This window comes from Equus przewalskii, chromosome 19, assembly GCF_037783145.1.
Source record: "Equus przewalskii isolate Varuska chromosome 19, EquPr2, whole genome shotgun sequence".
In the NCBI taxonomy this organism is placed as follows: domain Eukaryota; kingdom Metazoa; phylum Chordata; class Mammalia; order Perissodactyla; family Equidae; genus Equus; species Equus przewalskii.
This window is the reverse complement of record NC_091849.1, coordinates 7,066,048-7,316,664: the sequence shown is the minus strand read 5'-3', so window position 1 is coordinate 7,316,664 and position 250,617 is coordinate 7,066,048. Positions and strand designations below refer to the sequence as shown.

The 250,617-nt window shown below is 45.7% G+C and overlaps 1 protein-coding gene and 6 long non-coding RNA genes across 8 annotated transcripts; 3 read left to right on the top strand and 4 right to left on the bottom strand.

The window, feature by feature from the left end:
- Nucleotides 1-4,464: 4,464 nt before the first annotated feature.
- LOC139077231 (uncharacterized) lies at nucleotides 4,465-6,767 on the bottom strand. The gene is made up of 2 exons (XR_011529559.1): nucleotides 6,135-6,767; nucleotides 4,465-6,014 (listed from the first exon to the last, which is right to left on the bottom strand). It is a non-coding gene; the product is annotated as an uncharacterized lncRNA (long non-coding RNA).
- A 6,720-nt stretch (nucleotides 6,768-13,487) lies between these two features.
- On the top strand, nucleotides 13,488-18,112 carry LOC103549288 (uncharacterized). Its single transcript, XR_011529558.1, has 3 exons — nucleotides 13,488-15,467; nucleotides 15,582-15,719; nucleotides 16,875-18,112. It is a non-coding gene; the product is annotated as an uncharacterized lncRNA (long non-coding RNA).
- Nucleotides 18,113-76,863: 58,751 nt separating this feature from the next.
- LOC103549287 (uncharacterized) lies at nucleotides 76,864-140,508 on the top strand. 2 transcript variants are annotated; one of them, XR_011529553.1, is made up of 5 exons: nucleotides 76,864-77,015; nucleotides 122,690-122,798; nucleotides 123,645-123,750; nucleotides 137,322-137,421; nucleotides 138,360-140,508. It is a non-coding gene; the product is annotated as an uncharacterized lncRNA (long non-coding RNA). The 2 variants fall into 2 exon arrangements; XR_544489.2 differs by lacking the exons at nucleotides 137,322-137,421; nucleotides 138,360-140,508 and adding an exon at nucleotides 125,419-126,802.
- LOC139077229 (uncharacterized) lies at nucleotides 112,495-114,623 on the bottom strand. Its single transcript, XR_011529556.1, has 3 exons — nucleotides 114,275-114,623; nucleotides 114,004-114,055; nucleotides 112,495-113,605 (listed from the first exon to the last, which is right to left on the bottom strand). It is a non-coding gene; the product is annotated as an uncharacterized lncRNA (long non-coding RNA).
- On the bottom strand, nucleotides 124,472-129,851 carry LOC139077228 (uncharacterized). Its single transcript, XR_011529555.1, has 2 exons — nucleotides 129,724-129,851; nucleotides 124,472-124,894 (listed from the first exon to the last, which is right to left on the bottom strand). It is a non-coding gene; the product is annotated as an uncharacterized lncRNA (long non-coding RNA).
- A 4,939-nt stretch (nucleotides 140,509-145,447) lies between the features above and the next one.
- Nucleotides 145,448-148,488, top strand: LOC139077227 (uncharacterized). The gene is made up of 2 exons (XR_011529554.1): nucleotides 145,448-147,682; nucleotides 147,966-148,488. It is a non-coding gene; the product is annotated as an uncharacterized lncRNA (long non-coding RNA).
- A 2,959-nt stretch (nucleotides 148,489-151,447) lies between these two features.
- LY86 (lymphocyte antigen 86) lies at nucleotides 151,448-216,273 on the bottom strand. The gene is made up of 5 exons (XM_008517543.2): nucleotides 215,926-216,273; nucleotides 178,661-178,747; nucleotides 177,257-177,385; nucleotides 155,772-155,824; nucleotides 151,448-151,874 (listed from the first exon to the last, which is right to left on the bottom strand). The coding sequence occupies exons 1-5, from the start codon at nucleotides 216,050-216,052 to the stop codon at nucleotides 151,791-151,793; spliced, it is 480 nt and encodes a 159-aa protein (XP_008515765.2). The 5' UTR covers nucleotides 216,053-216,273; the 3' UTR covers nucleotides 151,448-151,790.
- Nucleotides 216,274-250,617: the final 34,344 nt, after the last annotated feature.

The window sequence follows — 250,617 nt, the reverse complement described above, 5'->3', positions numbered from 1 at the left end:
CCAGCCACTGGGACCAAATGCTGTCTGGGAGCTGAATGCAGGGAGCCTTCACCTCTGGCATCGCCTTCTATAGCCGCTATGGCTGCCTCAGGTTCTCACCTCTGAAGACCTGGAGAGAAACACACACAACCATTATTGGCACCCTCAGCATTCTCAGGAATTAAAGATTAATGGAGAGGAACTCATTGTTCTAAATCCCCTGCTGGGTATGAGATTTAGGAAATTCCCTTCTTGAGGTTATTAAGTCTCAGTGGCCTGGTGGGGCTAGGTCTCCGGTGACACAACATAATTGGCCTATTATCTGGGAACTTTGGGCTGAATTGGCACAAACAGACATTGAGGGACTTTAGACCCAGGAATGGATTATAGGGCCTGGTGAGTTCTTATGTTGGGAGATCTTTGAAAACAGAAGTGAACCTGATGGGTCTGAGCAGTTAGGCGCGTCTTGCCTGAAGTCAAGGCAGAAGCTAAATATCGCCTTAGAGCTCTCGTTGCACTTTGATTTTGAGAAATCGCCACCTCTGTTTGTCAATGGACCTATGGCCTCATGCAGAGAAGACACAATCTTGGTGTTTCAGCTTTGCCGAAACACCAGTGAATACACTATAGCTAATCTATAGGCAGAATCCTCCAGTATGATATTCCAACGGTATACTAGATCGGATGCTTACAACCGTTTTGAAATTGGGATACCTGTCATTGTTTGATCAGCATCGTGGCCAAGTACCTCAGGTTGCATAACATGTCTACTTCACTTATTGATTGTGTTGGGAAGATTTTGTTAGACCACTTAAGAAAGTGGGAGGCCTCTTGAAAATCACAACAGGAGACTGTCTACATTTAACCATTCTTTCTAGGATTATCTTTTAGAAAGATAATGTGGCCCTTGGATTCTTTCTAGGTTAGAACCTGAGATCATAAAACCAGAAGTCAGAAAGACTGATGTTTGAGTTCATGGGAGCTCATATAAGGAGAGAAACAAGTCATTGGGTCATTGTCACTGGGCACATAAAAACTGTGTCATTTCATTCACCCCAAATATGGGCAGTTTGGTGACTTTAGAAATTTACTGGTGACTCATTCAACCTTTGCTCTTCAACCCTTTGCCTTGGAAACCCCCTCTTTCTTGGGCCCCTCCTTGTTAATATAGCCTAAAGTTCTTACGAGTCCTTCAAGGGAAGAAATGGATAGATTCCCTTTATGTGGATTCCAGATCAAAGCAAACAACTCGAAAACGAGATCTGAAACCCGCTGACCCTAAATGAAGCACTGGGAATATTCTGTTTACAAATGAGAGCCCGTGATGCCCTGGAGATGTGATTTTTCCATAAAGGGAAGTCCTCAGATTTATTGCACAGACTTACTGTCCACCCTTTTCTCTTTGTAGCAAGTATCCTTCTGTGAGAGGCACATTAAAGACCCCCGCTCTCCTATCTACAATCCTAAAATCCAGAAAGCTACGAAAACCAAAAGTGTTTTGTATACCTGGTGCCATTTACCAGCAAAATCTGATCTGAACTGACTTGAAATTATTTATATGTTTAATTTATCTCACCTACTATGAATCTTCATGTTTCACTGCAGAAAACATTATGTTTGAACATGGGGCAGTGTCCCAGGTCCCTGTGAGTGATGTTAACTCTATGTGGTATATGAGCCACATTATCTTTCTAAAAGTCTGAAAAATTCTGAATTCCGTAACACAGCTGCCCCAAGGGTTTTGAATACGGGATTGTGGACCTGGAGCACAGCGCTTTTTTTTTTTTCCCGTACTACACAAATGTCAGATGCCTTTCTTGATAGACGATGGGACCCAACCAGATGGCCCAGCTTGTTAGGCCTTTAGTCCCCTGTCACTGACAAAGTCTAAGGCCACATGATCCCATGTTAAACCCCAGACTCCAACGCTTCCTCTGCCCTGCCTGGCATCCAAGCGCTGGTAGCTCAGCCTTTTCGGCTGGCTGGGCCCAGAGGTGACCACAGCACCGTGGGCCTGCACTTCCTGGATTCCTTTTCCTACCCCTCATGTGGTTTCTCCATGTGGGAGAGGGAGAGTGGGTGGCCAGTGCTTGGCTCATTGCTCCCAAGGCTTCCAGAGAGGTGTGTAAGACCTTATGATAAATCCACTGAGTCATTCACCCATTCATTAGTCAATGTATTCCTTCACTCAGTTAACGCTTCTTGTGCGCCTTTCGTGATTTAGGTATGCTTTATTGAGATCCTCATGCAAAGAGAGCTGGGGAAGCTTGGACTCAGGATTTTCTCAGACAATGTTTCACAGAATCCAAGAGATGTTAGTGGATTTTCCATCTTCCAATCTTTCCAAAAAAGATTTCCATGATCAAATAAGTCTAGAAAATAATGAGTTAAACAGGTTTCTTCGCTACAGCACTTTTCTGAGTCCTTGATAAAGTAACGTGCGTGGCAAACTTCCAAAAGGGGGGGTTAACATTGACCAGGGAGCGCTTGCCCCTGGACCTCCAGGTCCCAGATGGTTTCTGTATCCCATGGAGGCTGTAGGAGGAATGATGTGGAAGGTGACAGCTGAATGGCTCCACAAAGCAATAGGAAAATGTCTACCACGCTGTCTGTGTTTGCAGGGGCTGTAGGCTACTGTCACCTCTTCCAAGTACTCTGAAACAATACAAACGTGCAGGTGGCCACCTGGGGCTAGTGGAGCAAAGAGAATGCTCTTCTGGGGTCATCCAACCTTGAAAAGTGATAGCCCTTTCAGACCAATTTCCAACTGAATCTCTTTGAATTTCTTTTACTCCTTGTATAGCTTGCCATCCACGGTGTTGTGCTGGGCCCAGCAGAGGACATTATTGCCCTTTGACCTGTTAGCATGTTAAGAACCAAGATTTCTCATGAGCCAAGAAGACAGGGAAGACTGGAGGAGTCCCATTTTCATGACTGGTCTCACAGTTGAGGTATGGTCTCTCCTAGGAAAACCCATAAATACACTCGAGTGTAGGGTTTTAAAACACTTTCCCGCAGTTGGAATGGCAGTTTTACCTATGGAGACTCAACACGACTTTATGACTAACTCATGGAACAACGTTTTGCTGGAGATAAGACACAGCCTTGAGGTAGGTTGGGGCAGAGGGGACTCTTCAGTGTTTGCTTTCTTAAAAAGGATCTGAGTTCAATTCAGAAACTGAATAATTATTATTCCTGCCACTGACTTACTCTCTGACAGGAATTATATTACTTTATTTCTATTTGACTCTGTTGTGCCTCAGTTTCCCCAGAGGAGAATGGGAATTTGTGAGTATGAAGAAATGCCTGTGAACTTGGGAATACTCCTGGAGTGGAAAATTGTAGGTACTATGAAATGACTTTATTTTTTTCAGTGATCACTGTGTAGTGAGCACTCAACAAAGATATGACTAGGATGTAAGAACGATGATCCGTGAATCCTCAGTGGTCAGTGGAGGTGCTCAGTACTTGTTGAATGCGTAAGTGACTGATTAATGACCATCAGAGGAAAGAAGGAGGAAGGAAGGAGGGAAGAAGGGAGGAAGGAAGCAAGGTAGGAAGAGAAGGAAGGGAGGGAGGGAGATAGGGAGGGAGGAAGAAGGGAAGGAGGGAAGAGAGGTGGGACGGAGGAAGGAAACTTCTTCTGAGCTAACAGGTGACAAAGTGTCACCTTTGTTCTTTTCTTGTCATGGAACCCAGGAGATGTGTAGAACTTTTTTCTTCACAATTCTTTCCAAATACATAAAATATTTTTCAATATTCCAAATTTCCTCAGATGTTTCTTTTCCCCCTCTTATGCGAGTGAGTGAATCATTCATTGCTCAGGACTTTTGCTGAACAAGCATGGTTCTCTACTTTTTAAAACCTGTGTCCTTTAGCAGTGAGGTAAGCCCTGGATGGCCACTTGCACTTTTATATTGTTTCAGAGAAGTTGGAAGAGGTGACAATAGCCTACAGCCCCTGCAAACACAGACAGAGTGTGGTAGAAATTTTCCCATTGCTTTATGGAGTCATTCAGCTCTGTCACCTTTCACATAATTCCTCCTACAGCCTCCATGGAATACAGCTACCTAGATCTGCATGCTGCTAATATTTAAATTGCTTGATCCTTTCAAAATAGTCTATGCAAACCCAAGAGGCCCTCGGCCCACCAGACATTTTTCTTCCCTAATAGTTGAACAGTTCACTGTGCTCCTGGACTTTCCCCCTCACACTGCCCACTTTTCCTTCTCCTTGACGGGCTGTGGCCGGCAATGCCAGGGCGCATGGCCCAGGAGAAAGAACACAGGACTTGGAGCCAGGAGACCAGGGTTTGAGTCCCAGCCTAGCTACTCATCCATCATGGGGTCTTGGGCAAATCTCTCAGCTTTTCTAGCCTTACGTCACCCCACAGGGCTGTCCTGGAATGCAATGAGCTCAGTGTGAAATTGTTACCGAATCAGGTTTTGCCTGCTGCACGATTATGTCAATCACCGAGATGACAAGTTTGCAAAGAGAAAGGATTTAATCACAAAGTGGCCAAGCAAGAAGGTGGGAGAATCAATCTCAGATCTGCCTCCTTGAGAAGGGGAACTCAGGGATATTTATGGGGTAGGGGGCAAGGTGGTCTGCAGTGTGCGATTAGATGATTGGAGGTGAGGAGAAATGAGGCAATTGACGATCCGTGCAGGAGTAGTCTTGCTTCATGCCTCTTCACAGGACCCATGTTCACAAAATGGTGGCCTTACCATGATCTGTGGGTGGAGTTTTTAGTCCCTTGACATGAAAAAGATCAATTGTCAGTATTTGCATAGGCCCAGTTGATGGGTTGGTGGTCTAAACCGGCCTGAACTGGACGAGAGTGTCCAGTTCCAGAAAAACCACACTTAATTACTCTGTTGATAAGATGGGATCAGTTGAACTGGTCCTGCGGGGCCTGAGGTTAAAAAATGCTCTGCTTTTCCCTGGTAGAATTCTGCAGGAAGCCCAGGGCAGGGGGAAGCAGGGCTGGGTCTACACTGCTGCTACCTAGCCCCCATCTCCAGGGGTTCCCAAGCTGCCGGGGCCGAGGACGCATTGTGAGCAGCCTGAGCCAGCCAGGGCCATGTCTTTTGTCACAACTCCTGCTCTAATTAAAAACATGGTTGATGACATCCAGGAGTCTTTTGACTGGTGCATAATAATAATAATAATCAAAAAATTTCAAACCGTGAGCCAGGAGGTCTGAGTTCTGGACTGGACTCTGAACTATGTTAGCCCCAATTCTCTGAATTTCAGTTTCCCCATTAGGAAACTCAAGGACCACACATTCATTTTTAACATTGCGTCTTTGCACATTTACTAAGCACTGTTTTTAATACTTATTGTGTAATAGCTGTATGCAGTAGGTACAACTGCAATGCTCATTTTATGGAGTAAGAAACCAAGGCTCACACTGGGTCACAGAGGCAGTAAGTAGCAGATCTGGATCCAGTCCCACAGTCTCAGGCCAATGGGGTGTGGCTGCACCCCACCCTGCCTTGATTCAATGACTTCTCAGGACAGACTGACCCCCAGGGCAGGGACTCCTCACCCTCAGAGCTCTGACTTTAGGAAGCAAAACAAGGAACACCCTTCTCTAGTAATTTCATGGGATATTCCTGTTCCTGGCCTGGTCTAGCCGCCTGGTCTATGTCAGTCAGCTATGAGGATCCCCAAATACAGACTGGGGTAAAAAGACAACCTTCTGTCTTCTGTTTGTGGTGTTTTTTCTTTTACTCCTGAGTATAAGAATGAGCGTGGATTAGAAAGAGAAAGACAGACAAAAGCTTGTGTTGATTTTATAAACCACCAACTCATGAACCACTCAGCTGTCTTCCCGTCGCTGCCCATAAAGAACTGATCATCTGGAACAATAAAATACAGGCATTTAAAGAGACAGACACCAGACGACTGTTCAGAGCTGCTGTGAAGGAAGATGCCGCTGCCTTTGAAGCCTGCGCCCCAATTTTGCTTTCTGAGGTGCGTGCGCGGCTCCTCTTGACGTCAGCTCGGCGTGAGCCTCCGAGGGTGGATTCCTGGCTCAGAAGAAGAAATGAAACCGGTGATGAGGGCGTGCCTTGTGCAACAACAACTGAGCTATTGTCCTGTCCCCCACCCACACTCACCCTTTCCTTCTCTACTGGACCCCTGCTCACCTGGAGATAAGGCAGCACAGAGGTTTTCCCTGGAGGTTGGGAGGGGCCTCCTCAGCAGTCAGGAGCAGCCTACAGGCTGGCAACTGGTCCTGCTTAGCCCCGAGGCCCACTTTGGGTGCAGGGGCTTCTCCTGTTTCAAAAAGCAACTCTTGCTGGAACAAAGCCCAGAGAAGAAATGAGTTCAGAAGGAGGGACTCATTTCCAGCGAGGTGCCTTCTAAAAAAAGGCTTCCGATTCAGACTCTGACCTCTCCTGTCCCTCCAGCGGCGGGGAGCCCGTTGCAATCCAAGGGGTCCTAAACCTGGACCCAGCCTCCAGGTGCCTTGTCTTCCTCTGGCCCGGGGAATTTTTGTCAGGGGTGCTTTCGCTTGTTGTTTCCAAACCACAGCATCTTTTCCTCACACTCCCTCCCTTCCTGTAGCAGGAAAGGACTCCAAATCACAATGACGCCAGCCATGTATACTGATCCCAATTCGTCATCAGGAACTTCTGAGCGCAGGATGGAAATCCAGAGGGAGGCTTGAGCGCCCCTCAACCGAGCGTCCCTGAAGAGGGGCGCGGCCTTCGGGGCCAAGTCCAGGGCCAGCGGAGTGTTTCCTTCCGCAGAGTTGGGGTACCGTAAAATGAGACCCCTAATCTCATCCAGGGCTTTTTTTCTTCTGATTACCCCCGCCCCGCCTCCCGCCCCAGGCGGTGCTTAGGTAGGGGTTCCAGCACTCCCAGCCCACTTACAGGTGAGTCAGAGGAGCGTATTCTGACTTTGTCTTATTTGAATACATCGCTTTCCCAGGTGGGAAGTCGGCGCATCGTCTGCAGGGCGGAGCCGATAGAGGGTCAGACCTGAATTGCAGTCCTCGCTTTCAGGCTCCTGGTTTCCTTACGTGTACAGTGAGTTCATGCTCACAGTAAGATAAAGATGAAGGCTGACAGCAACGGATGCGTGCTGAGTGCTTACTGTGTGTAAAGCTTCACACTCACCTTCTCATTTCATCCCCACACAACCGCCTGAAGTGAGCACCAGTTCCATGCCCATTTTACAGAGGAAGAAGGTGAGGTTTAGATGTAAGTTACCTGGCAACATCCTAGAGCTAGGAATTTGTCAAATTAAGAACCAAACCATGGTTTTTTTGATCTCACGATACTATCCTTGGAATCAGTCAAGGTCTATCTACCCATCTATCTCTCTACCTACCTACATATCTAATTTTTTTTGGAAGGGATCTACTTTTCACGTCCCTGAAGCTTTGAGGTCACCTGGCTCTGAGGATGAAGGCTAGTCTAGAGCTGGCAGGGGAGAGGGGTGGTGGGCAGCGACATTCCTGAGCTGGGCAGAGAGGACTGGGCAGCCTGATCCCTGGTCCTCCTCTTGCCAGGAATCTCTGCACACCTTAACCTGAAGAGAGACCTGGTTGCTGGTTTACCAGTTAAGACCCTGAGATCTACCAACAGAGCCACATCTGCCAGGCCGGGGCTCTGACCCTCCTTGTTCACAGCCTCCCACCTCCCACCCTCCAGCCTTTGCACCAGCTCCTTGCCCCCCTGCAGGGCTCTCTCTGCTCCCCAACACCCCTCCAACCTCACCTGGGACCCTATCTGGATGATCTCTCTTCTCTTCCATCAACACGGAGAGATGTAAAGTTCTCTGATGGCACTTCCTTGTCGATCTCTGTGTGTGTGTGTATGTGTGAAATAGCCTTATTGAGATAATTTATGTACCACACAATTCACCCACTTGAAGTGCACAAATCATTGGTTTTTAGTACATTCACAAAGTTGTGCAACCATCGCTACAATCAATTTTAGAACATTTTTATCACTTCAAAAAGAAACCCCTTCAGCTGTCCCCTTTAAGCTGCCACCCTCCCATCCCTTCATCTCCCCACACCCCATCAGCCAAAAGCAACTGCTAATCTACTTTCTCTTCTCTCTCTCTTTCTGTCTTTCAATTTACCAAGCAGACAGCGGGAGGAGCTCCATAAAAACCTCTTCTCTCGCAGTGAAAATAATGATCATTTTAATGTGCTGGTGAACTGCTAAAAGTATAAGAACTGTTCCCCAAAGAGTCAGCTCAGTAAGACGGGGTGGGGGGGTGGGCGCCAATTTGTGAGCACTGGGAGGTCAGAGGTCACATGGCCATTCACCACAAAGCTTAAGCTCCCGCCTCCTTCCTCTGCTCTATGTACTGGAGGACTCAGGGAGACACCTCTTTCCCCGAAACTCCCTACCCCATTCATAAAGTGAAGGGCTATTCTCAAAAAGCCAGGTCGAGTGCAGCCACAGGGACCTCCAGGCAGAACCAGAACTGAAATGGTGCAATGCCAAAGCTGGAAGGGAGCTTAGAACTCAGTTAGTGAGTGTCCTTTAGGCCTCCTGTTGTGGATCTGAGAACTGAGGCTCGGAGAGGTTAAGACACGAGAGGCATCCAGGCGTCCGTAAATTCTAGGCTTCCCACTTTTCAGCAGAACAGAAAGCATTTAAAGTGTACAGAAAGTCAAACCGGGCTAGAGGAGTTTAAAGGGACTCTGCAGAAGATGCAACCTGAGCATGGAGAGAAGGAACTAGTTGTGATTGGAAAACAAAGCATCGTCCGGGAGCATCTCCCCACAAAGCTCGCATCAGTTACAAATGGAAAGTGGTGATCGACTTTACGGTGGAGAAATCTGGCCTGTCACCAAGGGCAACGGCACCACAGGTGGGACGAGTAGGCCGTGTGCTCCCGAGATGGTGCTCCGGCATCATTCCTGAGGTACCCGGCCAAGAGTGCGCGGCCTGAGACTGGTCAGGGGGCAAGACTGGGCTGAGCCAGTCTGAGGGTCAACTACAGAACGAAGGGTCATGCTCTTAAGATTGTCGAGGACACAGAGGCAAAGAAAGGCTGAGTGACTTCCCTATCGAGATCCGAGGCGTGATCCTGGATTGAGTTTTGGACAGAAAGGATAAGGTGACACTTGGGACTGTTGGTGGAATTCAAAGCGGGTTTCTGGTTTGGACGGTAGTGTTGCATCAAAGGCGATCTCCTCATGTGGATGATTGTGTTGTGGTTCTGTAGGAGAGTGTCTTTGTTTTGGGGAAATGCTCACTGGACTATACAGGAGTGGTGGCACCAGCTTTACAGCTTGCTCTCAAGTAGTTCAGAAGAGAAGTAATGGAACGAGAGAGCGAGCGCACACACACAGAAGCAAACGGGGTAGAATTGGGGGGTCTGGGTGAAGGGATGTGGTGGTTCTTTGTACTGCTCTTGTGACTTTTCTGTAAGTGTGGAATTATGTCAAAATTTAAAAAAAAGGAAACCAGAAACCAGAGAGCCTCGTCCCCCAACACTCCAGTCCCAACTAAACCAAGAAAGAGAAAAAAACACCCTCAGCCAGTTGTCTAGCGCCCTCATGCTTGTCACTAGGAAGATTTCCAGAGAGGAATCTTTTAAAAGAGCCTTGTATTTCTTATACTTAAATGAATAAGAATATCTCTTACTTGTATTACTTTAAGCTTCTTATTATTTCAAAATTTCTCTTATTTAAAGTCTCTGGAGGAGAAGTTTCTCTTGAATATTCTTAGAATCAAGAGTACTGGGAATTTTATTCCCTTGAATGTACCGTCCCTCAGGGTGTTTTTAATATTAACATCCTCTGGGACCTGGGAGTGACACATTGCCTATTTCCTGAAGGTGAGCCTGCCCAACTCTTGTGCCAGCTCTCCGGGAGTGGTTGGAGGGCCCAGCACGGATCAGACTGCCCGCGGGACTTGGGTTAATGAGTCCTGATCGCTGGGCTGCGGCAACGAATCTCGAATCTCCCAGGCTGTTAGGATGCCATTGACTAGCTGAACTGAAGGCGAAGCGGAAACAGTTGTTTTGAGGTGTATTACGACTGAATCAGGGCCGGTTTAACTTAACAATCTCTTGCCTCTCAGACATAGGGATGTGTGTGTGTATGTGTGTGCACGTGTGCACCAGCCTTTGCTTATACCTGCACACGCACATTCCAGTTGCTCAGAACAGGGACATCCCCTCACTGCCGGTATGCCCAGTATCTGTCCCCCTCCTCTCTGTGCCCACCCTTTTGTGCTCCCTTCTGTGGTCCAAGGACCTGGGGGTTTGCAAATGATGTTGTCCGGATTCCCTGTGGTTTCAGTTCCTGTCGGTGTCTGCCAATGGCAGATGCTGTCAGGTGACTGGAAGGAGACAGGAACGAAAAGCACTTTTTGTCCTATTTTTTCTGAAAGTAGCGGTGGTAGCAACAGTAACAAAGTTTGCAACCTGCTCAGGCGGTGTGCTTACTACAACTGAGGCAGCAGTGGGCCTTTTGCAGACTCGGGAGGACGGCATGGGGCCCGGCCTCCCTTGGAGTGTGGTGTAGGGGTTCCTGGCAGCCTCAGGGCAGCCCTCCTGGGTTCCGGGTAATTCCAGTGTTCTCTTTCAGCCTCAGGAGGGGTAGCAGATTCCTAATGTTATTTATCTTGGGGTAATCTTACTTTTTTCCTCTTTTCTCAGCCTTTCCAATAATTTGTGATCTACTCCTTGTATTAAATTCCCTGTTTGAAACACCTAGAGCAGTTTCTCATTCCGCAGGTTTTGCAGAATAGATGGAAAATCCAGGTAGGCCTCTCATCTGATACCTCTATGATTACCAAACAGTTTGTAGCTGGGAGGGCAAGACAGTTCCGAGAGGAGCGTCCTGTTTTCCTGCTTGTTTCTGATGATAAGAACGTCACGTGGACATAAAGCGGGTCTACAGCACATGTCTGTAGTTTTTTCCTGTCCTTCTGACATTTGATGCAGTTAAACACTTTTCATTTCTGTTGTCACCCTCAGTTGCTATTTCCTTCCAGTCTCACAGCAGTGTTTCTTCACCGTTCACAACATTAACAGGGCCTCCATCAAACTTACTTTCTTTTTGAGCTCTTCCTTTGGTTTATAATTTGGGGTTCGATCCATTATCTCTCCTTAACTTTGCTCTTTCACTGATTTACTCATTCTCTCATATTTAAACATTTCATGCAACCCCCCTTCTTCCCCTGGAAAATTTACTGGGCATTTACTATCCCAGGCACTGGGCTGGAATCTGGACACACAGGAGCCTTACAGACACACTTGCTGCCCTCGTGAGCCCACCATTTAGTGAGGCCGATGGGCCAGTCCATAGGCAGTTCGCACGTGGTGTGAGAGGTGCTACAACAGCGTGGGGCACTGGACCCTTGTCTACCAAAGGCGCTTCTTTGATGTTCCCCCACTTCAGTGCGTGTGGGCCCCATGATCCACTGCACCTCACACTCAAGGAAGCCCTGATCTGGGCTGATGTGGACAATAATTCAACCAATGATTCATGTGGCCAAAATGAAAATAAACAAATAAAGTCTGAACACAATGGTTTTTCAAACAGGCTGTGAGAGTCTGAGACTAACAGGCAACCCAAGAGCAGAGCTCTCAGCGGCCTCCCAGTGGCCGCGGTGGTTTGTGGAGCAGGACTGCCCACGCTCGTGCCCCAAACTGAGGGGACAGCAACTCACGTGTCCCGTTTTCCTCTAGGGCCCAGAACTGCTGGCACTGTTTAAGTGACTTCTGTCTCTCTTTAAAACCCTCTTTTTGGCCAAGCCCCATTGGGTAGCTCAAATGTGCATCAACGAAAGTCCACTGAATGTAACTGTTGATGTTGCTCCCCATTTCTTACTATTTCTTGTACTGTAGGGTCTCACCACATGCATTTTTAACTCACTTGAAATTAACTTTACTTGTGAGCCAACTGCTTCCCCTGTGCTCCGCACCCCCCATAATATTCTTCCTCCCCAAAGAAGAGAGAGACAAAGAGGAAAGTAGTCCAGGGCGCAGGAGATGGGGATGAGCATGCCTGGGGGAATATGGGCTAAGCTCTGTCCCTCTGCTGTGACCACACCTTCCGTCTAAGGAGGGACTATGAGGAGGAAGCAGGTGGTCCAGGGAGTCCACTCTGCTGTGGTCCAGCGTGCTGACCCGTGCAGAGCTGGGGCCTCTGAACTCTGTCTTGGAGGCTCACGGGAGGCAGCTGATTTCTACATTGAGACAAGGAGTGTAGGAGCTCATTAAGGTGAGAAAAGAGGGCTTGAGAAAGGCATTCCTGGCCGAGGGCTTTGCGTGTATAATGGACTCCAGGAGAGAGAGCCCAGGGCGTTTGCCAAAGCACTTCAGTAAGTCTTGGTCTCTGGGGAGGGGACAGCAAGAGGTGGGGTTGGAGGAAGGAAGGAGAGTCTTCTAGGACACATGAAGGCCCTTGGGTAGCACTGAAAGCTTTTAAGGAGGGGCCTTGCCCAATGAGATTTGTATTTTAGAGAAGAGACCTCACAGCGGCCAGCTATTTAGAGCAGAGGGCAGGGGAGTGACTCGAGGGCGGGAGACAGTGAGGAATCCCTCACAGGAATTCAGTTGAGAGACGACGGATGATGGTGGCTTAGGATAGCAGTGGTGGGATTTATGTGCAGGATTTTTCTTTCAGAGATTTTCTAAATTTTTGTTCATTTTGACGCATTTAGTCTTAGGTCTTTTAATTCTCCTTGGACCCTCAGAAGAGCTTGCAAAACAACATTTTCAGTGTAAAAGAATCAGACATATGTGGGTCATTTTGCTCCCCAGAAACAAATGGGTTTGACATATTCAGAGACCTGGTGCTCGTCGGTGGGCCGGACTCAGATGAAGTATCTGCGGAGTTAGTTGTGGATGCTTGGACCCTCAAGAGCTATGCTAAAAAATTAAACTGGAAAACAGCCTTGGGTTCCAACTCTGTGGGAAATGCAGCAGAGCATCTGCTGAATGACTGTCATGCCCTCAGAAATCCTTGTGGGGAGGACGGGACGAAAATATGAGAAAAATCAGGCTTGATTCCTGCCCTGTGAGCTTTGTAACGGAGTTGGATAATGAAATGACACACGTGGGACTATTAATTATGAGCTAAGTGTTAGGGATTCTGAAACTGGCTTGAAATAGAGTAATGTCTTATGGCCAGGAGGAGCTGAGTGCCTCAGAGTCGTGTGGAGGAGGTGGGCTCGGAGTAGCTCTGAAGGGTTGCAAAGACAGAGAAGCCGAGAGAAGGCGTGCAGGCCATGGGCAGATGGCACACGGGGCTGGACACTGGGAGACTGCCTGGGGGCTCTGGGCAAGGCCAGGGTCAGCTCTGAACAGGCCTGCCATGCACAAGGATTACAAGCTCAATAGAGCCGTAGGTCCCTTTTCCTCAGCAAAGAGCTTACTGTTTTCAGTGATGATTCCATGTCCTTCTCGAAGTGTTTAATTCTCCTGGGCCAAGGGTTTGCTCAGGAAACACAGCCCTGATCTTGGCGTAGTTTCTCAAAGAAAGGGCCAGCGTGTGTTGGGCCTGTCCCGCCCCCGTGGAGGCCAACTCTCTCTTCTATCCGAGCCACGTCTACAGTCACTGTAAAGGGACTCTGCCGATCCTTTTCCTGGGAGGTGTGCTGCCTCCAGGCAGGCCGCGGGGTTCGAAGGAGGGCAGGATTGTTCCCCCTTTCCCAGCCCTCTCCACCCAGGGCACAGAGGGGATTCAGTGCAGCAGGGTTTCTTCGGAGCTGGAGGAGAGCGTGCAGATGCGTCTGTTGCCTTCGTTGAGTCATCTGTCTCTTCCTAAGTCTAAAACTGTAAATTCCTTGCATGTTAGAAAAACATTTTTTAAGAACCAATTGTGGGCAGTCAGCATGTCTAACCTGACTGTCAGGTGGGGCCGTTGGAAAGTTCCACTTGATGGCAGAAACCTGGAAACCACTCTCTCTGTGGCAGCCTGTGAGAGCTGAAATATGGAAGCACATCCTTTCATGATCTTGAAGGTTTTCCAGAACCCTCGCTGTGAATGCCTCAGGCAGCACAGACACACCCTTCCTGAGGGTCTCAGGGCTGTCGGAATCTGAGAAGATCTTTGATATTTTAATAAAACTAGCTTTGATTTGTCCCCTTTAAAAACAAATTGAAATGAGCCAAAGTCTCTGAACTGGACCTGTCCATTTAATGCATATAGTGGTCAGGCTGGGCTGGGTTATGCTGCTGTAAAGAAACACTCCCAATCCCAGTGGCTTAACACCCAAAAGGTTTACTTCTCTTTCTCACTACACATCCTTTAAGAGTGGGCCGGGGCCCTTCTCCACGCCAGCCTCACCCCAGGACCTGAGTGGCCAGAGCAAGCACCATCCCCAGGGCTGCTGGTCCCCAGGCCAGATGCGAAGAAATGCCCGGTCAATCACCACTGCCTTCCGGAGCTTCTGTCTGGGCACATATGGCTTCTGTGTGCATTGCTTTGGCCTCAGCCAGACACAAGGCCACTTCTAACTTCAAGGGGGCAGGAAAGGCAGTCCCGGCTGCGCCTGGAAGGAGAACTGGAAATTTGGGGACAAACCGTGTGACCTCTGAAGGGGAGTTTGAAATGATGGTGCTGGTTTAATGGCCTGGAAGCCAGAAGGCCAGGGATATTCTCTCCTTAGCTCCTGCCCTTAGGCAAATCACGTAACTTCCAAGAGATATCATGTCTTTATCCTTTAAGTAGGGAGTTGGGTAGGAAGAGGGGGTGAACGGAGGGGAATAATTATACCTGTTCAACCTGCCTCATCAGGATGTTGTAAGGATCAAAATAAGGCAAGGCCAGTGAAAGTGAAATAGGAATGAGAGGGGATAAAAGTGTTTTAACCATGGGCCAGTGGCTGTTCCCGGGAGCTGCAGCCCGGAGGTGGTTCTCACACGCAGCTGCATTTATTGTGATAAGGTTGCAGGTGACAGAAAATCCCAAATAGCTGTGGCTTCAATATGGCAGACATTTGTTTCTCTCTCGGATAAAAAGCTGAGAGGCTCATGGTCCAGGGTGGGTGCCAGGCTCCACTGGTCTCAGGGCTTTGCTCCTTCCACATGGCTTCTTTGCCTTCTTCCGTGTGTCTCCCTATTTTAGCCCAGGTTCCCTGGAAACCAGACCTTGATGGGGAAACAAATGCACCAACACTTTATTGGGGAGTGCAACCTCAGGAAGCAAGAGGGAGGGAAAAAGAGAGGGGAGGCCGAGAATGAGGGAGTAAATACAAAGGGGGTGTGTTACCAAGCTGGCCACAGCTTTTGACAAATGCAGCCAATTGTTTAGTCTTGTTGGATGTTTCCAGAAACGTCTATTGGGGCTTGGACCAATAAATGTGGAAGGAGGAAGAGAGAAGAATTTGTCTGCCTGGTCATATCTCCCATTGGTCAAAGTGGGCTGCACAGAGCATCAGGACCCCCACGCTTCCAAGTGGCTCTGTCTGGCGTCGCCCACAAAGGAAAGCCAGATCCCCAAACAGCAGCAGAAGCATCTGCAGCCTGAACCACGGCACATGGAGCCAGCGGTGAGTGAGTATGAGTCAGTGGGGCTCGCAACCTGCCCATCTCAGCCTACAGCCCAATGGGCCTGGCCCAGTACCTGCTTGGGTGAGCAGGTCACGTGGTGTCTTGCTCCTCAGCAGCAACAGGGGAGCCCTGGGGCAGGAGGTGAGAGGCATATGGTGTGAGGCATGAAGCAACATGCTGTCGAGTTGTGCCTGCAAGCCACGTGAGGAACCGGGAACATCTGCCACGATGGACCCAGCCCAGCCAAGCAGGTGAGATGTCACAGAACTCTAACCTCTGCCACAAGATGACTTGGAGCTCAACCAGCCTCTCTTTAAAAAACTGAAACTCTTCTGTGGCCTACAAGAATATGGTTGGTGTTAGGTGATCCTCTCAGAGGATCATGAGTGGCAATGAGCAGAGAAACCATGGTGTAGCAAATCCTGGGAGGTATAGAAACTGACTCTAATGTATTTCATAGGCCAGAATGGCTGCATGAGCCCCAGCCATCATCACCTGCTAGACAAGGAAGATGGAAAACCAAGTCTGCATAGGACACACTTCTGACCTCCCTTTGGCCAGAACTTAGTCCTAGCACCACACTTAGATATAAAGTGTAGTCTTTATTCCAGGTGGTCTTATGCCCAGCCAAAAATTGGCAGAAAGGTAGAACAGAATAGTGGGGCCAACTGGCAGTGTGTGCCACAGCAGCCAAGGTCAAGAGGCCCTGAGCTAGCACAGCAGTGTCTCCAGTGTGTGTCCTTATTTCAAACAGGCACAAGCAGGGATGTGCACGAAGGAAGGAAGGAAGGAAGGCAGGGCTAAATGAATGGGGGGATAGTCCGGGGGAAGACAGAGATGTGGAGGAAGAAGGGGGGAGCATAGAAGTGAGAAAAGGGGGTGAATGCAGAGACAGAAAGAGGAGCAAGAGGATCCCCCAATGCCTAGACCAGGCGCTTTGGTTTCCATGGAAACCACAGACTCTTTAATGGCAACAGATGAAGATAAGTGTGAGGGGGGCTTCTCGCTGGCAGCAGCACCTTCAGCTGCACAGACCTCATGCTAACCTTGACCCGCCCCCCATTACCCACCCCCCGCTGCCCTCTGCCATAAAACCTGGCCAGGCAGATACCCCACCCATATCTGTCTTCTGCCTTCTTCCCCTCCCACTCTCTTAGAGTAAGAAGTCAGACAAATTCACCCCATCAGCCTGGCATCAACCCTGGGATCTTCCGTGGCTCCCCGCACTCTGCAATGGCCCTTCTTGTGTCTAAGAAGCTTCTGGGGAGATATCAGTAGAATCCGGTCCACAGGACATTAAGGCCAAACCCAGACTCTCCCCTCCCCTGGGGCATTAGCTCTCCTAGGGAAGCAGACCACTGGGAGACAGGATTTGATCAGGAAGCACTGGCTCTGGCCTCCCCCAGGTTCATCATAACCCAGCAAGACTACGAAGAGCAGCTCCTCCCCACCTGGCGGCATCCTGAACTGAAACCAGCCAGGCGCTTCCCCAGACCGGTGAGAACTGACCCCACCCAGGTTCCGCAGGCAGCCCAGTCTCATGCTTCGTCGTGTGCATCTTCCTCGTGCTCCAAGAAGGAGCCTGGCTCCGCTGTGTGTCTCAGCACCGTGAGACAAGGCCTTGGCCTTGATGCTCTCACAACAGAAGCATCCGCTCATCCCCCAGACACGTCATGGGGTGTGTCCAGCCCCAGGAGAGGATTCTGCACTTGCTGGGTTTTCCTGCCAGAGGCGTGGTGGGAATCGGTAAGGGGCTTGCTCACCTGCCAGGAGGAAGTGGCTGTGGCCTCTCCTTCCTGCCTTCCTCCGGCCACAGCTTTAGATGACACATTACAGCAGTGCTGCCTGCTGAGTTGTTTGGAGGGCAGCATGGGCAGTGGGGAAAAAAGGGGGCTTGGAGTCCTGGGTTCAAATCCCAGCTCCCCCAGTTACTGTGTGACCTTGGCAAGTGACAGCCTCTCGGGGCGTCTGTTGTCATATCTGTAGGATGAGGATATGACACAGACCTGACTGGGTTATAGTGAAAGTTCGGCTTTTCCCATCCCCCTCTGACCCCATTCCTACGGGCAGAGCAGCTTGCTTGTGTCTCCTATACGAGGATCAGCACTTGACAGCTGCCTCCATCAAATATTCAACACCAGCAAGCCCCAGCACACGCTTCCTCTGCGCGCTGCCATCCAGCAAAGTGCTCATCCTTCCAGGGCTCAGTGGGGACCATGGCACTTGGCAGTCTCCTTTCTTTTTGTTGTTTGCCGCAGCTGGTGGTGGAGGGCGGGGGCTGCTGTGCTGGACGCGAGACAGGGCTGGGTCAGAGCACACCATCTCCATCATCAGCCGCCACCCTCGCCTTCCCGGCGAGCCACGGCTCTATCCTTAGAGCCCGTAGGGAGCCCTGGAGCAGGGCCATGGGAGGCAGCCCCTTGCACTGGAGGCCGGCCTGGTTTTCCAGGGGCCACTGTGCAGCCTTAAAAGGGCTGTCTCTGAGCAGACCCTCCTCCACTGCCCCTCTGAATGATACCTTAGTTAAAATTCCCCCGGTGCTCTGATTTCCATTTACCCTCTTCTCCTCCCCCTTCCTTGGCATTTCTTCAAATCTTTTTCCTTTAAATTTTTAATTGAAGAATAATATCTCTCACCTTTTTTTTCCCCAACAAGGAACAAGTTCATGGCTGAGTATTAAAAGGGTATCCTGAGAGCACAGAAAATGAAGACAGCTCTGTCACCAGCTTGTGGGTGACCCTGAGGAACATGTGCAGGCTTCCGGTGTGGCTCCCTTATTTATTCCGGGAGATGGCAGGTGGCGTGTTCCCAGCAGACAGGTGCTGGTGTCAGGAGCCCAGCACCTGTGTGCATTAGACAGCAACGTTGGGTGGGGAAGAAGAGAGGTGGGTGGCAAGCCGAGGGACGCAGCCTTCCCTGCATGCACAGGGGCGAGCTGAGCCCTGTGAAGGACTGGCCTGAGCGGGGACATGTTCACAGAGGGAGCAATTCTTGGTGAGGAGAGACAGTGAGGTCATCCTCCTCCCAGGTGTGTCTTGGGAGAAGCGTGTCAGGGGGGAGTCGCATGATGAGGCCGCGGTTGAGTCAATCTGCCTCGGAGAAGAGCTGGCAGCTGGGAGTAGGAGGGGATGAGAGGTGAGGTGGCCGGAAGGGTCCTGATATGCAGGGAGGAGCTTTATGGCCTAGTCTGGGCTGCCTAGAATCCTCTGGTCACCTCTGCCCTTGTGCTAGCACGGCTGGCCACCTGGGCCATTCCCTCACCTCAGCTCACTCAGCCTGCCCCACCCCTGGGCTGGAGGACACGCCTCATTACATAGTTTTCAGATGGGTAAACTGAGGCAGGAGCCACTGCAGGCCCCGAGAGGAGGGGAAGAGAGCCAGGGAGCGACAACGCCCTGGTGAGGGTGAGGCACTCACATCAGCCGCCCAGCCCTCCTTAGCCCTGTCATGAGCAGTGTGCTCAGCTCCTGCCTCCCTCCTTCTCTGACCCTGACCCTTCCTGTTTCCCTGAGAGCCCTTGGCCCTCCCCGCCACCTCGCCCCCGGCCTGCACTGCCCGCGCTGCGACCACGTGCGGCAGCGCCTTGGTCCAGGGTCTTCCCTCTTCTCTGCTGCTCCTCGGTGGCTGCCCGCCGCAGGCGCGGGAGGAGGCAGGCGGCCGGTTCACCCGGAGGCCAGGGACTCCAGGCCACAGGGCACAGCCGAGCATCCCCGCTGGGCAAGCCTCAGGAGCGGCTGGCAGCAGCAGGGGGCTGAAGGCCTGGTGGGGACAGGCAGCCCAGGCAGGATGGAGCAGGCCCCAACTCCCAGCGATGCCAAGGGCTCAGGGGCTTAGCGCTCGCTCTTGGGCTCGTGAACGGAAGCGGTGCTGCTCATCCCCCATCCTGCTATCCCCATCCCCCATCCCCCATCTCCCATCTCCCATCTCCCCATCCGCCATCCAAGTTCTTTGTCCTGTTTCATTAGTTGAATCATGAGGCTTGACAGTACCGTAAAACTTGAAATGTTCAATTCTGCTTTTAAAATGGAAAACTAAACAAAAACCATTGTCCAGTGAGCTCCCAACCTATCAGAGAGCAGAGCACTCGGTGGAGCCAGGGGCCTGGGCCACCAGCAGGCTGAGTGACCGTGGGCAGGTCACCTCATCTCCCACCCCCTTGGGGTCCCTGGTTGTAAATTGTTAGGAGTGGATATTTCTCCAAAGTTTCTCTGGTTTTCAGTATTATAATGCTGAGTCTCAGAAACATTGTTAGCAAGTAATACAGTCATAAAGCAAGTTACCACAATAATAACAATAAAGTGTAACTACTCTGATTTTTTAAAATGCAAGTGTTTTATTTTCAAAGGTGACTTGGAAAATGCAGGAGTTATCCCAAAGGGGAGGAACGTTTTCGTGTGGGACTGGTGTGGGGGCTGGGGCTGGTGTGGCGCACGCTCAGTATTTCAGTTTCAGATAGAGTTGGAAACTCGCTTCTCCCCATTAAGCCCTGGAGGAAATTAGTTACACTTCCTTGTGGAAGTGAAGAAGAGATTCTCTGCGCCGTTCAAAAGGCCCTTTCACAAAGTTCTGGGACAAGCACTGCTGTGCGTGTGTGTGTGTGTGTGTGTGTATGCGTGTGTGTGCGTGCGTGTGTGTGTGTGTGTGTGTGTGTGTGTGTATGTGAGAGAGAGAGAGAGAGAAGGAGAGGGAGAAAGAGAGGAGAAGGTATGTGGATGGGGTGGAGGGAACAAAATGATTAAGATACAGTCACTGACCTCAAGGGTTTGCTGTCCAACAGGAGGGCCTAACATGCTAACAAATATAACAGTCTTACAGGGTAGAAAAGGGTCAGAAACAAAGAGTCCTGGGGAGAGTGGGGAAAAAGATGGTTAATTTTGGCTGGAAGGACCCGTGGAAGGCTTCCTGGAGGAGGTGGCATTTGGCATGTGAATTTTCCCTTAAGGGTGAGCTGGATATCTGTGGATGAAGAGACGGGGGAGGGCGTCTAGGCAGAGGAGACAGCAGGTGCAGAGGTGGATCGCTGGCTGTTCTCTCTCTTTCCAAGACTTGGGACTCTGGCCCAGCCTTCCGCACGCCCATTTCTCCCCAGGCACAGCAGGCCAGTGCCCCTGGTGCTCAGCTGGGGTTCCCCCTCCTCCACTGATGTGGCCCAGGGGAAGTTGTCAGCAGTCTGCAGGCAGTAATGGGACAGCTTTGACTTCGCTTAGCAAAATCTTTTCTTAGTGCCACAGTTGGTTCTTGCAAAATTTTCCAGTCACATAAAAGCCAAGAAACCAGTTTTTGAAAAACTTTACACAGCAGAAAAAGAATGTCCTAGGAAGGATGCTGTCTCACTGATGAGATGCTGCCCATCCCCATGTCCCTTTACAGTTGGAGTGGGGAGTGGAGAGGTGAAGATGAGTCCACAGAACGTCTGTGAGCACAGTGATGTCCTTGAGTGGATGGATAAGCATTTTCACCAATGGGGACACGCTGCCATCCATCCATCCCTTATCCGCTCATCCAGCTTCCCACATCTGCCTCGGCCCCTGCAATGCTATGCATTTTGAGGGATGGGATGAGGAGAGGGTGAGGATTCCAAGGATGAGTAAAACGAATCCTCTTCCTCTTAAAGTCGCAAACGAATGATTACCTAGGGAGCGAGGGGGCTGCAAGACCCAGTGAGGAGTTGCTGTGTCTGGGGGAATGGAGGCAGCGCTCTTTGTGCTTGCTGTGGAGGATGAGTCGTTTACCCACAGAGACAGGTGAGAAGGATGTTCAAGAAAGCAAAGTAGCAGAAGGCCCAAGTCCTGGCGTGTTGTAGCCACTAAGTGTGACGCTGCCTCCCTGGATCTTGCTCAGCAGCAAGAAAATTGTCTATGACAAGCTCTGTGGCCTTGCAGGTCAAGGAGGAGGGCTGCAAGGGAAGCTAGCATCATCTCATGAAATGTGATGTCAGCTGGTTTCCCTGGAGCCTAAGCGCAGTGCCCGGCACGCGCTAGAAACCTAGTCAATGTTTATCATGAAAGCAGAGTAGTGTGTGCTGTGACTGAGGGCCGACAGCTCTATTTTGTTCCCTGGACTATACACAGAAGGGAGGACTCTCAATGTGCTACTGCGTTTGTGAGTTTTATTGTTCTAACAAAAGAAGAAGTGCTAAATACATCTTAACTGTAATGTTTGTGAGTGTTAATAAGCCTTAAATGTATAGAACTGAACACATTTTAAAAAATTAGGCATAGTTACCGTGATTTTAGTGGCTGTTGAGCAGGGATAAGGAATTTGGCACACTCTTTTTTTCCAACCATTCTCAGTTACTTTTCTTCTCAACCTCCCATGTCATCTTTAGATGACTCTGGAATACATTGGTGTGAAGGAAGCATCTAGAAAGGCAGTTCGGGTCATGTTGTCTTTAGATGACTCTGGAATACATTGATGTGAAGGAAGCATCTAGAAGGGCAGTGCGAGTGTGAGAGAGGGAGGAGGCTCCGTGCCTGCACATGGCAGTGAGAAGGAAAGTAGGGAGGCCAGGGCGCAAAGAGGAGCAGAGATGGGGAGGTGGTGAGCCTGACGGGGCTGGGGCCCGAGTAGGGGGAAAGCCCGGGCTCACAGAGAGGGACAGCGGGGGAACTGAGAGGAAGGGGAGCAAACTCAAGAGAGAGTACATGGCCTTGGGGCATGGAAAAGGCACCCTTTGTGTTCCATGCGTAGTCTTCATGAGAGACTGTGGACCCTTTTAGGCCAAATTGGCCCCCAAATGGTGACACCTTCACTTACTAGGGAGGCCCAATGGGGTAGTGATAAAGTGGTAAAGCAGGTGGGCCCTAAAGCCTGCCTGCCTGGGAGCAAATCCCGCCCTTCTGCTCGGTGGCTGTGTCATTGATTTCACTTCTTGGCTAACTGTTTTAACTTCTTGGGTAACGGTAACTGATTTCAGTTCTTGGTGCTTTCGTTTCCTCACCTGTAAAAGGCTCAGTAAGACCACCGACCGGTCTCACAGGGTTGCTGTGAGGACGGGGGGAGATTAAGCACATACAGAATTTAGAATGGTGCCCGATGCAACACTAAAGGGCTTGACACACGACGGTGAGGATCCGTGATGTTCTTCCTATTTCTCCCTGATCTCATTTTCCCCGTACACATCCTGAAACACATTCTGTGGGCTCAGCCTGATTTCTGCTTATAAAAGAACTGGGTAAGTTTGCTTCATGTGTTTGAATCAGTTAGGGTGTTTTTAGCTTCAAGTAATAAAACATAGCTTCTCTCATAAGAATGTTTATTTTTATTTAAAAGGAAGTTCAGTGGTAGATGGTCCATCCAATGTTTTTGCCTGATTTTGAGCCACTTAGGGGGTCATTAGCCAGTCTACCAAGGTTGAGCAAAGAACAGGGAGAAGGTCAAAACCAAACAGGTGCCTTTATGAGGTGTGGCCACAAAGGAGAGGAACCACATTTTTTTAAAAAAGAAAATGGTGGGACGCGTGTGTCCACATGAGAGTTGTCCTTTGGGTGGGCACTTCTTCCAAGGTGCTATGTTTCTCAAATGTTTTTGAGCTCTTCTACTGGAATCTTCCCCAGAAGTAAACTATGAGTCACATACAAATATTAATTTTATACTGAGGTCTCACCATATTTGGATCCCATATTGGAGCGCAAATAGCCCTCCCTCCCTTTTGACTTTGGCATTTGGGTGTTTCTCAGTTGGACAGATGTTTCGTGAGTGTCCGCCGTGTGCAAGCAAGGAAGACAACTGCCATTTTTATCAGTCAATGACTATAGCCCAGGGACCTTGCCTGGGTGATCTCGCTTAGCTCATAATCGCTGTGAGCAGTTGGCTCTGTCCTTGCCAGTTTAAAGATGAGTGAATGGAGGTTCACACCAGTCAAGTGACATCCATAAAATCATGCAGAACGGGGCCTGCCTTGGAGTCCTGTGTTCTGTGCTCCATCTTTACTACACTTACTCCACAGGTGTGGTGGTCACCTTCAAGAGTTTATAATTAGTGGGGTATAGGAAATGTGCAAAATATCACCTGATGACACAGAATGTAATAAGTATCTTACAGACATGTGAATGCTTTAATGAAAGGATTCAGAGGCAGGAAAGATTCATTTAGCTGAGAGTATCCCAGGACTTCCTGGAGGTAGGCTGGAAACTGGGGCACAGCAGTGGGAAGGGGCCGGGGTAAGAAGGATGAGAAGGAGCCTTGTCTGAAACACATGGCGGGTGTGGGTAGGGGCAGTGGGAGAGGGCTGGAAGCTCAGGCTGGAGCTGGTTTGTAGAGGTCGAAGACTTTCTATTGTGTTTCATAATCATTGCAATGCCCTTGAAGACTTCAACAAGGAAATAACATATTCAAAAACATTTTAGAGAGGTTAACTTGACAGTGATGTCCAAGACAGGTGGGGAAGAGATCTGGAAAGTAGAGAGACCATTTAGGAGGCTATTAAAATAGCCCAGACATAGTCTAATGTTTCCAAGACATTTGGATTTCATGGACCAGCCAAGTTTCCCCCCAAATTTAAGGCACTGACACAGGCATCCCAACATTTTATTTTGCTAAATAAAGGCACAAACAACAACAACAACCATTTAAGCTACTGCCATTTCATGAGTGAAATTCATAAGCACCAGGAACCTTATCCCCAAAGCCTCCCCGGGTCTAACCTCCTTTCCCCCGAGGCCCGGCTACATTTCCATTTTTGTGTCAGTGAGATGCCTTTGTGCCTTTTAATGATCTCCTCAGGTTGACTGGTCATTTCTTTCTGGCAACGAAAGAGCCTTGACTAGGATTGAAGTCAAGATAAAAACAAAGGTAGTAATGTCCATTAAAGGGACAGGGAGGAGAGAAGCAGGAGAGGAGAAGTGAATAAAATTAGGTAAGGGATTGAATGTGGGGTGAGGCAGAAGGTCAGAGATCACTCGGAGGTCATGGTCCAGGGACAGTAGGAGTGTTAGACACAGAGAGCAGGAACATGAGGAGGAATTGCTGGTGCGGGGGAGCTGAGTTTCGGAGCGTTGAGTTTGAGGTGCCGGTGGGGCAGAGGAGTAGCGTAGAGGCTTTGGACCAGAGAGAGGGATCCAGGAGTCAGTCCCAGAAAGGAGATATCTGGATTTCTGGGATCAGATTGATCACAGAGGGGAAGAATGTAGGATGAGAAAGGAGAGGGTGTGGAGACAGACGAGCCCGGTGGCTTGGGTTTGATGTTGCATAAGTGATCAGGGAGGGCGAGAGATTGTGGCATGCTCCTGAGGACTGGCATTGAAATAGTGAAGGTAAATGGAGGCAAGAGAACCAGAAGAGGGGCTGGGAGGATAGAAGGGCCTGAGACATAACTGTTCCCTAGGGCCTGGCAGGTGCTTACCAGATGTCTCTTGAGCTTCTCTGAGGAACAGAGTGTACATTTCATAGAGACTTTTGGGGGCATACATTTTGGTGTGTTAAAACAATTCTCATAGCTAGGGTCACACCCCTACATTTTAGTAATTCTGGTCTAGGAGTTAGAGATGGAAGTGATGCAGGGGTGTGAGAGAGGGCAGGGAAGGAGGAGGAGCTGGGAGGAGAGGGATGATGGATGGAATTAGAACACAAAGAAAGGAGAAAGGGGATGAAGTTTAGATCATTGCCAAAAATGAAACTTTATGGATAATCTATGGATTTCAATTATTTATATCTATTTTTCTTTTCTTTTCTTAAAGATTGGCACCTGAGCTAACCTCTGTTGCCAATCTTCTTTTTTTTCTTCTTCTTCTTCTCCTGAAAGCCCCCCAGTACATAGTTGTATATTCTAGTTGTAGGTCCCTCTAGTTGTGGCATGTGGGACGCTGCCACAGCATGGCCTGATGAGCAGTGCCATGTCTGTGCTCAGGATCTGAACCCATGAAACCCTGGGCTGCGGAAGTAGAGCAGGTGAACCTAACCACTTGGCCACGGGGCTGGCCCCTGTATCTACTTTTCAAAAGATCTGATAACCTTGTGCTAAATGACATTCAGGGTTTATTTTGAAAGGAGATTCTTGGGCCTAGGCCCAGACATCCTGAATCAAAGCTCCAGGGTGGAGGCCCAGAACCTGCATTTTAAACAAGCTCTCAGGTGACACTTGTACCCGCTAACATGTGAGAACTTGTCTCCATTATCATTAGAGAGTTGGCTGCATTATTTCACATTACCTCCTCTTTTGGAAAAATTAAGGGGCACTAAAGAGGGGTTCTTTTATCCATCTATTATGAAGAAAATAAATTCCAAAGCATGCTGCAAATCTTCCGCAGTCTCCCAGGGCGCCATTTGTGATATCTTCATAAAGGAGGGAATCCAGCCGGTATCTCCATTTTGTAAACACAGGCCAAAGATGGCACCTGGAAGCTTTCTGGTCTCCCCTAAAAGAGACTCTTTGGTGGGTCCCACCTCAGAAGTATCTGCTGGCAGTGTGGTGGGCAGGACCTGTTCCTCTTTTCCGGAGAGCCGAGAAAGCCTCTCTAGAAGCTCTCTCCCAGGGTCAGAAGGAGCAAAGTGACTCGTAATTGCAGAGCTTACAGTGTGGCATCAAGCCCCTTGGCCCTCGGCAGGAGGTAAGCTGCCTCGCCCCTGTGGTCTATCAAAGTGTGCGGTGTCTGGGCTGTGGCGTGTGTGCATGACTGCCTCAATTCTTTCTTGGGGAATAAAAGTGGTCTGTTTCTACCCAAAAACATCACGGTTGTCATTGCAAGAATGGCTGGAGTACCAGTTTAGAGTTGAGTTTTGACCAGAGGGTGTCCATGCCCTCTTAGATAATATGGCACAGACAAAACTAACTGTCATGTCTCTATTAATGACACGCACATTGCATCATTTAGGGTTGTTCTGGCTGCAAGCAATAGAAAACCCAGGGACCCTCAGTCTAGACCTTAGGATGGGCCCAGGGTTGGTTCTGTGGCTTGGTGATATCACTGAGGGTCTAGCTTTTTCTGTCTTGTTCGTCTGCGATTTTCGGTGTGTCAGCAACATTCCACCTTCTGAGCGAAGACTGCTGCCCCAGCTCGAGGTTCACCTCGCATGCCACGGAATCCCAAGCAGGAAGAAGGGGAGCCTAGGCAAAAGGCCCTCCGCCTGCACCTCTCTCATCAGGGAACGAGATCTTTCTTGGAGGCAGGCCCTGGGCACATGTGCCCTCCTGGACCCACAACTGCACAGAAGACATGGGCATTGACAAGGGGCAGTCACTACCACGTACAAGGGCTCTGTTAGCAATGAAAGGGTGCTGGCCACTGGAAGGCTGTCAAAAAATGGGTCCCATATGGTGAAGAAATAGTAGCAAATACCAACTTCAAAGGACTTTGTTTTCCAACCGGAGCCTTGCATCTGGTGGAGGAGCAGGTGCAGCCCGAGGGCAGCACGGAGGTGGATCAGAACCTTTCCTCGGAGCATTTCTGGAACCGTGAGCAGGTGAAGTCGGGATTGCCTGAGTCCATGACAGAACCACAGAGGCTCTTCTTCTCCATGTCGCCCTTGTTTCTTCAATCCTCCCATCACTGTGTCAGAAAAGCGTTGCGGGCCCTTGGTTTCCTGTTGTGAAGCCGGTGGAGTATCACCAATAGCGCCTTTCTAAGGAGATTTCCGCACCCGAGGTCTAGTCCTACTCGGTTCATAATCATCACGGAAGAGGCCCCACAGTGGTGAGTGCAGAGAACTTGGTGTTTAGCTGGGGTGAGGCGTTAGGGATGGGGTGTTGGTCTGAGAAGCTGCACACACAACATAAGGTTATGATGGCTTAGGAGCCTGGCTGCAGGCAGGAGGTAGGGGCCGCAGGGAGATAGGCTGGAAAGATTAGGGGAGTGAGACTGACCGCAAGGTTAAAGTCAAGGTGAAACCTTGAAAAGCAGATCACAAGCCCCTTGAATTTGTCCTTTTACATCAAATGGAGGAGAGAGGCAGAAAGTACACTAGCAGTATTGTTGCAACACTTCTACTCTTTCGTCCAACAAATTTTCACCGAGCATTTGCCATTAGCCAGACTCTGTTAGGTGCTGAGGCTTCAAGAGAAACCATAAAGGACATAATCAATTATAAAGACATTCATTGTCTTTTAGTGACTTTAAGATCCTCCCTTTTGTGTCTCTGTGTATCCCTTTCTCATCAGCTGAGGGCTGATTCTGTGCCAGATGCTTCACAGGCATCGTCTCATTCAAATCTCTCACCCACCCTCCCAGCTCGGAATTATTCTTGTTGTTCAAGGCTGAGAAAATTGGGGCCCAGAGCGTGACAGGACTTACATCGGGTCCCACAGCTAGGTTCAAATGACAGAGCTGGTGCATTTTTCTTTCCCTTTATGCCTACTTTTTTTTTTTTTCGCTTTTTTCCAGTATTTTATAATATTTTATTAATTTTTATTTCTAATCAAATAATGTAAACAAATATTTTAAAATTCTAATAGCTCTAAACTTTATAATGAAAAAGTGTTTTCTTGCATATCTCCTCCTAGTTCTTCCTACTTTCCAGAGGCAACCACTTTCAAATGTTGCCTAGTTCACTTCTAAATAACAGGCTAATGGTGGTATTTTTTGATGTGTTACATTTAGGCATTATTTATTGTCTTCTGGTCATGGAGTTTTAGCTCTCTGAGCTGCACCCTGTCTGTCTGCCTCTTCCAGATGTGTTCCCCTTACCCTGGGCGTTCCCCAGGGAGGCTGACCTTTGAGGGTGAAGCGGACAGGGTCCCTTATGCTCTGGCTTGGGGCTGGATCCAGTTAATGGAGGCATCCGGACGAGATTGGATTGGAGGCGGGACGAGGGGAGTCAGGTATGTATTCTCCTGGATGAGACCCCTCCTGCTGGTCTGGCAGGCAGCCCTGCCCACACAGCTGCTCTGTGAGGTTCTGATAATTGCACCTCCCCTCGCCCTTGAGCTTTCAGGCCTAGACGTGGCAATGACTCCCTGCTATTGTTAGCTCTGGGTACTTCACTATCTTTGTTTTCCTAAACCCTGTCCACACTTTTCTCAATTGTCCCTGTATTACAGTTTGATGCTTTTACCCCACCCCCCATACAATACACACTTCACCTTCCAGCATCCTCTCAATGCAGTTAGAGCGTATTTTGTTTACATTGTTAGTTAGTACAATGTTTACGTTATTCAACTATATAAATATTGCTGACTACATAGGCAAGTAGTGAATTATGAATTATGATCACATTTTCTTTATTGAACAAATTTTCATTTTTGCTACCTACTTTTAAAAAATGCCTTAGTTTTCTATATATCTGCCTTTAATTCTTTCCACATGCTTCTTCATCAGGTCTATTAAATGCCTTTAAGTGTTGTTTTCCAAAGGCTCAAACATTTCCAGTTCTCTGTATCTTTTTTGGGGTTGGGGGGCAGTGTGTGTTGAGTAAATCAGCCTCAATAATAAAGACAACTTGAGGCTGCACATTCTGAAATTAAAATCATAACCTACAAAGTGACAAAAATGGGGATTTAATTCCCCAGGATCTGTTCATTGATCTTAAAGGTTTTACTCTCCTTGGGCAAATCCTGTGACCACTTATAGATCCTAAATATTTTACTAAACAAATACTATGACCTTTTTCAAATGTGTCTTATCATCACCCCTTTCAAACACCCAGTTCGAAGTGTGCTAACTGTTCATTATAGGCTCCACCTTCTCTTTCATCTTCAATGCGCCATCATCTCAAGGCCAAGCCGACCACAAGGACATTTTTGAATGTTCTTGTTTGTAAAAGAAAGTCAACAGATTTTGTTTGTTAAAGAGTTGATATGTAACAGGCCGCAACCTCTGGCTGGTTAACACATCCTTTCTGCCATGGAGTTCTTATTAGCATAAGATCTTTATTTTAAAATTCTGAAACTGAGGTTTCATCTTTCACAACCTTTTCCCTAGAGATCCTTTCCTGGAGCCCTGTGTTAGCTGGTCAGCCTGCTGGGGCGTTCCTTCAGCAACATCTGGTACTTCCGTTTGCCCCTCCTGTGCTTGATTTCCTGTTTCCTGGAGTTCACGCCTTCCTATTTCTCCATTTACTCCCTTGTTTCACTTGAGCACATCCTTTAGCAGCTTCATAAGAAAGAATACATGGAAGCTAAATTTTCTTGTGTTCTTCTCTAAAAATGTATTTATCCTACATTTTACTTGAGTTCTAGTTGGACAAGTATAAAATTTTAGGTTACAGATTCTTTTCTCTCAAAAATGTGTAAGCATTGCTCCACGGTCTTCTAGCATCCAATGCTGCTGGAGGGAAGTCTGAAGCCGTTTGTTCCTCGTTCTTTTGTTTGAGATGTGCTTCCCGTTAGAATTTTCTTTTTAACCTGGTATTCTGAAGTTTTATGACACATGACTTTGGTCTGGGTCTTTTTTAATTTATTGCACTGGGCATTCAGTAGTCTTTTTCAATTTGGAGAATCTTAGCTTTCAGTTGTGGGCACTTTTCACGTATAGATATAGTCTTATATAGCCATATACATAGATATACTCATTTCTTTCTTTCTAACTTATATGTTGCCTCAGAAGTTCCTACAATTTTATTTGAAACTTATGAGTTCTTCTTATGTCTCTTTTCTCTTTCTCTGGTTCTGTTTTCTGGGAGATTTCTTTGACTTTATCTTCTAATTGTTTAATAAAATTTTAATGATCATATTTCTTGTTTGCTGATTGTTTCATTTGAAAAGCATCTTGTTCTGGTTTTACATATTTGACATCTCTCTTTTTCAAAGGAAAGTTTCAAATTTTTTATGAAATATTTTTTGAAAATTTATTTTTAAAGTTTTCTTCTGTTTCCTGTGTTGCCTCTGTCTCATCTGGGTGCCTAATTTTGATGTGTCTGTTTCAGCTTCTGGCATCATGGAGGCTTACTTACCTCAACTGCCTGGAGACCCTTAGCTGAATGGAAGGTCTGTTTGCAAGGTTGGGCTTCTTAACTGGTGGGAATTCAAAGGAGGGTGCGTGGTGAGCTGAACATTTTTGTTGGGGACTCCCACATTTCAATATGTAAAGGCTTCTTTTGTTCTGGGACCATCTAGTTTATCCAGAAAACCAACATCCCTATTTTCACCCTGTGGTGGCATGCTTGCCGTGTGAGGCGGCAGAGAGAGGACGGCAGGGCTGTCTTATTCTTCCTTGTGTGTGTGCACCCCGCTCCCCTCATCTTCATTGACCCCTACCTTACACTGTGTCCGCTGTCGCTGACTCTGGAGAATCCCAGGTTCATTTGCTCCCGAGCAGAGTCTCCAGTCTCTGGGGTGGGGGTGGAAGTGCAGTTAGTGTGTATGCGGTGGAGGGAGTTGCTGGGAGAAAGTGCCAGGGGAGGGCACGCGCAGCTCTAACCAGCTCACGTGCAGACTTTCAGTCTGCTTGTCTGTTTCAGGCCCGAGACTCACACCTGTCTTTCTGGGCGTTTGGTGCCTTAAAGGCTCGAAAGCTTTGGGTTCTGGAGGAGGACTGGCCACTGCTCCTGTCCTTTTAGCCCTTCACCCCCCACAGGCACCCTAGCTTGCAACTTGCTCCTAAATCTTTACCATTTTTCCATCTGCTTTGCATCTTCCAAAAAACTTAAAAATCTTTCATTTGCTGAAGTCTCCTCTTCTGATCCTCTTTTAACTCCTTCCCTGTCATTTCAGTGGAGTGCGGAGATCAGAGGTTTAGTTAGAAGTCCCGAAGGCCATGTTTTGAACCATTAGGTAGCCTTCTAGGAGCTAAGCTCAGCATCTGCTTTTTTCTCCAATAGTAAAAACAAAATGATCTCCATCTTTCGGATGACCACAGCTGGTGACGAAGACTCTCTTCTTGATCAAACTGGAGGCAGCTCCTCTTGGCCCTCATCTCAACTAGGCCTGGCCTTTGGCCCTCGTCTTGTCCTCAGCCTGCCTGGCCCAGCCTTAGCAAGAATCCTGCTAAGGCAGTTTAGTGAGAATGCTTGATGTCTGACCAGGTTCCTCATCCTCCACCCTTGATGTGTATGCCCTTGGCCTGCCTTCAGCAAGAATCTCATTAGGTCAGGTTAGCAAGAATCCCTCACCCTTGATGTTTCTCTTAGTGATTTCTCATCCACTGGCCCCTTCACTCTACTCCTTGGCTATAAATCCCCACTCATCCTGGTTGCATTCAGAGTTGAGCTCCGTCTTTGTCCTCCATTGCAATACTTCTATTGAATAAAGTCTTCCTTACCATTTTAACAAGTGCCAGAATAGTTTTTTCTTTAACCCTGACGATTGTGAAACAGTGTTTCATCCCTGACTGAAATGGGACTCTGAAAGCTGGCCTTTGCCTCGTGACCACTTTGCTTAAGCTGGGTAGCACAGGAAGTGATTGTCCAGGGCACAGTTTATCAAATTGTGAGCTGCAACCCATTAGCACAGTGATCATTTACTAAGTCACAACCAACATTTAAAAAATGAAATCAAGTAGAGTTATAAAATGCCATTGTGCATTGCCGCTAGTTGGGGGAAGTGTTGATTCATGACACCTTTGTGTCAGTTTGTGTGTCTGTGTACCTGGTCAAGGTGTAAATATATTTCCTACCATGAAAACTGGTAAAAACAAACAAACAAAACAACCTGAAGGCCACTGATCGAGGAAGTGGCTTTGGACCTTTTGCTTTGTTTGTCTAAGAATAGCTCTACCAGTCAGACTGACACTATCGTCTCCATTTTGGAGGAGATGGATTTGGTTAGGGTGTTAATATCAGCATTAACGCATCGATTTCTCAGTCTCTGTTTTACCACAGCCTTTCAGCGTTGTTCTCCTTCGGTTAAAGCATTTGCTTAAAAAAGCCAGGATACGTAAGAAGTTTCATTTCAGAAGTTGGTGAGTAAATGACGGGGAAGCGTATGTGTCAGTTATCGAGGACTAACAAACAGCTCAGAAGCAACAACCAAATTGACCCACATGTTCCTGTTTGGGGTAAAACTAAGCCTTTGTGAATAATTTATATTTTAAGTTATTAACTCTTGGGAACTTAAGGAAGAAACACCTGACTCAAACTTTTATTACCTCTCTGTAGGTGGTGGGAATTGCTAGGAACTGCACAATAAAGGATTAGCAGCAAGATTTAATGCTCGGAATCACAATATAAGTAAAATATTTTATAGGTGACTCTACAGAAGAATGACAAGAATGCGCTAGACCGTGGAAGGCTCTGTGGCGGGCTTGTCCGCCCTATCGATGGTGCCATTGGTGGTTGTGATTTAAACTGGTCCCAAGCCAGACCCTTCAAGCTTTGTTTTGTGTAGGACGAGGACTCAACCAATGACTACCCTGGAGCTTTGGGAGGATGGAAACTTGAGAGGCCGGTCAACCAGAGCTCAGGGAGCCCTATCTGGAAAGGGAGCAAAGCTCGAGGACCTTTTGGGAACCCTGAGATGGGGTCGCATGACTGAGGAAGCAGGGGGATTATACAATTGGCTTGGTTCTCTCCCAACAGTCAGAAGTGTGTAGATTTTTTGCTACTGTATAGCAGTTTATTTTGGGGGGATTTGTTTTAACTTCGCCCTTTGGTTTAGTGCTAACTAGTAATTAGGTGAACTTATGTAGATAAAGAATCAGATCTTGAAGCAGACTTGCTTTATCCGTGGCAAAAAAGCGTAGTAAGCCTATAGCTATAACCTAAGACATTATGCTTTAAAAAAAAAAACAAAATAAAGCATCTGAGCAAGCGATAAAAAAAATCCAGTACATGGAACAGACAGATTTAAGTAAGAATTGGACCAGTGGACTTATTTTTAACATAAGAATGCTCCCTGCTTTCTAACTAGCCATCAAGTGCCTCAGTCCTTTCCTTCAACTGAATTAATTTGGATTCTAAGGAAACCATGTGATAGCTTTATTTATTTTTTTTTTTGCAAGGAAAGATTTGCCCTGAGCTAACATCTGCTGCCAATCTTCCTCTTTTTTTTTTTCCTCCCCAAAGCCCCAGCGCATGGTTGTACATCCTAGCTGTAAGTTGCTCTGCTTCTCTGTGAGCCGCTGGCACAGCGTGGCACATGACAGATGGGTGGTGTGGCTCCACGACCGGGAAGTGAACCTTGGCCGCCAAAGTGGTGAGTGCTAAACTTTAACCACTAGGCAATCAGGGCTGGCTTGATAAGTTTATTTTTGAATTCCTCTGTTTGGTTAAAATGGTTGGAAAGTAAGTGACTCTAAAGAGCAAACTGCAAGGGGAAGCTCTTATTGATTAGAAGAAGGCAGTCCTGCTCTCTGAGTGCCTGTTGTGAAAACGTCTACATTCTTTTTTAAATTATTATGTAATTACTTATTATTCAGTATTTGTTTTGCAGCCAAAGCTTCCTAGAGGAGAAAATTCCTTTCCTCCAGAGCTATTCAGGAGAAGCAGAGGAAAATCTAACTGCTCAGAGATTAGCCAGGACTGCTCAGAGGCGCATGGTGATGGTCAAAATAGCAATAATAATAACATCTAGTTGTGATTTGCTCTCAGGCACAAGGCCTAACACTACCTGTACTGTTTAATGTAATCCACACAACACCCACGTGGGATAGGTGCTTTAATTGTCCTCATTTTACAGATGAAGAAACTGAGGTAGAGTGAGGTCAAACCGCTCGCCCAGGTCAGCATCAGCTCTGAATCCCAGCAGCCTGACTTGGAGTCTTGGCTCTGACCAACCTTGCGATGTTGTCTCCTCCTGGAAGTCCACACTGATAGGCTGTAGATTGGTACTCAGGGGTTTCTTGATGCCAAAGGTGTAAACAACGGAAGGTACACATAGTCTTTTTTTAACCTTTGAAGTAAGTAGTAAGGTTAGAAGCAGAAACAGAAGGGGAAAAAACATTCAAATGCAGCAGCAATTGTTGAATAGCTCAAGTTCAGAAAGGTGCTAGTTTGTATGTGTTTTTGAATTTCTTTAAATCTTGCTTTAAATGACTTGCAATTTCTTTCCTCTGATGGACTTTGAGCATTTACATTGTTTATGCCACTATTTATAATTCTTGTGGTGGTTGCGTGGTGGACCCATTTGCCCTCTTTCTCTTGTCAGCATATTTTGCGAGGCTGACTGCACAACCTCACACGTGTCCACGCTTGTCCTGATGGCAAAGACGGCACAAGGGATAGAACTAACAGAAAGCCACCAAGTGATGGCCAGCATCCTTCCTGGGTGGTTGCTTTCAGTCTGGCTCCTCTCTTGGGCTGTTCTTTTTTTAATTATTCTTACTTTATCTTTACTGGGCAGCACCTTCATTTGATGCTCCTGTGTTTGGTGGTCCCGGTACTAATGTGACTGCTCTGCAGACAGCCCCTGTTGTAGTCAGAGGCAAAGAAGAAGGAAAATGACCTTCTTCATGGCGAGAGTGTCTGAAGGTGAACTGGAAGGAAATCCATTGTAAAATTGTGCTCGGTGTCGTGGCCTTCAATTTCACCAGAATGACGGGGCACTTTGATTTAAGCAGTTCTGTTCCAGTAGTCCGGATAGGTCATCTATGTTCCATTGTTTTTTAGTCACATGTCATATATAACAAGAGATGATGCAGCTTTGCTTTTTTGTTTAATGATGAAAGGGAAGAGTAAAAGAGAAGATGATTGAAGAGAAGAAATAGAACCTTTAAACAGAATTTTCCATTCCTAACATAAGGAAGTTTTTCTAGACCTAAACTTTTTAAAAGAAAGAATGATGCTATTGTCCTTCGGTATGAGAAATAATATTATTAGTTGTGTCTGTTAGAAAAAAGTTGCACAATTTTGACATGCATCAGAATCATTGGGCTGACATTTTTCCCCCTGATTTTATTTTTAAAGTCAGAATTTGCTTCCAGAACCTAAAGTGCTCCCTTGCTGATATGGATAATGAGATTGTGTAGTTGGCAGTAAATTTCTTGCATGGCAAATTTCATGCCAGCTCCTTTTCAAATAGTTAGGATGTTTTGTTTAGGTGGGTTTTTCTGAGCCACTCTAAAGTTAGTCTCCGGCAAATTTGCAGTCACTTGTGAAGGAGGAAAATGTAAGGTTGCACAAAATTAGTTAATTGGTAATGGGTAGCATACAAGCATGATGCAAAAGATGGTAGGAGCCCAGGAGGCTGGAAGGCAGGGGTGGGGTGAAACTACTGGCAAGAGACACTATAGTCCTTTATAGAAAAAGCTTCTGGAGAATTTGTCCATTCATCATTTCTCTAGCATCTGCTGTCTGGGGCAGTGATTCCAAATTCCCAGCCCATTAGGAGCCGGAGCACCGTTGCTGTTTGCTGGAGAATATAATTTCTTTCTCTCCCTCTTCTTAAAAATCATGCGTGCATTAAAATAAAACTAAAGTGAATTTAAATCTGTGTTTTAAAATACATTTTTGAAAAATATAAGGTTTTAAAAAAACTTCCCCTTGAAATAATTACAGTCCTCTCCGGGGAGTCACAAGGCCATAACTTGTCTAGAACGGCGTACATTTAGACTTTCATAATTACCTGGTGAATCAGCACTGGCTGGCTTCCCGGGAGTCGGCTCCCACTATGGGGAATAATTTCCCATTCCTGGGGGAGTCCCCGGGAGACACCCTCTCTGATCACTCGAGTCAGAGACATGGTCTGCCCCGCCGCCTCCCTCGCAGCTCTTTGGCCATTTCCTTCTGCGTCTATGCTCTTCTGTGGGTTATAGGAGTTCTGTGACTTAACTTGCCTGTTAGATTTTAAACTCTTTGCCGAAGGGGTTATGCCTGCTCCTTGTGTTTATTGAAGTAAGGTTTAATTTCTGTTTGGGGGATTAGGGTTTTTGCTTGTCATAACTGGAATCAGAATGTCCCAGAATCAGAACAAAGTTTCCAATATTGGATGACTTTAAAAAGACACGTGTTTTGAGATAACCTGAAGTATTTAAATGTATAAGTAGATGTGCAATATTCTTTGATGCAGGCCATTCACCAAAACTCTTTGCGGAGACAGATTTAAGTTCCTAAAATCTGAAAGAAAGCAGTTTGCCTAAGACAATGCCTATATTCAACAGATCAGCAAAGTGACCACTTGTTTCTTTCAAAGAAATCTGTTTTGGACAGTATGGCAAGTACTGTTTGGAAAGAAGTAAAGATTTAGAACTGAGGGTTCTGGAGAAATGGCTATTGTCGAGTGTGTTCTGTAAACCAGCGCTGTACGAAGAGATCCGGGTGTCCTGAGCTGGCACCACCACCTCCTGGGCGTAGGGAAGCCCCCCTTCAAGTACCTGATTTGAGATGTGGCTGCACATCTCCTCCTGAATTGGTCCGCTTCTTGGCTAAGATTGAGGATGAAGTTCAGAACAGAATGTAGATGCCAAGACTCACTGAAATGCATACACTTCTTGCTGAAGTGACGGCATCTTGCTTAGGGCTCGTTGCTTCAGGCCAGCATTTCCTTAAAGGACTTATGACTCTGGAAACAGTTGAACATGAATTGGGAAGAGCCTTGGCAAAACTTTTGGAAGAGCTTGCTGCATTTTCAGCTTTCTAGTGTCTATTTACCTTGTTCTCTATTCCTTCCCTCAATATTCCTTCCTCTTCTTCCCAATCATCCTTTAGGCATTTTATAATCGATAGGCTCTTAATGTAATAATTGTTATCAGAAAGGGACATCAATAGATGCTAACTGTAGGATGGAAGGCTGCTGGGGGACAGGATACTGACACATGCCGATATATTGCTCCAGAGTGACATGCTAACTGCGTGGAGGAAAGGGACCTTTCCAGGGGAGAGGTTTCACAGTCACGGCTTTGCTCGAGCCATCGGATTTGACTGAGCACTCATTGTGAGGCCACCTCCTGAGGGGAAGCAACAGGAATTGCACAATATCACCTATGAAGGGTTCTCACCAAAAATGCTTAACCCGAATCTAATCAACCAAATCTAATCAAGCCTTTAGACCTATGTTCAGTTGACAGGAAGTACAGGGGGTAGACTAGGGCCAAACAGCACTATAATGACACAGTCAGCCAAACCAGAATATGGGAAATTGTACAAAACTGTCCTGGACTCTTGAAAAAAATCAATACCATGAGTCAAAATGGGGAGACTGTTCCAGATAAAAGATTGAAAAGAGTCTAAAGAGACATGACAATCAAATGTGATATGTTTACATTGATCAGATCCTGGTTCAAAATAACAAAAACAAAGAATTGGATGATGAAGAACAGAATAAAACCAGGTATACTAAAAGACGTTTTGGGGACAATTGGGGAAATTTGCATATGGATTGGGTCTTAGATGATAGTAGGGAATTATTGTTAACTTTCTTAGATGTGATGCTTACATTGTGGCCTCTCAGGAGGACGTCTTTTTCCTCAGGAGATGCACGCTGAAGCATTTAGCGATGAGAGGTCATGATGCCTGAACCCTACGTTCACATTGTTCTGAGAGAGCCTGCGGATGTGGCAGAATATTAACAGTTGTTGAGTCTAAGGGCCTAGTATGAGTATTCACTGAACCCTCTGTCTAACTTTTGTGGTTGTTTAACTTTTTTAAAAAGTTGAGAAAAAATAAAAATAAAATGATGGGCTGCTTGATGGGGCTGGGGGAGGAGATGTTTTCCTAATTTGTATAAATTAAAGGCAGCCCTGAAAAAAGATTTATTATTTTAGAACCTGAGGTGGGGGGCGGGAGGGAAGGGATTTCCCTCAGTGGCTACTTTCTGCTTCCTGAGATAATTGTTCTTTTTGCTGTCTGGTATTTAGTGGCACTTTCCAGTCCCTTCTCCTCACTCAGAGCAGTTTTCCTGAACTAGCTGTCAGGCATTTGACTAGCATAACTTCCTCCATTCTTCTCTTCCTAGTTGGGTGAACTTGGTCCCTTTTAACTTTTAATATCGCGCTCTCCCAGGATTCTTTTCATTTTTGGCTCACCTCAAACCGTTTTCTCCATCTGACTCATGGTACCCACAATCCTTCACCCATGGTTCTCGTTCTTCTCAGTCACTTCTTCTTCCTCATTCTGAAAGTACTTTCAGAGGCATTTGCATTTTGATTAAACGTGAGGGGACTTTCTGTCTAGAAGAGAAGAGGCACTGAGTGGGTCATGAACCATCGTGTTGGATGTGTTTGGTGATAATGGTGATGGTGATGGAGGGAATCCATTTACCACCTTATGCACTTCTTTGTACCAAAGAGTCTTGCATCTAAAGTAAATGTCTGTAGATGGAATGAATCTCTGGCCCGTGTTAAGTATTGACTGCTCCATCTTGCAGTTAGGTTCCATGAAACCATCTTATCCATGTCTACAGTCCTGGATGCCCAAAACTCTTCTAGCAGGACAGTGATTTGAGCTCAGGACCAAGTTTGTCTGAACCCTGGGATCAAGGTAATCTAGTCTGACCCAGTATGATCCATTGTCTGATCCATCAGGTGTCTTTTAGGATTGCAGAATTGTCATTCAGCTCTAAGAATGAAGTAACAAACACGAAACTGGCAACTCCAGCATCTAAGAGACAGAACTCTGCCAACATGCCTGATTCCCCATCCACACCAGTGAGGCTGACCATCAGGCAGTTGGGCAAACCCTGAGGAATCTAATGAAACAGGTCAAAGGGCTGCCTCTGTCTTCTGTAAAGAGGGAGCATGTGCAACCAAGGGGAAGTCAGCCCATCCAGAGCATTACGTCTTGAGATTTTGGTGTCCGGCTGATTTTTTTTCATTCTTTGTTGTGATAGTGTGGCATTCACCTCATGTGAGTGACTCCAGCTCTTCTGCCCTTGTTCCAGTCACCTTTGTAATGCTTAATGTGTGCAGCTTCTAACTTGCCCTGTTTTGGGGGGTTAGAAATACATGATTGGAACTTCAGGGTTAAGATGGCAGAGTGAAGCCACACATGTGTAATTCTTTGCCCACATTTACTAAATGAAAATAAAACATTGTTCTACTAGAAAGAATCAAAGAGAGAGAAAGAGATAAAAACAGTTCATGTAAAAGAAATGGTGGTTAAAAAGGCTTTTCAATTGTATTGTTGGAAGCTAGGGGACAAGCAAGCAATGCCTTTAAATATCTGAAGGAAACTAATTCTAGAATTCTGCGGTCAAACTCTTTATTGAGTATGTGGGAGAATAATTAAGACAGTTTTTAGACATGTAAGGCTCAAAACATTTGCCTCTCATGCTGCTCAAGAAGCTACTAGAGGATTAGTGTTTCCAAAACAGGAAGTAAATCAAGAAAGAAGACAACATTGAATGCTGGAAAAGGGGGAAGGCATACATGAAAAAAATGGAAGGAATTTTCATCATAATGATGAAAGAGATCATGGGAAGATAGCTGCACACTATCTTGATTTGTTGTCAGAAGCCTCCAGAAGAGTTCAAGATGAGATTGATGTAATAGCTGATAGTCTGAAAGTATTGAGAGCTTTTGCTAGTTTGTTGAGAATTTGAGATTGAATTAGTAGTAGGTACATACAAAACTAAAACAAAAAAGAGGACAATTATTAACTTCAGGAAAAACACAGTTGTGTAGGAAAGGAAAGTCATCGTAGTATACTTTGTGGCTCAGGTGTGCACGCAGTTTGCCCTGGCCCTCACCTCCTCCTGGCCTCCCACTCCACCCCTTACCCCTACCACCAGTATTTTCATTACCTGCCTGGGCTCTGTAAGCGTTGCATCACAGGTATCAAAATTTTACTTTTCCTCCTTCAATTTTTAAAAGCACTCTAGGTTTTTTCCTCTCCCCCCTCCATTGGTGTTCTATTCCTTCTTAAGATGGATATTATGTAAGTTATTAGAGACAGTGTAGCAGACTGCCCTGAGAAAGAACCAGATGGATATTATGTAAGTTATTAGAGACAGTGTAGTCACTGCCCTGAGAAAGAACCAGTTCTGAATTTAGATTCTGCCAAGTTCTGCGACCTTGGGCAAGCCACTTAACTTCTCTTACCTCAGTTTCCTTGTTAGTAAAATGGGTTATGCAATTGTGCTTACAAGGGCTAAACACGATGATTCACATAAAACTGAATGCCCACCATGTTATTAAAAGGAATAACACTTAAAGCGAAGTAGTTATGGCTTGGAAGGAATTCTGCAAGCAGATGTACATATTTCCAAAGTTTTTTTCATCTGTTAGGAGACAGAATAAGATTCTAATCCTCTAACTGTCTTGGCATATTGCTGTTCTGTGCTGTGACTGGGTATAGTCTAATTGTTTTAACTAATTTTCTTTACTGGGGAAAAGAGAATCCTGAAGGATAAGATTTCAAACCTAGAAGTGCATGGACTCTTTAATTAATTAATTTCCACAAACATTTACTGAGATCCTGTCATATTTCAGACACTTTGGTGGGCTCCAATAAGATACACTTTTTTTTCTAAGAGGAACTCAGACTTTAATGAAAAATGGTTCTTTGTATAGAGACACACAGACTAATTGTGGCAGGAGGAGTTTAGAAAAGAGGAAGACTTTCTGACAGTGCATTTCTATAGATTCTAGAATGTGCTCCTGGAAATTGTTGGCACTTGTTTCCTGAAGTTCTTCCTCAGAATGGGATCTATAGTTATCTATTCATGAAGGATTAGAAGAGTGCAATATGTGTTGTTACACTTCCTTCATAGAATTTTAGAGTTGGAATGTTTATAACAGGGAAAGTGCCAGGCAAACAGCAGGTGCTTAACGAATTCTTAGAATAAGCAAACAGGAAGCCGAGTTGGAATTCATTTCATTTCCAGATAAGCAGGGAGCCCCTGAGAGACCAGGTGGCTAGTTCAAGGTCATGCTAGGAGTGGACAGAAACCACTGGTATGTAATAAGAAAGAGAAGGAAACCGTCCAGATTTGCCCTGGAAAGAGAAGGAAAAAGATCTTCCCTTCCCTTCCTACAGTGACGGCTGGTGGGGAGAAACACCCCAAGTCTTATCTAAGTATTTAAGCTGAGACCTGTGAACCTTTTCATTCATTAACAAATATTTATGGAGGGCTTGCTCTGCGGCAGGTGCTGTTCTTGGTGTTGTGCTACTTTGCCAGCAACACAGATAAAGAACCCTGCTCTCATGTAGCTTACAGCCCAAGCAGCGATGGTGGCAGAGGGAGCAAGGACAGTCAATAAACCCTGGGTGCAATAATGGGCATATTACCGTACATTATATAGCATGGCAGGAGGTGATACGTGCCACAGAAGAAAGAAAAAGTAGGGCAGGCATGGGGAGTGCTCTGCCCAGACTCCTCTTCACAGCCAAGGCACACCGATCCCCCAGCTGCTGGGATTACTGGCTGCTGATGGTTCAGAGTTGCTTCCCTCACTAGGAGTTGCCCTCAGCCTTGGGAACTGCCTCGCCCAGGGTTATATCTCTCCTGGAATGCAGCTCATGACAAATGTCTGGCTGACCTGGGGATACAAAGGCCCTGCCCCTGCCTCAATTGAGGACCCTCTGAGGGCCGTCCCAGCTCCAGCTCCCTATAGGGCTAGCTGAGACCTTAGTGGCTGCCATATTGGGTGCCAGCTTCTCTGTCTGCCTGATCCTGCCTTGCCACTTCCTTACAGGTGTGTGTCCCACGAGCACGCTCCAAGAACCTCCTGCATACCACACTCTGTCTCAGAGTCTTGTTCTGGGAAGCGTAAAGGTAGTGGTAAGAGGAGTGAGAGGATGATGAGTTGCAATCTTGAATAGCATGGCCACGGCGAACCTCATTGGGAAGGTGCCATTTGAGCAAAGCTTTAAGTCAGGAGAGCATTTCCCAATTACTGAAAACGTAACAATAAATGAAGAATTCTGTGTTTCCCCCCTGGCGGCCCTAGGGATAAGGACCTGGGACCTCCAGGGAGAAGGTATAGGACCCTGGTACCTAGAGAGGTGAGGACCCCTGCAACCTGGGAAGAGGCCTGACCTGGTGACAGGAAGTTGGCAATGACTGCCTGGAACAAGACGTCTGATGCCAGGGTTAGGTTCCTTGCTGTACTCTCACGCAGTGGGAGCACGAGTCCTCCGCAGGATCCCAAATAGTGGGAAGGCACTGGTCCTTGTGCAGTTGCGTGAGATGGTGGCTTAAGCGTATTTGTGTGACTAGTAAAGAAAGAGAAACACCAAAAGGCTGTAAAACCTGGGGACCTTTGGGCATGTACTTTTAGCAAAGGTATCTATTCAGAGATATTTTATGTTTTTAGTAAGAGTAAAGAATAACACAAAAATATATTTGAATAATAGCAATGACAGTGAATAAGACTTTGAAGTGGAATTTTAAATTCTACATTGAGAAATACTGTAAAAGCTTTTAACCTTTCCTCCCAATATTCAAACTCATTCTGATGAAAGCTCTTCATTAATAAAAATTTTCGTGCATGTGAGTCGGACTTTAGTCTATACATCTCAAACAAAACTCCTTTCATCACACCTGCCAGTTGGGCACTCCGTCCTGAGTCCTGCCAAAGACACCAGCTCCGGCCTGGGGCGGAGGGCTGCTCACCCTGTGCCTGCGCTGATCCGGGAGGAGTTTGAGGAAGAGGAATAGTGAGTTTAAGGAACCAAATGAACCGGCCCTGTTTGCATTCTAACTCAACCATGGGTTTACTTGGCTGGTATTCTACACCCAGAGAAGAAACCGGAGGTCCTCTACCTTCCCCAAACTGTCTCTTGTTATCTGAGTTCCATTCTTTAAAAGTAAACAAGGACAACAAAAACTCTCTTACCATAAAGGCATATGGGCAGATGGAAAGGGTTTTTTGCAGGATGCCTTCCCTAATGCTTCCACAGCCTAGTGCAGTTTTTTGTTTTTTATTGTGTTAAAATATACACAACATAAAACTTACCTTTTTAACCATTTTCAAGCATGCAGTTCGGGTGCGTTAAGTATGTTCACGTTGTTGTGCAACCATCACCACCATCCATCTCCAGAATGTTTTTATCTTCCCAAACTGAAACTCTGTGTCCACTAACCACTAATTGCTCATTCCTCCTCCCTGAGCCCCTGGCAACCACCATTCTACTTTCTGTGTCTATGAATTTGACTACTAAGGAAGTGCGTACAGGTGGGATCACACACTGTTCGCCCTTTTGTGTCAGAATTTCCTTCCTTTTTAAGGCTGAATGATACTCCATTGTATATTTACACACATTTTGTTTATGCGCTCATCTGTCGATGGGCACTTGGGGTGCTTCCACCCTTGGGCTGTTGTGAACATGCTGCTATGAACATGGGTGTGCAGATACCTTGTGCAGTTTTGCTTTTACTGTCCCAGGTAAACTTAGAACTTGGTAGAATTTGTGCATGGTCTTTCTTTCTTTAGACTGGCTCGATTTAAATTCATATTAAACAACAACAACAACTGGCATTTTCTTTGGCTAAGTATCATAGAAAGTAATTTTGTTTCTGGCACATGGTGCATTACTTCTCTGAATAAATAACCTACACATTTTTAAGACTTTAATGGATGTGAGAGATGAATACACACAGAGAGAAAAAGTCACGAAAAAAGGATAAGCTTTTGTTCAGCTGTGAACGTGCCAAAACACACCCAAGTAAGGGGCTGTTTAGGAGTCAGGAAAGCCCGAATTCCAGCTGCACTTTCTTGAGCACCCCGGGGCTCAGACTTCTAACTCATGATGAGACCATATGAATGAGTTGGGAGTAAGCGTGTGTAGGGTCGACTTTAGCTGTGCTCTCCCATCTTGCTGCATAATAATACATCTCAGATGGTTTGTGGCAAGGCTTCATATGTGTCAGATGATGTTGCAGAGAATATTCCACTTCACAGTACAGACTGCCCTGTTGACCCAACCAGCAGTGTCACAGATTAATGTCACTGGCCAAAGGAGAGGACACTCAGCAGCTGGGAATGCTTAGGGTATTGGGAACCAATACCAAGCCCTGGACCGACTTTGACCTTGGGCCAGCTGTCCTTCCCTCTGTTTCTTAGGAGCTACATGGCCCCTCATCGTTGCTTTTTCTTACTCATCTCCTCTTGTTTTTCTTTCAACTGCTTCCTTTATTTACTCATTGTAATTATGGCTCAATAATGCCACCAACCTTGACTTTCCAAAGTTACCTCTATCAGCCGTAGAGTTCATTATCATCTGCCAGTTGTGTCTGTGTCTCTCAGTGCAGAATTTTGAGGGAGACTCTGATTGGCAAGCTTTTGAACGTGTTGCCCAATCCAAGGCATCCAGCACCCTGGGTGGTGGTGGAGGTAAGGTAGAAAAGAGGGGGAGGATGGTGGTGGGAATCCTCTGGTATGTAGAGGCAGCCAATAAAACAAGTCTAGAGCACCGGTTGAAAGCAAATTGGATGAAAGAACAAATTGATTGAAAACGAAGAGAGGAACACCCCTTCCACAGCTCATGACCCCTGCCCTGTTGAGTTTCCGTTGCTCCTTGTGCAATATGTGGCCCTCTAGACATGACTCATTCATTGGAGAGACTGTAAAACCTCTGCAGAAATAAAGCATTGTGATTTTGCTATTCTTTTATGGAAAGTCCTTGATTATATTAATTAATTAGCCAGTTAATTAACTCATCACCCTCCAAATGTTTATTGAATGCTGTCTACGTGCCAAGTACTCTGCTTTGTCTTTGCCCTCAATGCACAGAGGCTATCAGAGTCTGGATTCTGTCTAGTTAGGGGTGAGACAGGAGCCCCAACCCTTGGTGAGAATTTTCCAATCTCCCAGGCCCTGAAAGCTTTCCATGCATCATCTCATTTAATCCCCATGTAACCCAAAGTGTCAGGTATTATAATTTCCCTGTTGGGGCGATTAAACAAAGGCTCAGAAAGGTGAGCAGCTGGCCCATGTCACACAGCTAGTAAGTGGAGTAACCAGGAATGACACCCTAGTTGGTCTTTTGCAAAGCTTGTTCTTTTAACTCTACTTCAAACTGCCTTATACAGAAGCCTAAATTCTTCCTGGTCTTAATTCCTGTACCAGTCAGGACCCACAGCCCTCAGCAAAGCTATGAATACAGACAGGCCTGCGGGCCATACATGACTGAAGGTCACGCTCCGTGTAGGCAGATCTCTAACTCCACGAAAGAAGTATAACCCAGACACATCAATTTTAAAGTGAATTAAAAAAATACTGTACCATTCACATGATTAAGACATCTTTGAAATATTTAATTTCATTTATAAACCATTAGTGGCTAGAAAGAAAAATGTGAAAATGTGCATGCAAAAATACAAATAATATTCTATCTTTAGAAAACACTAGAGTTTACAATGGTTAAAAAAAATCAAATCATTTATTTTAAATACCCTTTTATAATTCTTTAGATTGGTTATAGATGGACATTATGCTAAATTCATTTTGGTTTTATAATTAAATATATTGTCATCATCAACTCTATTCTTAAAGGAAATGACATTCTCCGTGATTTTCTCTCTCTGAACTTTTCTCTGATTTTAGGTTCCATTGTTTATTTAAATCTATTTTCATATTCTCTCTCACATATGAAGATACACAGAACTTAAAAATAATTTAAGTACTTAAAAAAAAATCTAAGGGGGCTGGTCTGGTGGCATAGTGGATAAGTTTGTGCACTCCACTGCGGTGGCCAGGGGTTCACAGGTTTGGGTCCCGGGCACCGACCTACACATCACTCATCAAGCCATGCTGTGGCAGCATCTCACATGCAGGAGGAAGGAAGATCGGCACAGATGTTAGCTCAGGGACAATCTTCCTCACCAGAAAAAAAAAAATCTAAGGCTAAATCAGAATAGTCAAAAGAATTTTATCACTTTCATATTTTTAATTTAATTAATAAAATATACCCATAATGTTGCTTAATCCAAAATAGTTATAACTGTCTTGAAATTTCAGTATAATGACTTGAATGGACTTCAGAACCCAAAGATATCCAAGGTCGCAGAGCTTGAAGGCAGGCTCTCGAACCTCAGCGGGACTTCCGTTCTGTTGAACACCTGGGCCAGGGTGAAGGAGCAGAAAGTCAACTGCGAACAACAGTAGGAATAATTGTTTCTCTCTGCTGCAAGACACATAGGATTTTTTGATGCTAGACTTAAATATCTTTTTAAAGAAAAGTTGGAAATTACACAGTGAAAGAAGAAATAACTGTGTGGAAGCCCTGACGGGTCCTCACAGGTGTAGGGAACCCACACTGTCACGGAGGTACCACCTCAAGCTGTCAGAGAGCAGTGCCCTGCACAGGCCCTCCCAGCAGGTCGTGAAAGTGAGCTGCACACTTTCCTCTAACACAGGGTCAGTGTATTATGGCCCACGGGCCAAATCCGGCCCCCCCACCCCGTTTTTGTATGGCCCAGGAACTAAAAAACCATTTGTATGGCTATGAACTAATAAAGCATTTTATGGCCCTGAACTATTTTTAAATGGTTCATTAAGTGAACCATTTTTAAATGGTTGGAAAAAATCAAAAGAAGAATACTTCATAAAACATAAAAATGATATCAAATTCAAATTTCAGTGTCATAAAAAAGTGCTATCGGAACACAGCCAGGCTTACTCATTTCTGTATTGTCTATGCTGCTTTTGTGCTACAGTGGCGGAGCTGAGCGCCCTCACTAGGGATCTCATATTATGATGCATCCAGAAAATTCGAACAATCCGAAAGGAACCTCCTCACATGGGCCCCTCCAAGTCCCCTGTGCTCTCAGCATCTGTACCAGTTCTCCCTGTCTTTTCTCCTGTTACAGTGGATGAAGTTTCCTGTTACAGGTCAATCCTACCTTCTTTAGACCCCATCCCCTCGGGCTTTGCAATAGTTATCCTCTCTCTTTCCTCCATCATCTATCTTTTTCTATTAGATCATTCTTAGCAGTATACAAACAAGCTCTAAAATCATTCCCTAAAACAGTCTTCTCTGGTCAGACTAGCACATTTCTCTGCCCCTCTTCCCAGGAAAGTCAAAAGTGGTGTCTGTGGTCCCACTGTACCCTACTACCTAGCCTCCCATTCTTCCCATTCTCACCACTGCACTGAACTTGAACTTGTAAGGCTCACCTTGTTGCCAAGACAGAGGTGTCTTCTGTTTACTAATTCTCAAACTTTCAGCAACATTGGATACAGTTGATAATTCCCTCTTTCTTGAAGCAATTTTTTCCTTAGTTTTGGCACACCATACCCCCTCGCTTCCCTTCTCACTCACTGCCCATCCCTTTCTGGCTCAACCTCCTGAGCCCCCTCTCTAGCCCACGGCGTGTGGCCTGCGTGGTCTTTCCTCTCCCTGTGGTCTCTCTAGATTACTCCAACCAGTGCCAGTGCTTTAAATACCATCATCATTCAAATAACTCCCAAACGGCCCTCTCTGCCCTGACTCCTCCCTGAGCGCGTCTTGACCACTTACTCCACACCTCCACTTGGTCTAATAGACATCTCAACCAGGTAAGGACAGAACGCAACTCTCAATTTTCTCCCACAAGCCTGTTCCTCCACTGGTGTTTCTCAGCCCAGTACATGGTCATATATTGATTCAGTTGTTGAGGTAAAAAAACCTAGGAGTCACACGAGGTTCTTCTCATTTTTATTCAGTATCTCTGCCACCCCTTCCCCTCAATCTCATTCATCAGCAATTCAGGCCAGCTCTACCTTCAAAATATTTCCTGAATCCGTCCACCCCTCTCCATCTCCACGGTGGCCGCCCCACTCTGTGCTCCCACTTCTCGTACTTGGGCCCGTGCAGTAACTGGTCTCTCTCTCTCCGCCCTTGCACCTTCCCCTCAGCGTGCCCCAACTCCTGCGCATCTCCCCAAACCCACTGTCTGCCCTCGTTTACTGCACTCGGACCTGCCGCCTGTTCCTTGACCGTGCCAGGCCACTCTAGTCCGGGGACTCTCGCTGGGGCTTCTCATCCTTTAGCTTCCTCTGGGGTCTCCTCTCTCATAACCCAAGTTAAAGCAGACCCTCTGGTCCTTTTACCCTGTAACTCTTTGTAAATTTTCTTAGGACATCACTCTATGAACACATCTTATTTGTGATTTCTTCACATGTGTTTTATCTGTCCTCTTCCTCCAGAATGTAGGCTCTGTCAAAACAGGAACTTCTGTATCCCCAGGCCCTAGACTTGTCCCCGCTCTTAGTCCTCTGAAGAGCCATTGAGTCTGGTGCCAAGACTATCATATGCTCTTTGTCTTTTCCTGTGCAAAATTTTCTTCCATATTTGTAATCACACAACAGTTTTACCTACTACTGTTTTCACTCAACATAAATAGGCAGGTATTTTTTTACACATGATTCAGCCATATTCATGAGCATCCTTTCAACGATTGTATCCTACTAGATTTCATGGTTGTTTGCTTGGGCTTATTTCACCACTTCACTGTTATTTGACATTTAGATCATTTCTAATTTTTCACGGTTATTCCTGCCGTGTGTGTGTGTGCGCGCGTGTGTGTGTGTGTTTGTTGCCTTGTTTCATCTGTGCCTCTGGAGGTGAATGGATGGAGGCCCATGATTACTGTAGCATCCTTTCAGAGCGCTGAGCACCTGGTCTGGCTTGAGTGGGAGAATAAGCCAGAGTCTCGAGTGCAATTAGCATTTGAATTAGTGACATGAGGATAAACAGGTGATTATCCCATTTAACAGCTGTTGAATGGTGTTAAAGAGACACTGTCTGACAGCTTGAGCTTCAGATGTAGGGGTTTATTAGCAAATGATTAAGAAAAAAAGAGTAAAGAACTGTTAGTTTTTTAAATAAATGAAAATGACTTCAAAAATTGTCATTTCCAAGTGCTTTAAACCAAAGTAAACTAAATTGATTCCAACTCCTAAATCAAGTTGCTTGTTTAAAAACTGAATAGCACAAATCATCACATTTCATACTTCCTGCCTTCTGTCTGAATAGCTCAGAGTGGCTTATAGGTATTCTCACAATACCCTGTCAGTTAGGCAAGGAGCGCTTAATAACGGTCCAGTTTCTGCATTTTGCCTGTGGGGAAACGAAGTCCTAGACTGCCCAGACTTTCACAGGGTCACATCCAGAAGCAGAAGAGTCAAGATCAGAGCTCACAGCTCCAGACTTGAAGCATCAGCTTCTAGAATAACACTTTTTTTTTTCTTGATGAAAACCGTATTGAGATTTTTAGAGTTAGTAACAGGTGAGAGCATTTTTATTGTACACGATGTTTATCTTGACAGTTTTCCTTCAACTATACCTGTTTCAGGTTAGAGCTGTGGGAACCCTTGCAGTCTGAGTTGGCAGGGACCTTACAGAACATATTATTGCTACAATTTGCTTTGTTTTCATGTAAGTTTAAGCTTCTTGGCTTATTTGCCTGAAGTTTATTTATTTGTTTATTTATTGCTGAGGAAGATTTGCCCTGAGCTAACATCTGTGGCCAATCTTCCTCTTTTTTTCATGCGAGCTGCCGCCATGGCGTGGCTGCTGACAGATGAGTGGTGGAGGTCCACGCCCGGGAACCAAAGTTGGGCCGCCAAAGTGGAGCACACTGAACTTTAACCACTAGGCCGTCGGGGCTGACCCCTTATTTGCTGTCAGTTTAGAGTTTGTGGGCTTAAGGTCAAAAGAGATGGAAAGCTACCACATGTTATTGCCTTACAACTAGTGGTCTAGGTTTTCAAGTTCTACAGAACTCAGCAAAGCTTTCATTGAGCTGGCCTTCCCTTGGTGACAAAGCAGCAAAACCTTCTTAGCAGAGGACCTGCTAGAAAGAGTGTGACTTTGATGAGTGAAAATGTCATTTTTTCCCTGTGAACATGTGTGCACAAGCACCAAAACCACCAAGAACCAGACGGACAGAGACAGTTTGCCAATTCTATCGGGCTTCTTCTCCACTCAAACTTTCCCAATGTAACATTTGGAAACAAATGGTATTTATTCCTGAAAAAAAAAAAAGCACATTAAAAATGCTCTTCTTGTCAAAAAAATAAAAATTATTCTTCTCTAGAAAGCTGACTTTCACTATTAGTAAAAAAGTAGAGTCAGAGGCCTCACAAAGCCCAGCCCTGAATGCTTGTCTCCTTGGCCATCAGGTGGCTCATACTGGCGTTTGGATCTGAGGGAAGGTCAGGGACTCACCTGCCTGTTGCTAGGTTGACTCGCCTTTAGTTCACTATTTGCATATATGTAAATGACCTCTTTCATTTTTTCATGATCAGCAAGGTAGTCCGAGGGTCAGAGCATCCTGAAGGCTAAGCTGGCATTTGGTTTGCTTTTGAGAGAGAACTCCTCCATTGTCGTTCTTTTGGCGGCGGTGGTAGTGAGGAGGAGGATGAGGACCCTGTTGGTTACTTACTCTCTGTGTGGCCCAAATACTGCGAGGGATAGACTTATACAAAAACCTGTTCATTGTTTATCTGAAAATCACATTTAATTGGGCATCCTGTGTTTTCTATTTGCTCAGTCCGCTTAGCTGGTCAGGTTGGAGCTGGGAAGTCTCTGCAGGATGGGCGTCCCAGGAGTTCCCCCAGCATGCTGGGCGTAGGTGGACGGCTCCATTTTGTTTGGCCTGGCCCTGAGGCAGGCGTTCTGTTCCAAGAGCGTGCTGCCTCCCTGCCCATGAGAAAGATGGGAGGAATAAGTTTGGAAAGATCTTTCTGATCCTCAGTTAATACATTATATTGTTCAAAGTTATTGCTTTACATGAACCCTGGTGGAGGATCTCGTATTCCTAACTATGAACGACTGCCCACAGGCCAGTAAGGCAGGGCAGGAGGCCAGAGGACCGTGGGCTCAGGGAAGTCTGGAAGAGGCAATAAGGCCTTCCCTCTCCTCTCAGCTCTTCTGGAACAGCTCTTTCTGCAAGGAAGAAATGTGGCATGGGTGAGGGAAGTGTTACGCTCTGGATGATGCTTCTGCTCATAGGAAAATTTCCAGTGTGCTTCCTCCATGGGTGTCTGGGTCTTTTGTTTTCTGCTGGGCTTTGCACAGGAGCTGGAAAGCTAACTCCCCAAAAGTGAACTTCCTCTCCTTCTATAAACTGACCCCTGCTGGTTGCTATAGCAACTGCAAAGCGAGCATAATGAGCTGTGTAAACAAGCCTGATTCCCAGTGCTGGTGCAGGGCAGCCCACGGGAGGGAGGAGGGAGGAGTGTGATGTGCCTGAAAAGTGGTTCTTGGGGAGAGCTGGGAATGCTGCAGACATCCATGCCCCTCCCGTCTGTGCCCTCCTCTCTGCTCCCCTCGCCTCCTCTCCCCTTACCTCCCGTCTCCCCACCTCTCCTCTCTTCACCTCTCCTCTCTCCTCTCCTCTCACCTCTTGACTTCCTACCAGGCCAGGAGAGGAGACAAAGGATGTAGGAGGGCAGCGTGCAGGGGCCTGCCTTTGACGCGGAGGAATTAAACACCATACGACAGAAAATGAAATTTAAACATTTACCTAGAGCCCTAGGCTAGAAATGTGCCAACTTGACCCTGAAAAACAAACCACCTGTGTCGCTGCCACTCCTGCTTTGGTCCAAGAGGCCGGTGGGGCTGAGGAATGGGTTCTATGGGCCCTCGGCTACTCTTTGGTTTCACAGCTCAGGCGGGACTGGAGACAGAAGCCCCAAGGTTGCGGAGACCTGCGCCGCTTGCATTGATGCTTTTCCTTTTATGGAAGGAAGGAAGGATGGAGAAAGGCACACAGCACCTAAGCGATTTGTGGTTATGAAACACACACACACATGCACACACTTTTTTTCTCTCCAGGAACTTGGCTGCGGCTTGCAGGAAACTTTCTGCACACAATAGCAGAGGTGACAGCGTTATTTTCAGTTTTCTGTTAACTCTCTCCCAACCCTCATCCATTTTTTGTACATTAAGTATGAACTTCATGCTGCATGTTACAGTACAACTTCCCTATCAGCCTCCTAAAAAGATGATCCACATTGGTTGATTGGGTGAGAAATCCTGTATTTTATGTCTTTAATGTGACCAGTGTCAGTTTTCATCAGTTTGTATGAAAAATCAATGTTTTCTCAGTCCCCCTGATAGGAAGTCTAGAATAATGAACTATATTTACTTTTATAATAATCATTTTTGTGGTACTCAACTTTTTAAAATGTTCACACATCTATTATTTCATTAGATGCTTACAACAACTCCCAAAATCATATAGGTAAAATTATATCTCTAATTAATTCTTCAGATGAAGAAACTGACGTAAGAGATTAGATGACTATATTACAGAGATATTAGGGGTTAAAACTTCAGGTCTAAAAGGAGTTTCCAAGTATGAGTTGTTATTATTACCAAAATATCAAATGTCCCTGTATTTATATGAATCTAGATAGTAAAGAAAGTTTATATAAGCTCCATTTTATGTATAAACTCTAAAGCCTTATATTTATACAGCATTTTCCTCTGGTATATTTAAATATCTTCTACCTGGTATTATTCTTTACATTATCTTTTATAATAGGTGACCAGGTCCTATTGTTTCAATTTGGCACTAAAATATTGCCCTCATTTTCCTTTAAAACCATGTTCACAACTGCTGTCCGAGGCTGACCTGCTTTAAACATATTGCTCTTCATTAGAAAGAAGAAATAACAGGCCTCACCATAGTTCTTGCTTTTCCCACAAAATTTCTTCTTCTTCCTTTTTTTTTTTTTCCCTTTTAAGTTAAGTCATAGGCCACAGCATTTGTGGGCTCAACCTCTCCCTGGTGGTCGGGCCATGCCTTTGTGAGATTTTTTGTAAGATAAAAAAGGAAAGGAAATCTGGACTAGCAATGTTGTTTCTTCAAGGAAAATAGGAAAATTTACAAAAAGTTGCAGTATTTTGGAGCCCACTCTTTTCATATTACCGTTCAATGGTGGAAAGAGATGACTGTGGAAAGAGATGACTGTCTTCTTCTAGACACAGTTTCTGACTCCCAGGGATCTGCTGGTAGCGGCCTCTGTGGGTGGGATGGTTTGTAGAATCAAGGAATGCCTTCATTCCAGTGGAACAAACTTGCAGTTATCTTGATGGCATCCAGTCCCTCTGTTGGAACACGATTAGTGTCGTCATCGGAAGGTACCAGTAGTGCTGGTTTCCAAGGAGACCACATTTTCTCTCCCCAGCCCTAGGCGTTCTTCCCTCAGATGGTGCAACATTGCACCAGCAGAATTTTCAGACGTGGCCACCTCTTCCCCTAGGTTTGGGACATCAGCAAGCTCTGGAGCCAAGATCCCCAGGGACAGGAGCCAGGCCACTGTACAGAAGCAAGAGGGCCCCCTGAATCTTTCGATTTTGTATATATGTAGGGGCCTCCTCATTACAGGGGGAATGACTCCTGACATTTTCTCCTCTGACATAAAAGCTCTAGTTTACGTTCTTACAGCAGAGAGAGAAAGAGAGCACGATATGTTATGATCAGAGAGAAACCTAGAGATTGTCAGTTGGAAGTAGGTTTTCCGCAGTTTAAATATCACGGTTCCTTTCATTGTCAAACCATTCCTGTGTAATAGAGCTTGTGCCTTTATTCCTTTTAGACTGGAGCTGTCTAGTAGGAATAAAATGTGAGCCACATATGTAACTTTAAAGTTCCCAGTCATCACATCAAAAAAAGTAAAATGAAACAGATGAGTCTCCATAGAAGATATACAAATGGCCAAGAAGTGCATGAAAAGATGCTCAGCATCGCTAGTCATTAGGGAAATGCAAATTAAAACCATAATGAGATATCACCTCACAACCAGTAGGATGGCAACTATCAAAAAAAAAAAAAAAAACCCAAAACAAAACAGAAAATAACAAATGTTGGTGAGGATGTGGAGAAATTGGAAACCTCATGCACTGCTGGTGGGAATGTAAATGGTGCAGCTGCTATGGAAAACAGGACGGAGATTCTTCGAAAGATTAGAAATAGAATTACCAAACGACCCAGCAATTACACTTCTGGGAATTAAAAGCAGGGTCTTGAAGAGATATGTGTACCCCCATTTTCATAGTAACATTATTCACGATAGCCAAAAGTTGAATGCAGCCCAAGAGTCCAATGACAGATGACTGGACAAACAAAACATGGTCTACACATACAACGGAATATGACTCAGCCTTGAAAAGGAAGGAAATTTTGACACATGCCAAAACATGGGTGAACTTTGAGGACATCATGCTAACTGAAACAAACCAGCCACAAAAGGACAAATATTACAAATACCGTATGATTCCACTTACATGAGGTTCCTAGAGTGGTCAAATTCATAGAGACAGAAAGTAGAATGGTGGTTGTCAGGGGCTGGGGGAGAGAAGTATGGAAAATTATTATTTAGTGGGTACAGAGTTTCAGTTTGGGGTGATAAAAAGTTCTGAGGGGCCAATCCTGAGACCGAGTGGTTAAAGTTCCAGGTACTCCCCTTTGGTGGCCCAGGTTTGTGGGTTCGGATCCCGGACACGGACCTACTCCGCTTATCAGCCATGCTGTGGAGGTGTCCCACATGCAAAATAGAGGAAGATTGGCACATATGTTAGCTCAGGGCTACTCTTCCTCAAGCAAAAAAAGAGGAAGATTGGCAACAGATGTTAGCTTAGGGCAAATCTTCCTCAGCAAAAAAAAAAAAAAAAATTCTGGAGATGGATGGTGGTGACGGCTGCACAACAATGTGAATGTACTTAATGCTGCTGAACCGTATACTTAAAAGTGGAAGAGACGGTAAATTTTATGTTATATGTATTTACCACAATAAAAAAAGAACAGGTGAGAATAATGTTAATAATATATTGCACTTAACACAATAGAACCAAAATATTATTAGTTCACATGTGATCAATAATGCAAAATTATTGAGATAGTTTACATTCTTTTTTTGTACTAAGTCTTTGAAATCTATTGTATATTTTATGCTTTCAGTATATCGCAATGGCCGTATGTCAAGTGTTCAATAGCCACATGTGGCTAGTGGCTACCATATTGGATGTATTGCTTTAGACAGTATTTGGTGGGAATATGGCTTCAAGGACCCCTTATAATTGCTCCTGGACCCCCAGGACCCCTTAAGCCCTGGGCTGGGACTTTGATGACTGTCACACCGCAGGTGTCTTTCTCCTCTACAGGCTGAGAGAAACATAGGTGGTAATCCTGTGTTGGTGACAGTCAGGTGCTCAGTCTGAACAGAGCTGACTCCTGAGCAGTCAGCCTCAAGTACGGTTTAGGGACTAAGGCAAGATTCAGACCACACCTTGTAAGCTTTACTGATGTCTGAGCAAAAAAATAAAGTCCTTAAGAACTGGCAATATAGAAGGCAAGGGATTTGATTTGGAAATGAGTGCGCCTTGATAGGAAAAGTCTCAGGCAATCTGGCATCCTTATCACTCTTGAAAAAAAAAAGCGTCCTACTACGATCCTTCTTGGATAGCTTAGTTATTAATGAATCAGTTTCTTTCTTTCCTCCCTCCCACCTTCTTTCCCTTCCTCCCTCCCTCCTTCCCTTTTGAGTGTACTTCTCTGGGCCCCCCTGTGAGGTACCTCTCTCTTTGAAGTCTGATGCGAGCTGCTCCCCTCCCTTCCCTCAGCCCGTTCGCACTCTGTCCCATGCTCTGGGCCAGCAGAGAACATGGCATGTCCTCCTGGCAGAGCAGAGGCTGCAGCAGTTCCCCCGCAGTCACCTGCTGCTCTGGGGAGGAGGGCAGGCTTCTGGAAGAGTGCTTATTGGGAATGTGAAGCCTCTTCACAGTCCTTCTGGCTCTCTGCCGGGGGCGTGGAGGGTCTTCGCTGCAGCCTAATCCACTACTGTGAATTCCCGTGCTTCCAGAAACCTCTCTCTCACCTGAGGGACTCTATCTTGCCAGCTCCCCGGAGAAGATAAAATGGAGTATTGCCCCATGGCCCGGATCGGGAGACTCCTGTTACACATGGCTGTGAACTCTTAGGATGGCAAGCACTGGATTCCGTTAAAAGGGGGTTTTCTCAAACACAGCCCTGCCCACCAGCCAGCCCAACTATGGATGTGCAACTTGTATGCAAACGAATGTCATTAGCAGGGGTGAGGGGCCTTCCTCCAGCTCCCTCGGATGGGTGAATCACGTGTGGCGTGTGTGTGTGGCACGTGTGAGTGTGCATGCTTGTAAATAAACAGGGTGTGAGGTAGAGGAGAGATGGTCCAGTTTCAGTTCCTATCACAGTTTTACAACCTCAATTTCCTCCTCCGGGAAGTCAAGGGAACAGCTGCCACCAGCCGGGCACAGCCCTGTTGCCTCTGAGCAGTGGCTAGGAAAGGCTGCTCCGCAAGCCCAGATGCAAGGTTTGTCCTTCTCAAGCCTGAGAAGGAACAAATTGCTAGGAGGGGAGGCATGTGGCTGCCGGCACATCCGCCTGCCCCTCCTGAAACACTGCCACCCTCTACCAACAGCTTTGGGGTCTCCTTGGAATTACAGAATGCGTCTTTGTTGGTCAGGCCCTGGGCTCTCTGCTCCCCCTGCACACTCACCCCCTGCGGAAGGAGAAGCGCTGCTGGGTGTTATTCTCATTTTCAAAATCATAGGTTTGTTCAGCTCTACGGGCTCCAAAGAGAACCCTGGGGGTGTTTCAACACCAGAATTGGGGAAAAGCAGTGACCTGGTGCTTCAGAAAAGTAGCCGAAGGAGCACGTGGCTCCTGCTCTGTGTAGAGCAAAGTGCACCCTCCCAGGCCCAGCTCTGGGGACCAGGCTCTGCGCGGCGTCCAGATGCGTGGCTGAGATTCAGAATCAAAGAATGCACACTGCCAGGCCCGCGGCTCCCTCAGATCGTGTGGATCCCGGGAGATGGGCTGACTCTCCTCTCTGCCCACTGGCTCCCGTCCCAGGCCTCCTTGGAGCACGTTCTCAGCACCTGGGCTGCAGTGAGCGCTCAGTGGCAGACAATCCAAGGCAAACAAGGATAAAGGCATTGACGCTGCTTTGAGTCCCCTCTGGGATTAATGTCACATGAATAAACAGTCCACAAAGCCTATATTCATAGAAATGATTAGGATGTGGAACTGGAGCCAAACGGTGCCTGTGGACAGCCTGGGACAGGGGACGTGGAGGGGTGGGTGAGGCTCAGGAGCTCAGGAGGGGAGGGGAAGCAGGGATGGAGGTCAGGGGTGATGGGAGGGCTGCCTGCTCAAGGATTTGGGAGTTGCTGCATTTGCAAAGTGGTGAGCCAGCCTTGATAGACAGGACATGAGACCAAGCAGGGAACTCCTGCGACAACGTCAGTCGCAGCAGCTGTGCCCCAACTAGGTGCCTGGCCGCTCACAGCACAGGGGACTAGGGAAAATACACAGCGTTCACAGTCGTGCTGTCCCAAAGCCGAGCTGGGCTCATTTGGTGTTGCATTTGCCTGAGCGCTCGTGGTCCTAAGATCCCTCCAGGGAAATGTCCTGTGCTCTGTTGAGTGATAGCATTTTTTCTTAGAGAACAAGATGTGAACCAAATACAGCAAAATGTTAAAGCTAATTGGTAGGTACCTGGGACTTTGCTATATTATGTCTGTATTTCCTACATTTCCTACATATTTTAATTATTTCTTGATTAAGAAAAAACATTTAAAAAGAGGACCTGGATATTTATTTTATCGGGAGGAAGCTGTTTTGGGATGTCGTGGACCTGCCCTTCTCACCTCCTTTGTTAGGAGGCCAGGCTGGGAATGCTGGATTCATTGACAGCTGGGCTTTGCACCCTCCTTCCCCCAACTCCCCCTGCACCTCGCAGGGCAGCAGCACTGTCCTGGGGAGGTTGGCATCCCAGGACATGCTGGTCCCGGTATGCCCACATCCTTGTAAGCTCAGCTGATGCCAAGGCGTGCTCAAGGGAGGCACCACGCAGCCTTGGTTCGCGTCTGTGGTTGGGCCAGCTGGGAACATCCAGGATGAATCATCAGGGAGTCAATAGTAATCCCCCCTGTTTCACACAGAGGAAGGAACAGCAGCGCCACGGGGTGACCTGCCTGTAGCCACAGAGAGAAGATAAATAACAGGGAGGAAAAACCAGAGCTGAAAAGCTCCAGCTGAGATTTAAGGCCTCCGGCTCGTGAGCTATTCTGGGAAGAGCTTGGCTCTCCCAGCGAAGGGCCTGTGTGATCGTGGGGTCTCAGTGGAGCCCTGACCATTCCGCAGCTTCTCTGGGCGGTGTGGGCCACCTCTGACCAGGCCTGCAGGGGTGCCCTCGGCGCCCACACACCTGGCCATTCCCGCAGGCCAGCTCAGAGGAAAGGGGCCCATAGCTCAGACATTCAGAGAAGGTGGCTGGCGGCTCAGGAACTGGTCAGACTGGTTTCCAGCGCTGGCAGCCACTAGGAGATGGCAGGAGGACACAGTTAGAAGCAGCATTTGGGGCGGGCAGAAGGCAGGGCTGCTGCTACCAATTTATGAGAGACTAGAAAGTCTTCTGGAATCTCCAACTCTATTTCTGGCTGTCCCCCGTGGACATTTTACATCCGGGATATGATCCTGTAATGTAGTGATCTTTTTGCTGAACCTCCTGGGAATAAATCGCGTTGAAAATAAAATCCAAGCGCCCAGGGACCCCTAGAGAATTCTCATGCATCTGATTTTACTCTAAACCACTTGCTATAGTCTTGGAAAAAGTTAAGACCCCAAAACATTTTCAAGCTGGTGAGTGTGGCTTGCACAAAAAAAATAGTGTTCCTTTTATAGAGGAATTTTATTTTTGTTGTGGAGTTATTTATTTTTTAAGTCAAGACTAGAACTATGGTTACTCCAGCATCGTACATAAAATGTTTTCTTTGACTACAGCTGTTTCAGGCCCTTGGAAACCAATGTCATCATTTAGGGTGTCCCAACATCCCACAGTCGGAGCCTCTGTTCCATCAGCGCAAGGAGGAGTTGGTTCTATTTGCTGCTCCTGAATAACAGCCCTCCCATATTTTTGAGGAGAGGCAAGGATTCATTAGCCTGGACTATTTATCAGTGGTTTTTGAAGACCGGGAAATGTTTATTTTATGAGAACATTTGTCCCACCTTAATTTGCAAGGGATGAAAAAAAATGAAATGATAGAAAAGTATTTGGTTCTTGTGAGACACATTCATGTTTGCGACAGACTCTCTGTTACATAAACACGACTTAGACACAGTTTTCTAGTTGTCCATCTTTCATGCTGTCTCCACAACACGTCTTTCCAAAGCCCGCCGAGGGGAGATGCTGCAGGCGCCACGCTAGGAGGGACCCCACGAGTTCCCTTCCCTCTCAGAGTTCGAAGGTTCTGCTGTGTTGTCACGCTGTTCTCTCCTTCCTCACCCAGAGGAAAGTCCCCATGGCCCACTTTCTCTGCAGTGCTTTTCCACTCTTTCATAATCTATTATTGTGACCTTGAGACGCAGAGAGGAGGCCTTGGCAGGGCACGATTCACGTGGAGCCAGCACTGCTGGCATCCGTGCCCTGGGACCACACGCCCGTGGCTGTGGCTGCCTCGTGTTCCTGTGAGTCCACGCCTGTGGCTGTCATCCTGCACCCTGGGCCGCAGGTCAGGGGCTGCATGACCCTGGAGGCCAAAAGGACTCCTGTCAGGCTCCACGAGAAGTGCCTTATCACTGGGTCAGCAAAGAACATTCTCTTGGGAGAAAGGCGGGGTATGTGTGTGTGTGTGTGTTTCAGAGAAAGACAGAGAGAGACAGACAGACAGAGACAGAGAGACACGGAGAGGTAGGATAGAGATCAAAGAGAATCTGCTTTAAAAGTAGATTTCAAGTTATTTATTTTTTTGGAATGATAGATTTTCTGGCTGATAGATTTGATTCTTATAAAAATCAGTCGTGAAAATTGTACACTCCATGAAAGACAGTTTATTCTTCAATGAAGACATTGATGCTATGAGAGGAATACTGGGAAACAGGAGAAAGACCTGCAGAGAGGAGGCTGGGAGGTGTGCAAAGGAGGCATAGCCCCAAGGGTGACGCTGGGAGTGCAGGCCTGGGAGCACTGAGCCCCATACGCGGTCCCCACGCTCGCTCCTTGTCCTTCTCTCCCTCTCCACCCGGGTTTGCGCTGGCAGATGCTCCTGCCAAAGCTTACTTCAGCAGATGAAATGAAGGGGAAATCTGATTTGCTACTAATTGGGCTTACTGTAGGCAATTAGGGTTAAGCTGACATGAGGGCACTCTCAGACGCTGGGGTTTTCAGTGTTTTCATCATATTCCTGGGGAGTTCTTCCAGCATTCCAGTGACCATAAATCAGTATCAGCAGTCTCAGGATTTTAAACCATCTTAAATCAAGATACTGGAAATAGCCAGTGCATGTACTGCCATTATATATATTACCATACACTTATATATGGCGTGTATTAAGCATATGTGGTGTGTATGTATATATATACACATATATATAGTATATGGTATACATAGTATATGATACATATAATACACAGCGTATATATAGTACACGGTGTATATATAAAACATATGGTGTGTGTATCCAGTACGTGGTATATATATCTCTCTCCAGGTAAACAAGAGCATTTAATAAGGGCACAGAGTGTTTCCCTTTTTATTTTCTAAATTGCCCAATCTTTAATTCTTGTCTGTTATCAATCATTCACAGATGAAGAGGGCCGGAACATTTTTCCTGGGCATTCTAGCTCCTTCCTTGAAAGGAGTTTTCCACCTGTGTTGGACTCCCAAGTGTTTCCAACCATCACGTCTTAAACACGTGTAGTGAAGCTTCTGCCGTGTCACTTTTCAAATCTTAGAGCCTGGACTGAGAAGCAGATGATCTATTCCACTGACCGATCCACTCAGCCATTTAATCCTTCATTCAGTGAATTAAACCATTATTCAACAAACTCTCTTGGTCGCCTGTTCTCTGGAAAGCCCTGTGGACACTGCAACTGCGGTGCGTGTGTGTGTCTTACTCTTGGAGCTTCCCCTCATGAGGTGACGCTCAGACGGACACACACATTCCATTTAAGTGCTTATTTCGGCTCTGCTGTTCCTGGGGCACATAAATAATTCCTCCAACCATTTCCCCCCAGGTCAGAGCCAACCACCTGCTTTTATCACAGCAACTGCCATTTGTGTTTCCATTTCTGGTGCCCAGTGACCCTGACAAGAGCTGCAGAGGAGAAGCAGGCACAGATGCGCCAGCCTCACCTGCTCACGGGATTCCGCAGAACCATGGAGAGGGGGCTCTCCAAGGGAGATGGCACACAACAAGGAGAACAGTAAGGGGGGCTGGGAAGCTGCTCCACAAAGCATCCCCCAACTTTTCTCCTGGCGATGCATTCTCCTCTGCTCTCCGTGATTCCTTCCAGGTCCTTCGAGTGGAACGCACATCGTCGATGGTAAACCACTGTCTGCAGCAGCCTGCCCAGCAGTGGCCTGTGTCTGAGACCTGCCGTTCTGCATGCTCAGGGCTGTGTCTTATTTTGTGAGCTGGGTCAGACGATGGCTCCCATCACCACTCCCAGACCAACATGCAGACCCTTTTAAAGTGGGGCATGCAGGGATCAGGGAATCACGGGGAACATGTGTGATAGAGCAGAGACCTGGGGCCTGCCCATGATCACTTCACCTCTCTGGGTCTCAGTTTCCTCCTCTGACATGAGGGGTTTGGACTAGAGCAGCTTCAGGGCCCCTCAGCTCTGGCGCATAGGGTTGAGGGGAACATGGTGGCCTTCCTTCTCCTAGGGCAAGGCAACGCCTTCCTCCAGGCCCTGGGTGAACCCATGTGTAGGTCCTAGATGGTCCAGCCTGGACAAAGGCCTTGTCTGCCCAGATAATCTGTGCAGGAATGTCCTTGGTTCCAAAGGCCAGTGTTGGTAACTGCTGAGGAGCATTGTGATGAAGAAATGCCCTTCATTGAAAAAGCAGAAATACTCCCTGAGCCTCTGCTGGGAGCAGGACACACTGTGGGGGACACAGAGGAACACACAGGTCCCGTCCTCTGGGGCTGCGGCCTAACCCAGCAGCGCCCTGTCTCACTGTTTCCCCAGCTCTAATCTCAGGGAGTTCGTCCACGTGGATGCTGCTGGTACCAAGGCAAGCACGGAGGCAGACAAGGGGTGCTTTCTGGCTCTCCAGCTGTCAGCCTCCCTGTGAAAGACTTCCTGTATTTTGTACCATCATGGTCCATTGGTCCGTGTGAAAGACATCCTTCCTTCCCTTCCTCACAGTGCTTTGGTTCGTGTCTTCAAGGCTCACCATCAAAGTGGCCTTACTTGGTCTTTTTGTTTCCAACTTGCGTTACAGCTCTGTCCTTTAACAGGGCCACACCTTTCCCTTAACAAGACCTGACTTCTCGCTGCCTGCTTCCCACCTGTGGTCATTCAGCCACCACACCCAAGTTTATGGGCATTGAGCAATGTCACTACTCATTTTTACCAGACTATATATACATATGTATACTTATGTTTCCTTTTATAAGTGGTAGCCAACCCAACCAGGGGCAGGAAACAGAATTTATATGCCTGTGAGGAAAGGGATCACGGATTCAAGCCTTCACAGAGCTTGAATTGCTCAGCTGTCTCCAGGTGCTCATGATGAGTTATTTCTCCTACAGACGGATATGACCTGAGAGAAGAGAGACCACCTAGAAGAATGGGACAATACAGACCAAGTTTATAAAGTTCCCTCACTAGCTGACTGGGACTCCCGATAGATTTTATTGTCTTATCTTACGGATAGCTAAGCCAGTGGCCTCTACAACATTCCCTTCTTTCTGCTGTGCCAGGCTTGGCCCCATGGTTTTCCAGGATTCCCAACGTTACAGAAGAATCCCAAACACTGTGCCATGATTCAGTCTATTCTGGGAATTCACTGTCGGTGTCCATTTTCCCCTCATCTATTTTATCCAAATGTCTATATCCAACTACTCTATTTCATTGATTTTATGATATACCTTCTTCCTTATTTTCACATTTCTGAGAATGGAATACATTTGAAATCAGTTGTATATCATAACTTGCTAAGGTTTATGTCTTTCTTTGTGGCGCACCAAATAGTGGTACTACTGACTGGATTTAGATTTGCTGGAATACTGCACGTGGGAGCTGTGAGAGATCCTGACTCTGTGATGGTGGCTTTAATAACTCTCTTCCCAACTAAGGGGAGGACACACGATCCTGTAAAAAAAAGAAAGGCTCCTCCTATGGGGCTGGCCTGGTGGTGTTGTGGTTAAGTTCATGTGCTCCACTTTGGTGGCCCGGGGTTTGTGGGTCTGGATCCCGGGTACAAACCTACACCCCACTCATCAAGCCATGTTGTGGCAGTGTCCCACATACAAAATAGAGGAAGATTGGCACAGATGCTAGCTCAGGGCCAATCTTCTTCACCAAAAAAAAGGGGAGGGGGCTCTTTGTCTATCACTTCCAGAATATTCCAGATGCTGTCTTCTACTCTCTACTCCAAACCTGCTTGGCTCTGTCTTGGCAGCTCTGGTTTCAGTCCTTTCGCCTCCCACCTGGTGTCTGTTTTCTGCCTGGGTCTCTGTTAAACTCCGCTAGAGCTGTCTGTTCAGCTGAATCCTGGCTTCACCTCTAGGCTCCATTCGCTGCTGTCTCTTGGCTCCATGCTCTGCAATCTTTGGACACTCTCAAGTCCACGGGCACCCAGCTGAGTCTCCCAGACCCTGACTGAGCAAGGACCGAGCCTGCCAGCTTTGCCAGGGAGAGGAGTTCTGAAGAACTCAGACTGCTTTTTACTTTTCTCTCCTCGGCACTTTGCACAGTTACTGGCCCATAGTAAGGGCTCAATAAGTGTTCACGCGATAAACCCATGAAGCAACAGATTCATTATTTTTAGCTACATGTGACACACAGGTACAGAAAATCTACTTCTAGCAAATTTGTTCCTTTTCCATGATGAGGAGGAGCTGGAGCACAGAGCCATTCTCTAGCAGGGCCGGGCCATCTTGTCTTGAGTGGTTTGCTGACCTCTTCCCTCAGACCTGGTGCTTTTGTCTTTTTTCTGCCCCTTTGGCTGCGATAGGATGTGTTTAGTTTTGTTGGGGTGGGTGAGGTGGGACATACACGTCTTCTCTCTCTTTTTCTGCATAGCCTCATGCCTGGCCTGGCTTCGCCATTCCCAGTTAACCCAGGGCAGGTCCCACCCTGTGGCTGAGGCCTGAGCTGGGGCCAGGTATGTCTCCACAAGCGCTTGCCGTCCAGCTCAGTCTAGACGAAAGCTGTTGCATCTGCCTAATGCAGGGGATTCGGTCCTGGTGCCTTATCTGGGTCAGGTTCACCTCTAGCTTTGACCTAACTTTTGCAAGGGCGTGGCTCTTAACCTGGTCAACTGCCTCCCTAAGGGCAGCTAAGTATCTTTCAGGATCAGGGAGCCTCCCTGAGAATCGAGCACTTTCTCACTGCACCGAGGGCAAAGGAGCACTAGGAGGCACGGTGCCTGCCCTCTCAGCAGCGTGCCGAGGTCGGCACAGACCGGGGATAGACTCTCATACGATGGGCCGGTTTCCTCACGGGGATTATGAAGTATTAGTCACAAATATTCACTCTCATCCAGATTTTGGTGGATGATTTCAGATTTCTTCTAGAAAACAGTTCTACCCACATTTGTTGAGGAGGTGCTAGTCTTTATTTTCCTTAGCTGGGGGCTATGGTGGGACCTCAAACTATAACATCCCTAAGATGGCCATGAAGGGGGCGTTGTTCACTGGTGTGCTGTGTGGATTCCTGTCAGCTGACTTTTAAATATTCAGAAATTTCGCAGCTAGCTGGCCACGGTAGGGAGTATTTTCAGCAGAGAAATTGGCAAATGCGACATCAGGGCTTTCTCCCCCTTCCCTCGCAGAGTCGGTTAACCAGCACATGGCGGATGTTGACTCTGAAGGGAGCAGCTGGGAGGTATTCTGGCAGACTATTTCACTTTCTTTCTTTTTTTAGCTGTGAATTTGATCAAGAAACAGGTATTCATAATGGGACAAGAAGAGAGACATATAATTAGAGTATGAAATAGTCCACAATAAGGTGAAGACTCACATGGTGGAAACTACCCCGGCCTCAGCGATGGGAGATCCACAGCCAGGCACTGCGGGAGATGCTCCTGGTGCCTGGCCTCGATTCTCCTCCCAACAAGGGCACCCGCCACCTGCTGCTGTGAGTGCTCAGCTGAGGACTCTCTCCCAGGACCTTCTCCATAGCTTTGCCCTCGGCGAAGGTGGCCCTCTTCCCTTGCCCACCCTAGGGCACAAGGCCACCCTCTGGCCTCAGGTGAGATAACTGTGAGAGAGTTATCCGCTGCTACTGTTTAAGCATTAGCCTTTGTCAGGTTTTTCTAATTAAAGGCAATCAGGCAAATACTTGACAATAAAATAAACCATTAACATTAAAGTGAAACCAGACATTTTGGTGGTTTTCTTTCCCCTTCAGTTTCCATTGTGGAGCAGACCCTGAAAGCACTAATTTCAGAGAAAGAGCTGAAAATAAAAAGGAGGACTCCTCACCCCTCCCACCTCTACTGCCAATGCCGAGTGGACCAAAGTTTTGGTATGAAGACATGAGACTTCCTTGTTCTCTCTTAGCTATCATTATCAGCAATCCTTTACCCAACTCAAACTCCTTGCTCCAGCCTGACTGGCACAGAAGGAGGGGCTCCCAGGGAAGGATGGTGCCGGGACTGGGCCCCTGGGAGATGACATCAACCGAGGACTGAACAGCTGGGAGGACCCAGCCACGCGAAACCTTAGAGGAAGAGGAGCCCTAAGGTTCCCCAGCGCCTGGGAGGAATGCAAGGAAGACCCAGGTGACAGCCCCAGGTGACGGGATGGGGCCAGTGGGCAAGTAGTGGGAGGAGGCCAGGGCGTTCTGGGCTGCCACGCAGCTCTGTGGACCTTTGTCAGCCAGAGTGAGGAGTTCAGAATTTTTCTAAGTACAACACCCCTCAGGTCCTTCACCTTGGTGAGGCAATCACTAAGTTGAGTGACCTTCTGGAAGAACTCCAGGCATCCTGACTCACAAATATTTTTTTTCCTAAGAGTAACTAAAACTAGTATTTGCTAACATATATGAAAAACGGATCACTCAGACGAACAGCACAAAAATACCACTTGCTTTTCCTCCCCTACAAATTGCTTACACATCTAAATGCTCTCAGGGTCTGTGCACATTGTAACATGCCAGAAATCATGTGGTTAAAGTAAACGTGCCAGGACTGCCGGCTTTCAGACTCACCCATCCTCGCCTGTCACAGGCATACCCCCGAAACCGACGCTGAACCTGAAATCTCAGTGTCCCAAGCTCACGGTCAGTTTCAAATGGCACCCAGGTGTCAGGTCTACCTGGAACACCACTCCATCAGACCAGGCTGTTTTCCTGGCTGGCCGAAGGGAAGATGCAAAACAGAGTTTGTTTCCAAGGCTCTCAGCTTCCAGAAATGGACTCAGAGTCTCCAAAAATGGTTGGAGTTGGAGTATTTAGATGAGTTGACAGAGAATGTCTGATGGAATTGTACTCTTTGATTCAGTCAGTGGTTGCTATTGAAGTCAGACAGTTTTAGATGATTTTGTTCTATTCATTTTATCTTCTCTTCCATCAAAATTCCCTATTGAATGCCTCCCCTGTGCTCAGTACCATTTTCCTACTGGGAGAGACAGATGGGAGAGACAGTCTTTCTGAGGCCAGAGCGGCGGATGGACTGGTGAATGTCACTTAGTGTCGGTAAAGGTGTGCACAGCTCTCAGGAGTGTTCCCCAACACTTCCAGAAGGGTTTCTGACAGAAGGGCAGCAGACAGGAACCCATTTCTGGCCTGCCAGAGGAACAAGTCCTCACCGGAGCTCTTGAGAGATGAGGCCGAGAGGCCAGGTCCTGAAGAGACTTGAATGCCCTTTGCGTGAGTTTCGCTGTTCATTTGGAGGTTTTGAAAGCCGTAAAAGAATTTTAAGTAAGGGAATGACGTAACACACTTACATTTTGAAAATATGGCTCTGGCTGTGATGAGGGGAAAAGGAATAAAGGGTTTAGTTATCAATACTGCACAATAAATTACTTCAAAACATAGCGGCCAGGAACAACAGCCCATTTTCTTGGTGTCAGGATTTCTGGAGCTGCTCAGCTGAGAGGTTCTGGCGGGGGGCTCCCATGAGGTTGTCGTTAAGATGCTGGCTGAGGCTGCACGCATAAAGGCCAAGGTGGCTACCTTTCAGGGCTGCCAAGCTGGTGCTTGTGGTTGGTAGATCGTTAGCTCCTTTCCCGTCAACCTCGCCACAGGCTACGTGAGTGTCCTTGTGACATGGCGGCTGGCTCACCTCAGACTGGGTGATCCCATTCTCGGGTGAAGTGGAAATTATGGACTACCTATTTTTGTCCCCTCAAAATTCATGTTGAAACCCTAGCTCTCAGTGTGATGGTATTTGGAGATGGGGCCTCCGGAGGGTAATTAAGACTAAACAAGGTCATGAGGGTGGGGCCCTGATCTGACAGGGCTGGTGCCTTTATGAGAAGACGGAGAGACCAGAGCGCTTTCTCTCACCACCATGTGCAGACACAATGAGAAGGCAGCTGTCTACAAACCAGGAAGTGGGCCCTCACCAGACGCCAAGTCTGCCAGCATCTTGATTTTGGACTCTCAGCCTCCAGGACTGTGAGAAATCAGTGTCTGTCGTTCAAGCCCCCACTCTGTGGTATTTTGTTGCAGCAGCCGGAGCTGGCTAAGGCAGTGGCAATGCCTTTCATGACCTGGCCTCACACCGTCACTTCTGCCACATTCTCTCTGCTAGAAGAAAGTTAAGCCTAGCCATTCAAGGGTAAAGGACTTAGACCCCACCTTTTGAAGGGAGGCATGTCAAAGAACTTGAGGACGTAATTTTGATACCCCCTTTGTGATGGTTTTAAAATAAGAGGCTACTTTAGGACTCAGGTGAGAAAAGAAAGGGGGTTGTAATTGAGCCCTAAAGCTGGGAGAATAGGGCACAGATTTGAGAGATAGTAAGGTGCTAGAATGGACAGGATTCAGAAACTGTTGCAATTAGACAGAGCTGGGACAATCAGAAGAGACGGGATGCGGAGGAGGAGGCGCAGAGTCAGGACATGTTAAATGTGACATGCCTCTGGGACAGTGGAACGGATTGTTCAAACTGGCAGTTGCCCAAGTAGGTCCTTGGCCTTAATCTGGGGGTTGTCAGCTTGAAAACTATGGGTGTAGATGAGATTACCTAGGCAAAGGGCATCAAGTAAGGGGAGCAAAGGGCCCAAGGTGGAGCTCTGGGCAACTCCTGCATTTGGGTTTGTATAGGGGAGGACAATCTGGCAAAGGAGGCTGAGAACGGGGCAATCAGAATGGGGGGAAAAATCCAGAAACTGAGGCCTTAAGGGAACCAAGAGGAGAGAGCGGTTCCTATATTGAACATGACGGAAAGGTCTGGTACGATGGCTGGATTTGGTGATACGGAGGCCATCGGTGACCTTGGCTGATGTGTTTCAGTGGAGTAAGGGGAGGTCAGATTGGATGCATTGAAGAGTGTATATTTAGAAGGAGAGAAAGTAGGCAAACTCTGTCGACAGCTCTTTCATGAAGGTTGGCTATAACAGAGCAGTAAATGGAAGTTTAAAAAAATTGTTTCAATACTTATGGGAGGGCTGCAGTGGACAGAGAGGAGGTGAGGAAGAGGGAGAGAGAAGAGTAAGAGAGTTCAGCGAGGGAGTGAGGTCCTTGAGAAGTCACCTGCCTTTGATCTTTGGTGGGGTACTTTCGCCTCTCTAATAGAATGGAAGAACATGGGATTGATGGGCATCTGTAGGTATGGGGTTTCCTTCGGATGCCTTCTGTTTTTCTTATGATGTGTAAGTCTAGGTTAGTGGCACTCAACTTTGGTCACATATTAGAGTCACCTGGAAGAACTCTGAGACCTCCCTCTGCCCAGACTCACCTCTCAGACTCACTACATCGGACTCTCTGGGTTGGAACCCAGGCATCAGTATTTTTTAAAGTTCCCCACATGAGACCAGAGTGCAGCCTGGGTAGAGGAAGGTTACTGCTGGAGGTGACCTGGGAGGAGATGGGGGTGGGGGTGAGTGGTCACGGGGACAGAGTGTGGGAGAGGCCACTTACCAGTGCTTCTAGGCTCTGTGAGGCCCCTCTGAGGTAAGTGCTCATGCGTTTTCTGTGCTGCCGGTCCACTTGGCCACATGGTTTCCTCCAGCAGAGCTACCTGCTCCGTTTCAGGTTTGATGACAGTAGGTAACTTTTGTGCCTCCATTTCGTCATGTGAAAACTGAACATAATGATAACTCCCTTATAGGACTGATATAGGACTAAGTGAGATAGCGGACATAAATGCCTATCACAGCTCATAGTACACAGTAAGTGCTCACTTAATGGTCACTATTACCATTAGCAAGTTACCCTCTTGACTAGAGGATGTGATTTAGGATGTGAGTAGGAGGGTAGTGAGTTAGAGCTAGAAAAACGTATTCTTAGAGAGGAGCTTGTTTAACAGGCTGTGAGGACTTCGCAGGGATGCTGAGCACGAGGGACCTACAGTCTGCTTTTGAAATCCCGGAGAGAGAGTGGACTGGAGACCCGTGGTCAGGAGTGGCTGCTCCGGCTGCCCTCACAGGACCACCGTGCAGGGTTCTGCTCACACTTTGTTTTACTTCCTTTCTCTCTCAGCACATCTGGTCCAGGGCACAGTTAGGGGAGGAGAAGATGTAGGATTGCTGCTCCCGTCACTGGGTCTGACCGAGCTGTACACAGTGATTAGGGACAGGCAGATCCAAAGCTCAGTTCACTGTGGGGGACATTCTTCAGAGGACCTGTTTCTGATTGTTCTGATCATCTCTGCCGGCATATTATCCTAACCAGCTACTGGTTGCACAGGCAAGGAGGGGCACTTTTCTCTAAACTGGGTATGGCGTTCTTCAGCAGATGAAAGGAAAGTTCCTTGTCATGAGGTGGGGCTCTGTCAAAGCCACGTTGAACATAAGTCATGCCTAGAAAAATGGACCTAATCAGAGCAGTTTTTTATCTTTGGGATGCATTCTCCCAATGTGATCTTTAGCCACCACGGTAAACATGACTTTAATAAGTCCTGTCCAAGATTATAAGGATGTTTGGTAAGAAGGAGCTCACGTGTCCTGCTCTGTGGCCAGCCACTGCTCTCATTGACGGCCATCTTGCCCACAGAGACTACAAGTCCCAGCACTCATTGCATGTGAGTCCTGGCCACAGCCCCTGCTAGTGGAGAGGCCTGGAGGCTCTCCCCCGCCTCCCCCAGAAATGCCCCTCCTTATCTTCCAGCAAGCTGACAGGTTGTCACCCAGGGCTTGACTCATGAAAATGCTTTGTTTCAGGGCAGTGGTGGTGATCTTTTCATTCCTGGTGGTTTCTTTACACCACGATGAGACAGGAAAAGCAAGATCTGTAGCAGAGTGCCGCCTCACTGCTCATTCATTCAGCCAGCGACCAGAACCCTGGCAAGATTGAGGGTTTTGTCAGATGGGAGCTGTGGTAGTGAATAAAAAAAGTGAAACCAGATGTTCTTGCCTGCAGTTGCTTCATATCCACGCAGGGGCTTGGAGGAAGAGGCTGTAAAAATGTCATAGCTCCTGATTCCCGAGGCCCAGATTTACGTGCCATGTAACCTTGCACCATAAATCCACCACCCTCGCTGGAACATCAGCTTCCGAAGGGGCAGAACCCAGCTGTGGTGCAGACCAGAGGCGGAGGATGGGGCAAGAGGGACACGGGTGGGGAGCACGGGAGCAGAGAGCCTGGCTGGGGACCAGCGATTGCTTTTCAAGAATTTTAAAGTGGGCAAAAGATTTTACAAGATAGTCTTGGAGTTTGGCCTTCTTAGGAGATAAACCAAACTATATTTTGCATTTTAGCCTGAAAGGGAACTTGGTTTCTCTTTGGAAAGTACCAGCAGATGCAAGAGAACTTGGTGGGAATGGAACACACACAAGCAGAGTTTTCACTGCAAGTTGAAGAGCTTGCAGGAGAAAGGAGAGGTGGGCAGGGGCCGGACCCCGCCTGCCCCAGGAGGTCATCCTCGGGAAGCTGGAATTTATCCTGAGTGCCAGGAAAGCCATCCGACTTTGGCTTTAAAATGGTGATTCTATCTGCTGTTTGGAGAATGAATTATGAGTGTGGGGGTGAGAATGGAAGCAAGGAGGCAACCTAGGAGGCCCTTACAGAAGTCCAGGCAAGTGATGCTGGAGGCTTGGATGAGTAGAAGCCGTGAACATGGAGAAGGGTGAATGGGCTCAGAGGTCTGGTGGCAAGACAGTGGGAAGAATCATGGATGTCTCCCAGGTTCTGGTGTGAGCAGCTGACTGGACAGTGGTAAGGCCAGCGGAACCAGGAAGCCTGGAGGAGGAGCAAGTTTGTTGAGATCCTGACTTTGGTTTTGGACACGTTGTGTTGGAAACACTTTTAGACATCTACGTGGATGTTTTAAAGAGACAATTGGATATATGGGTCTGGAGATACAAAGAGAGGTCAGGGCTGGGATATAAATTTGGGAGTCATGTTATAGACAATAATTAAAAAGATAGAAACGGAGCTGCTGCTCAGGCCGTAGTTGCTCAGTGCTGTCGACACCGTCACGGTGGCCACCTTCTGACGCCTGCAATAGGTGCCGCCGAGTGCCAGGGGGCCTGAGGTCATGGATGCAAACACATGCATCACTGTTCCTCCTCCTCCTGCCTGTGGTGCCATCTGTCCTTCATCTTTTCAGCTGAGCCCGCAAGTGGCTCCCCAGTTTCCCCAAGGGGCTCCCCTGGTAGCTGCCTGCCATTGATGGGAGTTCCCACGTGGCATGAAAACTCTTTACCATCCTGACTCTAGACCAGTGGCATTCTTCTCGAGTCCTCCATTTCTGTCTTTTTGCATCATGTGGCTCAAATTTTCTGCTCTCTTAACATTTTCCCAGCTTGTTGACATTTTACAGTGAGTATAACATTATTATTTTATTATTCGTCACTAGACAGGAACAATTTGCTTTTTCATTTGATCTATGTTGCTTAAGTGTTACATTAGTTTCCAGTACATTCTAAATGGCTAAATTCTGCTAGCTGACTTTATACAACATTTTAGGTATGTGTCTGACCAGCTGATGGTCAGGATGTCACTTAGCGATGCCTGTTTATAAGGATGCAGGTTACAGTAGACCCTTCTGTTTGTGCTTATTGTGTTCCGTGCAATTTCTATTTTGCACAGCAACTATGGTTTTTATTTGTCCTAATTAAATAAGAACAATGTTCAGTTCAGTGGATTCTTCATATAAAATGACTCAATCTCCCCCCTCCCCTCACCCCCAAATAAGGCTGAAAACAGATGCATGCTTGTCCTGTAGTTAAAAATTGCGCTGTGACTGAAGCCAGAACATATGTGCGGGAACAGCTGGGGGCGTGTATTGTGGTCTAGCTCGGAGCTGTGGACCAGCAAGGAAGGCCTGTAGCCATTTGATTTACCATGTAGCAGAGCCTGAAGCCAGCACTACTCTGGGACTCTCTCTCTCTGTTGACCTGTGAACTCCCCCTCACAGAACGCACGGAGCTCACAGAAGTGTCCTGAAAGGAGCACAGGGAGCCCAAAGCTCCCACCTGGCTCCCAGTGGTGCTCTCCACTGCCCTGCCTACTCTCCTGAGGGCTTCGCCTTGGCTGGTACCTTCCTCCAGGGACTAGAGCTTCAGATTTCACCCCCTTTGGGGAGCTTTGTGGCAGATAACTGGGATAAAATGCAAATTGGGGGATCATGAGGTGTGGGATATATGAAAGCGTATAGGTCAGAGTGTTCACAGGAAGTATAGTGAGTGAGACGCACGGAGCTCCGGTAAGAGCCAACAAGTAGTGGCGGTCAGCAGACAAGAAGGCGAGCGCGATGCCGACTGAGACGCAGGGCTGTTGTTGGGCGGCTGCCAGCATCAGGGGAAGTGGGTGGTGAAGCCAGGGAGAAGCAGGTTTGGGAGAGTGATGCGTCAACACGCTGCAGACGGTTGTCAAGATGAGCGGTGGAATGTCCATTAGATTTGGAAATTCAGCACGAACTGGTGACTTTAATAAGAGCTGATTAGTGGGTCATGAGGGGTCCGAAGCCAGCCTGCAGGAGGCAACAAAGACGTAAGGGAAGCTACTTTTAAAGAATCCGACAAAGAAGAGGGACAGAGGTTAGAAGCAGAGGGAGCGGAGGGTGGAGCTTGTCGGCCTGTGTCTGTTTGCTGGGCTTTGCTGGGAGGTTGGGGTCGGGGTTTGTGGTGGGATCCATTCACTTTCACTTCCCATTATAAGGAAGAAAAAGACGGGCACTGTTGGTTGGCAACCAGAATTGTCCACTATAGCGTGTGGGTTCTTCTGTCACTTATTGTGATGGAGGTCTGATGGTTTGTCTTCTAAAGCTTGTCTTGTTTCTCTAGAGGTGTGCCTGGAGGAAGGTTCAGAGTGCCGGGGAAAAGGGGAGGAGTCACAAGCCCAGAGGGCCGCCCACGCCTCAAATCTAGCCCCTTTGTGGTGTGATCGCTCCACCGTGGCGCCTTCGGGATTCAAACCCACAGACTCTACTCTTCCGGGGCCCAGTCAAAGTCAGCTTGACGTCACGGCCCCGCTGGTGAAACTGTTTTGTACGATTTCTACTATTTATTGCCGGAAGAACATTTTTGTTGTTTGTTTTTGTCATTATTTTGGTTTTAATTGGAGGAATCTTGATGATAAGACAAAGGATTTAGGGGAGAGGAATGGACAGAAAAGAGGGAGGGGATTCTGGACGAGGGAAGCCAGCATGGGGTCAGCATGCAGGGGAAATGGAGGGATTCCGGCAGGTCTACCTGACAGGGCTCCACTTCTGAGCCTGGGGGAGGAGGCAAGGGTGGCGGGGAGCCTGGGCCAGGAAGTTCAGGGAATTCATGCCTGACAACCCGGTTACCTTCCCTGTTCAGTAGGCAGCAGACTGTCTACTGTGGGGGAAGACAAGGATGTGGTGGGGCTTGATGAGAACATCTGAGATTTACCTGTTGTGGGGGCTGTGGGAACTGAGCAGGAGGAGAAGGCTTCCTTGTCACTGCTCGCCTGGCCGGCGTTAGTGGTGTATTCATGGTGTTCGTGGCACAAATGGTCCAGAGTTCCCTCCATCAGCACTGTCAGGATGTGGACGGAAGGAGGTGTGTGGGGAGGAGAGGAGGGAATCAAGATTGTAAAGCAGGTGAGATAAATGGCCAGGGTGCCAGGAGGCCAAGGGAGCTATGGGTTCTGGCATGAGCCACCATGATTCCTTGTCCTCTCCCTTTCCCACCTGCCCCAGCCTCTTCATTGAAAAACAAATTTATTTCACTGCCTCTCTTGTATCCAGAGAGAGGCCTCTGGGTCCACTTTTACTCCCTCTGGTAATCCACACCCGGAAACAATGGACTTTGGGTAATTATGATGTGTCCGTGTCGGTTCATCATTGGTAACAAGTGCACCTCTCTGGTGCAGGATGCTAATGGTTGGGAAGGCTGCAAGTATGGGGGCAGGGGGCATATGGGAACAAGACCCCACTGTAAGGAAGAGCCAGGAACAGGGGTGGGCCAGGCTGGTTGGGAGTTGGGAGCAGGAAGAGCAGAGCTATGCTGATAGACCAGACCACTATAGCGTTCTGTTTCTTAAGAGGCTTTATTTTTTAGAGCAGTTTTTGGTTCACAGCAAAACTAAGTGGAAAGCCCAGAGATTTCCCATGTACGCTTTGAGTCCCTCATAACTTCCCCCACCATCAATATCTTCCACCAGAGTGGTACATTTGTTACCCTTGAGGAACCTACGTGACACCTCATCATCGCCTAAAGTCCGTAGTTTATGTTAGAGTTCACTCTTGGTAGTGTACATTCTGCTGGTCTTGACAAGTGCATAATGACATGTATCCACCATTATAATATCATACAGAGTGTTTCACGGCCCTGAAAATCCTCTGTGCTCTCCTATTCAGCCCTCCCTTCCCCCAGCCCCTGACTCCCACTGGTCTTTTTACTGTCTCCATAGTTTTGCCTTTTCCAGTGTGTTATATAATTGCAATCATACAGTATGTAACCTTTTCAGATTGACTTTTATTTAGTAATATTCATTTAAGGTTTCTACGTGTCTTTTTGTGGCTTGATAGCTCATTTCTTTTTAGCACTGCATAGTATTCCGTTGTCTGGCTGTAGCATAATTTATTTATCTATTTACTTACTGAAGGATGTCTTGATTGCTTCCAAGTTTTGGCAATTATGAATAAAGCTGCTGTAAACATCCGTGTGCAGGGTTTTGTGTGGACATAAGTTCTTAACTCATTTGAGGAAATATCAAGGAGTACAATTGCTGGGTCATATGGTAAGAGTATATTTAGTTTTGTAAGAAACTGCCACACTGTCTTCCGAAGTGGCTGTACTGGTTTGCATTCCCACCAACGATGAGAGTTCCTATTACTGCAGGTCTTCACCGGCATCTGTGTTGTCAGTGTTTCGAATTTTAGCTGTTTTAATAGCTGTGTAGTGATATCTCATTGTTGTTATAATTTGCATTTCCCTAGTGACATGGGATGTTGAGTGTCTTTTCACATGCTTATTCGATTTTTGTATATCTTCAGTGAGGTGTTGGTTCAGATCTTCCACCCATTTTTAATTTGAGTTGTTTTCCTATTGTTGAATTTTAAGAGTTTCTTGCATATTTTGGATAATAGTCCTTTATCAGATATGTCTTTTGCAAGTATTTTCTCCCAGTCTGTGACTCATCTTCTCATTCTCTTGCTGGTGTCTTTTGCAGAGCAGAAATTTTTAATTTTAATAAAGTCCAGCCTCTCAATTGTTTCTCTTGTGGATAGTGCCTTTGATGTTGTATCTAAAGAGTCATTCTCAAACCCCAGACCATCTAGGTTCTTTCCTATGTTATCTTCTAAAGAATTTTATAGTTTGTATTTTACGTTTGGATCTATGATCCATTTCGAGTTAATTTTTGTGAAGAATGTAATATCTGTGTCTTGATGAATTTTTTTGCACGTGGCTGTCTAGTTGTTGCAGCACCGCTTGTTGGGAAGGCTATCCTTTCTCCTTTGTCAAAATTTGGTTGACTATATTGACGTGGATCTACTTCTGGGCTCTCTTTTGTGTCCCATTGATCTATTTGTTTATTCTTTTGCCAACAGCACACTGTCCTGATTATGGTGCTATTTTTGATTTATCTGTTATAGAAAATATCTATTGACTTCCTACTAGGATTAATGAGCTCTCTTATACTCTCCAATTCCTCTGTCCCCATTCTCCTCATATAGTTATATCACTATTTTTAGTTAAATCAATAATCACTGTTTATAATACCAAAACTGGGTCAATAATGTTTATAGCAAATCTGAGTAATGTGTTATGATTACATTTTTATAGCATTTTGTCTTCCTTTAAGATTCCTATCTGCCTAATTTATTACTTACATGATCTATATATATATATATATATATATATATATCTCTGAGGCAGTGTAAAAGTCTGTCTAAAATTTCTTTGATTCTCTTTCCTTCAAAACGTAGACCGCTTGTATTTCACTTGCCTTTTATGGGCTGTTGGTAGTGAATCGCTGCTCACAAATAAAATATGGTGGAAGCGATGATGTGTGACTTCTGAGACTAGGTCATACAAAGCATTACGGCCTCCTCCTTGATCTTTCTCGTGGATTGCTTGCTCTGGGAAAACCAGTTGCCATGTTGTGAGGCCACTTAATCGGCCCTATGGACAGGTCCATGTGGAAAGAAACTGAGGCCCACTGCCAACAGGCAGCAAGAACTGAGGCCTCCTGCCAACAGCGATGTGAGTGAGCCGTGCTGGAAGCTGAGCTGATAGTCCTAGTCATGCTTTCAGCTGACTGGAGCCCCAGCAACATCCAGACTGTAACCTCAGAAGAGACTCTGAGCCAGAATAACCCAGCTAAGCTGCTCCCAGATTCCTGACCCTCAGAAACCGTGAGATAATAAATGTTTATTGTTTTAAGTCTGTAAGTCTTGGGGGAATTTGTTATACAGCAATAGTTAATTAATATAATGTCTTTAATTTCTTCCTGATTATCACTTTGTCACTAGATCTGCCACATTATCTACTCTGTCAAGTCTAATTATTTTTTTCCTGGATCCTTCTCCCTTTCGGCTCCCATCTGGACTGGTTACTCTTGAGAGCTGCAGCAGAGCTGTTATCTTCCCAGCCTGCTGAGGGCTCACTGGTTCGTGGATCCCTTGTCTTTCCTTCTCATTCCTTTTCTTCACTTTTATTCTTGCCTTTCCCTGAAACCCATCAACTACTACTAGTTAAGAAAAGGTGTATGAGAGAGAAATTTTCTTAATCCTTGCATATCTAAAAATGCTTCGCCTGCTTTCATTCTAGATCAGTAATTTGGTTAATTATGCAATTGAAGGTACAAAACTGTTTCCTCTTAGAATTTTGAAATCATTGATTACTCTTCTATCATCCGATGTCATATTTGCTGTCCAACCATTTTCATTCTTGTTCCCTTGTGTGTTACATAGTTTTTCCCTCCTTGGAAGTTCTAGGCACCCCTATTTGTCCTTATTGTGGTGGAATTTTATGATCATGAGCCTTGGTATATAAGTTAGGACGCTTTGCTGAAAGTAAAGAAAGCCCCATTAAAATGACTCATACTACAAGTGGATTTATTATCTTGTGTAATAAGAAGTCATGAGATAAGGTGACTCTGGGGTTGATTCACTTAGTGGCTGAGTTACATCCTCAGGGACCCAGGTTTGAAAAATCGATCTGTTCTGCCAGAATACATTGGGTAACTTCCTTTGTGGCCAAAATACGGCAGCAGTTTATATTCTAGAGGCAGAAATTGGGATTATCTCTTCCCCTGACTCTTCTTAAAACTGTAGGATATTTCCCAGAATCAATCCCATCCTCAGCAGACTTTCCTTCATGGCCCTATGGCTAAAATTAGGTGTTCTGGCCCTTCCTAAATGAATCGCTAGACAAGGGGAATAAAATTAATATGATTGTCTTAGACTAATCAAGATTTATTCCCCAAATCTGAAGATGAGGTCAGTTTTCCCTGACAACATGACTTGCAGTGGAACGTGGGGATTTTCAGTAAAATCTGAATCTTATTACAAGGAAGAGTAAGGCAACCAAAATTGTCTGCTACAGCGGGTGTGGGCTTTCCTGTCATTCATTGTGATGGGGACCTAATGGTTTCCCTTCTAAAAACCTGTTGAGTTTCCTCTGTACTGATATCCCTCTTCTGTGCTCTTTGTCCTTGTGGGTTTATGACATTTTGTTCCTTTATTACCATTTTAATAGGATCTCTGAAGGGAGAGGTGATAAATGTGTGTGTTCAATCTGTCATCTCTAATTGGATGCCCCCAGCCAGTGTTTTCCAAACTGTGAGTTGTAACCTGTTAGTAAGCTATGTCCAGTATTTTAAAAAACGAAACAGAATAGAAAATACCAGATTGTTTGTATTGCATATAGTAAGGTTAAATATTGTTTCATGAAATGTTTGTTTCAGTTGAGTGTGCGTGTGTGTGTGACCTGGCCAGGCATGTTATGTGTTTCTTGCTATAAGTTGCAAACAACAATTTTTGGGAAGCATTGCTTTAAAGAAATATCTTTGAGCATTTTGTGCTCTATGGTGCTGTCTTATTTGGGTTGGTTTTACAGATATGTGAGGCTAGGAGAACACAGGAAGCACATCAAACTTCAATAGGTTTGAAATAAGGTGGTATATGCATGAGGAAATGGCCTTGCTGTCTCACAGAGAAACTCAAAATCCCATGGAAATAAATGTGTTACCATCATCATCCTATTAATTTCTGTTTTCCAAAGGAAGAAACTGCCATCCAGAAATACACTCAATGCCCACGCAAGGTGGCAGGCGGGTGGGCCCGAGACTCACATTTCTGGCCACCGAATGCGGAGCTTGTGTAAGATCTACGTGCCCTCCCCTCCCCCTCTGCTTCCAGGCATAACCTGTCCATTCAGCAAACATCTGTCAAAGGCTGCATTCCCCAAATGTTTGGAGAGCCTGAGACAGAAAGGATGCTAGGCTTCTGCTGAGTTACATAACGTAGTAGGATCAAGGTTTGTTTTCGAGGCTTTTCACTCAATCTTGCCATTTCCAGGCAGCTGTGTTCTTCAAAGACTAATGTGTATTTCCTATGCCTAAAGATTTTCAGGAAGTAAAACCATCTTTCTGTGAAATCAATGTTTTTAGATCAAAATGTGTCGTGATTGGGAAGCTCTTGCTTCTGTCTGGGTGCGGGCACCATCGGCCACTCTGGTAACATGCATGGAAACCTCGTATTTAGTTCCCATCCCGGGGCGATAGGGCTGGCCTGGAGGACTTCTCAGTCCGGCTGCTCCTGTCTCCTCAATGGCCGTTACCATGGTGTTCTGCCTTCTCTGCTGCCCTTCCTTGTTTTCATTTTGTCATTCTTGTTACATTGTATTTTCTGCTTTTCATTGGTAAAATTCTTTTTTTTTTAACAGGTTATTGAAATATCTTTGACATAGAAAAATTCTATATATTTAAGGTGTACAACTTGATGTTTTAATATATGTATACTTTGTAAAAAGATGACCACAAGCAAGCTAATTAACATATTCATCACCTCTACATAGTTACCATTGTGTGTGTGTGTGTGTGTGTGGTGAGAAGATTTTATTTCAGATCTATCCTCTTCACAACTTTCAAGTATACAATACAGTATTGTTAACTACAGTATAGTCACTATACTATGCATTAGATCTCTAGAACCTATTCATCTTGTATAACTGAAACCCTTTGACCAACATTATCCCATTTCCCCCTCCCCTCTGCCCCTGGTGACCACTGCTCTACTCTCTACCTCTATGAATTTGACTGTTTTAGATTCCATATATAAGTGAGATCATACGGTATCTCTCTCTCTATGTCTGGCTTATTTCACACAGCACAATGTCCTCCAGGTCCGTCCATGTTGTGGCAAATGGTAGGATATCCTTCTTTTTAAAGGCTGAGTAATATTTCGTTATATATTTATCTATCTCACCTTTTCTTTATCCATTTGTCTGTCAAAGGACACTTAGGTTGTTTCCATATCTTGGCTACTGTGAAAAACAATGGGAATGCACATAGCTTTTCATGATCCTGATTTCGTTTCCTCAGGATATGTACCCGGAAAGGGGATTGCTAGATCATACAGTAGTTCTATTTTTAATTTTTTGAAGATCTTCCATATTGTTATCCAAATGGCTGTACTTAAAGTTCTTTTGTTAATCTATATCTACTTCCCCCAACATTTTCTCCTTCTTCCCTTTTTAACTTATCCAGTTATTTGTCTTCACTGGTTGTTGTTTCCTCCCTACTGTCCCTGTTTTATTCATTCCTCTTCTTTCTTTGTCCCCGAACACTTTGTGCTTCAACTTTTCTCTTCTCTTCCTTACCTCCTCCCATGCATGCTTCCCCCTGTCTTTCCCCAAAGCCTTTTGACATCCTCCTTACCACTCACTTAAAAGGCCTAGAATGGGCAGAACACCGTTCAGAGACAGAAGGCAGTGGGGCAGGACAGCCTGGTGGGGATAACTGATGAGGAGGCTCTGAATATCAGAGCTGGGCCCCCCCAGAAGAAGGGACTCCCCAGCCAAGTCTTGTCCAATAACTTCTTCATAGGTTACCCATATGACATCATAAAGTTCACTTTTTACCAAATTTGGTGGCTACTCAACATTGGGAGACTAGCAACAGTAGGGTGCCAGAGTCAAGATCTGAAAACATCTTGAAAGGCTTGAAGATGGGCTGAGTCTAATAAGGAAAAAGCCACTTTCTTCACTTGGATGAGAAAATGAATGGCACAAGACCAGGATGGGGGAGATGTCAGTGAGCAGTAAAAAAGACTTAAAAGTTTTTAGCCAAGAGTAGAGTAAAAAGGAGCCACCAGCAGGTATGACCCTGTCCCCTACAAAAGCTCATCTGAGGTTAGGCTACATTAGAAAAGCTCAATGTCTGGGGTAAGTCATGCTGCTCAGGAACTACACATAAGAGGGAAACAGCCAACCATCCACATTTGCCAAGAGCAACCGGGAGGGTAAGGAGCTGGAAACCAGACGATGCCAAATAAGTTGAAAGAACTAGGGATGGATAGGGAGGTGAAGAAGGATGTGATAACCACATTCAAATATTGAGGAAGAGAAACTAGACTTATGGCTCCAGGGAGGAGGACTAAATTCCCTGGACTCAGACTTCGTTTTCAACATAAGGAAGTACTTGGCAGCAGTCAAGGGTGTCCAAAGATGGTCTGGACTGCTTCATGTAGAAGTTGTCCCTCTTGTTGGAAAAGTCCTAGTGCTTGGTGGAATGTTTCCAGAGAGATTCATACATTGGATATTCAGTTGAACAAGATGCCAGTCGTAACCTTTTATGGTTGATACTAATACTAATAACAATAGTAATAACTAACACTAATTGGCTGGCTGCATGGTGCCCAATGCAATCCTTGCAACAACACTATGAGATACTTACTATTATTACTATCATTTTAGAGAGGAGGAAACGGGTTTAGGGAGGTAAAGAATGTGCCCTAAATCACAGACGGTGAAGAATAAGGCCTCATTGGTGAGTGGGAGTAAAAATCTAACGGCTCAGGTCAAGAGAATATCTAATGGTAGTTTAGTACAGACATGGGAAGGCTGGAGTGGAGTTGAATGGTTTCCTCCATTATGGCTGCAAACAACAAGGGCAGATGGTTTCTGTAGTCTGTATAGGAGTGGTCCAGCAGCGAAGCCCAAAGGCACAGAGCAGAGCTGTCTCCTTTAGCTAGGTGGAATGAGTCTTCAAGCAACCAATCAATCAATCACACAATATAATTTTTGTCTGCCTTAATAGTTTTTTGGATAATTTATGGGGAGAATTTCATGAAAACCACAACTGATCTTTGAATTACAGTACCAATAAGTTTGCTTCTGATGCCTACATGATTGGAGAGGAATGGTTCAGTCCTTCAGTATTCCCTGCATCAACAGCTAATATTTTTTACTTCTCAATATTTAAAATTCAAACAAACAGACTTGGAGTTCTTTTATATTTTGTCCAGCTTTTAAATTGTCGTCAGTGGGAAACTTAGTCTGAATCCCTAGGCCAACGCTGTTGGAAATTGGAGGCCCTCCCAGCAACGTGAAGTTCCCCATTCAGTTCCAAGCGTTCTATTCTAGATTGCGAGTGTTACTTCTATAATTAGCATGTCCCCAGTTTAGAGGCTCCGTAGTCCTTTTCGCTGGAAGCCATTGGCTTGAATGAGGAAGGAGGAGGGCCCACAGGCACATCCCAGTGGCCAAGTGGACAGCCTTGGGGCGCTCAGAGGTCCTGGCACTTGTTAGCCAGTCTTGCTAGCCTGCTGCTCAAGGCCTGCACCTGGCTCTCAGTAGGCAGGATTTGAAAACAAAATATATGTGAATGAAGCTCAATAAACAGTGATCACTCCATAAAGAAACACCAGGCATAGCAACAGACTGAACGATAGCACAGTGCAGCCCAGGGACTAGCTCAGGACTCACTGCTGTGTCCTGAGGCCGGGGTGGGGTGGGGGTGGTGCCTCAGGGAGGAGAGGAGAGGATAGGGAGACTGGAGTTCGGGTCAGGGTGGGGAGGAGAATGGAGTGAGAACCCTGTGGCCTGTGCATGTGGTGAAAGCACAGTACTGGGAGTTTGGTCACTTGTCACCTTCAGCTTGACACTCAAATCCGCCCAGGCCTTTTGGGGCAGAGACTATCATTCAAAGGTCTCCCAGTCCCCTGGCATCATCAGTTGGGGCTGTTCCAAAGAGCTTGTGGGGAGAAAAGAATAATAAGATTGCACAAGTCCCCTTTGCTCCCTGCCTCTGGTGACCTGGACTGAGGTAAGGCCCAGCCCACTGCTCCAGGTTTTTCTTGTCAGCATGCAGAGCCCTCTGCTCAGGTGGGACACCTTGGTGAAGCAGAAAGAGGTGTGCTGCAGGAGGAGGGACAAAGGCCACCCTTGTTTACGGGAGCCCTTTGAGATGCAGAGCTGCTCTCACAGGGGATGCCCAAATGCCAGCTCGCCTCTGTCCTGTGGAAGGATGCCACGTTCTTACCTCTCTGGCAAGGCCCTGGGGTGTGAGCTGGGAGTGTGATGCATGTCTGTTCAGAGCCAAGCACTGGTCTCAGAACTGGGTCACCCCATGGACAAACAAAGATGATATATCCCGATTGGTAGGATAGGATTTCGTCTTTCCTTGTAAAACCCCGCCGTGCCCCCAGCGTCTGCCAGCATCAAGGCGCTCCTTTGTCCTCTCGTTCCAGAAGGCTGAAGAGTGAAGTGACACAGAGGGCACAGCGCCCAAAGTCTCCCCACACGCCTCTCTGTTCAAGGCCCTGGGCATCTGTGCTGGCTTCTTTGCCTAGAGGCCACGGAACCCATCAAACGCGGTCTAAGGGGGCAGGAGGTGTTGGCTTCTCTCGAAAGCCTGTATCTCCACAGTTTTATATTGCTAGCATGTGCTGGGGCACGCAGCCTGGCTTTTCCAAGAGCAGTGTTTCACTGGCACAGCTTTGCGCTTGGAGGGATGTTTCTCTCTCTTCCATCCCGCCCTCCCCCGTGTCTTTCTAACTTGTTTTTCTGCTGACATGGAAGCCCAGTGCTTTTGCTCTTTGAGACACCCTGTAATTGGAAAAAGGGAATCTGCGCTGAGTTATGAGTTAGCACATGCTGCCCTCTAACGGCTCCTGCCTTCTCGGCTTCCAGGCTCCGTTGGGAACAGACGCCCCAGGCCTTCATGGAGGGTCCGCAGCAAGATTCCTTCTGAGTAAGCTGTCTCTTTCCCTCCAGCCAGCTCAAAGAACCAGCCCTTGCTCTTGAGGTGGAAGATGTCAAAAGTCAGGCAGCTTTGATGTGTGTGGCTGTGAGAGAAACGGCCTAATGTTTCACTGCCAGATGTGAAATGACTGGACTCTTCTAGTCCAGGAGCACTCCTTGGACCCACCTATCCTATTGCTCATCCTTTCCACCTGCTCCCTTACAGCTCCTTGCTGGGTCTTGAGAGGCAAGCACAGTGCCCTTGCTGCTCCCTTATAGCTCCATGCTGTGCACACAAAGGGGCTTCCTTCTCCTGCCCTTCTGGCAAGAGAGGCTTGGGGGTGAGGTGAGGCATGGGGTAACTGCTGCTGAAACACCCCTCAGACTTTCCAGTTGGCGTCTCGAGAACCAACTCCAAAGCCAAGAGAGTGAGGGAGAACACAGAAACCTCTCGAAATAACATCTGTTGAGTTAATGTTTGAAGAACTTGAAGAAAGTGTTTGGACATAGTCCAGTTCTGTTTCTAGGGAAATCTAGGACTTAATCAAGGAACAAAGTTCATAGGTGTGGGAGGAAAAATTAGGAAACATTTTGTTTTGGTAGCTGGAAAGCTTGCCTCCAGAAGTGATGGAAAGAAGCTCAAAGAGGAACTCGTATCTTTCTCCAATTGGCCCAAATCTGGCAAAAGTGAAGCATCATGCTTCGAGCTCTGCTGCTCGCAGGAAACAACATGGAAGTTGGTATTCGCAAGCTGAGATTGTTTTATGTGGTGAGGCTTCTTGAGGGAAAAAGGCTTGTGTGAATCAGAGAGAAGAACTGGCTTCTTCAGGTTTTCTTAAATTGGAGGGGGGTGGTCACCGAGATTAGTGCACCAGTTCCTGGGGAGCTGGGATAGCTGTTTGGTGGGGGCAAGCCTTCACTCTCTTCTGTCCTCTGGAGTGGGCATGGAGCACAGAAGGCAGAGAAGGTGGGATTGAAATTTGACATAATGAGCCTGATTTTCATGTGAGGTTTAGGTCAACTGGATCACCTCCAATATGGTCACTCCTTGTAGAAATGGAAGAAGCATTTTTTAATTTTATTTGGATCTCTGGCTGCAAAAACTTGTCATTAAGAAACACATCTTTCCCCATGCAACTTTAAAGAGTGGAGCTGCTTCTTCTTTCCAAAAATCTGGAGCAAATTCTGAAAAGATAAAAATAAAGAAGTTTCTAGCCTTTGACAGAACAGGCCTGAAATGCTGGCCTTGTTTGTCTTTGGGTGCCTGGTGGTGTGGACTCAGCCCCAGATGCTTGCAGTAGCTTCTTGAAGCGAGGGCCGCCCTGTGCACATGCTGTCCAGGCCTGACAGCAGGTCCTGCTCTGGGCGCTGAGGCCTCGCAGATAAAGGATGAAGCTAGCTCTTACTGCTAGCTTCCTCGGGAACAGAGCTGGGCCTGCAATACACGTGTATTTTCCACCTCAAGATGTGGTTTGTCTTATAGCCACACCTCCCCCTACTCCCCACCTCAGCTCAAAGATGGCAGAGTGGGGCTTTGGGAGATGTTTTCTGTCTCATTCAGGTGGCCCTTTCCTTTTCCATAACATCTTATTCAAGGCCAGTTCCCACTCTGGGGAGAGAAGTGTTTCCCCAGAGCTGGGTTCCCGCTGAGCCGTGCACGTTTATTTGGGTAAAATCAAAGGTGAACAGAGGGCCCTGGGCTTATATGTTTTAAGAAAGGGTGTAACCAGAGGAGGACCTCTAAGAGTTCTTTTATGTCCCCAGCATTCTGTGATTTCCGGTTACCGTTCCAACAGTGGTTAGAGGAAGCCTGGGAGATGCAAATGTCATGGCACCTGGGGAAAATGGTGGAACCCCCAACAGTGGGACCTCAGGTCATGAGAATTCACACTAGGCTCCAAGTCCACGAGAGATAATAGGGTAGCACGCCGAATCCAGGCTGTCCTTCCATCTCGGCTTTGCCACTTTGTAGAATCAGAGGCAAGTTACTTCTCCCAGCCTCAGTGTCTTCCTTAGTGAAGGAAGATGTTGTGAGCAGTATTAGAGGAGTTCAGTGCTTAGCGTATTGTAAGATGCCAATATTATTATCTTTTAAACGCTCTGATTAAAAGAACCAAAAGGAAGTGAAGTGTGGAACTGTCTTCTGTGAGCCCTACGTCTCATCTGGGCTCGTGATCAGGTAAGGAAAGGGATTTGGGATAAACAGAAATGAAAGCTTTGGGAGAAAGATGAGGAGGCAGAGAGAGAGGAGGGCTGGGACCTCTGCTGGGGAAGCTAGTCAGATTACAGCCTGAGCCCTGTGAGCAGCACTGGGGAGCAGACATTCGGGAAAGCACGAGACACACAGGGAGGAGCAACCTGAGAAGTCAACTCTGCAAGGGAATCCAGCAGACAACAGACTCTGGCAGAACCCTGGGCTGAGGGTCTGGATAGCTGCAGAGAGAAGTTTTGGCTGGGAGTGTGAAAGGGGACCTGAGGGGGGCACCCCAAACTGGGAACCAGTCCAAAGGCACCAGCCTGCCAGGCTGAGAGGGAACTTGGAGCAACACAGCCCATTAAGCTCTGATTAGTGATGGGCTGCGGGCTGGTTCAGGTAAGGGTGCACCTGCGGCTCACCCCATCTCGACAAGGCTCGCACGGGGAGCTCTTCACACACCTGAGTCTTTTTAACTCTGACTGTTCGACTAAACCCAGACTGGGCTGAGCAGCCTTTGTGGGGAGGGGTTCCTGGGAGAAAGTTTTTTTAAAAAAACGGACTTTTTTCGCGTGGTTTTTCTTGCCCATTCACAGAAGTGGCAAGGAAAACAAAAATAGAAGTGGCTTCCTAAACTTGGGAGCTCCAGAAGCTATTATAGAACAAAATGTGAGCAAAAGTTAATAGTCTATCATATTATATTATTATAGACTTTAGATGATCTTTCATCCTTGTGGCCTTTCTTGTATAGTTGGTTTTAAATTTTGGTTAATATAACTTTTTTAAACTTTTAATTTAAGTACAACATGCATTCAGAAAAGTGCCACAAGCCTAAATGTATAATTTTCTAAAAGTTCACAAATGAAAACACTCCCACACTAGCACTTAGATCAAGAAACAGAACGTGACCAACACCCCGGAGCCCGCCCTGTGCCCCTTTTCCAGCACCAGTCCTCATCTCACGCCATAGTTTAGTTTTGCCTGTTTTTTTCTTTTTTTAAAGAATTAGTTTTTAATTGTGGTAAAATGCAAAAACATAAAATTTATCATCTTAGTCATTTTTAAGTGTATGGTTCAGCGACATTAAGTACATTCACACTGTCGTGCAACCAACACCACCATCCATCCACAGAACTCTTTTCATCTTGCAAAACTGAAACTCTGTCCCCATTAAACACTAATTCCTCATTCCCCTCCCCCAGCCCCTGGCACCCCCCATTCTGCTTTCTGTCTCTGTGAATCTGACGACTTTAGGAACCTCATGTGAGTGGAATCACACAGTATTTGTCCTTTTGTGACTGGCTTATTTCACCGAGCATAGTGTCCTCAAGGTTCATCCATGTTGTAGCACGTGTCAGAATTTCCTTCCTTTTTAAGGCTGAATAATCTTCCGTTCCACGTGTAGACCGCATTTTATGTATTCATCTTTGGATGGACAGTTGGTTGCTTCCACCTTTTGGCTTTTGTGAATAATGCTGCTATGAACACAGGGGTACCAGTGTCTCTTTGAGACCCTACTTTCGCTTCTTTTGGATGTATGCCCAGAAGTGGAATTGCTGGGTCGTGTGGTAATTCTATGTTTAATTTTTTGAGGAATCACCGTACTGTTTTCCACAGCTAGTTTTGCCTGTTTCTAAACTTTATATACATAGAACCATTCAGTGCATACTCTTTAGTCTAGTTGTTTCCGATCAACCTTGTGTTCGCGAAACTCAGTTTTTGTTGACTCGGTTTCTAACAGGCATCCAGTGTTGTGAGGCATTACGATGTACTTGATTTTTGTTTGTCTATTTCATATTCTCCCATATCTTACTAAGCTATGTTTTTATGGGTAGATCCTTCCAGTTCTATTATTTCGCGCTGTAGCATTTTGTAAGGTTATTGAGTAGAGTACATATTTCTTCCTTAAAGTTCAGCAGAAGCCTTTGCTGAACACATTTGTGGAAGTGATGCTGGGTACTGTGATTCTGGCCCCCTGTGGGGACATCAACCGCGGCCCTTTGTTTCTGCTGCCGGTAGACTTCACAGCCAGAGGCAGCTGTCTAAGTGGAGATGCCTGCATGGTCCACAGGTTGGCCTACTGATATGGCAAACGTCCTTTCCAATTTTAAGACTGCTTCTATACTTTTATGAGAGAGGACTTTGGTCAGCCATTCAGTAACCTTGGGTGATAACCACTCATACGATAAGATGGCCCCACATTTCCACACCTGCTCTAAACGGGCTTTTCTAGTGAGCCCTTCCATCCACAGCCACCCATTTAAGAAAGCTGCAGTGGGAATCACATGTTTGCACATCCCCTGAAGCACCTCTGGGCTTCACTGAATACTTTCCTTCCTTTAACCGTTTCTATAGAGAGCTGAGAGAGAAAAATAGCTTGTAAATCAGATGATCTAAACAAAGACTTGTTTAAACGTTCCAGCAAGTTCCAGGTATGCTCAAGGGAATAAGGGAAGTGCGTCCTAACTAGGTCAGTTGGAATGTGGTAGCCACATCACGCTAAGAGTTTCCTAAGAGGAAGGCAGTTCTAGGAATTGAGACGAGGGCCTGAAGGTCCAGCCGCCCCCTCCCTGTGGCCATCAGCACAGGACTAGAGAGAGCTGGCAGAGCTCTTTGCATGCTCTCTGCTAATTTGGGCTGGAATGTGGAGGAGGGGAAGCAGCGCTTGATATATTTAGGTGGAGTCAGGGGTCCTGGGTTTGAGTCCCTCTTGACACTTACCAGAAACCTGATATTGAGCATGTCACTTGACCCCACAGAGTCTCACTTTCTCCACTTGTGGAAACAGCATAATTTATAGACTTACATTGCATTTTGTCTGTTGTCTTTTTTTACACCTCCGTTCCCAGAAGGTCAGATCTTATCTTGCCGGGAGGTTTGTGGTGTCGGACTGGAAGCCTTTGCCTGAATCCCAACCCACCCTCCTGGATTTCGTTTTGAAAGCTCAATGTCTTTTAGGAGATAGTGCCAGCTAGTGCCCAGAGAATGGGGGCTGTGTGGGAGTCGGGGATGGAGGCTGGTGACTTATCCTTTGTTTGTTTTCAGTGAGAGGAAAAAGCTGAGGGGCAGGGAAGGTGTTTTTCTGTAGCCAGAAAAGAGTTGGTGGGTTGGGGATTCCAGAAGAAGCCCCAAGAATCTGAGTCCTGTGCTGTCACAGTCCCAGCTCTTGGAAAGGTGGCCAAACCTTAAAGGGGAATGGCTGCTTGGCTCCCTCTAAGCAGCATGCAGACCTCTTCAAGGTACCAAGCTGGCCAAGGCAATGACAGGTCAGGGATAACCAGGGGGACAGAAAACCAGAAGGGTCACCTTGAAGCTTCTCCTTTTCTGATGACCCTGGGACCTTTACCTTTTGAACAACTGCAAGAGCTGGGGTGAGAAGTGATAATGGCAAAAAGGGGTGAGATTGAATCAATTTGATTTAATAAAAATGAAGAAATTAACATTTCTTATGAGCTGAGTTTCTGGAGCAAAATTCCACCTGGCCACATATAAATAAAATGGGGACATCCTAGTGTCCAGCTAACTTGACCATCGTGGCAATTAAGAGAAGTGATATATGTGGAAAGCACTTAGCAAATTGTGAAGCATTCTGCCTGTTCCTACGAGGACCCAGCTCTCCTGATCATGGAGTAGGTCCCAGGCTCTCTTATGAGTTGGTTGGGAGGAAAATGACCATGGGGAGGCAGGCTTCCAAGGGCTTTTGCGTGGGGTGCCCAGCGTCTGTTGCATCCATCAGCAGACCAGAGCAGGATGTTGACAGTTGGGGCTGCTTCCTTTGTGGGATGGAGCAGGGCGTTGCCTCCAAATGCTGAAGCTGCAGACTTCACTTAGTTTTTCATGGAGGAGAGCGTCAGATGCACCTTGGGGTGAGCATGGGAGATTTTCCGACAGGATTCTGTGTTCACACTCTACCATGCCTCAGCTGTCTGGTCCATCACAGCCACAGGGAGTCCTGGAAGATGGCTGCTTTGCTCCTGTGGTAATAAGTCATTTGCAGAGAATTGGAGATCTGAGCAGAGTGGGCCTTAGCCAGTCGCGTCTAGAACAGTGTGGAACAATAGAAATCTGATGCCCCATAATTTGAGCAACATGTGTTATTTCAATTCTTTTTAGTAGCCACATTTTAAAAAGTAAAAAAAAAAAAAAAGAGAAGTGAGATTAATTCTTATAGTTTATTTCATGTACTCCAATGTATGATAAATACTATCATTAAAAATACTATCATACAGGGGCCAGCCTGGAGGCATAGCAGTTTAAGTTCACATACTCCCCTTTGGCGGCCCTGGGTTTGCAGGTTCAGATCTCAGGCACGGACCAATGCACCAATCATCAAGCCATGCTGTGGTGGTATCCCACGTGAAATAGAGGAAGATTGGCACAGATGTTAACTCAGTGACAATCTTCCTCTAGCAAAAAGGGGAAGACGGCAACAGATGTCAGCTCAGGGCTAATCTTCCTCACCAAAATAAAACCCCACCTATCTTACAATATATAATCAATGTGAAATATAAAAAAATATAATATACTAGTATAAAATATTCATGAGATATTTTATGTTATTTTTTGTTTTTCTTTTTTCTTTTTTTTTTTTTTGAGGAAGATTAGCCCTGAGCTAACTACTGCCAATCCTCCTCTTTTTGCTGAGGAAGACTGGCCCTGAGCTAACATCCGTGCCTCTCTTCCTCTGCTTTATACGTGGGATGCCTACCACAGCATGGCTTTTTGCCAAGTGGTGCTGTCTCCGCACCCGGGATCTGAACCGGCGAACCCCAGGACACCAAGAAGTGGGACATGCAAACTTAACTGCTGTGCCACCAGGCCAGCCCCTTGTTTTTCATTTAAATGCTCGAAATCTAGAGCACATTTTATACTTATAGCACATCTCAATTTGAACTAGCCACATTTCATATGCTCAATGACCACATGTGGCTTCTGGATTAGACAGTGCAGGTCTACCCCAGAAGCTCTCAGCTGGGGGAAACCCCTTCCCCTGAGGGTGTCTGCCACTGTCTGAAGATAGTGTTGATTGTCACAAGTGGAGTGGGTGCTACCGGTATCTAGTGGGTGGAGGCCAGGGATGCTGCGATGCATCCCACAATGCACAGGAGAGCCCCCACAACAAAGAATGATCTGTCCCAAGGTGTCAATAGTGCCAAGATTGAGAAACCCTAGTCTAGACCAATCCCCCTCCTCCTTTCGTTCTCAGTGGTGGGAATGAGGCCCCGAGAGCCAGGTGCTGACAGGACAGGTGCTGACACCAGGTCTCCCGATTTAGCCCCAGGGCATTCCCTCCATCCCCCGTGGCCTCCTTCAGGCACATGATGGTAGCAGATGTCCCCAACTCTCCTTCCAGCACAGCTCCAGAGATGAACATAAGTGATAGGGCACGAGCCACAGGCAAGACACCAACCCCCAACAAAGTTCCACAGCACAGAAGTTTCTTTTGTGTTACGTGAAAATTTAGGGAAAATTCATACGCTTGTCAGAACCTGAAGACAAGCCCGAGAGACAAAGGAACTGCTGAAACCAGCAGGAATTCTGCAGCTGACACTGGGCCAACTCTGGATGAGGCCTTCAAAGCATGGGGTGTCAGAGGGGAGCATCTCCCAATAAGGTCGAGTTTCTTACCCAACTACCAGACGACCAGGAACTGTTTTCTGAATGTCCATTTAAATGTTTATTCTCATCAGTCAGTGAAAAGTACTTTTCTGTGACTGGAAGCCACGGCTTAGAAACACAATGACCAAATGTGTTTGCCTCCCTTGATCTCCTTAGGGACCCTTTCTCACCCACCCTCTTAGGTATGCGGATACGGACTTCTTGAAATGTTTGTAGAAATTGGGAGGGGAATGAGTGAGTGAATGCATGAATGAATTGCATAGAGCAGCTTCGGATATAAACTGGCCTTTCTTCCCATTCATTTCCCTGTTAAGTAACCTGGTTCTTTTACAGTTGTTCACTCCTGACCTTTGGCCTCCTCTGCTGGTGTTGCTGCTTCTCACCGTCTTTTCTGTGTCCAGCCCCATTCTGCATTCCTGATTGTGTCTGTGGACGGCCTGATTCCATGTAGGGAAGTGATGCTGTGAGAGTTCCCTGGACACCTTCCTCCCCAGCCATGGGCCTGGCCTTGGGACTCCCTACAAAAAACTTCCTTTCCCTGTGTCCCACGCTCCTGGAGACATTCAGACCTCACTTCCTGCATCTGTGACCTCTGAGCACTCCTTGAGCCTGTCCAACCTCCCCGGGGAGAAGACACCCTTTCTGTGTGTTTCTGCCAACCAAGAGCCCTTCAGCCTACGCGAGGCATGCTTTATACCTGTGGATATAGTTGCTGGTTGACAAACCCTAGGCAGCCATCCGTTCACCCAGTTCGTGTTTTATTTCAAGACCCTTGCTCCCTTTTGCCCACCTTTACGTGTTTCGCTGCTCATCAGCCCAGTAGAGGATAAGCAAGCAGAACTCAAACTGGCTCCAGCCATTTTGTCGTTAGCACGTGTGAAAGAGGGTTAGAAAGGAGCTTAGAGCTGTCTGAAAATGAGATTGGCGGAGAAGCTGTGTGACTCTCACACATGCCTCCTTTCCCAGTGGGGTGTGTTTGTCATGGGCTGACCACTGGTGCTTGGGCCCCAAAGAGCCACAGATGTCAAGGAGCCGAATGACACTTGGGAATTCCCAGCCTTCTGACCCATGCTTGCACCCTGGCTTTCTCCCTCCACAGTCCGTATTTTTCTCAGGCCACCAGTAGGAGATCAAGAGGTCTCTAACTCCACTGCGTGTGCTGGATGTCAGGTCACTGGGTTTCAGGATGACAGTCCCAGCTCTGGGATGTGGAAAATATGATGCCTTAAGCTGAGAACTGCAAGCCTGTCTTGGAATAGAGGAAGGGCACATTGTTTGGAGATGGATCAACCTATTTACTGATCACCAGCTGTGGGGACAAATTCTTGGTCTCACACAGCAGCTAGCTTCAAGGGCATGGCCACTACACCAACTCCCAGTTCTGTGCGGCTGACCAGTGGCCTCATACAATTGGTACGTCTGCAGAGAGCAGACTCTTCTGTTCACTGACAAGTACGGATTTAGCTCTTTCTAGATGCTGAGAGCTGCTCTCCTTGGGAAGTTAAAAGATGGCTTTTGAAAGCTATTTTCCTTTCCTCTTTCTCATCTCCTCATTATTTTATTTACTGTAAATAACATATATAATGTCTTTTTTAAATGAGATGAAGCCCAGAATCTAAGGATCTGTTTTAAGCACAATGGGTGTCTCCAGATCACTCACAAGAACTCAGCTTCATCTCAACTGTCTCTTGGCTCTCATTAGCTGGAGTACAAGCCCTGTGTGTGCAGGGGGCGGTTGCTCACGTGCCCTCAGCATCTCTGGGGCAGCTGGGCAGGGGCAGGAAGTGGCAGACAGAGGATTCTTCTCTGCTGCTGTGCAGCTGTTTACAAACCGCCTCCCCACATAGGCAGCTCCTGCAGCTGGAGTGGGTTGCAAGCTATTATGCAACATGGCCACGTGCTGCAGACAGATGCCAGGACCAATGTAAACCCTATAATGCAAACACTAAAATTAGCAGGAGAAACCGTTCACTTTGCATCCAGGTCCTGGTTTCATGGTCGTCTTTGCTGACCCAGCACATCACTTTAGCTGAATTTTAATGAAAACATTTTTGGACAGAGATGAGTGTCCCAGGTGCTTTCATTAAACTGATGTCAAGGTGTCGTTGACCCAGTTTCTCAAAGGGACACAGTGCTTCCTCTGCTGGGCGTAGAATGACTGTTTATTCCTGGAAGTGGACATGAGGAAGTGACTGTCGAAGGAATGTCACATCTCACTCTTTCTGCTCCATCTGCTTGCTCTGCTGTCTTTGTTTTTATTTTAAGACAAAACAACGTTTGGGTGGAGGGTGAGTCTCCGAGGAAGTAATTTTCAGAGGGAGAATATGGGCACGTCGACACAGGGAAAACCTTATGTTTTAACTCCATTTATTTTTCTGGGCTTTTTTCTATTGTGGCTTTAAAAGTTGGAAATTCAGAGAGCCTTCAGAAGACAGCCGGTCTGCTTTAATGGTACACAAATAGATCTTAAAGCCCCCCCGTCCCCCAGCTCATCTGTGTTGGAGAACTGTGAAGCTAAGCAGAGCTAGAAAAGCCGCTGTGTGCACAGCGGCCAGCGGCCGCTGGACCCGAGTCTGTGAATCCTGGCGCTCGCAGACGTTACTGCAAGTCATTACCACTCACTTTTGCACGCCTCGCAGCATCTCCCGAAAAGAAAACACACTCAGACGCTGGGTCTGGTCTTTCTCTCCTTCTGTGTAGTTTCCAGGCCTCTGCTTTGCTGTCCCCTTGCTTCCCCCAGAGCCGCTGCGCAGTCTTGGTAGGGCGGCAGCAGGAAGCGGGACACGGCGCCTCATGCTCTGTATGCTTCCCAAGGAGGCCGTGTGGGAAGCCGGGCTGACTTTCCTCCCTGTTGTCCTACCCTGTGCCTGCAGCCCCCAGATTTCTCTCTTGGCACTTATCTTATTTCCTAACAGATTTCCAAACATAGAGCTAAGTTCAGATCATGAAAGAGCGTTCCTCGAGGAAGGCCCAGGCTGGGGCCGGGCATCGGGAGCCTGCCCCTGGGGTCGCTTAGCAAGGCCCTTTTGCCCACTCTGCCCGACTTCACAGAGTGCCCTCCTGGCTCCGCCCCCTCTCTCCACTGAAGGTGGCGCACTGGGAAAACAAGCAGGCCTGTTTGCCTTTCTCTTTCAACACTCCAGGGTTATCGCAAGTCCAGAAGGGTTCAGATGGTCACGCAGCTCCTGCCTGCAGAGGACACGTGGGAGATGGAAGAACTGGCACTTCGGTGCCCTCAAGAGGTGGTACAAACTGAAACATAATCTGGTGCATAAAAGAGTTTAGAATGACTCATAAGTGACCAGTTTATAGACTTTTCAAAGGGACCCGGGAATATTTGTATGGAAGCCTCTACTATGTACAAAGGGGACAGAAGGATGAGGCAGATAAGGTCCTTGTTCTGAAAGAGCCTACAATCCGGGAAGGAGATGAGATGTGCGTCCACGTGGCTAGCAGATGAGAGAGGAGACGAGCCTGCCTGCTCCCCTGCTTCGAGGCTTTTCTCAGCACAAAGGAGCACGAATCAGCCTTCAGCGTCTTGAAGAGCAATGAATATGTTTGCTGAAAGATTCTGGAGGGAGCTGGCAAGGGGTGAGGGACCAGGCATCACATGGACCAATACAGTGAAGACTTCTCGAAAAAAAATCCTCTACCCATCTGCCTCGCAGGTTCCAGGTCTCCCGGTGATGGCTGAAAATCCTTCCTCTCTTGGAGTCAGGCCTCCTGCTGCTTGGCCGGCTCCTTCCTCCCTCCCTCCCCTTTGTCAACATCACACCACATTCCCGCTGCCCCCCACGCCAGCCCCACAGATGCTGTCTTTGCTTCTCTGTGCTGCTTTCTTCAGCTGGCTCTTTTCAGTAGCCCTCTTGGCCCATCTTGGTCTCCGCAGGTTCTTTCCACCATCAGCCAGTGAGGCCTCAGTGGGGAGGGGCAAACACAGGGGCCTCCTTGGGGATGAACTATACCTGAGCCCAGCGCTCCAAGAGAACAGTGAAGGTTAATCCCGTGATGTCTGTGACTGAAATCTCCCATCCTTTTATGCTCTGGGAAATGGCTTACCACAGAGAACCATCCTTCCCCACGTGCCTTAAATAAGACCCTCTGTTATGGGCTGATGTGTCCCCCCAAATTCATATGTTGAAGTGCTAACTCCCAGCCCCTCAGAATGTGACTGCATTTGGAGATGGGGTTTGAAAGAGGTGATTGAATTAAAATGAGGTCAAAAGAGGGGGGCCTTAATCCAATATGACTGGTGTTCCTGTAAGAAGAGGAGATCAGGACACAGACACACACCATGTGAGGGAAGATCACGTGAGGCCCCAGGGAGGAGACGGCCATCTGCAAGACAAGGAGAGAGGCTGCGGGAGGAAACAGCCCAGCTGACACCTGCATCTCATGCTTTCACCTCCAGAGCTGAGAGACAATAAATGTCTGTTGTTTAAGCTGCCTAGTCTGTGGTATTTGTTACAGCAGCCCGAGCTGACTGATACACTCCCTGTCCACTCATTCTCGTGACCCCCATAAGAATCATGGATGGCTCCCTGTTTACCTGTCACAAGGCCAGACACAGACCTCCAAATTCCCGTCTTTGTTTCATAAATGATTAACTGAGCTGTTGTCCCCCAAAACTAGACATAGGGATAGACATTTCTTGTTCAGCCAACTGACAGACTCCCGTGGTTACAAAAACGTCCCAACTGTGAAGTCACCCGCCTGGGACTTGTCTACTGCTCCCTGTAAGTGTCTAGACAAAACCACTGTGGAGACCCTCTTATCTTTGGATCTGGAGTGCTCTCCCTACCACTATAGTCTGGATAAATCAATGTCCTTGCCTGTTTGTTTGCCTTTGACAGGTTGGAGCTGTGTTCAGAGGGAGCTGGAAGCATCTGGACTCCGTCTTCCAGTGCTGAGGGCTGAGACCTCTCCAGCCTGTTGTGCTCCTTCTTTGACTGTGCTCCAGGGATCCCACGGTGAGTCCAGCTCCTGATCTCGGCTCTGGACCTTTGTCCGCGGTAGCATGGTAAGGACTTGATTTTGATTCTCTGTTGGAGCACTCTTGCTTTTGTTTTGTTGCTGGCTTCTGTTTAAGCTTGGTACTGTGGGAAACTTCCAATCCACTCTTCAACCCCCTGGGAAAATCCCCTCTCATTGTATGTTTCCCACTGTTGCATGGGTCAGGTCATTACCTCAGTAAATGGCAGGGTTTTACTGAGGACGACTTAGAACTGCAGTGGCCTCTTTGGGCACCTGGAATCTCCCTAGACTTGTCCATCTATGAGGAGCCTTCCAACTTCAGGGCTTTAAGAGCTCTCCTCATCTATGGTCAGCTTATTTTGCTTGATACAAAGAGGCTTAAAAATGAGAAAAGGTCGGGGCTGGCCCCGTGGCCGAGTGGTTAAGTTCGCGCGCTCTGCTGCAGGCGGCCCAGTGTTTCATTGGTTGGAATCCTGGGTGCAGACATGGCACTGCTCGTCAAACCACGCTGGGGCAGCGTCCCACATGCCACAACTAGAAGGACCCACAACGAAGAATATACAACTATGTACTGGGGGGCTTTGGGGAGAAAAAGGAAAAAAAAAAAATGAGACAAGGTCTCCAATCTATCTCAAACTGTACAGCCCCTTAAGGCTGTCTCTCTCACTACCCGCTCTCTGCTCCTGCTCCTCCTTCACCCTCAACAAAACCTCAGCATACTTTCCTCACCCAGAACCCTCCACGGGTCCCACTCTGGCACTCCCCTCGCCCCCTATACGCTATTGCTCCTTAGTCTGCAGATTCCCTTTTCCTCCTTTCCTCCTTCAGCCCCTACTCCTCCCATTACCCTTCCCTGCCCCCAGTAGAGTTCCCTGCTCCTCAGCTCCCTGTCTTAACCCATATTGTTGGCACTTCTCACCTGTGATGGAAGGCTAATGACCTAAGCGCCCACCTCAACAAGGACTCACTCAGATTTACATGCTATCGTTCAAGACTTTCCAGACACTAAGAATAAGGAAGAGTTTACAGTCAATTCAGACTGGTCCTTGGGGCATATTCTCCTGGGGTCCTTGGTTTTTCTCAACTTGTGCAGCTGCTAGTGGGCCCCAGAGATACCACTTCGTGGGTTGAGAAAGCTAAATGAACCACTCTTCATGAGGACCTTCAAAAAAATCAGAACATTCCTGAAGTTTATAGGCTAAAATCATTGGGGAGAAACTTTAGAATCTGTTCCAACTCTCTCCTCTCACAAATTGATTGGTCAGGGGCTGGCCTGTTGGTGTGGTGGTTAAGTTTGCACGCTCCGCTTCAGCAGTCTGGGGTTTGCTGGTTCAGATCCTGAGTGTTGACTTACACACCGCTCATCAAGCCACGCTGTGGTGGCGACCCACATACAAAATAGAGGAAGATTGGCAAAGATGTTAGCTCAGGGACAGTCTTCCTCACACACACACACAAAATTGATTGGTCAAAGATACAAGAGTGCAGGCAACCAAGAGATGAAGCCGCTTCTAACTATAGATGTAGACTGGAAAATGTTGGGAAGCACTACTTTAGTCTTGCTCTTGACAACTGAACCTGTCTGTCTTTGTTACTAATTTTGTAAATGGCTTATAACCAGAAATTAGAGATATTATCCAAAAACATGATATAAATAGGCAGAATGCTCCTTTCTCTGAAAATCTGCACTAGCTCAACACCATGGAGACTCCATTGCAGAAAAGGCCAAATCAACACAGTGCAAACTGAAGGCTTTACAACTTAACCTACTAGGAGGAGGCACCCAGGGCAATCTGCTTCCTCCAAAACTTCCCACAGATAGAGACACCTGCAGATATTGTGAACGGAAAGGACGTTGGACTTGGGATTGCCTGGCTTTAACATGCAAAATGAGAACAAGACTCCAAAAATCTGTCTCCCTGATGACTTTGTCCTTGGGACCCTCCCCGTCGTGTCCACATGAATGTGCAAGCAGAGCTAATCATCCCCACGAATGGGCCCCCCACCCCTCCTTAGTGGGCCAAGGGCAGCATGTTCCATCATTAACACCTTTTATTTCCCGCCACCCTCTTTCGGGGTACACAGCCATACCTATGAAGGGCCTTGATACTTGTCCACGTGCCTGCCTTTATCTGAACCTCTCTCTGTCCACTAGGATCCCTCACTACCAAGCACAGTTTTCTGCTTAACTCCACCACCCAGTAAATGTTCTGGAAAGAGAGCCACTTCCCAACTGGACTATCAGTGTTCTTGGCCCCCCCCTCCCCCCCAGGGGCCTCATGCTCTAGACCCCTGGCTCCCTGCCTCACACCTTTGCCCTTTCATTGCTCGCATTAACCATTGGATTTATTTTGCTCCTATAAAAACCCCTGAAAACCCTTCAAACCTTCAAGTACAAGTTATGTACTTGACTCCCTTTGAGCTGCTCACTCCACTGACACAGACCAAATCTGAAAGGCTGAGCCTCTCAAAGAAGGACTAGAGCCTTCTGTACTACTCCCAACACTACCCTAATATCCTCTAAAATAAGAATACTCTAAGGCCTTCCACCTATTATTTAAGGCCTCTTGACAAGGGTATCTTAGTCCCCACGTCTAGTTCCTGTAATACTCCCATCCGCCCATAAAGAAGCTGAACTGGATACCAGCTGGTTCCAGGGCTTAAGAGCAATAAACAAGATAGTCAATTCCAGGTTTCCTCTGGTTATGAAAGACCCCAACACCATTCTGGCCTCTATCCGCCCAATACTACTTACCTCACAGTCATCGACTTACGCTTGCTTTTTCTAGTATATTTTTCAACCCTGACTCACAATATCCTTTTGCCTTCATATGGAAAAGTCAACAATATACTGGACCATCATATCTCAGGAGTTTATTGAGGCCTCTGCTTATTTCCCTAGGATCCTCAATGCAAACCTGAGAGATTTAACCCTCCCCTGCAACTCCATCCTTATCTGGTATGTAGATGACACTTCTCTGCTTACCTGATATTGACAGCTCATTTATCACCACCCATTATTTACTCCAAGCCTACAAAGGACATAAGGTCTCTTAAGACAAAATGCAGTGATGCCGTCCTCAAGTGCATTACCTAGGGCATGCGATCTCCTCTGAAGAGAAGATCTTATTCCCTCAATGAATTAACACTATCATCAATTTCCCTCTCCCAGCAGTTGACTGTTGCAGGAACTGGATCCCTAACTTTCCGCTGTGGTCTCCCCCTTCTTGGCCATGGCTAAGGAGACCATCCCCAAGCCCCTTAACTGGGACTCTCCTTCCACGTCTGCATTTCAAAGCCTCACATCCTCTTTATCCTCTTCTCCCGCCTTTGCATTTCCCACTGCTGGTGGGAATATAAATCGGTACAACTGCTTTTAAAAATGGTTTGGCATTTTTTTATAAACTTAAGCATACACTTACCATAAGACTTAGCATTTGCTCTCTGAGAAATTCATTCTCTCCAAGAGAAATGAAAACACGTCCACATAGAGACTTGACCACGAGTGTTCATAACAGCATTTTTCATAGTGACGGCAAACTGGAGGCAACCCGACAGTCCATCAGTAGGTGAATGGACAAATAAGTTCAGGTATATCCATACAATGGGTCACTACATCGCAATAAAAAGGGACAAATTATTGATGTATGCAACCTCTGTGGATGAATTGCATAGGCATTATACTGAGAGAAAGAAGCCAGACACAAAAAGAGTACTTACTGTATGATTTCATTTCTATCAAACTCTTGAAAAAACAAATCTAATCTGTAGTGACAGAGAGCAGATCAGTGGTGGCCTGGGGCTAAGTGTGGAAAGGATCGGCTGGGAAGGGGCCTTACAGGAGCATTTTTGGGGTGAATGAAATGTTCTGTTCCTTGCTTGTGATGGTAGCTACACAGGTATACATTTGTCATATAGGAGCATTTTACTGTATGGAAATACACCTCAATAAAGTTGATATAAATTTAAAAACAAAAAAGAATGAGTCGCATGTACAGACATGGAATATTTTAAAATGCCACAGAAAAATAAGCCTAGAATTATATTTAAAAATAATAAAATTTTAATCACTTCCTTATCTATGTAAATACCTGGTAAAAGATCCAGAAAAATCACAGCAAAGTGATAACTGCGTGTTGACTAAGGGGAGAGGAGTGAGATGGAGGGGACTTTCCACTTCCTGCAAGTAATGTTTACTCTGTACTGTTAGGTTTTTATAATCAGTATGTATGTATTATTTGTATACTGTCTTTTAAAAAAGAAACACGCGTGCACACACACACACAAAGGCACCTGTCCCTAATCACATGAATCTCAGTCCAGTTCTGACTCCAGAGCAGAAAGCTAAGAGCCCCTAGGCATGAGGGCTCTGCTGTGAAGGAGGACCACAGCTCCTTCCCCATCAACTGCAGGCCCAGGACACCAGGCTGAAGGGGCAGGGTGCTCCAGTCATCACCTTGCCAGCCTTCTGGACTCTGGCCACTGTGGCGGCTCGGCAGGTCATGTGGAAGAGCTAAGCCAGAGGAATGCCTGAGGCTCCATCAGTTTTTCATACTACTTGACTACAATAATTGTGAACAATTTGTTTTCTTGATAAGTGTTTTCTAGTGACAACCAAATAATCTAGTTTCCAGTAGAGCAGTGGTTCTTAACTGGGGATAATTTGCCCCTCAGGGGACATCTGGCAATGTCTGGAGACATTTTTGATTGTCACACCAAGGGGAGAGGGTGCTACCAGCATCTAATGGGGAGAGGCCAGGAATGCTGCTTCACATTGTACAAAACACAGGCCAGCTCCCACAACCAAGGATTAGCCTGCCTGAGATGTCAGCAGTGCGAGGCTGAGAACCCAGATGCAGGCAACTGCTTCTATGACACTCATCAGTCTTCTTTAAGAAATAGAAGGAAATCATCCAGGTTGCTTTAGTGATGGAGGTGGATTCGTACAGTAGTGTTCTGTCTTTAAATGGAATGAGCTATAGCGTGGCAATAGAAACAGAGCAGTTGTCTTCTTATCTTGTTTCTGGACAAAAGTTGGTCTTGGGCAAAAACATGAAGGGCAACTCTGGGAAGGTAGCTGTTGTTGGAAGAGGACTTGGCTAGGAGCATGGTGCCCTGGGTTCTAGCTCTGGCTCCTTCATGCAATTTCTGCAGGTCTTTGGGAGCGCCACTCTCTAGGGGAGCAGGGGGACTAAAGCATCTTCATCTTTCCTCTGGTTCCAACAGTTTTTACTCTCTAACAAGTCCGTGCATGAGTCAGTTTGGAGAGTTGCTAAAGCACAATGAAATGTAATGGAAGAAGGAAGAAGAAACCACTACAGCTCAGCCCTCCCACTCCTAGCATGTGCTCCCTCCCAGCATGTGCTCCCCGTGTGACCTGCTTCCTCTATCCCGCTTGTGCTTGAGAACCAGCTGCTGAGAAAGGAGGAGTCCGGCAGGCAGGCAGGCTGGCCAGGGGTGAGCCCCCAGCTTGGGGACAGTCGTGTGAGAATGGGCTGGGCAGAGGAAACTCTTCGGTGCTTGTTTTCACAGTGGGGGTCCAGGTAGGCAGTGTTTTGCTAGTATTCTCAAAAAAGAAATGATGACTGGCCTCTGGCATTTTGATGTCATTCTTTGAAAAAGATCTATACTTTTTTCTGGGATGAATTCTAGCTCACTTATGATATTTCTTAATGTAACTCCAGATGCTGAAGTTTTTTCCTTACTTTTTATGAAAGAGGTCTGTGTTTGTTCATTTTATTTTCAGAAACAAGTAAGAGCAGATGATTAAAATATATATACATGTTAAATCCTTTTTATGGCTAATCCACGCACAGGGTAAGAAATTTAAATGTTAAAAAGGGTGTACAGTGAAAAATAAATCTTCCTCCCGGCTCTGGGGTAGATGATCCTTGTTTTCTTCACAAGAAGGTCTTGCGGGGACTGAAGAAGTTGGAGAGTTGCTGCTCTAAGGGAGTGAACAGCAAGCTGAAGGGCTCACATCTTGTGACAGCTCAGGAAAGGAGAGTGGGGGCACAGCCAGAGGCCGGGAGAACAGCTTCCAAGAAGATATTCTGTTCTGGGCAGACATTCACTGGGCGATGAACTATTGCACACAGTTAGGTAGTTGCCTGCTGCCACATTGATGAGAGAAGGGGGGAAAATTAAGGAACAGGAACAAGGCAAGAAATTGAGGCATTTGAGTTACAGCTGGAATTTACTGGGTTTTCTTCTGGAGTAGTCCACACAGGTGTATTAGCCAACCACTTCTGTCTCTCCTTCTATGTCATCATTTTCAGAGTAAGTGATGGGCTAATACAGGGAAGTAGCGTGAGTTAGAAAGGATCAGATAGGCTTCCTTGGTCTTTCCTGTTTTCTTAGAACTCTGTTGTCTTCTGTGTTCAAAGCAGGTTCAGGTTTGGACAGAAAGCATGGCCTTTAGGGGCTATCGGCACCCCCACTTACTCAGCACCGGCTTTGAGTCTCACTGGACTGACACTCGTCATGAGTCCACTGGGGTTCTGTGCTCTGGGCGCATCACGAATGCCGCATGTGAATGTGGCAGTAGGGAAGGGTGGACACACATATTGTGTATATCTCCTCTGTTCACACACACGCTCCACTGTCCCATAGGACTTCACTCACAACACATGAGTTGAAAGATAAAATTAAGAATTTCAGGATGGCGACAGCAAAGCATTAAACCAAATGTGGGGCCCTTCTGAGCACAGGAACCTGTGCAAATACGCAGACTAATGGCCCACGAAGTAGGCCCTACTGGTCTGGATGTGAAACTGCTGATGGGTCTTGAAACCACAAGACCAGCTGCCTGAGGCCAACACCGACCGACACCCTGAGGATGATAGAGCCAAGAGCTACAAGTAACTTGGGTTCCTGATGCTATCACCAAATCGCTGGTTTTCATCCCCTTGGAGCTTGCTAGACTTTTTATCATCTGAGATAAAATTGTCCTTGTTTTTAAAGCTGGTTTGAGCTGAGTGTTGTGTTATGCAGTTGAAAGCATGATGTACATGGGAGGAACTCTGGCCCTGAGCGTGAATCTCATACTGCTGTGGCTCCCCTTTTTACCTGGCTACATGGCTCCCTTCCCTGCTGTTGACAAAAGTGGATACGTAAAACTGGGAGCCACCTAGTTAGTCCTGATAAGACTTTGGAACTTCAAAGCTAAAGAAGACCGAAGGGACCAAGCAACAGGCCCTGCCATCAGATTCCAGGTGGGATGCCATTCCAAACCGTTACCCCGCCAGGACATCTGCCCTCCTTAAAGACACTGTGTCTGCCGCACTGCTCTCCCCAGATGGATGGGTGCCTTGTGAGAGTCACCCGTGATGAAGATGCCCAGTCCACTCGCTCCGGGGTTAACGTAAGCCACTGTGTCTCACTGCCTCTCTGTGTTAGCTCCTCCTGCTTCCAACTTCAGGGCCATCCAGTTTAGGAGGTGAAAAGAATATTAGTAAAAAAGTGGTAAACCTGAGACCCTCAGAACGTGACCTCAGAAAACATTAGCCAAGCAACAGAGCTATGGTGAATCTTTGCAGAGAGTCAGACGCTTCTACCAGCCTGTAAATGTTCACCCAACTTTCTGGACTTGATCAGGGCCCACATGTGCCAAGATTGCTTTAATCCTAGTACAGAGGCCTCTGGGAAACGTTGTACAGACTGGTCTTACAGACTCAAAACCGTCTCTTTCTCCTTACGTGCAGAACCCAAGTCCTGCCAATGGCCTCAGATGTGTTACTAATGTCACAGTTGAAGAATATTTAGGGGCAATGAACACAAGTAGCTGAAACATGCCAATACTGACAGTTGACAACATCGTTATCAACATTCTTCAGTGCCTGCAATTCTCGGAATCACAGAAGTTTATGGCTGGAAGAGTCCCAGCGAGGTTACCTGGTGCAGCCCTGCCATCGAGGTAATTGAGACACAGGTGTGATTTGCTCAAGGTCAGCAGTTAATGCCGACCTGGGATTAGGCGTTCTGATTTCCTGCCCAGTGCTCATTCCCCCACATCCCACCCCTCCCTGATTGCTCATGCTAAGGCGCTGCAGCTCCCAGTTCTACAGCCGCCTTGAATTGGTTTATGTCCACAGGACACTCTCTTCAGGATAAGATTACACCTTTTTTTCATATTACTTCCCCGTCCTCTCCCTCCTCCCTCAAGGCTGTAGAGTCAGGGCCGCTGTCTCCAGCTCAAACCAGTTAAAAGGGACTTCCTGCCAAGTGACTTTTGCCCAGGCAGCAGGTCTGCGAAGCTGGGTGTGAAGGAAAGTCTTGGTGGTATTCTTTCTGAGATGTGTTACACATCAGTCTTGGACTAATGTTGCAAGGCTCAAAGTATGCCCAAGTTACCCTGTGAACGCTTTGAATCGCAGAATGTTGGATTTAGAATAGAGTCTTGTGGTTCTCTAACTGTGCTCCAAGGAACCCTGGGAGGGGTTCTTCAGGGGGCGCCTTCTCTTCATCCTCTAAGAGCAAGTGGGCTGGGAAGATGAGCAGACTCAGGGTTTAGGCCTTTGTGCCTTTTCCTGATTATTCATTTGGGTTTCCGTGTAAGATTGCTTGTGAAGAAAGGGTTCTGATGCTACAAAATGGTTTACAACTACAGATCTAGTCTGGTGTCCTTGAAAATGGAGAAAGCGGGGGCTGGGAGGAGGGAAGAGGGACTGTGATCACTCCGTGCAAAGCTGCACAGCTAGTTGGTGACAGCAGCAGGGCTGCAAACCTGGTCCGCAGACTCCCCAGGCCCTGCCGGGCTGACCTGGCCTTTCTAGACAGCTGCGTTTTTGGCTCAGTTGAGAGGTTGAGCTACTGGAACCAGCTCTCTGGTGACTGCTCACCTGGGAAAGAGAAGGGACAAATCAAATCTTACTGAGTGGCTACTGTGTAACAGACACTGAAAATATATGCATTCACTCATTCGGAGCAGATTTATGTGCCAGCCACGTGGAACAGACGCTGCTCTGCCTGCCAGGACTATTCTTGCGTTTAAGCCTCACAGCAGGGCAGCGGTAGAGGCTGCAACAAGCTTCACGTGGAGGTTCTGAGAGGATAAGTGACTTACACGGCTAGTAAGTGGCAGGGCCCCATTGGAACTGACATCTATTGAGCTCCAAATCTGCTGAGCTGGGCCGCATCAGGTCCTAATACACTTTTATTTTTTTAAAGGCTCAGGAAGTCCACAGCTGCTGGTTGCATCTGAGCTTTCCAAGTACTTGAAACTCAGTAAAAAACAAAAAACAAACCAAAAAACCTTAAGATTTTCCCTTATCTATTTAGAAAGTGGTAGGTCTCCCCTCCACGCCTGTTCTCGTGGGCCTTTACTAAGTGGAGTTTCCTCGTAATCTGTCTCCTTCTCGGGCCTTCATGATTCACTCACACGCAGTTTAGCCTGCCTCCTGCTCACAGTGGAAAACGTTGCTCATCCTGCCGCCTAGCTTCAGGGTGGGTCTCAGAGCAGCTGTCCCTCGGGACATGGGCGAGGCTGAGTGCTACGCCTGTGAATGTGAGAGATGCAGAGATAGCAGTCATGTGCTCTGGAGGGGGAGAGTGTTTGCGTGCACAAGCGCACGAGGGGCCAACCTTCGGTGCTGCAGCAAGTTTCCAGCTGTCCGCGTCTTTCAGAAGATGGTGCAAGTCTCTATAGAGTGCCAGAAACTTCGGAAGATATTTCAGGCCCTTTTGTTCAGTCATGTTTGAGGCTTCTTCCTGCTGGACTCTGTCCAGCCTCTGGTCATCTAAATACTCTTCACAGAGACCAGCAGTCATTTTGAATAAACTGGACAGATGTGGGTACCGGGAGGGGAGGGGATGGTGGAAAGACAATGGGAAGGGAAGCGCAGGGTTTGTGCCGGCTATCCTGGGAAATGTGATGGTAGCCATTCCTTTGAACATTGGCTTTCTCAGCCCTGGTACCCAGGATCTTTTTTTCCTGCTCTTAGGGGATGTTGTTAAAAGTTGGTGGTAGTGATGGTTTGACAAGGACTTGGGCACGGCCATGTGGTCTGATGTTAAGGCTTCTACCCAAAGCTTGCTTGCCAGCTGTACAGGTAAACACGCTGTTCCTCAATCTAAAAATTAAACCATAACTCTTTATGAAAATGTTTGAACTTAAACAGTAAGATGAATAAACTTTTCCAAGTGAGCACCAAAAATTCTAAAGAAACTAAAACCACAGCCTCTTTTGGCATGTTTCTCATTAATTTTTAACTGGTTATTATGATCATATTCTCTTCCACTGAAAAGAGAGAATTTTCTGTATTACTTCTAAGGAAGACTTGGAGCCCCTTCCTCTCGCAGGCCGCTCAATCTGAATATTTCATTCTCTTTTAGCACCTCCTTAGCACAGACATGGCAGCCCTCAGCAAAGTACCTCTAGGCAGGAGATCCATGCCGAAATGAGACCTGGGAGGGGGCTCGGTGGCTCTGGACACCAAGAGGTGGTTGGAACTGCTGTGGTTTGGCCAGGAGAAGTGGCCCCTGCCTTCCCCATCCCAACCCCTTCTCACCAGGGAGAACATCTGACACACGTCCAAGGCTCTATGACAATGTGGGCACACACCGTGGGCGGGGGGCTGGCCTGTCTTCCTCGCTTTGTGAGCCGAGTGGAGGAGTGGAGGGAATGCACAGTGAAAACGTTTTCCGTTTTTGTGCTGCTTTCTGACCTGCAGAGCGCTCCTGCGTGCATTTCCCATCGCAGGATTCTGGGCAGAATCCTGACGACGATGAAGCAGGTGGTTCACCCAAGGGCCAGACGTTACTTGGAAGTGTTGGTTTTACTGCAGAGCCCTTCAGAGACTCTCCTTGCTTATAGCTGGGCCGACACGAATCACCCAGGGACGGTTGTGCACTGAGGGCATGTCACATGAGGGATGGTTTTCCTTCCTTTTTAAAGAGATTATGTCTCTGTTCTCTAGCTGTGTGCCTCTTTGCCTCCCCTGCTGTGCATTTCTTTCTTTCTAAGAGAGCCAGTTCAGGTCTCAGGACTGGATCCTTGAAAAGGACACTCAAACACGTCAAGAATGGGCCAGGCCTGGACCTCTCGGGGCAACATTCCTCACAACTCTCTTAAGAGCTTAGAGATTTGGAACTGGTGGCAACTGGTAACGTTTTCGGTGTTTGGTAACCAGCCAGGGTTCTGAGCTCTGGGTACAGCCTTGTTTAGCTCTTTAAGATTTGGGTTAGAGGCTCCCAAGGAGCCAGTGCAGGGGAGAGGCCTCTCAGTCACAGACAGCAGGCAAGCCGGCAGCTCTGGAAGACGCAGCCAATGGCTGGGAGAGTCCAATGAAACAGCCTTGGACCAGCTTCCAGAAGAGAGCGTTTCTTCCCCAACTGCTCTGCATCTGCCTGGATGGCGGCCAAAATCTGTGGACACCACGGCGCTGGTGTGCTTTGGGTGAGGCTCGTGGCCATAGCAACAGGATGGGAGAGCCTGGCCCTGAGAATGAGAACAGTGGATAAGATATGGATCAGGCAGGAGAGGCGCAGGGAGGAGAGGGAAAGGCTGGACTCGCCTGAAGAATGGGGCCATTTTATTGCTGTGGATAAAGGAGCAATTAAGGTCCATTTCAGACTCAGATTGTGGCTCGAACTCAAGCTCCTTCCCTCGCAGGAGCAGGTGCAGCTCAAGCCAGGAGCTTGTTAGACCTTGGGGCTCTAACCATCCCGTGGACTTGTTCCCAATAAACAGAGTGCATTAACCACCGCAGTTCGGATCCTGTGCCACTAACCTCCTGTGGGCTGCCCCTTGTTGACGTATTTATGGGAAAAATGCTTTCCAAGGACACGGCATTTGATAAGAGAATGTGTGTTATCTCCCTTGACTAAATCTTCAATAAATCTCAATCTCACCTGGTGTGTAGGAGAAAGCATAAAACCCACCCAGCGAGAGAGAGAGAGAGAGATGTGCTGTGTGGGAAGGCTGCCATTTGAGCACTGGGCTCAGGGTCAAAGACGTGAGTTCTAAGCCCAGCAATGCCAAGACCCTTCACATGACCTCTCTGTGCCTCAGTTTCCTCATCCATAAAATGAAGGTGGTGAGGTAATCCACAAGACCTCTCCACTTCTAAATTTCTGTATGTCTATGGACTATAGGGTAAAAGCTTATGAGGCACTTTCAGTGGTTAAGCCTTCTTTTCTGTTTTCTTGAAACCGTCAGCTGGAGTTGAGGACAAGTTTTAAAAATGGCTAGATATCTTTTTCTACCTTCCCTCCCTCCCTTTCTTCCTTCCTCTTGCAAGTGTCATCCAGCCTCATGACTTGATGGGAGTTTTGCTAAGGTAGGTGGTTGTAAAAAGTCACTTATCTCTTGTCACTCTTATCTCCTCCCTTCCAAGATGGCCCGACACTCCTTGAGGCCTGCATCCCTGGCTTGCTTTTCCTGTTCATCCATTCCACAGTCACCCATCAGAATTCCAGGCTGCCGGGCCCACCCCGCCCTTTCTCCCAATGACCTTCACCCCAGCCCTGGCATCCCAGCCTTTAAAATTGTTCATCTGAGGCAGTAATTGTCAATCCCAGCTCTGCAATGGAATCAGCCAGGAAATTGAAAAGAATGATATTAACGCCTGGAGATTCTGATTCAATTGATCTTCATTGGATTTGTAATGTTCCCCACATGATGCTAATGTGGAATCACTCTGAAATCTACTCTTAAAAGGAAATAAGCCTCCTGATATGAGTGTAAGTCATCCTGACCATATGACCATGGAGTGTTTTCTCATATTCTGATATGGCTGCCCTATTGGGGCATGCCCCTTAAATATGATGTCACTCCCTGAAGTAGGCAGACTCTAAGATGGTCCCCAATGATCCCCACTTCCTGGTATCCATGCCCTGGTGTAATCCCTTCCCCCTAACCTGGGCTGGACCTAGTGGTTTGCTTTTAACCAAAAGCATATGGCAGAAGTGATGAAACGTCACTTCCAAGATTTCGTTACAAAAGACAGTGACTCCTGTCTTGCTTGCCCTGTCTATCTGTCTCTCTCTCTGCCCCTCCCTTTCCCCTGCAGGACTCTGCTCTGAGGGGAGCAAACTGATATGTCTTGCTCAGCCCTGTGCAGAGACCCACGGGCCAGGGAATTAACGCTTCTGGGCAACAGCCAGCGGGGACCTGAGGTCTGCTGACTCCCTGACATGAATGAGCTTGAAAGTGAAGTGGTCCCCAGTGGAGCCTTGTGATGACTGCTGGCACTTGGCAGCCTTGTGAGCGAGACCCCGTGTCCAAGTTACCTGGCTGAGCCATGTCCAGACCCCTAGCCCACCATGAGATAATAAATGTTTGTTGTTTTAATCTAAGTTTTGGGGTCATTTGTTCCACAGGAATAGATAGCTATCCACTCCCTGAGAGAAGAAGTCAATCCATACACAGGAGCATCCTGAGAGGGCCAGGTGTTCTGTCCATTTTGAGGAGTGGAGGGGTCTGAGTGAGTGTGCCTGAGGCGGGTGTTAACCCTCAGGGCCCAGGTTGCTGGGGTTGGGAAGGCAGATGCCCAGTAAGCAGAACCAGTGCTTCTCAGATGTCAGTGTGCATTCAGATCACGTGGGCAATCCTGTTCAAATGATTGTGATTCAGTAGGTCTGGTTAGGGGCCAGGAATTCTGCAAGCTCCCAGGTGACGCTGATGCTGCCGGTCTGGGGACCACTTTTTAGGGGTCAAGGAGCTGCACTGTCCAGATTCGTGTCTCTCTCTGGTTACTTCCTTTGAAATAGTCATCTTTGTTCCAACTGTAACTTGGTGCTTCAGGAAGCCAAGGAAGTGGCCTTTGCCCTTTGGGACAGAGTTTAGAAGGAGGAACAGTGCCCCCTTGAGGCCACATGGGGGAGTCGGTGCTGGGGAAGAGAGACCTCTGAAGGGAATCTAAGATTTAGATTGAATCACATGAAATAGCCGTTTATATAAGTAAAAACGGTCAATTATTGGCAAGTCTGTAAAGTTCCAATTATTAAGGGATTAAAGTCGGGCCACCCATCCCCACTGAGCGGTCCCCCTTTCACTGCCAGCTGTGGAGCGTCTGCTGTTACCTGAATAGATTCCTCAGCTCTGCTTCTCAAACTCTGCCCACGTCTCCTGATGCAGAGCACGGCCTGGAGCAGCCAGGAGAAAGGCCTTGGAAGTCTTTGTTTTTTAAAACTTACTATTTGATGAATCAATGGGATGTGTTTATTTTGGTATGAAAGTAATTTTCTCCCCAAATACACATGTGGAACTGCTGCCTGAGGACGATGTGGACTAGTGGGTGACCTGGGAATGTGTCTACACTCAGCCTCCCTGATGTCCAGCTCAGAACTTCCCCTCTTCCACTCAGACCTCGCCTGTTTCCTCACCCTCGCTGACCTCCCCATCTTGACCCCGTACCCTCCACGGTTCTCTCTCTCACAGTTTGTCAGTACTCTTGTGCTTTCACTCTGGTCTGGGCCAAGTATGGGTCCAAGGTCAAGCATTTTAGTTGTGCTCACAGTCACCCCCCCCCAGTGCCATGGACCTCCCACCCCACCCTCCTGGAGAGACCTTCCCTCCAGGATAGACTCATCCTCCTGGATAGACCCACCCTCTAGATAGGCCCACCCTCCTGGAGAGAGCCACCCTCCTTGAAAGGTCCCACCCTCTAGATAGACCCACCCTCCTGGAGAGACCCCACTCAAAATGCTAAACCCCACCATTGGTTTTCTCCCCATGGGCTACTGGGCAGCAACATTTTGCTGTGAAAATGAGTCCCCTCAATGTCATGTTATCCAGCCTCTCGTGGGCTCTTCATGTTGCTCAACAGTTCCTAACTCACTCTTTTCTCCAAACTTGCGTGATGTTGAGCATATACTCAGGCTGTCGTAATCATGTAGATCTTTGGTCCTATCCCAGTTCTACTGAATCAGTCTCCGGGGAGGAGTTTGAGAATCTGCATTCTGACACTCCCTTCCTGGGATTCTTCTCATGAGGCAAGCTTGGGAAACACTGCTGTTACTCACCCAGATACCCTATTCTATACCCCTCTGTGGCCCCTGGGGAATTGTCCAGCTTCCCCTCTCAGCCTGGCCTCCTACCACCCCCCCCAGAAAATTCGATGTGGCCTTCCTTCCCACTTAGAAGATTAAGGCCATCTGCTCTGTGCTTCCTGAAGTTTCCCACACATCACCCTCACACATTCTCCACATTTCCTTTTCTTTCCCCTTCTCTTCCCATAGCTGACTTCTCTCCTGGGATCTCCTGCCCATCTCCTCTGCCTCATCACTCTTCATTACCCCCTTTCATGTACATTCAGTGTTTCCCCATCAAAGGATTTTTTTTTTTTACTTGGGCTTTTTGCCTTCTCCTCTCCCAAAAGAAAATGTCTTACAGTAACTTCGCTTCTTCCTCAAGCCACCAGCTCATCTCCCACCTCCTCCTTACTGCTCTCTCTGTGTGTGGGTCTCATCGCCCTCCAACTGGTAGCCGTCTCACCTCTTCCTCTCTGGTCTCCCAGGGGGCCTGCACAGGGCTTTGCAAGGCCTTTGCCACGGCCCTAGGTGAAAGCCGGACCAGGGCCCCACGGCCCTGCAGCGTGGAGCTTGCAGTTAGAGAGCAGAGGGCGCCTAGCTCGCCCTTGGACTGAGCACTTGGGTTTTGCTTTCGCTGACTCTGCTGCTCCGATCCAAGGCTACGTCCTTGGTGTCTCCCTGCAAATACACAGGGCCTATCTTTGTATGAATGCCTACAGACAGCCCAAGGAGAAGCAGAAAATGACCGCTCCGCGGGCTCTGGAGCACGGAAGGTTGCTGAAGCCTGCAGGAGGGCTTCTTTGCACAGACCATGGTGTAGGTCCTCACCTTCAGACTGGACCTGGGTACCCAGCACCCACCCACCCCCACCCACACCCACCAGGCAATTTTTTTTTTACTTTCAAAAAATAATTTATTAAGATGAAATTCATATAACAAACCTTTGAAAGGAACAATTTAGTGGCATGTAGCACATTCACAATGTTGTGCAAACACTACCCCTAACTAGTTCCAAAATATTTTCATCACCCCAAGAGGAAATCCCAGTCAAGCAGTTTCTCCCATTGCCCCCTCCCCCCAGCTCTGGCAACCACCCATCTGCTTTCTGTCCCCGCGGATGTATCTATTCTGGATGTTTCATATCAATGGAATCATACAATATGGGACCTTTGTGACTGGCTGCTTTCACTTCGCGTGTTTTTGAGGTTCATCCGTGCTATAGCATGGAGTGTGTCAGTACACTCTTCATTCATTTTTTTTCTTTCAAGTTTTTCCATTGTGGTAAAATACACATAACAAAATTGGTTTACCATCTAAACATACAGTTCAGTGGTATTAAATACATTCATAATGTTGTACAGCCAGCACCATCCTCCGTCTCCAGAACTCTCTTCATCTTGTAAAGCTGAAACGCTGTCCCCATTAAACACTAACTCCCCATTCCTCCCTCCCCCAGCCCCTGGCAACCACGCTTCTACTTTCTCTATGATTTTGACGGCTCGCTCATATAAGTGGAATGATAGGCAATTCTTGAAGCAAAAATGGGCTCTCAGTGTTGCTCACCAGTCCTGTATGTCCTCATACAGCCCTGCAGCCCAGCATTTCCCACATTTGCCTGATGAGGATCCTGTGGGGCTTGTATGACCAAGGATGACAGATGGGCTGGACATCCCCCCTTAGTGGAGACTTGCAGCTGATTCTGACCAGAAGCCAAAGAAAAAACCTGGAAAATCTAATGCCTTCATCTTTCCTCTTCATATCTTCTCCTGAAAGACCTTTATATCTAGGCAGCTCTGTGGGGAGCGTTCTTTAGGAGGACCTTGTTACTGAACCCAGATTCTGCAACCTCCTGGAAGAGGGAAGTTGGTTAAATACTCAGCTCTTTTCTCTTCCTTCATTTTGGTGACTTCAGAGTAGGCTGTTGGAACAGACAGATCTGGGTCTCTCTCTGTGATGCCTGCCACAGGCATCTTACTAGAATCTTTGATCAGTGCATACCTGAGCAAAGAGAAGTTTAATCAGAGGAGAAGAAACTTGGATTCAGAGGATGGCTGACAAGTCCCACTAAACAGGTCCTCAAACAGTTACTGTTCTCGTTGTGGCCTTTCCGATGAATCTAACAGGGAGCATCAGCATGGACCCATCCGCAAGTGCTCTCTCCCTCTCCCCTTTCTATGTCCTTGCCCAGGACCCTCTGTATACTTCTGTCTACATTGCTACAAGCTTAGACTGAGTTAGACCGAGTCAGGGACCATGTTTTGTTCTCTTTTCTATCCATGATATCTAGCACAATCCTTGCTCATCTCAGAACTTGATAGAATAGATCTTAAAAGTGCTCGTCACAGGAGAAAAAGAATTTGTAACTATGTATGGTGATGGATGTTAACTAGACTTACCGTGGTGATTATTTCACAATATATACAAATATCGAATCATTATGTTGTACACCTGAAACAAATACAATGTTAAAGGTCAATTATACCCCAACAAAAAAAGAACTTGGTAAATTGTTGATAAACCTAGAGCAGATATTTATCTACCTTTGTGGGAGCCCTGTCTACCATAAATTTGACTAAAAAATATATTACAAAATTCATGGGCCCCTGCGAGGAGTAGTGATTGATTCATTGATTGATTTAGAATTATGGGTAAAGAAAATGCACTTACACATTTATTTATTGTCCTCCTTTGTGAAGATTCTTCTTAGTGTCCAGGTACTGTCTCTTTCTGTTTGGGTCCAGGAATCATCTCGTCATGTTCTTTTTTGTTAAAAATCTTAGCTAATTGTAAATCTCTCATGCAACGTGATTATGACTCACAATGCTGTGGCTTTTCTGGACTTGTTTGTACTGAAACAACGTAGTTCTTCTGCAGCTTCCTAATACCATGTATTTAATGGTGGTTACATTGCTCATGAGGCTGCCTCATCGAGAGTGCCTGTGTGTGTACTGGCTTCCAGTGACTCTCTCAGTCGTTACTGTGCTTCGTTCATGATGACCACAATCCCAAGTCTTACCTAGAGCATGCAGAAAAATGTGAACAGTTTTTCAACCTCTCGTTGTGAAATGTATTTTTCTGAATTTTATAGTATAAGGAGTCAAAAGGTACAAATTTCTAGTTATAAAATGAATGTCATGGGGATGTAACGTACAGCATGATGACTATAGTTAATAATACTGTATTGCATATTTTCAAGTAGCTAGGAGAGTGAATCTGGAGAGTTCTCATCACAAGAAAAAAAATTTTGTGTATGTGTGATGAAAAGAATACTGTCTCTCAAAAAGAAGTGAATTTTATAGTATAAAGGTAGAAAAACACATCTTCCACCATGTCTTCTCTTAACTCTTTAGACTACCGTCCTACATTCTTGGAGTGAGTTCTCTTTCTATGTCGCTGCCACCCCTGCCTTCCATGCATCACCACCAAAGGGGATCCCTGGGAACAGTAGCCAGAGGACCCTATTCAGCAAGGAATGTCCATTTCTCCTCCAGCACAGCCTGAGCCCTGGAGAGCATGATATCACCGCATTGACCGGGATCAAGAGCGGGCCTGGATTGTGTAAAAGGAGCCCCTCCTCCTCCTGCTCATCAGGGTCACCAGCTCCTGCTAGGATGGTGGCTCTGTTTCTCACCTGCTAGTTTGCGGACACAGGAGTTCAAGGTGCTCTGGCATCAGCTAGGGCTTTTAGTTCAATGGGAAGCATTCAATTCCCCAGCGGTCAATTGAGAGTGATGGTAAGTGGAGCCCACTCCTGCTTCCACTCCTTGGTCCCCACCCTCATGTATTCTTCCCTTTGGAGACACAGAACCATTGACATATCTCTAATTTAATGTGTCCTGAAGGATGGCACTCTATCCTTTCAGGGGATTCCCTCTGAGGTCTCATTTCAACTGCACTGTTTGGAGGCTCTTCCAGGATCTATGTGGCTAATTCTGGATGGTACGGTATGTGATATGACCGGTGGATCCCACAGCTATGGGCCCACTCCTGCACCTCCCTCTCCATGAAATGGGTCCCCTGGTGTGAGGCTAGACTGTTTGGAATCCCATGTCTGTGAATCAGGCTTCCTGGAATGCCCTGGCTGGTGGTGCTGACTGAGGCTCTTTAGACAGTAAAGGCAAACCCATATCTGGAATAGTTACCTATCCTGTGAAGATGAACTACCGGCTCTTCAAGGATGGAAGGGATCCAGTGGAGTAGATTTGCCACCAAGTAGCTACTAGTCTCTATATCAGGGTCTCAGCAAGGTCTCTGTTGGCAGCAGTTTGGACATTCAGAGGCAGCAGTAGCTCCACTAACCTTGGTAAATGAGTCAGTGTAGCTAGGCCCATCAATAGACACCATGTCTGCCCTGTGGCAACTCCATTCATATGCCCCTTGCACCAGTTCTGGGTTGGCCAATGATGAAGGTTGGCTAAGGTCAACTAGCTAAGTAATTTTTTAATGATTACTTGAGCATTTAGTGCCTCTCCTGTGATGGATACTTTCTGGTGTGTGTTAATATGTAATACAGAAATCTTCATACTTCATGCTCACTCCCATATGTCCTTCCACATGTTTTACTGGTCATATGGAACTCACCCCCACTTAATATGGCCATAGGTGCAAGTTGGGGGAGGGACCTTGGTAGAGCAGTAGCAAGCAACGGGGGCGGGGGTGGGGGGTCTGGCCTACCCATCTCATGCAACTTCCTTACTTACCATCAGCCCTTTGGTCCTGCCCAGGTTTGATCTCAGAAGTATCATTTCCATCTTGTCCCACCACTGACACCTCCGACCTCACAGATCCACCAGATCATATGGCTTCAGTGGTAGATGTGCTTACACTGCAATTCGGACCTGCTGCAGAGCTCTTTCCTATTCCAGGCTCCACTCAAAGTTAGAACCTTTTGTGCCACCCAGTGGCTGGAGTAGCATTTCTGGGTGTAGAATGTGTTGCCTTCAGAATCAAATGAGGTACACCGGACGCTGTGCTCCCTTCTTTGTGGTAGGCGCTGTAAGATACAGCCATTTGTGTATTTCTTTGGAGGGGATATTCAGGAACCATTGGACCCCTGAAAACTTCACTGAAATGCAAGTCCTTGAATCTTCATAGGGTTTCTCTCCTATCCTCTTTAATGTGTGTATCTTACCAAAGTCTCCAGTGAACCCGCCACCTATTATTTCTTCTGTCCAGTCACCATGAAGTCATTATATTCTGTGGGATATCCAGACTGTTTTATGGCAGAAGGTGGGAGGGTTTACATGGCCCTGAGGCAAAGCTCTAATTGAATATCGTTTTCTATCCCATATGAATGCAAACTGTTCCTAATCCCCTTTCTTGATTGGAATTGAAAAGAATGCCAGGTCAATGACTGCATGCTGTGGATTACGTCCAGCACAGCACCTGTGATCAGAACTACTATTTGTTTAATTCGTTGTAGATTATATTCATTCCCTAAGATTCCCTAAGATCTGTTCTGCTTTGCAAGACCAGATTGGTGACCTAAATGGAGATATGAGTGGAACCATCATTTTGTACTCTTGAGGTCTTTAACGGTGGTACAAATTTCTGCCACCCTCCCCAGAATGGATTATTGTTTGTTTGTTTGTTTTTCAAACCATTCTGCTTTCCAAGCCAAATATAAATTGCTTTGGAGTAAGTCATCCAGAAATTCCACTTCATTAGCTCATATAATTAAGAATGCCTGCCACGCCAATTGCTGTCAATGTCTATTTTCCTTAATTGTTTGAACATGTGGCCCCTCCAACATCTTTTATTCTCAATATATGTATAGTTAGAGAGAGTTGCCATCAAAAGAGGATCTTACTCATTTTTTGTAACAAGTTGTGCTGGTTTTTCTCCATTTGCCCACCCTCCTCCCTATCCATTTTCTGCCCTCTTGGTGTGTTCTATATCTGGAAGCTGAGCCCTACGGACAGTGTCACCACCTGGGCTCCCATGCCCTCTGGTCTCTGGTTGGGTTTGGCCAATGGGAAGAACCAGTAGGGGATAAAATGGCAGGAGAGGAGGGAGGTCAAGTGGTCGGGAACCCACACCCTTCTCTATGGTTTCTTTTATGGCCACAGCTTCTGGCCACAGTTCCAGTAGCAGACGGCTGAAACAAGGAATAGATGACCAGAACAAGTGTTTTTGATTTATTCCCCTGGCTGATGGGGGTATTTTCAGAGTTTTCTATTTGCTCTTCTCTACTATGACAGGTCTTACCCCAAGGGCCAGGAACCCAACGTTGAAGCTAATCCAACCGCCAAGTATATCGATTAAAATTGTGCAGTTAGGGAACAAGGAAACAACCACAGGCGTGTCAGTGGACCCCACAGGACCACTGTGAGCTGGACACGCCCTGGAGGCCTCCACTCTAACAATGACATTTTGGGTCTCCAGGTGTTGTTGTCAACTCAAACCCTGTGTCCAATAGTCCTTGAACTGTCTGGGAATTCCCCCTTTCGCCAGTGATTTGTCACCTAGTAAATGACCTTTGGGGAGGGACTATTGTTCTGGGTTGAATTGTGTCCCCCAAAGAAGGTATGTTGAAACTGTAACCCCCAAACCTGTGAATGTGACCTTATTTGGATATAGGGTCTTTGCAGATTTAACCACATTGAGTTCATTCAGTTCATTAGGGTGGGCTCTAATTCAGTGGGACTTGAGTCCTCATGAAAAGAGGAAATTTGGACACAGAAACAGACACACATAGAGCAAAGATGATATGAAGACACAAGGACAAGACCATGTGAAGACAGCAGATTGGAGAGATGCAACGGCAAGCCAAGGAAAGCCAAAGATTGCTAGGAAACTGTTAGAAGCTAGAAAGAGGCAAGGCAGGATTCCCTCCAGATTTTAGAGGGAGCACGGCCCTGCTCACATCTTGATTTCAGACTGCGGGCCTCCAGACCTGTGAGAGAATACATTTCTGTGGTTGTAAGTCACCTACTTGTGGCATGTTGTTACAGCAACCCTAGGAAACTAACGTGACTGTCATCACAGTACCAGCTTGCCATGGTGATGCAGGGTTCTGCCTCTTGAGTCAATGGGTTCCAAATCCGAACATTGGCTCAGATCCAGAAACTAAACAGGGGACCATGATATTTTATCAGGGCATCCCTGCAGCCTCCTGCTCCTCTGTTCTTGCCTTTGTTGTTGTAGGTCTTAAGCAGCACCTTCCTTTGCTGCCTGTTCATTTTGTCCTTAGGGACACCATGCTCTGATAACCATGTCCACAACTCTCTCACAGTCATGCCTCTATGGATGCCTCTGAGACCTCACGAGTCAGTAAGGTACTTGTGGCCCCATGGGTTCTGGTGGTTAAGTGCATGTTCCTGGCTGCTAGTACTTCAGGGCCCTCTGTCCTTCTAACCATGGATATTCATGAGCCTAGTTCTGCAGCCACCCCACCTACAGTCAACTCTGGCCTACAGAGCAGAGCTACTGCTGAGCATCTTGGTGATGCTGGTGCTCCCTTAGTAGCGCATCCCAATGGCCTTGGTAAAGGTGTGTCCTCTGGGCCTCCTGTGGAGCATCATGCTTTGGTGGGTCTTCTGCCTCACCTAATATACTCATTCCAGAATTCCCGCTGCCTCTTCATCCCTTCCTCAGCCACCCACCAGGGGAGCTCCGGTATCTTTACTTCACCCAGGATTACCCATCGATTTCTCCAGCAGAGACTTGTCCAGCCCCTCGGGTCCCTGCCAGAATGTTAAATCTTGACTCTGGAAAAGTTGCCCTTGAATTACTGCATTCCTGCTTTCTCCATTCTTACATTATGGCTCCCTGATGGAGATCCCTCAAAATCCAGTCCCAGGAGGGCTCCCCTAACGCATGCCAGTCAATACAGCTAATTCTTGCAGCAACTTGGGTGTGTAATTTGTCTCCTTCCTATCAGGTGCAGCACATCGCCAACCAGGTTATGCTGGACTTACCTGTAGTCATTACCTAGGAGCGGAGAGAAGAGATGGGGAGCTCCCAAGGGGCACCAGGTGCCTTGCAGGGGAGACTGGGAGAACCCTTGGATGAGATGCTGGTGTAGCCCCATTGGAGGGCAGAGAGAAGGAAGGGCATCTACGGTCTAAGAAAGTTTCAGCCAGGCTGATGGGGAGTCCTAAAGCCAAAGCCGTTCTTTAGAGGTGGCCCCATCTCCCAGACACAAGGCACCCCTCCCTTCAGACGCCTTGTTTATGGAATGAGACTGGTATTTATTGTCCAGGAAGCTGTGAGGACTGAGTGAGACAATGCCTGAGAATGTGCCCCATTTCGGATGGCAAATATGTAATACTCCCCTTCCACGCCCAAGACAGATGTCACACATTAACGACAGCGTTTTTCCCAGGGGCCTGATTCAGTCCCTGAAACATGCTTATGTAATGAAGCAAGTGGTCTCTGAAATGAAATCTTATTCCCAAGCAGGACCTAGGCACCGACCTGGCCCTCTGTCCCCAGAAAACTCTCCATTGTGATTCCCAAGACATGTCAAGGGCTTGTTAACTGGTAACTATGTTTAATGAGTATATTCTGTAACTTCCAGGTATTCTGTTAGGGTACTGTTATCCAAACAGTGCAGAGCAAAATGTTGGTTCATTGGGAGGATATTCACTTCCTTGGGCTCTTTGCCAATTTTTGGTTTAAGGAAGTTGAGGGTGGAAGCTCCGGTAACCATGGTGAAGAGAGGAACAAGGACAGTTGAATGTGTGTGTTTGCAGAAATAGAGTAGGTGGGGTTGTAGGGGTGGGTTGTGAAGGGTCTATTTCTCTATGGGGTGAGGGTAAAGGTGTGTGCTTCTCCACAGGTCTCCACAGGGTCACAGGTCTGTGTCAACTGAGTGAAGGTTAGGAAATAGTGTGTTAGGGTATTCAACTCCAAAGTCACCTGTATTTAGGAGTAGACTGAAGACGAAGCGAAAGGAAAATTTTTCTTCTGTCTGCTCCTTTCTCTTTCACTCTCCCAACTAATGAGACTTTCCTTGGGCAGCTCTGAGGGGAATGGAAATGGATTGTCCTCAAGCAGCCTGTGTTGGGTTCCATTGGGACATACACTCATTCATGCACACATCACACACACACACACACACACACACACAAACACACATCAGTACTGCCACTAATGTTTTCAGCAATGTTCATACAAGAGGTGTTACAAGGAGGTGGGAAGTAACTTTGTGGTCCGCAGAGCTCCAGGCCATGCTGGTACTAACAGCCAACACACACACAGAGTGTCTGATAATGATAGCATCTTCTCATTGTTTCATTTAAAACTTTTGTTCTTTTTGATTAAGGAAGGAAATGGGTCCCATTCTCTTTCCTTCCTCCCTTCCCCTAAAAGCCGTCTAGGTACACATTTTTCTGTTTAACTTCTTGATGGCAGGAAAAGAGAATTCTCATAATTTTCAGGCATATACACTTCTGTCTCTGATGCCTGTTGACCTTGAACAGAACCCTACTTGCCTTGGGAAAATCTCTTTTCCTAGCCCTGGTTCATCCTTTTGAGGAGGAGTTTGTGTCACAGATGCCTCTCCTAGTGTTGGCTATATGCGGCCATGATGGTTATTGGTTAAAATTTGGGATTTCTTATTTTCCGTATGCTGCTTTTTTCCTGTTTTCTTGTATAACATCTGTACATCCTTGATTTTTGCTGTTTATTTCAGATAAGGATCTTTCTGAATTTAAAGAGGTAATTATTTTTTGTAGCCTTGGTATTTGGGTCCCTCACACAACTCAACCATGGTAGGTTCAATAACATTTGCTGAATGATTAAGAGTAGGACCACAAGAAAAGGAAATTGAAAAAATAACGAAACTAATATTTATTTACATACTATAATTTAGAACCTTAGAAATATTGAGAAATAGTGTTTTATTTCTTTGTGAGAAAATTTTTGAGAGTTTTGAACAGTGCTTGCCTTCTTCTCATTGCAGAGCTTACAGTATGCACCAAGCATCTCTTCTATACCTTGGTGAATTATCGTACTCCTTTCTAAATCTGGGTCAGCTTCCAACTTTTTATTCTTTGCACTTTCAATGCCATGAAATATTTCTGAGAGTTCCTTTAACATGACCCTTTTTTGCCAGCATCCTCATCCTTTTCGTTACCCCCACTTTCCTCATTTACTTCAATACGTCCAGGAAGTCCCTCTGGCTGCACGTCTAGACTCCTTTGAACAACAGCAGCCACAATATTGCCACAGTCAACTATTACCCTACAACCCTATGTACTTCTGATTAGACTTTCCCTTCCAACGTCATCACCTTTTGTTTCTTTGCTACACTTTCATCTTTATTGTGTAATTCTCTCTTTTGCTCCTCCATTTCTGTCAAGTGTCATGTGGGTTTATCACTGGGAGACAAGGAAGCCAGACAACTACACACTTTGCTGTCGGTGTGTGAACTGATAACAGAGGCACAGTGACCAGTCACTGACAGACTCTGAAGGAAGTGTCGTGGTTGGTCCCCAATCATGATGACATCTGTAATTTACGTAGTGATCTGTGGCCTGAAGAGCAAGCAGCAGAGTTTGGACCTGATGGAATTACTCACAGTTAATACACTGTGGGAATTGAAATTGGAACTATGTTGTTGGGGGACTGGTGTTATTTACTTCAGTTACCACAGGGTGACTGAAATTCATGCCTATGGGAAATGTGCAAGGGATGGCTGCCTATATATTCCATAATGTGATGTATGTCTGATAAGCAGGGCATAGATTATCACTGTTTTGGTTTTGTTTTTGCTTTTTGAGGAAGATTAGCCCTGCGCTATCTGCTGCCAATCCTCCATCTTTTTGCTGAGGAAGACTGGCTCTAAGCTAACATCCATGCCCATCTTCTTCTACTTTATATGTGGGACACCTCCCACAGCATGGCTTGATGAGCAATGCATAGGTCCGCACCTAGGATCCAAACTGGTGCACCCCAGGCCGTGGAAGCAGAGCGCACAAACTTAACGGCCCCATCACTGAGTTTTTTTTTTATTGTTCTTGACCCTCAATTTGTGGAAGTTTTTGTTGAAGGTATCAGGTTGCTCACATGTGAATGACCTTGACTCCTGTGAGAAATGGCATTCCCAATCCTCCTCTTCGAATCCATTGCCAACAGGTATCAGAAAGAAGTTAGCTCACCTGAGGCTTCCTATAGAGGCTGCCGTGCTGCGGTACCCAGAGCGTGTTTCTGGATGGCGATTAAGCAACGGGAACAAGTTCTGGAGGTAAAGAAGCTGCAGGCTTTCTCAGATGATTTAATACGTTAATGTGCATTGTGAATCTCCCTGAAATATATCGTGTTTCCTGCATTCTGAACTGCTGTCATTTTAAAAGTTTCACTGGGTTAAGAACAGCTTTATCGGAAGTGTCTTAGTCTGCTCGGGCTGCCATCACAAAGTACCATAGACTGGGCAGCTTAAACAATAGAAATTGACTTTCTCACAGTCACGGAGGCGGGAGTCCAAGATCCAGGTGCCGGCGGCTCGGTTCTTCCCGAGGCATCTCTCCTTAGCTTGAACCTGGCTGCCTTCTCTCCATGTCCTCGCACGGTCTTCCCTTTTGTGCACACACATCTCTTTGTGTGTCCAAATTTCTTCTTATAAGGACACAAGTCAGATTGTATTAGGACCCACCTAAGGACCTCATTTTAATTTCATCACCTCTTTAAGGGCACTTTCTCCAAATATAGTCACATTCTGCCGTACTGGGCCTTCAACATAGGAATTTTGGGGGACACAATTGAGCCCATAACAGGAAGTAATGAAACACTGCACATTCATTATAAGATGAATTCTGAATTAAAAAATGTTGAAGAACTGGAAAAAATGAGTGTTCGAATCAAAAAAATGTGGTAGTGTACAGTATTTGTCAAATTTATTTGACTCTGGCACACTTTTTTCATAAATCGTCTCATTGAATTGGTATTCTACAGATCACACAATATAAAATGTTGAAATGGCTAGTAAAGAGACAGTAGGAAATAGCTCCTTCATTTTTGTACAATGTAGATAAAAATGTCTACTAAAAGAAGATTTTGTTTGGGATTTCCTGAGTGTCTAATATGTTCCTAGAAAATTTACCACAATCATCCGAAGTTTGAACGCTCGTCCTCCAAGCACAAGTTGAAGGGGCTCCTTCTCCGTTGCTGTCAACTGCAGAATGTCCTCTCCAATGGGGGTGAGCCCTTCCTTTCATCATGTTCCTTACTCTGCAGGTCTGCTTGGTGCTAAATCCACACTCCATCCGTCAGGATTCTGTGGGTTGCACACGTGCCTCATCCATCTCAGCTGGGGATGCCTCCAGCTTCCCATCGCAGTTCTCTAAACCCTGGTGAGGGACAGCTGCCGGACCTCCCCCAACACTTAAATATGCTCATCCTGGAAACAGGGGCCAGTCAGGGAGGGGGCAGGAGCCAATGGATAAATGCTCCTCCCTCTCATCCCTCAGGCTGATGATTCTGAGATGTACTCTACAGGTTGCTCCCAAAAGCCGTAGGAAAGTCTTTCTCCAGGCACCCGCCTTGGTGGCCAACTTGATAATATATCCTTGTATTGACTTTTCCTGTTTTCCTCGCTCCTGCTCCCCAGACTCTCCTTACAAATAAACTACTGCATGGAACACTCTGCTTTCAGGGAAACCCAGGCTAAGGCAGGTGGACTCTTATAACTAGCCAGACCTGTGTCCTGAGTCTTTGCCTGGGATCCCCAGGTAGGAGTGGGATGGGATGGGGGTGCTCTGGTTAGGGCAAGGAAGGTGCAGATGCCCAATGGAAAGGAGTGCTGCTTCCAGGAGCAGAGAGGAAATAAGCTGCACAGACCAAAAACAGGAGAGAGGGAGAACGAGAGAGAGAATTATCCCCTGTCTATATGATGTCCTTGAGTAATGGTAGAAACTAGACTCCTGGGAATATGGTTTACTAATGGTCAGGCTGGAAGTTCACCCACAATTATGCCATAGTGGTATTTAGCATTCCCTCTATGTTGCACCTATTAGAGGCTACAAAACAGCCACATTTCCCAAATTCTTAGTCCTCGGAAGACACTTGTAGAGGAGGAGGTAAGAATATTATTCTCACTATAAGGATGGGGAACCAAGGCGAAGTGAATAATTAGTCTCCCAAAGGCATGAAAGAACGCCATCGCTGAGTTTGGGATTGCGTGTTGGGCTTCCCGCCCGCTGCAGTTGAGCCCCACCTTTGACTGGAACCAACCTCAGGGAAGAAGGTTTGCTGAGTTTCCTGGAAGGCAGAGGTTTGCATTTGCATGCCCTGTGCTGGGGCTTCTATGTGGGCGCAGCCAGGAGCCTGTCGCAGTTGGTGTGCCTGAGGAAAGGGAGGGGAGAAACCATTCAGAGCCAGCCGAGCCGGGATGGTGCTGTGTCATCACTAATTGTCTACTGTGGCTGGACTTGCCACTGCCAGAGAGGAGGCTCTCTGCTCCATCCACGGGTGCCAAGGGACGGGACAGAACCACTTCTCCACAGATTGGCCATGCTAACGCACGCTTCCTTAAAAGATCACCTTTCGTAGTAGAATGCAACAAAAAATACCCCAATGTTATTTTTTGTGTTGGTGAAAAAAACGTGATTTTCAGGAGACATCGTCTCCACTCAGGAATCTCAGTGAAATACAGACAAAACCATGTTTCAACTTTGGTTTTTCTTATGGTGGTTCCAATTTATTTTCAGCCTTTGGAGTGATGCGTGGGGCTGTACATCGACAGAAGGATAAATGGGAGGGGGGGACCAAAATGCGTTTGGCACTTATTAACGGCGTTTCCCTAGGTTACTTTATTTACTCCTTATGACAGCCCTATATGACATGAACTATAATTATCCTTTTTGCAGATGAGGTGTGGAGCTTAGAGAGCGTGGATAACATGAGCATCGCTGGGCAGGTGAAATGAGAAAGCACTGTGCCTGACCCTGCCCCTCTGCCGCCTCCCCCGGCTTCCTAACCACACACAGTGTAGGTCTCACGTTGCTGACTCACACGGTCCACTAGCTGGAGATATTCTGGAGGGTTGACTGCCACAAGCCCAAATCATGGGTTTGTCATGTTATTTTCAAATGTGGTCTTTCCTACTTTCTATTATGGATGTCAGATTTTCCTCCTTCCCTAAAAGTTATCTTTACACACACACACACACCCCTGCATCTGGGTGGGGGGAGATGGACGTGCGAGACAGCAAAAATACATGTTAAATTCGGGTCACCTTATGTCTTAGGCTGCTATAACAAAGTACCGTAGCCTATTGGCTCACAAACAACAGAAATTTATTTCTCACAGGTCTGGAGGCTGAAAGTCTGAGATCAGGGTGCCAGCAGGGTCAGGCAAGGGTCCTCTTCTGGGCTGCAGACTTCTCGTTGTATTTTCACATGGCAGAAAGAGGGTGAGAGAGCTCTCTGGGGTCCCTTTTATAAGAGCACTAATCCAACCTCAGGACCTACTCACCTCCCAAAGGCCCCACCTCCTAGCACCGTCACCTTGAGGGGGTAGGATCTCAACATGTGAATTTGAGGGGGACACAGACATTCAGTCTGCTTCATGCCATTTCCTCGGTTCTAGGAGGAACACTTTCTCATGCTTTAACCATTTTGAAATCTCCATGTCTTACACTCGCCGTCAACTAAGCAGCAGTGTGACATAGTTGTCATTGCCACTGTATGAGCATCAGAGCTTAGAGAATGGGTGAGGCTTGGGGGAAAATCCCAAGGACAACTGTGGAGCACTTTGAAAAGAAATACGGCCTTACCAAACTCTCCTGGGAGCTCCTGATGGCTCACAGGACAACGGTGTGTGGGAAAACATGGATTTCAAAGGTCCCGCATCGAAGAGCGATTTCAAAGAGGTAAATTCTGACTGTGAAAATGTTTTACACATACCTTAACCAATTTATTTAGTCTATATTTCCCTTTTTGTGTATGCAGAAAAGTGATATATGATTTAAAAAATTCCATGTCCAAATAGATCTAAAAGAGCTCTTTTAATACATTTAAAATAAAAATTAAAAGTGCCAAGAAAGCATTGTGACACACGTAGTTAGATGTCAGCGTTTCTCCTTTCTGAGTGCTCCATTAACTGACAGCGCATCTTACACCAATTTAGTTTAGATTCCGTGAAATACAGTAGTGTTTATGTTTTATGTTTCAATAGTCATCAATCTGTTTCTAATGTATTCATGGAAAAATATGTGAGCCATCTTGCCATTAAACTGTTTTTGAAATTGCGTGGAAGCCTGCCCATGTCTTTGTAATTTAGCTAAGAAACTCTCTTGCTTTCGGGAGGACGAGTTTCAATATCGTAAGGCTCTCTCTCGGGGTATATTTTTGGTTAAGTTTTTGTTAATCCTGGCATTTGTCTAAAGCAATGAAAGGCAAGTGAAATTAAAATGCTCACATTATAAAATGTGCAATCCGGAGAACAAAAACTCAGTTGTGCAAAGTTGGTGTGGCTTTGATAAAAACAGTTCTGGTCAAAAGCCTGGCCTGTTGGCTCCAGCAGTGACTGACTTACGATGAGGGACACATATGTGCGTCCTTGAGTTTTCTTGGTGGGGCCCATGGATTTATTTAATATATTTAAATAGAAAATTTTACCCTTATCATTGCTGCTGCAGGTGTATTTATTTATACTATCTTTGCTTTTAGAAAAACACTGCTATATCATAAAAATATTTCAACCTTAAATTACTTCCCACAAGCCTCAAGTTTCAGGCAGTTCATATCTGGGCATAAAGAGAAATCAATGTATTCTGGCTTGAAGGGCAATGGAGTTTGGTATTTGTCACACTTTGAGAGATAACAAATGCCTCGCATAAAATAGACCCATTCTTTCCACTTTGCACCGTTGTTTCAGTCCGGCACTGCCACGCCGTCATTATGTCTGCGCTGACAGCGGTGTCCAGGCTTGCAGGAAACTGCGTTTCCGAGAAAGCTGAATGCAGACGTCCCCCGATTGGCGTGCACCTGCGCTAACCAGAGCTCCCACCTGAAACGAGCTCCCTGATCTGGGGTTTGGTGCCCTGTTGGCTTTTCGAACAAACGGCTGCTCTCCCTCCCCCGCTCCCCTCACTGAAGCCCAGATGCTCAGTGTCCCCTCCCTGCCCACTGTGGCGGGAGCCCAGGTCCCTCCTTCCGTGTTCACTCTCCTCCCTACCGTCCGAGAGCCGCTAGGGCTCCAGGTCTGGGGTCAGAGATTGCTCCCACTGTCCCAATACCTTGATGGGGAGAAAGGTTTCAGCCTCTCTGATCAGGGGGCTCCCCTGTTTGAAAGCCTTTAATGGCGCCCGTTGTCCTGAGGGTCAGGTCCAAGCTCCTAAAGCAGCTCCCCAAACCCTCCCTCATCTCCCGGCGCCTCTGCGCCCCTCTGCGGCGCCTGCCTCAGTCCCCAGCCCTCCGCAGCCGTTCTCCTCCCGCTGGACCTGCGTCCAGTCCCCCGACCTGCCACCCTATCCCTGGCTCCCGCTGTGTGCGCAAGGCCTAGAGGGGGCTCAACTGGTTTTGGGGAGTCCTGCAAACGCACTGCCCCAAGCCTTGCGGTTTTGATGGGAAAACACATTCCAAACCAGCGTTCAAACCCGCCGTTCAAACCCGCGTGTGGGGCACAGACGCGGCCTGCACGCTTTGTTAAAGGAATCCGGTTACATTAGAAGAGGCTGGGCCCCGCCGCCAACCCCCTGCTCCTGTAAGAACCCCTGTGTAGGGATTCTTACCAGAAGCTTCCAGCCGCCCACAGAAGCCAGGCCGACATTCCGTGCCCGCCGTCTGGCACGTGAAGGCGTTGGGAACAGAAGCGGGAACGCGCCCCCTCGCGCCGCGCGGCTCCACAGCGCGCGTCCTCGGGGCCTCCGACAGGCCACCTGGGCTGCTGCGAGCTCATTCTCGGGCGTTAACAGGTGTGGAGCTGGTATTTATCCGCAGCGGCGTTTCCCTGTGCGGCCGCTGCGAGCTCCCATCTTCTTCCTAACCGCCGCAGGGCACCTTCGCTTCCCCGTGGTTCAAACAGCGCAGGAACTCTGGCTGGCTCAAGGTTTCTGATGCCACATCGGCAAACATTTCTGTTACCCTTATCGAAACCAGCAGGTGACTTTTCTCTGGCCACAGTGAAAGCAGAGGCCTGCTCAGGTAAGTCCGGGACAGCGAGCCAGAGTCAGGGCCATCCCAGGGGCGCAGAATCTCAGGGGAGAGGACCACAGGGTGGGCCCTCTGGAAGCATTTTCATGCAGCTGAAGAAGGAAAGCCTACAGGGCCTCTTGGCTGAAGTGAAGAAGTGACTCTAAGCAGACGGAGAGGAGGAGGGACTCGGCGCCTGTGTGTGTGTGTGTGTGTGTGTGCAGGGTCTCTGTGGATTGGTGACTATGATGAGCCTCAGGACGCACTCAGCATCTGCTGATGAGTTTGCCTTATTTCCTGACCGTTTCCCAGGTCAAGTCTCTTCCTATGACACCTACTGTTTCTCCAGCGCTCCCTCTAGCTCCAGGGCCGTCCTAGGACGTTCATACATGATCTCATTTAACCCCCAAACAGGCCTGCGGCCAGCACTATTACCCCTCCTTAACACAGCAGGAGACGGAGCTTGGGGAGTTGACGCTACTTTTCCAAATCCTGAAGCCAAGTCCCCAGGATGCCACCGCCCACAAGCTGTTCTGCCACCGTTGGTCTCCCTGGGGACCATATGGAGATGGGGGCCACGTCCCCTCCAAAGATGCAGTGGAGGAAGGAGACTAAGAGCACATTCCCAGACTTCTCAGCATCCTTCAAAATGTGTTTTCAGAAATCCAGGAAAAATGGCTGCTTGCTGAGATTTGGGGATAGAAAGCCTATTTGACTGGTGAGACCTTCCTACTCTCTCCTTTTCATTGCCCTTCTACATTCAGTTAGCCACCTTACTCTCCTGCTTAACCCCTTTGAATGGTGCCCATTGCCCTCAGGGTCAGGTCTCACTCCTTAGGATTCCCAGATCTTCCAGAACCCTTCACTGTCAGAGCAAGCCCACTACATTCTGTAGTTTAAAGGGTGGCAATAATGCCGTTTCAATTAAACCCCTCTCAGGAATGACTGTCAGACCTGGGTTTGTGTGAGAAAGACATTGGGTGTTGCTGGTGGAAAGGACTTGGTTTGAGTGACTCAGGACTTGCGAACAGCTCTTACCTCAACGGAACAGTTCTTCAGCTTCTTGTCATTTCCTGCAGAATCCTTCAGTGTACTCAGCCTTCCCGGAGCTGGGATGAGTCTGGCTGCTTGGCTGGGTCCTCCTCCTTTACAGCCATCCCAGCACCCAGAGGGCGGGTCTGGTAAGGTGCGGCCTTCAGTGTGGGGGCGTGTGCCCACTCCGCTTCCTCAAATGAGCAGCTGCCTTTCGCTGCTGGGAAAATACTTAAGTTTTGGCTGTAGCTGAGAGAGTTTGACAAGCCTTGCAAGGCACAAACATTCTTTATCTGCAGGATGAGGTTAGTTTCTGTTTGGGCCTGGTGTTTTTGTAAGAAGGAAATCGCTTTCATAAGCATCAGATTAGCTCCAGGAAGCATCGCAGGACAATGAAAAGCTGGTAGAGGCAGAACGTCAGGATTTTCTCATTGGTCACTACTGCCACCTCCTGGCCAAACTTGTGAACTACACAGTATGGGCTTCCTAGGGAAACTGTACGTTACTCATGCCACTCTCCCTCTTTCTGCCAGTTCTCTGTGGTGCAAAACGGAAATGAGAAGAATTATTTTTTAGATGGAGTGTTTATTGATATATATAATATTAGCAACGACGATAAAGCCGACACAAGAATGATGAATAAACACACGGTGGATTGTTCTCAATAGGGAAAAGACTTTATCAAAGCAATTTATTCCACCTTCTGACTCAGTGTTAGCTTTGTCTAAAGTAAGTCTTCAGCCCTTTTCTGAGTTGCTAAGACCTCCTGCCTGCTCTCCAAAGCTGACTTCTTAGCAAATTTAGGTTAATCTACCAACCATTTTGGACAATCAGTAAAAAATTAAGGACTTAAGTGAAAATTGTAGCATAAAAAATTATTGAGTCTAAAGCACGTCTTTATGCAATAAAAAATATAAGATTTGGTATCAGTTGTTATCCTTATTTCATATTGGTTTTATTCTTAGGATCTTACTTTCTAGAAATTTAAATTTTGAGTTAGTTGAAGGATTATTGTAGTACACACAGTACACGTATATTGACAGAGGTAGAAATAAGTTTTTCCAGTTATTTAAATTTTATTTTTTGGGGGGAGGTTGTGTTTTACCTTTAATATCAAATGTGCTGAGATCCACAGGGGTTTGATTTCAGAACCGTGTTAAGGATATTGGCAGAGATTTCTCAGAATCTTTTCTCCCCTTCTTCCTCAACAACAGAGTCTTAGCCAGTCCGGGGCCACTGTGTTAATCTGGGTGTTCTGAAAAGCAGATGCTAAGAAGAGACTAAACATGTAAGGAATTGTTTAGGGGGAATGTCTATTAGAGAAGATGGGGAGTGAAACCAGACCACAATGCAGGTCTGACCCCAAGTGCAGGAGACGGGGAGGGCAGGCAGGCTGGGTGCAGCCTCTTAGGCGCCAGTGCAGTTCTCAGGAAAGTTCTGCAAAGCTGCTGGGATCCTTGGGATAGGCGGATTTCAGAGATGATACCCGATGACCTCTGCCTCCTGATACCCATGCCCTTACGTAACCCTTTTCCTTTGAGGGTGGACTACACCTGGTGACTAGCTTCTAAGGACTAGAATATGACAACGTGAGGCATGTCTCTTTCCATGATGCTTAGGAAAGACTGTGACTTCCATCTTACTGGACTCTCTCTCTTGCTAATTCTGATGAAGCAAACTGCCATGTTGGAAAATTTCATGTAACAAGGAACTGAGAGCATCCTCCAGCCAACAGCCAGGAAAGAACTGAGGCCCTCGGTCCATCCGTGAGATGCTCAATCCTGACAACCATCGCGAGCTGAGCTTGGAAGCAGATGCTTTCCCTGTTAGGCCTCAGATGGGACCACAGCCCTGGCTGGCCAGTGAGAGCTCTTGATGCAGAGGACCCAGGCAAACTGTCCCTGATCCCTGACCTACAGAGACGGTGAGATAATAGATGTGTGTTGTTTTAAAGCTACTAAGTTTTGCTGTAATGTGTCATGTAGCAATAGATGATTAACACAGTTCTCAAGCTGATGCTGCCCGTCGGAGAAGTCTTACGGCTTCCGGAAAGGAGCCTGCCTTAGTCTTCCTGATGCTCAGCCACTGGCTGGGAGCAGCCTGTGGGAAGCATGGCCTCACTGCAAATGTGGTGATGGATTTCAGGGTGTAGCAGCTGGGGCCCTTGCACAGGTACACTCCCCGCAGTCAGAGATCGGAGAGGCACATTCTCATTGCTGCTGCAGACACTCAGAGCAAAGATTCCATTTCTTACCCTCCCCTGAGGCTTGGATGGCCTTGCGATTGAGTTCTAGCCAATACAGTCTATGCATAAGCTGTATACACAACTTTCAGGAAGGGTCCTTAAAAGAAGCTGTTATTCCTTCCCTGCCCTTTCTCTTATCTTGCTGGCTGGAGTGTGATGAAACAACTGGACCTGGACAGCCATTTTGGACCATGAGACAGAAGCCATCAGTGGAGGAGGATGAAGCCACAAAATAAAACAAACCTAAGCCCCCCTGATTATGACTGCTTAGGTTTATGGGAGTGAGAAATAAACTTCTAACTTGTGTAAGTCACTGCTTGATTTTCTGGCTCTTGAAACAGAAAAGAAGTCTATGTTTTATATGTGAAGTCTGAAGGTTAAAGGAGTAAATATTTCCCAGAGGATAAGTTGTGGCACAAAGACAAGTTTAATTACCCAGGACTGTTACTGGGAGATAATATTTATTCCATATGGCGAGGGGGAGAGCAGATCTCAGCTTCCTGTTGCGAAGAGGGTGTCCCTCTCAGTTAGCAAGGACAAGAGAAGGGAACCACCTGTGTTCATCGTGGAGAAGTCTTTGAAAACAGCACGTGAGAAAGCAGCTAAAATCCCCGCACTGTGTGAAGGCTAAGAACACTGGCCCCAGAGCTCACAGAGTTTGCTGAATGAAGGGACCACAAAGAAAACCAGCTTGATTTTAATTGTCTGTCAAATCTGTTGAAAACCAACTTTCTCTAAACTGATTCTTTTTGAAGCTCTCAAAGCTTGAGGACATAATAAATGTTACTCTTTGCCGGGCCTGTCATTGATTCAACCCAGAACCATTCTTCAGCCATGGCACAGGAGGAGTTTTCCGGAAGGATATGGCTGTTCTGATGACTTTCAAAATATGAATTTACCCATCAAAACTTTTTGGCTATGTTAGCCAAAGCACTTTTAGCTCTCATGTGTATTTTCAATGTATGGCATCTGAAGGGTGGCAAATCCCATGTTTATTAAAGGTTCCATAGGTAAGGAGACGGTGCGAGGACTGGTCAGTAATGGGCTTGAAGTGCACCAGTCTGGTTCTAGCCCTGGCTCTGCCACTGAATTGCATGGGCTTAATCGGTCAGACTGTTTCCTCTTTTGCAACATGGGGTTAGTAACAGTCCCTAGCTTATGGGATTGCTGTGAGGGTTAAGTCTGATAACGCATGAAAAGTCTTAGAGGGTCAGTAGAGTGCTGGGAATGTTGTAAGTACACTGTAAGTTTTAGCTATTTCTGTTAACATTAATACACAATCTCCAGTCGTGTGTTGTCTGATATGGTACCCACTGGCCACATGTAGCCATTACACCCTAGGAATGAGGTTAGTTCAAATTCAGATGCTGCAAGTATAAAATACAGACTAGATTCTGAAGTTTTAGGATGAAAACAAGAATGTAGAGTATCTTCCTAATAATGTTTTAATATTAATTACACGTTGAAATGCTAATATTTTGTATATATTGTCTTAAATGAAATATATTATTAAAATTAACTTAACCTGTTTCTTTTTCCTTTTTCAAAAGTGTGTATTAGGAAATTTAAAGTTTTGTCTCTGGTTTGTATGTCAGATTTCTTTTGGGCAGCGTGGGTCCAGGCAGACAGATGGGGTGGGGTGGTAAAGGGAACCAGAAAATCACGGTCCACTTGATCGGCATCTGGTGGTCACTGGGAGCTCGGACAAAGGAGGCAGAGGTTTGGGGGAGGAAATCTACTTCCCAGGGCACTGTCGGAACTCATACAATTCAATTCTACAGAGATGGACTGAGATCAAGGAGTGGTCATCTGAGGGAGCAGCCCTTAGTCACGTGAGTCTAAAGATAGGCTGAAAATCTGGGGGTCCAGACAGTGGAGGTCAGGAGACATGCAAACCAGGATCTGGGCTAGAGTTAAAGATCCAGGTGGAGCATATTGTTGACAGAGAAGAAAATGGCAGGTGGTTATCAGGGGCCTTGACCAAGGGGGCAGTAGGTTAGGGGCACTGTTGATACTGACACCGTTCAAGTCCTCAGATATTAATTAGAACCTCTGACGTGCCCGACCCACTGTTAGACACTAGTGACAACACAGTGCCTGCCTGCCAGGTGCTCACAGTCCAGTGGGGAGCACAGGTAGTTAAGCAGATCATTGTAGCTCTGAGAGATCAGGTGCTGTAACAGAACGTGATGGGAGCTCCTTGTTGGGAAAGTGGATCCATCCTGTGGATAAGGAACAGTTTCCTAGAGAAGGTAACATCTCAACTAAGACCATGAGGAAGCAGCAGGAAAAAAGGGAGCAGCATGTGCAAAGGCCAGGAGGTCAGGAAGCCACTGTGCACTACTAGGAGCTGCCAGCCATGCAGTGTGGCTTTGGAGCAGATATTCAAAGAGAACATGGGGTGATTGGAAGTTTGTTGGAGGTGGGAATGGCTGGAAGCTGGAGAGATTACAGGGGATGGCATCACAGATGAAGGGGTTCGAGGGCACAAGACAGGGGGCTTTAGAGAACTTCAAGCAAAGGAGTGACGTGACCAGATCTGTGCTTTAGAAAGATCTCTCTGATTGCATTGTGGGGGTTCTGGTTCTGGGCAACATGAACTAAACCTGTTCCACCCTGTCTCTCCCACTGCAATCAGCTAGAAAGCCTGGATGGAGTACATGGAGCAGTTATTCGAGGAATCTGATAGTAGCAAGCGGGCTGGGGAAGAAGATCAGCATTTGAAGTGCCCCTAAACAGGTGCTGAGCCCCCATTTTTCCCTCTCTGGCATTTCCTGGACTCAGAGCAGCCTGAAACCTGGAAGGCGGCATCAGCACAGAGAAAGATTCAGGACAACCTCTTTCGTTCAGGTTCAAGGAGTGAGAAGGGGCTCTCCTAATGCTGAGGGAGTGGGAAAATCCTTGTTTTTTCCCCTTTTCCCTGTTCTCTTGCATCCCAGTACCTAAGCAATCCTGAGGTGGCTTGAAGGGGAGCCCAGGCCCTAAGGGAGGGCAAACTCCTCTCTGATTGGAGGAGCTGTGGTCCCAACAGGGTGGGCTAAACCCTTGTTGCTTTTTTTCTTTTTTTTTTTTAACTCTTTCTTCCATCGCTTGGTCCCAGACATGGGCTGACTTGCAGCGAGCATGCGGCAGTGAGGTAAATAAAGCCCCACCTTTCTGGCTAGAGACCAAAAAGAGCAGCCCCAGGGGACCATAAAATATTGGAGAGACCATGGAGGGGCAGGAGCTCAGGAAAGCAACCTCAGAAAGCTGTTCGTGAACCCCTGGGCTCCCCCAGAGCTGCACAGGCACGGATCTGACTCGAGAGAGAATGTCATAGACTTTGAGAGCTGACCCACGGGATAAACCATAGCCCAGCGCCCAGACCGTCCACTGGGGGGCACACACGTGGGTCACATCTGAACAGCACTGCAGAGGCTTTGAGAACGGTACTGATATTTAAACCGCAGCAACAGGGGACTGGTCAGAACCTGCAGCCTGAACCCAGCAGAGTCTGCTAAATGAAGCGGTTTCCCTGCTGAAACAAGAACATCAACATTCCCCACAGGTTTGAAATAAATCCTAGAGTCTTGTAATATCCAAATACATTATCCAGGAAAAGAATCCAAAATTACTTAGCATATAAAGAAGCCAGGAAAACCTTAATTTCATTGGAAAAGAACCAACCGATGCCAAAGCCAAGAGGTCACAGATGTTTGAAGTATCCAACAAAGACTTTAAAGCAGCACCTGTAAGAATGTTCCAAGATACAAGGGCAAACCCTCTTGAAATGAGTGGAAAGATAGTCTCAGCAAAATAATAGAAGATGCTAAATGGAAAAAAGGGCCAAATGGAAATTTTAGAAGTGAAAAATACAATAGCCAAAAGTTTGAAAACTGAATAGGCTCCATGGAGATGACAGAGTCAGTGAACTTGAAGGTGGGTCAATAGAAATGATCCAATGTGAATAAGAGAATGTTCAGCTTCTGACATTTTTGATTTTTACAGCCTGACATTAAGCGTTGGGGAAGGAAAACATTCTCTAGTATTTTTAGCTCCTATTTAGCCTCTCAAGAACCAAACCCGGGGGGCTGAGATCTTAGAGGTCATTTCACAGTGTAGAGAAGACGTCTGTTTTAGTTCTTTGGCTTGCTGTGCTGGGTAGAAGAAAGAGGGAAAATTCATCCCTCCTCATCCTGGGTGATGATGAGAGGAAAAGTAGTGAGAAAGAGGCAGGAGAGGTGCTGGGTGGGAGATGGTTGCAATGGTCTATCCTCATGCTGGAGAGGATTGAGAGTGCCGGAGTCTCGGGTGTGCTGGAGCTGGTTACTACAATTTCAGGAATTTTGCAAGCTGATGGTTAAATAGTTGGCAGCTTGAAACTGGACACGGTGGGAATATTTACACCATGATAATAGGCAAACACCCAAAATCCCCAGAGAGCCTGTTGTTAAACTACCAGGACGCCACTGGTGACAGAGAGGTCAAAAAGAACATGGGAGTGAACAGAGGATGGGGCGTGCTTTCCCTCTTCACCATTTGGAACACTGGAGGAAAATGCTGTTATACAGGGATTTATGACCACATGGGGCAATCCAGCATGTAGTATGACATCATTGGACAGACGGCAAGTCATGTTAACGCTCTCAACTCTACCTAGTTTCTCCCATAAAAGCCAGTGAGCCAGCCATGGGGCCTGCTGTGGTAAGGTGAGGGGCCCCACCACAAAGCCCGGCCAGGGAATTCAGATTCAGTGGTCTCTTGGCCAGTGAGAGCTGAAAGAAGGCTGAGTCAGGGGGAGGACCCACTGGAAAGAATGAGCACAGGTTCATGAGGCACAGACGTCATCAGCAGACTGGCAGATCCAACAGACAAGATCAAGCCAACTCTACCTTAGTGCCAGATTGGCCAAGACAAGCATGGGGCTGAGGATAGTTCCTGGATCCCCAAACCCCTTCACTCCACCACTGTGAGGGCACAGGAAGCCTCCTCCCCAAGCACCAGATACCGTCTTGGAAGAAGTGGGCATAGAAATAAAGGACTGAGATATAATTCCCCCAAGAACGAATTGCAAAGGGACGGTCTAAGTTACTGAATCTAACTAAGGTTGAAAACCAGTCTATCCGTTAATCACCTTTCCTCTGCTGCCTGATAGGTGGGAGCTCAGGAGGATAACCAGATGAGGTAGAGATCAGAACTAAAGAGACCACAGTTCCTCTCCCCATCTTACTGGTGGTGTAAATTTGCTACCCAGAGACACTTGGAAAGTAAACAAATAGTATAACTTGCGCTTATTCAAATGTATGATTCATGAAGTTTTCTTTCTCAAAGCTCAGTATTTCTTTGCAGACTGAAGTATCACCTTGCCTTTATTTTGCAGATGGAAAAGAGGCTGGAGCTTATTGCAGCTGAGGGACCTGAAGACAGTGTGACTCAATCTTGGGTGCCTCTCCATGATGTGGGGCTTTGCTCTCAGGCAGGTAAAACCAGAAACTAAATTTTTACTATTTTTCCCTGGAATAACCAGGATCAGAGGGAGAAGCTCATCTTAAACTCAGGAGAAGTGAATTGATAAAGAATACTAGGTTCATCCAGTAGCTGTGAAAAATGTTAAGTGCCAGTGGACTGGAATGCTCAAAGATAGAGGATGCTGGGGCCAAAGAGATGGTTGAGATCATTTATCCCAGGAAACTGAGGCCCGGAGAGGTGAAAACACTCTCTCAGTGTTAGGAGCTTGTCCGTGGTGGGTTGGACCTCAAGCCTTCACCCTACTCCCGTTTTATCCCAGAAGTCTATGTGAGAAACCAAGTCACACCTGGAAGCCTGCTTAACAATCGTGAAATTAGAACACGAGTTTCTTTCCACTTGCCAAGCAGAGGGGACCCTCCTGTGGTCCCATCTCTCTGAGACACAAATTGTGACTTCTCTGCTTCTCTTTTTCTAAGCTCCATGAAGAAAGACCACTGGGTCTTTATTCGGGTCATAAAATGCTTGGTTAGGGTATATCATTTTTTTTTTTTTTAAGATTTTATTTATTTTTTCCTTTTTCTCCCCAAAGCCCCCCAGTACATAGTTGTATATTCTTCGTTGTGGGTCCTTCTAGTTGTGGCATGTGGGACACTGCCTCAGCGTGGTTTGATGAGCAGTGCCATGTCCACGCCCAGGATTCGAACCAACGAAACACTGGGCCGCTTGCAGCGGAGCGCGCGAACTTAACCACTCGGCCACGGGGCCAGCCCCTATCATTTTTGATTTAAATGCTAAGCCCAACACACATTCTTGGTTGGATTTAAGTATGTCCCCAGTAATTTAATAATAATAATACCAGATAACAATGATAGCTTCCATTGTTAGACATTTGCTGTATGCGTGTCAAGTGTTGCCTTGAGTACTTTGTGCCTTATCTCTTTATTGACAGTTACAAACCATCCCTAAGCGTCTACTGGTTCCTAGCTCAGAACATGGTCTTTTCCCCACATCTGTGGCCCTCTATGACCACAGAATGGAGCCGTGTGGCTGACTGGCACCATCGGCAGCTGAGCTTCATGTGGCTGCCTCCATATCCCACCTCTTCCCTCTCAGCCTTGGGGCCCCCATGCACCTGTGTCTCGGAGGATTTGGGGGGCCCTGGGAGTTCCTGGGTCGACCTGGGAATTCTGATAAGACTCTGAGCAGCCACGCTTGCTCTTTCGCTGGATTTGGATCTCCATGTTGGCCCATGTGCTAGGCCACTGAGAGCCTTAGAGACACTTGTGTTCTGTTCTCAACAAGAAGGGAAGAATAAAGGCCCTAATGAAAACTGGGAACGTTTTAGAAAATCTAACTTTCCAAGCCTACAAACATAAGACAGGAAAGTGAGTGTAAGCCTGGATTTGTGGTCTACACCATAAGATTTGGAGCTCTGCGGGTCCCTTCACAGGAGCAAACAGCATGTGAATCACCTTGCGTGCCCCAAAGCTCTGAGCAGGGCTGGCTGGCGGGGAGAAAAGCTGCAGCAACAGATGCTTTTGGGGCAACCAGGTTGTCAACGAGCTCCCAAGAAGCCACTGGAAGAGGAGACTTGGGAGGACAGGGGATGCGACAAGGAAATAAAGAAAGAAATCCGGGCGTAGGTTCCAAGGCAGAGGATGGCACGTTGTGGGCAGCCTGGCCTTCTTGCCGTCTCTCCCTGGTCTAACCGTTTAGATCAATGTAAACTTTAGGAATAGAAGAGCTGAAAAAACAAGCTAAGAACTGACTGAAAGAGTGTGCACTTCATCAAAGCTGCTCTGTTTGGTATTTCTGTTTCATTTCTCAATCAATGATCAAAATTTAAAAATATCCGCAAAGACGTTTTATAAATTGTGATAAAATATACATAACCTAAAACTTATCATCTTCATCACTTGTTCAGTGGCACTAAGAACATTTGCATTGCTGTGCAGCTGTCACCACCATCCATCTCCCCAAGATTTTCATCTTCCCAAACTGAAACTCTGCACCCATTAGACACTAACTCTCCATTCCTCCCCCTCCAGCCCCTGACACCGCTGTTCTGCTTCCTGTCTCTGTGAATCTGACTGCTCCAGGGACCTCATATCAGTGGAATCATACAGTATCTGTCCTTCGGTGACTGGCTTATTTCACTGAGCATAGTGTCCCCAAGATTCATCCATGTTGTAGCATATGTCAGCATTTCCCTCCTTTTTAAGGCTGAGTAATGCTCCACTGTATGTATACACCACATTTTCATTATCCATTCATCCATCAACGGGTTATTTCCACTTTTCGGCTATTGTGAATAATGCTGCTATGAACATGGGGGTACAAATATCTGTTCAAGTCCCTGCTTTCAATTCCTTTGGGTCCCAGAAAGGAAATTGCTGAATCATGTGGTAATTTTATTTTTAACTTTTGAGGAACTGCCATGCCATGCACAAATGCTTTAACACTGACTCTGCCAGCTCAGACAAACCATTCTCTCTGTCTAACTAACTGTGAGTGATTCAGGATCATCAGGGACTTGCTGTTACTTGGTAGCGCTGGGTTGGAATATTTTAATTTAACAAGGGATTCATTTCAATTTTTAAAAATCTAGGAAGAATCTTGCTGATGTCAGCCCATCCTTTGGGGGCATGGCCGTGTCCCCCAATCAGGTTTGGTGAGGAAGGCAGAATAAGAGCGCTGGGAGATGTTCCCATCTCTATTCCCAGAACCTGCTACCTTATATGGTAAGAGGGGCTTTGCAGGTGTGATTGAGGACCCTGAGACCTGGAGAGGAGCCTGGATTATCCAGGCGGTCCCAGTGTAATCACAGCATCCCTCTTGGTGAATGAGGGAGGCAGGAGAGGCTCTGAGGAAGATGTGACTGTGGCAGAAAGCCATAGAGAGATGCAGTGTTTTGCAGATGGAGGAAAAGGCCATGAGCTGAGGAATGTGGGTGTTTTGAGGTCAAGGAAATGGATTCTTCCGTAGAGCCTGCAGAATGAGCTGCAATCCTGCCTTCACCTTGATTTTAGACCAGCGAGAGCCATTTCCCACTTCTGACCTCCAGAGCTGAAAGATAATAAATTTATGTTGTGCAAACCACTGGGTTTGTGGGGATTTGCTACAGCGGTGGCAGGACACTAATCCAGATGGGGCCATAGGGTCATGTGTTCACGTTTTGTACTTGCCCTGTGTTTTCGCCAACGAAACCGGAAGTGCCCTGGGAGCGAGCCCTCACAGGGCCTCGTGGGAGGGGCAAGGTGAGCACTCCCTGTGTGTCAGCACAAAGGGGAGGAAGGGCAAGCCGGCCGGGCAGGGCGCAGTGCTGCCTCCAAACACGAGGGCCAAGAGGCTGCGCCTTCTGTAGTTCAAGAGCTCGGACGACAGCCCTGGAGGGGCCGCCGCCCTGCCCACTCATCCACTGGTCTCCAAGCTTTATAAAAAACGCGGTTCTGCTAAGAATAGCTCCACTTAAATTACTCTGACCAGATACTAGTTTTAATGGTAGTAAATGAGTAATTTATTTAACCTCTTTGAACTTCATTTAAAAAAAATTTTTTTAAATGGGGAATAGTATTACTTCACAGGGCAGTGATGACTTTCAAATTATCTAATTTATGAGAAAGTATCCAGCACAGTGCCCTTAAAAGCAAGCCCATAATAAGCACTTAAGGACTGAAAAAAAAACATTTCAGATAAATGCAGGGTCACAGTGCTCAAGGCCCCTGATTCTTGGTGAAGCGTTATCTTCTCTGGTGTGCGCTCTTTCTGGGCTATGTGAGCAAATTCGCTGGCTTGCCTTGCATCAGAGCTCCCTGCCTCATTCCTTTCCTTTAGAGAAAAAGACAGACAGAGGGGATAAAAAACCTCCTTAGTATTAAGAAGCTCAAGAAGGCCAAGATCTTCGTTCTCTGTGTTTCTCTGATAAGAGATGTTTTCCTGTCCCATTAAGAGAGTTTGAATCTGTTCCCAGGCTCAGTTAAAGGGACTGCTACTCTTACAAGGGACAACATATTTTGAGAAAAATTTAAACAATGCCTTTGAACATGCTTTTGTTATAGTGTCAATGTCTGCCAAAATTTCAGGATCAAAGAAATCTGAATAGGTTTATACAACAGTGAACACTTTCTAAAAAATAGTAGATTATTGGGAAGGGCATGTCAAGTATTAAACATTTATGGTTCCATTTTCTTTTCCTTGCCCACTAAGGAAAATAGACTCAGAATGAATTACTTTTAGTTTTTTTTAATTAAAAAAATTTTTGGTAAACGATACATAACGTAAAATATATTGATGTAGAGGTCATTAGAGTGGGCCCAAATCCACTATGACCGATGTCCTTAAAAAAGGGGAAATTTGGACACAGAGATAGACAGGCACAGAGGGAAGAGGAGGTGACTACACACAGGGAGAAGTCCAGGTAAAGACGGAGGATGGGAGTGGTGCATCTACAAGCCAAGGAACGCCTCGGGCTACCAGAAGCCAGGAGAGAGGCACAGAGGAGTTCTTCTCTAGCACCTTCAGAGGGAGCAGGGACCTGCCAATACTTTGATTGCAGACTTCCGGCCTCCAGAACTGTGAGACTATCCATTTCTCTTGCTCTAATCCACTCAGTTTGTGGTACTTTGTTACGGCAGCCGCAGCAAACGAACACACATACAATCAACGTTATTTTTCTTCCTTAGACCATTCATTCAACAAATATTTTAAGTTAAGTGCTAGAAATTTGTTCAAAGGTGAAAAAGACCTTGTTTCTGCTCACAGGTTGCTTATGTCCTAATAGGGGAGACGGAAAGTGAGCAAACAATTACAGTGAAACATGGCTAGTGTCATGCTATGGTCAAGGCAAGGGGAGGTGTCAGGGCAGCCCCAGAGAGGGGCCTTTAACCCCGCCTGGGCATCAGAGATGGACAGCTTCGTGGAGCGAGTGATAGTCCAAAGTTGATGATGTGGTAGTATTTTGAATAAGAACAAGGCTGTCATGGAACAAGGTTGTTAGTGACTTTTTGTCGTTATAATGGAACAAGCTAAGTTCTAAGCTGATATGAAAAATGACAGGGAACAAGCAAGATTAGAGGGAGGCCGATGTGTTTGTTTCACTTAGCAGTTTTGCTTCCTGAACAATTTGAGCTAGGACACCTCTATACTAAATTTCGTTGGTTGGTAGTGGCAAGGGGGCACTCGGGTAGGGTGGGGTGATGATGAGATCAAGGACCATCAATCACCAGGCAGAGACCAATGTCTTCTTGAGGCAGAATGTTCCCTTTACTTAGCTTGCTTTCTTCAACGTGTGCCAGGTGGCAGGAGAAGATTCCAAAGCTTGGCCTTGGCCACTGGGTAAAGTTGTGTAGGTTATGGACTGCACAAGGGGAGATTGGGGACTGAAATCCAGCATGTGCCCGCATACCAAGCTATGTGTCTGGGCATGAGTCTATGCCTGCCCAGAGGACAGGTACCACTTTGCTTGGCACAATGGTGTCATCTTCTTGCCAGATAATATGCCACTGATTCTGGTTTCATCCAGAGGGGGCACCTTTTTCTAATTCACACAAAGGCGCCATCTATCCTAGTGGTAGTCCTGAGCATAGCATTTGGTCTTGTTGTGTGACAAGGCATTTGTTTCTTTGAAATAAAGCCTATTCTACATGTTGGAAGGCTGCCCAAGGAGTCCTTGTTATACACTTAGAGACTGGCCCACGGCAACTCTAATTGTATTCACATCTCATTAGCTAAATTACTACCTCCCAGTTAACTTGCTAGTCTGAGCCTTCGCCATACGGCTTCTGGCTCATGCCCCTGAAGCTGAGACCACACCTGGTTTCTGTGGAACCTGGTGAAGAAGCGGCACAGTAAAGCTCTAAGCAGTTGGCTAATAAAGTTAGTTATAAATACTGTCTGTGCAACTCGGACAAGTTGCTCTACCAATTTCATTCTTGTTCATTCATATACATAAATGTCTAATACTTTGTAATTTACCCTGAGTTGGAGTGTTTTCTCCTCTTGACCCCACCACAAATGTAGTTTGGGAGGTAGGTAAATGGATCTGCTACGAGGCTGAAGGGGTGGCTTCAGTCCAGAGTAGAAACAGACAATAGGTTCTAATGCTTATTGTCAGGAGGATGGTGAGGAAGGGAGTCTGTTGACAGCAGGCGCAATACATCCTGTCTGTCTTTGAGCAGAGGGAAGAACAATCATATGGGGACAGTGTGGAGGTTACACAGGGGCCCAAATGGACTTCCAGATGTCAGTGGGGAAACAGAAGGAGTGGGGTGGAAGCACTTGGTAAGGAAATGAGATTCCCAATCTGGTCGCTCTGGGGGAGGGAAATCCTGCTCACCAGCAAAATTGGAATTTCTTATGTGTCAGTCTGTGGGTTCACATGAAGACACTCTAAGAACAATGACTTAATTAAATATCACTGACTTATCGCCCCACTTGCTTATTACAGAATCTCTCCAGACTCTCCTCACATTCTATGCTGGTTTTTTCTGGGCACCTCACGTCAGCGCGAGAGCGGCTCTTTTCAGTCCCCTTCCATTCTTCAGCACCCTCCCCCCAGGGCTGTCGTCCAAGCTCTTGAGGCGCTGTGACAGTAGAGTGTCGCTGTGGTGTGTGTTTGGGGACAGCGTGGCACCCGTGCTCAGGCCTGATTCTCCTTCCCCACTCTGCGCTGCATTCCCCAGGTTTTTGGAGCAAACCATGCTGGGTTCTACCCTCTTGCCCCTGTCCCACGTTGCCATGGGAGCCCTGCAAAATACCACAGGTGCCCTGAGTTTGTCTGAATCCCCTATGAAGTCAGCTCCTGTCTCGCTCCTGGCTGCAGCTACTCTCTCCTCGTGGCTCTGTCACTCATTGGAGGGCTGGGTTGGGCGCCAGGACACCAGGCTGTCCTCTCCACTCCACCTCTACACCCAGGAGCTCACCCTCAAGGCAAGGTGAACATCATCACCTCCACCCCACAAATATCCAGAAGAGATGGCACGTGTCCTTTGCTAAGGTGAGGATTGGTTTCCTGCCAAAGTTGAGCTGAGTTTTAATTACTAATGTTTTAGGGCTGCTCTCCAGTCTTGAGAGGCCTCTGGGAACAAGCTCCCTGAGAGCAAGAACAGGTGCCCCCGGCTCTCAGAGATGACTTTGGTGGCTTGTCCCTGATTCCAAGATTCTGGAAGCCTGAATGTGGCTGTGAAATCCTGAAGTCAAAACACATAAAATATTGAACGATAAAATCCAATTTAAAAATTGAAAAAAAACAAACAACTGCTGATGGACAGCCATCAGGGTGTGGATGTGGAGGAAGAAAGCCCAGCACGGACAGGCCAATAGCTTGGTCCCTTGGGAGGCAACAGTGGGCAAATCCGACTCATTGTGAAATGCTGTGGCCGGGGAGCAAGGTCAGAGTGACAAGCACTTTTCTCTTCTAAATGACTCTAGATGTGATGTTTGCCACCCTGGCTGGTGGAGGAGTCATTACTAAGAGCTGCAGACACGGATCAGGTTGGACTTGACACCAGGGACCACTAGGGAGTGTTTCTGTGTTAAGATGTCTTTCACTTCCTTTCATTTCATTACCAAAAATGAGGTGGGAAAAGGAAAAATAGAAGGGAGGTGCTGTGCTCTGAATATCTGTGTCCCTTCAAAATTCATATGTTGAAACCTACCCCCCAATGTGATGGTGTTAGCAGGTGGGGCCTTTTGGGGGAGCTTAGGTCCTGAGGGTGGAGCCCTCTCGAATGGGGTTAGTGCCTTTATAAAAGGGACCCCAGAGCGCTCCCTCACTTCCTCCTGCCGTGGGAGGACATGGCTGTCTGTGATCCAGGAGGCAGGCCCTCACCAGACACCAAATCTGCCCACACGTTGGACTTCCAGCCTCCAGAACTGGGAGAAATAAATGTCTATTGTTTATAAGCTCCTTCTTCTATGGTATTTCTGTCATAGCAGCCGGAGTGGACTAAAACAGGAGAAGACGTGACAAAGACCATGGTCCTGGCTCTGGTAAAAGTTACGGCTCATGAGTGTTGTTATTTATTTATTTTTTTTGAGCACTATGTCAGGCTCTGAAGAGTGACAGTGGAAGGAAAGCTGAAGGACTCCGAGTGCTGGGCAGCTGGCAGCTCCGCCTGTCCAGGCCTCGCGGCACCAAACCTGCCTGTGCTGGCTGCCGGGAGCACCTCCTGCTCTCCACCCTCAGAACGGCTGCGCCTGCCCCTGCCTCCTGCCCCTCTCAGCTCCCAGAGCACAGCGTTTGTTCGGGTTTCCATGCTGCCTCCTTGCTCTGACGCCCTTCTCAGCCTGGCCTCCTGTCTCTCTCCTTCCTTCATCCGTCCCACACTCATGGAACCCTCACCCACTGGGTCAGACCCACGCCTTCCACCACCTAAAGGGATTCAGACGACATGAGTCAGATATGAAAAGGGTGAGGATGCACCCGGTAAACCGGTAAAGAGAATCACCTCTTACAGGGAAGGGTGTGAAGGAACTGTTCAGGAGGGTGACAAGGGGACTCTTTGGCAGGGGGATGGGCTTAGAGTGGCTGTAGGAGGCCTGGGTCCACAGTCGGCCTCAATAAACACTTGTTCATTCATTGAGTTTCAGAGATCACAACTATTAACAGAAAAGCATGCACTTGGGTGAAATTCTCTTTTATTATACACTTTATTTAGTCTAAAATTGAGTTCATTCCCTAATGGTAGCAAAAATACAGTGTGCCCCAGTCCTCAGGAATGGAACACCAAGTTGACAGCCAGGGAACCTTGCTGGACTGCTCCTGTCATGGGTACTAGGACCTCCAAGGTCTCATCCATCCTTGGAGGTCCAGCTCATGGTCTCCCTCCACCACATAGCCAAATCACGTCCTTCCCCAGGAAACCATGAAGCACGTTTCATTCTTCTCTTTTGTTATTGACCACGGGCTATCCAGCGCAAGAGATTTTCAATATGTTCCTTCTTCCCTTTTCCAAAAATATAAGCTGATTTTGGACAGGGATTACGTTATATATTATTCATTTTCTATATTTTATGTTCTATTTAATACACTGGCCAGAAAGAGGTTGATGCTGAATAAATATTTATAGGAGGGAGGAAAGAGGAAGAGAGGGAGGAGAGAGAAAGTGAAAAAGCCACCTATCGCAGTCCATCCATCCAGGTGGGTCTGACAGTGAGTGATCAAAGGGTTTTTTGGTGAAGAACATAGCGGAGTTCCTCCAATTCATGAAACTCAGTGGTTCGGTATACTCCTTAAGCATCATGGTCTTAAATTTCTTTTTTGTTATGCTCTCATTAATGAATTAATATAACTCCTTTTTTTTTTTTTTTTTTTTTTTGCCTACTTCAGTATTTAGCTTGTTTGCTGCTTGACTTTGATTCTGTAAGCCCACCGCTAAACCCATCAGTGCTCCTTATTGTAAGGTCTCCAACAGCCAAGGCAGCAGCAGCCAGGGAGAGCCTGGGCTTGGGGTCAGACAGATTTGAATCAAGCTTGCTGAGCTCGTGGGCTGGGGATACTGGGGCGAGTTCCCTCCCTTCTCTACCCACAACTTCCTTTCCTAGGACGTGGGTCATCACGTTACCACCCATGGGTGGTTATTGGGGTTGATATTGAGATGCAGGTCAAGTATCTAGCTCAACGCCTCGCACACAGCACATACTCAAATCATTGTTAGCTTGTCCACAATTATTAGTGTCGTTGTTCTGACTGCTCGGATGTCTTTCTACCCTCACACATTTTCATTGTTTCAGTCTATCTTTATGTGGAAACCTTGTCCTACCCCTTTGATCATTTCTCTGGCCCCTTCTCAAATTTTTTTTGCACAACTTCTGTGTAGAAGAAAAGGAGGGAAGCTCACAATAAAATGATACACGGCATGGATGTTTTCTTTCTTTCCATTCTTGGCTGGGTTTCAGGGAATTCGTAACAATATCAGCTGGAGGAAGAAAGCCTTGTTTTCAGCTGAAACAACATCGATGCATAAATTCTTTTACTCAGGAGGGAAGAGACCAAGATATTGGAGGAAAGAATTTGGTTTTGTCACACATTTGCAAGGAAAGCTGGGTTAGAGGAGAAAAAAATTCAGGCTGGCACATTTGAAGGCAGCTGAAGGCTTCAGTTCCAAATGGAACAACTGAAGTTATTTACAAACTAGCTGCAAAAGAGCTCTTTTCTGGGTCCTCAGGAGCCCCGGCTTGCCAGATAAAATGACTGGGAAATTGGAGGAACTTGTTTTGCTGACTGAGGAGAACGTAGCTGCTTTCAATCCAAGACTGAAGCGCTGAGATGAGGTACACTCTCCCTCCTTCCCAAGCCCGGGTTAATATCAGGATGTAGCCTTTTCTGTTCTCTCACTAGCTATTTTGGGTTATTTTTTCCGGAAGACAGACGTAATTGTCAAATTTGCAGATGTTACATTTAGTTCTTCTCCTCTTGAATGTGTATCTTTTTTTGCAGGAAACAAGTTTAATTAAATGTTACACACGTGTTCCTACCTAGACCCTTTTGGCCTGGTTATAATATTTCTTTTGGGGGAAAAGCTTGTATCTAATGTTTCCCTTAAATTCTTTGCAGGGTTGGTGGTTGGAGCATGTAGCTCAGTGAACAGGCCCTCTCCCAAGTCTAATAAAACTAGCTACACTTGGAAGAAATCAAGGTGCCAAGGAACGATTCCAGGACTTAAAAAGGAATGTGGGCTTGTGGGTGAGGGTGGGGCTCAGACTGTCTGCCCCCATCACGCAGGAGGGGTAGGAGAGGAAAGTCAGGGAACGGGGCTTTAGCACCACAGATGAGTATCTACCTGCTAGGGACTGAATGTTGTGCCCCCCCAAATTCATATGTTGAAATCCCAACCCCCGATGGGGTGGTATTAGGAGGTGGGCCTCTGGGGGGTGATTAGGTGATTAGTGCCCTTATAAAGGGGACCCGGGAAAACTCCCTCGCCCCTTCTGCCATGTAAGGATGCACCAGAAAACAGCTGTCTGTGAACCAGGAGCAGGCCTTCATCAGACATGGAATCTGCTGGAGCTTTCATCTTGGACTGTGAGAACCTGGCCTCTAGAACTGTGAGAAATAAATGTCTGCTGTTTATAAGCCGTCCAGTCTGTGGTATTTTTGTTATAGCAGCCAGAATGGACTAAGGCACCATCACTTTTATCATGTTTCATTTATGCCTGGCACTGCTCCAAATGCTATCCACGCGTCCTCTCATTTAATTCTCATGGTATTTCTGTAAGGCTGGTGTTATTAACCTTGGCACTTTCAGATGAGAAGACTGAGGATTAGAGGATTTAAGTCACCTGCCCACTTAACAGCCAGGGGAGAGTTAGAATTGAAAGGCTGCCAGTCTGACCCTAGACAGGCTCTCCACCCCAGCATCCTTCTATTTTTCCCCTTCACCCCTGTCCAGCTCTCCCAGTTTCCATTCAGGGAATAGTGTGGTTCCAGTGGGACTAACTCCAATCCAGCCCTGGGGATGGGTCCTGTAGCTTAGGCTAAGCCAATCAGTGCAGGGCCAAAGCGATTGGTCAGGAGTGGTCACGTGACCCAAGTCATTGCACTCGGGATGCACGCAGGGCTTCGGGAGAAAGATATCTCCTGACCTCTGTACTTTGAACAAGTATGAAACCATTTGCTATCCTAGGAGGGACTGTCCAAGGGGGAAGCCAATCTGCAAGGAGGCCAGAGGTGAAAGGACTGCAGAGAAATAGAGATGAAGTGCTGGGGACAGTGTGAACCTCTGCTGCCAACCACGACTGATGCTCAAACCACACGGAGGCACGGCCATCATGGGGGCCAGCACGGTCCCCATGTGCGTAACCCAGACTGAGTTCAGTCTCTGCTCCTTACAGTCCAGATATTCTGAGGGATGCATCACACTGCCCAGCTGGATCTTCAGCATTCTGCCTGGACTCTATCCTGGCAAAGCTTCCCCAGGGCACTGGCATTTCCCTCAAAAAAAAGCAAATACAGAGAGGTCGAAATTTCCCTCAAAATGTAAAGAAGAGCTGCGGAAACCAAAATGATTGGAGCTGGCCGATTTCCACATGAGTTCTTGGGTTCTGGGGGCATAGCACAATAATAATAATGTTGAACCAAAGTGATTTTTTTTTCAGGGAAGTTTATTGAGGAGAAATTTTTAGAATACTTGATGATGATTTTGAAACAGTAGCAAACTCTGTTGATGAGAAGGTGAGAAGTAAGTTAAGTTCTTTGTCCATGCACCCTCCTGGGCCCCCAGGCACACATAGGTGGCTAACCCAGGAGAGCATGCTTAGGGGCTGCCCCCCTCCCCGTTAATACCTCCTGCTTCCTGGGATCGACCCCAAACCTCACCCTAGTCACTACATTCTGCCAGAGTGTTAAATAGGGATAATGATTCTGGCGTTTCTCCTACCAGGACTGTTCATGTTTTAATAGGAGACTCAAAAATGGTGAAAAACGTTCTCAATTTACTGGAGGGAAACTCAAGGGAAATTTAAGGCCCATGACCAGACATTAAGACAGACAGATTTGGGAGCAGAGAAGAACTCTCTTTTTCTCTCACATTACAGTGTTAGTGCATCTGCTGTGTATTCATGTGTGCCCAATCATGGCTAGGGTCAGCCCCATTTAACCCAAACCTATAGCATCTGAAACACTCTCTCTCTCTCTCTCTCTCTCTCTCTCTCTCTCTCTCTCTCTCTCCGCGCGCGCGCGCGCACACACACACACACACACACACACACACGTGCACATATTGTCAGTGAATTTTAAGAAGACAGTGACGAACAGGAAAGGGAACAGCTGAGCTGTAGAAAAATAAAAAATGAGCTTGTGTCCTGTTCCCTGCCCTGTCTTTGGAAGCTGCGACAGTTGTGCCAAGCTGTTGGAGCCTGCAAGTACTCTGAATCTACCCACGGCCCTTCCTGGACGTGAGGCTGGTTACTGGAAAGGGAGCGGGGGATGTCTTGCTAGAGGGAACGGGGAAGGATCAGAAATTCAGCTTGCTGTCTGTGTACTTGACAGTGTTGCCCCCGTGTGTGCTGAGACGTTTGCTCCTGAGCCTGGCACGTCTTTTCACAGGGCATCTTTTCTCCCAAGCATTTATGAGCGTAGGCAAGGTCACTGCTATAGTTTTGTCTCTCCAGAGCCAAGAAAACCTCAGGTGCTGGTTTTAAAGTTTTCATTCACCAGGCACCTATGGCCTGCTGTTCTGGGTAGTTTAGTTATGTACAGACAGTAATTAATAGCAACAAACATTTTTTTAAACTATGGATTTTTTTCCTCTTTTAATTTCTAACATAGTGGGACTTTTATGAATATAAGAGACCTGAAAATGATAAAAAGTCAACCCGGTCACCTGACTCCAGTCCCACAGCAGGAGCAAGAAGGCCAGACATTGGGCCCAGAGATGCTGGAAAGGGGTGGGGAGGAGAACACAGGACGGTGAGGGGGCCACAGAACCCACTCTATGATTCTGCCCATCTGGGGACAGGAGATGACAGGGCTGCCAAAATGGCTCTGACCATAGACAAGCAAACTGTCCTTTTATGGAGGACCTCGAAGAAGGTGTTTCTGGACGTCAATGAATGTGTTCCTGGTTGACATGTGGTTTTTTAATATTTCAGGGGACTGCAAGCTCCATGAGGGCAGGGACAGCATCTGTTTTCTCCCTGGAGTATCCTAAGTGCCGAGCACAGGGCCTGGGACACTGATGTTGAGCAGTTATTTGCTGAGTGAATTCAGGAACGCATTGATGAAAGCCGCCATATGCGGAGGCCAGGGATAGCCGGGCTCTCAGGATGACGGGATCATGAGGCGTGGGCAAGCGAGATGTTGATGCGGCTCTTTAGGAGGCTTCATCAGCTTCTCGGCCCTTGCGATCCAGGGGTGTGGGGCTTGCCCAGGACGAGGAACGGCACATGTCCCCAGCACTCCGATTGTAGCAGGGCCGTCATCACCCTGAATCTTAGCAGTACTTAACGCTACGCCAGCACCTGGCATTGTGCTGGAGGAAATTACACTATAATGCAGGGTTGTACTATATGATTCTTTGAACACACCGTGAGGAGCAGTTGTGGGCCAGCATTCTTTATTCCGGGTAACTGAGGAGGGCTCCTAAAGGGCTGAAAAGCAGCTCGGTCTGCGGTCTGCTGTGAGGTAACCACTAGAGAAGAAGGACGGACCCTCGAGGCTGCTTAGTGATGGCCGGGGGGCGCCTCAGAAGCAGGTCATTTCAAGGCTTCCTTACAGCTGTGGAGTCTGGGGCCCTCTGGGCCTGGGGCTAAAACCAGCACCTGCACCTGGATGAGCCTTGCTGCGGAGGCTCCCTCAGGCGTCGACTGTTCTTACATGGCAGGTTCGGTTTGAGGAGCTTGGAGTCCCCACGGGACCGAGCTGGCTGCACTATCGCAATGCTCAGGAGCAAATGACGGTGGCATTGGCGCAGGCCACGGTGGAATGCTTTTCATTATACAGTTCCAGCAAAACCTGGTATTCTCCCTGAAAGAGACACAGGGTAAAGCTTAAGGTGTGTGGCCCACAGAACCAGCAGCCATTCAACAAACAGCTATCGAGCACCTTCTGTGAGCAGGTCCGGTTCTAGACCCTCGGGAAAAGCAGAACCCGACAAACCAAGCCCCGTCCTGTGGAGCTTACAGCTCGCTGGCAGAGACAGGCCACACCCATAATAAGGAAGTATGCATGCTCCGTCACATGCTGATGCCACCGAGGGAGCGCAGTTGGGGAGGGCGGTGGATGGGAGCACGCCAGGCTGCCCTGGGGGCTGGCGCTTCCACATTTGAGGAACAGAGAGGAGGCCAAGGGGGCTGCAGAGAGAGAGAACCACAAGAGGAAGGAGAGGAGAGGGGGTTGGGGATGGCCCTCACAGGCCATGGTGGGGACGCTGGCTTCTCCTCTGAAAGGGATGCAGGTCAGGAGACCATTTTCCCCAGAGGAGTGGCCTGATTTGAGGTGCATGTTAATAGGATCCCTCTGGCTGCTGTGTAGAAAAGAGACAGAAGGAGCAGACGGGGGAAGCAATAAGACCAGGAAGTAGGTGATTGTAACAGGCAGGTGAGAGAGGGTGATGATTCGGAGCAGACGGTAGAGATGGGGAGAGGGGCTTGGATTCTGGATAGATTTTGAAAGAAGAGCCGATCTGATTTGCTGAGGAAACCCATGTGGGTGGGAGAGAAAGAGGGGGTTAAGGGTGACTCCAAGGATTCTGGCCTGAGCAACCGGAGGATAAAGCGTCATTTGCTGAGATGAAGAAAACTGCTGGGGGAGCAAAATTCAACTTCATGAAATCAAAATACTCCATCAGAAAAAGTATAGCTGCTTTTTAGGGTTCCTTTCTGGCAACAACACTCCACAGAGGACTCCCTTTGTCTGAGGTAGCAGCTGCTGGCCAGGCTGTTTGTGGAATTGCAGAAAGAACCAGAGTTCAGCCACATCTGTCTTGCTCACTGCTGAAGGCCCGCCCAGCCCCACACACCACTCACTGGAAATGCTTCTGTAGACTGACCATCTGCAGAAGAGGAGCTCTGCGGCGGGGTAGTGGTAAGGAGGGCAAAGGGCCCAAGAGGGAAGAATGCACAGGAGACTCCTGGCCCCTCTTCGATGTGCCTGTCACCTGAAGAAGAAAAGGGGCTTAATCTGTATAAACTGGAGGGAAGGAATAAGTCAGACTACTGGATAGAAGTTACATGAGAGGCAGTTTTTGTTAGAAGAGAACAACTTTCCAGCAGTTAGCAGAGGCCCGGAAGCGAGCAGCTTCCCCAGCACTGAAAACTGTATTCCAGAGAGCCAGGCTCCGCTCTAGGTGGGAGGACTGAGGCGGGTGACCTAGGGCACCATTCAACTGGAGGATTCGGTGACAGAATAGGCTCCCAGGAGTCTGCTTGAATATGGAGCAGATGTGGTTTCAGAAGCAGTGTTAGGAATTTAACCAAAGCAGTGTACAAGTTAGAGAATTTATTATGAGTAAAGACCAGCTCAAATTTGCTTCTGATTGTGTTTAATCATCAACATCATCATCATCTACTTTTCTTTTAATTGTCCTTGTGTATTTAAGCACACCCCCTACAAAATTATTGAAAACCAAATGAATTTTTCATTATTGTGTTATAAACCTAAGAAAAGATGTAGTATTTGAAAGAAAGGGTTCTAGAATATGAATTACAAGATGTATGTACTCTGGTTTAAGAGGCGAGGGTATTTAGGCAACTGTGCCAGTGTATAGGTGAGTGGAGGAACATGCTGGAAGGACAGGAGGGGCAGAGTAGGGACAATGGACAGAGAGCAGCAGCCTTTCTGCTGCTGAGGAGAGCACTGAATTAGCGTGTTAGGAATTTGTGGTTGTATCCTTGGCACTTAGACAGTTCAGGCTGTACCTACAAGTTGTTATCCATGTGCTTTGGAAGCCCATGGCTCTCTAAATTCTAATTCAGAAAACAGCATCACAGACAGATGCAGGGCAGCAGGCAAGACTTCAGTCTGGGCCAAGGGACTGGCTATGTTAAAAAGAAAATAATACCAAGACACTGAAGATTGACTGCTGAGTGGAAAAGTTTTCAGCCAAGCAGGAATGGAATTAGCACAGAGCCCATCTCTGGGGGATTTGGTGGGAGGAGGGGATCTGGGGGAGGACTTTTAAAATCAAAAGGCTTCACACTGTGTCTCCATCCCATATTAGGAAGCAAAGTCTCTGAGCCTTGCTGGCTGGCTGTCAGCCAGGGAAGCCTGGGCTGGCTGAGCTGGTCCTCGGCCAGTGTGGGACCCATGTTGGGATTAAGGCCTCCAGATGCCTCGGCAGCATATGTGATAGGTTGCATCTGTCCCCCTTGGGTTATGTTCCCTGTCATATCTGGCCAGGTGTCAGTAGGCTGGGGCAGGGTCAGAGCTAGGTTTCTGTTTCCCATGCCTAGGCATCAGGTGCGGAAGAGGTAGGAGGACCAGGCACAGAGACTCTATGGATGCTGAACAACCAGGCCAAGGGCCAGGAGACCTGACCACTGTCTTTGCCCTCACGTTGGCTAACATCACTGAGCACTGTTGTTGGTCAAAGAATGTAGGTAGGGCACTCACCTACGCAGCCTGGGTGATTGCAATAAAGCTTTTTACATCTCTGGTAAATTTTCTTTCTGAGTGATTCTATGACTTCAAGAAGTTCTTTGCCCCTCTGTTTCATAGCTATTGCTAAGGGGAACTGGTTTTTTAAAAAAGCCCATAATGCAACATGGAAATCAATTGTTTGCAAACATTAAGTCAATCTTCAGTGAGAAGGTCAGAAGGAAAATGGGGAAGGAAAAAGAATCCAAATAGGAAAGATTTAAAGAAAAAACACTGGAGAATTTAGATCCCACATCCTAGAAGTGAAGAGAGTTTGCAGAACTCTGCTGTTATACTGAAAGGCCTGAGGAGAAAACTCTGGAGAAGAACCCCTGAGGAGGCAGGGAAGGCTGGAAACTTCCTGGCTGCTGGAGCAACAGTTAGTGAAGGTGTGAAATGGTCTAGAGCCAAGACGGCTTTGAACCTAGGAGTCTAGAGGCTGGGCGGAAAGGAAACATACAAGAGAAACGAAACTAAGTTCAAGAGACCCTTTATGGAGAAAGAGATCCTTTTCTAGAGTCATTTACAGGTTTTGGAAGACTGAAAGGATGAAATTGAAAACCTAAAAAATTAAAATGATTAATTTTAGTGATTCTTTTCATATTGTTCCATGAGATTCTCTCAGGAGCAGCATGTTGAAAATTTATTGCTTATGTCAGAGCTGCTTGAATTCAGCCACTTTATAAAGCATTATTTTGAGTAAAAAGGAACTAGCAGAAAATTCTACCCTTAGCTGAGAGGCTCACCAGTGAAGGCTCAGGACGTGGACATTTTATTTACTTGCTGGCAGCCCATGAATAATTACGTAAGGACGGGGACATGGGGCCTGACCGTTAAGGCTTCCTGGTTGTGGAACAGCCAGCTTTACCGAGTGCTAATGACACAGGCCTGTGGCTGCCCCCCACACCCCAGCTGCTCGGGCCACATGAAGTCCCTGCAGACACGGCCATCCCGCAGAACTGGATGCCGGGTGTGCCTCTCAGTGGGGTGTCTGCCCAGAGGATCCCCAGCGGTCCACGGTCCACAGGATGGAAAGTGTTGGATTCCAAAATGGCAAAACCAGGGTGTTAGGCATTTGTAAGTGCCCACTAGGAGGTGGCAGCCGTACTGAGAAAAGGTTTTCTTAGTGACGGCCTGTGAAAAGTTCTAAACTGTTTAATCCCCTCCTCCTCCCTTCCTCCTTCCTTCTCTCCTCCTCTCCCCCCTCCTTCGCTCCTTCTCCTTCTTCAAGAATCTGCTTAATACAATAGTTAAGCAACAAAACAAAACAGAAAACCAAAACCTTACCGGAGGGATTTCAAATCCAGGATTATTGACAGGGCCGGCATAATAAATCTGCTCTGAAAAACACAGAAAACATGGATCATGTTTTATAATCATTGGAAACAAAAATGGTTCGCTCATATGATGCGGCTCACCGTGCCCTAGGGAATCCAGCGATGAGAAAAGGTCTCTGTCCAAACATTGCTTATATTCTAATGAGGAGGCTGAAAGCTTGTAAATAACTAAACAGGACAGTACCTAGATTGTAAAAAGTGCTAGAAGGAGACATGCAGGTAACGGGAGAGAGGCAGACAGTGGCATGGTTAAGAGGCCAGGCTGGAGTCAGGCTGCTCAGGGTTAAATCCTGAGACCACCTCCACTGTTTGACCTTGGATAATCATGGTCTCTTTGGGCTCAGTTTCCTGGCTTTTAAGATGAGTATAATATTGACAATAACAATGCCCACTTCATGGAGCTGTGAGAAATAAAAATGTAAAGCACTAACAATAATGTGTGGGAAGCACTCAGTAAATATTTGCTAAAAGGATGAATTGGGAGATGCCGTGTTTGATAGGATGGCATCAGGGAAGACATCTCTAAGGAGATGATGTTTGAGCTAAGCCCTGACTGAGGGAGGAAGATGAGGCAACCACCAAAAGAGCTGGGAGAAAAGCACTTCAGGGCACCAGAATAAGGACAAATGCCCTGATATGGGGAAGAATTTGGGAAGCTGGGAGGACAGAAGGGGGACCCGTGTGCCGAAGCGTAGCGAGCAAAAGAGCCCATGTTGAGATGAGGCGGGAGGTTGGGAGGAGAGGTATTTCAGGATCTTGAGGACATAGTAAGGAGGAAGGTAGTAAACAGTCAAGTGAAAATGCCTAATTTGTGTTTTGAAGGGATCATTCTGCTGTGTGGAGAGGGCTAGACTGGAGGCTCTTCAGGGGCAAGGCTAGTGCTGGGTTGGTGAGCACGGTGGTGGTGGAGACAGAGCAAAACAAATGAAATCATGATTGTATTGGGAGACAGGACTTACCGATGAGCTGCACGTGCAGAGTGAGGGCAAGGCAAGGTTTTCGCTTGAGCACCTGGGTAGATGGGAGTGCCATTTACTGAGATGGGGGAGCCTGGGGAGGAAGGAGTTTAAGTGTGTGTGTGTGTGTGTGTGTGTGTGTGAGTGACTAAAGAGCTCTATATCTGGGGGGTGGTTGTTAAGGGTCCTTGAAAGCAGTTGGATACATGGATCTGGAATTTCGGGGAAGAGGTCAGGGATAGAGCCTTGAATATTTGAGTCAATAACATGTAGACAGTGATAAAGCCATGGGACAGTATGAGACCTCCCCTGGAAAGATAGAATTAATAGATAGAGAAGCAGAAAGGGCCAGGACCACTCCTGAGGCCCTCCAGCATTCAGTTGGGTAGAGAAGAAGAGCAAAAGGAAGACTAACAAGGAATGGCCATGAAGTGCAGGGTAAACAGAGAGGGTGGGATCAAAGAAGCCAGGAGACGAATGCTTTTCAAAAAGGAGGGTATGATCGTCTGTGTTGAAAGCTGCTGAGCGTCAGCATAAGATAAGGACAGAAATGTGCAGTGGATTTGGCAACATGGATGTCAGTTACTGGCCTTCACAAAAACACTGGAGAAGTGAGAACAAATGCCCAAATGGGGTGAGTTGAAGAGTGATATGGAGGTGAGGAAGTAAAAAAGTTTTGCTCTAGAGAGAAGCAGAAAAAAAGAAGAATAACTGGAGGAGGGTGTGGGGTTAAGAGTGATTTGCTTCTTTAAAATGGGAGATACTATATGATATTTGTCATTTGAAGAGAATGACCTTGTAGAAAGAGAGAGATTGAAGATGCAGAAGAGATGGAATAACTGGAGAAATGAAGTGTTTAAGAAGGCGGCAGGGGAAGGGTTTGCCTGGGCTCCTGTCTGATTTCTGCTGTTAAGGTCATAGTCAAAGAGGTGGAGGAAAGGGAGAGTGAGGGCTGTGGCGCATCGAGGAGCAAGAAGATGGTATACAATAGTCATCATGGACGGTGGGGAAGAAATTTACTTGAAAAACAATAGGATTGCTAGGCAATGTTGAATACTTTTTTTAAGGTTTGTGGCCATGAATTAAAAGATACTTCAATCCTTCCAGAGGTATATTTCCTCAGCATCATTCAGTAGCTCTGATGCAAGAATGGAGAGGGTAGATGGTTAGGTTGGAGTTTCGCTGGACAAGAGTGACGAGGAGAGAAAGGCCAGGCTGTTGGGAATAGATACAGGGGAAAGCTTACAGTAATAGACCGTGGAATCTAAGGAGGGTAAGGAAGAAAAGGAAGGCAGGAGGGGTTGGTTGATAGTGAAAACAGTGGTGGAATTGGTTAAATGGAGTTCCCATTATTGTAATTAAGGTCCCAGAATAGGTGAGCTGGATGGATATGGTGAAGCCAGAGGGCAGAGGCTTGATATTGAGATTTCAGAAGTGGTGCATTCACTGTTGATGACAAAATGCAGGATTGACGTGGGAGACAGCGGTCGAGGTGGGATGATGGAAATAGTTGTTGAAAGTACAGAGGTCAAGTTGCTGAGACATCACAGTGCGAGGTGGGCCATCCACGCCAATACTGAAGATTGAAACCTTGCCCAGCTCCTCAGATAGTGACTTCCTCCTCTGTGAATCCCCAGCACTGTGCGCTTAGCATTATGATAGGCAGAGTGGCTAAGAGCACAGAGTGGGTAAGGTACATAACCTTTCCATGCTTCAGTTTCCGTATCAGGAAGTGGGGTGATGATACTATCCACCTCACAGAGCTGTGAGCATCGAATGACATAATATATGTAAAACCCTTATAGCAGCCCCTGGCACATACTAAGCACTCAGTAAGTGTTTGCCATTAATATATGCGTTCACAAATCCACACTACTGAGCATCCATCTCACATAGGTCAGGTATTACACTAGGTGCTGGATACAAGAGTAGACAAGAATATTACGTGAAGCATTTGAATCAGTGACCACCCAGAATTTGGAATCATTTGTTTACAGGGCTGCTTCCTTCACTAGCCTGGGTTTCTGTGTCATCTTGTTTGCACAGCTCCCAGTACACTGCATAGAGTCTAACACACAGCAATATGTAGTTATTGAATGAGGTTATTGAAGGAGCAGAACCAGAGCCAGCTAACGTCAGTCTTATTCCTGCTATTGTAATCCTCTACCTGCTGGAAGGGTCTGGGCCTGGGATGTACTGACACAAGAGAGTGGATTAGGGAATGAGCCATTCAGAGCAGCCAATCAGGTGATGGGAGTGAAGGGATGGTGGAGGAGGCTGGAGGTGAATAAATACTTATTGGTTCATGGATGGTGTTAGGCATGAGGATAATCCTCCTTTTCAAAGCCCTCCCCGGGGTATCTGAGACCTGAACTTCTACCAGGAGACCCGTTCCTTCTGTAGCCTTGGCTTCTGTTAAGTGCCCGTGTCCTCAACATATCTGTCCCTCCTGAACATGGTCAATTCCTCGTACCTTCCAAGGGTAACATGCGAGCATGGTGGATGCCAGATGGACAACATTCCCATTTCGTTTCACTACATGTACTGATCCATTCATTTTTAAAAGGAAATATATATTTGGTTGTGGATATAAGCAAGAGTTTTATTGGAAACTACTGTTCTGTATGATTATGATGTGGTACTTAGAAATAGAGATGTTGGTGTTCTGGAGTCTATCCTTAAGAATCTTCCAGTGCAACTGAAGAAGGTAGAATAACTAGCTATCCAGAAAGTTAATTGTGTGGGGAGTGAGCAGTGTGAGTGGGTGGTGTATCTAGCAAGTGCAGATGGTTCAGAGGGGCTGCCTGGAATTCAGTTGTAGAGCTGGTGTGTTGTACAACCCAAGGGCATACCATTCATGTCATAATCCATGTACAACAGAGTGGCCCAGCTACCAGTGCATGATTTCTTTTTAGCAAATTCTCTCTTCCCTAGTGGATACTCTCTGACTCAATCCAGAACAATCTAAGCAGTGACAAGGAGACCCAGGACCAGTCTGTTCTGGCAGAGATGGTTTGTTTCATTTCAACTCACCAGTCTCTGGAGCTACCTACTTTCCGCCTGGCTTGCAGCCTTCTCACTGATTCTGTCACTTCTAGATAGCTGTTCCAGAAAGTCTCTTAGCTTTTGTTGGCTGGAATAGGTTTCTGCCACTGGCAACTCAAGGACTGTGACTGCTATGGGCATGAACCAGTCAAAATCACTCATGCTGGCCATCAGGGTATGGGACACAGCATGGCTCTGAAGCAGAGTCCAAGGATGGGGACTGAGTGTGCCGTCCATGTCTGGTCTGGTTGGGTTCCCTCGGACACGTTTTATTATTCGCTTTATGCTTTCACATGTTGTTCTAAGGTGGTGTAGTGCAAACGACTTGACCTAGGAAGCTGGCTTGGGTTTGGGACCCAGCTCTCCTGCTCACTAACTCTTTGCAGACAATGCTTAACCATCCTGAGAGCCAGCTTCTGCACTTGCAAAACAGAAATAGGAATGCCTCTCCCGCAGGGCATTAAGAGAACAAGAGAACTTCTATGTAAACTCATTGAGCAGAATGGGGTCCCCAGTGAGGATGGAAACAGTAGTTACTAGTTGTGTTATTATTCTGGATGTAAGAGGAGTAACGTAATGCAGACTTGCTTGGCGGATGCTGAGGGGCGCGCTGAGTCTAGGTTTGGGGACCTTTTTGCTGAGCCAGTGTGCACCCCTGCTAAGTTCTGTCCATGCCTTTTTTGTTAACTTGTGTCTTTAAAAAGGATGATTATGGCTTTTTGAGGAATGCTATTTGAATGATATGTAACGTTTTGTTATGCTCATTTAATGCTCTGAGATTTGCTAATTTGTGCTCTTCACTAATAATAGGTTCTTGAGTGAGGTGAGAGATTGTCATTAAATTGGCCTCTTACACTTTATAGTTTCAACTGGAGCTTTTCTGGGGCCCCATGAAGTTCCTAAGAATTGCTGCAAGTAACTCATGAAACTGTCTTTTTTTTTTTTTTTTTAACCTGATAAAACAACACCTAAAATTAAATTCTCGCTCCTTCCCTTCTCAGATCCTCTCTGATTCTGAGATTCCTTTAATTAACATTCTCACACTCCAGCTCTATAAAAAGAGCCCCAGTATATTTGTCTCCACTTCTTCCTCTCCTGCGTTTGAAATCTTTACCGGTTTTTAACGTGCAGTGGATTAAAGAAATTCACCTCCCTGGTTCTGAGCATATGAAGTCATTTCTGCAAATTGGCTCTTTTTTTTTTTTTGACCCAGATTTTTGTGTGTTTGGCACGTAGTATCTTTTTAGAGAGGAAATTGATTTTTAAATTCTACAAATAAAAGGTCCCGAGCGGCTTTGGGTTAGAATGAAATGGGACTCGGGGCTGTGTGTGCTCTAAGGCCTCTTGTTCTCAGTGACCAGCGCAGATAAAGTGCTTGCTGATGCCTGGATTCTGTTAGGCAGCATTCCCGCCATTTTCTAACCCTTGCTAGTATCTTTTTGGAATTCTCTCCAGTCTTCCAAATTTATTACAAAAATGTCATCAATATTTAAGCATTATAAGGGTGCTTGACAGTGTAAAAATAGAGTTACAATTTATCATAAACAGGCCAATAAGTATATTCAGAACGAGGATTTAAAAAATATATCATTTATTCATGTAATCAGCATTTTGAGCCTCTTCCCTGCCTTCTGGGTCCAGCAGGGGGGCCCTCGGGGGCACTGTCGAACTAGGAGGCCACAGCCCTGCCCTTGACCGCCAGTGAGTGGGGGAGCTGGGGTTCTGGGAAGGCCCCCTTACAACAGCTCCTGTGGGCAGCCCTCACACAGTGAGGAGGGGGGAGGGAGAATGTTCCAGGCAGACCAAGAGCCTTGTCTCTGGAGTGTGAAGAAGTGCATGACTTCCCTGAAGTGAGCTCGAAACACAGTCTTCATCCCCCTCCCTGCCTTGGGGTGGTTTCCTAAAGAGACCTGAAAGTGGCAGATAGCCGAAGCCTGAAGGTAGGAAGCTCCAGGCTTAGCCCAGCCCTGGTTTTCATTTTTTATTGTATTTTTTTCATGCATCCTAATTTGTCAGTTTCTCCATCTCCTGGCCATTTTTCCTGTAAATCCCTACAGCCTCTGCAATCATGTCTCTCCTAAGGGGGGGCCTCCAGAGGACTTCAGTGGGGTAGGCATGCCTGTACTATCTCAGAGGTGACCTTGTGCCACACCACATACAGCTGTGCAGACTGGCCTGGCCAAAGGGGTGAGTAGGAGCAGAAATCCAGCTCCTGCCCCACTAGGTCAGGCCATGCAGCCCGAGGCTGGGCTGGTCCCATCCGCAGATACTCCTCGTGTCCTGCATCACATCCCCTAGCTGGCTGTGAAAACACGGCAGCCATGGTGGGCATCAGCCATGTTCTCCGACATCCTCCCGGGTCAAGGGCCTGGCACCTCTCCATACTTGCTGCTGCACGGAGACCCATGAAGGACAACTGGGAAGTGCAGGGATGTTATCCCCTGGAGGAAGCCCTCAACCCAGAAGGACTTGGAATCCGGGGACAGAAGCTGCAGCCTTCTGACTCTCAGAGGGACAATTCTGACACATATACTACAGTTCCCCAGGGGTCCCAGTGGTGCCGCGGCCCAGTTTTCCACACTGGTAATCAGCTCCCTAATACATCACTTCCTGGCTTTTCCTCCTGCCCTGAGTCCCTCTTTCTCCTTTCTCATGCCTGCTTCCTGGCATTGCTTCCTAGTAGACTACCCACATCCAAGTCCTTGTCTCTGGCTTTGCTGGGGGGACCCCGAGCTAAGAGTGCTTCCTGGCAGAAGGTGCATGTTTTCCTAATTTGTACAAAGGCCACATATGAGCTGGAAACCTGCTGTGGATATACTCGGACCTGTTTCTGATGATGGAGCCCCCCAGCCTAGAAGCTAAACCTGAACACACTGGAACCTGTTCTCTGACTCTTGTGCCAAATAGCAGGAGGGAGCATGGATGCCCTGGATTATCCCTGTGAAGGCTCTGAGCCTCATGCTTTGGGAGAAGACAGGGGCTGAGAAAGACAGACAAGGAGGTGAAGACCACAGGTGTGCAGGTGGGTGGCCATGAGGGAGCCAGCAAGCTTGAGAAAAGAGGGAGCAGAGGAAGGAGGGGAGAGGTGCCCAGCGAGCCTCTCGGTTTCTGCTTTCTTTATTCCGTTGGATGGATTTTACTGTCACTAAACAGTGGACCCATGTGGTGGAACCTACAATAAATAAAGTATGCTTTAATAAACTGGATTTGCAAACTTTGGGATCCCTCGGTGTGTCAGATGACCCTTTATTGGGAGGATTATTTCTGTTGCTACTGGGAGCTCAGCAGTTAGAACAGGTTCATTTTTATTTCCACGGCATTTGGATGCTCCGGGTGAACGTAGGTCAGTGTGTTCTGGGATCCTTGCTGCCGTCTTTTTCAGAATCACAACTGTACTTGGGAGCTCATAACTGTCCAACTAGAGTTTGGAGAACTACACGAATTCTCGTAGCTTTACCTCTGCTGGTGAATTTGATGTCTTCCCCTGTCCGTTCAGGCAGGCTGGTGGGTCTTCCTCAGGGCCTTTCGCTACTAGAGAAACTTAATGTTATTTACAACTTGAAAATAGTCAAGTTGTAAATATTCAAAGTATTCAAGTAGATAGCACAACTTTGTAAATATTCAAAATATTCAGGTACATAGTACAACTATGTACTTGGAATGGATCATTTCTAAAATTATTCATTGAGACTCTTTCCACGGCTTATTTGTTCATGGTCCCACTCCTTACAGCTCTCCAGCAATTCAGAGATTTGCTTGCTATCCCTGCTCTTGTCTTCCTAGTAGTACGCTGGCTTCCTCCCAGTGACAAACTTCTATCAAGAACACATTGCTGTCTTACCTTCTTTCTCTATCAGGAATGGGTCATGTCACTGACTTTTAGCCAAATAGTTTCTCCTCTAGTAGGGCACATGGCAGGTGGGAGCTTTAAGGGTCTAGGAAAGGGTGATAATCGCCCAACAGACAAACCTTTTCTGAGCAGTAGTGTGATCTCCTAACAGAAGCACTTGTATCTCGTCTCAGGTACATGAGCGAGGGTGTTATCAGTGACATTCTCAGAACTATTTGACTTTGTGAGGGCGTTTTCATTGAAATGCAGAGTTTGAATTTTCCTTGGATTATGCACAATTATTTGACTTCTTTACCTGGTATGTAGCTGTCAGGTAAGGTGTATCGGTTTTCCATTTGGGGGTTGTGCAGGCTAGTAAGGCTCCACCCCACCCCCCTCAAATGATGTCCATGTTGTAGTCCCCGGAACCTGTGAATACATTAACTTACTTGGCAAAAGGAACTTTGCAGGCGTGATCACGTTATGGCTTTTGAAATGAGGAGATAACCCTGGATTATCTGGATGAGGCCAAAATAATCACAAGGGTCCTTATAAGAGGAGGCAGGAGATCAAAAGGAGGATAAGATGATATGAGGATGAAAGCAGAGTGAAGTGATGCAGCTACAAGCCAAGGAATGCCAGCAGCCTCTACAAACTGAAAAAGTCAAGGGAACAGATTCTCCCCAAAGCCTCTGGAAGGAACACAGCCCTACTGATGCTTTGACTTTAGACTTCTGACATCCAGAACGTAGGAGAACAAATTTGTGTTGCAAGTTACTGCGTCTGTGGTAAGTTGTTACAGCAGCAGGAGGGAACTAATACAGTGGTCTTGGATCAAGAGAGGAGGCTCGAAGTGGTGGATCTCAAAAGGGCCAAGAGTGGTGGTTCGTTGGCTCCCAACAAAGGCCCTTCAGAACCACGACACCAGCATAATCTAAGATTTCAGCAAAAGAAAGGGACTGGGGCTAGAGAGTGAAATTTCCAACTTAAATTTGTACAGCTGAACTCAGGACAGATGGTTAAAAAAATTTGAGAGTAATATAGAAACTACTAGGTCAGTGCTGTCGAATAGAACATTCTGCAAAGATGGGAATGTTCTTTATCTGCATCATCAATATGGCAGCTGCTGGCCACATGTGGCTATTAAGAACTTGAAATGCGGCTAGGGTGACTGATGAACTGAATTTTCAGTATAATGTAAGTGTTTTAAATAGCCACAGGTGACTACTGGCTACCCTATAGGATAGTGCAGCTTTACGTCAGCACTGTCTAATAGAAATACGACGTGAGCCACATATATGTAAAATTTTCTTGTAGCCACATTTGAAAAAAACGAAAAAGAAATGAGTGAAATTAATAATATATTTTAAGCCAAATATTAAAAACATTACAATTTCAATGTGTGACCAATATAAAAAGTATTAATGAGATACTTAAAAATTTTTTCATACTATTTTTTTGCACAGTCTTCAAAATTCAGCGTGTATTCTGCGCTTAGAGCACACCTCACTTTGAACTGGCCACATGTCTGGTGCGCAATAGCCACATATGCTAATTACGCAGTCATGGATGAGGAATGGAGGCCCAGCAGGTGAATCATTTGCTTCCAACTGTATTCCTCCTGCGAGACCGTTTTGTCTTTGCTGCTCAGCTTCCGTCCTAGACATACACAACTTCTGGCAAAAGGAAGGAAAAGAAAGTTTAAGGTTCTTTTCCCACCAACCTATTTCTGGATTGCTGTGGATAAACACTTATTATAACCCTCAAAATACAACTTGCGAATTGGTGGGCTGATTCCCAGAAACGGAAATGAGGAAGATGGTGATGGGAGAAAAGAGAAGGGAAGAAACTGAGCTCCAGAAACCTGGGGCAGATGCAGGAAAGAGAAATAGTCATCGCAGGGGGTGGCCTTTCTCAGATTGCGGGTCCCTGGGGTCCATGCACATCAGAGCTCTCAGGATTTCTGTTGAAATGCAAATACCAGCAACTCCTGGGATCAAAGTTTTGGAGTAGTATATGGGAGCTGGGAGTCGCCTTCTCAATTAGCTTCCTAAATGATTATTACACGAAAGTGTGTGAGTCATTGAGCCAGATTTATGAAATTCCATAACAGGCAGAGAATTTGTAAAGGAGCTTGTATTGTCTTAGAACACCAGAAATGCTTTGGTCCTAGGTCATCATTAGTCTCAATATGCTGGGCTCAACTAAAATAAAGAATTGACTGATGTTAAAGGACAGTTTCAACATGTTATTGGCTCATTTACGAATGGGTTTGAATTGAGGATAGAGGGAAACCTCCCCAGGGTTTAAGATTCCTTAATAGGCAACAATGTTTCCTTTCTTTTCCCTTTTTTTTTTTTTTTTTTAGCAAGAAGAAGTCGTGTTTTGCTTGGTCATTTCTGGTGTTCTCTCTACTGTGATCATTGTTTCCACTTCTATATTTTGCAGTTCAAGAGTGGAAGTTTTCTGCTAATGCAATAATAAACGACTGTTTTTGTTGATTTTCCATGAATTTGCAGCAGCGGTGGCTGCCCAGGAATCACACACAGGAAATCCACAGCTGCTTGAAGCATGCAGACAAAGAATAAAACATGAGGAGAAGAAAGGCTGTAGGCTGAAGAGATGGTGCTTCAAATTTCCAATTCCATGAGAAATGCTAACGAACGGGCTATCTCCAAATGAGCGAGGGGGCCATGGAGACTCCGGGTTGCCAGCCACCCGAGAAAACACAGCTTGGACCAGAGGCACGTTCCTGCCACCTCTGAGGAAAAAGGTCGTAAACTTCTAAGCCTAAAGGCTCTACTGCCTCTCCAGGCCTTCAGAATAAAACGCAGACTTCCGCTCAGATTGATGACTTCAGGGGCTCAGAGCCCTTGCTCAAGAAATCCCTAGTCAGCTGCATAAAGTAGCTACCATTTATCACTTATTGAGTGCTTCCTGTGTGCCAAACTCTGTTCTAAGGGCTTTGCATATGTTATCCTATTTTATCCTTATAACAATCTTTATAATATGTAATATATAATAATATCCTTATAACAATCCCATGAGGTTGCCAGTATTTTCCTTATTGTACAGATGAGGAAATTGAGGCTCAGAGAGATTGAGTAATTTGCCTGAAGTCACATAACCACAACTGGTAAAGGTTCAGCTCTGTTTAGGTCTAGCCTCCAACCCTGTGCTTATCCATCATTAGGCTAGTTCTTCTCAAAGTGCGGTCCCTGGACCAGCATCATCAACCTCACCTGGGGACTTGTAAGGAATGCACATTTTTCAGGCTCCTCTCTGCATCTACCGAATCAGAAACCGGGGGCGGGTCCAACAATCTGTGGCTGAGCAAGTCCTCCAGGTGATGCGGACGCGTGCTGGAGTTTGAGAACCACTGGACTGGGCTAAGCCCCCTGGTCTCCAATGCAGCACTTCAGTGTGGCGAGGCAGGCAGCAGACAGTTCTTGGAGAATAACATTGATTTTGGTAGCATGCTGCCTCCAGCTACAAAATGACAGTGGGGATGATGATGGCAAGAGAAACTGTGCAATTTCCCAGGTGGCAGAGAACCATTAATCCCCACCACAGGTCTATTGATTTATCCATGGGAAGTAGAACCAAGACACGCGAGTTCCCATCGAAGCCACTTTGTCCCCTGGGCTGTTAATAGTGGTTGATGAAGGACAGGACCAGAAGCTGGGTTTCGGAGAGATAGAGAATGAAGGGCAGGGACCAACGGAGCAGAAAGCCTGAAGCAAGGGAGCTTGTAGGCGCAGGTGGTCTAAAATGGCCCAGAAATCAAACGCAAGCAAACAGATAGGGCAGAAGTGATAGCCCAGAGAAGACATATTTTAAAATTGAGGTCTCAGATAAAGCTGCTTGTTCCCCGGTCCCCTCCTCTTATAGCAGAAATCAATGCCTGCATTCCTGGGGCTCACATTTGCTGCTATGTGTGCAGTGAATGCAAAACAGCTGAATGGCGAGGGCCACAGCAGGGGTGCACGCTGTGGGTGTGCTTTATAGAGGTCGTCAGGTGGATGGCGTAGATTAATGGAGGGGCTTCTGCTAGGGAGCACTTGCCTGGAAGGTGTTTTTGCCCTGTCTTCTACTATAGCAGTGCAAGGCAAAAGACATTTTGCTGAAAGTATTTATGACAATTTTCCCAAATCTAGGCAGTTTCCAAATTTCCTTCATTTCCTAGACCTCTGAAAAGGAGCACATGGAAACAGAGATAGCTAGGGCAATAGACGTCTGGCTGATGAAATCTGAATGGCTGGTCTAGATAGAACAGTTAAGAGCAAATTTTGAGTAGTCACAGATGGTCAGATTGAGAAGGTTCTGTAATTAATGATGCTCAGAGGATGGGCTGACACATGGGTTCAGCATGAACCAGGACAGGAGAGAAACATCCTAGCTAATGAAAGGAAGGGAGGACAGGTAGCCAGCATGAGTGCCCACTATGTCTTATTTGTCTAGGCAAAGTCAGTGAGTTCGCTTGCAGGATTCCTTAGCTGCTGTCAGGGATAAGATCTGCCTTGGGGGAAACATCATGTCAGAATTTAAATATAGCTCTCAGGGGATCTATTCTGTCATATATTGAAATTCATCTAATGATGATGTATTCCCCACTTTGAACAAACACTTAAAGTAGGAAAGTTCAGATTTACACAAAAGATAAACCAGGGAGCAATTACTTCCTTGACTAGAGTTATTCTTCAGCATGCGAAAGGAGTCACTGTGATATTTATTTTAATTACAAGCTTTCCAGATGCATTTAAAATTAAGTCCACAACGAATTTTTTTCTGGAGCTTACATATTGCATGAAGTGAAGTATGTCAATATCTACTGTATGTATTTCATAATAGATTTTGCTCCTACTTGAAATGGTTAGCACACACATACAGGGACAGGTCCACTGTGCACCAGCAGTTCTTATGGGGACTACTGTCTTCTGCACCTCTCTGGGCTTCTGACACAACTTTCAGCTTTTCATTGTGTTTCATCCATGTCAATCACAGCTGTCGAGGTCTCAAAGAAGATCCGTTGGCCTACAGGTCTCCTAGTTTGTGATCACATATACCCAGTGTACACACAAACACACTATTTATTTATTTAATGCCTCTATGCCTTTAATTTCAATTGGTTTTGGCAAGAGACTGGGTACAACTGACATTCACAAGTCAATCCATGAAGCAACAAACAAGTCATTTTTGAAAGCCGATTACTTGGTTAGTGCTGAAACCAATGCCTTTTGCCTGGGTTGACCTACCCTGGCCAGAACTCACAGGGATTTGGCCAGAAACAGGTTCGACAGTGAAGTGTCTTTTGACATTCATCATGTTTACTTTATGGCCTTAATTTGGGTCTTTGCCCAAACTTCCAGGTTCATTTCCAGCTGAGAATCTCGTTTCTACATAATATATTCTAGATAGCTAAGACATGAGCCACTCTGCTCTTTTGAGTAATTTCCTCCCTATCTTTTATTTAGGGGGAGCATGTCCTGGAGGGGCTTCTTCCTACTTCTCAAACTGACACTTTAGTTTCTTGTTCAACAGTAAGTCTTACAACCAGTTTTTTGCTCTCTTTCACTCTTGTTTCACTCTCATCTTCCTGAGGAGGAATACTCTAGGAAACTCGTTGCATAAAACAAACCCCATTTTGTTGAGAATGGCATCAAGGTATGTTGAATTTGTGACAAATCAGAAGAGAATGAAAGGGACGGGGGTGAATGCAACTCACTTCCAAGCTGGACAGGGCTGTGGGTGTCTCTGTGGTGTCCGTTAGTGGTGACAAACCCAGAATTTGGGAAAGTCCCTGTATCAGAGCATTGTGGGATAGTCTTTTGGGGCCATGGGGACAGACCACACCTCTGTGGACAGGTGTCAGGTTTCCCTGAAGGGAGTGGACATTCCCACGACCGCTCATTCTGGAAGGAAGTCAAGCCAGGAGCAGAAAATGAGAACTTTAGAGACTGACCTTAAACGGAGATAAGAAAACAAAACAGCATGAAAAGACACAACAAGAAAAGACTTCTTCAGTCACCAGTCAGGAGATCCTAGGATCCTGAGCAGGTTGGCAGTGTTGGGCTGGCTGCCCCTTGGCTTCCAGTGAGCTTATCTGAGCGAGAATCCTCCCCTCAGGCTCCTTTCTATGGGAGACCCTAGCCAGTTTATAAAGCAGCTGCAGCCTGCTCAGGCTGCTCCACCGCAGCCTTATGGTCCCTCAGGTAGGGGAGGAAGCAGAGAGAGACGGGTCGTGGCCATGTTCATTGCATGCTTTCTGATGCACCAGGATGTTCTGCCTCTTTTCTTATTTAGCCCACTCTTATCCAATAAAGAGTTATGGTTACTCCCATTCTACAGATGCAGTGACTGAGACCCAGAGATGAAATGATTCTCCAGAAAGAAGGGCCTCTGTCCCCAGCCTGTAAACGGCAGCTATGGGGAGGGGAGGAGGCCATGCTTTTTCCAAGGCGCTCTTTCTTCCCTGCAAGCTGCCCCCTCATCAGTTTTGTGTAAAATCCCCTTTCTTTGCCCCAAATCTGATTTGTTGGCATTGATAAAGTCTAGTTAAAGTTGTTACCTTTTCTCAAGTAACCTGGATCTGAATTTATCCTGAACCTTCGGTCAGAGTTCACCATAGTGAAAGCCAGAGGGGACCTGTGCTCAGCAGCTCTGGGGAAGAGCCCTGACTTCTGGCTTACCTTAGAGTAGTCACTCTCATATTTAAGCGTGCAACAGAACCACTCAGAACAGGGTGGCCTGTGGGCCAAATCCCACCAGTGTCTGTTTCTGAGCAGACATGAGCTAAGAATGCTCTTTACGGTTTTAAATGGTAGGAAAAACTCAAAAGAATAATATTTCACAACATGGGGAAATTATATGAAATTTAATTTCAGAAAATGGTGTCCATAAATAGAGTTTTCTTGGCACACATTCCTGACCATTCATTTCCATGTTGTCTATAGCCACTTTTATGCGGCAACAGCAGAGTTGGGTAGTTGCAACAGAGACCTTATGGCCTGCAAAGCCCAAAATATTTACTGTCTTGCCCTTTATGGAAAAATTTGCTGGCCCGTGACCTAAAGTGCTTATTAAAATACGGAGTGCTAAGCCCCAACCCCAGAGTTGCTAGTTCACTGAGTCGGGGTGGGGACCAAAAACGCGCATTTCTAGTAATTTCCTAGGTGATGCTGATGTCGCTGGTCTGGGGACCATGCTTTGAGAAACACTGCCTTAAATAATGGCTGGTTGTGCCCAAAGACGATCATTTGATTCCTGCAGTTTGGTCATGCATTTTAGATCTTTATTCCAGTCCTAGTGGAGGGCTGAAATGAGTCAGACTTCCTCTCCAGCAGAGTTTCTTTATGTTCAAAGAGGGTGTGTAGCAGCTGGGTCTACAGCAAGTCTCTGGAGCCCGACTTCCGGGAGAGAAATGCAGCTCCACCGCCTGCTGGCTGAGTGACCTTGGGTAAGTTACTTAACTTCCCTGGGACTCGATTTAATATGAGGCTAATAGCAATAGTTTCTACACTTCATAAGGCTGATGCAAGCAGCACCTTAGTTAGTGTACACACGGTACCTGGCAATGTCCCTGGTCCACCTCAAGTGCTCTGATGACGCTGGTTGCTGTGGGGCAGTCCCTGCCGGCTGCAGAGGGAGGCTCCTCCGCCTCGGCTGATGCTGAAATCACCTGGCCCGGGTTCCACCCCCAAAGATTCTGATTTAATTGGTCTGGGGTGGGGAGTTTTAGAATCCTCAAAATTTTAAAGGGATATTATAATGCAGCATCCGAAAGAAATATAATGTCACATATATAATTTTACATATTTTAGTAGCCATGTTTTAGAAGGTGAAATTGATTTTAACAATGTATTAATAATGTTTTACTGTTGATAAATAATAAATGTTAATGATATATTTTACTTACAATATATCACAAATATTATCATTTCAGGATGTAACCAGTATAACAGTGATTGAGATATTTTACTTTCTTTTTTTCATATTAAATCTTTGGTATCGAGTCTGTATTTTACACTTACAGCACATGTCAATGTAGACCTGCTATGTTTCTGTGGCTGAGTAGCCACCTGTGGCTTGTGGCCACCACATAGAACAGCAGGGCTCTAACTAATGTGCACCAAGATCGAGATCCCGGGGGAAGGGCACAGTTGGTGATTGTGGACCGGACCAAAGCTGGCTAGCACGCGGAGGTCCTCCCGGCATTACTCTTCTTTTAACCTGAGGATTAGGGAGGTACTGCAGCTTTATGGTTAGTAATCAGGTGTGGCCATTGAGGACATTCAATCTAATCCCAATTTAGTCTTAAAAACTGATGGGGCCAGTTTGAAAGCATCCGAATCAAATAAAGCAAAGGAATCTGTATGAGCCGATGCACCCAGAGAAGAGAAAGGAACTGAGGGAACATGAACAGAGCAGGAAGTGAAACAGTGGCTTATATTGGTTCCTTCTCGGTGAACCCACAGCTGGGTAAAGGGGCCCGCAGGCATCGCCGGGACAGAGTCCAGAGCGGGTGGGAGACCATCTCTTGACAGGCTAAGCAACACTTTGATTCCGAACTTTCTGCTTAACTCCGAATATCCTGGAATATGAAGTAGGCTATGATTCTTTTCAAAAACTCTTATTTACCCTACAGAGGAAGAGAATTCATTCTTTCTGTTCTTTCCCACAAAGATCGACTAACACTTAAAAGAGTAACCTTATAAATTTCTTATAAAAGCGAAAGAGATTTCCAAAAAGGTGAAAATAAAGATGGGCAGCTCCACCATTTAGAGATAATCACGATTAGCACCTAAGTGTATACCGTTTCAGTTTTTTGGGTGTATACAGTTACCCACATTTTAATAAAAACAGTATCCAATAGTGAGTACTCTTCTATAGTAAGCTTCTTTGTCTCTTAACAATATTCTTATGAGTATATTTTCACGTAATTTAATAATCACCTACAACGTCATTTAAAAGCACAGCATACTGTACCTTTGCTTGACTGAACAATGATCTACTTCTCCTTCTCCAATTCTCAGACATGTAGGCTGTTTCCCCCACATTGCCCATCACACCATAAATGATAACGCCAAAGAGCATCATTTGGTCTTTGAATCTAGTGAGCTCTTGCCTTAGAGCTAGCTGAGGGAGACTAGAAGAGAAGGAAACGGGCTTTTATCCTCATAGTCTCACTCAGCCTGACCCATTTTGTAGTTTTGTCTGGCTTGGAGAACAGCCAGCGGGGTGCATGCTGGTTGCATAGTAAGGCCGTGGAAATGATGTCGAATAGCTCAGCTGCAACTGACGCCCCTCCATGCTGCTCGCAGTGAACCCCAAGTTTTCTCACTGCTCTGCCAAGAAGGACCCAAGCCCCAGAAGGACCCCGTGGTCTGCTTAATATGCCCAAAGCAGCTTGGGCTTGCATTAACTTCAGTTTGCCTCGGTGCCATTTTTTCCCCCTTCTGGTCTTAGAATTAATCACTTCTTTGCAATAGAATCAGGCCTGCAGTAGGTTTATGAGTGGGTTAAAAAAGAGTAATAACCCAAGAAGTCTCTGGATTTAAGATTTTAGTTTCTCTGGCTTATAGAATTTACATAATTATTCGTTCATGCTGCATTTGTATATCACTTTTCTAAGTGTTTTATGCTATATGAAATTTCCTGGCAATTCCCCAGGTGCTGGCTTCTCCGCCTGCCTGTGCGGTTATCCACTCCACAGCGGTGTAACAAATAAATGGCTGCAGGGCTGCCCAGTATTCGCATATGGTAAACACCTGCCTTTCCAGCTGCCAAACTAAATTGGATACCTCAGTTTAGGGGAACAATATCGCTTCTGTTTTATTAATTCTATTAAAACCATTCACAGGGGAAAAAACTAGTTTGGTTTTCTTAAACTTGAAGGACCAAGACAATAGGTTGTTTGCTAGCATTTGGTGTGCCTTATGTCTTTGTGGCATGCATAAACATCATTAGCTAGTCATTTTTGAGGTGGGCTGGTATATTTGCATTCAGTTCATCATATGCAAATTCAATAAAACAACTACTTATTGCATCTTTATTCTGTGCTAGGCTCTCTTTATCAAGTCTGTAGAGACAGAGACAAGCAAGAAATATTTCTGCCTTCAAGGAGTTCACAGTTTAATGGGGTAGACACACATACACACACACACATCTAACTATAGAATACAATTCTGGCTGAGGTAAGCAGGAACGTGATGCTCCAGGAGCATCCAGAGGGAGTCATTCCTTTAGCTAGGGGTTGGAGGAGAGTTTCTGAGAGGTGATACTTGAATTAGGTCTGGGTGTAAAATCAATGGGGAAACCATCCAAACAAGGTCATGTGTTACAATACAGGGTGTGGTCAGAAAGTGGCAAAGGACTTGATGAAGCTGTTGCTAAAGGTGCATGTGGGGCAAGACATAGCTGGAGAAGCAGGCTAGGGTCAAATTTGTGGTGGACTTTGATCATCAAAGAACACAAAAACATGAATGCGTAAAGATACATGCACTCCTATGTTTATCGCTGCACTATTCACAATAGCCAATGGCTTGGAAGCAACCTAGGTGCCCATCAAAGAATGAATGGATAAAGAAGATGTGGTATATATATACAATGGAATACTACTCAGCTACAAAAAAAGATGAAATCTTGCCATTTGCAACAACACGGATGGACCTTGAGGGTATTATGCTAAGTGAAATAATTCAGAGAGAGAAAATCAAATACAGTATGATTTCACTCATAAGTAGAAGACAACAACAACAAACAAACACATAGATACAGAGATTAGGTTGGTGGTTACCAGAGGGAAGCAGGGAGGGGGGAGGGTGAAAGGGGTAATAGAGTCCACGTGTGCGGTGATGGATGGTAATTGGTCTCTGGGTGGTGAACACGATGTAGTCTACATAGATGAAATATAATGATGTACACCCGAAACTTATATAATGTTATAAACCAATGTTACCTCAATGATTAAAAAAAGAGCTTAGACTTTGTTCTATCAAAATGGGAACTCTTGAGGTCCTTTGGCGAGGGGGTGACATCATCAGGTCTGCATTCCAGGAGACCACCCTGGCAGCAGTAGGGAGGTGGGGGAACCGGTTAGGAAGCTATTCCACGGTCCAGGGGGAGATAGGGAGACGACCCAAGGAAAAGGAGGATTGCCCAGTATGGGTTCTTTCTTACTAGGCTGATAGTACTTCCAAGCATACCTGTTTCCACCTTTGGGTTCAAGAATACTTATTTTGGGGAAAAATTGGAAAGATAAACAAAAGGCAGGATATAGGACTATAGATGCTGGCTGTAGCTGGCAGCCTATGAAGTTGTCAATCTTTCTTTGGGGGGTTGTTATCTAATTATCAGCTCAAGACCCTTTGAGTTCCTCCAATACATTCCATAAACTCAGGAATGCTGGCAGACCACCAGCCTTACTATGCTATGCACAAATTATATATATTAAAAGAATGCTGAAAAGCCTGGAACAGGCTTTCAAATAACCTTAAGGCAAACAGGAAAATGATTCTGTATTAATTTCCCAGATTTTCCATGTTCTCACAGGTGGAACCTGCTGGGGACGAGCTCTCCCTCTCGAGCGTCCTGGCGTTCTGCTTGTACCTCTTTGACACACACGCCACACACAGCAACTTGGAATAGTTGTTTTGTGAGTCTGTAATCTCCTGCAGACCATTATAAACGTCCTTGAAGGCAGAACCACGCAGCCTCCCCAAAGTACTAGTTAGACTAAGGACTTAGTGTTAGAGGCAAAAAGGAGGGAGGGAGGGAGAGAAGGGGGGACGGAGGCAAGAAGGGAAGGAAGGAGGGAAGAAGGAAAGAATGACTGACTGCGGGGTGAGGAGTGTGGGATAGGCCTGGCTGAGGGCAGGTAGACAAGGTTCAACAGGGACCACGGTAAAGAAGAGCTCACCGTGCTGAGGAAATACGGGAATGCGCCCGATTCCTCAAATACTTCCAGGAAGTTCAGAGAGGAAAACTGACTAATCAGGTGATGGTAGGTTAGATAGGAAGGGAAGATGTCCCAATTCAAAACAAAATCAGATCACTGGCCAGAAAGAACGCTTAAATGATAATTTTGAATAAACTCCTGGCCCAAAGTCACCTTTCATACGTTTCATCGTTTGTTCTTTTGTTCGTTTATCCCTTAGAAGCTAAGATTATGGGCCCTGGATTGAGCCTGTTTGGGTATGAGCCGGCTCTGTGACTTGGCGCAAGTTGCTGGATCTCTCTGTGGCTCGGTTTTTGCATCTATAAAGCTGGAGAATTAATAGTTCTAACTCACAAGGTTGGGGTAGGAAATGAATGACTTACTGGACGTACAGTTCTTAGAACAGTGCCTGGTACAAATGCCTCATGTTGTTAGCTATTTTACTCGGTTTGTGTCCTCTATTTAGCACTCCCTGTGCATCAGGCACATTCAAAATCCTGGGAATAAAAAGACAAAGATGATGCGACCTCATCCTCAAGAAGCTCAGTCTATTGGGGATGACAAGCGGGAATAGACATTTATAGGCCAACCAGGTAAGCTGTAATTGAGTTAACACGTCCCACACTTGGGGGAGCAGAAAGGGGGCGAGGAGTGAGGGTCCGAGCTGAGGCTCATCATTGACACACCACAGCCAAGTCCACCCACTTCATCCGGCTGCGCTCCCTTAAATTCCTTATTATCTTTTCTTGCACAAACTTCCTTTGTCTGCATCCGTTAGTATGGGAAGGGGATCCTAATTTCTTCTAGATCCTTTGTTTAGAAAGCATAATTGGGTGATTTCCCTCTAGTTTCCTTGAATGAGGAAATAGATATGGGCTGTTCCTGGAATGTGAAGCTAGGGGTATGCTTCCCCTTGGCCTAGGGGAATAGGAAGGGGCCCTGGAAGGAGGAAAACAACTGGGGAAAGACAGTCACGGATCAGGCCCAAGTTTTAGTTACATATACAGAGGGAGGCATCTCTGGGCCTTGGTGAAGACAGTGGGTGCTAACAAGGAGGAGAGGAGAGGTGGGGACAGGCTGGAGTGGGGTTTCCAGGCTCTTCAGGGTACGTACGGCAAAGGGTCTAGGGGGCTTATGAATTGGAGAAAGAGAAGATGATAAAATGGGTTTTATGCTTCTGTGCTTTGAGTCTAGCTGCCTCATGCCCCTATCAGTCAATGACTCCAATGGGGAAGACTACAGTAACAACATTTAGAAAGCTTCAGTTATTTTCTTTTTCATAGGCATTGCTGTATCAAGGAGACACTGTAACTAAAGAGATCACTGAGGAGAAACCTGGAAACACTTTGAATCTCAATGGATTTCGGGAGCTACTGGTTCTTTCTGCTGCCAGCCCTTTTTTATAAAGTGCTGCCACTAACAATAACAATTTTCTGTTTGTAAAGTGCCTCATGTGCATGTTTCATTTGATTTTCACACTTGCCCTGTAAGGTAGGCCCTGTGGGATGGGCCTTACAGTTACTTTTACATAACAAACGCTGAGAAGCGAGGTGAAGCTTGTCCAAAAGTAAGGGGTAGAACCAGGACTCCAGCCTGGGTGCCCATCCTCAGCTGCAAGCTGCTGTTCATCTGTCGCCGAGCCTCAGCAAGCAGTTGGCGAGACAGCTTACCCCCTTTCCTTCTTCCGCAGAAGGTGAACTTGGGCAGACCCTCCTCACAGACTGGGTAGGAGTAATTCAGAATGGACGATCCTTTAGTGAAGAGAGCCACGTCAAGAAACAGCTGCTTGATGTCCTCTCCTAAGGGAGAGAGAAGGCAAGCCTTACAATGAGTGTGGGGTTTGCTGTATATCAAAGCATTCAAAGTTTATAAAAGCATGAGCCAAATGATCTTTTTTTTCTAGAAATCTGCACTGTACGGGGAACAGTTTTCTTCTTTCCTTGGTAGAACGGCATTTAGGCAATGCTACGGGGGATTATGGTGACAGCCTTGGGAATGAAACACAGCCCTTTCACAAACGATGTCTGCTTGGGGCAAGGTAGTTAATCGGCTGCACCTCCCTGCCCCAATGCCCTGGCCTCTTAACGTGATAGCCGCAGGTCTGGCTTCCCCAGCTTCTCAGCTGCAGGGTATTGTGTACCTCCCCTGACAGTGGTGGGGTGTGGTTGAGCCAGCATACCTCCCCCTGTCGCTGGGCAGATATTGTACCGTAGTTACACGGGAAGCTTCAGGGCGCTCTGCAGTCCTGGCTTCTAATTCTCTCTGCCTTTTTCTACATTCCTCCTTTTTTATGTTCCACCCACTCCTCCTTCCATTCCTCTTTTCTCTCTTTCTTTCTCTCCCCAAAGCATTGATTGAGCTGCTGCTAGAGAGTCCAGATATCATGTAAGGTTCTGGAAACACGAAGCTGCAGGAGAGTTCTTGGACTCCAGGAATGTTCCCTCCATTTCTCTGGAATGATTCCACATGCTAAGTTTATTAAATCCTTCTGCTCTGGTTTTGATAAAACTGTTTCAGAAAAAGGAAATACTCTAGTAGCTAGAGCAATATAATGACTAACTGTGATGGCATGACCATGCAAAAATAGACAATCAGAAAGCATTCGAGCTCATCGACTTGGGGTGGAGGGAAAAGAGGTTACATGTCTATGCCTGTGTCAAGGTTTAAGAACTTGTGTTAGATATTTGGGAAATGAAGTAATGCAAAGACAAACCATGCTGCTGACGGCAGATATGTTTGTCACTGAGATAAGTAAGCAAAAGCTCTCCTGAGCACACGTCAATACTTGGGCTCAAAATATTTTCTTTTTTTGCTGGATGTACTGATTCCAGGCCTTATATCATCTGAATGAGTGCCTAGAGTCTTCTTAGTACAAAAACACAGCGTTAAATGAGAATTCTACTCTCTCTGGATATTACCCAGAAAGAGAGCTGAAAATGAAGATAGCAATAGAGTTAATTCCACACAGTGGTGGGGAACAGTGGCTTGGCTGGCCAATATGGCTAATAAGTTGGGTGTGTGGTCTAGGAAGAGGTTGTGCAATATTTTATTTCATGTTGATAATTTTGACTTACTCAGAATGATTCCAAATCTAACGTTGAGATTTGATTTTAATTGTTTGGAACACTGGTCAACAGAAAAGCCAAAATCTTGTAACGGATCTGCCAAGAAGAAAACAGCAGATTAGCTGTAAGTATACTGTATACTCTGCAAACTCATTTTCAAAATTCACACCAATTGTATTATTCTTTTCTATATAAAGCACTAAAATTGATTCAAAAACGTGTTGCCCAACACCTTGTCTGCATAAGTCCATGAGGCTTTCCACTGCCCTCCCAGTCTCTACCAAGTCAACACTGGTCAATGTCTTGTTCCCTCTGACGGTGGCGTCTCAATCTGTGAAATGAGCAGTGTCTTGATGGGTGAGTTGCATCTTTACTTGTTAAAAGTTCTATCATGGTTTAAATTCTTTTATTTCTGAACTTTTGGCCTTAAAATTGCTCATTGATTGCATAAAACATTTCACAAAGTATTTATTATTATAATTAAAACAGAGAGAAATACAATAGTGCCCCCTTAACCAAGATTTCACTTCCCATGGTTTCAGTTACCCATGGTCAACCATGGTCCAAAAATATTAAATGGAAAAGTCCAGAAAAAACAATTTATTAGTTTTAAATTGCATGCTGTTCCAAGTAGCAGGATGAAATCTTGAGTTGTCCCACTCCATCCTGCCTGGGATGTGAATCATCCCTTTGTCCAGCGTATTCCTGCTGTACATGCCACCCGCCTGCCAGTCACTCAGTAGCCGTCTCAGTTATCAGATCTACTGTTCAGCACGGCAGGGCTTGTGTTCAAGTCACCCTTATTTTACATAATAATAGTGCCAAAGTGCAAGAGTAGTGATGCTGGCAATTTGAATATGCCAAAGAGAAGCTGTAAAGTGCTTCTTTTAAGTGAAAACTCTTGACAGAGGAAAGAAAAAACTCGTATGCTGAGTTTGCTAAGATCTATGGTAAGAATGAATCTTATATCCATGAAATTGTGAAGAAGGAAAAAGAAATTCGTGCTAGTTTTGCTGTTGCACCTCAAATAAATATTTATAGGAGAAAATGTAGTACATACAGGATTGGGTACTACCTGCGATTTCAGGTACCCACTGGGGTTTTGGAGCATATCCCTCACAGGTAAGGGGGACTACTGTATACGCAAAATTTCAAAGTGAAGCCCTGCCTTTATAATTCCATCCGATCCCATTCAATGTACTAATTTTTTTCCAAATATTTCACTATATACTAGGTGTTGTGTTAGATTTGATAGGGACTACAAAGATAACATGTTTTACACGTGACCTCTGCTCATTCAAAAAGCTCCAGTGGCTCGTCTACGCCTTAGAGTGCAGTTAAGAAATGTTCTACTGGCCCCACTTTCCACACTCCACATCATGAATCCATCGTCTGTTCTTTGAGACTGGGGTGGCTCCGTAAACACCCTGCAAATTCCCACCACGTTTGATTTGCTCCTGGCTTTCTCCCATTCCTAACGGTCTTACTTGTTTTGGCCATCGTCTGAATGCTCTGGTCTTGCTCATTCCTGTCTTCTTTGCGAACACTTCCCTGATAGTCCCCCAAATATTCGTTTGCTTCTCTGAATTCTCAAAACAGTTATGTCTGCAATACTTTTAAAGTGTCCAAACAAATACTACCTTGTACTTTGCTCTTTCCCTTATCCCACAACACTTAATCTGAATGCAAAACTCCTGAAGGCAGGAGCCAGGGTTTTGTTTTGCTTGTTTGTTTTCCCTTTCCTCTTTCTTTACGTTTACCACTGGACCCGAGAGAGGAAGGCTGATTTTAACCGAGGGTCCACATTGTACTAGTCACTGAGCTGTGAACTTTGTAAGAGTTTTCCATTTAATTATCCGGACTCCCCAGCACAGAGCCTCGCAGTTGGACATACAGTAAGCACTCCATACATGCATATAATGAGTGGATGAATGGGCCAGGTATTAAACTATTATTTCTCAGCTCCAGGTCTAGCCTTCTGAACTCTGCTTTGAGAAGCTGGGTCTTTCTGCAATCATGTTTCTCCTTTGCCATGCGCCAGAGAGGTGCAGAGGGAGATTAAGGCTGAGCGGGAGGAGGGACTTGCTCCTTCTTGTATACTCCCTGATCCTCGAGAGCGTCACCCAGTGATGGCCAATCACTCTGGCAGTGGCAGTTGGTTCTGGTGTTCAGCTCTCTTTTGCACCTTCCCAGAGTTAGCTGAGTCTCCTCTCTGCAGGCCACTAAGCTTCTGCGATGACAGTGCCTCGGAAGCTGTCACTGCCTCCCCAGAAGTCTGTGTCTCAGCTCCACAGGGCTCTTCTTTCAAGCTTCCAGCTTCTAATAGCCCCAACCTCTGCCATTTGCCCTCCTAGCCCTCAGGGCGGTAGCTGCTTCCTCACTGCTCCTTTCTTGCTTTTTGGTTCCCTAACAACTGCTTAACCATTTCCCTATGTTAAATTCTCTCTGTTAAAAATAATAGCTGATGTGGTCTCTCTTTTTCTGACCGGATCTAGACTGCTACAATAAATCACAATCTTGAGAGAGAGGCATGATATTTCTCATTTCATAGATGGGGAAATATGGCTCAGAGAGGTCATATTAACTTGCAGAAGCAACACTCAAATCTAGACTTATAAACAAACAAACAAATAAAAAATTGCCACCTAGTATTGTGCAGAGGCATTCACAAAGGAAAGCCTCTAGGACATATATTAATTATTTGATTTGTAAGATTGCCTGGAATATTTTGTGTGCAGACATATGGCATCTGGTAATTCTCTTTCGTAACTTGTTTCAATTTCAGCTTAGCTAGGAGCTCACATTTGTCAATGATAGTGTTCCAGACAGTTTTATCATCCACATTGCTGACCTGGAAGATACATAATTGTCTGTGGTATCTGCCATGAAAAGGATCACTAGGCAATTTCAGCCTTGCAAATCTAATCTAGGTTCACTTTTGTTGGCTCAAACCCCCTTTGCTCTGGTCACTAATTTTCCTGGGGGGGACGTCATTTTCTCTTATGCTCATTTTACTCCTTCATAAGCATCTTTGTGCTGTCCCAGGGCTTCTTTCAGCTTGGAAAACGGGAGCAGCGGCTATGGAGACAATTGTTCCTGCTACATATTTGGCAGTCAGTATTGAGAAAGAGAGGCCAACTAACAGAAGTATAGGAAAGTGCGTCTTCAACGTTGTAAATAAATTTGAGTCGCTATCTGAGGAGAGAGAAAAGAGGCTAAGTATGCATCGCTTAGCTAATTAGCAGTTACAGAATTACACTCTATGTTTATCAATATTTTAAAGCTATAGCTAGAGAGAATAAACTAAGTTCACAAGAAGGAAATAAAACATTTCTTTGATACTGGAAAAATATTGTCAGGAAAATCATCTTAACAAGGAACACAAAGGAAGCAGTATGTGGCTTCTCTCTGAGGACCTGTATGTAAAAACAGACAGATAGATTGCTTAAAAAGTGCTTAGGGGTTTGGTGATCTTTCCTAGCAGTTATTTCCATTTTATATTTGAGAGTGAATTTTATATTTGAGAGTGATATGCAGTTTGCAGTTGTCTTGGGGAAAGTGGCATTAGTTCCCCCGGTCCCCTAATCCCGTTCTCACAAACTCACACCCTCCCTTCTACTGATTTGTGTTTTCACTCAGGCACTTAGCATGCTCCGTATTACCTTGTATTTTCTTGTGTACCCCTGTCATTCCTCTACTAGATGCTGCGAGGCGGGCTCCCAGCCTCAGGGCTCACCGTAACGTCTTACGATTATATTAGGTTCCAAGTAATTTTTTGCTGAATGAATAATAAGGGCTCTATGTAGTAAACATGTTGAGAACTTGAAAGCAAGGTTTTTTAATCTTGTCATTTTGGGTTGAATAATCTCTGTGTGGGGCCTGTCCTGTGCATTGTAGGATGTTAGCAGCATCTTTGGCCTCTACCCACTAGATGCCAGTAGCGTCCCACCCCAACTCCAGCTATGACAGCCAAAAATGTCCCCAGACATTGCCAAATGACCTCTGGGAGACAAACTCGGCCCTGGTGGGGATCATTGCTTTGAAGAATTACTTTCTCAATTACCAGAAGAATGCTTCAGAATCATCTACCAAAATAAAAGATGCTGGGTTGCATTTTTTAAGTACTTCTCCTTGTATAATATGAGAACTGATGTCGGGGGAGCGTGAGGGGAGAGACTTTCCCCTGGACACTTGCCTCAGGTAATTTTTAATTCATATGAATTAGATTATCTGAATTGAGATCTTCTGAAAGAATAAAATTGGAAAGTTAATGAAGGTTGGTGTTCCAGGGCTTCCAGAGCAGACATAAATATTTCCAGCAGACACTTCATTGTATAGCAGCAAACGAGCTGAGCAAAGAAGCAAAAGCTTCATGGTGAAATATACAATCTGTTTATTCAACATAGTTTTCCTTTGCCTCTATGTTACACTGCCTTCTGTCTGTTCTGGCGACACCCGTGGCTTCTGCCCACGGGAGGATAGTAGTTTCAGAGGCAGCCCAGCATGCCCCGCACTGCCCCTGGGCCCCACGCCCCGGGACACGTGTGCCTGGAAGCAGGCTCCTCTAGACGGCTGAGAGCGAATCCTGCCAGGCTGTGGAAGAGGCTCCGGGAAGGCAGCCAGCAGCATCTGCCTTGCACACTAAGGGCAGCAACCGTCAACTGTATCCTGGAACAGTTCTAGGGCTCATTCATGGAGTGGAAGAGACTTAGACAAACAGGTGGGGCTTAGCATGTGCAGGATCTTAACAAATCTCAGCTCCAGAACCATTTTTGTGCTTTAAACTCTATTGGTGGCCGGTGCTGTCCTGGGCTGGGTTAGAACCAGGTAGTTGTCCAGGAGAGGTCAAGCTGTCCTGGTAGTTTCAAGCCAGTGTTGGGGTCTCAACTAGAATTGGGGTGGGGGAAGAAAATGAAACCCAAGGGCACAGCCTCTGGAAGCACAATTCCTCCCCCGAGGACAGCAGGGGCTGCAAGCCCGATGGGACCCAGGTGGTGCGCTCTGCTGGGCTGCCTCAGGGTAGTCTCAGGCAAGCCATGGAGCTGAGTCCTGGAGTCTTGGGCATTCCCGGGGCCCTGCAGCTTCTGTGTTGCTGGTTGAGTGATTTGAGGGATAAAGGAGGGGCCAACTCTCATGCTGGTAGTCCCGTTTTTCATACTGCATAGCTCTGCTTGAGGTTTTTTTTAATCTTATATTTTGAAATAGTTATATTCTCACAGGAAGTTGCAAAATGATACAGAGAAGTTTCACATACCCTTTACCCACCTTCCCCCATGGTAACAGCTTACATGTAGTACGATCTCAAAACTAGGAAACTGATATTGGTACAACCCACAGAGCTTGTTCAGATTTTACCAGTTTTACATGCACTTGTGTGTGTGTGTGTATGAGTGGGTGTGGGTGTGTGCACACGCGCATCCGTGCATGTGCTTACAGTTCTGTTGCTTAGGTTTCAAAAACTATTGCAAAGTGGGTGAAACATTGGCTTTCCTGCTCCCATGGGAGAGTGGAGTTTTTACAGCAGTGCCACCCTAAAAAAGAGCAGGCACCCCTCCAGCCTCACCTCCACTAGCTTCCCCAAGTCCATGTCTAAGTCCATCCTAAGCTTGTCCCTATCCTTCCTGCTGCACGAAGGCAGTCTCTCTGTCTCTCTCATCTTCTGTCTCTGTGTCTTTGTCTCTGTCCCTCTTCTCTCTCTCCCTCTGTCTCTCTCCTTTCTCCTCTCTCCTCCATTCCTCCTTCCCCTCTCCCGTCCCTCCTTCTCCCACTCTCTCTTTTTCTCCTTGCACCCCCAAATACTTAGATGAGTCTACATCCTGAGACCCAGAACACTGACTCTTTGCCTAACATGCCTTAACCTTTGTGGTTCATTCCCTGTAGCCCACATTACTTTAAAGTTGTTATTGCTTCCTGAAAGTGCTGTTGGCAGAAAACAGGCTGACTCCAGGAGTGTTGGATATTACAAAGCATGGTTCATAGCATGCTCCCAGGAGAGGCACAGCTTGGGAGTGGGGAGTAGAGAAGGACAATGAGACAAGGGGGCCTTAGATGTACTGGTGAGATCGACTCTAACAGTGGATGGACAGAAGAAGAAAAACTTGGGCAAACAGAGTGTGAGAAAAGCTGATCTGCTTCTGACTGCTTAACAAGATAGCACCGATGGCCTCTTGTTGTTTGATAAAAGGGAGTATAATAAGATTATCCAGAGAAACAGAACCAATATAATCTGTATTCTACATGTATATAGAATATATATAACATATATAGAGAGAGCATATTTATATAGGATATATATCATATCTCTCTATCTACTTATCTATCTATTAAGAGATTTATTTTAAGGAATTGGCTCATGTGACTGGGTTGGGGACTGCTGACAGGTGAAATCTGCAGGGCAGGCCAGCAGGTTGGAAACTCAGGCCATGTTTCTATCTTGCAGTCTTGAGACTGCATTGGTTCTTCTTAAGGAAATCTCAGTCTCTTCTCTTAAGGCCTTCCTCTGATTGCATGAGGCCCACAACATTAGGGAGGATAATCTGCTTTACACAAAGTCTGCTGATTGCAAATGTTAATCACATCCACGAATACAGCAACATCTTGACCAACAATTGGGCCCCAGAGCCCAGCCAATTTGATGCATAAAATTCCCCATCACAGGGGGCCTTTTGTGTCCTATTGCCTGAATCCTCAACAGCCCTTCTAGCTGTGCGTACACAATCCTTCTTGCTCTTATATGGTCAACAGTTAGCTTTGGACTCAAATGCCTCCAAATGTTTGTGGGGTGGATTTATTGTGCCCTACCGGTGGCAGGCACTATGCTGAGTGCTTGGGATATAGAGATTAGAAGAAGCCATCTTAGTTTTCAAGAGTATTATAAATAGGGATGTCCTGCTCCCGGGAAGCTCAAAGAGTGAGCTACTAACTGTGCCTGGGGAGCTACTGACGATTTTAGAGGAGAGGATGACGTGATCTGATTTGTGCTTTCATTGTTGGCAATGATTTCTCTCCTTCCTATCCAAATTCTGCCTCTCCGGGAAACACTACCTCATCCCCTCAGCTTCTTTCTCTCCATCCGTATGAATTTATGATCTATGCCAGTTATTTAGTAACACAGACGCATTGTGTAGTTACTCAATGCTTTATATGATAATGCCTTGTCTCCTCAACCAGGGTCAGATCCTCAAGGGCAGGCTCTTTCTATTATATATTGTCATATTATATCCTCTTATGTTTTTGATTACTCTTCTCCTTCCCATCATTTCTGACATGCACACCCAATGGCAGATGCTAACTCAGTGTTTGCCAGATAAATGGCTCTTGCTTTTATTCTGTACTTTCTGCAAACATGTTTCCTGCTATCTGCAGTGTAAAAATCAACTTGGTCAATTTCCAATAAATGTCTGGTAGGAGGTTTAGATCTCACGTAGGAAAACTTTGCCTCTCTCCTGCCTTCCACACTTTCACAATCCAGCTCAACTACACCCCTCTCCAGGATACCTCACCCATCCTTCCTCTGGTCTCTCAGGGCACGCTGTGTGTGTCTTTATCATACCTTTATCATCACGTAGTGTGGTAATTATGGCTAGTTTGCGTCTCTCGCAGATTACAGTGGAGTATAAACTGTGAGAGGTTAGGAACTATGTTTTATTTATTCATCTTCAGATAACCAGTGTCCAGTCTAATGGACGTGCCCAAGAATGACAGATGGTTGGATAAATAGGTGAAAAAGAGAGTAGGTCAGATAGTTTGATAACAAAAGGGAAATTGAGTTTTTACTTCCAGCTTTGATGGGTGCCAGTTACTTGGGAAGCCTGATTGTGAGACCAGTCATATTTATCCAGTTCCACACTTGGAAGGCTCTCTGGGAAGGTGCTAGAGCATTAACTTTGTCATCATATTAAAGGGAAGATTTGCTTTGGCACTCAGGATGGAGTTTCTGAGTGTGGTTGAAAATCTAGTCCCAGGCCAAATAGTAGTAGATAGAATTCTGCCATCTCTCAGAATTCTTTTCCAAATAAAACAAAATAACAGACCACGATTTTGACTTCTTCCTTTAGGTTAGGTTACCAATTCTGCAAGCCAGTACTCTGTTTATGACACAGATCTAGTTGTGCACGGATCTGAAAGTTTGCCTTTTTGCAGGGCTGTAGTTCGATTGGGGTGTTTGAATTTTTTTGTGTGATTCATAGGGTAACATTCAAGGGTCATGGTAGATCCCTAAAAAGAGGATGATGCATAAAGCTTCAGTGAGAAGCCATTGCTGGGAATTCATTACCACCACAACACAAAGTTAACTTTCCTCTTTTCTGTCCTTGAGGTCACTGTGGTATGTTCCTTCCGCTCCTTCCCTCATACTCCTTCCCTGCCTTTAAAGAGAAAGAAATGACTTATAACGTGGTATATATATTCCAGCTATGTTGTTCTATTATTTACTAATCTCTTCTTTTTTCTACTTGTCAAATTTTGTTACTATAGAATAGCACAGCAAGGCCCCCTGAAGGGCCATTATTATTTCAAATAATAGTAGCTCCATCCCCATTCCAGACTCTTTGGTTGGCATTTTATTGGGAATTGACTCACATATCCAAAGTCAAATATATGATCTGGCTTCCTGTTTCTTCATCTTGGATATGTAGATTGTGTATTCAAAATGCTTAAACATGGTTCTTGATGTCAAACAGAGCAAAAATGGAATGAACACCATCACAGTGGAATACCTACTGTTCATAATATGAGAGGGCAAGAACTCCAACACCCTGCAGGCTGCCTGGGAAGCCTGGTGAATGCATTTTTGAGTGCACAGGTTTGTTTGGGCTGCCAAATTCAAAATTCTGGATCCCTCACTTGTCTGCTTCTAACTGCAAAAGAAATGGAATCCAGTGGAAGTCATTGTTGGTGGAAAAGGGGAATGAACATGCGTGGCCCCTTTGGCCTCTGAATTCTACTCCCCTTGAGTAACTTGAGTTTGGTTTCCATCAGCTTAAGAGGAGACAGATTTTGTATCATAACATAAACATTAGAGACCATAAAAAGCCACAGAGACTGAATCTGTCAAAATCCCAACAGGACTATGCCAAAAATATGGAAAACAAAACAGTGGATTACAGACTGTAAATGCTCAATGTGTATCCCCATCCCCAAGAAAAGAGATGTCAAGGAGAGCAGTAACTATAGGACCATTGCTATGATTTCCCACGCAAGTTAGGTGATGCTCAAGGTGCTGCAACAAAGGCTTTGACCTCATATGGAGCAAAAATGCCTGATGTCCAAGTTGGATTTTGGAAAGGGAGAGGTACACGAGATCAGATTGTGATTATGCGTTGGCTACTGGAGTGCTCCAAAGAATTGCAGAAGACGGTTAGTCTATGTTTTACAGACTACAGTAAAGCCTGTGACCACGTGGATTGTGAAAATCTATGGGCTGCTCTGGAAGAGATGGGTGTGTCTCAGCACTTCATTGTCCAAATATGTAACCTGTATTGTGGACAAGAAGCCACTGTCAGGACGAAATACGAACAGAGAGAATGGTTTCCTATAGGCAAAGGTGTCAGACATGGGTGCATTTTATCTCCCTGTCTGTTTAATCTGTACACAGAACATAACATACGAAAAACTAGGCTAGACTCAGAGGAAGGAGGAGTGAAAATTGGTGAAAGAAATATCAACAACCTAAGATATGCATATGACACTATCTTACTGTCAGAAAGCAGCAATGACTTGAAACAACTTCTGATGAAAGTGAAAGAAGAAAGTGCCAAAGCAGGACTGCATTTGAACATCAAGAAGACAAAAGTCATGACTAGAGAAAGACTACACAACTTTAATGTAGACAATGAAGACACTGGAATTGTTAAAGAATTTGTTTACCTTGGTTCAGTCATCAATTTAAATGGAAACTGCTGCCGAGAAATCAAGAGAAGACTGAGATTTGGAAGGGCAGCAATGAAAGAACTGGGAAAGATCATCAAGTGTAAGGAGGTGTCATTAGAGACCAAGGCCAAGGTTATCCACACCTTTGTGTTGCCAATTTCTATGTTTGGGTGCAAAAGCTGGATGGTGAAGAAGGCTGACAGGAAAAAAATAGATTCATTTGAAATATGGTGCTGGAGGAGAGCTCTGCAGATACCATGGACTGCCAGAACGACAAACAATTGGATCCTATAGTAAATTAAGCCTGAACTGTCGCTGGAGGCAAAAATGGTAAAACTGAGGCTGTCCTACTTTGGGCATATCACGAGAAGACAGGATTCTTTGGAAAAGACAATAATGCTGGGAAAAGTAGAAGGCAGCAGGAAAAGAGGAAGAGCAAATATGAGATGGACTGACCCCATAAAGGAAGCCATAGGCAGGCGTCTACAGAAGCTGAGTAGGGCAGGACATTGTGGACATCACTCATTCACAGAGTTCCCAGGAGTTGGAACTGACTTGATAGCATGTAACAACAACAAAGGTGTTTGTCCTTGGCATCTGGTGCTGTGGAATATGATGGATGAGTGAGTAGGGAGTGGTAAACTGCTCAAGAGGTGACATCTGACATCAGCCCTGTTTTTGCTCATTTGTAGAACTGGATTTGAACCCAAAATGCCAGGAAGTTTTAAACTGCATTTGAATCATTGATTCTCTCCCCAGTCTTGTGAGTGGCCAGGACCTCAGGTCTTAATCTCCCCATCTTGTGATGAAGAGGCTGAGATCTAGGACAGCGAAGTGACTGTCTCAAGTCTCCAGACTCAGCCTGCTGTGGCTCTGCCCTCACACTGCCATGTGGGAGAGACAAACAGCAAGTGCGGCCAACCAACTCAAAAAAGAGGCAGCACTTTGGACAGAGGCAAGATGAGTCCAAACACATGGGCCAAGACCCTGCTCCTCTTACACTTCAGGTTGATCTCAGGGAGGGACAAGACAAACCCAGCTTCCCAGTTTTGCTAGACTTGTTGGCTGGGATTGCTTGGGTCACTGTTACTCTGCAAAGCTGCAGCTGCTCTCAACCCAAAGGACACTGGCCGAGCACAGATGAAAAAGCAGAGGCATTAGGAGGTTTTTGTAGGAATTAAAAAAACTAATGCATGTAAAGCATCTAGGCCAGTGCTAGCCACATAGTAGACACCTGATAGCCGGGCAAAAAAAGAGTGGATAGAAGGGCAATATTGACTCTTCTCATTGCAGCTGTAGATAATGAAACCAACTTCTTTTAAAAATTTTCTTTTTAACGTAAGAACAGTCTAGGATTAAAATAACTTAGTTAAGTTCAATAGACATTTCTGAAACAAAGCCTAGATGTCAGCTAGTGTGTCTCAGCCCTTGAGATAGAAATAGGATCGCACTGAACACGATTTATAGTTGGGGAGGTTCTTTGCCACTGGTTCTCAAACTTGGCAGCACATTGGAATCATCTGGGTGCTGCCTGGGCATCGAGACTTTTAAATGTCCCCAGGAGATTCTATTGTCCAGTCTCGTTTGAAAACCACTGTTACAGGCCACCCAAATTTTCAGCTCACTGCCTGGGTGTGTGATCTTCTGAGTGGGGCCTAGGTCTACCGTGCATCGCATCACTCCAGGCCAAAAGCGCAACCCCTTCAGAGATTTCTTAAGAAGTCTCCTTACAAACCTTTTCACAGGTTTTATAGAATTTGCAAAGATTTGGAGTTTTCAGGGAGGCATCCTCCTCCCCCCAGTCTATTGTCACCCTATTCCTGGCTCCCCGCCCCCCGCCCTTTTCATGTCTCTAACTTCTTTCTCTAGAGAAACAGCAAAATACTTTTCCTTGTCTCAGTGCTGAGGAGTCGGAAACACATCAGGCCCCAGGAGACTCAGCAGCTACCCAAGTGATTTGTTAAGGCATTCTTTCAGGAAAGCCAGGGCTCTGCTTAATTAGGATCCTTGTAACAGCCCCTAAGAGAATTTTTTTCTATTTTGTTTCAGGAGCATTGACTCTGTGCCAAACACTAACCTAGGCACGGAAGGGTTTGAGATGGGGGTGCAGGGCCAAAGAGGATAGAGCTAAAGTGATGGACAAGAGAGCTGTTGGGGAGGAGGGAGCATAAAACATAGGGTGCGTCCATACAAACTCCGAATGTGGAGAAGAACGCGCAAGCACAGCAGCGTTTTGGCAGACGGGAGCGGGAGGTGCAGGGCCGGGAGGACTAAGACGGGAGAAGCTCCGAGCCGGTTTAGGAGTGCGGCCACCTAAGGGCTACTCAGAGCTCTGTGCTGCGGAGGAGACCAATCATTTGTGGATGGGGGTCCAAGCAATTCCTGAAATTAAACAACTTGTGATGGTAAATAAGACATTCGGCCTTAATTAAGGAGTTACTTCAGATACCAGCAGCATCTTTTGTGGCCTCATCGGCTTCACCCTCCTATGACCTCTATGTTACAGAGGTGGCCAGGGTCCACAGTCTTGGGAGTTTGGGGTTTCGTTCTCCCCTGGATATGACTTGGGTGGAGTGCATTGTATTGTGTTGTGTGTATCTGACCTCATGACCTTCGGGGATGGGATGTCAACGCATCCTTTTGCTTTTTTCCTGTGCATTCTTTTTCTTCTCAAGAGGCTGCCTCTGTTCCTGGACACAGGCAAAAATACAGGCTACACAGAAAGCACAACATTTTTTTTTTTTTTTTCAGGAGAGAGCTAGAAGAAACCCTTAGAAGCTACAAACTCTCTGAACAATAACTCCTTCAGAATTTGAGAATGAAAAATATAATGCAAAGCCACACACAGTCCCTTTACTATTTCCGAATTCCCCACTCTGACAAGACTGGCTCATTGCACTATGGGATAGTTACGGGGTAAACGATTGTTGAGTGAATGAAGACACGTTGATAAACAATCACACAGAAGAAAAGTAAGGGATCATATCACCTTACCTGTAATAGAACAGTAATTGATTTGGGAAACAGCCCACCTGCTCCTTTAGCTCCTCAAATGTTTTGCTAATACATTTCCCTTTTAATAAGTCTTAACCTCAATTTGCCCTCTCCTAATACAAGGGGACAAAAAGATTACTTTCCCCCTTGTAGTTCTCAGCATCCAGACTAGGGGTTAATATCCCTCAATTAGATTGTGTTTGAGTCACATATTTGAAGTCAGAGCAAGCCAGCAATTTGATTTTCCCTATTTTTGGTAGATGCAAGAAAATAGAGTTGCAGATGCTACCTCAACAGGAGAGACCAGAGCCCGATACCCGTTGCTGATGGATCCAGCCACGTGTTTGAGCCCCTGTCCGTGCTGAGCACTCTGCCAGATGGGGGGACACAGAGATGATTCATTTTAAGGCACAGCGCCTGACTTCTCAGAGCATAGAGTGTAGGAGAAAGAGAAGGCAGACACGGTCGCCACCCAGCACAGCCACAGGTGTGTGGAGAACAAGGGAGGCGCACATAGCCCAGCAAGGGTGGTCAGGGATGGCCACCAGGGGACGATGATGCAGAGCTCAGCCTTGCAAGCTGCAGAGGACCGGGGAAGGTGATGCAGTGGTCACTCTTAGAGCTCTGACCACAGGCAGGTGCTGTTCTGAGCACTATGCGTGTATTAGCCTGAAGAGAGACATACTATTGTTATCTCCATTTTAGAGCGAAGGCAACTAAGGCAAAGCAGGTTTACGGAAATGGCCCAGGGTCACACGTCTGTAACAGCTGGAGTATGAACCAGGCAGACCGTTTGTCTACATCGTCTGCGTGGACTCACTTCTATGAACCTCGAGGCAGAGAGAACAACACATACAAAACTCTGAAGTCCTAAAGAGTGTAGGATTTCTGGGAGCTGCACATTTGCAGACCAAGGCCGTTCGTGAAATCAAGCCCTCTCTGCATCTGTGGTGTTCACCTTGAATATTATAAATGCAGCCAGTTCAGCTTCTTCTTGGAAGTCTTGAGGTCAGAGGTGGGTGTTTTTTGCAGGGACAAGAACAGACCTTAAAGATCCCAGAATCACCTCTGGAAGGATTCTGGAAAGTCCAGAGGCTTATTTTTTTTTTTCCCTCTTTTGCTTAAAATGGTACCAGAAAGATAGATTTCTATCTTCTTCCCATATATTTCCAAAGAAGGAGCGAACCTGGGTGAAATGTGCGTTTCCCTGGCTATTGGGTTAGGAAGAGTTTCCACCATCATTATTGGCCCTCATCTTGCAGGGAAACTGAGGCATTCACACTCTTCCATTTTAGGCCATTCTTTCTTGGAGTGGTCCTGGGAATAGCTCCTTCCACTTAACTCAAAAGTTAAACATGGGGAGGACAGCTAGCAATCACCCTGCCTCACTGAACTTCCGGCCCTCACCTGCAAAAAGAGGAACTTGGCATGGTTTTAAGCTTCTCATTTGCTTCTGGTGCCAGCTTCTCAGAAGCCCTAGACTGTGGAGGCTCGGGCCTGCACTATTGACAGTGCTCCTGCAAGTGAGATGCAGGGACTTATGCTCAAAGCTAGAGGCCAGGCCTTTTCCCTAGACTTTTTATTCTGAAATAATGATAGATTTATAGGAAGTTGCAAAAAGAGTGCAGAGAGGCCCTGCCCCCTCTGGTGGTAACATCTTACATAACTGGACATCAAAGCCAGGACATTGACATTGGTACAACCTACAGACCTTCAGACTTCACCAGTTTTTTCATGCACTCGTGTGCATGTATGTGTTTGCACACACAAAAGTGCATGTGTAATTCTATGCAATTTTATCTCATGCAACCACCACCACAATCAAGACACAGATACAAAGGATCTTCCTCTTACTTCCTTTTGACTATCTCTTCCTACCCCATCTCCCGCTTCCCTACCTCTGGCAACCACTAACCTCTCCTCTATCAATAGAATTTTGTCATCTTGAGAACGTCACAGAAACGGAACCATACTGTATGTAACCTTTCGAGATTGACTTTTTTCCATCTGGCACGGTGCCCTTGAGATCCTTCCAAGTTGCGTGTATGAATACTTCATTCCTTTTTGGTGCTCATGCTTTTCCGCAGTGTGGATGTACCACAGTTTGTTTAACCATTCACCTGTAAAAGGGCATTTGGCCAGTTTGGGGCAGTTACAGATAAAGCTGTTATGATTTTTCACATACAGGTTTTTGTATGGACATAATTTTCATTCCTCTGGGATAAATACCCGGGACTGGGATTGCTGAGTTAAATAAATGTAGGTTTGGTTTTCTGAGAAATAGCCCAACTCTTTTCCAGAGTGGCCGCACATTTTACATTCCCTCCAGCAATGCAGGACAGACTCAGTAGGCAGGACCTCTTAAAAGGAACCATTGCTAGAGAAGCTGGTTCCCTGGGGAGGAAACAGGAGATGGGCTTGTAGTCCCACATGAGGTCGATACTCTATACACACTCAGGCTTTGAGGTTCTGGTAAGACTCCTTCCAAGATGAGAAGGATGTTCCCAGGAATGATTCATATAATAGGCGCCCTGAAGTGCATGAGCAGGCGAGCAGCCACGGCTAATTGCTGTTAGTGCCCCGAGATGGGGAGGAGGCAACCTGGATGACTGTGACAGGGCCTTCCTTACTCAGCCACCACCCTTCCTTCCACATGAGGCGTCCACAGCCCCCGAGGCAATTTTGGCCACACTCCATCACAGATGCCTGCAGAACAAGTGTTAATTCTTGAGACTTATTTCCCAAATGCTTTCTAGCGCAAGATCAACTTAATATATTTTTCTCCCCCTTGAGGATTGCTCTCCCCACACATGGTGATGAATTGTCCACTGCTGCCTCCAATCCCCCATCAGACCCTCAAGATGACAAAACACAATTTACCCTTTTTCTAGGAAGCAAGCCTGTTGACAGAGCTCATGGGTTGTCTTAGTCAGCTTGAGCTGCCGTAACAAAATCCCACAGACTGGGCGGCTTAAACCACAGACATTTACTTCTGCAGTTCTGGAGGCTGGGTGTCCAAGGTCAAGAAGCTGGCTGATTTGGTTCCTGGTGTGAGAGCCCACTTCCCCCTTCGCAGAGGGCCCACTTCTCCACGCGGCAGAGGGCGAGCTCTGGTCTTTTCTTCCTATAAGGACACTAATCGTATCATGGAGGCCCATCCTCGTGAACTCGTCCAACTCTAATGACCTCCCAGAGGCCCCACCTCCGAATATCCTCATACTGCGCTTTAGGGCTCAACGTCTGAATTTTGGGGAGACACAAACGTTCAGTCCATGACACGTGTAAAGACCCTCTTCTTCACTGTTAGCAGGTCTGTGAAGGGACCACAGAGTGACTCTGTTTCTGACTGTTGACTACCCTGCTTTAGAATGAGCAGAAGACTGCCCCCACAGAAAGGCATCTGAAGGAGGAGGAAGCATTCAAAGAGGATCACAGACTTGTTCGTCATCAGAGAGTAAGAGGCACAGTATCTTCATGGCATGGAATCGAGTCTCCTGAAAGATACCGTGGAGGTTTCCTGAGAAGAAGTGGGTACCCAACGGGAGTTTCTACCAGGATGTCTTGTACTGAAATCAGGGAAGCAGAATTCCTCATTCCCAAAACCTGCTCACCATTGCTTCCTGCATCTTTTACATCTTGAGATGGAGCCACAATGGCTCCGCTGGACATCCCAATATCAATAGAGCTCCGCCTGATGGGAAGGAGGGAGATGTTTCTATGGGAAACTCCACACTTCTCATTTGTACTTTGCCATTTGTGTAACAGAGACCACCTGGGAACAGGATCCGAGTAATCTTGGGCTACAAGCACTGACAGGTCGATGCTGGAGGAGAAAAGAACCAGCTGCCTTTGGTTTGGCCCCTCTGCCAGCAATATAAATTCTTAACCAAGGAGAGGGCTCGTTCCTCTGCTTCCCGAATCAATAGAATCCTAGTATTTTCCTCTTGATTAAAGGATTAAAACACTTTTGCTAAAAATATAAAAAAGGTTAGATTGGGAGATAGCAAACTGACAGGAAAAACAAGATGGGAAACCTGACTGAGATTAGCAAATGAGAACAGTGCTCCTGCTGAACAGCCACAGCCTTCCCGCCCCTTGCCGTCTCTGAACACAAGTGAAACGCTACCCATCAATCGATCACAGCCAAGTTTCAAGTAGACCCGTGACATGACACTTCACCCTTCTCTTTCACACTATTGCTGGAACCAGTTGGATGTTGTTCACTTTTTCTTACCCTCTGTTAAATAAATGTGTTTTCAGAACATAGTGTTTAAAAACTGTTACTGTATGGAAATGTTACTGGACAAAACTAGTGAAACTAGAGCAATTCTTCTCAATACCTTTGCCTGGACTTAAGCTTCAGAGAAGCGAGAGTAAAGTCCCTATGGGCTGGGAAGCTTTTTTTGATATAAGGATAATAGCTGCTCACAACAATCTGTAATTGTAGAAAATTGGAAGCAACCTAAATATTTGTCAAAAGGAGAATGTATACAATTGTAGTCTGCACAAATAGGGATCTACTCTACAGCCATGAAAATGAATTAACCAAAGCACCACATGCTAGCTATCTCCTGGAATAATGTAATAAATTGGTTACAGACAAATTGTGCATTCAACTCTCTTATTAATTCCAATAACTTTTAGATTAGGGTTTTCTATGTAGACAGTCATATTAGATGCATATGGTAATATTTTGTATTCTCCTTTCAATCCTTAAGCATTTTCTTTTTCTTGTCTTACTATGTTGGTGAGGGTCTTCAGGGCAATGTTGGGTAGAAGTGGTGATGGTGGGCATTCTTGTCTCATTCTTGGTTCTAAAGGGAATGCTTCCAATATGTTTTTTTTTCTTTTTTTCCTTGGCATTTATTTATTTACTTATTTTCTATTGTGGTGAAAAATACATGACATTAAATTTACCATCTTAACCATTTTTAAGTGCACAGTTCAGTAGTGTTAAGTACGTTCACATTGTTGTGCAACAGATCTCTAGAACTTTCTCATCTTGCAAAGCTAAACATTTTCTTTACTCTCTTCTTGAAAAATACAAGGACAAGGACATCAGAATGCTTGATGCTCCATCACCAGCCCCTCCTCCATGTGCTATTATTACCTGCGGTTTGTGCTATATTATTCCCCTGGGGAAGGCAGCCTCCGTCACGGTCCCCACTGATCCTTCCTCTGGGTATTCATGCCTCTTATGCGAACCTCTCCCCTTGAGTGACCCAGAGACTTGCTTCGAAGCAGTGGAACACGGCAAATGTGTTGGGACGTTGCATCTGAGATTAGGCCACTAAAAGCCTGTGACGTCTGTCTTTCTTGCCCTCACTTACTCTCTTTCTCAGAGCTCCCACTCCGGGGAAGCATGGTGCCATGTTCTGAGTAGACCTGTGGAGAGGCCTGTGTGACAAGAAACTGATGTCTCTGGCCAACAGCCATTGAGGACCTGAACCCAGGTAACAGCCATGTGAGGGAGCTCGGAGTGGACCTTGTGGGGCCTGCCTATGGCCATTTACTCACAAGGGTCTGGAAGCAGGTCTTCCTCCAGTCGAGTGTTGAGATGCTTGCCACCCAGACCAACACTGTGATCAGCCTTGTGAGAAACCCTGTATCAGAGACTGCCAACTAGGCCGCCACAAATTGCCGGCCAGAGAAAAATGGTGAGATAGTATTGTTTGCTGTTTTAAGCTGCTAAGTTTTAGGGTAATTTGTTATGCAGCAATAGAAAACTAACACCTTCCTGTTTCAAATTAGACATTATTATCACCCTTACATTCATTGCTTATTTAAGTTTATCAATTCTTTGCTTGCCATTCCGTCCTGCATCTCAGAACTTACTTGTAGGATTCTTTTATTTCTTTGTGATGTGTCCCTTAGAAAGTTCCTTTACTGAGAGTCTTTTGGTGGCAAACTCTAGATTTTGTCTATTCAAAAAAAGTCTTTAATTCACTCATTATTGAATCATATAGACTTCTAGATTGATTGCTACTTTCTCTTTTCTCTGATTATGTTGCTGTTGCTGCTTACAAATCTGCTATCAGCCTAAATATAATTTCTCGTTAGGTAATTTCTCCTGCTACTCATACCATTATTTTTTTTTTTCCTTTGTTGTTTGTGGTTTTACTCTGATTGGTCTAGTTGTGGAATTCTTTTTACGAATCCTGCAAAGAAGTTGTTGTGTTCACTGAGTCTGAAGATTCATGTGTCTCATTAATTCTAAAAAATTCTAGCACTTTTTCTTCAGAAATTGCCTTTTCCTCATTTTCTCTATTTTATTCTGTAGCTCATATTGTTTGTCCCTTTATTTCTCTGTAATCTATTTTGAGTAGTGTCTCCAGATCTTTCATCCAGTTCACTATTTCTCTCTAAGCTACTTTTAAATCTATGTTTTAATCTAAATATTAATTTATTTCAACAGTGAATATTTCATTTAAAGGGCTTCTATTTCATCCTTTTTCAAAGCTTTCTAATCTTTTTTCTGACACATTTTCCTTGCTCATGTTTTAGATTTCCTCTTTTATTTCTTTAAACAAAGGACACATTCTTATTTTATATTCTGTATCTTATAAATATTCTTTAGAAATGGCAAAACTGGCATTTGAACTCATGTTACCTCATTTTTTTTAATTTATTTTTTGTGGAGGTAACATTGGTTTATAACATTATATAGATTTCAGGTGTACAAAATTATATTTCTACTTCTATATAGATTGCATTGTGTTCACCACCAAAAGTCTAGTTGCCATCTGTCACCATACACATGTGCCCTTTCACCCCTTTTGCCCTTTCCCTTCCCCATGTCCCCTCTGGTAACCATCAATCTATTCTCCGTGTCTATGTGGGGTTTTTGTTGTTGTTGTTGTTGTATTTTCAACTTGGGTGCATAAATATTTACATGTTATATTCTCTTGTTGAATTGTTCCCTTTATCATTATGTAGTGCCCTTCTTTGTCTCTTGTTACAGTTTTTGCTTTAAAGTCTATTTTGTCTGATATAAGTATTTCTACCCAGCTTTCTTTTTGTTTCCGTTTGCATGGAATGTCTTTTTCTATCCCTTCACTTACAGTCTGTGAGTGTCTTTAGGTCTGAAGTGTGTCTCTTGTACACAGCATATATATGGGTCTTGTTTGTTTATCCATTCAGCCTCCCTGTGTCTTTTGATTGGAGCATTTTGTCCATTTACATTTAAAGTAACTATTGATAAGTATGTACTTAACTGCCATTTTCTTACCTTTTTCTGGATGTTTTTGTAGTTCTTCTCTCTTCCTTTCTTCTTCTCTTGCTCTCTTCCCTTCTGATTTCTTTAGTGTTATGTTAGGGTTCCTGTCTCTTTATTTTCTGTGTATTTATTATAGGTTTTTGGTTTGGGGTTACCATGAGGTTCGTATACAATACCCTATGTAAATAGCAATCTATATTAAGTTTACGGGCTCAAGTTCGACCTCGTACTAAAAGTTCTACTTGTTTATTCCTCCCTCAACGTTTTATGTTTTTGATATCATATTTTACCTCTTTCATTTTTGTATATCCCTTAACCTCTTATCATGGAAAGAGATAATTTGTCTTTTGACCTTCACACTAGCTTTATAGCTGGTTAATCCACTACATTTATTGCATATTTGCCTTTACCAGTGATTTTTTTTTTCTTTGATAATTTTCTTAATCCTATTTGTGGCCTTTTATTTCCCACTTACATAAGTCCCTTTAACACTTCCTGTAAGACTGGTTCAGTGGTGACGAGCTCTTATTTTTGCTTGTCTGGAACACTCTTTCCCGCTCCTTCCGTTCTGAGTGATAATCTCGCAGGCACGAGTGTTCTTGGTTGTAGGTTTTTCCTGTCAGCACTTCGAGTATGTCATGCTGCTCCCTTCTGGCCCATGAGGTTTCTGGTGAAAACTCCGCCCATAGCCTTAGGGGCTTTCATTTGCATGAACTTGTTGCTTTTCTCTTGCAGCTTTTAGGATTCTCTCTTTATCTTTAATTCTTGATATTTTAATCATAATGTGTCTTGGTGTGGGTCTTTTGGGGTTCATCTTGTTTGGTACTTTCTGTGCTTCCTGTGCCTGGATATCTGATTCCCTCCCCAGGTTAGGAAAGTTTTCAGCTATTATTTCTTCAAATAGGTTCTCTGCCCCTCTGTCTCTCTTCTCCTTCTGGGACACCTATAATGTGAATATTATTATGCTTGGTGTCATCCCAGAGGTCCCTTAGACTGTCCTCGTTGTTTTTAATTCTTTTTTCTTTTTCTATTCAGTTTGGGTGATTTCCTCTACTCTTTCATCCAGATTGCTGATCTGTTCTTCTGTGTCATCTACTCTGCTGTTGATTCCCTCTAGAGAATTTTTTATTTCCACTACTGTATTCTCCAGCTGTGATTGGTTCTTTTTTACATTTTCTAATTTTTAGAAAATTATTTTATTGAGGTCATATTGGCTTATAACATTGTGTAAATTTCAGGGGTACATTGTTATATATCAGTTTCTGTATTATATTTTTGAATTCTTTGTTGAAGTTCTCACTGTGTTCATCTCGTCTTCTCTCCAGATCAGTGAGCATCCTTATACTATTAGTTTGTGCTCTTTACCAGGTAGATCATTATCTCTGTTTCATTTAGTTCTTTTTCTGAGGATTTGTCTTGGTTTTTTTTTATTTGGAAACATTCCTTTGTCTCCTCATTTTGCCTACTTCTCTGTGCTTATTTCTATGTGTTAGGTAGATCAGCTATGTCTCCCAATCTTGGAAATGTGGCTTTATGTAGCAGATGTCTTATGGGATCCAGCAGCATGCTCCTGTCTCATCACCTGTGCCAAATGCTCCAGGGGTATTTCCTGCAGGGGTCGCAGGAGGCCTTCTGTTGTGGTAGCGCTGCTATTGCTGCAGGTGCACAGGTAGGCTGGGCTGGCCCCTGGGCTGGCTGGTTGCAATGCCTGGCCATGTGCAGCTGCTATGGGCACATTGTTGGGTGGGGCTAGCCCCTAGCATGGCTGGCTGGGAGGTCTGGTAGCATACAACTACTGCAGGTTTGCTAGTGAGTCAGTCAGGCCCCCAGTGTGGCTGATTGCTAGGCCCAGGAGTGCACAACTGCTGCAGGCCCCCAGTGTGGCGGCTGCATGGCCCAGTGGCAGTCAGCTCCCTCAGATGTGCTGGTGGGTGGGGCTTCCAGTGAGGCTAGCTGTGTGCCATGTGGCTGTTGCCAGCTCACTCTTGGGCAGGGCAAGCCTCCAGAGCAATTGGCTATGTGGCCCTGAGGTGTGCAGCTGCCTCAGGTGTGCCTATGGGAGGGGCAGCCCTCCCTCTCCTGTGGGGCAGTGCACAACCGTTTCAGGTGTTGGTAGGCAGGGCAGACCACCTGTGTGGCTGTTTGCGAGGTCCAGTGGCACACGTCTGCTGTGAGCTTGCTGGTGGGCATGGCCAGTCCCTGGGGCAGGCTGCCTGCCATGCCTGCACTCACTTGTCTCAGGTACCCTAGTAGGCAGGGCAGGCCTCTGCACTAAGAGGCTAGAGGAATGATTCCAATGGTGCCTGCCAGTGTCTGTGTCAGCGTGGCTGAACTAGGTCACAAGAATGACCGCCACCAGTGTCTCAGTCTCTGGGGGGTGGACCCACTTGCCTCCTACCTCTCCAAGGTGTGCTCTGAGCTTAATAAGTGCACCTTTTTTTTTACAAATGGACTATGCAGTTTTCTATCTGGTGTTTTTTTATGCTGGTCTCCAGGTCAAGTGAGTCTGTGCATGGACCCTTTAAGAGCAGGTTTCCTTTCCCTGGAATTCTATAGTTTTCCTGGGTTTATTCTCCATTGGTTTTCAAAGCCAGGAATTTTAGGATCATGTCTCTCTTGTGCTGGATCTAAGGGCTGCGGTAGCTAATGTGGAGTTCAAATCTCCTGCTTCTCTGGGAAAAGCTCTGTACCTTTGAGCTGGCTCCTGACTGTGAAGCGCTGTAGCTGGGGTGGGGTGTGGTTTTTCCCTCAGCAGGACTATATCTCTGCCTCTTCCACCCCTCTCCATGTTGTCCCTTGTTGTGGAGGTTCTTTTCATCCAGTTTCCAGATCTCTCTCAGAGGAAATTGTTCCACAGGTGGTGTAGGTGTCCTGTGTCCATGGGAGGAGCTGAGTTCAGGATCCTCCAATGCCACCATCTTCCAAACTCCTCTTCTATTTTCCAAATATAATATATTTAGGGGTATAACTCTGATGGGTTTTTTTTTTTTTCCTGCTGAATTGCCCTCATGATGGTTTATTTCTTTGTGTTTTAAAATTTTGGATTATAAGCTCAATCTTTAAAAATTCTGTGAACTCTGAATTGAAGGTGTGTGTCCCTCCAGAGGTGATTTACATTTCCTGCTGCCAATATGCCCCAGGCGTTCCCAATCAAGACCCACTTTAATTTCATCTCTAGGTTTGGGATTTCTTGGATCGTAAAGGTAGTATACATTTGGGCCCCAAATCTCTGTGATATCAGGTCTAGAGCTACCAATTCTCAGGGAAGACTTATTTTCTCCAGAGGCCAGGCAGAGTTAGATAAGTTTCCTGGTCTTCCATTTTTTGCTGAATAGTGTATTTTGTCATATCCACTTTTTTATTGTGGATATAACTCCTTGAAGGTCCTGGCGTCATGGAGGGATCAGTTTGCCACCTTGCACAGCACAGGGCGTTGTTTACAAACTCCCCCACAGCCGTTGAAGCCTAAGTTCTGGTTCATGGAGACACATCTTCTGCGGGTGGACACAGTTTCAATGTTGGGTCTCCACTCAGAATTTGGGCTTTCTCTTTGTTTTGGCTCCTGGAGATCTCCCATCCGGTTTTGCAAGCTCAGCTATGCATTTAAAAAGATTTGCATCACATTTTACCCATTATTTTCAGATATTTTATAGCAAGATAGTTTTTCATGATATGTAGGCCAGAAGATTCCTTACTCCGCCATTTCCCTAGATGCCTAGGTCATTTTTTTGTGGACTGTCTTGGTCTCTCTTTCTCCAGCATCCTGTGTATCAATGCTTTCATGTGTATTAGAGATTCAAATACTCAAGGATACTGTAGTGGAGCATTTATTCTCTCCAAAGCCTTCTTGCAATAACCCATGCCTCTGGATTTTGGCGTGAGGAGCTTGTTCCATACATAGTCAAGCCAGAAGTGCTGGTTAATGTCCCCAGAACAGCCATATAGACAGTTGCAGGATCAATACCCCAGTTTCTTCTCCCTTCAGATCTGACCACTACAAGGCACGTTTCACAGCGTCTCCCTGGGGTCCCCAGAAGGACCAAGCCCCAGTTGCCCACAGCAGTTTCCTGGATTGGCTTCCTTTTCTTCCCTGTCTCACTTCTTCACTCTCTTCTGGTGCTTCCTAGGATCATTTCTCAAATAACTTTTGCACTCAATTCCTTGTGTCAGGGACGATTTCTGAGGAAATTCTAAAACTAATATTTAAACCAATTCCTCTCATTTATAGTGAGAATTGACTACGTATATGGTGTTATAAATATTGTAGATTCAAAGATAAATTCAAAGAAATTGTTATATTTCTAGAGTAATTTATACTCTAGGCTTCCTACTTTCTTGCTATCTTTCAGAAATACACATTTAAGTGATGTTTGTAGGTAGCAAGAGGCATTTCAACAGATTTGGGTCAAAATTGGCACAAAATCTAACGAGCAAGTCCAGGTGTTTGGATGATGGTGGAAATAGCATGAACTGGACATATTTGAATACTCGATTTTTGGGCCAGTAAGAATATTCCAGACTGAGTATGTGGATACCTAACTATTACATACTTGGTATTCTTGGCGATTCATGCGGTGACATCACTTTAATACCAAGGATAGTGATCATGAACTGTCGGATGGTTTCTTAGAGATGCTTTGAGTCCAGGAAGGGAAGGTCCTCTGGTGGGGGTGGCAAAAAAAGGCATGACCAGATGAAATCCCCCCTCTCTACAGCAGAGGCTATAATGGCTAGCTCCTGGGTTGGTCCTAGCTTTCAGATGTATTTTCTTGGCCTGTACGTTGTTTAAAAGCACTCAGACTAGGTGCCATATTTATAAGTTAGGAAGTTGTACTCTAGATTAGGAATTTTAGTTTCTTTTGAAAAATTAGAAGATTCTGCATCACAGCTACCAGAATCTCACATGGCGATCAGACGGAGCAGAACAGTTTTCTTTTCTTTTCTTTTTTTTGTGAGGAAGATCAGCCCTGAGCTAACATCTACCTCCAATCCTCCTCTTTTTGCTGAGGAAGACTGGCCCTGAGCTAACATCCATGCCCATCTTCCTCTACTTTATATGTGGGACGCCTGCCACAGCATGGCTTGCCAAGCGGCGCCATGTCCACACCCGGGATCTGAACCAGTGAACCCTGGGCCGCCGAAGCAGAATGTGTGCACTTCACAGCTGCACCACCGGGTCGGCCCCAGAACAGTAGTTTTGTCCTTGAGATGAGGCAAGTGCTACAGTCCCTGTCACTTTCAGTTGTAAATTACAACTGGCCCACTTCATTCATAATTTGCCTTTTCCACGAGGGTATTTGGGTTTTTGGCCCTGGCTCTACATCGTCTGGAATGAGTGAGATGTAGGGAGATGACTGGTTTTGCAGGAAGGTAGCTATGGCTCTCTTTCTCTTGCTTGTTCTCCTGTCACCACTTCCCAGAACTTTGCAGATCCGCCTCCCAAGGAAGGCAGCACTGCTGAGACCCTGAGACCAGCCAGTGTTTGCACAGGAGCCTCCTGTTCATTGTTTCCTTTATTAGCTTTAAAGTTTCAGACAGAATTTTGTTAGGACACTTGATATCTGCTGGTGAGCCTACGCTCTATTCAACCACTGGTTCAAATAAACCAAGAGCCTTTGGCAATTTTCTCCTCAGGTATTCTTTTTGGAAATGTACGCACTCACTTACATAAGAACTGCCCTTTGATTTAGTTAAAACGAAAGCCAAATGTGAGGCGAAGGAGCTGTTTTTCACCCTGGAAAAATGATCTTCCTGCCCACTGTCCACACTACTTGGATTCCAAACAGCTCATGGTAGGTCAGGCCAGAATTGAGTCTCTGGAGGATTGTGGCTCCTGGCACTCCCCTTTCGGAATAGCCTCCATCGGGGATCCAGACCCGAGCCAGATAACCCCAGGGGCGGGGGGTGAAGGAAGTGGGTGCTTGCTGATGCCTGGAGATGGTTGCACTTAGCAAGCTTTTCTATGTATGAAGAAAAGACCAAAGAAGCAGGCTGCTGGCATCAACCTTCAGGGCTTTAAGGGCCCAAGTCACCTGTTATATTTTTGTCAGGTGTCCTCTGTCAAGGTTATTTGTTTTCTAGACGTTGTTAGAATCTTACTGGGCTCATACCATAGAAGAAGTCAGCTCTCATGCTAAACAAGCTCTTGCTTTTGCTGCTCTGTGAGACTACGCCATTTCTATGTAAAGTCTGCAATGATAGTATGTTTCCGGAACTGTTGGTCCTCTCAGTATTGTAAAGGAGCCCATAGATCTTTTGTATATGTAAAGGCTCATGTTTTACAGGAGCCTGGGCAAGAAGGGATGTGAGCAAATCACCTTAAGAGGAGGGCTGCAGAGAAAGAGGATCCTTTGTTCTTTGGAGATGTGGGGGTGAAGGAGGGGGTCTGGTCTTGGTGTATGTGCTGTCTTTGACCTGAAACTGAGCGAGTTCACATCATGGCTTTTATGCTGGAGGGAGGAAGGAGCGCTGACTCGGGAGCGTCCTCTCGGGTTCCACTGCTGTCTAGCTTTGTGGCCATGTTTAGGACACACTGCCTCTCTGGCTCAGTTTCCTCTTCTAAACAAGGAGGAGCCTGGACTGAAGCCCTGAGGTTCTGTTTGGCTGGAACATTTCCCAGTTCTGTAAGAGGTCCTCAGAGTACCCTGAGCCTGTGGGCAGGGACTGGCAGAATGCTGACCCTCCCCATTCTGTCTGCAGAATGCCAGGCTTGTGGAGAAATAGGTGGTCATGCAACACACCCCTTCCCCAAGCCTGACTCTTTTCAGGGTCAATTAACATTCATTTACACAATAGATGGCTGCAAGGCGGGAGTGTCAGAAGCTGGTCATTTGGCCTCACAGAGCGTAAGGCTGCATCCCAGAGCCACTTTAGAATCCTGCCCCCTGCTGGAGCAGGTTCCCTGTCCTCCCTTTGTGGATATACAGCTACCGTGAACTGTGATCGGAAAGGCCGCAGTCCTCTACGACCACGCTGGCCCAGGGATTGGAAAGCCGGAAAGCCACTGCCAGTGTAGCCTGTCATGCCCGTCTCTGACCTGGGGGGGGTGGGAGGGCTGCAGCAGGAGACCACTGGGAGCTTCCTCTCTTTTGCTGGTTGGGGCAAATGGCATTAACAATACCAGGCAGTTGCCAGGAATAGGAAGAAAGACTGTGCCTGTTGTTTTGAGCTCTTGAAAACGTCATCTTTCGTGATTCTGTCTTTAAGAATTACTTAGCAAGCATGTCTGGGTGATGCAGGCTTAACAATGACGGGAAGTAGGTTGGGTTACATCCCAAGTACCAGATGAACACGAAGCCTTGTTCTTACTTATTTAGGGATTCAGAGTGTTTCCACCCGTATGGATAGACCAGAGAGAACTATGTGGTTTTCTCTATCTTTGTAAGAAGGTAGGAGTAAGGACAAAGAATTGTGAATGAGCCAGAAAAAAATAGAACAGAAGAGCTTGGAAAAAAATAGGACAGAAGGATGGATCAGCTCAAATGATCCCATACAAAAATTGGATAGAAAGCTGGACAATAGTCAAATCAGCACCAGCAATCACGTAGAAGATCCAAGTAGAAAAATGATCCAATGCTATGTTCTAAGATGAATCAGCTGAATGTTGTAAAGATGAGCCTTAACCATGCGGGCAAAATTCATCATCTCCTCTAAATGGTCCCTCTATTAGTTTTGACGTTACTGTGGCAGGCATACGTTTCCAGCAATGTTGACCAACCAGGTTAATGCACAGTAGTGCTAGGACAATGAAGAACATCACAATGACCCGGCAAAGCACACGGCATTTGAGGAAAAAGCACCAGGATGCAGGGATCTCTGTGAAGCGAAGGGTCTTCCAAAGTCTTCAGGATGTAATAGGTCAAGTTTAAGTATAGAGACCTCCACTTGCTGACCAGCCCCCAGGCCCAGAATCCACTGATTGGTAACTCAAAACCTGCATGCTCGGCTGGTCTGACGTGATAGCCTTCATCTTTGGTCTGGAACATACTAGACACCAAGGACAATACTGAGCTAAGTGTAACCCCAAGAAGGTGTAAGAATACAGGTAAGAATGAATATCAGTGTGAAGGTGATGAAGAAATTTAAACTCATGATATCAATATTTTAACACTAGTTTAAGAAAAAAGGTAATAATAAATGAAATAATCACTGTGATAATTCGTATTTGCTTTGCCTGCTTTTAAGGATTTTAAAGCATTTTTAAAGATCTGCTGTATTAATTTAAATGCTTAAGACAATTCTAATAATAAATTTGTGACCAATGTATGTATGTCTGTGATAAAATTAATTTGTGAAATTTACAAAGTTTTGATTTATTAACTATGCCAGTAGAGTTTAATTGTTTAAAGAGATATTTTTATTACAGTATAGGAAGACTAAACTGAGCACTACAACATACAGAGAAGCCCTGTAAGAAAAAGCCCAGCTATGGGAGAGGATTCTAACGGCGAACAGGCGGGGGAACCTGATCGTTCTATTCTGGATTTCTCACGGGAGCTAGCTCAGTTTCCACCTGGCCAGAGGGCAGGTGTCAGGCCTCAAATAAGGGAGCCCATTGACAGCACTGGCTCAGCAGGCAGCCTGGGTGAAGCTTCCGCTATCAGTTGTGCTCAGAACAGCACTTTCTGGGCTGAGGATCCTTTCTTTTCCCTCCCGGCCACTGCGCTGGCTACCGCTCATTTCTGTTCTGCAGGCAGAGAAGCACTGCAGGGGAACTGGTGCAGAATTTCAAGAAGGGATGCACAACTGTGCCTTCTTGGATCCCACACAAGGCTGGCGATGCTGACTAGCACATTGCCCACTGAGCATGAATCACCCATCGGCTGCACCCAGCCCGATGTGCAAATACTTGTTTCCCAGGGGATCTTCTTCCGATGCCCGCTTGGCTGGTGTAGGATCCCAGAGCAAAGCTGCTGCTTTGCTTTTATGTGCGACTGCTTTTCTCGGTGTTGCTGAGGGCTCTGCCAGCTGGGTGCTCCTTCGTCATTGGGAGCCAGGTGCCTGCTGGGCTCTGCCAGGGGCTCCAGCTGCACAAGCTGAGCTGGGAAAGGGCTCTCTCATCTTGGCTTTCCTGGCCTTAGGAAAAACAGCTGCTCTTGTCCCTAAGACTCCCCCTTCTGCACACCTGAGTCTGAAGCCTCCGCCGGGACCTCACACTGGTGGCTGCTTTGGGGGCGTGTCCCCTATGCTGCAGTTTCTACAAAAATAGCTGCAGAGCTGTAGTCTCCCCTCCCCCCACCCGCCCCATCTCTACTTTTCCAAAGATTCTCCTCCAACACATGAGCGAAGCTGCCCCTGGAGATTTTGCCTGAGGATGAGCCCTGAACAGCCACTGGGAGGACATTTCCTGCCTGTATAGAAGAGGCCTCTTAGATTCAGATTCTTGGCTTTTTTCCCTCTTAGGCCCCTATTCACTAAGTGACTCAGTGTCTCTTTTAAAAAGTGCTTAGGAGAATTAACAGGGCCTTGGAGGTTTGGCTGTAAATGGTAATGACGACCAAACGCCGCAGATGCAGGGAGGAACCTGCAGCCTGGTAGCAGGACACACCCACAGGATTTCTTCTTCTCCAGCTGCTGTCCACTTTCAACCTTTTCCTGTTCCCATTAAAACAAATCTGCATCTCAGTGGTGACATTCTTATATTTTTATCAACTTCCTGTCTTTAAGCTTCGGCAAAGAGGCCTCGCTCTGCTCAAGGCAGCTAGCTGTTTAATCCTGCACGTCCAAGCTATCCCTCTGGAATTGCATCTTTGTTTCTGTGGCTATTTGTCTGCTTTTCTTTAACCGCACAGTTTTTTTTATCCCTATTAATCCAGGAAAATAATCTAAGAGAGAAATTACTTTCTCTGTGCAATATTTTAAAGTATTGTTAAATGACTATGTGGCCTGGACTGTTTTCCATTATTATTATTTCTTGATGCTCCTTCTTTTGTGTTTGTCTTGTGCTCCATTTGCTTCAGAATTATTACATTTTGAGGGAAGCAGTTCTTTCCCCGTCTCTTTCCTCCCAGGGCCGTTTTAAAAAAATGTTTCTATGAACACATTTTATCCACATGCCTGTTCATTCTGCTGGGCAGCTGGGTCATTTGCAGTTTATCCTCTGTCTTGGAGGAGATGTTGCCAGCGTTGCTTTGCATTCTTAAAGTCTGATTAATTGTCCCGTTTGACTATCTTGATGGATTACTCAGGTGCACGTGGCCTGATTTTGACTTTAGAATTAAGGACTTCTTGGAGGTCAGATGAAATGCCCAGCCTGTAGCAAACTTCAGCAACACACAAAACCTGTTTAGGCAGAGTGGATGGGGCCGACAGCCCCAACGGAGAGGCGAGCAGGTGTCAACTGCAAGTTTGAAGCATGGTGAGTGGATGCCGTGGTCCCCTGACCCTAGAACCTCCAGGTGACTGGCCAGGTGCTGTAGAGACCACCCACAGCCCTCAACTTCCTGCCAGAGATGGGCTCCCCCTCCTGACCCACCAACTTTTCCACAGAGGAAACTGCTGTTGGATGTTAGGGAAGTAGGGTTTCCCTATGAAATTAGTATGCCAACTGCATGGGAGGGCTCCTGGCACAAAATAAGCTATTCTCACTGACCAGCAAGTGGCCCTCCACTCACTTCTTTTAATTTGGGAGATGTCATTTCAGACACCTTCAATAAAGAGAACTTGGTACGCACGGCTGAAACAGGTAGAGAGAGGGGTCCCTCTACCCGTGGCTGCTGCGGGGCCCGATGGACCTCGGATCCTTGGGAAGAGCCAGGCTGGCCCAGGCCTGAGTGTGTGCAGAGATGGGAGGCTAGAGGGGGTGGGGGAAGAGGAGATAATCCTTGAGTCAGAAGACAAATTTCTCTCCTTCTCCTCCTCCTCCTCCTTCTTTGCTAGTCCATGGAGAACTAAGGGTTTTCAACTCTTCCTCCGAAGACTGAGTGTTTTGAGCTGTGCCTTCCCCTGTCTGCAGCCTAGTTTCTGGGGCAAGATGGCCTGGGTTACTCCGTATCAGAATTCCATGGTACAGCTTTAAGTCACTGGGCATGGAATCAGACACTTAGGTTTGTATCATGGCTCAGGTATGTTACTTCATTAAGATAGTTAGTATGTATGATCTTCAGTTTCTATACCTGGAAAATGAAGATAAACATCCTAGGTACCTCCTAGGGCTGTTTATAAGCATTGAATGACACCTTGTAATGGAAGGACTTTATAAGTTGTAAAATGTTATGCAGAAGCAAGAAATTATTAAGGCAATGATGATGCTCTCGAAGGGATCCTACAAATTCCTTGCAATCATGGTGGTTTTGGTGTCAAGTTCACTTGGCCATGCAGCCTCTCTATGGCTGGAATCATCTGGAAGACTCAGAACTTGAGGGCCTCACCTGGCGAAGAGCTAGAGAGATTCCTTTTTAACTTTGGCCAGGGAGCAGGAAACTTTTTCTGTAAAGGGCCAAATAGTTAATATTTTAGGGTCTGTGGGCCATGCAGCCACTATTACAGTGCTCACTCTGCCGTTGCAGCACGGGAGCAGCCACAGACAACACACAAATGAATGAGTGTGGCTGTGTTCCAATAAAACTTTATTTATGGACACAGAAATGTGAATTTCGTAGAATTTTTATATGTCACAAATATTAGTCTTCTTTTGAGTTTTTTAGCCATTTAAAAATGTAAAAGCCATTCTTAGCTCATTGACCACAAAAGAACAGGCAGGAGGTGAGGTCTGGCCTGCAGGCTTCATCTGCTGACCCTGCCCCGCCCTAGATTACTCCTAGGAGCCACCTGAATGGCCAGGTTGACTGTGAACATCAGGGAAACCAAAAGGGCAGCCTGTAGGCATGTATCACAGGTCTCTTACTTTTTATGACCGTCCTTTCTGCCTTGTTGACGTCAAAGCATGTTAAATGGCAGCACTGAGGTCTACACGCAAGGCTCTTGCCAGAAAATACAACCTAGATCTCTGCTCTCCAACTCTTATCAAACCCCCCATAACTGCAGCAACAACAAGAATGGCAGTAATAGTGACATTTGCGGATGGCTGCCTGGAGCACATGCAGCTCATCCATTCCTACAGGTAGCTGAACTTTCCCCTTGAGAAACCCAGACCTGCTAGTGCTGCATTCACGGAAGTGTCTATCGTGGCCCTTTGAAAAACTGATCCTGAGTTGCATTTGAGTGATGAGCCGTTGGTCCACGCTGAGGGGCACCGTGAGAAACAGGAGGTGTGAGACACCGCGGCATCTCTTACGGAGAAGCTGTCTGAGATGCCATCGACTCCAGGGAGAAATCTGTCTCACAGCTCATCCCAGGAAAAGCTGAACATTTCCTTAAAAACTGGTTTTATTTTGCAAACAATGTAATTTCCTTGTTTGATTTGGTTTTAAGAAAGCGCATAGTCAAACACACCTCTAGTGACTGTAAAATACCTGACAAGTCATCAGCAGCAAAGATTTCCTGAAGCTGTAGCATGTGTGCAGCACTTTTCATGCCGTCCTTTTCACCTAATCCCCACACAGCCCTGCGAGGTGGGGAAAATTATTACCCCTATGGTAATGGACCAAATAATGGCTCCCAAAGATGCCCATGTCCTAATCCTGGAGCCTATGAATGTTCCTTTACATGGCAAAGGGACTTTGCAGACGTGGTTAAGTTAAGGATCTTGAGATAGTGAGATTATCCTTATCAGGTGTCCTCACAAGAGGGAAGCAGAAGGAGACGTGACAGAAGAAGAAAGGAGATGCTATGCTGCTGGCTTTGAGGACGGTGGAAGGGGTAAGGAGCCAAAAATGCTAGGAGTGCAGCTGTAGCAGTGAAAGGCAAAAGGCGAGGGAAGAGAGCCTCCCCTCGCATTTCCAAGACAGTGTGGCCTTTGACCAAGTGAAGCCGACTTCAGACATCTGCCCTCCAGAACTCGAAAAGAAGAAACGTGTGTCATTTTAAGCTGCCAAGTGGTAACTTGTTACAGCAGCCGTGGGAAACTCATACACCCGCTTTCAATCAAGGGTGGGGACTGCCCAAGGGTTGGAATGAGGTCTGCTGACTCCAGACCCCAAGCTCTCATCCCTCACACCGCTCATCTGTTGTACATGTCCTCACCTCCCTGGCTTTATTAGTCCCCTCTCCTTCCCTCCCCTCACCCTGCTTCTCCCACTTCCAAGTTCATCTTCCCAGCACAGGTGTTTTCTAATGCCTTTGTGTGATGGAGGCAGCATATAAACAAATACAGTGGAGGATCTTTGTGGCATGTGCGTGGGGTGGGTCCCTGGGCTTTTTCTAGCCCTCAGAATTATCTTCTGATTTAACAAAACAAAGGCCCCTGACTGCTTTTGTTCCCCCTTTTGCCTTTGTAAAAACTGGCACTCTTTTCTTTACGGTAGCACTAACACCTGGACAGATCAAGACTTCTGCTTTTTCAGAAAATTTTGCTCACTTCCTGGTCAGTATTCAGAGCCTAGTGACTGCTTAAGAGGCTCTTTCTTTCCCTTGAAGGATTATTGTATTATTCAGAACAGTTTCTAGCCTAGGATCTCCCCCCTCCCCCAACTAAAAGAGAAGCTCTAACCCAGACAACATGGATCCTTGTATTCTTGTCAGCCAACCCTCCGACAGCACTGTGCATATTGGGATTCTAGAAGCCCCCGATGTGCACTAAGCTGTCTAAACACCAGGGCTGGTGCTTACAACATGTAGCCTTTGCAGTATGTTATCAATGTGAAGGCCTGGGGGGCTGCCCCGCTGAGAATCCAGCAGCTGAAGAGGGGACCATCTCCATCTGGGGAGGGGTATGCAGCCATTCAGCCCCTGATAACTCAAAAGCTCTCAAGCAAAGAGGCAGGGCCCATCCCTGGAGAACTCCCAGGACACTGCTTTCCTTTATGCTGACCGCAAAGTGTACCAAAGATTCCCACTGACATTAAGGCTGTCGAAATGATGCTGGTTCAGGCTCTCTTCTTTTTTTTTCCCCTGGATTATTGCTCCTACAGGCTACAAATCCTGCCTCTAGCCTCAAATAGCTTTCAATCTAACATTTATGCTCCTACCCATTACCTGAGGGATCTTTACAAAATGCATCCTCCTCTTTGCCAAAAGGATGCAGCTCAACCTTGTCTGAGTCTCCTGGTGTATTAGGCAGGGTTCTCCAGAGAAACAGGACCAGTGGAATATACATATATGTGTGTGTACAGATATATACACACCTTCTGTGAATGTAGCACATGCAGGTCTAGGTTACTCAAGGGGAAAGTTAGACTACTTACAGTAATGAATGAGCTGCACGTGCTCCAGGCAACCATCCATAAATATTATATATTATGTATATATACACACACACACAGAGATCTATAATCTAGAAAGAGATTTATTATAAGGTATAGGCTCACGTAATTATGGAGGCTGAGGAGTCCCCGATCTGTCATCTGCAAGCTGGAGACCCAGGAAGCCCGGTGGTGTAGTTGAAGGCCTGAGGGCCAGGACCACTGTGAGCAGATCAATATCCCAGCCCAGCAGTCAGGTAGAGAGTGAATTCACCCTTCCTCTACCTTTGTGTCCTATTCAAGCTGTCAACCAATTGGATGACGCCTCTCCTCACTGGTGAGGGTGATCTGCTCTACTCAGTCCGCCAATTCAAATGCTAACCTCTTCCCGAAACAGCCTCACAGACACACCAGAAATAATGTTTAACCAGCCAGCTGGGCATCCTGTGGCCCAGTCCAGTTGACACATAAAATTCACCATCACACTGGGGCTCTGATCCCATTTCCCACCTCATCTCTCATCCCTTCCTTGTGTTCCAGCCCTTCTGTGGCTCCCTGGACTCTGTTCCTTGTCACATCTCCCTGCCTTCACACAGGCCATTCTTTCTGCCAAAGTTCTCCTTCCAGTTCCCACCTCTATTCCACTTGCCTTCCAACAAAAGTCTAGACAGCAGGAGAATAATGGCATGGACTCTGGAGTCAAGCAGGCCTGGGATCACTTCATTTTAATTCCACAAATATTCACTCAATACCTTCTCTGGGCCACCGGGGATGTAATTCTGCTACTATTGCGTGTGAGGCCTTGGCACAGTTACCTAACACCTCTAACCCTCAGTTTACACATCTGTAAAATAAGAAATAACACAGAGAAAGCTTTTAGCATGGAGCCTGGCACATATAAACCTTCCATGAACATGAGATGTTCTAATTACTATTTTTATCATTCTTTAAGGTTGAATTCAAGCTTGATGACCTTTTCCCCGAAGGATTTCGTCCCCAACTTCACCCTCTCCAACCACAACCTCCCCGGGTGTATGACACATGCCTCCATTCCTGTCTTCACACAGAGCATTTACCCTGTTGCGTAATCATCTGATCCCCCACTGGTCTTGGATGAGAACTGTGTCTCCTCCCTTCCTATTTTCCAAGTGCCCAGGGAAGGGCTTGTGCCCGACATTCATTGACACCATGGAGCACCAACCCTTCAGAGGGAGGAGATAACCCCGGAGGTGGGTGATAGGCTCTTATTCTTTCCCCCATGCATCCACTCCTCTTGCCTCTCCTGCCAGTGTCTTGAAAGGCTGTGCCAGGCTTGGCTGCAGGCTGCAGGCTGCTCAGGGAGATGGACCTGCCATGGCAACCTTTTATGGGAGGGTGAATTGGGAAAACAAAATCCTGAGCAGTCCATTCATCTCAAGTCTTGCTTCTCACACTGTACCTAAAATGAATAGATGCCAGCAGAAAGCATCCCATCCACATGGGAAGAGCAAGAATAACGAAATCAATACCTCCAGCATCCAACCATTCACTCGCATTTACGTTAAAAATTTGTGTATGCGGGCACTTTAAGGCTCCCTGTCCTTCTTTTTAAAGGAGTAAAGTCAAGTTGGACAAATGGCTCCGGAGACCAGCCTGACCATCTTGGCCTCTCTGAGGCAGCTCTGGCAGTCGTAGGGGTCAGCTATGTGCTCAAGTGCAATATCTTCACTACACACCAGCTTATGCGGGGCCAACTTAGAGGCTTAATGGGCACCTCCCTTCCACCGCCTTCAGTCCAAACAGCATTCTGCACCCTGTCTACCTCCAAAGTGTCATACTCCACAATGTTGTGACTTTTTGTGAGCCACTCCCTCTAATCTTCATTCAAGATGTGATCCTGAGGCTGGGCTCATTTCTCCCCACTCTGGTCCCCTTTATGGACTGAATTTTGTCTCCCCAAAATTCATATGTTGAAGTCCTCATGCTCAGTACCTGAGAATATGACTGTATTGGGAGATTAGGTGTTTAAAGAGGCAATTGGGTTAAATGAGGGGGGCCTAATCCAACATGATTGGTGTCCTTCTAAGAAGAGAGAAAGGCACACTAGGAATGTGTGGGCACAGAGGAAAGTGAAGACAGAAGAAGATAGCCATCCACAAGCCAAGGCAAGAAGCTGTGGGAGAAACCAGCCCTACCAACACGGTGATCTTGGACTTCCAGCCTCCAGAACTGTGAGAAAATAAATTTCTGTTGTTTAAGCCCCCCATTCTGTAGTGTTCTGTTGTGACAGCCCTAGGAGACTAATACGCATCCCAAAGGGTCGCCTCACTCCCTGATTATGGCAGTTGCCTGCATTCTATCCATCGAATTGCAATTTCTGTTGGTACAGCTATTTGCCCGTTGGGGTGATGGCCGTGGCTCATTCCCTTTTGTTGTGCCTAGCACTAGAGAAAACCCTGGAATTGATACCTGCGAGATAAGCGTTTGTTGAATTAATGAGCGATGCTGCTGTGACGGAAGCTCTAGGAAAATCATCAGAAAGACGCGCACCTTCTCTTTTGGCATAAGTGATCTTTTCACTCAAATTGAAAACTAAATAAGCTGGATAGACATTCCAGGCACACAGTTGGAGACAGGGGTGCTACGAGAAGCCTCTTTTCCTAATTTTGAACTGGCAAGGTTTCACGATTTGGTAAACTCAGTGGTCATTTTGTTTTTTTTCAGGCTCTGTGGTATCAGTGAATTTCTATTTTAGACTCTCAATGTCTTTTCTTGTCCTCTTTATTGGTCTCTTCAGGCTCTCTCCCACCCCACCCCTCTCCTCCCAAGGGCTCCCAATGGCCCTCGCAGACCTGCTCCAAGTGGAGAAAGTGTTCAGTTTCCGGTCCCTTACCCTTTACCCACCTCAGCAAAGCGCTTAGCAGCCACATCTGTGGCTTAATTTCCCCATAAACACAAATGTTGAGGCAGCTTACCACAGCTCTGGTAGAGTACTTCCAAGCTCCCGTCCCTGCAGGCTGTGTGTGTGGGCCAGGCTTCCCCGCCGCCGCCGTTGGCAGAAATCAGAGTCCAGACAAGGAAGGCAGCCATGAAAGCCTTCATGGCGAGGGTGTGTGAGTGACCAACAGAAGAATAACAGGCCCAATAAAAAGGGCTTTCAGGGCTCTTCCTCTCTCCTCACTGAGGGGGTGACATGTTCAGTTTCACTTCTCATATATGTTCCTGGGGCACAACTGTGAGAACCAAAAGGCAGTTGGCAGAGGCATTTGAATACTGCTCCCCCAGGACCTCGGGCAGTTGAGCCAACAGGCTGAGGCTAGTCTGGGTCTGAGGTAGGTTGGATGGTGACTTTCTGCTTTCATGGGGAGGAGCTCGCAAGTGATGCATAACCTTATGCCTCGGGCCCCCACAAAACAGTCCTCCTTAGAGCCCGTACTGCCAGGTGGAGCGGCGAACTCAGGAAAGGTAAAGCCCAGGCTACCACGTGTTTTCCATCAGCAGGCCCCACGTGTCTCCGCAGGCCTCTTATGTGGCCACAGACTAGGGACCTGGCTGGGGCTGTCAGGCAGCATTTGGCATTTGGAGGGCTGCAGAATGACATTTGGAATCTGGAATGAGGTGTTTGCCCTATTGGCATCTCTCCTCTGGCTTCAACTCCGCTCTCCAGACTAGGATTTCAGCAGTGAATTGTGCAGCTGCCAGAACAGGGCCTCGTTCTGGGAGGAGCAGATGTGGTCTCTGGAGACGAGGTGGAGGGAATGGCCCTGAAAAGGGAGCTATGTTCTATTTCCGGGTTCAGCTTGGTGGAAGGGGTGGGGGAGAAGGCGGTTGTGAGGGCCTCCCTTTTAAGACTGGGGATTTAATTGTTTTGGTGCTGACCAGCACCAGGACACCAGGAGAAGGACCTAGGAGGGCAGTGCAGGGGGCAGATGTTCTGACAGAGAGCTCTGAGCAGCCACCAGCAGGGAAACCCGGTCAGCTGAGGACTGGGCCACAGATTTCTGTGAATCAAAGGACCTGGTGATAAAAAGAATCACTATTCAGGGATTGCACTGGCATTGGAAAACATTCAAAACTGACCACTGAACGGCTCTGGAGGCATGGTGGCGTGAGAGCAGCGGCTCTTGGATGGGAGTGGGCATCAGCGTCAGCTGAGGGCTTGTTAACACAGATCGTGGCTCCACACCTCGCGCTTCTGCTTCAGGAGGGCGGGGGCAGGGCCTGAGAACTTGCCTCTCTAACAGGTTCCCGGCAATGCTGATGCTGCTGGTCTGGGGGCCACAGTTTGAGAATCTCTGCTTTACATTATAGGATTTGGTCTCTTGCAGAGCGTACAATTTTTTAAAGAAATTTTATTTCTTAACAAAACATTCTTGTGCTATATGACGAACAACATTTTGTATATCACATAGGCCTAAGGAGTAAGCTATTTCCTCTAAGGAGTTCTGCTTACTGAGAACGAGTATTTGACTGAAATCATCAGTTCTGGCTCACCCATATCAATCAATCAATGCACAGTGTCTTGAGGAGTTCTTTAAGCAGAAGCTTTATGAAGACGAGAGAGTTTTCTCAAGAATGTCCTGTTCCCTAACTACAGAATAAAATTAGAATCAGTTTATAAGAGTTATTTAAAATATGGTTATTTATATGGAAATGGTAACCAAATATACTGTCAGGCTCTAATACTGACTTTCAACACCTTGGCACGTTGTGGCTAAGGAAGCTGTACTGTTCTGGTCTCGTTCAGATTTCTCTTCTACTGTGTTTGATAATCTTCTTCCTCTGTGTCTCGAGCTGCTTTCTTTTCCTAGATGTTTGCTTGGCAGTAGTACCTTTCTTTCCTTGCAGGGTAAAAATGTCATCAGGATGGCTGTCACTAAAAGTGTTCTTAAGAAGAAAACTAATGTTTAAGGAACGACTTTTGTAGTTGTTGTGGTTGAGAAGGAGTGGCCCTGAGCTAACATCTGTTGCCACCCTTCCTCTATTTTGTATGTGGGACATCATCACAGCGTGGCTTGATGAGCAGTGTGTAGGTCTGTACCTGGGATCCGAACTCACAAACTCCGGGTCAATGAAGCGGAGCATGTGACCTTAACCACTATGCCACTGGGCTGGCCCCATAAGGAGAGATTTTAAGAATAAAAGATGACACAACCAGAAGGACCTACAACTAGAATATACAACTATATACTGATGGGGGACTTTGGGGAGAAGAAGAAGAAGAAGAAAAAGAAAAAGAAGATTGGCAATAGATGTTAGCTCAGGTGCCAATCTTTAAAAAAAAAAAGAAGAAAAGGTGAGACTGTGACAGCAAGAGTCCAGCTACATGAGTGAGTAAAGGTGAAGCTGCTCCACATGAGGAGATAAGATGGACTAGGTTTTGCTGCAGAGAACAGGGAAAAGAAAAGAGGAAGGAGTGGAGGGAAGGGAGAAGTGAGCCGGAGCAGGGCTGCTGTAGGGGAGTGAAGCAGCCTGTCTGTAGGAGGGACGAGCTGAAGGTCTTGTAAGAACAGATTCTAAAGTTTTTGCCGTGTGGGTGCTCTGTGACAGCCCTCTCTGCTCTGTCACCACACAAGTTAAGTGGAGATTGTACTTCAGCAAACTTAGGAAAGGGCAGAGGTTCGTGTTTACATCAAAGAGACGTGGCAATACAGCCCCCTTGGGAAAGTGAACGGATCTGGGGGTGGGCACTGCACTTCCACACTGCATGGAAGGGGCTTTGGGCCAATTTCACGTGCCAGCAGATGGCAGATAGCCCTAACTATTCTTTAACACTAAACACTAATAATACAGCATTCTTTGTCTCCAATGGCAAATGTGTTTTCCTCATCGTCGTGTTCAACCATGGCTGCTCTCCTTTAATGCTCCTTAGATGTTTATTATATTAGGCAACGGCTTCCCTTCGTATAGCACTGCCACTGCTCCTTTCCTCTCTTTCTGCCACACTATAGTGGGAAGAGACAGGTTTGATCTCTTCTTGCGATGGTCTTCCAGATTGAGTGCAACCTAAAAACAGCTCCCCTAGTGTGCAGAAGTCAGGAAGCCATGCTACTTCCTGTGTAACACTATTTAGCAGCCGCCTGGGCTGACTGCTGAGCTTTTACTCTGACTATTTTCACACCCACTGTTATGTGGGCTACAGCAATATCTTGTAGAGCTGTCGCCAGCCTAGTGAGCTTTGCAGAAGAGTCTTTCCACAGTCTCCCAGACTTCTAGAAGACTCCTCCCAAGGAAAGTGTGAGATCCCCATAAAGCCCACTGGATTCTTAATATCATATATTGTGTGCATGTACCTGACAGAGAGTGTAAAAACAGCCTGCTTTCTACAGAAAACAGGGAAAAGTTCATCTATTTGTCTACTTACTTCAGATTCATTCACTCATTTATTCAGCAAATATTTATTAAGCTTTCCAACGTGCTAGATAGAATTCCATGCAGCAGGAATACAGTAAAACAAAGTCCCTATTTTCACAGAGCTTAATTCCTAGTGGGAGGAGACAGGCAACAAATTTGTTTGGTACAACTATTTTATAAAAGAAAAGAGACTTCACTTCTTGAAAAATTGCCTGGGTTTCACATAGAAAATTGGACTCTGCTTACTGAAATGTTTTCAGCTCACTATTGCATGTATACACTCAACCCTTTAATTTTTTTTTTTAATTTGCCCCAGACTGGTCGTTCATCAGGGCTTTCCAATAGCTGTTTGCTCCAACAGACAAGCTGTAGCAAGTCTATCTGAAAAACTGCCTTGTCCAATTTCCTTCTTATTGCCCCATTTATTATCATTATTAATGTTTAGTTATTCTGGGATATAATATGTAAAGTACTTGGTTCCTAAATGGGTCTATAAATTCTGTGACAAACTACAAACAGAAATGATTTTTGCTTGTTTGAGAAACAGGTACTCTGGGCCAAGGAAGAGGTGGGCTTTCTAGAGGATTCTGATCAGTTTCCCAACGATCAAAAGGGCAACAAATTGCAGTATCTGATCAAGGCAGGAGAAACTGCCCTGAGATTCAGAGAAGATAAGCTAGTCTGAAAAGACTACATTGTCTAAACATTCTCTACAGCTTGGGATAAATTAGCAACTTCTTGATAAAACTCTCCTTACATTGGGAAGGCACTCAAGATTTCATTCTGATAAGATTGAAGTGATTTTAACAAGCTGAAGGTAAGGCATTAGGGAGGAAACCAGAAGTGTGGTAAAGAATGGAGAGACTTCTTTGACGTGATCTGAAGAGCGCTCCTAATTTGCCGTTGTCACCTGACCCCCAGGCTCAGGATTCAATACTTACCTCCAACTCCAGTTGGTCCCACAACTTCCAGCTGGTCACTATGGGAATTGCACTTGGCACAGTCAGTCCAAATTATTTGAGAGCACATTTTGCTGGACTGGCAGGTGGTAGTTGGAATAAAATAATTTACCTGTTCTTTGCAGCAGACCCCTGGAAATTTTCTTGACTTCTCTCTCCTGCTGTAGCTGCTGGATTCGCCTAGAATTCTTCTGAAGTATCATGGAGAGTTCTCTATTACCCGAAGTAGTCAGTTTACTCAGCAGTAATTTTAAGGTGTGAATAATAATCTTTGAAGTAGCCTGTGTTTTTCTACTCTGGAATGAATACGAATAGCCTAGTGAGCGGGACCCTACAATTTGCGGGGCACTCTTCTGAGCACTTTAATGTATATTCTCTCACTTACTGAAGCCTCACAAAAGAGGCAGCTGCCGCTCCATGACTCCCCAACCACAACTTCGAAATCTCAAAGTCTTGAGAAATAAAAGATTTCCTTTTCTTTTTGGAATATTCTTTTGGTGGAAAAAGTCTCATCAGTTTAGTAATCCTAATGTACAGTCTTAATTTATCTCACCTAGATGAATAGCAATTTGTTTTATTGCAGAAATATTAACCTTATTGGTTAATGGGTAATGGACCCTGCACCGGTGCCCACTGGGGTATTAGGAAATATAAACCCCACTACCTTTCTAAAATAAAGAAATTCTGAATTTTAAAATACAGCTGTACCCGAAGGTTTCAGTTAAGCGATTCCGCACTTGTTTTGTGATGATTTCCATTCTCCAGGTGAGGAAACTGAGGCATAGTTTGTAACTAGTCCGAGATCACACATATGGTGGGGCCAAGTTGAAAGTCAGTTAGACTCCAGAGCCCAAGTTCTCGACCCCTGAGAAAATGGCCTCTGCTCCTCTGCCTTCATGCTCGCTCACCTTCCCTTCTAGTGATATCAAAGCAAATCATCTCCAGTCCTTGGAAACTAAGGAGCCTTGGCCTCTGTAGCTTCACGGGGCAGGCTTGACCCTAGCTCTCTCTCTGTCAGAGAAGAATTGCAAGAATGGCGGTGAGGGGTGTGCAAATTGGAGCAATGCAAAAGGAAACAGTTTTGCAGTTAGATAGCCCCTGGCTGAAATCTCGCCTCTACTGTGTGGCATTGGCAAGTCACATAACCTCTCTGAATGTAAGTTTCTTTACCTTTGAAAAGGTCAACAATAATCAACAGTAGCTGTTTTTATTAATATTTTTATTTTTAGAGTAAACTAGATACTGGGAGATGCCTTGAGCGACAGGCTCAAGAGTTTCTCAGTAATCTAGTTTGCAGGCTTTGCTCTTCAGTCAAAGTCAGGCCCTACACCCCATGGCAAGTGACTAAATGGATGGGCCTATGTGGGACATAAATATCTTCTCATTAGAAGAAATATCTTCCCATTAGAAATGTGAAGTGACAAAGGAAAACAGGACCTTGAAAGTTCAGAAGAGAGAGGCCATGGAAGGTGCCTGGTGAAATGGCGAGCCCTTGAAAGAGTCTAATGAATGGCCCCTTTCCTCTCTCTGCTGGACACCACTGAAACAAAGGGTCAGCCAATTTCACGGCAAGTCGCTTAATATTCAGAAACTGAGCTCTCTGCTTTTCCTTTGAAGCTTGGATGTGTCAGCTCCAATTGTAAGGTTATTGGTGAATAAAGCGGGGAAAAGGCACTTTGTACTTTTCAGGCAAAACATGGCTGTGGCCTCTGCTCACCTGGAATTTAATTGTGTTAAAAAGCCATGGCTCTGAGTCGTCACTTCTTGCTGAAAAAGCTGATCTTTCCTTTGTTTGAGCTTTTGAACTGCAAGACTGGAGGCTCCCCAACAGGGACTCAAAGATGAAGTCACTTAAAAATAGTCTGTCCACCACCAGGTGCTTCCATTTGATTGTGCAAGGATCTCTCATTCCATCCATGTCTGTCCATCCCTAGTCCCTCCGCCCCCTGCCTGGAGGGTGCTCCTCATGGTCTCCCAGGATCTACTCCAGCCCTCTCTCAAATCCATTCTCCAGGCGGCACCCAGACTTGCCCCGCTGAGATGCAAATCTGTGAAGAGATGCCCTGCCAAAGCGCTTCAGTGGTGCCCCCTGAACGTGTCCACGAGGCCTTGCCTGGTGTGGTCTCTCCCGCTCCAGCCCCGTGACCCTCACTCAGTTCCTATAGTGACCTGCTCTCCACTGTCCCAGCCTCTCTAGAAGATGACATTGCCTCGCTCTGGAACGTTCTGGTCCCCTTCCTTGCCTGGGCTCCAGTCAGAGCTCTGCTCAACACTTGCTTCCTGGAGAAAGCTTCTCTGCCATGACGGGGCGCCTCCCCCTAAAACAGGCTGTGCAGCCAGGGGACGTCACCTCTTCACAGCATTGCTCACAGGCTCATTCATTAAGGTCAGATTCCCTCGCAATGTACCAGGAAATCTGCCTCCCTCACTCCTTCCCCTCTTTCCTTCTTTTTCTTTCTCTTTTATTCCCCCTTCACGATTGTACACCCAGTGCCTAGGTACATAAGAGGGACTCAATGAAACAGTTCAGTCTGAGTGGATGAAATACAGAGGGTGGCTATGGCCCAACAAGCTCGTCCTCTTGGCCTAGGCAACTGGACTTCTGGACTCAGTGGGCCATACAAGTGAGGCAAAGCAAGGAGCTCTCCCTCACCCAAGAGTTTATGATCCCCAAGAAGTTAACAAAGTGTGACATCTTTTTCCAAAAGTACATTACAGTTTCCTTTTCTTTCTTTTGATTCTCATTCTTAAAGTAATATTTCTAACTGAAGGACTTTGGGGATATACAGGAAAACCCTTCCCTTTAGAGAGATGGGGCAGGGAACCTGGAGAGAGAGGAAAAATAATCACCCATAATCTTGATACCCAGAGATAATCACTATTGACATCTTGTGAAATATTCTTTCAACCTCCCCGCCCAGGATCATACTATACAAACTGCACATTCTGTAACATACTACACTGCTTACACTGGTCATTTAGAACCCTCACATATATGGTGAGTTTGACAGGGGTGTCAAGACCATTCAATGGTAAATGATAGATTTTTCAATATAGGGTGATGGGAAAACTAGATAGCCATATGCAAAAGAATGAAGTCGGACCCTTAGCTTACACCATATACAAAAATTAACTCAAAACGAATCAGATTTAAACTTAAGAGTTAAAACTATAAAACCCTTAGAAGAAAATATAAGGGTAAATCTTCATGACATTGGACTGGCAATAACCTCTTGGATATGACACTGAAAGCACAGTCAAGAAAAGAAAAATTAGACAAACAGACATCATCAAAATTAAAAACTTTTGTGCATGAAAGGACACTATCAAGAGAGTGAAAAGATAGTACACAGGATGGGAGAAAATAATTGCAAATCATACATCTGATAAGGGATAAATATTGAATATATATAAAGAACACCTGCAACTCAACAACAAAACAAATAATCCAATTCAAAAAAGGGCCAAGGACTTGAATAGGCATTTCTCCAAAGAAGATCTACAATACATGAAAAGATGCTCAACATCATTAGTCGTTAGGGAAATTTAGATCAAAACTACAATGAAATACCACTTCTTACACATTAGGGTGGCTATTATATACATATATAAAATGATACAATGGAAAATAACAAGTGTTGGTGAGGATGTTGAAAAATTTGAACCCTTGTGCATGGTGGGGGAATGTAAAACGCTGCTGCCACTGTGGAAAACAGTTTGGTGGTTCTTCAGAAAGTTAAACAGAATTACTATATGATGCCACAATTCCACTCCTAGGTATGAATTGAAAGCAGAGATTCAAACAGATACTTGTACATCAATGTTCATATCAGCACTATCCACAATAGCCAAATGGTGAAGACAACCCAAATGTCCATTAACAGATGAATGTATAAACAAACTGTGGTACATACATACAATGGAATATTACTGAAGCTTTAAAAAGGAATGAAATTCTGATACTTGCTACAACATGGATGAACCTTGAAAACACTATGCTGAGTGAAAGAAGCTAGACACAGAAGGACAAATGTATGATTTCACTTATCTGAGTTTCCTAGAATAGGCAAATTCATAGAGACAGAAAGTAGAGTAGAAATTACTAGGGACTTGGGGGAGGGAGAGATGGGGAGTTGCTATTTAATGGTTATAGGATATTTGCTTGGGGTAGTGAAAAAAATTGAGCTAAACTAGCGCTAATAACTTTTTATTTTGCAATAAATGGCTTTAGAAAATAAATTCCAAACTACCGTCTACTATTACTGTAATTGTTTTTAAAGGAAGGATATTTTAACACCAAAAGAGGGGAAGAAAGATTCTCAGCTTAAAAGAGAATTCTTCACAATGAAGACAATTGGCAACCTCACACCGACATTTGTATTATTCTTATTTTTTTTGGTCCTGGTAAAAATATTTCATGTCCCGCCTTGCGTTTGTGGGCAGGCATTTCCAAACCACTGCTCATCACCTCAAAAAGGTATTTTGAGCTGAGTTGATGCCGACACTGGGGTCATTTTATTGCAGTGTAGAGCCATTCATGATCCTATATGGCACCATCTAAATTCTTTACATTATCCCTGGAATATATACTATGAATTTTATGCTGAAATTCTATACGTAATTTTTGCAAAAGTCTAACAATCTGTGCTAGGCAGTGAAGGCAGGGATATTCTAGAAGTATATTTCTATAACATTTGCGTGTTTTACAATGACCACATACCACTTGTGCAATTTAAAAAGAAAAGTTAAAAATAGTGTTCAACTCGTTGCTGCAAGCCGAGATTGTTACTTTCATTTTTAGTACCATTTCCCCAAACGTTAAAGGCCATCTACAGGGTCTTCAAAGCCAGCTTCCTGTTGTGGCATCACCATTTTTGTGCTTCTTTAGTTTTCACACTTTCCACGGCAGGAGGAAACTTTAGAGTGATGTGCTGGTTTGATTTTTGTAAGAGCGGGATGTTTCGAGCTGCAGGGAGTTGTCTTTTGGAAGATTTATCTAAGAGGTTAACACCGACTTGTCAGGAAATGTTTAAATAAATCACGTCTTTCTTGAAATGTCACTTGTGCCAATTCATATATATTTCCTCCTTTATTGGACAGAACATCTCTCCTGAGCATCCCCCAGTGTCTGAATTTTCTCCAAGGATGGAGCTTCCAACCGTTGGAGAAAACGGAGGACACAGGCACGGCAGCAGCACTCACGCTGCGCTGGTTTAACGTCAGGCGTCACCGTGGTCTGCCCTTTGGGAGAAAGGCAGAGCAGTGCCTTTCTGGAAGATAGCTTTGAGACCGTCCAACTTGGAACGTCTCTGGACCTCACCTCCCAGACTTCCCCTCACTGGAGACAAGAGGCCTGTTTGATTGCGTATTTTTATTTAGAAGGTCAGTTGCAGCAATGAAGAAAAGCTGAAATAAACTGCTTTCTACAACCTTTTTTGCAATAGCTTTCACATTCAAGACGGAAGACACCACTCAGTTCAAACTGGGAACTGATTTTAGAATGTCAGGGACAGCTGCGGAGTGATTCTCTCAAAGTCCCAGGGCCCAAAAATACTTGTCAGGCTGGGAGAACGAGGAGAAAGACGCTGTCCTCCAGCTGTTTGAAGAGAAATCAACGCCTCCAAAAGGTTCCCCGTAAAACCAGCCAATCCCCTCCTCTCCGCCAGCCAGCTCTCGGGCAGGCCTCCCTGTTTCCACTCTCCCTGTTTCCACGCTGCAAACGCAGAAGCCGCTCTTGACTCAGCCTCTCTCTGCCCTCTCGTGGCAGCGTGGGGTGGAAAGAGCGTGAGCCCGAAGAGGATGTGATGGCGGGATACCCGGCCTGGGTCATGCTTGCCCTGCGGTGAGAATCTTCACTTCACTGAGCCCCACTTTCCTTGCATGTGTCATGGCGATGATGGCTTCCATTTCCCAGGGTAGTTTCAGGATGAAATAAAGTAGTCCATGAAAGCATCTGCTGTACACTGGACATTCAATAAATGTTAAAAACAAAACAAAAAAACCCAAACCCCAAGCTCCTCTTTTTTGCGTTGTATCTCAGCCACATCCCTCCTTTGTTGTTCTCACTCCCCTCCTCAACCCGGGGCCTGTGGTCCCTTCTCCCCGGCTGGTGGAATGGGCTCCAGTCTGGTTGCCCAGCAGGAGTCTCTGCTTGCAAGTGCTCCTCTGTGCGGCGGGCAGGAGGTGTTCTGAAGCCCCCACCCCGACCTCCACCCCAACCTCCACCTCCACCTCCACCCCCTACCGCCTCCTCCTGCACTGAACCCTTGGCATGATCTTGTCTGCCCTCAGGATGGAGCCAAGCTCCTTGGTTTGGTATTCTTGGCTTTCAGTTGATTTTCCCAAAGTAGTTCCAACCTTTCCCCTCAGAACTTTCCTGTTTGACCTCCCTGTTCACACCAAGTGGTTTGCCTCTGTCTCCTTTTGAGCAGGCCATGTGGGTCCCAGCTCCACCCCTTGTCTGTCCCCCTCTTCCCCCACTTCCTCTGCTTCACAGCTACTTTTCCACCATCGTCTCCCTACTGCCTTGGCCCCGGGTGGGCTCTCTGCTCTGGTGTCCGTCACACTACCTCAGCACCCCAAGGGCACTTATCAAAGGGTGCGCTCTATTTTATATGGGTTCTGTCCTCATCTGGACTTAGAGCTCCTTGAGGGACTGTAATATGCAACTTTAGACCTTTAGCATCTAGCAGAGTGCTGTTCACAGGACCAGGACATCTGGGTTACTGAGGAGAAGCAAAATGGGGTGTGTAAAAAGAAGGTTCCCCTGATCTGCCCCCCACACCCTTACGGATGCTATAGCACTATTGCGGATAATCGCTCGCTATTATTTCCATATGGGCTTCACTCTTCGTTTAGTCTTTAACAAGTTTTTATTAAGCACCTACTATGTGCTAGGCCCCAAGTTAGGCACTGGGGGTGCAATAGTGAAGAAAGCATTTCCTAAGTCCATTTGCTTATAGAAGCTTTATTGCAATTCACTCTGTTCTCTGTATTTGTGAGCTTGATATATGTATATTAGACTTCACATGTAAGAGAGATTACAGTGTTCTTCTTTCTCTGACTTATGTCACTTAGCATAATGCTCTCCAGGTCCATCCGTGTTGTTGCAAATGGCAAGATTTCATTCTCTTTTTTAGTGCTGAATAATATTCCATTGTCTATATACCACATTTTCTCTATCCATTCATCCGTTGATGGACACTTAGATTGTTTCCATATCTTGACTATTGTAAATAATGCTGCACTAAACATGAGGGTGCGTGTATCTTTTCGAATTAGTGTTTTCATTTTCTGTGGATAAATACCCAGAAGCAGAATTGCTGGATCATATGGTAGTTCTATTTTTAATTTTTTGAGGAGCTTCCATACTGTTTTCCATAGTGGCTGCACCAGTTTACATTCCCACCAACAGTGCACAAAGGATCTTTTCTCTTCATATCCTCGCCAACACTTGTTATTTCTAGTCTTTTTGATAACAGCCAGTCTAACAGGTGTGAGGTGATACCTCATTGTGGTTTTGATTTGCATTTCCCTGATGATTAGTGATGTAGAGCATCTTTGCATGGACCCGTAGGCCATCTGTATGTCTTCTTTGGAAAAATGTCTATTCAGATCTTCTGCCCATTTTTCAATCAGATTTGTTGTTGTTGTTGTTGTTGAGTTATATGAATTCTTTATATATTTTGGATATTAGCCCCTTATCAGATATATGATTTGCAAATATTTTCTTCTATCAGTAAGTTGCATTATAACTTTGTTGATGGTTTTCTTTGCTGTACAGAAACATTTTAGTTTGATGCAGTCCCACTTGTTTAATTTTGCTTTTGTTGCTTTTGGTGCCAGATTTTAAAAAAACATCACCAAGACCTATGCCAAGGAGCTTGCTGCCTACATTTTCTTCTAGGAGTTTTATGGTTTCGGGTCTTATGTTTAGGTCTTTAATCCATTTTGAGTTAATTTTTGTGTATGGTGTAAGATAATGGTCCAGTTTCATTCTTTTGCAAGTGACTGTCCAGTTTCCCCAACACCACTTATTGAAGAGACTATCTTTTCCCACTATATATTCTTGGCTCCTTGTCATAAATTAATTCAACATGTATGTGTGGGTTTATTTCTGGGCTCTCTATTCTTTTCTTTTGATCTATGTGTCTCTTTTTATGCTAATACCATACTGGTTTAATTACTATAGCTTTGTAATTAGTTTGAAATCAGGGAGCGTGATGCCTCAGCTTTGTTCTTCTTTCTCAAGATTGCTTTGGCTATTTTATGCAAGGGCCTTTTATGGTCCCATTCTAATTTTAGGATTAGTTATTCTATTTCTGTGAGAAATGCCATTGGAATTTTGATAGGAATTGCATTGTCTCTTTATATTGCTTTGGGTAGTATGAACAATATTAATTCTTTCAGTTCATGAGCATGGAATATCTTTCTATTTATTTGTATTGTCTTCAATTTCTTTCATTAAGATCTTGAGGTTTTCAATATACAGGTCTTTCAATTTCTTGGTTTAATTTATTTCTAGATATTTTATTCTTTTTGATCCAATTTTAAATGAGATTGTTATATTAATTTCTATTTCTGATAGTTCATTATTAGTGTATAGAAATGCAACAGATTTTTGTGTATTAATTTTGTATCCTGCGACTTTACTGAATTTATTAGTTCTGACTATTTTGTGATGGAGTCTTTAAGGTTTTTTCTATATATACTATCATGTAAACTGCAAGTAGTGACAGTTTTATCTTCCTTTTTGGATGCCTTTTATTTTTTTTTCTTGCTTAATTGCTCTGGCTAGGACTTCTAATACTATGTTGAATAAAAGTGGTGAGAATGGGTATCCTTGTCTTGTTCTTGATCTTGGAGGAGAAGCTTTTAGCTTTTCACCATTGAGTATGAGGTTGGCTGTGGACTTGTGATATATGACCTTTATTATGTTGAGGTACATTCCCCAGTAATCACTTTGTTGAGAGATTTTTATCATAAATGGATATTGAATTTTGTCAAATGCTTTTTCTGCATCTATTGAGATGATCATATGATTTTGTCCTTCAGTTTGTTAATGTGGTGTATCACTTTGCCTGATTTGTGGACATTGAATCATTCTTGCACCCATGGAATAAATCCCACTTCATCATGGTGTATGATTCTTTTAATGTATTGTTGAATTTGGTTTGCTAATGTTTTGTTAAGGATTTTTGCATCTATGTTCATCAGAGATATTGACCTGTAATTTTCTTTCTTGTGACAACCTTGTCAGGTTTTGGTATCAGGGTAATGCTGGCCTTGTAAAATAAGTTTGGAAGAGTTCCTTCCTCTTCTCTTTTTTGGCAGAGTTTGAGAAAGATTGGCATTAATTTTTCTTTGAATATTTGGTAGAATTCACTGGTGAAGCCATCTGCCCCTGGACTTTTATCTGTTAGGAGGTTTTTGATTACTGATTCAATCTTCTTAGTAATAATCAGTCTAAGATTTTCTATTTCATCATGACTCAGTCTTTGTAGGTTGTATGTTTCTAGGACTTTATCCATTTCTTCTAGGTTGTGCTATTTGTTAGTGTAGTCTCATAATCCTTTGTATTTCTGTGATATCAGTTGTAAGATCTCTTTCATTTCTGATTTCATTTATTTGAGTCCTCTGTCTTTTTTCCTGGTTGGTCTAGCTAAAGTTTTGTCAATTTTGTTTATCTGTTCAAAGAACCAACTCTTAATCTCATTGTCCTTTTCTATAGTCTTTTTAGTCTCTATTTCACTTATTTCTGCTTTGACCTTTGTTATTTCCTTCACTCTACTAACTTTGGTCTTTGTTTGTTCTTCTTTTTTTAGTTCCTTGACTGTAAAGTTAGGCTGTTTATTGAGACTTTTCTTGTTTCCTGAGGTGGGCATTTATCCCTATGAACTTCACTCTTAGAACTGCTTTTGCTGCATCACATAAATTTCGGGAGTTGCATTTCCATTTTCATTTGTCTCAAGGTATTTTTTGATTTCTGTTTTGATTTCTTCTTTGACCCATTGGTTGTTCAGTAGCATGTTGTTTAATCTCCATGTAATTGTGAATTTTTCAGTTTTGTTCATGTAATTAATTTCTAGTTTCATATCATTGTACTCTGAAAAGATGGTTGATATGATATCAGTCCTCTTAAATTTATTAAGACTTTTTTTGTGGCCTAACATATGATCTATCTTGGAAAATGTTTCATGTGCACTTGAGAAGAATGTATATTCTGTTGCTTTGGGATGGAATGTTTTGTAAATGTCTATTAAGTCCATCTGGTCTAATGTGTCTTTTAAGGCCAATGTTTCATTATTGATTTTCCATCTGGATGATCTATCCATTGATGTAAGTTGGGTGTTAAAGTCTTTTACTATTATTGTATTGCTGTATACTTCCCCCTTTAGGTCTATTAATATTTGCTTTCTCTATTTAAGTGCTCCTATGTTGCATGTGTAACTATTATAAATGTTACATCTTCTTGTTGAGTTGATGCTTTCATCATTATGTAGTACCCTTTTTTTGATCTCTTATTACAGCTTTTGTTTTAAAGTCTGTTTGTCTAATATAAGCATAGCTACTCCAGCTTTCTTTTGATTTCCATTGGCTTGGGATATCTTTTTCCACCCCTTCACTTTCAGTCTGCACGTGTCCTCATGTCCTTATAAAATCTCCTAGATGTTTTTGGCTTTACTCTCTTCAGATGGCAATTTTGTAATATTTTCTTGCAAAGAAACTAGAAAGATAACTTAATGTTTCCTCTAGCATTGTTAATTGAAGTCTTTTGAATTATTGATTGTTTACAAAAAATGACTATTTAATTTTCCAATTTGTTACTGGTTAATTTTTAGAATTATTGTCAAATTTGGGAAAACATCTATTGAGCTTCTTTCATATAATAGCTATAAGATTTAAGGACTTTTCAACTTGTCTTGTACATGGGCTAATCTCTAAAAAAATCTTTGAGTTGGCATTACTTGTAAACCATTTTGTCATCAAGGCCTTTGTGGCTTCTTCTTCTTTTTTTTTAAAGATTTTATTTCTTTTCCTTTTTCTCCCCAAAGCCCTCCAGTACATAGTTGTATATTCTTCGTTGTGGGTCCTTCTAGTTGTGGCATGTGGGACGCCGCCTCAGCGTGGTTTGATGAGTGGTGCCACGTCTGCGCCCAGGATTTGAACCAATGAAACACTGGGCTGCCTGCAGCGGAGCGCGCGAACTTAGCCACTCGGCCATGGGGCCAGCCCCCCTTGTGGCTTCTTTTGAGTTTAGGTTATTGTTGTTGATAATCAGTGGTTTGTACCAAACCAGTGAGAGTTAAATATTTTCCCATTTTGCTCAGAGAACTTATTCTTCTTCATTGACTGGAATATTAAACAACCCAAAGAGCCTATTCTTTACTTCCATTCAAAATGTATCACTTCTTCTTAATGAATTACTACTTTTGGTTTAATATAAAGAAAAAGGTTTTTTACTACAACTCACTTCTCAAAATGTGACTAATTCCTGCTGATTACATCACTTATCTTGATGGCTTTTGTTGTATATTCCATTAATTTTTCGCTGGATTTTTCTCTTAGCTTTTTAATAAATAAATTTAATGATGGCCAAAATAAATACCCCTTTTCTATATCCAAATTGGTACTCTTTAATTTTTCACTTCTTTTATAGATACATTCCAAAACTACTTGCCAAATTGCAGGTAAAACGGTGTCTTCAAGCTCTATCTAAAATATTTTTCTCTTTTCAAAAAGGGAAAAAGGAAATGGTTTGTTTATAATTATATTAGCTGAGTCATTAAATATATTTCTATAGGAGAGAACTTCCATTTTGACTACGTGCCTATATGAACTGAATCCTCCACTTACAATTATAAATATCTGATGACTGGAAACATTTTCCACAGATTCCATTTCGAGTCTTGTTTCTCCCCCATGACTTGCATACTTCTGTTTGGTGCTATGCAGTCTCTGTGAGACAATGACTTCCAGTCCTGAACCTTCTACTCAGTGCTGGTGAGTCAGTAAAGTGAGTGGTGGGAACATTCCTGGATGTAATTCCTACATCAGAACTACCTTCAGTAACTTTATACATGCAAGTGACTGGAAACCACAAAAAATATACCCTACTTAGCCAAGCAATGGATGCCCAGTTCCGTCTCCCTTTAGCACTGTCCCCAAAGTGCTGTCGGCCCCTCCACATCACCCAACAGGAGGGCAAGTGTGATGGAGAGTTTGTCAGAGTGGAAGATAGTGGTCTTAACCAATCCCTGGTTTTACAAATTTTGACCATGTGAACACGTTGCTGAGGCCCCTCTGTGGTCTTGGAAGGGGCTGTGGAAGTGAGGGCCCTGGAGCTGACTTCATTTACTTCACAGTAAGTCTACCTGGTAAAGGGCAGATGTTGGCCCTATGCTGACCTCCAAGGACTTGAGTCCTTTAGAACAGTGCTTCTCAAAGTGAGGTCAGTGTACCAACAGTATCAAAATCTTATAAGAACGCAAATTCTTGGGACCCACACCAGACCTAGTGAATCGGAATTGAGAAGATCTTTAGGTGGTTATGATCTAGACTAAAGGCTTGAGAACAGTGCCTTAGAATTATGCTATCCAATATGGTAGCTGCTAGCTGCACGTGTCTGTTAAACTAATCATAATGAAATAAAACTAAAAATTTCTAGTTTTTAATAGCCGCATGTGGCTAAGTGGCTATCATATCAGACAGTGTAGCGATTAAACATTTCAATCATCACAAAAACTTCTATTGAACAGTGACACTTTGGAATATATGTCATTCCAGGTTTGCCCCCATACCAAACTCCCTCCCACTTAGGGCCCAGTTATATATCTCAACTATAGCATTTACATACTATGTCAACATTATTTATTAATACGTGTACTTCTCCATCTGTAAAGTGTGTGAGTTCCAAGCCTCTGGGTTATTCATCTTTTTATCCACAGAGGCTGGCCTTGTGTCTAGTTAAATAAATGTTTGTACAGTCATGTGTTGCTTAACAATGGGGATACATTCTGAGAAATGCGTTGTTAGGCAATTTCGTCACTGGGTGAACATCATAGAGTGTACAGTCATGTGCCACATAAGGACGTTTTGGTCACCCACAGACCACATATGTGACGGTGATGGTATAATATTAATACCATACAGCCTAGGTGTGTAGTAGATTGTATCTTCTAGGTTTGTGTAAGTACAGTCATATGTCGCTTAACAACAGGGATACATTCTGAGAAATATGTCAGTGATTTTGTTGGTGTGCAAACATCATAGAGTGTCCTTACACAAATCTAGATGGTATAATGTACTACACACCTAGGCTATATGGTACTAATCTTATGAGACCACCCTTGTATACGCAGCCGGTCGCTGACTGAAACATCGTTAACGTGGCTCATGACTGTATAATAAACAAATAAGTGGAACATACCAAGATGAATTATCCTCATCAAAGGATGGTGACATTTTTCTATGTTTCTTCTGTAATTCTAATGTGCATGTTTATCTCATTTTATGTAACAGTGCTCTATATTTATTATGAATGCTCTGATTTGGGGGAAACTAAATCCACTTTCATTTAGGGAAGGCCACTGGCTTCGAGTTTACACTTTTATTCTGAAAGATAAATGGGGCACCCTCTATTTACTGAGTATGACTGTTTTGGAAACATACTCTCTAGTGAAATAATCTCTCGTTCTTTTGCAGCAATCCCAGGTTGTTCTTGAAATAAATAACATGGGAGAGGAAAAATGCTGATGATAAGGCCATGGAGTCAATAACACTAAGATAAGAACGAAATTATTATTGCTACTTAAATCATTTTTATCTAGCTTACAAAAGGAAGATAATTTAATTTCAGGAGATTGGAAGCCTTGATTGAGCTGTGAGTCCCTAGAGCATTTATTAGACAAATGAGACCAATGAAAAAGAAATGTGTTTTTCATCTTTAATTTCCAGAAGATTTATAGTCAAACTTGGGAGAGTTGATTTTTAAAACTTTCCCCCCAAAAGTGACATCCACAGGACGTTATAGATAATGATGTAACAGAGAAGCTGACAAAAGATGTCCTTTGGGTTTTATGCTGTATCATCACCTCTCAAACCTGCAGTCTTTGCTCTGGAGCCAAGGCTGCAAAGCCAAGGAGCAGCACAGCTCCGGTCTGTTGCATTTCGAATTGCACAGACTTTCCACAGATTCATTATAGCCATGATTACAGGGCGTACCAGCTCCACATAATTTTTTCCCTCTAGGATGAAAGAGATTTAAAAAAATTTTAAATTCAGTTCCAATAAATATCTCAATTTGGGCTTACTGGAGATGAGAATGGAGGAGAGTTTGTCTCCGTGCATTTCAGCCTTTTTCAGTCTTTAACTACAAGGAACAAAACAAATCCTTCTTCCCCACCAGGCTGTGTTAACACCGATCTAGCCATTTCTTCATGACAACCGCACCTCATCCAGCTTCCTTCTGATTCCAACCACATTTATGTACCTGTGTTTGTTTGCACCAAGGGTGAGGAATCCTCACCAGGAGTGGGGAGGCTGGCAGAGGGGCAGTGAGGACAGTCCCATGCTATGTGCAGAGTGGGCCCAGGATGTGCCTCTAAAGAGATGAGGCTGCAATGGGCAGGATAAGAAGAGGGACCCATGGCCAATATGGCTCAGGTCGGTCACCTCACACCTGCTCTTTTAAAGAAACTTTAGAGTTTTCTCATGCTTGGAGTTAAAACACCTTCCCTGGTTTTAGCCCAGATACTTCACTGCTGCCAAGTCTGAAGAAGGGAGAGAATCCTGAAAGTGAGAACCAAGGCCAATTTAGCCCCATCGCTGGGAAGCGTGTCCTCCTCACCTCAGAGACAGAGGTCTGGACCCATTCACAGAGGGTGGGGAGGTGCAGTGGAAGGGGCATGCATTCTAGGGACAGGCAGATCTGGCTTCAAAGCCCAGTTCTCCCTCTTAGAGGCAGTTGACTGACCTCCCTGAGCCTCAGTTTCCCTATTTATAAATGATGAAGAAGTATAGTAATAGTTATTGAAGTTCATGACTCTATAAATGTGATGCCCTCCTCTCCCATTAAGCTGAGCTTTCCCCAGTGTTCTCATGCCCCACAAAGCTATCCCAGTAGCCACAGGTCATGCTGTGCTATTTGGCCATTGAGTCACTTCTAATTCCTCTCTCCACCCAATCAGAATTATTCCAAGTATAGGCACAGGCCCCTATATATGCACAAATATATTGACTCTTCTGACCCATAGATCCTAAATCTGGTCTCTGGGCATCCCTGCTTAGCCCTCTGTAGGCTTCCAAGGACTGGTTGAGTCCCCTTTTCTCAGTGCTCATCCTCACTGAAGCACAACTATAAACCCTGGAAATAACGCAAGAGACAACCACAGGAAAACTCTGGAAGAAAAGATAAACCTGTTAAGGATTCTGGGACTGGAGGAACAACATAGAGCCTGGGCATCTTACATCCCCTGCAACCAACAGATGAAGGCCACCCAGAATGGCATTTCCCAACTCCAAGCTAGCACTGGAAGGCAGCCCAGGCAGGCTGATTCCTCCCCCACATCGAATGGGAATCCCTCGGGTTGCAGTAAGTGTGCCCAATACCACTGGCCATTGGGAGTCCCAGCAGCGCTAGGCAGCCAGGGGCAGCACTCTTCACTGAGAGTAGATGGAATGAGCGATCTCAAGGACATACAATAGAATTCACCCAATGTGAACAACAGGGAGAAAAACCAACTGAAAGTAAATGAACAGAGCCTCAGGCACTGTGGGAAAATCAAAAAGATTCAACATTTATATCATTGGAGTCTGAGAAGAGAAAAAGAAAGAGAGTGAGCAGGAAGAGACTTTGAAGAAATAATAGCTGATAACTTCCCAAATTTGGCAAAAGACACAAAATAACAGATCCACAAAGACGAGAAAATCCCAAACGGGATAAGCCAAAAGAAATCTATGCCAAGACATATCATAAGGAAACTTTTGAAAACTAAAGACAAAGGAAAAATCTTGAAAGCAGCCAGAGATAAACAACACATTATCTATAGAACACCAATTCAAATGAGAGTGAGCTTCTCTTCAGAAACCTTGGAGGCCAGAAGGAAGTGGCATAATATTTCTCAAGTGCTGAATGAAAAGAACTGTCAACCACAGATTCTTTATCTAGTAAAACCATATTTCAGGAATGAAGAGGAAAAAAGACATTCTGAGACAGAGGAAAACTAAAAGAATTTGCTGCTATTGTACCAATCCTTAAAGATTGGCTAAAGGACATTTTCAAACAAAAATGATTAAAAAAAGAATCATGAATCAACAGGAAGGAAAGGGAGATAATGGAAAGAGTAGAAATACAGGTAACATACAGTAGACTGTCCTTTCCTCGTAAGTTTTGAAAATTGTATAGTAAAGAATTAACCTTATCTATAGAGAGGTCTGGCCTTTGCACTTGGCTCCAGGGAGGTAATCTCTAAGCCTTTGGAATCTCCTACCTATAAGAGTGTCTTTGTTTATCTGGGGACCTTGAGTCACATCAGATAGTCCATCCTAACAGTGATTTACGGTGGGGGCTTTGGGTCACCTGGTGTCAACTCAACTTCTGGAGGGGCTGGAGACTAAGGGCAGCCATCCAGCCATAACCAAGTCCCAAGAAAAACTCTGGACACTAAGACTCAGGCGAGCCTCCCTGGTTGGCTATACTCATGAATACTGTCACACATCATTGACAGGAGAAGTTAGTGCTGTCCATGACTCCACTGGCAGAGGACAACTGGAAGCTCCACATATGGAACTTTCTTGGACTCTGCCCCATGCCCTCTTCCCTTGGCTGATTTTTACTCTGTATCCTTTTGCTGCAATAAGCCATAACTCTGAGCATAATAGCCTTCAGTGAGTTTGTAAGTCCTTCTAGCAAATTATCAAGACTCCTATGGTCTTGGAATCCCCTGAACTTGCAGTCAGTGTAATAAGTGAGTGTGTTCTCAGAACCCTCAAACTTGCAGTGTGAAGAAGTTAGGGACTCTTGAACTCTGCATCAATCATCCTTGAGGACTGAAGCAAAAATTATACTGCCATCTTATACTCAAGACAACAATATTTGAAAATGAGGAAGGCTTAGGGATCTAAATTACTACTACTAATTACTACACTTACTCAGTGTTTATGTTGATAGTGGTGGATTGTTATAAACCACATATGTATATTATAATATCTGGAGCAACCACTATGAAAACTATACAAGGAGATACACTCAAAAAAACCATAAATAAATCAAGATGGAAGACTAAAAAGTGTCCATGTAACCCACAGGAAGACAAGAAAAGAGAAACAAAAGAAACTAACAGAAAAGAAATAATTAAATGGCAAACTTAGACACTAATATATCAGCATTTACTTTAAAAGAAAATGGTCTAAATACACCAATCAAAAGATAGAGGTTGGCAGAATAGATAAAAGAAAAAGATATGACCTATCTATATGTTGTTTCCAAGAAACTCACTTCAGATTCAGTGACATGTGTTGAAAGTAAAATGATAGGGAAAGGTAAATCATGAAAACAATAATAAAGAAATCAGGAGTGATTACACGAGTATCTAAAAAGTAGACTTCAGAGCAAAGAAAATTAGAAGAGAAAAAGAAGTACATTACATAACGATAAAATGATCAATCCACCAGGAAGACATAATGATCCTAAACATGCATGCACCAAAAACAGAGCCTCGAAATACACAAATCAAAACTGACAGAGCTGAAAGGAGAAATAGACTAATCCACGATTATAGTTTGAGACTTCAATGACACCTTCTCAGCAACTGATGGAACGACTACCCAGAAAATCAGTAAGTGTATAGGACGTCCAGACAGTACGTAGGTAGAACTATTGACCAGCTGAATTTCATTGGCATATATAAAGCACTCCATCCAACAACTGCAGAATACAGACTCCTTTCAACTCCCACAGAACATTCACCAAGCTCTGTCACATCCTGGGCTGTAAAACAAACTTCAGCAAATTGAAAAGAATTGAAATTCTCTGACAATAACGGAACCAAAGTAGGAATCAATAACAGAACGACAACAGGAAAATCTCTAGACTCATGAAAATTAAGCAACACACTTTTAAATAATCCATAGTTCAAAGCAGATGTCTCAAAAGAAATTTGAAAACACACAAAACTGAATGAAAATGAAAACACAAGATGCCACAAAATGTGAGAGGCAGCTAACACAGAGCTGATAGGGAAATTAAAGCACTAAATAATTACATTAGAAATAAGGAAAGATTTCGGGTTAATAATCTACATTCCTACTTCAAGAAATTAGAACAAAATAGCAACATAAACCCAGAGCAAACACAATGAAGGAAGTAATATAGAAGAGGAATCAATGAAATGGAAAATGGGAAAATAATAGAGAAAAATCTATGAACAAAAAGCTAGTTCTTTGGAAAAAAATGATGAAATTAAAAAACCTCTAGTAAGACTGACAAAAATTAAAAGGGTGAAGATACCAATCACCAATGTCAGGAATGAAATAGAGACACTGCAGCCATTGAAAAGATAACAAGGGAATGCTATGAACAACTTTATGTTCATAAATTTGAAAACCAGGCAGAAATGCATCATTTCCTTGAAAGCAAACTATTGAAACTCAACCAAGATAAAATAGATAATCTGAAGACACCTATAACCATTAAATAAATTGAATTTGCAATTAAAACCATCCTAAAAAAGAAATCCTTTGGCCCAGATGGTTTCACAGCATGTCTTGGGGGTCCCCAAGGCTGCTCCCAGGTCTGTTGGCTCACTAGCAGGATTCATAGGACTCAGCATATTATACGCATGGTTAAGATTTATTACAGCAAAAGAGTACGGAGTAAAATCAGCAAAGGGACAGACACATGGGGCAAAGTCCTGAGGAAACCAGGTGGAAGCTTCTAAGAGTCATTTCCCAGTGGAATTAAACAGTTCTTAATTCCTCCAGCAAAGAGGTGTGACAACACGTGTGAATTACCGTCTCCCAGGGACACTCGCCTGAGCCCAGGAGTCCAGGGTTTTTATCCGGGGTTGCTCATTTAGGCATACACTGCCTGCGTGAATGACACAGTCACTGAAATTCCAGATGCCAGAAGGAAAGCGGTGGTTCAGCATGAGCCACATCACACTAACAGTTTAGGTACGGTGAGCCACTCCCAGCATTTAGGGAATGTGGTATATCACTGTAGGGAGCTATTTACCATCCAAGTTACCAGACATCAACTGACCTTGACAAGGATCACCGTCTCAGGTCTGCAACTTTAACTCTCTCCTGCGTGTTGAAGAGTTCGACAGAAAAACTAAAGAATTAAAACCATTTTATACAATCCCTTGGAGAAAACACAAGAGAAGGGAACACTTTGTAACTCATTTTTTGAGGGCAGTATTTTCCTGATACCAAAACCAGAGAGACAGTACAAAGGAAAGAAAACTACAGACCACTATCTTTCATGAACTTAGATGTAAAAATTCTCAACAAAATATTAGCAAACTGAATCTGACATTGTATAAAAGAGATTATGTACCATGACCAAGTGGGATTTATTCCAGCTATGCAAGGCTGGCTCAACATTTGAAAATTAATCAATGTAATCTATCATGTCATAATCAAAAATCATAGGATCATGTCAATCGACGTAACAAAATAATTTGACAAAATCCAGCCCCATTTTATGACAAAAACTCTTAGCAAGTTAGGAATGGAGGTGAATTACCACAACTTGAGAAAGAACATCTACAAAAAAACCCACAGCCTACATCACACTAAGTGGTGAAAGACAATGCTTTCCCTCGAAGATCAGAAATAAGGCAAAGACGTCTGCTCTCACGACTCTTATTCAGCATAGTACTGGGCGTTCTAGCCACTGGAATAAGGCAAGAAAAAGGAGGGAAAGGAATAAAACTGAAAAGAAGAAACTGTCTATTTGCAGATGACATAATTGTCTATGTAGGAATTCCCAGGGAATCCACAAAAAAACAAACTCCTAGAACAAATAAGTGATTTATCAAGGTCACCAGATATAAGATCAACACACAAAAATGAATCACATTTCTACATACTAGCAACGAACATGTGTAAACTGAACTTAAAAGCACAATATCAAAAGATGTTCAACATCACTAATTATTAGGGAAGTGCAAATCAAAACTACAATGAGATATCACCTTACAACTGTCAGAATGGCTATAATTAACAATATAAGAAGTAACAAATGTTGGAGAGGATGTGGAGAAAAGGGGACCCTCATACACTGCTGGTGGGAATGCAAAGTGGTGCAGGCACTGTGGAAAACAGTATGGAGATTTCTTAAAAAATTAAAAATAGACATACCATATGACCCAGCTATCCCACTACTGGATATTTATCCAAAGAACTTGAAACCAACAATTCAAAGAGACTTACGCACCCATATGTTCATTGCAGCGTTATTCACAATGGTCAAGATGTGGAAGCAGCCCAAGTGCCCATCAACTGATGAATGGATAAAGAAGATGTGGTATTTATACACAATATAATACTACTCAGCCATAAAAATAGGCAAAATTGTCCCATTTGCAACAACATGGATGGGCTTTGAGGATATTACGTTAAGCTAAATAAGCCAGACAGAGATAGATGACACTGTATGATTTCACTCATGTGGAAGATAACCACATATGGACAAAGAGAACAGTTTAGTTGTTACCAGAGGGGAAGGGAGTGGGGGCTAGGTGAAAGGGGTAAACGGGCACATATGTATGGTGATGGATAAAAACTGGACTACTAGGGGTGAGCAAGATGCAGTCTATACAGAAGCTGACAGATAATAACATACACCTGAAATTACACAGTGTTATAAACCAATATGACCTCAATAAAATAATTTTTAAAAAAGCATGATATTATTTACAATCATTTGAAAGAAAATGAAACGCTTACAGATAACTGTAACAAAATATGTGTGGGATCTGTAGGCTGAAAATTGGAGAAGGCTAATGAAAGAAAGCAGTTGATGGATTGAAAGACTCAACATAATAAAGATGTGAATTCTACTCAAACTGATTTATAGTTTTAATGGGATCCCCATAAAAATCAGCAAAGTAATTTATCATAGAAGTGAACAAGCTTATTAAAAAATTTACATGGAAAGGCACAGGACCCAGAATAGATAAAACAGTCTTGACAAAGAAGAATAAAGAGGAGGGACTCAGTCTGTCTGATAGTAAGTCTGATTGCATAGCTACTGTAACCAAGACCGAGAGGTATCGGGGGGAGGGATAGACATCTAGATTAATGGACCAAAATAGAGAATCCGGAATTCGACCCACATAAATATGTCCAAGTGGTTTTTTGAAAAAGGTACAAAAGCAACACAATGGGGGAAGGATAGCTTTTCAACAAATTGTGCTGGAACAATTGGACAAAATTGGCAAAAAAAAAAAAAGTTGACTTTGACCTAAACCTCACACCTTATAGGAAAATTAACTCAAAATAGATCCTGGACTTAAATATAAAACCATAAACCTTTGAGAAAAAAGTTGGATGGAATGTTCAGGATCTAGGGCCAGGCAATGACTTTTTAGAGTTGACATTAAAAGCATGGTCTATGAAAGGAAAAGTTGATCTATGGGACTTCACTAAAATGAAAACCTTTTGCTATGTGAGAGTCCAGTGAAGAGGATGTAAAGACAAGCTACAGACTGGGAAAGAATATTTTCAAACCAAATACCTGACAAAGAAGTAGTATCCAGAATACATAAAGAACTCTCAAACCTAACAGTCAAAACAAGAACAATCCAGTTAGAAAATGGGCATATGAGATGAAGAGATATTTCACTGTAGAGGGTAGACAGTTAGGAAGTGAGCTCAAGAAAACGTTCAGCATCATTAGCCAGCAGTGCTAAAAACACTGCCCAACGGTTCATAGCCGTTTTCTTTAACAGCCAAATCTTCAGTCAGCCAGATGCACTTGGACAGGTGAAGGTCAAGCACAGGGCAGGGCGCAGACCCACTGTGACTTGCCTCTCTAGGGAATGCTGCTGAGTCCAAACAAAAGTCTAATCCTGGCAATGTGCATACTGTACTATTTCATTCATATAACATTTTTGAAATGACAAAATTTTAGGAACAGAGGACAGATTAGTGGTTGCCACGGTCTTGGGAGAGAGGTGGTTGTAAAAAGGCAACACGAGGAATCCTTGTGGTGGCGGAAATGTTTAGTGTCTTGACTGTGGTGGATGTATGAACCTACAGGCGATAAAATTGCGTAGTACTACACACACAGGAGTACAAGTAACATTGGGGAAATCTAAATAAGATCAATGGGTTGTATCAGGGTCAGTATCCTGTTGCTTTTTTTTTTTAAGTGTACTTTTTGCTGAGGAAGATTGGCCCTGAGCTCACATCTGTTGCCAATCTTCCTCTTTTTTCTTTTTTCTTTTTTCTCCCCAAAGCCCCCATACATAGTTGCATATCCTGGTTGTAGGTTATTCTAGTTCTTTGTGGGATGCTGCCACAGCTTGATGAGTGGTGCTGGGTCCGTGTCCAGGATCCAAACCAGTGACCCCAGGGTCACTGAAGCGAAGCACAGGAATTTAACTGCTATTCCATGGGGCTGGCCCCAATCCTGGTTGTTATATTGTACTAAAGCTGTGAAAGATGTTACCATTGTGGGAAAGTGGGTAAAGCATACATGAGATCTCTCAGCATTTTCTCAAAACTGCATGTGAATTTCAATAAAAAAGAAGGATACCGAGACTTTCCTTCTGAAATACTGTTTTTGGGTAGCTCTAACAAGATTCCTGCCTCTACAGGGACAGAGATACTCTGTGCCCTACGTCTGTGGGATCAGCGGGCCCTGCTGGGGGGTTTCTGGAGGTGTGCCACGGGTGCCTTGCTGTCCCCCACCCCCACCCCCACCCCCACCCCAGTTCCACACTAAGGGTCAATGCTAAATTCAGTTTCTTTCCAAAAGCAAACGGAAAAAAAACAATGGAGGTTCCTCCTCACTTGACGTCTGCTACTTTATTATTGCTTTCCAAATCTTTACGGAAGGAGAAAATAAACACTTTGACAAATCGTGTCGAATATACCAAAAAACTCCAGGGACTGAGCCCTCTGGCTCTGACAGATGCTAGTAGGGAGCCCCCTAGTGGCCATCTGGCTGGTCTGCCCCGCCTCCCAAGGCTCCCGGGATTGGGGAAACCGGTTGCAGGGCCAGGTAGGGAAAAACGCTGAGACCTTTTGAATGCAGGACCCGCGTGAGTCCAAATTTAAACGCAGTGTGGTGGGGAAACAGGGATGAGTCAAAGGCAGGTTTCTGTGGCTTAATCTGCACCCGGCCGACGTCGTGAGGCCGGAGCCTGCTCTGTTCCGCACCTGGGTGTGTGTGAGTTGCTGCAGCACTTGCCTGGGCTGACTGTGCACTGACAGACCCTGGGACCCTGGTAGAATTTTCCTCAGTCGCGCAACAGCGTGGAAATTAGAATCAATGACCTGTGCAGCTGCAGACACATCAGAGGTGCCTACTTCAGCAAGCTGCCTTGTGGCGATCCATTCCACCTTGGAGAGGACCAGCCGAGGAGACAAGCTGAAGTTCTTGAACAATACATTTCCTGGACATCCGGCATAGTTTACCGCTACCGGAAAATAATGAATTGGAATGGACCGGGTGGGGGCAGATGGGGTGGCGTGGGAAACTTTAGTCCATGGGGTCAACAAAGGATTCTGGTTCAGGAAAGAACTGCTCTTTTCTGTTGCAGAAAATCATCCAAGAGCCTCTGAAAAGGCTTCACCATTCCATCTCTGCATTCTGGTGCATTGTCGGACAGTCCTCCCAGGATGCTATTTTGGCCATAGGAAGCCAGATGGACCTGGCACAGGATGCAGAGGTGGAGGTGTTGGACAGGATGAGTCACTCAGCATTTCCTTGGTAATAGTCAGGAATGCTCAAATAAAGGAACCTCCAGAGCTGGCGTTTTCCAGCAGCTCTGGGAGTAGTTGGCTGTGTCTGGTGCTATGTGTGTGGGCCGGTCTGGCATTATGATGCTGAATGAATCACGATTAGTGTACTATAAATTTGAAATTGAGACCAAATAGCCCATGAACTTTAATGCAAAAGTCCTCCGGAATTACATTTTAAAAAGATTTTGAACAAGTTTCCCACTCTTGCCCTCACCGTCCACACTGCATAAACAAGGATTAGATTGCTTTTCTAACCCAACATTTGAGAAGGGAAGCACTCAGTAGGAACCAGGTTCTACTGAGGGCAAAGATTCTGTGGAAGTTAAAAACAAAACTTCAAAAAGCAACAGGTCAGCCATGGTCTCTGCCATCAGAACATTACAAAGTAGTTGAGAAGATGCATCGTGTTCATCGTGAGGATAAGTTAACTGGAAATACAGGGAGGTAGAAACGCCACTCATGTGACACAACCAGCGAAGAGTGCAGAGCCAGATGAGGAGGGATCTGAGAGAGGGGTCGCTTCTGCAGAGAGGGCCTGGGAGGGAGGCGGGGTTTGCGGTGGGGTATAAAGGAATGATCAGTTGAGAAGAGGGAACAGAGCCCTTCAGTGGGGGAGCTGCTTGAGCAAAGGTGCAGAAGCAGTGGGTCAGTTAGGGGCTGTGTTGGCTACAAGTGATGGAAGCCCTGGGGGTGGCTTAACTCGATTGGAACGTTATTTTTCTCTCATCGTCTGACGTCTCGAGGTAGGCAACCCAGGATTGCTATAGTGGCTCCTCGACCCCATTGGGGCCCTAATCTCCTTCTGTCTTTCTGCTTAGCTCTCCTGGGCACGTGGCTTGAGTCTGCATGGTTTTTGTGATTTTTAGCCTTGTATTCACAAGATGGCCGGTCACTCCATCTTCGCTTGGGGGCCTCCATTCTGTGCAAGAATAAGGGGAAGGAGAAAGGGCAAGGAAGCCCCCAGTGAAGCATCACCCAGAGACTTCTGCCTCCTCCCAGAAGTGTATTACGTGGCCTCCCCCCACCCACACCAGCTGGAAGCACTAGCCGTGCGCATTACCACACAGAACAGAGCAGAGGCTCTCTTGGTAAAGAAGAGGCAGAGAGTGGAGGGTGGTTAGGTACCAGTGGGAAAGTGCAAGGTATGCTGTGAGGTCAAAGTTCAGTGGAGCAGAAGTCTGTACAATAGTTTCTGTGTAGGGCAGTTAACTGTCTACCAATTCCTTGCAAATTTCTTTTTTACTATAGCAAGGAATTGGTATACAACATATGGGGTACATTTTATTGACCAGAACCTTTGACTGGCTTCCCCTTTCCCAGGCCAGCAGTGGCCCCTCTTGTCTGGATGCACCTTCAAATGTTCACAGCTGGCACTAGCTTTGGTGCCACCCTTACAGTCTCATGAACTCTGGGCAAAGGCTCTGATTATGCCCTGACTATGTCTGATGTGGCCTCTGTTTACTGACGTTCAGACCTCAGCTCCCTGCAGTACTTCCCATGTCTTCAAGTACTTCTGGGAGATCGCGGAAGAATTCTTAAGTGAATTTATGAATAAATATGCTCCAATGGTCTCTATAAAACCGTGACAGGGCTGCAGCCTTGACGCTGCTCTTCCAAGTTGCCGGCATGTTGTCACCCATCTTTGATCTTCTGGGTACTGTAGCTTCTCATGCTTCTACAATGGCCAACCCAGCACGTCGAGCCACCAGTCACATGGGTGTTAGAGTCTGCACTTATGCTCCACTGTGGTGGCAGGGGAGCATCCCTTCGGTCTTTTGGCCCCGTGCCCAGGACTCAGACCAGTGCCCGGTTAATTGGCCAGGAGACGGTTAACCATCTATCCTGAATCACAACTTCCCTTTGCTGCCCACGGTTTTATTACGAGCTCGGTGTTGGTAAACCTGGCTCCTTTGCCACTCAGAGTCAGTTTCTCATGAGAAATCCGTTGGTGATTCCTGAATAGAGACCTCAACCCCTGAGGTGTGTAGTGGAAAGTTATAGATCATGCTGACGTCTCTGGTATACAGGAAAGCTCAATCATTTTGAATCGATCTGTTCTCTCATTTAATAATTATTCTTTGATTGGTTCCAGGGTCCAGTCCTTGTATTAGATGAATGAGGAGGGCACAAAGATAAGTAAACACGTGATCATTGGCCTCAAAAAGCTAACAGATTAGGGTCGTTATCTTCCCTACCTGCTCGCTTGTAGCTCTTGCTGTGGTCTAATTTGTCCTTCCCCCTGGGATTATAGGAAAATCCTGGTGTTGGATCTGGAAGCTCCTCATTTACCCCAAAGCAGACACCCTTCCATTGGGCCAAGCTTGGAAACTTGGAATCAGTCATATGGTCTCTCTCCCATTTCACCCTCGCATCTAATCCATTTTCAAATCCTTATGAGTCTTTCTTTCGGATTTTCCCCTTCCTTTCCAAACCCCAAACCCCTACCCCAATGCATAATTTCATAGTTGAATCAGTGCACTAAACCCTAGTTGGTCTTCTTTCCCCACCTCTATAATCTCTCTCTTTTCCACATCATTTTATATCAAACAGTTCTCCTTAAATATTTACATCACTGACTTCAAGGTCCCTCACTAATGTGTCCCTGACCCCATGCGATTTTTTTATCCCCTACAGGAACTCTCACTCCATCCATGCTGATCTGATCTTCCTCACAGTACCTGCTCTTTCCTGAACCTCTTTCTGTGCCACTGTCTTCATCTGGTGTGTGTTCTGTTCACCTTTCTACTAATACTTGTCTTTGCCTCTTACAAGCCCAGCTTGAAACACCATCCCCGTGAGTCCTCCACCAAGTGATTTCTCCAGTCTCCTCTATTGGCCTCAGCACAATCGTGAAATTTGAAGTATATTATTGTGTCTTTGTTGAGATGCTGTCTTATGGAAATGTTTATCATTGTTTTCCCATGGTGACTCTTCTTTCCTATGTTGGGGAAAATCAATGTCTCCCACTCATTTTCAGGCTCGCATGATACAAGGCTCAACACACTGAACCCAGCAGGCTTTGAATTAATGTTATTGATTGATTGATTGAAATGTTTGACTCGGTCTAAACAGTCTAACCTTTTTCATTCTGTTTCCTTTGTGAGTTGTCAGTTAGCCAGAGCATGATGGCTATTTGGTTGTGGGTTCAATTCCCTCAAAGCTGAGTTAACTTCACACAGAGAAAAGATCTGTTATGTGGCCACCTGTTGCATTTCCCTGTCCCAATAATGGCCTCAAAGAAAGTCATTTTAGGAGACTTGAGCAAGGGAGTACACAGGACTCAGCATAAACCCATTGCTCCTATTGGAATCATGGCTTAAATACACCCATTGATGGATTTATGATGGTGGATTAGTAAGTGATGTCTACAAATAGCACATATTAAAATTATATATAGTGAGTGAAACAAGAGAACATTGTGTCAGGATAGATTGAGTTATGTTTCAGTAAGCTATACATGCCAAAATCTTAGAGGTTTAAAACAATAAGAGTTGATTTCTCAACCACTCAAGGTCCACTGAATGATAGGCAACTCTTAGGGTAAGCTTCCTCCATGTGGTGACTCAGCAACCCGAGATGCTGCCGCTGTCTTGTAACATTCTTCTCAACACTCACCAGGGTTGGAAAGGACAGGGATGAAAGGTTGAGCACTGGCCTCCATTCTACTGGCCTCCAAGTGCTCTGGCTCAGAAGGGACACAAATCACTTCCACTCATAGCCTATTGGCTAGAATGCCACCTGGCCCTACCTGACTACATCAAGGTGGATATTTGGTGAGCAGTAAATGTTTCTGTCCAGATACAATTTGGCTTCGAAGAATTAACACAGATTTCAAAGTTATCTTACTAACAACCTTGACATGGCTGACAGACTGAAACAACATGCTCCATATATCCTTCCAAAACAGTATTTGAAACCATAATTGCTCATCCAAAGAATGACTAGACTTATATGGATTTATGGTAAAGAATACTGAGTAAAGGTAATTATTGGTTCTTGCTCAGTCAACTTTTCCTTCCATAAATAAATCATGCCACTCAGTGCTGTCAAGCATTGCTTTACTCTGACAGTAATGGCATTTTCTTTTCAACATTACCATAAATTTGTGTATACAATGAATGCTGTATGAGAAGTAGAGGGCTTTGGGGGAGGCGGAAGTTTTCCTTACTTATGAAATTAAAAATTTCTTTTTGAATTTTATGTTTTTCAAAGGAATATATGTACATCATTAAAGCACATTCTATAATTCCCCAGCGCTTATCACCCTGAACAGCGGGGCCATTGCCCTACTCCCCAATCCAGATTCCTACTCTCTGTTTTAACTATTTAGTTTTTTCTTTGAGGATTCACTTTCAAACATATAATTAACCAACTTGTACTGCTATTTCTTGATTTTCTCCTTCAGGTTTGAATTTATATGTTAAATTACTGCCATGGGGGCTGAAAATTTAGAGCTCCAATTCACCACCTCTTTCACCTGCACCCTCCCACCTGCCCCATCACCCCAATAAAATTATACATCATTTTCGGTAAATTAACATTCAGAATTTATATTATTATGACCATAGAAACATTGCTCACAGCCGAATCACATAGTGCACTCTGATTATATCTCGTCTATTTCATAGCTTTTTGTTTTTCCTAGAGTTTATAGTTGACTTATTTTAAAATTTTTATTGCTATCCTAGTTTTCTGTGTCCCTATCAGTAATTCATTCCCATTCAGTACATTCCTTCCAGCACATGCAATTCCATTTACCAGTTTCCTCTTCCAGAACAGATTCTGTGGAAGGCCCCTGTGCCTCACCCTACTCTCCCCACCAGAGCTGGAAGCGTGCTGACTACATTTTGCAGACTCCCTTGCCAGGTGAATTCTACTTAGGTCTGCCGACTGGAGACATTCACAGGGATCAGAAAGTCTGAGAAGATAGACGCCACCATGTTTCTGGCAGTCCCTCTCCCAACAACAGTGTCAGTGACTCCAGCCCCGTGACAGCAGAGGGTGACTGGTGGCTCCTCTGGTAGTACCAACAGTTCCAGGCCCCCCACAGCAGCTAGAGGTGAGTAGGCTCCTGGCCGGGTGCAGCCAGCACATGACCACGAGCTCTTGGAGCTGCTGAACGACAGTGCAGGGGTAGTGGCGCAGGCTCCCATGAGCACCGGCTCCTATGGGTTGGGTGGGGGGTGAGCACCTTTCTGCAGTTCTGGATTTCTGGAAACACTACCTTCCCCTTTGCGCTTCCAGTCTTTCTAACAATTTGGTAACCTAATTCCCTACATTAAATCCCTTTCATTTTGAAATATCTAGAGTGGTTGCTGTTTTCTTCTTGGAAACTGATGGATACAGCCACGGCCAGCCCTGCTGCCCTGGAACCTTGTAAGAAGAGAGTGAGAAATAAAACAGAAGTAACTAGGTTAGTGCCTGTGGCTCAGTAATAATCTCTTTAGATCAGTGCTGTCCAACAGAAATACAACAGGAGCCACACTAAACATTTTTTTCTAGTGGCCACATTTTAAAAAAGTAAAAAGAATCAGGTGAAATTAATTTTAATAATACATTTTATTTAACCCAATACCTCCAAAACATTATCACGTCATCATGTAATCAATACAACACAATTATTAATAAGCTATTTGACATTCTTTTTTCACACTAAATCTTTAAAATCTGGTGTGTGTTTCCACTTAGAGCAAGTCGCCATCAGACTAGCCACATCCGAGTCTCAATGGCCATGTGTGGCTAAGGCTACTGTATTGCACATGGCACCCTGGCCTCCCACCAACTGGAAAACAGTCTAAACGGCAGTGATCTTGTGGGTCAAAACTCTGATCAGGAGGGGTCATCACGACATGGGTTGCTGCGATGCCTGAACTGTGAGGGACAGGGGAGGGACCAGAGAGCTGTGTCCAGGGCACCAGCCCCAGGCTGGGTTCGCTCTGCAGCCACCACCTTGAAGTTCTTCATGATTTTTAAACAAGGACCCCACATTATCATTTTTCACTGAACCCCTCAAATGTAGCTGATTCTGCCTCTTGAACTCATCTTGTAGTTTTCTTCTTCTTCTTTTATCTACCTTTTTGCCTTTTTGTTCGACTTTCGGAGGCTTCTCTAAATTTTTATTCTAACTCTTCCTTTGCATCTTTCATTGTTGCTATAATATTCTTTAATTTCCAGAGGTCTTTTTCTAGCCTCTGAGTATTCCTTTTCTTGTGGCATCTTTTTTTCAGGTCTCCAATATCTTTTTTCCATTCTCCTGAGAATGCCATGGATAGTTTCTTGAAGTTTCCTTCCACTTATTGTATTTTCTCTTTTGAGTTCCTTTTTTTTCTGTTTTGTTTGGGCTTAATATTTTATGTTAGAGGCAAAAGTAGATGCGTT

Coding starts and splice junctions, on each gene's coding strand:
- LY86 (XM_008517543.2), bottom strand. CDS start 216,052: ATGAAGGCTTTCATGGCTGCCTTCCTTGTCTGGACTCTGATTTCTGCC. Junction 178,748..215,925: donor AGTACTCTACCAGAGCTGTG/GTAAGCTGCCTC, acceptor TCTTCTTGGCAG/ATCCGTTACAAGATTTTGGC. Junction 155,825..177,256: donor CTGCGGAAGAAGGAAAGGGG/GTAAGCTGTCTC, acceptor TGTGTTTTTCAG/AGCAGATTTATTATGCCGGC.